Genomic DNA, 288,358 nt, shown 5'->3' on the forward strand with positions numbered 1-288,358 from the left:
GTAGAAAAGTCGAGTAAGGAAGAGCCTGCAAGGGCCACGTAAGTCAGAGTAGGGCTACCACTTTTGGTAGGTGGGCTTAGCTGGCTATAGGTGGCTTCACATTTGAAATTAAATTCCCGCTTCACACCCTGTTAAGGTCTTTTAGTATGCTCAGTGGGGCCCAAGGATCTCTTGAAAAAAAAGAAGACTAACATGGTGTTAAGGCTAAGTAGCCTGAGGAGCCATGGCCAACCCAAGAATTCAACACCGAGAGGGGCCAAGTAAAAAGGTCACAGCCCGATGGGGCTAAGTCTAAAATCTGAGAATTAAAGGTCATAGCCGGTGGGGCTAAGTTTAGAGATGAATGAATCACACATGTATGTTGGAATTAGGGTTACAGAGAAACGCACACAACTTGGAGAATATGAAGGAAGCTCAAGGCACACAATAGAGAGTGTGTTACTTAGTGTGCAATGGAAAGATAGATAGCCCTAGAGTGATGGGCGTATATACAATGCACGGGAAAAAAAACCTCCTAAAGAGGGAAAAAATACCCAGCGGTCCTAGTGTGTTCACACACATCACTACCACATGTATATGGTAACAAATCCCCCTTGGAGTGATGCGGTGAACGAGAGCTGGCACATGAGTAAAGGGAAGTGCCATGCCATGAGAACATGATTGGTCCACAAAGGGGAGTAAGACCAAAGCTTTGCGGAAATCTTCAAGCTTCTCACAAGACAATGCCTTTGTGAAAAGATCTGCAAGGTTGTCCTGTGTTGGCACATAATCCAAGATGATCTCTCTTGCTGAGAGCCTCTCCCTGACATAGTGGTAATGTACGTCAATGTGCTTTGTGCGAGCATGAAAAACTGGGTTCCTCGCAACTGCCAATGTGCTCTGACTGTTAGTGTAGATAGTGTTGGCAATGTCCTGTCCAACACCCAAATCATCCATAAGGCATCTGAGCCATACACACTCAATTGTAGCTCTGAAGACTGCCCTGTACTCATCCTCACAACTCGAAGTGGCCACAGTAGGTTGCTTCTTGCTCAACCATGATATACATGAACTGCCAAGCATGAAACAAAAACCACTTGTGGACACTCGCGTGTCAAAACAACCAGCCCAATCTGAGTCCGAAAAAGCATGTAAGTCTGGCGGCAATGATCCCCCCTTGGGATAAAACAAGCCAAGATGTAAAGTGCCACTAAGGTAGCGGAAAATTCTCTTGACAGCTTGCCAATGCTTAGACCCTGGGCTATGCATAAATATGTTGACCTGTGAGACTGCAAACTGAATATCCGGCCTCGTGTTGCATACATAAATGAGGCATCCAACAGCAGTTTGATAAAGAGGTCTGACATCAGCAAGATCGCCAGCATCATGTAGACTCAACTTCAAACCTGTTTCCATGGGAGTGGCAACAGGTTTGCAATCCTCAAGTCCAAACTTACATAGCAATGTCTCTATATTTTTTTTTCTGACACAAGGTAATACCAACATCACACTGCTTAAACTGTATACCCAAGTAATGATGCAACAGCCCCAAATCTTTCATCTTAAAAGTAGCATTCAAATCAGCCTTAAAGTCTCTCATTTGGTCCAGTGATCAGCAAATCATCGACATAAAGAACCACAATGAGAAGTACATTACCCTCATGCTTTACATACAATGTGCTTTTTGTTGGACTGTTACGAAAGCCTTGTTTGACCAAATGAGTGTCAACTTTCTAATACCAAGCACGAGGAGATTGCTTCAACCCATACAAAGCCTTCTTACATTTGCACACTTTGTCCTCTTGTCCTTTTATGACAAAACCACGAGGCTGCATTACAGAAACTTCCTCAAATATGTCACCATTCAAGAAAGCAGTAACAATGTCTGATTGATGTACATCCCAACCAAGATGAGCTGCCAATGCACATAGAAAATGCATAGTAGTCAAATGACAAGTGGGAGCAAAGGTCTCTTCATAATCTATGCCTTTATGCTGTGCATAACCCTTTGCAACAAGTGGAGCCTTATGGCGATCGATCTCACCATCCGGCTTGCGTTTCAACTTGTAAGCCCACTTCGTACCAATGGCCTTTTTGTCAGCAGGCAAATCACATAAAGTCCATGTGTCATTTTATGTAAGTGCATCATATTCTGATTGCAAGGCAGCCATCCAACTTTCTGAATTATGTGCTTCATCAAAAGACAGAGGCTCCTCAACATCATGTAAGCTAGACACAGCCAAAGCATAACAATCTGATGCATAAGATGCATGGCGAGAGCCTGAACGAGTATGACTAGACAAAGGTGCATCCAATTTATTGTCACGCAAAGTGTGCACCAGCCATTTTGACATACCTCTAGCCTGCTCATTTTCAATCCTTTCCTCATCAAGTACATCATGTACATCTACATCAGTAATATGCTGATTTGTAACATTTTCAGAAACCCCATAGGCTATACGTTTGCCTCATTGGAACTTACATTCGTATTTCCACCACTGAAAAGAGGCAACAAAGTGTCATAAATGTCCTGTGAGCTTATATTACTATCTCTAGTGCATGACAACAAGGGCTGAACAGAGTCTTCCACAAACACTACATCCCGTGAAACCAGAATTCATTGTTTTTGCGGATGATACAACCTGTAACCTTTGCTTTCAGCACTATAACCAACAAAAATACATTTGACAGCCTTATCATCCAATTTTCTGCGCTGTGTTTGTGGCACCAAAGCATATGCCAAACAGCCAAAAACACGCATGTGCTCAATAGAAGGCTTTCTATCATGCCATGCTTCATATGGAGTAATAGAATGCAAAGCTTTTGTAGGACACCTGTTTAGTACATAAGTGGCACACTGATGGCTTCAAGCCGAAAAGAATGCAGCAAAGCTTGACTTTTGACCATACATCGTTCCATTTTTGTAAGTGACCTGTTTTTCCTCTCAGCAACACCATTTTGTTGAGGTGTATAAGGCACTATACATTGGTGTTTTATCCCACGACTAGCCAAAAATTCATTGAATTCATGAGACATATACTCCCCCCCTTGACCACAATGGAGGGTGCCCATAGTACATTTCGAGACATTTTCAGCCATAGCCAGAAATTGTTTGAAGCACATAAAAACTTCGGGCTTCGCTTTAAGAGGAAATACCCATGAATTCCTGGAATAATCATCAATGAAAGTCACAAAGTAAAGGTAATCTCCCAAGGACGGAGTTTGCATGGACCCACAAACATCACTATGCACAAGCTGCAACCTATATGTGGCCCGAACTGAACCATCCTTTGGAAATTTAGAACACTGCATCTTACCCAAAATACAACCTTCATAAACATGTTTGATCAGGTGCTTCAAGAGGCGGCAAAGAAGCAACCATATCAGATTTCTGCAAACGTAGCAAACTGGCAAAATTCAAATGACCAAAACGTGCATGCCAAAGTTTTGCATCTGAAATAGCCCATGAATCTGCAAGTGCATTTGCAAAATTTTGTCCACACTTGTCATACAAAGTGAGCTTATACAACCTACGACACAAAAGCCCAGATGCAATGATTTCATCACCAAAATTGAGATCATGAACTGTACATCTGTCATCCACAAATTCGACTACAAGTCCAAGTCTAGCAAGTGCAGATACAGACAAAAGATTCTTCTTGATCCCAGGTACATAAAGTGCATCAACAAGTGTGAAAGAACTTCCATTAGCAGCAGTATGCACAATCTTTCCAACTCCCTGAATCGGATAAGAGGCATAGTCGGCACAAGTGACAGAATTCCCATGAGGGACAGACTCGAGAGAGGTGAACAATTCATGATGTGAGGTAATGTGCTTTGTAGAACCACTATCAAAATACCACACATGTGAATCTGCAGCAACTGACAAGTATGCATCATGTACAACAGGATTGTAAGTGCACTCTGCGCTAAAAACCCATTCTGCATCGACATCAGCATTACAGTCTCCTTTCACAAAAGACTCAACAATGACTGCATTTGTAGTGGAACCAGCATTTGCAGTGGAACCACCCTCTTTCTTCTTAGCCTCTTTGGCCTTCAACTTAGGACACTTCTTGATCAAGTGGTCATTAGCTTTACAATAATGGCAACGCATCTTCTTTTTGCCCTTATCATCAGAATTACCAGACGAAGTACTGCCAGCAGAAGCATTAGGGACAGAAGTTTTTCCACTTGCAGCAGAACCATAAGAAGTGGCCGTATTGCTGTTACCACCCTTTCTTTGAGGAGCAATAAAAGCCTGTTCAACTGCACGCTGTCTAGTCCTATTTTTTTATGGAAAGTGACTCTTGCAACAGCAATGTGCATAATGCATTAAATTTGACAACTTCAGGATTTCCTTGGGTCATAAGTCTCCAAGTACTAGCAAAAGTCTGATAAGAATCTGGTAAGGCATCAAGAACAGTCTGCACAAGGGAACCGTTTGAAATGACTTCACCTGCAAAAATAAGTTGCTCATTGATATCCTTGACGCTAGCAAGGAAAGTGTCCATATCATCTTCCTCATGCATAATCTTCGACTCCAGCTCCTTACACAACAAAGCAATTTTAGCCTCATTGCGACTTGCATAAAGACCAGCCAAAATATTCCAAGCCTGTTTTGCAGATTTTGTTGAACGGATGTGAGGAACAATGATGCGCTTCACAGAAAACGCAATCAATGCATGAGCCTATGCATCCTTTACATCCCAACGAGCTTGTTCTGTTGTAGACAAAACAACTCTAATAGCAGCAATCCTTGCAGCAAGACCTGCAACATCCTCAACATCGCCTGCATCCTAAGAACCAGGACGTACATCAATGCCTTGCACAATATTCCAGACGCCCTTTGACACAAGAACATGTTGCAACATGTAAGCCCACATAAGGTAATTGTCCCCATCCAACCTGTCCTTAGCAGTAAACATCTTGAATACATCTGTGTTGTTGCCAACCATGGTAAATGCTGCACCTGATGTGAAAACTGCTCGAAAAGAGGAGAAACGAAGCGGAAACAATACGTGCTATATAGCACAAACCGTAGAAGACTGTAAGACACTTGTTATGAAGAAAATGGTACTGATAGAAATTCTGCACAAAATGACAAAATAGCTTGTGCAGACCTGCTTGTAGTGGAAACGGAGACCGAAATGAGCCCGAATCAAAAATCTGAGCAAACTAATCTGTATGAGCTTTCCAAAAAAATTTATCGACCTCCGAACGCTTGCCAAAGCTCACTGAAATTGAAGAAAGTGAGCAGGCGTGTGTTGGAGCAGCTGGCGAATAAGCCCGAGAAGACGCAACCTGCTCTGATACCAATTGTTGGAATTAGGGTTGCAGAGAAAGGCACATAGCTTGGAGAAGATGAATGAAGCTCAAGGCACACAATAGAGAGTGTGTTACTTAGTGTGCAATGGAAAGATAGATAGCCCTAGAGTGATGGGAGTATATACAATGCACGGGGAAAAAAACCTCCTAATAAGGGAAAAAATGCCCCAGCGGTCCTAGTGTGTTCACACACATCACTACCACATGTATATGGTAACAATGTATGTCCAAAGAAGCAGACATTTAATTTAAAAATCTACATCCATAGGCAAAGTGAGCCTATTTTAGAGCAACTTGGAGAAATTTTACAATAGTTTTGATGTTACTGACGATGGGCGTCCATCATGCACATGCATTAGAGAGAGGAGAGTCCTGTTACCTGCCACCATCACCCAAAAAAGAAACAAGAAAAAGTTAGTTCATAAGGTTGAAAGCAGGAATCGTAAGAAACTCTTATGTGTTATTGATGTCACCCTAATAAATCATGCATGAGACAACACGTGGTTGAGAGGGTCCATGGTGTAGGATTGGATAGTTCTAGGAAGTACATCACTTGGTGAGATAGTATGAAATCCTCTTGCAATGATCTTTTTGGGAGTCTTGTCCTTATATAGGTTTCTCCAAGTTCTTGGTTCCCTCCAAATAAACTCGGTCGTGCAAAGAAAAAGGGAGGAGGAGTGGGGGGTCTTTTTTAATTTTATTTTAGGTAAGGGGAGTGGAGGTGGTCAGTTATAGATTCCTCTTTGAATGAGGTTACCACTCTTTCCTTTTTCACCCACGTTTTTTTGTAGAAGGTGTTTCCTTCCAAGGCCCTTTTTGTGGTTTGAGGTATGTTTTGAGAGGGGTGTGTGTTTTAAGGGGGTTTTCCACCAAGACTTGTTTGTATGAATGTTGACATCACACACACACACACACACATAGAAGAGCATTGGGTACAATCATCCCCCCATGCCTAGAGTGAGATGGCTTCCTCTAGGCATGCATTTATATTATTTCCAAAAAGGGACAGCTCATAAATGAGGCTATTTACATTCCACTTTGGGGATAAAGACTTTATTGAAATAACTAAATTCTTATTGACTTATTCCATGTCCTGCTATCTGATGTCAGTCACCTGCCCACGACTCGACTACCTTGACCTGCTACATCACGCACACATGACCATAATTGTTAGTATCTAACTACTGAGAATCCATTCCATAACATGCCCCGGGGTAACAAAAGCAACTGACCTGAGCTGTTTATAACAATAGCAAAGTAATATGTGGTGGGCTAGTTCCACATATAAATATCACGGAGAGTCCTGTCTCACTATGCATAGGAACTCTAACACACATGTAGATAACAACAATAATTTCCATATCACTTGCATAACGGAGAGACCTGCTTGTCAGAGGCGTAGGTACTCTAACATGTGTTTGAATCAAATCCATTAGAACCAAACCGATGTACCAATCAAGTCCAGTCATAAGTGTATTCCATTCCGACAGAGTGATTCTTATATTTAACAAGATATCTATGATACTGTGTACCGGTGCATGTAGTAGTGAAATCATGATCAACAAATGATTCTGGAAGTAATAATTCTTCATCATCTTCGAGTAAGGGTAGGTAGTCAAAAACAGGTGCAATAGGTGGGGTACCTTCAAATTTGTGCAACAAACTTACATGAAAAGAGTTTTGGACGCACCAGTGATGTGGAGGAATGTCAAGCCTGTATGCATTGGGTTTAATGATTTCGGTGATCTTGAAGGGACCATAAAAGCTAGGGGCTAACTTGACCTTGGGGTTCTTTTCAATGTTCTTCAAACGACGCTTTTCAATATGCAACCAAACATAATCATTTAAATTGAACTCAATGAACTTACGCTTTTTGTTGGCTTGTGATGTGTAGCGTGCTTGGGCTTTTTGGATAGCTTTAGTGACTTCTTGTAAAATGCGAACGTGATCTTGTGCAAGGGTGTTAGCCACCGCAGGAACATTACTAGTGAGGGTGGTCACAGGAATATGCAACTTCTTACCGTAGACAATCTCGAAGGGAGCTTTCTTAGTGGCAGAGTGGGGAGTGTTGTTGTAAGAAAATTGGAGGAGAGGAAGATGCGGGTCCCAATTTGCTGCATTATCTACTGTGTAGGCCCTAAGGAGGTCAAGTATAGTACTATTGGTAGCTTCAGTTTGGCCATTACTTTCAGGGTGGAAAGCAGATGTGAAGTCCATTTTGGATCCTAAATTAGTGCATAGTGCAGACCAAAAATGATTGCAAAATCGACCATCACGATCAGAAATTAGTACTTTAGGAAAACCATGGTGAGGAAAAATGAGATTTAAAAACATTTTGGCAGCTTCAGGTGCAGTGAGAGTCTTTTTACATGGAATAAAATATGCTTGTTTACTAAACCTATCTACAACAATCCATATCATATCATTGTGTGAAGAGGTGGGGTGGAAAACCGTGATAAAATCCATGGAAATCTCTTCCCAAGGGCCCTTTGGAATAGGCAGGGGCATAAGAAGTCCATGATTTTTACCATGGTGAGACAAATTGTGCAACATCGTGCTTCATGTTAGGCTAAAAGAGTCAGTGCAAGCAGATAGAGTGCTTTCAATACCACGGTGACCCATATACTTTAGTGCATGCATTTCGTGAATAGCAAGTTTTCTAAATTGTACAGTGACACAAAGCGTTTGATGATAAAAGACAAAACCATTTGCAAAAGAATAGTCACCGACAGGCAAGTAATTATTGGCAACCAAATCAGACCAGGCATGTGAAAAATCCATATATGTTTCATAAGCAGGAATCATAGCATCAAAAGATTGAATTTCAACAACAGAAAGATGATTAAGATGAGAGTGAGCAAACGTATAAGAGTGAAGTGGTGGGGGTGGCGCGTCATCGATTGGCCTATGACTAAGGGCATCAGCTACGACATTGGATTTGCGAGGTTGGTATTGTATCATTGGGTGAAAGTATTGAATAAAACCGGCCCATTTAATGTGTCTATTTGAGATAGTAGATTGAGAGAGAAGGTTCTTGATAGCCTGTTGGTCAGTTTTAATGAGAACGTCAGAGCCCATAAGATAATGTTTCCAGATATCTAATGCATGAACAACTGCGAGACGCTCCTTATCATAGATGTTGTAGTTGGATTCACTAGGTTTAACTTTCCTACTTTCATATGCAATGGGGTGGTCATTTTGCATTAACACAACATTTATTTCAGGTCCACTAGCATCAAATACTACAACAAAGAACGGTTGTGTAAAATCAGGCAATTGCAAAACAGGTGCATGGGTGAGAAAGTACTTGAGTGTGTCAAATGAGTTTCGTTGACTTTCACCCCAGGAGAAAGGGGTAAGCTTATGTGTGAGAAAGGTGAGAGAAAGGGCAATGTGAGAGTAATTCTTTACAAATTTACGATAAAGATCAGAGAGAAGAATTTTGGATGGTCTCTATCTTCTTGGGGTCGGGGTGAATACCGTCATCGAAAACTATATGACCTAAGTACTATATGGTTGTCTGAAAGAAGTGACTCTTAGTAGGGTTAGCATAGAGATCATGATCACGTAAAAGCGCAAAGACAGTTTGCAAATGTTGTTCATGTTCAGTGTGTGACTTACTGAAAATCAAAATATCATCGAAAAAGACAATTAACAAAATGTTGGTGCTCCAAAAATCATGCAAGAAAATGTTGCTAGTGCATTTGTGAGACTAAAGGGAAGTACAATAAATTCATAATACCTGAATTGTGTGTGAAATGCGGTTTTAAAAATATCATTTGGGTGCACACAAATTTGATGATATCCAGACTTAAGGTCTTTCTTGCTAAACATAGAGGCACACTTATCAAGGAGGTCATCAACGTGGGGAATAGGGTAGCGATTCTTCACAGTGACCTTATTGAGAGCCCTATAGTCGATGCACATCCTAAATGTTTTACCTTTTTTCTGGACAAGTAGGACAGTAGCACCAAATGGAGAAGAGCTAGGACAAATAAGGCCTTTTTCTAAGAGGTCAAAGACTTGGCATTGGATTTCATGTTGGTGCATGGTACTTTGACGATATGGTGCACGGTGCGATGGTTAACTGCCAGGGAGGATTTCTATAGTGTGGTCTATGTCGCCATGAGAAGGAGGTAAGTGAGGTGAGTAATCATGAGCAAAACAATCATCATAGGCATGCAAAAACTGTTGTTGTTGAGGAGAGAGGGGGATGCTGCTCTTCCTCAACCTGTGTGATATATACCATGTACGCTTTGTTTTCTTTCCTAACTGCACGTTGAACGTGAGTGTGGGAAAGGAGTGCGTGTGTCTCAAGCTTCGTGTTGCCGGTGAGAGTGATGTGTTGACCTTGAAAAGTGAAAGACATTGTGTGCGTCTGTAGTCAATGTTAAGGTTATATTCATGACGAAAAGGCATACCTAAAATTACGTCGGTTTATTGCAGCGGTGCAATGAAAAAATTATGCTTTTGGGTCTACGCGCCTAACGTGATTTCAACATCGTGAACCATGCAAATACCATTAAACCGGGTACCTTACTCTTTTTTTAATTTAGGTAATTGTAATTTGTGTGCAAGACGTTCAAAAATAAAATCATGTGTACCATCATCGTCCTGCAAAAGAGACACTGTTGTGTCGTGTATAGAAAGAGTCCTTCGCAACAAAGAGTGTATAGCAATAGGAGTACATGTGGCATCGGCAGTATTGAGAGCAGCAGGTGAGGGATCGGTAGTCCAATCATCATAGATTTCTGTATTCGTGTCAAGAGTATTTACTTGAGCCACTTGATTGAGATATTGGTGGTTGAGAGGGCAATTGGCCATGACATGGCCAATTCTGTAACAACGATGACACACTATTTGAGAACACTTGTTTGTGGGAGGTGTCGTGTTTGTCCAAATGTACAGCGTCGTGGACCAGAATTAAAGACAATACACGGAGGTTGTGTAAGATGTGGAGCAGTCAAAGCACGTGCAGGTGCAAAATGGCGAGTGCATGGTGTCTGATAATTAGTGGGGTTATACCTGCGATTATTTTTGAAGCGCGTAAAATTGTTGAAAGGAGGTGGTTGGTGTAGCGTTGGATTCACTTGCAGCATATGTGTGATCGAATTGATCTCCTTTTCAACATCATGTGCATAAGAAATAGCTTTGTAGAGAGTGGTTGGTTTCAAAGAATGGAGCTTGGGTTGAATACCGCGTTGAAGTCTGTCTTCATACTTGATTTAAAGTGTATCTTCAGGAACATCCTCCATCATGCGTAGGAGCAGCAGGCGTGGCCAAAATCTATGAGTGTACCAGCTCACTGTCTCGCCTTCTATCCAAGCAAAAGCGGACCAGGCCCATCGAGCCTGCAAGTGGAATTGCGGTGGGAGAAAGTTGTGCTTGACTTGGCTTTGAAATTCAAGCCAAGTGGCTAGGCGTTGTGCGCTGTTGCGGGTGATGTTCCACCAAAGCGAAGCCTTACCGGTCATGTGGTTCGTAAGCACACTTAATTTTTTCCTTCTCGAAGAATGATTCGTCAGCAAAATAATCATCAAATTGACTAAGCCAAGAAAGAACGATGTTACCAATTTTGCAGCCATCATAGTGGAAAACAATGAAAGCACGACGACTGATTTTTTGTTCTTTGCGGTCGGCTTGTTCGTCAAAGGTGTCCTTGAGAATTTTGGCAAGGCGCTCGTTGTTGATCTCGGCATCGCATTTTCCGCGTTTAGCAAGTTGATTTTGAGGCTCTTGAACATCCTCTTGGAGAAGCTCGATCGGTTGATCGGTAGAGAGTGGGTCAAGCAGCAGAGAATCATCGGCCGGCATCATGCAGTGCCAGGAAATTGCGTGATGGTATTCACAATACCGTGGTCGTAGGCGAGGCAAGATGAATCGACCGCTTGGATGAGGAGTTGCAAAGCAGCTTGCTTTTGCTGGAATTTGCAGCGATTAGTTGCGATGGGAGAGACGTCGTCTTCTATTCGCATCAAATAAGGGTGATGAAATTGGGAGAGACTGCCGAGGTTGAAGAGTGATGCATAGCCCAATGGATCGGTGTGGGAAAAGACCCTTGAGGGGGTTTGTTTGTTTGTTTTTTTTTTAAATTATTGTGGTTGTTCGACGCGCTGCAGGGTGTCTTTGTAGGGACGCTTAAGAGTAGTGTATGTTGGTGGTTGTTCAGAAGGCAGGCCGAGTGTAGAGTTGTAAGATCTGTGTGTGTGTGTGTGTGTGTGTGTGTGCAGGAGCCAAGAGGGCGAAAGGGGAAAATAATGCAGGTGTTGCTGGGTTACTGAAGATCCAGAGGGCCGAGGAAGATGATGACAGATCAAGAATTCTGTGGGAAGAATCGAAATGATGGGCACTCTAGTGCTGCGTCCAATTCAGCACAAGCTGGATTATGTGAAAACAACCGAAATATATATGGTTCTATTCATGGAGTCTGAGAGGGAGGCCGATGCGTGCTGCAGAATGTGACAGGGATTAGGAGACAAGGGGGTGAGGGGGAAAATAAAAATAAAAATGTAGGTTTTGCACTGCAGCAGGTTGGTTGGTGAGGGGAAAAGGCTAAGAGGGAGAGAGTCTCAGCGTGCAGAGCAGTAGGAGAGAGAGAGTTCGAGTGTAGTGATGGTTGTGGTGGGTAAGCAGGTGACGAGGGAGGGATGGTAGGCAGTAGACGACAGCAAGCAGAACGCTGTGTGTGAGTAGGGGGGAGAGAGCAGCCGCCAGTTGGTTGAGTGGTTGATATAAGGCAGCCCGGGCTGGAGTTGGTTAAAAGAGAGGTGGCGGGTGCACTGAACGAAGATCGAGAGGGAGAGAGAAGGTCTAAAAGACAATCGAGTGGGTGCCGCCATGCAAGAGGGATCCAGGCCCACAAGAACTTCATGACAAATTTCTATTTGGAAAAGAGACCTATTTTCCTCTAAGGATTTCTAGTTTGAAATGTAAATTTAGATAGGTATTTCTCTTTTCATTATGAGAAAAGAAGGACGTTTTAATTTCCATGTTGAAATATAGGAACATATTTTCCATGATGTAAATCTATCTAAGAATATTTACCATAAAGAAATCAAGACTTTTCCATGTAGGTTTTACTTTTTACATCATGGAAATTAGAATTTCTTTACATGGGAAATTTCTCACTCCCAACTTGAAAAGTTTTCCACTTGGGTATATTAGAACTTCCACATGGAAAACTTGTTTTCCAATTTGAAAATATTGGACGTGACACAATTAAAAATATAAATATATGTATTGGCTAGAGTTAGGGTTTTTTTTACAACCACCCATTTCTTGAAAAAATCGAAGGTTTAATTATTTTCTTCGCATTTTATTGTAATTTATGAATGGTAGCTCACATTTCACATGTAAAGAATAGGTAAAATTCATGGCAAATAGGCTATAGCAACCTCGGTAGAATGCCATCTCACCCTTCCAAGCTAGTAGAATGTTTCTTCCAAGCTATTGGTTGACCAACACTTCCAAGAGTCCGCATCTACCCCTCACCTCATGGATACATATCTCAAGGTCTTATATACCTAAGTTTGTTAATATTTCTATCATATTACATTCATGTATACCTCACCTCATGGATACATATCTCAAGGTCTTATATACCTAAGTTTGTTAATATTTCTATCATATTACATTCAAATATACATGTCTTGATATTCTGTACCTTGTCATTTAATATTACGTAATTTTTGTAATTATTTTTTATAAAAATTCTTAAAGCCAAATTGCATGACTACTTTGTAACAATGCTGAAAACAATTTTAACTTACTTCCCAAGGTCGTTTAGAGGATTTTAACCATGTAGATGAGCATAGATGAAGAGAACTTTTGAGGTTTCGATTCTAAAATGAATAGAATTACAAGGGCCTCTAAATAGAGGCTTTAGTGGAAGCAATCCATTCTATGTAACATCTCAAAAGATGCTCTTGCCGTGATTTGCTAGTGCAACTTTTAAAATGTACTTTGTGTGTGCTCTTTAGGTCTCTTATAGTTGGCCAAAGTTGACCATACATATCATCTACATCATCTAAGTTCAATGCATCCATTGCAATTGCCTCCATGCGGTCATTGCTCAATAGCTCCACCACAACCTAAAGCATACCAAAAAAAAAAATAGTAACTAGAATAAGGCATGCCAATTAACTATGGCTAAGCGACATGTTTAGATACGATATTACATTCATCTAACCTCTTCATCAAAGCTCTCATTGAACCTTGGTGGCTTTTTAATAATTCTACATGACCTGGTTACTTTAGGAATCTACACAAGAAAGAACCGTTAATCAAAAGGTGGCATTAACAATGTTGACATTTTCGATCATTTAAATTGTTCAAATTAACACTCACTATTGAATGATTTTGATCACACATAAAAGGGGAGATTTCATTAGAGATATCACCAAGTGCCTACACACAATGAAATTTTTTTATGGATCATTATTTACTCTAACAACATAAGAATTAACTCACAAACGCACCTTCCTGCCACTTGAAGTTGGTAACTTATTTTTCTTTTTGAGAGGCTCTTTGCTCGAGGCGTTCTATGAGAAAAAGCTCACAAAAAGTGTACATCATTATTGTAATTATATAGAATAAACTAAAAAATAGAGTTAACTCATTGTGCCAATAGTTACCATCATTGAAGATAGGCTTGCAAACTTTTTTGTTTTCTTCTTTGTATTAGTTGCATTTTCTTACAAATCACACAAAATTAAGTAGAGGAGAGAGAAAGAAGATGTAGTGGTGGGTGAGACAAATGTTGAGTTTATAACTTACTAGGCTATTTGATTCAATGTCATCGGTCACTTGTTGACATGAATCAGTGTTCAAGCGTTGCACAACGATATATTCATTTCTCTCATTAGACCCTAATAAGTCTCTCGAGTGAGAGAGAACCATGTTTTCCTAACAACATTATATAATCAATTACTACCATATGAACATGAACATTTGAATTCCAAGAGTTTGTTAATGTGAATTTCATTTACCTAACAATAAACCTAAGGGATTTCTTTTTTGGAAATGGGTGAAGGGGGTGGAGAGAGAGAGAGAGAGAGAGAGGGTCTAACTTTTTTATTAAGACACTTGTCTTATAAATTGCTCGAATCTTGGCACATAAAATCCTCGAAAGTTACTTGATAGTCACAAGCATATTGTATCTCATGAGAAATGGCTGGTACATTGACAATTGTTCTTTTGTCCAATGGTGACTCTACTTCATTCGAAAATGGTGCAACAATATCCTAAGAATTTGAATAAAAGCAATTAAATTCTATTAGATGACAAAATGATAAGCAATACTCACTATGTTCAAAGCTTTTGTAAGCTTAAGAGAAAGGGTATATTCTCAAAAAAATAAATAGATATGATAAAAGCTGAATAAAACTTTAGCAAACTCTAATGATGAAGAGATGATGATTGCCTTTTCCTATTCTACCAAGTTACAAGAATGACATAGACATGGACTTGCACTTTACAACCTCAAACATGTGAAACAAAGATAAAAGAAACATTTTTCTAAAAGAGAAGGTAAATGATATAACGTACTACACTACAAGAGGCTCTTCACATTAGCGACGCTCACATAGCGACGCTCAAAAAAAAAAATTCCCGGCGTCGCTATGAGCGTCGCTATGAGCGTCGCAAATTTACAAAGAAATTTGCAACGCTCATAGTGACGCCAGCTGGGGTAAAAAAAATAATCGAACGCGCCCAAAAACTCAGATCTCAGATCTGAGTTTTTCGGCGCCCTCAAGCAAAGAGCAGGTAACGCTCTCCCTCACTCTCTCTCTCTCTCTCTCTCTCTCTCTTTTTCTTTTACACACACACACACACACACACACACACGAGGAGAGGAAGGAGAGCCAGGTATGCTCCTTCCCTCTCCTCATTCTCATGTTCCCTTCCCCTCTTTCTCTCTCCCTCGCTCTCTCTCTCACACACACACATACACACACACACATAGTGTTTTTGAGAGAGAGAGAGAGAGAGAGAGAGAGAGAGAGAGAGCGAGAGAGAGTGCAAAAACGCACACACATACATAAACAAAGAATGCACACACACATTGAGAGAGAAAAAGAGAGAGAGAGCATGCATAAACAAAAAACGCACGCATTGAGAGAGGAAAAGAGAGAGAGAACATGCATAAACAAAAAACGCACACATTGAGAGAGGAAAAGAGAAAGAAAACATGCATACGATCCAAAAAAACACACACACATTGAGAGAGAAAGAAAGAGAAACTAAGGGAGCGTCGTAGGAAACTAATTAAAATTAAAAGACCTAAAGATCTAGCCGACGAGGAGTTGAACTGAAGACCTATTATTCAAGAGAGAAATGGCATAATCAATCTATCATACTTGGCATGGGTGATAGAAAGGTTATACCATTTATCTCTTTTTATTGGCACACACATCCACACACGCGCACACACACAGGAAGAAGAGAGTTATAACGTCGTAGGAAACTATCTTAAAAGACGTTAAAGATTAGGTTATATGTAGACTTACATTAAATTAGATTTAGGTTTATTTTTAACTAGAATTACGTTTATTTAAGCTAGATTTAGATTTACGTTATATTAGATTAGATGCGGGTCTCCATAGACTGCGATGCCTGCATGAAGCGGGTGAAGAAAGCCCTCAATGGAATATAGGGTATTGCTGCCTTCACTCATGGTGGGCTCCGTCGATCCAAAAGTACTGGTGAAATGTCTTCAGAAGATAGGGAAGAAGGTGGATCTTCAGGGCGGCAAGAGTCACTACATCCCCGACACAATGACCATCTAGACAACCTCTAGTCATTAGACTTACGTTAAATTAGATTTAGCTTTATTTTTAGTTAGATTTACGTTTATTTAGATTTACGCTTATTTACGTTAGATCGAGTCCACGCAAGAATTACTTACGGTTTAGGGTTTAGAGTTAGACGAACAGTGAAAAGATCTACTGTGAAAAGATGTTAAGATGAAGTCAAGTGCTACAGCTAGAGAAGAGGCAAAGGGATTTTGTCCACTACATGCAGTATCATGTAGACGTGGGTGTCTAGATTTCTTGTACCCGGTGGTTCTGATCTCCGTGCACCTCTAGACCGAGGTGTGCGGGGATTGGACATGACTAGAGAATGTGAGGTAGAGAGAGAGAGAGAGAGAGAGAGAGAGAGAGAGAGAGAGAGAGAGAGAGAGAGAGAGAGAGAGAGATAAGACGAAGAATGCCAATAGAATATTAAATTTGTTGTCTAGGTTATAAGTTTTTTATCCTCATTATGAGTAGCGACGAGGATGTGGGACCGTCCAACCGAAACACCTATCTCTCAACGAGGGTCTTATGTCCTTGTAATCAATGCAAGCATGCTGTGCGACGGACAAGACGTGTTTCTTTGCAGCACGTTCGCGAATTTGGCGAGTTCGATCCATCTATTATAGATCGAGTTGTTGCCAATTATAACTCGTCGGACTCTGACGCTGGCCAACAAGCAGCAATCTTGCAACCCAATAGACGTATTCGCAGGCGCTTTGGTCAAGCAGCATATGTGAGGCCACAAGATGTAGCCTCTGACAGCTCGGGGGATGATCATGCAGAGCACATTCCCAACGAGACAATGTTTGAGCCCGAGATTGATGAAATGATCGAGACGATCATGGATTCAGAAAGGCTTATCTATGATGATATGAAAAGTGAAGCCGATACATCATTGTATAATGGAGCACGTATGTCTAGATTGAAAGCACTCCTGGTTCTTCTCAACATGCAGGCAAAGTTTGGATGGAGTGACACTAGCGTCACAGCGCTTTTCAGGTGATCTATTACAATTAGTTTACTTTAATAGAACTCTAAATGTATAATGATCTGATAGATTTTTACACGACTGTATCATATTTTTATGTTGTGTAGATTGCTGAAAGAGCACATTCTACCAGCTGACAATGTGATGCCAGATTCCCGAGATGAAGCAAGAAAGATTTTGCGAAACTTGGGGATGGATTACAATTCTATCCACGCTTGTCCTAATGACTGCATTCTTTTCAGAGGGGAATACACAGACATGGAGAAGTGTCCGAAATGTGATTCCGAAAGATATCGAGTAGATCTCCACGGGACAAAAATTCCACAAAAGGTTTTGCGACATTTTCCTTTGCTTCCTCGCATCAAGCATTTCTTCGAATGTAAGTCCATGGCCGCCCTAGCATCATGGCATGAGGAGAATAAATCTTCGGATGGTGTGCTACGAATTCCTGCAGATTGCGCAGCCTAGAAACATATAGATGGAACATGGTCGGATTTTGCCAGGGAAGCTCGAAATTTGCGCTTAGGCCTGGCTATGGATGGCGTAAATCCATTTGGTCAAAGATCAACATCTTACAGTGTATGGCCCGTTGTCATCGTCAACTACAACATTCCCCCGTGGTTGACTACGAAGAAGGGGCACCTATGGCTAAGCTTGATTGTGCCAGGGCGATATAAAGTGGGGAATATGGATGTGTATCTTCGTCCACTATTGGAAGAGCTACAACAATTGTGGATTGGCATAGAGGTGGTGGATATGAGCCGACACACAGGACGACGGAATGCTTTGATCAGAGGTATTCTAATGTGGACCATGCATGACTATCCCGGGCTAACAGAATGCTCAGGTGATCTATTGATACTCCTCTCTCAGACACTGTAAATCTTGTTTTTCCCCATAGTTGATCTATTATCATGTGTATACATGCAGGGCTTCAAACAAGCGGATACAGAGCATGTGTCACATGTGGACCTAGACTGAATGCACGTAGGGCACCCTCACTGAAGAAGCAAATCTACGAAGGTCATCAAGCGTATCTTCCGGAGAATCATGTGTTACGCGACGGCTTTTTGGGAAGAGAGCCACCAAGGATGTCTGCACAAGCATGGTTAGAGCAGAAGGAGATGTGCGATGACGGATTGCCTCCAGGGATGAAGAGACTATCTCTATGGTACGAGTTACCATACTGGCCCCGACTCGTGATCAATCACTTGCTCGATCCAATGCACATATTCAAGAATGTGGGTAATCTACTATGGGACCATTTGACCGGCAAGAAAGATACTTTGGGAGCCAGAGTTGACCTTAGAAATGTGGATCGTATGGAGCAATATTGGCCGCAAACAGCGTCTGATGGATCGATAAAACTTCCTAAAGCACCATGGATTTTCACAGGAGCCCAAGAACGCAAAGTAAAAGAGGCCATTCGATCTTTGCGGACCCCCACTGGCGTAATGCACTCGCTCCGAACGTGTTTTACTAAAGAAGGAAAGCTTACCGGTTTGAAGTCACACGATTGGCATAAAATGTGTCAGGTACGTTCATAGTGGACTTTAATATCATTGCATAAAATGTGGACTTTAATATCATTGCTGCACATACTTTACAGTTTATTTTACCGGTTGCCATTGAGGGATGTTTGTCTCTCGACATCCGTAACACAATCTACAAACTTGCAAAGCTGGTGCAATGGATCTCACAAAAGGAGATCGACGTAGACTCCATACCATTCGCCAAACTAAATGCTGCGGAGCTTGTGTGCATGTTTGAGAAACATTTTCCTACTACAATGCTAACCATTCAGGTGCATCTTCTTATTCACATAGTTGATGAGGTGGAAATAGCTGGCACAGTTCATTCCAGATGGATGTTCTTCTTAGAGCGTTTCATGAAAACGCTTAAGGGATATGTGCGTCAAAAGGCACGTCCGGAGGGTAGCATGGCAGAAGGTTGGTTGGTATCAGAGTCCCTAGTGTACATTGGAGAGTGGCTAGACGGATTTGATAAATCCCGGGACACGCTATGGCGAACCATAGATGATGAGCGCATATCTGGGATTGTCATGTGCAATCTCGGTGTTGAGAAGAAGATGACGGAAGATCTAGAGGCTAAAATCAACCGATTTTGCATGCTTCACAATCCAGTGATGCAAAAGTGGATTTCACAATATGAGGATGCAAAGCAAGAGCGACAAAGGGCACGAATCGAGTGGAGACGGGGAAGACGACCACTGATGCACTATCCAGCGGTTCTGGGGAGCCTACCAACCTTCATGAGCTTAAGATGGTTGCACAACCAATTGAAAAGCGCACAACAATGCGGTGACGAAGTGACTGAAGAAGAGTGGGAGTACTCTCGGGGTTGCGCGACCAAGGTAAGTTTGCAATGTACGACTAGCAAGTGACTTTATTTATAAACGTTTGAACGGCCACTCATAATCTTTGTTCGTTGTAGTATAAGTCATACACAGCAGCATGGTGTAAAGGTCGACATTTTAGGGTGGAACGAATCGACAAAAAGCGTTTTACTCAAGATTGTGGAATCATGGCAAAATTTGAACAGTCTAGTCGACGACGTTCCTCTGATGCAGATCCCGTGGTGGCGGAACTCACTTACTTCGGCACGCTGCAAGAGATTTTGAGGATCGATTACAGAGGATTTTTTGTCGACTTGTTCGACGTGCAATGGTTCAAGATAATCATGGAGGGTCGAAACGCTACTGTGCGTAGAGGAGAGTCTGGTTTTCTTGAGGTGGATTCTACTAAGAAATGGACTGACCTAAGAGACACTTTCGTACTACCCGAGCATTGTGAACAAGTAAGTATATAAATAGTTAACATCCCCCTTTTACAAGTTATGTGCTTGAAAGCTCTCATGTAAGTTATGTGGCTCTGGCAGGTAGTATTTCATCCTACAAAGTCTACATCAAACTGGTGGTACGTCATAGAGGTAGCCCCTCGTAGTGCAAGGACGTATGAAGGCTACCATGTGCCAATCACAACGACATCAATGGAGGAGATCAGAGAAGATGCTCAATCAGAAGCCGCTGCGGTGGTGCCAGACGAGCATCAAGATGCTACTACTCTATATGGGGTGCATGCAGAGGAGCTACAAAATGAAACAGAGGATATGTGTTTAAACGGAGAGCTCTATATAGATATAGGAAGTTATGCTGAGTTATGCGAGGATGAGAGAGAGATCTCTTAAAGCCACAAATATTGTATTTGAACAATTTTGCTCCGTGCTGTAAAAGCTCTAGCTCTCTAAGTAGCTTCCATGGTGTGTAACGCTCTTTTCTACTCGCGCTCACATCTTTTGATTGAAAATTCTGAGTTTTCGACTTGCCTCTTCTACCACTCGATTCATTGCGTCATTGTATTTATATGCGTCATTACGTCATTGTATTTAATGGTCTTTGCGTCATTGTCTACTCTATTCATTCAATATTAAGTTTAAATATTCGTGTGTTTAATGCAGGTATGGATGATGAGGAGTTTCTTTCTTCTTTGTCACCGCAGCAGAGACAGTGGTACGTGGAGCGTCATCGCTCTGGCGCATCATCGCGCGTTCCTACACCATCCGCATCTCCCTCTCTTTCGGAGCATTCGGCGCGCTCCGAAGCTTCGGCGTCGACGAGACGAGCGTCACACTCGTCTAGACACCGGCGCTCTAGTGGTGGCGGTGGCGGTTGTTGTGGGGATTCCGCCACCGATGCCTCCACACCGCCTCGTGTTCGACGAGGCTCTTTACCCTCCCCTTCTTTGCCCGCCCCCACACCAGCCACAGCATCGCCATCTACGCCAGGTTTTGCACGGCTGACTATTCCTAGAAGCTACACACCTCTACCTACTCCGCCAGGAGCCACCCCACTCGACACTCCTCGCTTCGGGGCCCAGACGCCGGTGGAGACACCTGACGTCCGTACCCCCATCGACACGCCGCTAGAGACCCCTGCCGGGACACCCAGGTTCACGCGTCACCGGCCAGAGGGCTTGCCTTACTCCGTCGACATCAGCGGCGGCATCATCATGGATGATGACGGCAAGAAGGTGATCTCGCGCATGTGGTCTTTGCTCTCAGCTGTTTAGACACTATATACTAAACAAATGGAGTGAAGTACCAAGTGATTTAAAAAACAGAGTCATCAGCATACTTCATGATGAGTTTCCCGTTCCAACACGGGATCAGCGCTTCAATGAAGACCTGATGAAGATTCGAATGCGCGAATACTGCAAACACAAGCGTTCCGAAGTGCAAAAAGCAATCAAGAATGGGTGGAATAGGCCAGATTGGCTGGCCAAAGAAGATTGGAAGAATGCGAAGAAAGCAGCGCGCGAGAATCCCGACAAGTGGAAGCAACAAAAGGATGCAGCCAGAGCGCGAGTAGAGGCAGGGAGCTCGCACCACTTGGGGAGCGGTGGATGGGCATCATTTGAGGCCGATTTTGTAAGTCATTTCACATTGCTCTTTATGCATGTTCGATAGTTTAGGGTTTATGAGTTTTTTAGTTCTAACATAATGAAATCTTTGTATGTTTTGACAGTGGTCGATGACAGGACGTGATCCCACACCGTACGAGCGCGAGTACGCAGGCAGGAAGGGCTTAAACGCCCTGATGGACATTCTCAGTTCTCGCGGCGGCATGGTTAGTATTAGGGTTTACTCTTTTTTATTTTTTGTATTGTTTTATAAATGTCGTTATATGTTTATATTTACTGAAAACTGTCTTATTGTCTTTTTTTGCAGAATCCGACAGATACGCCGCTTGGACGCGATGAGACGTCTGATTAGACGACGTCAGTTTAGCCGTAGCTAGATAGCATTAGTTTAGGGTTTCTCATAGCTTATGTATCATGAGACGGATTTTATACGTCTTTTTGAACCATGTATATTATTACATTTGTCACCGCAATTCCTTTTGCCAATCAATTCTTTATGCCTATGATGTTGTACAATTGTCATTATTACATTTGCCAATCAATTCAGTTTTTCTATGATGTGTACAATTGTCAATTTTGCAAACAATGCGTCTTGTGGGTGACTATTTTGGGTCTATTATTTACCTTTGCACTTTTTTTAAAAAGTGAATCAAGTACAATATGGTTGATGGGTGGCAGGGCATTCAATGCCCTGCCACCAAAAAAATATTCTCTCAGGCGTCGCTATAAGCGTCGCTATTTATGGCTCTGTAGCGTCGCTATATGCGTCGCTATACTCTTCTGTGAGAGCGTCGCTATCTGCGTCGCTATAGGCGTCACTATGAGCGTCGCTATATAGCGACGCCTATAGCGACGCAGATAGCGACGCTCTCGTAGCGACGCTTTTAGCGACGGTTATAGCGACGTCGGGGGTTATAAAAACCCAGTGTATTTCCGTCGCTAAGAGCGTCACAAGAGCACACAACCTCTTGTAGTGCTAATCTTTCACAGTCAACCATCTTTAACTTACATATTATCTAACAAGACCTTGGACTCTCTGAATTCAATAATCATTTCTAGAGTGCACAAAGAAAAATAGAGTTCATACACACACATACTATCTCACATTTATGCACAAGGTACTAAAATAGGGTAAGAAGATGACATCTAATCGACTTACAGTATTAACATTTTCCAAAACTATTGGATGTTTCTTATCTTTGCAAGAAGAATACTTCATTGTGCAATTTTCAAGGGTCCCTTTAGTGAAGTGTTGTTCTCGTGAGTCGACGTTCGCAATATTGGTGATAGACAATTTCTTTTACCATTAACAATAGTCAAGTATGAGTCAAGGGTGAAGTCAAATATCACAATAATAAATTAAAACTTTAAGCTTCCTAGAATCACAAACTCTTTAAAACTTACTCGTTGAACTTGACTTCTTTGAAGATCTTGAGAGCCATCCACGCAACCTTTATTAACACAAGGGTGAATAACTTCCTAGCTTGTTGGTACTTCCCCTTGTAGCCAAGCCTCCTAAAAAAACATCCATATATAATTGCTTCAAAAGGATATGAGTATATTACAAGGTTTAAAAACTCTTTTTCTTTAGAATTACCTCATCGGTATCATCAAGGGTGATGACCCCTTGGAGGAGGCCCGTATAGAATGCACTTCGAGAAGTCTCTTCTTTGAGCAATGTAGTTGATGCATTGCTCATAGCGCAACCTAGGGTAGACTCCATGGGAGGTATATCATCCTTAACCAACTCGTTCTAGAATGAATGAATGAATGAGAGAGAGAGAGAGAGAGAGAGAGAGAGAGAGAGAGATTAGAACAAGTGAGAGATACATAAAAAACTTACAAGAGACATAATATAGATATTGGTAATACCGTTTGCGAATTGGTGTGATTATGACCAAGACTTCGATCAATGTTGTTGCCTTGAGCATAGCATCTATGTCTTTTTGCGTCCACCATTCCTTTGCCACACTTTCTAATGTAGTTCCTATGTTCCAAGACCTTCATGTACACATCTTCAATTCGCCATGGCAATTCTCCAAGTTTTCCAAAGTGGAGAAGTGGAATGTGCTCCATATTTTCTTTGATAAAATCGAGAATTTGATTCGATTTTTCACGACTATTGCGGAGATTGATAGAGGAAAAATCCTCTTTGTCTTGCCCACAAAAACCCATGTCAAACAACTCTCTAATTTTTACCATGCCCTTGTTAAACGATGCCCATGCTTCTTGATAATGTTTCACAAGAAAGGCTTTCCCAACGGTGGCATACATATCTTTTACCTTCCTAGGATAGAAAATCCTATCATACGTTATTGGGCGCGCATCATTTTTAGGGATCCCTTCATTACTTGTGATAAAGTCACTAAGTACATTGGGTAAAGTAGGTTTGACATGAGGTTCAATGTTGTTTTGATCTTCACTTTGTGAGCTTATGCTCATATTCTCGAAAGAATGAAAAAGCGGTGATGTTTGACTCTTCGGAACAAACATTGGGCCACCCTCTAGTACCCTATTGGACCAACCCACCAAAGCATGTCTATGGGCAACACTCTTTATGCCTATCTCACTCCAACCTTCACTAGTCATATACAAGCAAAGTTTTCCATTAATACCAGTGGAAAATATAGTCTCTGAATATTCACGTGTATCACAAAACCTTTGCACAAAATTAACCACTGATAGAGTGTCCCATGATATCACCTTGGAGTTAGTGTCAAAGCTCACACCTTCAAAGATACGAGCCAAATTGAAAAGTTTAAAGAAAGAAAACTAAATTAAGCTTACTTTTTTGCTTAAGGGAAGAGTATACTCTTGAATTCAAAATGCTTCGCATTGTACGTACCCGTCGGCAGCCATATATGTCCTCGAAATTGTCGTTGTGAGTTGAGCCATGTAGTTTATGGAACACGTGAAACAGCCCCTGTGAGCACCTGAGAGCAGCTGGCCTTTTATTCTTGTTGCACTTACGAACCGGTTGGGAGTCTCGAATGGAGATGAGTCGTAGGAGCTTTTTGTATTGTCGAAGGTGGAGATTACCTGACTGGCCGGAGAAAGTGTAATGAGGAGATGCAGGTCGAGGGGTTTTAGCGATGAAGTGTTCAAACCTTGAGGAGGACTCCCACTCAGGGCGGCCGTGATACAATTAGCAATTAGTGAAGCTTGGGCAGCAGTGATACAATTAGCAAGTAGGAGAAGCCTTGTGCATTCAACTCGCTCTGTACTGCGCCATAGCCAAATTGTGTTGGAGAAAGACAGTGTTGGGAATACAAGAAATTGTGCTAGAGAAAGACATTGTTGGGAATACAAGCTGTGGCGGGGTATGAACACGACGTTGTAGTTGCTAATAGCATTTGTGTGTGTGTGTGTGGTGTGTGTGTGTGTGTGTGTGTGTGTGTGTGTGTGTGTGTGTGTGTGTGTGTGTTTGGAGGGAAACTTGAAACGTGACTGCGTTGCCTACAAAAGCTTTTAGAATGGAATATTGGTTTTGCAAGAAATCATAACCGTCAGCAGATTTACGCCCACTAGCCACATGTTGTTTCTCCATAATGATTCACAGACTCGTCAAGAGAGAGAGAGAGAGAGAGAGAGAGAGAGAGAGAGAGAGAGAGAGAGAGAGAGAGAGAGAGAGAGAGAGAGAGAGAGAGAGAGAGCGCAGCAACGTGTGTGTGTGTGTGTGTGTGGCTGATGAGATTCGCTACAGCGTGAGTCTACAGTGTGAATGACTCACTCGTAGAGAGAGTGCGCTGTGCAGCAACGTGTATGTGTGTGTGTGTGTGTGTGTGTGTGTGTGTGTGTGTTGTGTGTGTGTTGTGTGTGTGTGTGTGTGTGTGTGTGTGGGGTTCGTTGGTGAGGTTCGCTACTCTGCGTTGCCCCCCCCCCCCCCCCCCCCCCCCCCCCCCCCCCCCCCCCCCCCCCCCCCCCAAAAATACCCCCCCTTGCATATTTCACCCCTTGCGATTAGAGAGCTACCTATCTAAAGGGTTGTCTAACAAGGGCATGACCAAGATGATCTGAGTTGTTTGTAGGAGATGTGAAGTGAGGTTGTATCTCCAGATGCAAACACCTATGCTTGCAGCTTCAAGGCATGGGGGGATTATTGAAGATGCTGAAATGGGGAAAAGCATTCAAGATGATATTGTTAGTCAGGGGCTATTAAAAAAGGACGTCGTCTTGGGAATGCCTTGGTCGACATGTACACAAAATATGGTGCTTAAAGGAGCTTCCTGTCTAGAATTTCTTCCCTTGGAGTGCATTCATGTGGCATATATCGAGGAGGGGTAGGGTGAGGAAGCTATGGCTAATTTCAACGAATGTGAAGCGATGACATCCCTACGGATGCAATTACCTACACTTGAGGATCTCCATGCTTTGATTGCCGAGATATGTCCAATAGTTGTAGGGTGAGGAAGTTGTGGGTTTTTTTCAGCAGATGTGAAGCGAGGGTGTCTCTCCATATGCAATCACCTACGCTTGCATCTTCAAGGCATGTGGGACTATGCAAGATGCTGATACGGGCAAAGAATTCATGATGATATTGTTAGTCGAGGGTTGTTGAAAAAAAATTTCATGCTTGGGAATTCCTTGGTCGACACGTACGCAATATTTTGGTGCACCTAAGAAGCTTCCTCTGCGGAATGTCACCTCTTGGAGTAGTGCATTCATTGCGGCATACGGTGAGGAGGGGTAGGGTGACGAACCTGTGGACTATTTTCAGCAGATGCGAAATGAGGGCATCTCTCCATGTGCAATCACCTACGTTTCAGGGGTTCCCTTTCGGGAACATCATCTCTTACAATGCATTTATTGCTGGATATGCCCAAGAGGGGCATGGACAGGAAGCTCTGGGCTATTTTCAGTGGGTGCAAAGTGAGGGTGTTTCTCTAGATGCAATCATCAATGCTTGCATCTCCCAAGGCATGTGAGCAAAAGGTCTATTGAAAAAGGACACCCAACTTCGGAATTCCTTTGTCGACATGTGCAAAATGTGGTCTGCTTAAGGAGCTTCATGTCCAGATTGTTCTATCTTGGAGTGCATTGATTACTACATATGCCTCCAGAGCTATTTTGAGTGGATGAGAAGGGAGGGTGTGCCTCCAGATGCAACCCTATCCAAAACATGTCTTTGAATGCATTGATTTTGGGGTATGCCCAAGAAGGGTAGGGCCAAGAAGATCTGGGTTGTTTGTAGCAAATGCAAAGCGAGGGAATCGTGCTTAGCAATGCCTTGGTTGACATGTATCCCAAATGTAGTGTACTTCATAGAGCACTAATAGTAGGATATGTCCAAGCTTTGTGCTATTGTTGGCAGATGCAATCACATTCTCTTGAATCTTAAAGGAAAACATGACAAGGTGAAGGGGGGTCTATGACGAGACGTCTGAAGCTCGGGCTCTACAATGGGAGAAGGAAAGGCAAGGGTTAGGGTCACGAAGCTCCGGGCTATTTTCAAGCAGATGTAGAGAGAGGGCACAATCATGTACACTTGCACCTTGGAGGCATGTGGCATTACACATGAATTCACGATGATAATGTTAGACTCAGGTTGTTCAAAGAAAAAGTCGTGCTTAGCACCGCCTTGGTCCACATGTATCAATAAGTGTGGTGCACCACATAAAGCACAAAAAGTGCACGAGGAGCCTCCTAACCGGGATATCGTCTCTTGGAATGCACTAATTGGGGGATATGTCCAACTGGGCAGGGCCAAGAAGCTTTCTGCTATTTTCGACAGATATGAAGCGAGGGTGTCTCTCTAGATGCAATCACATTCGCTTGCATCTTGAAGGAAAGCAAATGGCATGGAGAAAGGGTGTCACAAGCAGCTTGATCCAGTTGTGTTCCCTGCAAGTCGGTATAGGCGGATAGCACGTGCACAGAGAGAGAGAGAGAGAGAGAGAGAGAGAGAGAGAGAGAGAGAGAGAGAGAGAGAGAGAGAGAGAGAGGAGAGAGAGAGAGAGAGAGAGAGAGAGAGAGAGTCGAAGGCAGTCGGCCATGCTGCCGCCGGAGGCGGCGCCGTTTTACTAGTGTATATAGAAATAGATGGATAGTGTCCTTGTATGTTTATAGATACCCATGTAGTCCCCACATGTAAACGTCGCACATATAATTTGCATTGGTTGTTACAACAAAAGCACTTGTTTTTACTATTTTTGATATATGATGTAAATAGTGCTAGATAATAATCATGGTGCCGTGATTCTAGTTGCAGTGAGTTAGGATATACGCATAATTAACCTATAAGAACGATTATGGTACCCCTTGTATAAATGGATAGTATGTATCGCTGGATTTTCCATATATTTCATATGAAACTAAACGATTATCTACAACCTACGATATAAACAATGCAAGATAACAATTACAATGCGGCCTTCATGAGAGCCTTAACTAGGCTAGGTGATGATTGAGAGTTCAAAAAGGAGGCTCAAATAATGGAGTTATGAAAAATTATAACAATCCAAACTTCCACACTACCATCAACCTGTCTAAGATAATGTGTATGTATATGTGTGTGGAGATACCTCACTCAATATGTATGTATATATGTGTGGAGATACTAATGTGGGGAGTTGTAGTGAGTTGGGATATACACATTAACCTATAGTAACAACCATTATAATACCCCTTCTATAGATGGATATATATGGTCTATGCATGTATACAGCTCCATATGTACATAGAATATCAAGTTTTTGATAACTTATAAGCACTAGACTTGCTATGTAATAATTACAATATATGTGAGTTACGATATAGTCTACTTGGATAGTGGATAGTAAAGTCATTATTGCACTCAAAATTTTTTCTACTTATATCAACATAGCCTAGTGTAATGCTCGCACGTCTCGTGATTCCTACCCTAGCCAACCCAATCTGTCCAAGATCCAATATGATTTGGTATAAACGTGTAGGATAATTATTACACCCCTTGTATAAATTGATAGTGTGTCCCTACATGTATACATTTATAGATGGATAGTGTCCCTGCATGTAAATAATTTCACATATTATCTCCACACAGGTATCGTAATATTCACATTAATGGCCATTCCTGTAAAATGGACCTTTTGATACTATGTCCATGTCAAGATATAGAAAATTAATATATGAATGCCGAACATATTTTAGAAAAACTATATATTAAATGAAGATGTATATCAAGAGGTATCAACATAACAAAGATAAAATAATCTCTCATATTATCTCCACGTAGGTATACATAATATTCGCAATGGTGATTCATGTAAAATGGTTCTTTTGATACTATGATATAGATAATTAACATATGGATGCCCTACATATTTCTGAAAAACAATATATTAAATGAAGATGTATATCAAGGGGTATCAACAATATAACACCTTGATAGGATATAAATTAATTAGAGATATATTAACGAGTTAACGAGTGTTAATAATGTGTGATAATAATTATGATAAGATGTTTATAATCCTTGCAATTACCTACGTCAAATATAGTGCATGATAATAATGATAAAATTGCATGTACGGTATAGTTGGATAGTGAGATAGGATATAAACAATAACCTACAATGATAGTATGATACCTTGGTATAGATGAACAATGTCCATGTATATATATAACTCTACCTACACATAGAATATTAAGTTATATTAAATTATTTGGTGGATTTTGCATGTTTTAAATAAAACTAAACAAATATATAGATCAATAGGAATTTCCTATATAATTTCAATATCTGCAACCTATGATATAACTATGCAAGATAATAATTACGATGCGGCCCCTAGTCTACTTCATGAGGACCTAATTTAGGCTATGGTGATGATTGAGAGTTCAAATAGGAGGCTCAAATAGTGGAGCTATGGAAAATTATAACAATCCAAACTACCACATTATTGTCAATGTCTAAGATAATGTGTATGTATATGTGTGTGGAGATACAGAGCACTCAATATGTATGTATACATGTGTGGAGATATTAATGTGGGGAGATGTAGTGAGTTAGGATATACATATTAACCATAATAACAACCAATATGATACCCCTTCTATAAATGGATAGTGTCCATGCATGTAAGCAATTACTCCATATGTACATAGAAGATCATGTTTTTGATAGCTAATCACTAGACTTGCCCTATATATCTCACAAGATAATATACATTAGACAAATATAACTATGCAAGCTCTATTTTAGTTGCATGGTGTGAAGTATAAGAACATGTACAAGCTACAATACAACCAACACTCGACACTAGCAGCTCCACTGACTTAGCGTAACTCAACTATATTGTAATTATATATAAGCACATATAAGTTGCTTTGATAAACATATAGTTTGTCTTATTTTTATATTTATTAATATATAATGAATTATTATGGTACCCCTAGTATAAAATGGATAGTTATATGTACAACTCCATATGTACATATAACATCAAGTTTTAGATAACGAAGCACTAGAATTGCATTATATATTTCACAAAATACTAAAAATTAGACAAACTATATGTATATCAAGAGGTATTTGCTACATAATAATTACAATATATGTGAGTTACGATATAGTCTAGTTGGATAGTGGATAGTAAAGTGATTACTACACTCAAAATTTTGTCTACTTATATCAACATAGCCTAGCATAATGCTCGCACGTCTCCTAATTGCTACCCTAGCCCGCCCAGTCTGGCCAAGATCCAATATGCTTTCGTGTAGAAATTATTGATATTGTCCCTACATGTATACATTTATAGATGGATAGTGTCCCTGCATGTAAATAATTTCACATATTATCTCCACACAGGTATACATAATATTCACAATGGCCATTGGTGTAAAATGGACCTTTTGATACTATGTCTATGTCAAGATATAGACAATTAATATATAGATGTCGTACATATTTTAGAAAAACTATATATTAAATGAAGATGTATATCAAGAGGTATCAACATAACAAAGATAAAATAATCTCACATATTATCTGCGCGTAAGTATACATAATATTCACAATAGCGATTCATGTAAAATGGACCTTTTGATACTATGTCCATGTCAAGATATAGATAATTAATATATGGATGTCCTACATATTTGAAAAACTATATATTAAATGAAGATGTATATCAAGAGGTATCAGCATAACACATTGATAGGATATAAATTAATTAGAGATATACTAATTAGTTAACGAGTGATAATAACATGTAATAATAATTATGATAAGATGTTTATAATCCATGCAATTACCTACATCAAATATAGTGCATGATAATAATGATAAAATTGCATGTACGGTATGGTTGGATAGTGAGATAGGATATAAACAATATTAACCTACAATGATAGTATGATACCTTGGGTATAGATAAACAATGTCCATGCATATATACAACTTACAACTCGGTATATACACATAGAATAACAACTTATATTATATTATTTGCTAGATTTTTCATATATTTTATAAAAAACTAAACAAATATATAGATCAATTGGAATTTCATATATAATTTCAATATATGCGGCCTACGATATAAACAATGCAAGATAATAATTACAATGGAGTGGCCTCTAGTCTACTTCAAGAGAGCCTAGATTAGGCTATGGTGATGATTGAGAGTTCAAATAGGAGGCTCAAATAGTGGAGCTATGGAAAATTATAACAATCCAAACTACCACATTATTATCAATGTCTAAGATAATGTGTATGTAAAAGTGTGTGGAGATATTGAGCACTCAATATGTATTTATACACGTGTGAAGATATTAATGTGTGGAGCTGTAGTGAGTTAGGATATACATATTAACCTTAATAACAACCATTACAATACCCCTTCTATAGATGGATAGTGTCCATGCATGAATACTACTCCATATGTAAATAAAATATCATATTTTTGATAACTAATCACTAGACTTGCCCTATATATCTCACAAGATAATATACATTAGACAAATATAACTATGCAAGCTCTATTTTAGTTGCATGGTGTGATGTAGAACACGTACAAGCTACAATACAACCAACACTCGACACTGCTAGTCTAGTTGGATAGTATACGCACATATAAGTTGCATTGGTTGTTGCAACAAAGATACATGTTTTTACTATTTATGATATACACATTAACATATAAAAAATATTATTATGGTACCCCTAGTATAAATGGATAGTATGCATGCCTATAACTCCATATGTACATAGAACATCAAGTTTTAGATAATGAAGCACTAGAGTTGCATTATATATTTCACAAAATACTGAAAATTAGACAAATTATATGTATATCAAGAGGTATTTGCTACATAATAATTACAATATATGTGAATTACGATATAGTCTAGTTGGATAGTGGATACTAAAGTCATTACTACATAAATGAAGACTATATTAGATGAAGATGTATATCAAGAGGTATCAACATAACAAAGATAAAATAATCTCACATATTATCTCCACGTAAGTATACATAATATTCACAATAGCGATTCATGTAAAATGGACCTTTTGATAGTATGTCCATGTCAAGATATAGATAATGCGAGGTAATAATGTTACATGCATACCTAGGCCTCTAGTGTAGTTGGACACTCATACATGATATATTTACATTGGGAGAGATGATGAGCTACAATAATAAGTACGAGCACGATATAAATAATTCACACTAATAAATATGATGAGCTACAATAATAACTACGAGCTACGATTTAGATAATGCACACTAATAATTGCGATACATATAGTCTAGTTGGATAATGATTAAGCATATAAGCAACAATAATTAGCTAGAAGAGTTGTCAATATACCCCTTCTTTGGGTGGATAGTGTACATGTTTTTGATATCCCGACACTAGTACATCGGGTGTAAATAAGAGATATAAGAAGGTAGTGCATGACAATAAGGTGTGATAATAATTATGATACCACGTGTAACTATTACGCCGATGTAAATGATCTATATGTGAGGCGATAATAATGCTGGTATTGCATGTATTGTTTAGTTGGGAAGTAGTGAGAAAGGATATAAACACCTACCTACAATGATTTTGATACCACATGTATAGATCGACAATGACCATGATACCACATGTATAGATAGACAATGTCCATGATTGTACATATAAAGCTTTGTACGTACGTAGAGGATCACTTATAGATAAATAATTGATCGACTTGCCCTTCATATTTCAATACATGGGATCTATGAATAAATAATGTATGCCGCATACTAAAGATGCATGCCTAGGCCTCTTGACTAGTTGGACACTCAGATATGATATATTAACATCGAGAAAGGTGATGTGCTACAATAATATTTACAAGCTACAATATAAATATTGCACTCTAATAATTAGGATACAGATAGTCTAGCTGGATAATGAGTTAGCATATAACTTGTAAGCTAGAAGAGCTATGATGCCCCTTCTTTGGGTGGATAGTATTGTACATGTTTAGCATGTCCACTAGGTAGGGTGTAAATTAGAGATAAGAAGATAGTGCATAATAATAAGGTGTTGTCATCAATATTAATCTCTAACCTTTTGAAAGTATTATCCGACTTAATTTGGCGCCTTTAGTATGGGGAAAATAATTAAATATGAATTTATAATATAAATACACATGAGATCTATGAATAAATAATGTGGGATAATAATGATACATGCTTAGGTCTCTAGCCTAGTTGGACACTAAATAACAATTTAGCATATAAACAATAAGCTATAATAGTTGTGATACACAATCTTTGGGTGGATAGTGTACATGTTTTTGATATCCACTAGATAGGGTACGGCCGGTGTAAATTAGAGATATAAGAGGATATATAGTGCATGATAATAAGGTGTGATAATAATTATGACACCGCATGTAATCATTACGAAGATCCATTATATCTCAGCTAACATTGTTTGGCCCTAGATGGTAGTGTAATTACCGAAATACCCCTATGATACAACCACCTTCTCAAGATACGGCCCCTAAAATTATGAAGACTCGTAAGACACTTCTCAGAATACCCTTTATTAATATTTTTTACTTCTATCATTAAATGAACTTGATTGAATCGTCTATTACATTTCTAAATGGCTAAATTTCATAGCTATAATGTTTATTAGTACTGATGCTAGTCTAAATATTATATTGTCTATTGAGCCATTCTAGTAAAGCCTTATAACATGTACCTAGGCCTCTAGTCTAGTTAGACACTGAAATAAATATATTAACATTGAGAGAGTTAATAAGCTACAATCACAGTACGAGCTACGATTTAGATAATGCACACTAATAATTGTGATGCATATAGTTTAGTTGGATAATGATTGAGCATATAAGCAACAATAAGCTAGAAGAGTTGTCAATATACCCCCTCTTTGGGTGGATAGTGTACATGTTTTTTATATCTCGGCACTACATCGGGTGTAAACAAGAGATATAAGAAGTTAGTGCATGATGATAATAATTATGATACCACATGTAATTATTACACCAATGTAAATGATATATATCTATGCATGTATTGTCTAGTTGGGAAGTAGTGAGATAGGATATAAACACCTACAATGATTATGATACCACATGCATAGATAGACAATGTCCATGATTGTATATATAAATCTCCATAACAAATGTATTATCCTACGACATTAAAATCCTCTTCTTCTTCTACTCTCTCTCTCTCTCTCTCTCTCTCTCTCTCTCTCTCTCTCCATATATAACTCTCTGTGTAGATCTTTAAGGTCTCTTGGGATAGTACTTTCCTACGACTTTATAATCCTCTTCTTTTTCTCCTGTGTGTGTGTGTGTGTGTGTGTGTGTGTGTGTGTGTGTGTGTGTGTACCTCTCCGGCTCTTGGTCACACTGCAACTTCTATTTAGTTAGTTTCTTTGAATAAGATTCACCATATTCCATAGGTCAATATGGCATTTAGAAGAGGTTAACATAACATTTCATTTTAGTTCAATTCTCTCTCTCTCTCTCTCTCTCTCTCTCTCTCTCTCTCCGGACATGGTCTCACTCTTAATTGGCACATGGTTTTTTTGGTAAATTTTGAAGTGCGGGGTGCGGCTGCCGAGGTCTATTGTGTTCGGGAAAAATGTGTCTCAATTCAATTCCACCCCGAAATAGAGAAAAACAGTGTAAAAACCCAAAAATTAAAGTTTTTTTTTTAATTCCTCTTGGTAAATTTAAGAAAAGGAATTTTGTATGTGCGAAAAAATGATTTTTTCCCGAACACTGATTGACAGCCTCAAATAGGAATAATTTTGCAAAAATACTGGCTAGTATTGTAAAATTTCGGTTCAGATTCGTCTTGGAGGGATTTTGTATGTTTGTGAAAATGATTTTTCCCGAACAGTGCCTCCCAACAGCTGGCTATTGTGGGCCACCCCACCAATTAAGGCACAATATCGTCAAGAAGCAACTGTACGTATCTCAAGCGGCTTGCGCATGCAGGCGGCAGACTGCATTGCTGCAGTGCGCTTTTTTTCGTCTATCTCCACATGGTGCTAGCCGTCATGCTTCAATCAATATTGAGTGTGTGGCGGTGGGCAGCTGCCATGATCGGGCCCACTCGCCTGAGATAGTGTTGAGGTTATCCCGCCTAAATGGCCAGCACCTCTCTGGTGGGCTGCTGCCATGATCGGGCCCACTCGCCTGGGATAGTGCTGAGGTTGTCCCGCCTAAATGGCCAGCACCTCTCTCTCTCTCTCTCTCTCTCTCATCTGTCTCTGATCTGGTCCCAGCTCATGTGTAGGAGCTGCCAACGCCTGGCGCAGCTCTCCCTAGTCTCTTAGAGCATCCCATCTCATTTGAAGGAGCTGCCATCACCAGAATAGCAACCTGCAGGCCGCCATCAAGCCTGGTCCATCGCGAGCAAGTTGCCCAAATCAGTTGTGGAGGCTTCAATTCGACATCCTGAAGAAGACGTCGTGCAGTGGCGTAGCTTGTCGCAAAACTCCAACACTTGTTGCTCCCTCTCTCTCTCTCTCTCTCTCTCTGATCTGGTCCCAGCTCATGTGTAGGAGCTGCCAACTCCTGGCGTAGCTCTCCCTAGTCTCTCAGAGCATCCCATCTCATTTGAAGGAGCTGCCAACACCAGAATAGCAACCTACAGGCAGCCATCAAGCCTGGTCCATCGCGAGCAAGTTGCCCAAATCAGTTGTGGAGGCTTCAATTCGACATCCTGAAGAAGACGTCGTGCAGTGGCGTAGCTTGTCGCAAAACTTCAACTGTAGGCATCAAGTCACTGCGGAGTTCTCTTAAATTTACCAGGTGATTTCCATGTTTTCTCCTCTATTTATTTTCATTGTTTGAATGAATTAGATGTGGCACTCTATTAATCAGCTCTTTATTCCCACTATCCAAGGTTCGTCATGTACATTGTGCTCTCGATTCTGGCTTTTACTGTGCATGAAGAAATCTAATTTTTTGTAGCTTATATTAGTCTTAAATGCCATGCTTGCATGATTAGATGGGCTTGATTAGAGCAATTCCCCATTGACACTGTCGGCGGAATTGGAGCTCTTGACTGGTTGGGGAATCATGGAGACTTCTTTTCGTTTGAAAAATTGAAATCTTCTTTACGTTTTATTTTGTCAATGGGTCCTCTCAATTCCCTGCCTGCTGTATACACGTGTAGGGAGCTCCAAATCCTCTTTATTGACAATAGGTCCTTTCATTACCCTCCCTGCTGCCTTACAACTAGTACAATCAAAACTTAAAACACCTGTTTAGTATAGCTTGGCAAAACAAGTACGTAGAAAGCGTTGTTGGAGAGGCCAAGGAAGCGAAGATTGGGTAGGCTGAAGTGGGTTTATGCACTAAGGAGTGGGCCCGAAAGATCATTAGAAGTGAGGCGGAGGTGCTGCAGAGCCGTGAGATTGAAGAAGTACCTGGGGATTGATCCAGAGAGAGAGTTATCACCGAAATCAAGCACAGAGAGGCGGTGAAAATAGCAAAGAGCAGGTGGAAGGCAAGCAGACAAGCTGTTTTCAGAGAGGTCGGGAGACGTGAGCTTGTATGTGGGCAGGAAGGTAAGAATTAAGGTGGATTTTATGTTGGGGCCAGAGAGGACATTTCGGGAAAGATTCAACGACCTAAGGCTGCGAAAGGAAGATGAGAAAGTGATGAAACTCGAATCATTAAGGGAGTTGTTGTGAAGATCGAGGTGGTGGAGATGAGGGAGAGAAGTGAGGCAAGGAGGGATTGGGCCGGACAGGTAGCTATCTGAGAGAGACAGAGGGTGGAGAGGGCAGAGAGGTGGCAAAGGGAGATAGGAATAGGGCCAGCCATGGCACTGGCTCATCAGCTGCGAAGACTTGGAGGCAAGAGACGCGAGCTGTTTCGTTGCCGTTTACATTAATGTCGCACGTGACACCCTGCCAGGAACAGCATTGTGAACGGCCATCCATCCATGAGGAGAAGAGATTGGCTACAACTAGACCTCAACGTTGATGTATTGAGGCTACAACTAGACCTCGACGCTCATGTATTGAGTCTTAGTTAATTCAAAATAGAAGAATCATGCTTCCTATTCTACTGAGTGCCCACCTTTGAAAAAACAGCCAAAAATACGACCCGTTATGCCGATTTCTGCATAGATGGCCAATACATGTAAATTAATGTTGTATCCTATCTATGACTAAGCTCTACAATGTCTAGGGTATGGCTAGAGATGAATAACTGGCTAAGGAATAACTAGAGATGAGTAATGTGCGATTGTCGTATTTTTCAGAATGGATACAGAGCACACTCACGAGTATGCTCTCAATGAAGCTATTTGGAATACCATTATTAGGATGGTGGAAAGAGATTTTGTCGACGCTGTAAAGCACATGCAACACTTCAGCAAGATGCAAATGGGTCAAGATATGTGTATGACAATAGTAGATTTCAAGCTAGACATCCTCCTCAATGTCGACATGTAGAAGACATGTGGTCAGCAATCAAACGAGCCAAGCGATCTTCTACTAAAGAAGCTAAAGAAGATATACTACGCGATGCAGGTTTGTCTGGGCAATCCATTCTGTCGAGATTATATCACTTATATGCATTCGATCTGTCAAAAGACTTAGTATATGATGCTATGCATGTACTATCTCTGAACGTATTTCAAAAGTACATCAGAAAGTTGATTTCATCTTCTACCACACCAATGAAGCGTGACATCTACAATGCCGTTAAGGAGGTTACAGCTTCCATTCCAAAGATTATTTTGAACTCAGGGCGATGGCCAAGGAATCCATCGAAGCACTTTAAAATGTTCAAGGCAGAAGAGTGTCAAAAATTTGTACAGTGGTGTCTGCCTCACATTTTAAATGTAGTGCAGGGAATCACAGACGAACAACGTCAACTTGGGATGCTTCTTGTTGATATCACACATTTCTTTTTCAATTTCTCTAGAAGAGGAGGATGGTCATTGAGTGATATCAAAACATGTCGCTCTCTATTATTAACATGGAGAATCTTGTCAGAACAGTACGAGGGTCCCAATAGCTCCCCTTTGGAGCATGTGGCAGGTATATAAGACTCGTTCAAGAATATTTTCTCAAAGAGATTTTATTAAGTGCTTGATTATTATAGTATTAACTAAGTGATGCTTGCATTACTACTGTGTATAGGTAGCGGAGAGATGCTTGACGATATCTTACGCCATGGCTCTCATGATTGCTTTTGGTGCTACTCTTTTGAGAGGAGCATATCAGGTCACTTAAGCATTCCAACTAACAATAAAGCCAATGAGATATCCTATACAAATTTCCATAGTCGCATCTTGTTTACAAATACATGGAAGCAATTAGAGATCGAAAAGGACAGGCTATTGTGTGAAAATAGATATCTGCAAGATCTTCACTCTTGCTTACTTTCACCTCAAGGTTGGAACTCTGAGGAATTGTCAAACCTTGAGTGTCATAATTCGCATGCTTTGTGTGCCTTTCTTGCAACCTCAGAGAAGCAAGCTCGAGAGCTATGGAGTAGTGCAATTCGGCTTGGGCACCCTTGTGCTTGTAAAGCTTTGCTTAATAGAAATGGAATAGCTATTGGGCGAAAATTGAGAAAAATTCCTTTCTTATTAAGCGCCAATGAAAAAGAATCGATCAAGAGTCTATCAAGTGGAGACCCATGCTCCTTTGGATATGAGTATTCCAAGGTTTTGTAGATGAAGTGAAGTACAATGTAGGAGATTATTTGGTAGTAGCTAAAGATCACGACTCAAAATTTTATGGGAGGCTATCTAAAATATTTTCTGTGGAGCAAGGAGTGGTCATTGTGTTTGTCACAGTGGAGGCCATTGTGGAAAGCTTTGATGGTATTGATGATGTTTCTGGAATGTTCATCCTACACAAAAGTAAGAGGAATCAGTGTGTCTCATTGATACTACCAGTCCACTGTATTTGTTGGAAGTTTTTTTATATTCAAGGAGCAAGAGCTGATATGGAGGTCTTGCATGAAGTTAGTGGATCTGATCGACGTCATCGTCTAGTGCTGCCAAGGGGGCTAGGATGTGTTCCTCCTTGGCTAGAGGAGGGCGACATTGTAATTGCTAAGGGACTTGAAGCTACAACAATAGAAGCTGTGGTGCAAAGTGTTGATGTAACTAATAAGAAAGCATTGCTATATTGGAAAGATGATCATCATGAAGAAACTTTTTGGGTCTATTAGAAATTCATCTTCTCTATTCTGATACCTAGAGCCAACTAAGTAAGTCTTGTGAAATACTATGTAAGTGATTTATGATAAGTCTTTTACTAATGTATGACTTGTTTTGCAGGTATCCACAAGCATGGATGGGCGATGTGATGCATCGCATATGGATTGATGGGACTTATTTCAAGTTTTCAAATTATTTTATTGAGATTGAAAGAATTAAGGATTTCAACTACATGTAGTTGCATCCTTATGTTGTATAGGAATTCAAATTTCTCTTTTAAAGATTATTGATCAAAGCTTGTATTTGATGAGACAAGCTATTTAAAAATAATTGAAGTTGTTTCATATGGTGTTTTGTGATTGTCTTTTTGTGTATATACTACTAGTCATCTTTGAATTGTTGTGAAGCTCTCTTACAGTTGTCATGTTTTCGCTCTAAATTGTTTTTTTTGGCAATCGAGAATATGTATCAAGTGAGAAATGAAGAGGTAAATTGTACTAAAATAAGAGGTCAAACATGCAATATTTGTGTGTTATGAGAGAGTGATAATCCAAACATCTATTTCATGTACAATGTTACTATGTTACTTGCATGTGGTAAGCAATGATAACAACCTTCCAAAGTATACACTATAGTCACTCTTAAAAAGTGTAGTCACCCATAAAGAAAGCAATCCATAAATATAACTTGTATCAAGCACGTAGTATTAATTAGCAAATAAAATTACCCCATGATTATCTTTGAAAACCATATTCAACACCACCACGGAAGGCATACTGCTATGATACCAATTATATTTCTCTTTAAATGAGCTAATAATCTATAGCATTATAGAAACAATCTCAAGCTACTTCTAAGATCTATGTGATTGGCCTTGAAATCAAAGATTTATAATCAATAAGACATTTGTGTACGCATATCCGAACGTGAATGTGTGTGTTTGTGTAAGAGAGAGAGAGAGAGAGAGAGAGAGAGAGAGAGAGAGAGAGAGAGGATTTGTAGCTTATTTTCTTGTTCATAATGTAAGTCTGATTAATAAAACCAAAAAAATTAGTATCTAATTGTTTTTCATAAACTATTATGTCTAAAAGCTTAGCTTTGTGTTATTATTCTACACTATTTCTAAACTTGATCAAATTTAACAAATTTATTACTGACAGGGGTGTCATTATTTCTACATGGAAAAAAACTCTCAAAAATATCCATGTGGAAATAAAGATATATCCGATTCTCCATTTTATTATTTCCATGTGGAAAAAATCATCCCTCAAAGATTTCCATGTGAAAATGAAGATATTTATGATTAATGAAAGTGGGAAAAAAACCATGTTAGAAAAGTTAAATTTCCACTTTGGATATTTATTATCATAAGGAAAACAATTCCCCAAATGGAACAATTACATATTATTACATGGGAATAAAGAATTTCTCATAAGAAGTACATGTATTTCATAATGGGAAAGATATTTCCTTTATGAAAATAATTTTTCCACGTTGGAAACTCATTAGGGAAGTTGTCATGAAGTTCTTGTGAGGGAGAGTGGGTGGTCCTCCTAGAAAGAGAGAAGGCTAGGGAAAAAAATGACGCAAGCATGACGAAGGCGAGAACAAATAGAGGCCATTTTTTGACAAGGCACGGGATACATATTGTAACCAGTACAAGGTGCAGGGCAGTGTCGACGCAGCGCGAAAGAAATCCAGAGCACCAAAAAATGGATGGAAACTGATTGTAAAATGAGAGATACAAAGCAAATCCAAGCCAAATGAAAGAATGGACATCAATTGACTGCACACGCTAAAGTTGTCAGAGTCCATAAAAACGGGGCATATAGCGCAAGGAATAAGAGTTTGTATTTATACACTCAAAACTTTGCGGTGATGCACAATTTCACTAATAGGTAACAATACAATTCACATCAAATTGCGAATGACGAATTTCAATTGAAGTTTGCCTGCTGCTACATGAAGTTAAGTTGTAATTAGCAAAATTTAAATAAAAAAATCATACAATTAATGAAAATTTGAAGCAATTTCTTAGTCATAATCCTACTGCTTAGTTTGAGAGTTGTACTTATCTTCACATGAGTAGCCTTCATAGTGTTGAAATTGATCGGAGAGTAGTCCTAGGCTCTGATACTAGTGCTACATGCGGGAGCACAGAGAGCCCTGCAAAACATGGAAGATAACGTTCTACAAACAACAAACATGCAAGGATCCGCATACCTGGAATATTGTATATCACATAATCACAACTATGCAAAATCAGGAAGAGCTAGAGAGAGAGAGAGAGAGAGAGAGAGAGAGAGAGAGAGAGAGAGAGAGAGAAGAGCATTGGGTACAATCATCCTCCCATGCCTAGAATGAGATGGATTCCTCTGGGCATATATTTATATTATTTCCAAAAAAGGGCAGCTCATACATAAATGAGGCTATTTACATTCCACTTTGGGGATAAAGACTTTATTGAAATAACTAAGTTCTTATTGACTTATTCCATGTCTACTCGGAATCCATTCCATAACACAACGTACACTTATCTTTTGTATTTATCTTGTCTCCTATTTTATGTCTCAACAAGAGGACATATATTCACAATAAGTGTACGTTTCGACTACACAAATTTCCTATGCCTATATGTTTGCTTGGCACAACACGTGAATGCTACGAGACACGACACGACTTCCGTTTCTTATAATTTTTTTGGAGAGACCACAGTGCCAACTCTACACCATACTTTTGTATGGCACGTTTGGATGACATGCACTATATATTTAGCTTTTTTACTTTGTGCCTAACTTCAAAAAAAAAAAGTTTCATTGCTTTTATGCAGCTCGCTTCAAACATTGTCCTCCGGCTTGCACAATTGGACGACACCCGTACACGATTACAAGGATCGTTACTGGGTTTCATCTTTGTGACAGAAAGCAGGGATAGTGCATATTGTGTCACAAATTGTCACATGTTATAAGATTGCTAATACATGTATAAGAGACATGATCAAGCCATGATAGACGAAAAGACCATGACAAAGAGGACAAATATTGAAGGGATTGTAGCCATAAAGAAGGTGATCTAGGGACTCACAAAGAGCCTCATGATCTCAGGGATAGATACAATGGATGTACTAGAAGCAATGATGATGATAATTGCAGAGACCAGAGGGGTAGGGATCAAGATGATAGAAACCTAGCTCTTCAAAAGGGCATCAACCACATAAATTTGTGATGTTCAATGTTGACCGAGACATGGTTTCACATGTCATGGAGCATGGCTGCTTTGTGAAGCTTGCAGGACTTCTCACCTTCAAATTTAAAATTTAGAGGTAAGTCTCAAAATTTGTAGGTGTGATTAAACAAAACCTAGCAAACACTTTTTCAAGCATTGTGGGCAAACCTCAAACACACGCACAAACGATATCTACTCCATGATACCATGTAGAAAAGACAAGAAGGTGTTGTTGTGCAGTGTGCACACACATAGACATGCACGTGCAAGAGACGGTTACCATAGGGACATGCACACTAAGAAATGTAGCCGATCTCTTTGCATTCATCCAATTCAATATCTCTATAAATAAAGCTTCAGAGTAGATAAGAAGGTGTTACCGTGCAGCGTGTAGACACATAAACGTGTAGGTGCAAGAGACACTTACCATAGGGACTTCACACTAAGGAATACAGTCGATCGCTTTGCATTCATTCAATTCAATCTCTCTATAAATAGAGCTTTACAGCATATTCATAAAGCCGTGCTAATGTGTTATGCTGACTTGGCAAAGCCTAGGTTCATGCGGTTGAATGGGAGGTTCAGTGAAATCAACCAATATCTATTGGCCGATAACATTGTCGTCCCCATGCAAGCGTTTACGTAAACGACTTACATGAAATACCGGATGGACACGAGAGTGCGCAGGTAACTCAAGTTTGTAGGCCCTATCACCAACTCGCTTGAGTATCTTGAATGGCCCACAATAGCGTGGAGATAATTTGGGTGTAGGCCCAGTCTTCAGACTTTCTGAATGCTCTGGCACACGCAAAAATACCTCTTCCCCTTCTGTGAAGGTAACTTGCCGACGTTTCTCATCAGCATACTTCTTATACCGATCCTGTGCTTGTCGAGGAAGAAAACGCTTCTCCAAGGGGGGAGTAATGTCAGGCCAAGGGCCAAACCAATGGGGTCACGGACTCGGCCAAGGCCCGGCTGCCAGTGGGAACGGGTTCAAGCAGGCTTCCAATGTAAGAAACTAGGCAACTAGGCTCTACTGGATCCTCCTCCCAACCTCCCTTTATAGGTGGGATCCTAGCCCCTTGCCCTAGACGGATCCCCTGTCCACACTGCCTAGCCCTACCCTTGGCCGTAGTCCTTGCCTAGCCTAGTTCTTAGGGTACACGACCCGTGTCCTGACATTACTTCCCCCTTAAGGAAGAGTTTTCGTCCTCGAAAACACAAGTAGTAACATCTTCTCAAGAATACTGGTGTTCTCTTTATTGACGTCCCATAAGTGAGCCAGTTGTCTGTATGACCGATAATTGGTGCAGTGAGGAGGTTCAATGAAACCAAGATGAATATCTTGATTTTCAACATTGTTGTCTGTTTGCAACCACTTGGGTCTAAATGGTAACTCCATATATAACTCACTTGAGTGCTGTAAAGGAGTAACCACAACTAAGAGTCACTTGGGTTTAAATCGTAACTCCATTTATAACTCACTTGCGTACTGTAAAGGAGGAACCACAACTAAGAGTTGTCCAAAGGCATAACCAGTTTTCAGCTCTTCTGTAGGTACTAGAATAATGCAAGGAAACCTTGGCGTAACTTTCCATGCAGTTGTGAGCTAGATTTCCTACTTGCCTGAGTATCTTGAACAATCCGTTACATGTTCATCCCTAATGAAGTTTACTTGCCAACATGCTCTGTCAGCATACCTGGTAAGTCCTTGACGTATGAAAGTATTGACACAATCTCCAACCCCACCACAAGAGGTGTTCAAAGTCGAAAATCGTACTTAAGAAAATTCTAGAATAGGGAGAAACTCATCTATTTAGAAATGTGTTGTGTTAACGTATGCTCTTAGCAGATCCTTTAGCACAAAGATTACTCTTTGTAATCTTTGTAATCTGCCTATCCCCTTGGATAACTGACAGTACTGAGGTGTGTTTTCCTCACGGTTTACAGACAGTCGTCCCAGATGACTGGTAAACGAGAAATCACAGTAGTGTTTAATATTGGTGAAGAATCAACAATGTGCATAATAACCGTCGTGGTTAACTTGAAAAAATCCACAAACACCCAAACCGAGCCATGACCTCTATTGGTGATTAGTAGACTCAAAGGTAATCTCATAGAGATAGTGCACATAAAGTACAAAATGCTTCATAAGCAACAACTTGAGGAATATGCATGCCGTTCCAAATCAGCCTTTGCTAAACACTAGGGCCCATAACACCTAGTGTGCATGCATTTAGAAAAAACAAATCCGAACCTGTATTTCCATGGTAATTCTTGCCAATACTTATGGCAAATGTGATGCGCCTAGCACACATTAACAGGAATGTAAATAGTTCTGGAAAGAAAGTAAATACTTTCATTTGCAATCTTTTGCAAGCTTTGCTTAAACGTCTGAAACATAATAGAAGGTGAAACAGTGATCACTTCTAGATACAAACAATGAAACTTTTTCATTTTTTATATGTATAAACAACCATCTGTAATGTTGTTTAGCAATACTTGTACCTTAACAAGTCATTCTAAGTATCCGTCAATTTCTGGCCACGAAATTGCTCCTGATACGTCGTGTTAAAAATAGTCTAGAAAACAGATGTGACCAGCACTTAGGGACTTTGTCGTGACACATATTTGAAATGTGGGCGCCAGTGTCAGTCCCAGAGACTCATATTCGCCACATGTGCAATATGTCTCAACTAAGGATGTCTGAAAAAGAACATCCTACAAGTACAAGATGTACTTGTGTGTAGAGGTAGCTCTAAATACTTTACGACAGGAGTGAGAGGGACCCTCATTAGTCTTGCTCCACACTAGCTAAACCGAACTCCTTGAGTTCCTAGACCATGTTGTATCCCATGTGACAACATGTGCCAAATTGAACCCTACAAGTAGGTTCTTAACAGCATAAGGCAGAAAGATAGATTGGCTACTTGGCCCAAAATACTTTGTGCCGACATGCCCTTGGCATGACTCTGTAACATTCAAGCGTACTTATACGTCTTGAAAAACCAAGCAAAGCATACTAAAAATGGAATAACACCAAATCAATAGATGCATACCTAGAGATGCGAACGTAATGTTCACTTACCTGTATTCAAATGGGGAGGAGCACGTCCCCTACCTGAAAAAACAAACAGCATTGCACTCGAAAGCCTGGTTGTTGCCTTTGCAATCCAAGATCTTGGATTAGAATCTACGTAGTCAAACCCCTTGATAAGACTCTTTGTAGAAACTGCTCAACTAGCAGAAAACGGTAACCAACATAGTTAACCGTGTACAGATTGAGTGGAATCAACTTGAAAAGTGTGTTCGTCAGCTACCGCGTGGTAGATTGCGGAATTCTTTCCTTGAAAGTATAACTGGAAGAGATCAACTCTGATCCTCAATGCATATCAAACTGTGATCCTTAATGCCTATGGGGTGCTGTAGCAATCACCTGTCGAATCTTACCCCAAAACAGTATGTACAGACACTACGTAGTGCTATAGAGAGAGCAGGACACCCACACTTGGAAAAGTTTGTTATCGTTTTCCTCGATGACATTCTTGTATATAGTGCCTCTAAGGAAGAGCACTTAGCACATTTGAAACAAGTGTTTCATTTGCTACGCCAAAATCAGTTATATATCAAGGAATCCAAATGTGATTTCCTCAAGGAGGAAATTCACTACTTTGGGGCATGTTATTTCGGCTGCAGGGTTACACATGGATCAATCCAAGGTGGATTCCATTTGGAGGTGGCCCTCTCCCAAAAATGTGGAAGAGCTCCAGATTTTTTTAGGCTTTGCAGGTTTTTATCGTCGATTCGTTAAAAACTATGCCCATATTGTTGTTCCCATGACAGATCAACTGAAAGCCAAGGGCAAGACCTTTCAATGGGGATTAGAACAACAGCAAAGTTTTGACAAACTTAAGGACACATTAGTCACAGCTCCTATTTTGGCTATTGTGGATCCCTTAAAGCCATTCGTTTTGGAAACGAATGCTAGTAATCGTGCGATTGGAGCAGTCCTTCTGCACGAGGGAAGGCCAATTGCATTTGAAAGCAAGAAACTGGATTCAGCACAACAGAATTACTCTGCTTACGAACGATAGCTCTATGCAATAGTGTCTGCTTTAAAGACATGGCAACATTATTTGTATGGTGCACAGTTCGAGATTGTGTTTGACCATGAAAGCATCAAGTGGTTTACACAACAAAGTGATTTGAAGGGTCGCAAGGCCAGGTGGGCTGAGATTCTTCATGAGTATAATGCCAAGCTACGATATCGCAAAGGGCGGTACAATGTAGTGGCTGATGCTCTCAGCCGAATGCCAGAGATCAACTCTCTCCTTTTCACGGAATTGCGGAGTGAGTTTTTGGAATCTCTCAAAGGTAAGTGGGAGCATGATACTGCATACTCCAAGGTGTGGAGCTATGTTAGAAAGAGGGATCCTTCTCACTCCAATGTTGGTAGTGGTTTTATTTTTGAGTGATGAACTACAGAGATGGAAGAATTTCTCCATAGATGATGGGTACCTACTCCACAAGGAGAGAGTATGTGTACCAACGGATGCAGACATTCGGCGCCAAATTCTTTATGAATGTCACGATAGTCCAAGTGCAGGGCACCAGGGAATTAAGAAAACTTATGCACTCGTAAGACGACAGTTTTTCTGGCCAGGTTTGCATGGGTATGTTCAAAACTATGTTTTGCATTGCCAAAAATGTCAAGTTAATAAAGTAGAGCGCCTGAAAGCAGGAGGACTCTTTCACCTTTTAGAGATTCCCAATGGTAAATGGGAAAGTATCTCCATGGATTTTATTGTGGGTTTACCAACCACTATTCGAGGACATGACTCGGTATGGGTGGTCGTAGACCGGTTGACTAAACTTTGTCAGTTTATTCCAACCAAGTCAACCATTAAGACTCCCGAATTAGCTAAGTTATTTGTGGACAATCTTTATAGGTTGTATGGATTGCCAAGTAACATTGTCAGTGATCGTGATCCCAAGTTTAACAGTCATTTTTGGAGGGCTGTTTTTAAACGATTGGGTACACAACTTAATTTAAGTACGGCTGATCACCCTGAAATAGATGGTCAGACTGAACGAGTCAACCAAGTGCTAGAGGATATGCTACGAGCATACGTTAGCAAGAAGCAATCAGATTGGAAAGATTATCTTCCTATTCTTGAGTTTGCATATAATAGTGCTAAGCATGTTACAACTGGTTTTAGTCCATTCATGCTTATGTATGGTTTTCAACCTAGATCACCAGTGACGGTGGGGTTGGCAACTGAGAAGCTCCAACAAGTCAAGGAGTTTCTTCAAGATCATATGGAAATGCTAAGACTTGCTCGTCAAGATGTTCGACAAGCACAGGATCGGTATAAAGAAGTATGCTGATGAGAAACGTCGGCAAGTTACCTTCACAGAAGGGGAAGAGGTATTTTTGCGTGTGCCACAGCATTCAGAAAGTCTGAAGACTGGCCTACACCCAAATTATCTCCACGTTATTGTGGGCCATTCAAGATACTCAAGCGAGTTGGTGATAGGACCTACAAACTTGAGTTACATGCGCACTCTCATGTCCATCCGGTATTTCATGTAAGTCGTTTACGTAAACGCTTGCATGGGGACAACAATGTTATCGGCCAACAGATATTGGTTGATTTCACTGAACCTCCCATTCAACCACATGAACCTGAACGCATTTTAGATTTTCACGAACTACGTACTCGTCAGCATGTACGTAGTCAAGCTTTAGTCAAGTGGAAAGATCGATCTGAGGAAGGTGCCACTTGGGAAAACATTAGTGTTCTTAAGAATAAATTTCCCACTTTTGTTTTCGAGGACGAAAACGCTTCTCCAAGGGGAGAGTAATGTCAGGCCAAGGGCCAGACCAATGGGGTCACGGACTCGGCCAGGGGCTGGCTGCCAGTGGGAACGGGTTCAAGTAGGCTGGAATCCTATAAAATGGAGGTTGGGCGGATGGACCGAGCGTGGCAGTCCATTGGTAATGTCAGGACACAGGTCATGTACCCTAAGAACTAGGCTAGGCAAGGACTACGGCCAAGGGCAGGGCTAGGCATATCGATTCTTCTGACGTGTTAGCAGTGTTTAATCAATATCGTGTATCTATTGTATTTATCTTGTCTTCTATTTTGTGTCTGATAGAGAGAACATTTTTTCACAACATTGGACATTTCGAATGCGCAAGTAGGGCTCCAGCTCGACAACATTGCAAAATTTGTTATTTGAATCCAATTTCCTATGCCTACAGGTTTGCTTGGCGCAACACATAAATACTATAGGACAGGGCACAGTTTCTATTTCTTACAATTTTTGGAAAGACCACAGTGCCAACCCTCCACTGTACTTTTGTATGGCAGTTCTAAATGACGTCCACTGTATATTTAGCATTTTTACTTTGTGCCTAACTGCAAAACAAAATCTTTAACTATTCACATTGCTTTTATATAGCTTCATTCAAACATTGTCCTCCGGCTTGCACAATTGAACGACACTTGTACACAATTACCGGGTTGATAGTGCATTTCTAAATGACGTCCACTGTATGGCAGTTCTAAATGACGTCCACTGTATATTTAGCATTTTTACTTTGTGCCTAACTGCAAAACAAAATCTTTAACTATTCACATTGCTTTTCTATAGCTTCATTCAAACATTGTCCTCCGGCTTCATAATTGAACGACACTTGTACACAATTACCAGGTTGATAGTGCATTTCAATTTTTCGTCTGTTGATGCTTTCTATATTTCATGAGTGTCAATGCTTCCTTAAGTTTAGTGTAGCCACGTGCTTTCCTCGCTAGTGCATACTCAATCTCGATCACTGAATCTATATATCAAATAGACACACTTCTTTTTTCACAGTTCGGCAATTCAAGTTATGAATTACAATACTCGATGCACTCTACGCATGCTTACTTTATTCTTACGTGGTTGATGTGACTACGTATATCCTGGTTTGGCAAGGCATATTATATATTGCAACCCAACCTTCTCCTTTGCATAACCGTTGAGTAGCATAAAGCTAATTCTTTGTCCTAACGTTTTCCAACTCAAATATGTTTCGCATCAAGTTGTGTGAACGACAAATAAGACTCCTTGCTCCCTCCAATTGTGACAACTCTCTCTCTCTCTCTCTCGCTCTCTCTCTCTCTCTCTCTCTCAAGTTCTATGAGAAATAAGAGAAAATTGACTAAAGTTGATTTGGAAAATAAATACATAACATTTCATTTTTAAAAGTTTGCCAATGCCGTGAAACTTAACCTTTTTTTTTACAGCTAGCTACAGAGGTAATTAGTCATCATATACGTAATTATTTTTTTTTTAATTTTCAAAGCAACTAGCATTTCGTTTACTTCAGTGCTAGATGCTTGAGTCAATCTGTGTGTGTCTTGCTAGGTTCTCCAGCCTAGTGCGTGGGTCAACATACTTTTATGAGGATTGGGCTTACACGTCTATCTCTTCCTCCCTTTTCTGCTCGTGATCTGCTATCAAAGCCATGATATTAACCTTCATCATAGCATAAGGCTTGGCTCGAGAAGCGGCTGATTACAAAACGGAGATGCACTACACCTTCATCAAAACCTACAAATCTGTCAAAAAACAACTAACGCCAAGGTACACATGCAACACCTCGTCACCATATATCAAATGCTATAAGCAAAAAACGTCATCAATCCTTTGAGCAAAGTGTTGCCCATTAAGGATTTCAATGTTGCTTTAATTTTATGCTCACATCTTGAAGCTTTGGCCAAATTATTTTAAAGAGAGAGCGGGTTATCGCAAGAGCAGGTGAAGCGCTATGATCAGAAACTTGCAACAATAAGACGAACAAGCACTTGATAGCTTTACACTTTTTCTATATTGTGGGGACTGCGACTGAAGCTTGGCAAATATTGAAAACATTATATTGCTAAAGATTTTGATAAATATGCAATTGAGTTGATTGAATATGGAGCATGATGAAACACTACCACGTCTAAGTGAAAAGCTTAAGAGTCTCATTACATAACACTATTTTGCTGAAAAGTATAACAAACTTCCAAGAAAAGTGTAATAAATTCTCTAAAGGAAGAAAAAAGAGGACGTCCACATTTTGTTTTTCCAAAGGTATCTCCTATAGCCTATGCAGCAAAGGTTCTTTGATAGAAATATCTTATTCTATCTCTTCACACACTAGTCATAAAACCAATGATTGTTACAGTAAGAACCTTTGCTTCATTTGTGAAAAAAAAAAAAAAAAAACCAGTCACCCTATCAACAGATGCTAGCATGCCTAAAACAAGTACGATTCAAACATGTCCTTGTAGATTTAAGCATATCCAGGCAGTGTACACCATAAGAGGTGTAAGGCATGAAAGGATGTCCAAAAGAGACGGAGCGAAAATATCTATCATTTAAAAGCGTGCCATAAAACTATGGCAAAATGCAAATTTTTATCTTTTGACCTAGCTTAGGCTTGAAATGTAGGATCCAAAGAATGCCAAGTGTTTTGTCAGCTCATATTCCACATCACCCATCTCTCAAAACAAGTCTAGGAAGTTATTTGGTTAGCATGACATCAAAGTGTCTAATTATCAACCTAATGTAAAATGTCTTTCAATTAATTTTAACTGTAGTCCTTAAGTTATAAAAATTTGTAAACAATCACACTTTTAGCCAAACCACCTGCTTTTCTCATGTTCAAGTCTCAGAGAATATTCAGCCTACTAGTGTCACAATCAAACAAAACAAGGACAAGCCTTACATGATTAAGCTGCAAATTATGAAAAGGATGAAGCTACCGGTACAATGAGAATCATTAAAGGCCATAGATTACTATAGGCATTAAAGGAATAACACTCCATCCTTTCTCAAAAAGCCTTCACACATAGCTTGCTCTTCTTAACCCATCAGCCAATGCCAGCAGATATCTAGCATAAGGAAGCCGTCAACAGCTAAATGATTATTATCATAAAGAGAATCTCCCATTATCACTTAAACTTGGAAGCATTTGGTGAAAAAAATTCTTTCATTATCCTACTTACCAAGGAATAACCATGCCAACTCTTTATGGCTACCAATAGCAAAAGCTACCTACGATCGTAAGAGAGTTCTGGAGCAGAGCAAAGCATCATCCTTTGCACAGGCAAAAAAGATGACCATCCAATTCCACTTTTGGAATGCGTTAATTGTTTCTTTGCCTTGAAATAGTTTTCTCAAGGTATCACTAATCTTATCGAGAACACTTGGGAGGAAAAGGCTTTAGCTGCCTATGTGCATACAGGCGGGTGAGGTGGCGGCCATCATTACACTTTTGCACCCTACTGTAAATCTTATGTTTGCACTGTGCTGCTCACAGTCAGCTGATTGCCAATAGTTCTGGGGTCTGCTGATGTACGTTTAGCAACATGTTTTCCTTTCGTTGTGTGGCCCACCAGCGGCGGGCATTCCTCGTCTTCCACTACTGTAATCAGAAAGACGCAGCGTGTGCCTTTGTGCATTGATTGGTTTGGACCCCCAAATCATTATTGTGCTGGACTCTGGGTGTACAGATCCAGCAGCCAATTGAATTGATAGCCCTTACAGCTTGACATCAGAGAAGCTTACTCGCAGTTGTATAGATCCTGACTGCACCACTACCATTCTTTTTCCTGACAGCACTTGGACCACTTTGGCTTCTTTACCCAGCCGGGGCACAAACACTGTACTCCCAACTCTTCCTATAAACTCTTTACCTACATACACTTAGCAACATGCCTCATCAGACTCTTTCTTAAAATCTTAAGCCTGATCATTCAAACTCTCTCAAAGGTTTACCTTCAAGATTCAAAATCAAGCCCTTTACAGGAGATGTTTCTGCATGGGATGGCATGGTGGCCGGGCTCTTTTCAAGTATGCTCAATTTTCTCTGATGGATTGAACTTATAGATGCACGTGCCTTGTGTGCCTCCTCTTGTATCAAGTTGGATGCCTGCACAGCTGCATTTTGCTCCTCTTCCTGCACCACCTCTGCCGCTTCTTTGATATTTCCGTGCAAAACCTTAGCGTTCCTGTTACAATCATGTTTAAGATATTAGTTTCTTCATGTTGGCGTTCAATTACCAAATTCATATTCACCAACGCATAGATCACACGTTGAAGAATTATCATGCCAAATTTTCCAAATGAATATCACATTTTGAAGGAGAAGATTAGGAAACCCACTTTAAATACTTTTCTGCCTCAATTATGCCATTTTCAAAGTCTCGTTTAGACTTTTCTAAATCCATTATAACCTGGCAAACAATCGAAGCTTCTCAGTCAAAACTAGGGCTCATATACCTGTATTTAAAAGTTACAGTTTGAGGTAACTACAATAACAAGAAGAAGAAAGGGTTCATCTGTGTATATACTATTATTTTATTTTTTTGACCATGAACTGACGTAGGCCAAAGAAAAACAACGTTGACTGCACCAGAGAGACATTAAGCCTAGCTGGCCCAACACTATAGCAACCCTCTGAAACATCTGAAGTTCCAAAATCTGCCACAAACCAAAGGTGGTGAACATGAAGATGGTCAACTATATGAAACACTAGAAACTTTTTCATCTTTCTATTAATTGATCAATCCTTTCCCGAACATACGTGCAATGAATTTGTAGAGCAACTGCAAAGATGATGGAGGTGAAACCGTCATGGAGAAGCAGCTCATGAGGCAACATGTATACACAAATATCACTTGCAGCCACAAATCAAAACACACATAAAATGCAGCTGAGTTCGACTTAGCCAAGAGAAACTCAGAAGTCCATGGGCATGAATTATGAAATTATTCCATAACAACCAGCCCTACTAACAAATTGCTCAAATCTGTATGCAGTAAACATGCTGCATAAGATCTTTTTAGATCTTCGTAGAGGGAAAAGGCATGGCATTAAACTGTAAACTGGAGAAAACTAGCAAGATATGGAAATCTTAGGTTTGAATCTATTCCAATCATAGACATGCACACAGCAATGCCGAAGTGCAGAGCAGCTCAACAAGGCATTATCCTCTTGACAACAATTGAGTATTCACCTTCAGCCAGCTGCTTAAAAGATAAACTAATGCCACGCCACATCTTCAGCATCTCTGGACATTTAACCTGTCTACAGGAGAGAACGCAGGGAGAAAATCCCACATGATAGTGTCCAATTTGCCACTTCAAGACATTCCCAGCTTTTTTCTCACTTCCATAAGTTATATAAATCACCTAACTCGACATGAAAAAGAGGAGCATAAATGTCTGACCTGATTTATCTCAGCATTTGCTAAACCAAGATGTCTCTCTGCAGCTTGTAAGATAGACTTTGAAATACCCAGTCTTTCCGAAATATTCAAGGCACATGACCTTCCTGAACACATTATTTCAAGGATAAAAGTGAGCCTGTTGGCAGTCTTTCTTCACTTATGCCACTATTTACATCTTAGCTGCTGTAAATGTCATAAGTTACAGCAAGGTTTGTCAGATGTAAAATCTGTCGGTGGATACAGAATAGGAACATGGAAATGTTCCTGACCGTTTGATCCATGGATAAGAAAGTGTGTCATACAAAAAGAAGGTGATATAAACGAGGAGGTGTTGTGTGTGTGTGTGTGTGTGTGTGTGTGTGTGTGTGTGAGAGAGAGAGAGAGAGAGAGAGAGAGAGAGAGAGAGAGAGAGAGATGAAATAATATATTAACGTCTTCAAAAGGCCAAAATGACCTATGAGACCAAGCTGTTACAACATAGTGAATCTGATACCATGTCCGGAATCAAAAAGAACTGAAACAAAAATACAACTACAAATTGGGACTGTATGGATGTGCCAGCTAATACAAAAGGTTCCCAGTATATTGTGTAGTACAATGAGAGAAGGGGGGAGGGAGATAGATATGGTAGAGATCCATCCTCATCCGCACTCTGGCCATTGAGAAAGTATGGCTCGAATCCTTTGCTGTAGTCTTCGTCTATATTGTGTAGCTCCTCTCCTCAATCGCGGTCTTCTAGATCTCCCTAGCTCCAATGCTCGGTCTATGAGAATGCCAGTAGTGGTTGTATGAGGGCGGGCAGAGCTTGCAATGGTGGCTGCTCCTCTGGGTGTCCAATATCTAGTGTAAAGAAATCTGTAATCTGTCGCTAGGACTGTCTCTCTCCAGCTCTCCTCAGTAAAGTGTCTCTATGCTTGTGTAACTCAAGTAGATACAGTCCAAGACATCTTTGATCCTCATAACTCATGACCCTAGATAGAGGCCCAAAACCCTCTCTGAATAGACAATGGAAATGGCCGTATTTGATAGTACACTGTGCAATGGCATATGTAATGTAACTCTGTCTCTGGCTCTAGATGACATAAGCGGCATATCCTGCTATCTGCTGGTATCCCCCTGAATCTGCCAGTCTCAATCTCGAGCTGATGTAAGGATGTGCGAATCTGGCCAATGGCACAACGCAAACCATGAGAAAGATGCGTGTCCATATAGCTAGGTCGAATCACAAACCCATCCTTTGTGAGGTGGAGAAGATGCTCTCTATAGAAAGCCATCTTCGTGCCCAACTCTTGTACCGGCTCTATCCATGTCCTCCTCGTGTCTAGCTGGATCAGATCCTGACAAATGAGTCTAGTAATCTCCACCCGCGTCGGAGACATCAAGGGTGCCTGTAGAGAGTACTGAAAAGGAGGCAGCCTGTCCATGGTGAAGCCATGTGTCTAAAACCATGATGTCATTTGTGCATACCATCATGATGTATCCCCCTGTAGAGCTAACTGTCTGGAGGACTCTAGGGCCAACCCGGCATATCTATCTTTGGTGGTATCCCATAGGCTATGTACAGAGGAGATTGGTCTGGTAAGCGCCTCAATCTCCATAGGGGGGGCAGCTAACTCCGTTCGAATGATATCATGTGGTACGGAGGCCTTGGCTCTAATGAGACGAGAGATCATAGATACCAAGGGCCTCTCCATACGTCTCCAGCCTTCCTGACCTACAAAAGGTCCCCAAACTTGCATCCCATATAGCATAGTAGAGGCAACCAAAGTATCAAAGAGCCATAACTTTGTCCTAGGTTCCTGGAACTGAACCTGTGAACACATCCTCTCCAATCCTCCCAAAGCCGCATAAGCTCTAGTCAGTCTAGTCTCTGCTGCTCTTCTCAAAGAAAATCTCGGCCCAGTAAAGACTACCCCCAGGTAAGTGTATGCATCTGTATACTCCACAATCTCCAAACCATACGTGCTGATCTCCTGATCCACTGAGGTGTGGTGTTAAACACCATAACCTTGGTTTCACCAAGATTTACACACAATCCAGTATCCTCTGCAAAACTGTGTAGTGCATCCAAATGTCGCTGCATACCCTCTGGTGAGTCAGATATCAACACAATACCATTAGCATATAACAACAATGGGATCCACGTCCCTGCCAGCTGGGCCCCTCTGTCACCCTCTCTATCAATGTAATCAGACACCTCATCAACATACATACCAAATAGAGTAGGAGACAATGGGCAACCCTATTTCACCCCAATACTAGAGTGAACTAAATCAGATACCCCTTCCACAGTGCATACATGTCCCATCGTTGATCTGTACAAAGCCATAATCCCCCAAATCAGTTCTATGCGCACCCCCATCTCCTGCAGTTTGCGCATCAATCGAACCTCTCCTAAAAGAGTCACCATGCCTCTCCTGAGTCCCTACTCAAGAACATCTGATATAAGTCTCACTCCATCCGAGCCAGGTAAGCTCGCTTCTTCCGTCGCACAAGGAGCCGGGAAGCAATCTGAGACTCTCTGTAAGTGATGGCTCCTAAAAGAAGATCTCTCTGAAGCTCGGCTCTCATCTCTTTGCACTCTTCATCATACCAACTATTCTGCGGCATGCTCCCAAAATGTTGTCTCGTGTCTAGCTGAGGGTGTGGGTATGCCACTGATGCAACACTATGCAGTGTGTCAGTCAGTAGGGAGGTGCACTCCTCCACTGAGAGGCATGTACCAGCTATGCCAGTTGTGCCTTCCCATAGAGGGTCCCAGATCTCCTCTCTATAAAAGGAATCAGTCTCTGGTGTAAATGTATAACAGGTGTGTGACCTGCCTCCTGATGTCTGGGCTGTACTATACTGAAATGAAACGGACAGTATCAAGAGAGCATGATCCACTGCTACGTCCACTGGCTTGGCTCCCACTGTGAAATCCTGAATGCAAGGGACAAAGCTCCGTTGTGTCATAACATAGTCCACTGTATTGGCCCCATGTCTGTGTAGAAAGCATGTGAAACCGGCTGCTCCAGGGAGTCATTGTAAACCATTAAGTATGGCTAACCCATGTGTAGTCATCATCTCCATGAGGTATCTCCCATACTCCATCTGCTCTCTGTCATGTGAGCATGTGTCAAGCCCCAATTCACCTACATCCAGCTCTCTAAGCATCTCATATGAAGTGTCGTAGAAGACTGTCTGAGAGTTGCACGGTCGGCCATTGAAGTCCCCTAGGAGCACCATCCCTAGAAAACTCTCATATGTCATAGTCTAGTATAGAGAAAGGTGACTGCCCTTTGGATGCAGCATATAATGATGTACTCAGAGGAAAGTAACATATGGCAATGTATAGAAATCGACCTATGTCAACTCTTACTCTCACCCACATGTATCTAGCATGCTCATCTCTCCGTACAATATGTAGTAGTGGTTGTAGCTCCTCTCTAAATAGCACTGCTACTCCTCCTGAACCTCTACTCCCATGCCCAAATCTCGTAGTTGTCCTGTGGGCTATCTCCCATCTATATCCCACCACATGTGGCATCACCTGTCCAGGGGCCTGGTGAGTCTCTGAGAAGAATACAATGTCCTTGTCTCTGAAACTGTCCTCAAATGCACCAACATCCAACCTCATAGACCCATTACAATTCCAAGTAGCAATCTTCAATGTGGTCCCATAGGTCTCGCACCGTCCTGCAACGCGCCGCTCTACAATCACCACCCGACCATCTCTATAGAAGGCTATCTTTCCCTTCTCCCTTGCCGCTGTAATCTCTGGCATTACATCTCTCATATGTATGAGCTGTGAGAGAGTAAGGTCATCGCTGAGGAAAATACTTGTCTTCTTGAGAGTAGGTCTCGTCCTCAAGATTCCTTCTTCTCTTCCAAGGAGGGGAAGCGAAGTATGAGAGCTCTCTCCTTTGAAGACTCTCTCGAGCCATCACTTTTCTTGCCTACTCTCCATGCCTTTGTGTGCAAAGGCTTCTCCACCCCCATCATGGATGTGAGGCTTGTGACCTCTTTCTCCACATTGTTTATATCCGGTCACTCTCACATGTAGAGTCTGCATCCACCTTCTTTGTTCCACTTCGAGGGTCATGTTAATAAGCGTCGGTGTACAAGAAGCTTCCTTACCTCTTTTGCGGCCTCGTCCGCCTTCTTCTGTGTCTTTGTTATCATATCCGCCCATGAAGACATCTTCGCCCAATTCAGTTTCTCTTCCTCTTTGATCATCCTTACCACGAGGACGTGGCAACTGCTAACCTTAGTTGTTGATTTCTTTCCAATGATTTTTGTTTTATTTTTGAGACCCTCGTTTTGAAGTAGCAAATGGTCAGACATTGTATCGCCAATGTGAACGGTAGTTTCCCCCGCAGACGGAAAGTGGTCGGCACTGGAATTTGTATAGTGAGAGGATGTCTAGGCTCAGAGCAAGATCATGTAGGTCCCCTCGTCGCACTTAGCAAGTTAAAGGATACTAGGAAGTGAACTCAATAAAGGCATAAAGTCAAGGTGGGACTACCAACAGAAAGTATCCGACAGTTGGGCCACATTGCACTTTTGGATGCGGTCCCAATGAGGATAGATGGTCAGAAGACCAGTGGGAGCCCAACGGAAGCATCTCCTAAAATTTAGGGAGCTGCTATTTTGGGCCGTGAAATGTGTTCGCGTCATTACCTCCGGTATGACTAGGGGAACATTTTACAACTCTGCCGCGAAGTCAACTGAGCAACCAGTCGGAAGATTTCTAGGCGGCAACCCTGAAATAGGAAAATGCATGTAATTGTGCCAAGTGGCAGATTTTAGTGAACTTTCCCAATGCAAAGAAGAGGTAGCGCTGAATTTATAGCTGGGAGGCTCATTTTTTAGTTTCCTGTCGCAGGTTAAGAGCTATAGAGTGCTTCCTTTCCCTCTATACACAGTGTGGTGCTAGGAGTGATGACCTGTACACTACACACTGCTCTCTCTCTCCCCTACGTGCAGTTATGTGATGCCCCACAAGAGGGCTTTTCATTTGATTGATGTAAAGTTGTGTGGGTTCATGCGCGATTGCCGAGGCAAGAGCCTCTTGCACAGGTATTGGATTAGCTAGTGCCTAATCCCCTGCAGGTACAGGTGAATTTGGAGAGGTTTGACGTGAGAAATCTCGTCCGATTCAAAGGGCAAGTAGCCCTACAGTGCGGGAGCTCGAGTACTTGCTACGGATGCGACCGGCACGCGAAACGGAGCCCAAAACAGGAAATTACAGCCTGCTGTGTATTTTTGCAGGTTTAGGGTTTCGGCCCTAAACGGTCCCTAATACCCCCAAGAGCTTTGGAGACGCGAGGGGACCGCTGTAGAGGTGAACTGGCACATTTTTGGGGCAGAAAACAGAGAATTCAGCATGCTGCAAATTCTCGCCACGTTTTGCAAAGTGTCCATATGCGTTGGGAAAGTCATCTATTGCGTGGGGATACAGACTGTGAAGCGTCCTGGTACATTTATGCTGCCAGAATCGTCTAGAACACGTGTATTTCAGCCCGGATTATGCGGGACAGCTCATAGGGATCACAGGTTATATTCCTTCCGTTAAAGAATAAAGAAATACCGAAAGGGGCGCCAATTTTGGGGCCTACACGTTGTCGGCGTCTGCTCAGGGCATTCTAGCTTCCGAGCCATGTGTGTACTTAAGTGTTAATTCCCGTCACAGGTTTCCTTTGCTCGTTCTCTCTGTGTGTGTCTTAAGGTAAAGAATTTCGGGTGAAAGCCAACGCCTACCGCCCCACAGGAAGGTTTCAAGGTTCCGTTGCCGGGACATCGATTACTTTTTCCTCAAAGAGTGAGCCTCGGTTGTTTTGGGTAAAGACATAGAGTACAGGAACGCGGGATTACACTATGGCCGACAAAGGGAAAGGCATTATGGAAGAGGGTTCCTCTTCAAAGGACAAACAGGAAATTCCTATGGTCTTCGAGATTGGCGAGAGCTCACAACCACGACAGACTGTACCTCCTGTTAATGTGAATGTCCCTACAGTGGTATAGGGCTTTATAACTGGGCAACTTGAGGATGATGCATTCAAGACTCACTTAGAAACCGCGGTGAATGTCATTTCGCAACTGGTGCAGAATCCAAGGTTTATGGAGTTCTTGCAAGCGCCACCAGTACAACAGCAAAATAGGCAACCTACACCGTGTACGGAGCTTGTTAAGTCTCAAGCCCAAGTACTTAATGCGACTCAACAGGATAGGGAACACTCACATGTTGCGGAGTCAGGGGTGCCAAAACAGGTTCCTCCCGTGCTTGAACAGGTGGCTAGAACGCCTATTCCACAGGTTATGCTAGTTCAGCCCGCCACCTTTCAGAGCCCGCATGCTGTCTTGTCTTGAATGGACAGGGAACTGGATACCAGGCTATGCACCCAGTTTTTCCACCACCCACGGTACATCCTGGGTATTTCGGGGGTGGATCAGTGTTCCAAAGTATGGTTGGTTATGCGCATGGAAGTCAGTCGTACATGCCAAGAACAATGTTTGGGGGTATGCAAGGCATCATGCCAAACCCCGTGTATGGCAGTATCGACATGCAGCAAGGTTTTCAATGCAACAAAGGCCAGTTTGGGGTGCCATAGGGTCATTTTGGCATGGCTGGTTTTTCTGGACAGCAGCCAGATATCACACCTCTGACACAAAATGTGAATGGCCAAGATGTGCCGATCATGCCTACTACAGTGCCCAAGTTGCAGACCATTCCATATGACAATTTGGGGCCACTGGAAAAGCCAAAATCTTACAAAGAAGGTGGTGCAGCTGTAAAGTTCAATACTTTCAGTGGCTTTGAGGATAAAGCAAAGGCTCTCACTTTCCTCCGCAGTTTGATACAGCTTATGCAGGAGGGAATTTTACAAAGACCTTGAAAGTTAGGAAAGCTGCCACTTTTTTAAAGGACAATGCGCTTACAGGGTGGACCACATTGTTAATGCAAGGGCAGGCACCCGCCACTTGGGTTTACTTCAAGCAAATGTTTACATCTGCTTGGCTGTCAAATGAATTTGAAGCCGAGGTCATGACAGATTGGCACCAGCTTACTTCGGCTACATGCAAGAGCTTGATGGAGTACAATCGGAGGTTTTGTAAAGCGTTACTCTCAGTGACCTCCTACAGATTTGTGCCATTGACAGGGAGATAGAGAAGTATTGTTGTGGGCTGCCTAAAGGGCTTCGCGATTACTCTACTAAGAACAGAGTGGCTACCCTCACTCAGCTTATGGAAGTTGCGAACACTGGTCTTGCCTTGTTGAAAGGAGAGGACAGTGGGTTTCCGAGCAATGCAAAGGGAGGGCAGCAAAAGAAAAATTCAGTGAAGAAGCCCTTTACGAAAACGGCTCCTAAAGCGTCACAGGGGTCAGAAGAGGCCACCAAAGACAAGGATTCAGCCGGGACTTCTGGAGAGCAAGCAAGGGAACAGAAAAGGAAGCCTTTTGTGCACAAGTCACTCGAGGAAAAGAAGGTCCTAATGGCTGAAAATAATGCTTTATATGCGAGCAGCCTGGTCACTTTGCTACCAATTGTCCACAAAGGAAAAGGCCAGCTGACTCAGATGATAAAGAAGACCAAAAAGGCAAGAAGCCTAAACCCACGGCAGGTTTGGTGCCAAACATGGTGGGTGACAAGCCCAATACAGATGCCAGTGAGTTATGCAGGACATGGGGTGAAGTTAGGGATCAGACGGCACTCATCTTCTTTGATCCAGGTGCCAAAGCCAACTTTATCTCACGAGAGTTAGCTATGAAGCTGGGCATCAGAGTTGAAGAGACGGGTACACCGCAGAGGCAGGGTTGGCATGTCCTGGCCGCTCAGAGTGTGTTACTCCCATTATTGGAAAGCTACGTCTGCATATTCAGTCGTATGTGGACATAGAAGAGTTCTACATCATGCTGCTAGTAGGATATGATCCCTTGTTGAGAATCCCGTGCATGTTCCGAGTGCATGGAGTCTTGGATGCCTACAACAAAAAGATCATTGTACAGCATAGGGAAAACTCACATCTGGGATGTAAAGCTAAAAGGAGAGTCACTCCCTATTGTATCTACTTCTGCTATCACTTCTGTAATAAAGAATAATCTTACTATGTACTTGATTTTTGCACGTGATATCTCAGATAGTGATCAGTCAAATTTATTTGTGTTAGACAAAGAAAGGTTAGCATTTTCGCAAAAGTTTAGTGACTGTTTTTCTAATTCGTTATCGTCGCAATTGCCGCCAGAGAGACCTGAGAACCATCGGATAGATTTGGTGCCAGGGTGTAGCCTACCAAATAGACGTCCCTACAGGGTTAGTGCGGCACAGCAGAAAGAGATTATGGGCCAGGTTGAGGAGTTCTTAGAGAAGGGGCTGATTCAGCCTAGTTCTTTACCCTTTTGCTTCCCAGTGCTCCTAGTGCAGAAGACAGATGGCTCATGGTGCATGTGTATTGATTACCGTGCGTTGAATAAGAATACCATCAAGAATAGGGTTCCTATTCCTCGAATTGATGATATTCTCGATCGTTTAAAGGGTGCTGCAATTTTGAGTAGGATAGACCTTAAGAGTGGGTACCATCAGATTCGTATAAGGCCAGAGGATGTGCACAAGACTGCGTTTAGAACGAAAATTGGTCTTTATGAGTTTCTAGTGATACCGTTTGATCTAACAAATGCTCCTGCCACGTTCAACAGAATGATGGACCGGATTTTCCGCTCACATCAGCAGTTTGTTGGACGTTCTTCAACGGCATGATAGTGTATTCAAAGAATGAAGAGGAGCATAGGCATCAATTGACCATTGTGTTCGAAGAGCTACGCAGTCACAGGCTACTTGTGAATCCTAAGAAAAGTGAATTCTTCCTGGAAGAGATCCACTTTCTTGGCCACTAGTCTCAAAGGATGGTGTCAGAATGGAGCCCACAAAGGTCGAAGCTATTAAGACATGGACAGACTTGAAGATTGTGCACGATGTGAGAAGCTTCTTGGGATTATGTTCCTACTATAGAAGGTTTATCAAGAATTTCGCAGAGAAAGAATCGCCTCTTCACACTTTGCAAAAGAAAGAGGTCACTTTCAGATGGACCCAAAAAGAGATTTCAGCTTTTAGTCTCTTAAAGGAAAAGTTGACTTCAGATCCACTTATTGTTTTGCCAGATCTCAGGAAGTCATTTGTGGTCCAATGTGACGCGTGTGGAAGTACCATCGGAGCAGTGCTAATGCAAGATGGACGGGTAGTAGCTTACAAGAGCCAAATTTTGCAAGGGCCAGAGAGGACTATGCAAGTCTATGAGAAAGAGCTCTTGGCCGTGATTCATGCGCTTTCTAACTAGAAGCACACCTCTTAGGTGCTGATTTTGTTGTCGAAACAGATCATCAGACCTTGCGATACTTCTTGACACAGTCAAAGTTATCCAAAAAGCATATGCGATGGGCAAACATTCTTTTTATGTTCCACTTCCAGATTATGCATGTGGAAGGCAAGAAGAATGTTGTGGGTGATGTGTTATCAAGGAAGCCACAAATTTCAGCTATGTCAATTCCTTATCATCATGCGTTAGATGACATGAAGAAACAGTATGCTACTCATGAAGATTTTGCAAGGATCTTTGAACAGTTGCAAGAGGGGCAACATCACGAGCACTACATCCTCAAAGATGGTTTTATGATGATGCACTTTGTGTCACTAGGCCACTGCGACATAAGGTCATGGAAGAAAGTCATGTCCCACCGTATGCAGGGCATCGTGGTATTGATGCAACAGTTAAAGCGGTAGAGACATTCTTCTATTGGCCTACCTTAAGGAGAAATGTGGATGCCTTTGTGCGAGAATGCGTGATTTGCCAAAAGGTCAAATTTGACAGGCAAAAGGCTCTAGAGCTGTTACAACCACTACCGATTCCGGATAAGCCATGGGAAAGCATTACGATGGACTTTATCTTTGATCTTCCAAGAATGCCAACAGGGAATGATGGTATATGGACCATTATCTGCAAGTTCAGCAAGCAGGTCCATTTTATCCCTGTCAGGAAGAAGATAAAATCTGACCAGATGGCAAGCTCGTTCATGTATAATGTGTTTAAGTACCATGGTATGCCACAATCGATTATCAGTGATCGTGATCCTCGCATGACCAGTTTGTTCAAGAGAGGATTGTTTGAGAACATGGGCACTACGCTCAAGTTCTTGTCTTCGTTCCATCCACAAACTGATGGACACTCAGAAGAGGCTAATTCTACTGTCTTAGATCTGCTGAAATGCTGTGTGTCAGATAATAAAGGCAAGTGGGAACAGTATTTGCCTATGCTTGAGTATGCATATAATAATACAGTGCATACGTCGACTAGCAAAGCACCTTTTGAGATTGTTGAAGGTGGCAAAAAGGTTCCTCCCATTTTGCATACAAAGGACAAGATCTTGAGGCAGATAGCTATGCTGAAAACATGGATGAAATGTAAAAGAAATTAAGTTGCCTTGGAGAAGACTCAGGCAAAGCAGAAAAAGGCTGTTGATCGTCACCGTCGTGCATTGCTATTATCACATGGTGATTGGGTTCTGTTAAGGTTCGAAAAGGCAAGGTTATAGAAGATGAAGGGCAAGGAACGACTGTTTCCTAAGCTCAGTATACGTTACTATGGGCCTTTCAAATGCTTCACAAGATCAGCGATGTGGCTTACAGGCTGAAATTGCCTGATGCGTGAAATATTCATAATGTGTTTCACGTGAGTCTTCTAAGACCCTTTGTGGGTGATCTGCTAGAAGATATGCCAAATGAGGATCACCCAGAAGTTGAGGAACTAGATGACATCCTGGTACCTTAGCAACTTTTGGCACATAAGATAGAAAAGTTAAAGGACAAGTTGCAAGACGTTATTTGGTGAAGTTCAAGAACTATCCGCATATGGATGCAAAGTGGATGGAAGAGCGTGAACTGTAAGAGTCACCAAATATATTGCAGTTTTACCTTGAAGCCTTTGAGTTACAACCTACTTAGGCCCCAACCCAACGTGTGCAAAGGATAGGTAATGATAGAGCTAGCACATCAAATGTACATATGAATTCAGTGTAATAGATGGAAATGACAAAAGTATGAAAGTCTCATTAAGTCATTTGTATCTATGTGTTACGACCTTTCTGCTGGATACATGCGATGATAAAAGAGTATTTATAGCACAAGATCATCAATGGCGTGTATTTATGGTATGCAATCGAGGACGTTTGCGATTTCAAGAGGGGGGTATGTCACGAGGACGTGGTAACTGCTAACCTTAGTTGTTGGTTTCTTTCCAATGATTTTTTGTTTTATTTTTAAGATCCTCGATTTGAAGTAGCAAATGGTCGGACATTGTATGGCCAATGTGAACGGTAGTTTCACCCGCAGACGGGAAGTGGTCGGCACTGGAATTCGTATAGTGAGAGGATGTCTAGGCTCAGAGCAAGATCATGTAGGTCCCCCCCTTCGCACTTAGCAAGTTGGTGGATACTAGGAAGTGAACTCAATAAAGGCATAAAGTCAAGGTGGGACTACCAACAGAAAGTATCCGACAGTTGGGCCACATTGCACTTTTGGATGCGGTCCCAATGAGGTTAGATGGTCAGAAGACCAGTGGGAGCCCAACGGAAGCATCTCCTAAAATTTAGGGAACTGCTATTTTGGGCCGTGAAATGTGTTCGTGTCATTACCTCCAGTATGACTAGGGGAACATTTTACAACTCTGCCGCGAAGTCAACTGAGCATCCAGTCGGAAGGTTTCTAGGCGGCAACCCCGAAATAGGAAAATGCATGTAATCGTGCCAAGTGGCAGATTTTAGTGAACTTTCCCAATGCAAAGAAGAGGTAGGGCTGAATTTATAGCTGGGAGGCTCATTTTTTAGTTTCCTGTCGCAGGTTAAGAGCTATAGAGTGCTTCCTTTCCCTCTATACACAGTGTGGTGCTAGGAGTGATGACCTGTACACTACACACTGCTCTCTCTCTCCCCTACGTGCAGTTATGTGATGCCCCACAAGAGGGCTTTTCATTTGATTGATGTAAAGTTGTGTGGGTTCATGCGCGATTGCCGAGGCAAGAGCCTCTTGCACAGGTATTGGATTAGCTAGTGCCTAATCCCCTGCAGGTACAGGTGAATTTGGAGAGGTTTGACGTGAAAAATCTCGTCCGATTCAAAGGGCAAGTAGCCCTACAATGCGGGAGCTCGAGTACTTGCTACGGATGCGACCGGCACGCGAAACGGAGCCCAAAACAGGAAATTACAGCCTGCTGTGTATTTTTGCAGGTTTAGGGTTTCGGCCCTAAACGGTCCCTAATACCCCCAAGAGCTTCGGAGACGCGAGGGGACCGCTGTAGAGGTGAACTGGCACATTTTTGGGGCAGAAAACAGAGAATTCAGCATGCTGCAGATTCTCGCCAGGTTTTGCAAAGTGTCGATATGCGTCCGGAAAGTCATCTATTGCGTGGGGATACTCACTGCGAAGCGTGCTAGTACAGTTATGCTGCCGAAATCGGGCCAAAATAAGGTAGCTAGGTACGTAGTGTTCGGTACAAATTCGGTACGTAAGGTACGTAGTACAAAATGGATTGAGTTTTTAGGTACGTAAAAATTCGTTCTTTTTTTTCAAAAGGCCTAAAACTTAAAGTACTTCATACATTTACTTATGTATTCACCAAGACTTCAAATAAAGACTAGAGTCCACGACTCTAACCGAACAGTGAAAACACAAAGCTGATCAATGTCTACAGCCAAACAGTGTCAAATGTCTCATGTCATGGTCTCATAAACCTAGGAGCATTAAAAAAAAGTACATAATGATACTGAAGTATGAAGTCCTAACTCTAATAAGTTTTTCAAACCTCACAATGCACGATTTTTTTTCTTTGAAAAAAAAGCATCTGTACGGATCCCTATCCATACGTACGGATCTATACTGTACGGCTGTACAGTACAGACCTATCTGTACGTTGTTCAGATGCAACCTTGGGCCAAAACAAGTGTATTTCAGCCGGGACTATGCGGGACAACTAGTAGGAAATTACAGGTTATATTCCCTCTCCTAAAGAATAAAGAAATACCGAAAGGGGCGCCAATTTTGGGGCCTACAGGTTGTCGGCGTCTGCTCGGAGCATTCTAGCTTCCGAGCCGTGCGTGTACTTAAGTGTTAATTCCCGTCATAGGTTTCCTTTGCCCGTTCTCTCTGTGTGTGTCTAAAGTAAAGAATTTCGGGTGAAAGCCAACACCTACCGCCCCACGGGCCGGTTTCACCACTGCTAGCTCTGTCCCAACAAGCTCGTGTTTGAGGCTGAGACTTCTTCTTTGAGTGTCTGTGAGTCCACCTTAAGTGCTTGTATCTCTGCGTTTAGGTTCTCTTTCTCCTTCTTCCATTCTGCGCCTTCGTTGAAGACAATTTGAAGGAGGTTGGCCTTCTCCTTCCACCATCCTTCCATCTCTGTTTTCCATTCCTTCATTTCCCTTTCCATTTGCGTCATCCGCTTGTTCGTGAGCATGAAGGTGGCCTTTGCTCGCGGCTTGCACGTGGGTGAAACATTCATGGCTTCCGTGTCCTGTGAAGGTGGAGCAGTGGAGATGGTCTCCATGTTCTGTGAGGGTGAAGCAAGAGAGGGGCGGCTCTAGCAGCCTCCAGCCCAAGAGGGGGGTGGCGTGACCAGCCCCAAGCCCCAAGCCCCCAGCTCTCAAAAAGCTCCCACTTCAACTAAACCTCACCGAGGCATATAACAATGACCATAATGTTGTATGTACCACACTGTCTTGTATCAGTTGTCTTTCCGATAGACGGATGGCATACACACCATGTACATTTGATTTGTCTCATAGGCCGATTTCGGCCTGACATAGACGTTAAAAATCTCTCTCTCTCTCTCTCTCTCTCTCTCTCTCTCTCTCTCTCTCTCTCTCTCTCTCTCTCTCTCTCTCTCTCTCTCTCTCTCTCTCTCTCTCTCTCTCTCTCTCACAAATAACCACTTCAAAACAGTTCACAGTTCACAATTTAATTCGACACTGGCCCCACGGAGTTCCGTGCCTAGAAATATTGGCCCCAAAGACTGGCGCCCCTTTCTGTATTTCTTTTTAAATTAATCTGAGTTCAAAATACAAGGGTGCGGGCAAGCGCTCACACCCAGACTCTGCGTCCAGATGCTCTGAGTTGTGAGACGCATGCTCACATATTTAAAGTTACAAGGGATGCCAAAAGCAGAGCCCAAAAGCTAAAAATCAAAAGCCTTAAAGATTTCCTGCTTTTTCACAAGCTCTCTCTCTTGAGCCAAAATAAAGCAGAGAGGCGTTTCTTTCTCTCTCTCTCTCTCTCTCTCTCTCTCTCTCTCTCTCTCTCTCTCTCTCTCTCTCTCTCTCTCTCAGTAAAATAAAGCATAGAGACTCTCTTTCAACTTGCGTAGGATAAAACAGGCAGCAAAAAGCATCGCCCAAAAGCTGCCAGCATTTTCCGCAAATAGCGCCGCAAAACGCGGAGATCTGTACACCAATCCACGTGTCATCTGTACGGCCAGCATCTGCCACGTCAACATTTTCTACACCCTTTTTGGGTTACGGTTTACATCAAAATTAGGGTTGCTGATTTTAGGGTTAGGGTTTCCACAGAATTAGGATTTCATCATAATTAGCGGAAATAGCCAAAACCAACGGCTTTCGGGACAAAGTATTTGCCACCAATTTCTTCTGTCCCTACACATGGACAATCCGGAAGTAAATCGTGACAAGATGTTTGCCCACCGCATCTGCTTTTTCCAATAGCTGCTTCCGTGACAAGAAGTAGCGTAAACTTGCATCATCTGTGAAAACCGTAAAATCGGCTCCGAGTAGGTAATGTCGCCACTGAAATTAAAGCATGGATAGCCGCCAAAAGCTCTTTCTCACAAATCTGTGCTGTCAATTCTGGCCTTGAGAACAACCGGCTCTCATAGGCAATGACATTGGCCTTCTTGCATTAAGACCGCATCCAGACTACGACCACAAGTATCACAATATACTTCAAACGACTTCTGCAAGTCCGACAAAGTCAAAACTGGTCCCGTAGTCAATTTCTCTTTCAAAGTCTGAAAGGCAGTTACCTCTTTGGATCCCCACAAGAAAGGGACTCCTTTCTGTGTCAAGATATGCAAAGGGGAAGCAACCTCTGCAAACTTTCTAATGAACCACCTGTTGTACGAACACAATCCCAAGAAGCTTCCAACTTCATGGACATTCTTCAAATCGGGCGAGTCACGGATAGTCTCTATCTTGGCCGGATCCATTTGCACTCCTGCTGCTGTTTGAAAAAGTGTATCTTTGGTAGGAAAAATTCACTTTTCTTCGCATTAATCACTAACTTGTGATCTCGTAATGCCTAAAAGACTTGAAGCAGATGATCTCTATGTTCTGTCTCATTCTTGGAGAAAACAATGATATCGTCAACGAAAGTGTCAACAAATAGCCTCTACTCTCGAAAAATCCTGTCCATCATCCGGTGCGATTCGGATTTGATGATATCCACTCTTCAAATCAATCCTGCTAAAACACGAGGATCCCTGTAATCTATCGAGTATATCATCGATCCTAGGAATTGGAAATCTATTCTTGATGATGATTTTGTTGAGAGCTCTATAATCGATGCACATTCTCCAAGATCCGTCTTTCTTGAAAACCAACAACACTGGAGGGCAATACAGTGAAGTACTAGGCTGGACAAGACCCTTTTTCCAAGAGGTCTTTCACTCATTTCATAATCTCTTCATTCTGGGCTCGGCTCACACGATAAGGTGGCCGGTTCGGTTGTGTGCTTCCAGATATCAGAATAATAGTAGGACGAGCGGATGGTAACTCGCCTGACAGGGCCCTCTGAAAAGCAATCGGCATGAGTGTGGAGAAAATCTTGGCGTTCTTTTGTTCAGATCAAAACATATTCGACCTTTATCCATCGTTCAGTTCTCTCCCAAAAAAAATGAGTAAGAAGCTGAAGTTCGTCAAGTACAATCTCTGAGCCCTTCATTTGTAAAAGTCGCTTTCTCGGCCCGGTAGTCAACCACGGCGTTGTTGTTGTGGTACCAAGGGATTCGAGTAGAACGTCACAACCTTCCAAGGAAAATACATTAAACTCCTCGTGCCCTAAACACCCCTGTCATTGCAAACAAAGTTTGCCAATGCTCGATGTTATGGCAACATCCCGTCCGGATGTCACTAGAACTACCTCCGGCTATGCCCTAAGCCTATCGGGCGTAATTCCAAATCAAGTGAAAAGAAGTTGGCCTTGGCTCCTTCAAAAGAGCTTCCTGATCTTTCACTTTGGCCCAAAAGCGGTAAAGTTTGTACTTTCATTCATATGATTCGGTTCAGGCCCACGCAATGTGGTACCAGTTCTGCTTTTTTATCTGCCTTTTCTGCCACGTCTCTCGGCTGCTTTGGAACTTTCTGGCCTTTCTTCATCCTATTCATTCGGTGCCTTGTTAGGGCACTTCGCGGAGATATGCCCAGTTGCCCTGCATTCAAAGCACTTCCCCTATTTTATGTAGAGAGCCCTCTCTTGAGGAGTAGGCTTGGGTCGTGCATCTTTATCTTTCTGTTTTGGGTTGCTTTTTCTCTTTCTACTTTCATTTTTCGAAGTCCGTTCGACTCTTTGTGTCATGATCTCATCTGTGGGGTAGGTCAGACTGCCAGAGTGAATGGCAAAACCCCGTCTCGCATGACTCATCAACTCCTGAATGCAAGCTGACTTCTGTTCCAAGCAGTGATCTCGGATCTCTGTAGGTAGACCCAAGGTAAACAGCTCAATCTGTTCCTTGAACGAGGTCTTCTTAAATGAAGAGGCGGGTCGAAAAGATGCTCCAGAATCTCTCGCAATAAGCATCCATTGTATCCTTCTTGGTCATCCGAAGATGGTTCCAAGCAGTTCGTATATCACGTTCATACTCTCGAGTCAACCAAGAAGAAATAAAAAGCCTCTTGAATTTCAGCCATTTAACTGGCCCAGTCTTGCTAAATAGAAGCGTGGACCACCAAGTTCGAGCATTTCCCTTAAAGTAAGAGGCAGCTCTCCGAATCTTAGAGTGCTCTGAGTACGTCCTCCCGCGTAAGCGATGTCAAACTGCTGTACAAAAGACAAAGCCTTCGAAGCATCTCTATATCCCGAAAACGTGTCAAATTTCATTGACTGTCCACGTTCCTTAAACTCTCGGACTTTCTTGCTTTTGTCTTCCAGAAAGTCATACTGGGTGGCTTTGTAAAAATTCTTCATCTTTGCATAAAAGTTGTTGTCATCAGAGTCTGAATTGTTTGTAGACGAGTCCTCTCTAGAACTGTCACTCACGGGGCGAGATTGAGACTTCTTTGCCTTTTCATTGCCCTTTTCGAAGCGTTGCTTTTTACTTCGCTTTTTGCCTTTTCAGTCTTCTCTGCTCGAGTCAGATGACCTAGAAGAACTCTCAGAAGAAGAAGAAGAAGAAGAAGATCTCGGTACTCCTTCAAATCGAGCACGCTTCTTTTGTTTCTTTGGCTTCTCAAATGTCGACTGACGGCCCAAATAGCCTGGGAAGTCAATGCCTTTCTTCTGCTTTTTGCCATGCTTTTTAGCTTTGTTCTGCGTGTCAAAAAGCTCTGCAATTCGTAAATCAACCACCTCTTCTCATTCCTTCTCTGTACATTTCTTGTGAATAGAAGGTTTCTTGAGAGCGGGTTTAGGGGGTGGAGTTGTGGTTTTCTGCCACTGCGCATGCACCTCCTAGAAAGAAGTCTCGCTCATATATTTTGCAAATTTGGGGTCCTTCGCAAATTGAGCATCATCTTTGTTGCATCGCCGATCAATTGACGATGCTCCATCTCTCGACGCTCCGCCTGAGTAGGCCGAGGCGGGCCATACTCCTTGCCGGAATCTTCATTGTGATCCCTTCCCGCATCTCCGGATGCAGAGGGAGTCGATTGATCCTTGCCTGAAGCCATAGGTGCCGCGGAAAAAAAAAATATTGGGATCAGATTTCCCATAGAACAGAAATCAGCTGTGCTCTGATACCACTGTAACAGACTTGGACACTCCAAGTCAAGAATCTACTACAACAACACCAAATAACCACTTCAAAACAGTTCACAGTTCACAATTTAATTCGACACTGGCCTGGCGGAGTAGAGATAATGGCCCCAAAGATTGGCGCCCCTTTCGGTATTTCTTTTTATATTAATCTCAGTTGAAAGTAGAAGAGTGCGGGCAGACGCTCACACTCAGACTCTGCGTCCAAATGCTCTAAGTTGTGAGAGGCCTGCTCACATATTTAAAAGTTACAAGGGATGCCAAAAGCAGAGCCCAAAAGCTGAAAATCAAAAGCCTTAAAGATTTCCTGCTTTTCCACAAGCTCTCTCTCTTGAGCCAAAATAAAGCAGAGAGGCTTCTCTCTCTCTCTCTCTCTCTCTCTCTCTCTCTCTCTCTCTCTCTCTCTCTCTCTCTCTCTCTCTCTCTCTCTCTCTCTCTCTCTCTCTCTCTCTCTCTCTCTCTCTCTCTCTCTCTCTCTCTCTAAGTAAAATAAAGCATAGAGGCTCTCTTTCAACTTGCGTAGGATAAAACAGGCAGCAAAAAGCATCGCCCAAAAGCTGCCAGCTTTTTCCGCAAAACGCGGAGATCCATACAACAGTCCACATGTCATCCGTATGGCCAGCATCTGCCACGTCAGCATTTTCTGCAGCCTTTTTGGGTTAGGGTTTACATCAAAATTAGGGTTTCTGATTTTAGGGTTAGGGCTTCAACAGAATTAGGGTTTCTCGCAGATCGGGCAGCCACGTCATCACTTTGTGACATAAAGGGTGATAAACAATCACAAATGAGTGATGTGGCATGCTCCTGGACACACTCACAGAGTGGCAGTACACCTTGCACAAGCGCCGACAGGCTGACGCGGCAGGATGTACGGAATGCCGTACGGATTTCTCGAAAATGCGGCGCAAAACGTGGAGATGCTGACGTGGCACTACGTACGGAAATTTACTGCTTTTGCGTTGGTCGAATTAGCCGCTTTAGGGAATAACTGTTTTGGGAATAACTGCTTTTGGAAACTATTGCTTTTGATTTGGAAGCTTTTGGGGCTCTGCTTTTAGCATCCCTTGTAACCAACCCAAGGGGGCTCCCTCTGCAAAGCATCTGGACGCAAAGTTTGAGAGTGAGAACTCTCCCACTCTCTTGTACTTTGAACAAAGATTAATACAAAAAGAAATACAAGAAAGGGATGCCAGTCTTTGGGGCCAATATCGCTAGGCACGGAACTCCACAGGACCGTGTCGAATCAATTGTGAATTGTGAATTGTTTTGAAGTGAATATCTGCTGTGTCGCGGTAGAACCTTGACTTGGAGAGTCCAAGTTTGTTACAATGGTATTAGAGCACCGAAAGATTCTTCTTCGGAGGAGGATCCAATCCTTTTTGCAGCGCGCACAGCTTTTGAGAAAGAATCTTCGTGGCCCGATTCCGGACTTATTAGCTACTCCCACCCTTGATACATCGCGCATCAGACGTGCTCCCGTCTTCGTCGCTCTGTCTTACAGGGCATAAAGCCATTAAGAATCCCAGATTACACATGGGTTCTCATGAAGAATCTGACGGAAATGACACCTCTTAGTGGGAAGGCAAAGAAAAGTTGAAAATCCGGCGTGGGAACTAAAGAAAAACATGAAGATTTGGGCAAAAAAAAAATTTGGACAAGTTTGCCAGAAATGAGTACAAACGTCAATTGCAGATTGGCATATGTGTGAACAAATTGATTAAGTACTCTAGGGATCCGAGATTGGGAAACACCTGAAGAATTACACGACTGATAAGATTTACTCGAGATGGCGTGTACAAAAAAGCAGAACCTATACTCGCTGAAAGACATGGACAAGCAAAGCAAAAAGCAAAGCTTCGGAAAGGGCAAGAAAAGGACAAAGAAGCCTAGATTTCGCTCAGTTTCTCATAGCTCTACAGAGGAGTCATCCTCACACAGTTCGGTCTCCTACGATCACATGTTTTATGCAAGGAAGAAACATTTTTATAAAGCCAACCAATATGACTTCCTCGAAGATAAAAGCAAGAAAGTAAAAGAATTAAAAGAAGGTGGACAGTCGGTTTGAATCCTTTTCTGGGTTCCAAGATGTTCGAACATGGTGGTCCACTCTTCTGCTGAGAAAGGAAGCTCCGATTAAATGGTTGAACTTCAAAAGGCTTTTTATTTCTTCTTGACTGACTCGGGAGTACGAACAAGACATACGAACCGCTTGGAATCATCTTCGAATGACCAAGGGAGATTCTTTGGACGCTAATTGCAAGAGATTTTAAAGCTCTTTTCTACCAGCTTCTTCATTTAAGAAGGTCTTGTTTAAAGAACAGATTGAGCGGTTTTGCTGAGGACTTCCTACAAAGATCGGGGACTACTGCTTGAACAAAAGTCAAATTCTATTCAAGAATTGATGGGTCATGCGAAACGGGGTTTTGCCATACACTCGGGCAACCTGACTTACCCAACTGATGAGATCTTGACTCAGAGAACCCAACAGACTTCTAATAATGAAAATAGAAAGAGCAAGAGTTCCAAAGAAAAGAAAAGAAAGATACACATCCCCAACGGACTCTTAGAGAAAGGGCTATCTATCTCAAAGAGGGGAAGTGTTTTGGTTGCAGGCAATTTGGACACATCTCCGCAAAGTGCCCCAAAAAGGTACAGCAAGAACAGATTGAAGACAGGCCAGAGAGTTCTGAAGCAGCAGAGGAACGTAGCAGAAAAGGAAGATGAAAGCAGAACTGGTACCACATTGCGTGGGGCCCGAACCGAATGAGATGAACAAAAGTACAAAACTATGCCACACTTAGGACAAAGTGAAAGATCAAGAAGCCCTCATTTTCTTTGATGGAGGAGCCAAGACCAACTTCTTTTTACTTGAATTGGCGGCTCGATTTGGAATTACACTCGACAGGCTGTGGCCACAGGCGGAGGTAGTTCTAGCGGCGCCCGTACGGGATGTTGCCATTACACCGATCATTGGTAAAGTTCGTTTGCAATGTCAGAGGTGTTTAGGGCACGAGTACTTATACGTAATTCCCTTGGGAGATTGTGACGACCTCCTCGAAATCCCTTGGTACCACAAGAACACTGTCATGGTTGACTATCGGGCTGAGAAAGCGACTTTAATAAATGAAGGGCACAGAGATTGTACTTGATAAAACTCAGCTTCTTTACTCGATTTTTTGGAGAGAGCTGAATAACGATTGAAGGTCGAATATGTTTTGACCTCGAAAAGAACGCCAAAATTTTCTCCTCACATGCTGATTGTTTCTCTGGAGTCTGAGGGCCTGCCGGGCAAGTTGCCACGAGCTGGTCCTGAGGATCATACTATTGATTTGATACTTGGAAGCACACCACCGAACCGGCCACCTTACCGTGTGAGCCGAGCCCAAAATGAAGCGATTCTGAACCAAGTGAAAGACCTCCTGGAAAAAGGGTCTTATCCAGCCAAGTACTTCACCCTACTGCTCTCCGGTGTTGTTGGTTTTGAAGAAAGATCTTGGAGAATGTGCATTGATTATAGAACTCTCAATAAAATCACCATCAAGAACAGATTTCCGATTCTGAGGATCGATGATATTCCTGATAGACTACAGGGATCCTCTTGTTTCAATAGGATTGATTTGAAAAGTGGATATCATCAGATCCGAATCAAGCCGGGAGATGTCTACAAGACAGCTTTTCGGACAACCTTCGAGGAAGGCGCCATTTGAGAAGGTGCTACCAAGGTTCCACCCTTCCTAAGCACGCAAGATAAGATTTTTGAAGCCGACCAGTTCACGAGGGACTTGGACTTGGTCTGAGAGGCTTTAGAAGAAAGCTCAAGAAATACATAAGAAGGCACCAAATCGACATGGTCGCGATTTGAAATTAAAGGAGAACAATTGGGTGCTCTTATGTTTTGAGAAGGCACGCCTGAGAACGAAAAAGGGAAAGGAGCGGCTTTTTCCAAAGCTTAGCAAGAGATACTGTGGACCTTTCTAGATAAAAGAAAGGATAAATGATGTCTCCTTTAGACTAAAGCTGCCCAATACTTGGAGAATCCACAATGCTTTTCATGTGAGTCTCTTGAAGCCTTTTAAAGGCGATGTGCCCAATGATGGGGAGCCAGATGAGCAACCCGAAGTGGAGGAAAGCGAGGAGATACTCGTTCCAGAACAGATATTGGCAATTAAAGATAGAAAGATAAAAGGTAAAGTGATCGGGCGGTTATTGGTTGAATTCAAGAATTATCCCGCATTGGATGCGGAGTGGATGGAGGAGGAGGACCTAGCTTATACTCCTCAGATTGTGAAACTTTACCTTGAAGCATTCGGTTTAACATAGTCTACTCCGATAGAACCCCGATTTCAGCATGGGCGGAATTTGGTGCAACGGGCTTGCACAAGAGGGGAGTCACTCCGCTCCTTTGTCAACAGATTGCCTTGATTTTTTGATAATAGAGTCATTGATGTCCCTATTGGGTTTCAGGGATATTGTGGGCTGACAGTATTCTCCTGTAATGACTTTAAGATTTGGAATTTCCGATAATATGATATTGATTTGTACTTGACTTGTTTAACTGCAGGACTTGTTTAAGTGCAGGAACTGATAGACGAAATGACTGCAGCATACTGCAACATTTCGGTCTGATAAATCTCTATAGACATGATTGCAATAAGGATTAGTTAGTCGGGCATCTGTGAGGTCCTGACTAGATCTAAATGCGACTCCTAAATACGTTGCCAATTAATCATGGTCTATGGTCTGAGATTGGAATGGATTTTGAATGTGATTTGTCATATGATGTCCTCTGATATCAAGTAATGTCCAGTGATGTGACTGTCGATTGATACATGTGCTAGATGTGTTGTTCCTAGTGCGTCCGTACTAACAGTCGATGTCTGCTAAGACAGTTTATGGCCTCTGTCTGTTTTGCAGGCGTAATCGAGGGCGATTACAATGCTTTCAAGAGGGGGGTATGTCACAAATGGGTGACGTGGCATGCTCCTGGACACACTCACAGAGTGGCAGCAAACCCCGGACAAGCGCCGACAAGCTGACGTGGCAAGATCTACGGGCTGCCGTACGGATTTCCAAAAATCGCAGCGCAACACGCAGAGATGCTGACGTGGCATTGCGTATGCTTTAGCGTTGGCTCAATTAGCAGCTTTTGGGAATAACTACTTTTGTTAAATATTGCTTTTGATTTGGAAGCTCTTGGGGCTCTGCTTTTAGCATCCTTTACAATGAACCCAAGGGGGCTCCCTCGAGTCTGAGAGTGAGAACCCTCTTACTCTCTTGTACTTTGAACACAGATTAATACAAAAAGAAATACCAAAAGGGGCGCCAGTCTTTGGGGCCAATATCTCTAGGCACGCAACTCCACCGGGCCATGTCGAATCAATTGTAAATTGTGAACTGTTTTGAAGTGAATCTCTGCTATGTTGCGGTAGAATCTTAACTTGGAGTGTCCAAGTTTGTTACATGAATCCATCCTCTAGATGTAGAGAAAGTATAACTCGAATTCTTTGTTGAAGTCTCCATCAATGCTGTGAAGTTTCTCTTCTTAGTCGTGGGCGTCTCCATCTCCCTAACTCTAGTGCTCCGTCATTGAGAGTACCGCGGGTGTGAGTATGAGTTGAGCTTTGCAATGGTGGTTGCTCCTCTATCTGTCCAGTGTCTTATATGAAGAAATCCATTATATGTCTCTTGGATTCTCCCTCTACATCTCCCGAGTAAACTATCTCTATGTCTATGTAACTCAAGTAGGTACAGTCCAAGTCATCTCTGGTCCTAATAGCTCATGACTCTGGAGAAGGGTCCAAAGCCCTCTCTAAATAAACAATGGAAGCGACCCCGTATCTCGTAATACATTGAGCACTAATATATATAATGCATCTCTGTCTCTGGCTCTATATGGCATAGGCGGCATATCCTACTAGTTGTTGGTATCCCACTGAATCTGACAGTCTCAACCTCAAGCTGTGTAAAGATGTCCGTATTTGACCAATGGCACAGTGTAACTCATCAGATAGATGTGTATCCACATAGCTGGATCGAATCACAAACCCATCCCCTATGAGTTGGAGAAGGTGCCCTCTATAGAAAGCCAGCTTCGTGTCCAACTCCTGTCTCAAGTCTATCCATGGGCTCCTGGTTCAGAGCTTGGCTTATATGTCTAGTAATCTCCACCGTGTAAGAGATAGCAATGGTGCATCAAGGGAGTATTGCAAGGGAGGCAAGCTGTCCATGCTGAAGTCATGTATCTAGAACCATGATGACATTTGTGCATACTAGCATGATGTGTTCCCCTGTAAAGCTAGCTATCTGGAGGACTCAAGGATCAATCTGACATATCTATTTCTGGTAGTATTCCATAAGTTGTGCATAAAGGAAACTGATTTGGTAAGTGCCTCTATCTCCATACGGGGGGCTGCTAACTCCGCTCTAATGATCTCATGTGGCACGGAGGCCTTGGCTCTAATCAGCCGAGCCATCATAGATACCAAGGGCCTCTCCATACCTCTCAACCCATCAACCCATCCTGACCCACGAAGGGTCCCCAAACCAAAACCTCATGGAGCATAGTTGAAGCTACCAAGGTATCAAAGAGCCAGAGCTCTATTCGGGGTCCTGAAACTGAACCTACTAACACATCCTCTCCAATCCTCCCAAGGCCGCATACGCTCTGCTCAATCTAGTCTCTACTGCTCTCTTCAAAAAAACCTTGGCCCAATGAAGACTACCCCAAGATAAGTGTATGCATTTGTGTACTCCATAGTCTCCTAACCATAAGTGAATGTAGGTGTTGATCTTGTGATCCACTGCGGTGTGGTGTTAAACACCATAACCTAGGTTTTACCAAGGTTTACAAACAATCCACTATTCTCCGCAAAGCTATGTAATGCATCCAATTGTCGTTGTCGGTGAGTCAGAGATCAACACGATATTATCAACACATAACAACAATGGAATCCATGTCCTTGCTAGATGGGCACGTCTGTCACCCTCTCTGTCAATGTAATCAGAAACCTCATCTATATACATACCAAATAGAGTAGGAAAAAATGGACAACCTTTTTGTTAAAGTTATGGCATCTCAAGTGAACTTCCCAATGTGATCCCATTATTTATTTTGGCTTTTAGGTATTTACTTTACTTATTTGTCAAAGTCTAGATAGGGCAATTTACTTAGGTGGGTATATATGCAACCCTTTGCCCCCATTGTATTATCATCAGTTATTCATTGCCAAGGTTGGTTGATTCAAGAGACTCTCTCTCTCTCTCTCTCTCAGTATATGCTGTATCCAGAGGGCAGTCGTCTTTCTCAATTCTAGATGATGATATATGGGAGTTTTCTAGGGATGGTGATATCATCCTCCTAGGAGACTTCAATGCTCGAACGGGCAACTGTCAGACAGTCTTCTACGACACTTCAGATGAGATGCTTAGAGAGTTGGATGTGGGTGAGCTGGGGTTTGACAGATGCTCACATGACAGAGAGCAGACTGAGTATGGGAGATACCTCACGGAGATGACGACTACACATGGGCTAGCCATACTTAATGGCTTACAGCGGTTTCCTGGAGCAGCAAGCTTCACATGCTTTCCACACAGACATGGGGCCAGTATAGTGGACTATGTTATGACACAGCCGAGCTTTATTCCTTGTATTCAGGATTTCACAGTGGGAGCCAGACCAGTGGGCGTAGCAGTGGATCATGCTCTCTTGACACTGTCCGTATCTTTTCAGTTTAGTACAACCCAGAAATCAGGAGGCAGGTCACACACCCGTTATACATTTACACCAGAGACTGACTCGGTTTATACAGAGGCGATCTGGGATCGTCTATGCACAGTTGCTCCAGGCCTCTCAGTAGAGGAGTGCACTACTTTACTGACTGAGACACTACATGATGCAGCATCAGAGGCATACCCACACACTCAACCGGATCGGAGGCGACATTCTGGGAGCATGCCCCAGAATAGTTGGTATGATGAGGAGTGCAGAGAGATGAGAGCCCAGCTTCAGAGGGATCTTCATTTAGGAGTCATCACCTACAGACAGTCGCGGATTGCTTTCCGGCGCCTTGTGCGAAAGAAGAAACGAGCTTACCTGGCCCAGGTGGAGCGAGACTTGTATCAATTGTTCTTGAGTAGAGACTCAGGCGAGGCATGGCGACTCTTCCATGAGCACTCCCCTCCCCCAGTGATTACTTCTCCTGATGTGTGGCGCCAGTATGCGACATCGTTATATACGGTTCCTGGGCAGGATCCCCTTCCAGATCCTACAGAGCCATGTCCACCTACGAGCACCTTCTTTACCACTGAGATGGTATAGAGAGCCATTGACAGGATGAGGACCAGGAGGGCTTACGATCATGACGGTCTAGTAGCGGAGCACTTTATACATGCTAGGGATATGCTGATGGAGGTTCTTGCAGTGTTGTTCAATCGTGCCATGTGTGAGGGATTACCTGAGACTTGGAGGTTGTCTACTATTGTGCCTATATTCAAGGCAGGTGATCCTACAGAGCCTGGAAATTACCGCACTATTATGGTTGGACACACACTGGCACGATTGTATGCATCCATTATTGAGCAGCAGTTGAGTAACTGGGCAGAGGGTGAGGGTGTACGGGCAAAGGGACAGGCAGGTTTCAGGAGGGGTTTCTCCACTCTTGACCATATTCTGACACTCAGAGCTATCATTGAAGAGGGCAGGTCACATGGGAGACGGATTTATTGTAGCTTTGTGGATTTCCGCAAAGCATTTGACATGGTACCGAGAGCTCGACTGATGCGCAGACTGCAGGAGATGGGGGTGCCCACAGTGTTGATTTGGGGGATTATGGCTTTATACAGATCAGTGATGGGACATGTACGCACCCCAGAGGGGATATCTGACTTAGTTCACTCCACTATCGGGGTGAAACAGGGTTGCCCATTGTCTCCTACTCTATTTGGTATGTATGTTGATGAGGTGTCTGATTACATTGACAGAGAGGGTGATAGAGGTGCCCAGCTGGCAGGGACGTGGATCCCATTGTTGTTATATGCTCATGATATTGTCTTGATCTCTGACTCACCAGAGGGTATGCAGCGACAGTTGGATGCATTACACAGTTTTGCACAGGATAGTGGATTGTCTGTAAACCTTGGTAAAACCAAGGTCATGGTGTTTAACACCACACCGCAGTGGATCAGGAGATCGGCACCGACCTTCACGTATGGTCAAGAGATTGTGGAGTATACAGATGCATACACTTACCTTGGGATAGTCTTCACTAGGCCGAGGTTTTCTTTGGGGAGAGCAGCAGAGACTAGACTGACCAGAGCTTATGCGGCCTTGGGAGGCTTGGAGAGGATGTGTTCGCAGGTTCAGTTCCAGGAACCTCGGACAAAGTTATGGCTCTTTGATACTTTAGTAGCCTCAGCTATGATGTATGGGGTACAGGTATGGGGACCTTCTGTAGGCCAGGATGGTTGGAGACGTATGGAGAGGCCCTTGGTATCTATGATCTCCCGATTGATTAGAGCCAAGGCCTCCGTACCTCACGCGATCATTGGAGCAGAGCTAGCTGCCCCCCCCATGGAGATTGAGGCGCTTACCAGATCAGTGTCCTTTGTGCACAGCCTATGGGATACTACTAGAGACAGATATGCTAGACTGGCCCTTGAGTCTTCCAGACAGTTAGCTCTACAGGGGGACACTTCATGCTGGTATGCACAGATGACTTCATGGTTTCAGACGCATGGCTTCACCATGGACAGGTTGCCCCCTTTCCAGTATTCTCTTCAGGCACCCTCGCTGTCTCTTACACGGGTGGAGATCACTAGACTCATTCGTCAGGACCTGATCCAGCTCGACACCAAGAGGACATGGATAGAGCCGCCTCAGGAGTTGAGCACGAAGATGGCTTTCTATAGAGAGCATCTTCTCCACCTCACAGGAGATGGGTTTGTGATTCGACCCAGCTACATGGACACACATATGTCTCATGGTTTGCGTTGTGCCATTGGTCAGATACGCACATCCTCACATCAGCTCGAGATTGAGACTGGTAGATTCAGAGGGATACCAGCAGACAGCAGGATATGCCGATTATGCTAGAGAGAGCCAGAGACAGAGTTGCACTACATATGTCATTGCACAGTGTTCTATGAGATACGGGGGTGTTTCCACTGCTTATTCAGAGAGGGTTTTGGTCCTCTATCTAGGGTCATGAGTTATGAGGATCAGAGATGTCTTGGACTATATCTACTTGAGTTACACAGGTATAGAGACACTTTACTGGGGAGAGCTAGAGAGAGGCAGTCCCAGAGACACATTACAGATTTCTTTTCACTAGATATGGGACAGCCATAGGAGCAGCCACCACTGCAGAGCTCGTCCCACACTCATTCGACCACTACTGGCACTCTCATCGACCGAGCATTGGAGCTACAGAGATACAGACGACCGCGACTGAGAAGAGGAGCTACACAGCATCGACGGAGACTACAACAGAAGATTCGAGCCATACTCTCTCGACATCCAGAGTGCAGATGAGGATGGATCCTCACCATTTCTTCCATCTTTGTTTCACACACTGTTACATCCAGTTTACCGGGTACCTATTGTATCAGCTTCTACACCCACGTAGTTTTAGATTGTAGTAGTAGTAGTAGTATTTTGTTCCACTTCTAGTTCTTTTCTAGTTCTTTTGTACCCAGACATGGTATTAGATTCACTATTTTGTAACTGATTGGTCTCATAGGTCATTTTGGCCTTTTGAAGACGTTAATATAACATTTCATTTCTCTCTCTCTCTCTCTCTCTCTCTCTCTCTCTCTCTCTCTCTCTCTCTTCATTCTCTCATGTAAAACATTTAGAAGCAAGCCAAGGCCTCTTCTCTAGTTGATGAGCTTGAGAGCATTTGCAAAGAAAGAGGACCCTCAGGCATTGTACCTTGTGAAGCATCAATAAGAAAGCCAGTGCATCTGGAAGCGTTATTGAGCCACTTTGTGTCGACTCCCTGCTTCTCTCTCTCTTACACGGGTGGAGATCACTAGACTCATTCGTCAGGACCTGATCCAGCTCGACACCAGGAGGACATGGATAGAGCCGCCTCAGGAGTTGAGCACAAAGATGGCTTTCTATAGAGAGCATCTTCTCCACCTCACAGGAGATGGGTTTGTGATTCGACCCAGCTACATGGACACACATATGTCTCATGGTTTGCGTTGTGCCATTGGTCAGATACGCACATCCTCACATCAGCTCGAGATTGAGACCGGTAGATTCAGAGGGATACCAGCAGACAGCAGGATATGCCGATTATGCCAGAGAGAGCCAGAGACAGAGTTGCACTACATATGTCATTGCACAGTGTTCTATGAGATACGGGGGCGTTTCCACTGCTTATTCAGAGAGGGTTTTGGTCCTCTATCTAGGGTCATGAGTTATGAGGATCAGAGATGTCTTGGACTATATCTACTTGAGTTACACAGGTATAGAGACACTTTACTGGGGAGAGCTAGAGAGAGGCAGTCCCAGAGACACATTACAGATTTCTTTTCACTAGATATGGGACAGCCATAGGAGCAGCCACCACTGCAGAGCTCGTCCCACACTCATTCGACCACTACTGGCACTCTCATCGACCGAGCATTGGAGCTACAGAGATACAGACGACCGCGACTGAGGAGAGGAGCTACACAGCATCGACGGAGACTACAACAGAAGATTCGAGCCATACTCTCTCGACATCCAGAGTGCAGATGAGGATGGATCCTCACCATTTCTTCCATCTTTGTTTCACACACTGTTACATCCAGTTTACCGGGTACCTATTGTATCAGCTGCTACACCCACGTAGTTTTAGATTGTAGTAGTAGTAGTAGTATTTTGTTCCACTTCTAGTTCTTTTGTACCCAGACATGGTATTAGATTCACTATTTTGTAACTGATTGGTCTCATAGGTCATTTTGGCCTTTTGAAGACGTTAATATAACATTTCATTTCATTTCATTTCTCTCTCTCTCTCTCTCTCTCTCTCTCTCTCTCTCTCTCTCTCTCTCTCTCTCTCTCTCTCTCTCTCAATTCAAGTGTTTGCCCATATGCTCAACTCATGCTCAAGTATAGATGCATATAGCTTCGCCAATAATTGGCCAATCATGATAGTGCGATAGTTGTTAGGTCAAGGCGGCGTGCCTCACCATGCTTTTCCTGTGTCCGCCGGCTAGTGTCCGACCGCCCACATTTATCTCCTTATTCTTTATACATACAAAGAATAAGGAGCTCTCACTTATTCTCACATTGTTCTCATACAATGAGTTTTGGGAGCTACACCCCACATCCCTGTGTTTTGCTCACTCTCTCCCTCTCTCTCGCTCTCTCTCTATCCTTGCTTTACACATGCACGCCTACGATCCATTCCTTCACAATTTGGCGAGAGGTGGAGTGCTACAGAGAGGTGAGCTCGTTTTCGGTGGAAGCTTGAGATCGGTGATCAACCACTAGATCTGTGCTCATGGAAGCTTGAGGGACATTCCCAAGCGTGAGAGGAGGGTGTATTACAAGTGTGTGTGTTTTTTTGCAGCCATACTCGCAAGAAGAATGCAGGTTATAATTTCCGCGGGTAATATTTTGGGCTCCAAAACAGTGTTTTTTGCGTAACTTTTGCATACGGAATGCGATTTATGCAAGGTTAGGGTGTAACCTGGGTATTTGGCACGCACCGGACGCAATGGTGATGTTCATTTGGACTGATTTTGACCTCTGAAATTTCTGCAGTAGCAGCTGTTTATTGTCTGTCGAGGATTCCACACATGGTTTGCTCTCCGATGTGAGAGTGGTATTGGCAGCAAGTTTGCTCACAGGTGGGAGGATACAATGTATGCCTTATGTGGTTTGATGCTCAGGGAGACTCATGTGATTGCAATTTGAGCTCGGCCATGTATGCCTAGAGCATGTTTTTTGGCAGCCACAAGTAGAGCAGGTATTTGTGTACCGGATTTGCACGTGTTTGCAATAATGTATGCAAAGTGTGGAGATTGGTACATGCGTTTGGAGTGCGGTTTGCTGTCCTTTGGTTGCTCATGGTTTTGAGCGGGCAGTCACTTTGGTTACTGGTTTTGTAGCCGTTTTGCTGACGAAACTCTGGTGACATTTTTCCAACAGTTTTATGCGTATCGTGGTGCGATCGAGATTGCGATTTCTTGTAGCACTCAGGATTTGCGTGCATAGTTTTCCCTTTTGGGTGATGCATCGCGAGCGTGTTTCGCTCTCATTTTTGGTCTAGAGCTGTGAGTGCTCGGCCATTTGGAGCTTCCAATTTTGACTCCCATTTACAGGTTGAGTGTAGTACTCCCACAGGTGTTGCCATTTGCAGTTGAGGACATCTTCTACAGTGTTTTGGCTTGCATACCAGTTTCGACACAGTAGGTGTCTTGAGTTTTGCTTTGTGTATGCTTTTGTGGAATAGTGGCTGGAGTTTACTCGCCATAGTTTGTGATCGAACTTAGCTCTCACATTGATAAGTTTACAGGCAGGCCATCGTTCTCTCTTTGCAGGTGCCTATGTATGCCTCAATTGTAAGCTAATATGCGGCAAAGTTCACATGTTTCTTCAGTTATTTGAGAGCTGAATTTAGGGCTGTTTTCGGGCTGATTTGCAGCCATATTTTTCAGCCATACAAGAACTTGTGTTACTCTACAAGTAGAGTTCTTGTTACTCTTGATAGTGGTTGAGTTTTGACTCCCACTTTTACACAGGTTGTGTATGCTACAGTTTTCTGACACATTGTTCATTCATTGACACATTTTGGCAACAGTTTTTTACTCGCATATGTATGTCATTTCTGGCGCCGTTGAGTTATCGATACTCCAGCTAGAGCGGTTTGGCTCAGTGTATGACTTTGTGAGGTGATTCCGGACAAGTACATTCCCGGATTGGCCATTCGGCCATTTGTTGTTCTCTCCATTGCGATTTACTGTTAAGTTTTTTGCTCCAGTTCCAAAGGAGACTCTGCCGAAATTTTGCCAGATGCGTATGCCTATTGCACAGGCTAGTGAGCTTAACCGTTTGCTCACCTTCTTTGCTTGAGACAGTGGTTTGCTCTCAGGTGGGAAAGTCTTGTGATCTTGAGCATTGTTTACCGTAGTTTTGGCATGGATATGGAGACGCTTCATGTTAGAGGCGGTTCTCATTCACGATCGCAACTGACATGTTGGCATTGCGGCCACAATGGGCATATTAGGCACCGTTGCTTCAGGCGTATGGGGCAACGGTAGAGGTAGATGCATGGTGCTACCATGAGGACAGATGCTAGAGAGTATGCATGTGACAAGCATGCCACTTTTGAGTCTAGCTTGCCTTCAGACTACTTTGTGTCTTGGGATAGCACATTGTTTTCGCGTTTTCTACTAGACAAGCCTATAGTTTTACACGTGACGCCACGTCGTGATTTGTTTTGCTCTTTCTCTAGTGGGAGACTTGGTTGGGTGCAGTTTGCTGATGGTATAGTATATGACATAGAGGGTGTTGGAAATGTATGCATGTCTTTACCTAGCGGTGCATTGCTAACGCTACGAGATGTACGTTATGTACCAAGACTCAGCCAGAGTCTCATTTCAGTGCGTCCGTTGTTTGCAGAGTAGTGGACATTGTGTACTGCTTGGAGAGCGGTCATTTCAGATGCATTGGGGATCATTGGTGATAGCCAGAGGTGCTAGGAGTGGTCAGGTATACCCTTTGCATATTTCTGACGCACGAGGTGGTGCAGTCTCTGCATATTTGCAACCATGTTTGGAGCGAGAGACGAGACGTGTGTCTTTTGCGGATGTGCTGCATGGAGAGCAGGTTGTGCATTTGTCTTGTGGTGACGTTCACGCAGATAGTGGTATCTCTGGGGATGCACAGCTTGGTCAGTCATCATTTGAGGTGACATCATTTGAGCCAAAGACCGATACATTGTTCTATGATGCGTCTAATACGTTTGAGCGCGACAGCATCCTTCACACAACTGTGTGTGATTGCAGTGGTGCTAATTTTTTGGTTTTGCAGTCATTCTCAGCAGATATGCCTTTGCCAGAAGATGCTGACATGGTGATGCATAGTCAGGTGGTTCCTGATGAAGATGCATAAGGCACTAAGGTTGCTGACAAGGATAGGTTGGCACACATAGTGCATGTTTCGTCGGCTTTCGGGCCTCTCATGTCTGACATTTTGGTCTCGAGACCTGATCTTGCTTATGCGGTTGGTGCATTTACAGTGGGAGTTGTCAGGGGTGCAATGGCTGACACTTGCATTATGCATTGTGGAGCCATGCAGGTCGTCACTCGATCCCTGCATCAGGAGTGCCATCGTGGCTCTAGCCCTAGTGGTATGTATGTTGCATTTCCAATAGAGCGGTTACATATGCACTCACGTGTTTAGAGTAAGCCAGTGGCCATAGGTTGAGAGCCGTCTTCTCTCGCCTCTTGTATATACTAGTTGTAGGGTAGTCTTCTCGCCACTTATTGACACAAGGCCTTTAGTGGGAAAATGCTAGGTAAAGGTGGTGTGCTTTGCTTGTGTCCGCCGGCCAGTGTCTGGCCGCCCACATTTATCTCCTTATTCTTTATACATACAAAGAATAAGGAGCTCTCACTTATTCTCACACTACACTTCTCATACAGTGAGATTTGGGAGCTCCACCCCACATCCCTCTCTCTCTCTCTCTCTCTCTCTCTCTCTCTCTCTCTCTCTCTCTCTCTCTCTCTCTCTCTCTTCTCGCTCCTGCACTCGATCCAACAATAGTTAGTTCACAGGGTCCGATCTCTAGACTTTAGTAGTACAATCGTAAACTTACTCAAGGTCTCCTTCACACATGGCTCTATTGAAGTTGAAGGCCTACAAACCATCAATATCATCTCTCATGTATGAAACGGTTTGCCACTATACCATCATGATCCTAGGACCTGTGCCATCCCTATTCCTTGTGTCGAATCTGTCAACAGCTAGCCTCACTATCTTTGTTGTCAAGAGAGTAGAAGGTGGGCGTACAGGGCTCCAACACGTTTGACAATGGTAATCGCTCTGCTAGGTGTATAGAGAGTATGCATATTGTCTCCATGTCTTTGTAGAAATAATCCCTGAGAGGGTGAGCGCTCTAGAGAGAGAGAGAGAGAGAGAGAGAGAGAGAGAGAGAGAGAGAGAGAGAGAGAGAGAAATGAAATGAAATGTTATATTAACGTCTTCAAAAGGCCAAAATGACCTATGAGACCAATCTATTACAAAATGGTGAATCTAATACCATGTCTGGGTACAAAAGAACTAGAACAAAGATACTACTACTAGAATCCATCCTCATCGGCACTCTGGATGTCGACAGAGTATGGCTCGAATCCTCTGTTGTAATCTCCGTCGATGTTGTGTAGCCCCTCTCCTCAATCGTGGCCGTCTGGATCTCCGTAGCTCCAGTGCTCGGTCGATGAGAGTGCCGGTAGTGGTCGAATGAGTGTGAGCCGGACTCTGCAGTGATGGCTGCTCCTCTGGCTGTCCCATATCTAGTGAAAAGAAATCTGTAATCTGTCAGAGAGCAGCCTCAAACAGTGTGCATGTTGAAACTCCAGCTGCCCTAAATCCCTGTCACACTCGTCACATCCCCCTGCTCCCTGTCAGACTCCTCACATGCCTCCTCCTCCCCACTAGGCTTGCCCACATGCGCAGCTAACTGCATTTTGCCCTGCGCTTAGTCACTACACGTCATGTCAGACTCGTGCACATGCACAATACTTGCCGCCCACTCAGCTGCCATCATCAGCCCTCTCCCACCACAACCACATGATTGCATACCCGCTTAGCCCTCTCCCTTATCCTACTCAGCACCTATAGCGTGTAACAGTTGATACCTGCTAGTTCAATACCCAAACAAAACCATACACAGATAGAGGGAGTTAAGAGCGGTTCATCCTCCGTATCACTCATTGACACCTTGATGACATTTGCATGCAGCTGAACAGTACCAAAACACTCATTAGGTTTTAGAGGAACAGTCAACAGTTTTTCTCTAAACAGATTGCCCTCTTGTTCATTGCACATACGAGTAGACTCTTAACGCATGCACGTTCCAAGAAAAAGATACCATGCACCTCTATGCATATTTCTAGAGTCAACCACTCTATGCATAGTGTGGCTATCATGTGAAGAAGCAATCTCCTCACAATGGTTGTCTCCCTTCACTAGCCATTATCCTGAAATTCAGAAAATAAACAGCCCTGTACTTGGATTCCAACAGACCAAAGTGGACAAAAACATGCACATGTACTTTATGTCTTCCCCACAATTGACCAAGCCTCACTCTTTATGAAAAAAAGTGATGTATATTCCAGCAATGAAGCTATGAAACCGGCCAATAGGACCACCAAAGGGCGATCACACAAAAAACAACCAATTTTTGTTGTCTACACTTCCTTGTGTCTTTTTGACAAAAACTATCACCTGGCATTCCACATCACTCCCCCCAACAAATCTAGTGGCCCATAAACCACCATCACACCTCTCTCTATCTCGTCTCGCTTAGTACCACCAAACCCAAAAATGCAGCCAAGGTAGAACCAATTGTAGTGTACGGTACAGATACGTACATACAGTATGTAGTACTAAACAGTTTGGGGTTTAGGTGCATAAAAATACGCAGTATTGTGAAAAAAACATAAACCTAGGAATATATTGGGATATTTTCAGGAGACGTATACATATACTAGATAATCTATCTACCAACATTATTTAGACAACATGTCTTCTCTCCTTATCGCTTGCAGATTGAGAAACCTACCTACCAGGAGTATTGTGATCCATTACAAAGGACAACTACATTTTACAAACTAAAATGTACATTAAAAAGTTACCAATCTTCCTCGTGAAAACCAATAACCAAGTTAACAAACCTGAAAATACAGCACTGTGACACACCACTTCAAAATAGACAAAACAAGAATAAGAACAATAATGATGAGCAATATAAAGCCTTAAGATTAAGAGTACTGGTGTCTGTCACAATGTCAAATGAAAGACTCATCACTGTGCCTAGTACATAAATAAAATGACAAATGAAATTATATATGAAGACTTAAGTAAAATCTAACTACAATATACTAAACTAAGAACTCAATGTCTCTCATGCTCCTGGCCATCAATGAAAGAGAGAAAAACAATAGAAAAGACGTGGAGATGATGAATCTAACTGGAGATACACAAAACAAGCTAAAAGCAGACTTCTCAACTCAATACTTGAGGATTGTCTTTATAGAAGAGATGTGAAAGCCTTTGAAGTTTGAATGGTACTGAGGGAGGTACCAAACCAGATAATCTATGAATGGGTCCATATTAGAAAATGTAGTGTCGACTGTACGCTACTGTACTGATGTGACACCAAACAAAAAAAACAGCACCATCAGCCTACATGATCAACGAGCCCTCCTTTTTCCCAAACAAGGCCCAAAGATCTAGAGAATGATTTTATTTACCACACAACAACACAATTGCATTGAGAAACTGATCCATGACCTGTTCCACTGCTGAATTAGAGACGACCTGAGGCAAAAGGGCCCCTTTAGCATCCTCCACGGATTGCATATGGTTAAACTAATCTCCAATAATCTATGAATCAACACAACTAAAGAGGCAAAGATGTCACAATATGATGCCAGAAAAGATGCTACTTAGTGCATGGAGACAGGCATCCACGTCACTGGGAATATTCTTGAGCATTAGAAGATCAGGATCACCAAGAAATGCCCGTAATGCCTTTGCATTCCCTCATGTGAATCCATAATCTTCTGCAAACAGGAACAGTGGAAGATACTTCCTAGCCAACAAGGCTGCTTTATCACCCTTATATATTTCATGATACACAATCCACAATGTAGGTAACAAAGAGAAGCCTTGCTTTAGCTCAATAATAACAGTGTCAACTCTGAACCGCTCTCTGGACCTCTGCCTATCGCTGAGCTTGATCAAATCACAAAAATTCATATCATCTATGCATCTCCCCAACAGGTTTACAAGTTGTACCCTTGGCATGCAATTTAGTTCTACCCTCTTCAAAAATAAGAAAACTTGACCAAGTAAAAATTAGTTCACTTTACTCTTTACAGACAGGATGTATCAACAGTCCAGCAGTCTTTCAAGCTGCAACCAACAGTTTTCTTAGCACTGACGGACTGACACAGGACTTATCTTTCTCGGAATGTCTTCCACTACTCTAGAGTGACCTGGGACTGGTTGCTTGCAATCAAACAAGTCCAGGTACTAGAGATACTTCATGCAAAGTTAGCCTAAAGATCAGAATTAGACCCCCAGAGAGTCATAGATCATATAAATGCTATAATATCCCCTTAGCAGTTCCAGTTAGATATGGACATTTTGATTGTTGTTATGAAGGAGAAGCCATATAGATGTCAATGTTGCAACAAGTGTTTGCACTCTTGACAAACCAAGTTTTGTACTACAATCCACAGTTCAGCAGTAGGAGAGCCACAGAGTAGCTGATCACATCAATCATAGTTCCTTACCAACTACACATAGAAGACACATAATTCTCAGAAGGTTCATGAGTTTATATAGTACAAAAGACATAGGAAATAAAGGTTGCAAACAATCTTGTTTTACTCCTAAAAGATCAAGCCTGGACTCTGTAATGTGATATTGACCTTCCACACTACAGTGTAACAAAACAAAGATCTACCTGGAACACCCCAGAGGAGCCTGTATGTCGGTTTCAGAGATTCTTCATCAAACTCCACAGATGCATTCTCAAATCGATTATCACTGCAATAACATCATGTATCATATTATAAATAAACTCCGAAATTATGCGTTTTTGAGCTTTCCTTGGGAGGAAGCACCAGCTGAAGCCTGAAATGCACCTAGGGAAGCCTTGCCCAGGATCCTTATACCCCTTCTCTGACCCATTGCTTCTACCCCTTCCCCCAGATCAGGCCAGTCTTATGAAACATCACTTATCACAGGTTGAAGTACTTTTCTTCCACATCTTGGGGCCTACATACAAAATGGTTTTCTTCTGCTCTAAGTTCAGAAAGCTGGAAGGGTGAACTTTGGCATCAAAGGCAACAATGAAGAAGATGGGGTTTCAGACATCACAAATGCAAATATTTCACTTAATTACCAGTACCTTGCTACATGATCAGATGGTGCTTAGAAACAAAGAAAGTGTTCAATTAGCATCTGCAAAACGCCATAACAACCACGTGATACACCTCTCTTCGAGGATGAATGTACTGAAAGAGAGAAAATAAACAATCCAAACAAGAAGAATAATGGAGCTAAACTGTAGCAGGGAACCATCACAAAGTGGTGGCATGTAAATTATGCAAAAAGCAATGAAGAGTAGTAGGTGAGCTCCAGAGTAACCAATGGTGTGGGATGAAGATTGTGACCGACGGTCGATCACGTATGTGCTCTTGATGTAGGCCTTCTGAGGTAGCTCCAAATGGCTCTGATCTCAGCTTTGACAGGCTCTCCATCAATATTCAGCCATCATATGAACGATCTGACCAGCCCATATAATAGTGTAGAGGTAGCCAAAGCATTGATAATCACTTCGAGCTGCAACTATTGTAACCGGCACGCAACTGGTGAGGTGGTGAACCAACATCAAACACACAACTGAATGGAAAACTGCAAGCACTTAACTTGGAAACGAGACACGGTAGAGCGTAGTTATGTACCCAGATGCATTACCCTCTAAGTTAGGGGCCCCACACAGTATTGCTTTCTTTATTGATGCTCGCAAAGACAAATGCTCACTCTGCAATCTTTAAGCCATACGCTGATATGCCCAAAGTGACCCCAAGGGCACTCTTTTAAAGGCATGTAGGCCCAAAAGCAGAATATAACAAAATTTGGCGCCCCAATAGATGTAGCGCCCACATCATCAACGCTTTTAGTCATTAAGGCCGAAAAGCAGTTAGCGAGCCATACTGCAGAATGACATGCCACATCAGCATGCCTACAATTCATGCCACAAATTTCAGCATGTATTCCGCTGTAATTCTTGTGAGCTAGGACTCGGACTTGGGTCCTTTGATCCAATTCCTACACCTGCTTTGCTCATCCTCCCCTCATCCAATCCAATACGATAATTGCCCCCCCCCCCAACACACACACAAAAAGAGAAGAGTAATTGCCCTCGATTACAAGACAGTAAGCAGTAAACCAGCTCAATAGACACCGACTTCATGCAGACACGCATTTGAGTACTCAAACCATGCACTAGCACAAAGAACACTTGTCGCTACACAATCAACGATCACATTCACATATTTATCCCCGTCGAGATCTCAGACATAAATTGTGATCATCATGACTTGTTTAGTCATCAGATCCAGATCTCACTAATCTCTAACATCTCTAGATGCACAGAATCTCAATATATTCATTATTCGTATCAACTCCCCGGTGAATTGAGACAAAATGCTGCAAAGATTTCACCTCACATACTCAAAGAAACACACATTCACAAGAGTAGATCAATCAATCAAGAAGTTTTAAGGAATTTCAACCTTAGCATCACATACACATTCGCAAGAGTAAATCAATCAATCAACAGGTTTTAAGGAATTTCAACCATAGCATTCATTATCATTGCAAACAATCTATGTACATATTGTAGCAATCCCTAGGCAAAGCACTGTCAGCACATTAGTGCCCCCAAAATGTCGAAGACAAATTGGTTGACTCTATCTCAATCTATGGCAACTTGTGACATAGAAGTGGAGCAACTCCTCTCTCATGTAGCGCACATTGCACCAGATTCAACTCCCTCAATCGATCTGCACTTATGGAATAGTCTTAGCTAAACCAAGAGAGGTAAATCTCTAATATCAGAGTAGTATATGGCAAGTCTTCCTCCATCCTCTTCGCATCAAGAGCAAGGTAATTCTTGAACTTGACCAAGTACTCTTGGAGCGCGATCGATTCAACTCGCTGAATCGATCTACACTTTTGGAATAGTCACAGCTAAACCAAGAGAGATGAAGCTTTGGAGGCTGTTCGAGTCACCTAACGGAGTTATCTCGGTGACACTATATTGTAAGACTGTTCCGACCAGTTCGAGTCCAATACTGATACCTATAAATAGGACCCACTAATCCTATGTTGGCAGCTTACCTCTTAGATCTCGGAGACTTTTTGAACCTTTGCTCATAGAGCCTAGGAGAGCTTAGGAGTACGTAATAATGATCTTTGTATCATTTGTACTTTTGAGTTAACCATTCCAGAGTCTGGATCTGAGCCACTCGCAATCTTAACCATATCCAAAATCGGAATGTTATACCAGTTGTCTTGCAATCTGAAGTCTATTTGAAATCAGTTCATTTGTTATTCTGAAGGCTAATGTCAAGTCATCTGAAGTTCAAATCTATCATCTGGTTATCTCAAGTCATCTGCAGTTCAAATCTGTCATCTGGTCATCTGAAGTCTGAAGTTCTCATTTGGTTATCTAATCACCTAAACATGGCGAGTTACTCTAAGTCTAACTTTGGAATAGCTGTCAAGCGATCTAGCTCATTCCAATAACTAATGTACTATGTTGTAGGTATGGAGAAAAGAAAACATACAGATTGAGATGATATACTTGTATGGTTTCCCTTGGGATGGTTTCAACTTGAGTTGTCGAAGAACTCTCTTGTGTGGTCGGCATGGCAAAACGCTAATGTCGTGACTGGTTTATATATGGACCCGAATATGTGGGCTCTTGGCAGTCTTGCCTTTTGTATGAGTGCTTTTTGGTTTCAGATTGTTTTAAAAAGCGATGTTGGGTTTTAGTGAGAAGATGCTTGACTAACCCTCTAGTATATCTTGGAGAGACTTGATACTTGCTTCGTCTGTCCTGATCAAAGATTGGAAGGTATAACTTTTAAAAAATGATAATTGGTTATTTCCTGACGTAAAGTCACACATAATTTATGAAATGGCTATGCTATTGGGTGCTTCATCATCCATGCAATACCATGATTCCTATGGATAAATAAAGACTATGCTTCTCATGCTACTCACCTTGCCATGTATCCTCATTCACACACAAAAGTGCCAACTCACTACAAAATTAGAGGTACCCATATTGACCATTTGATTTTGTGACCTATGGCCCTCAGATTGTCACAAGATGGATGGTTTTTCTAAGTTGCAACCATTTTTAGCTTTTCTTTCATGATCAAAGTGGCCTTATGAAAACATTGGATAGTGGGCTATCTACTTCCAGTCAACAAAGGCATGATACTTCAATTCCACAAGGTTCACCCCTTGGTCATATCTCAAGTTGTGATCTCTCTTGGTGTGTCATGTTTCCTTAAGCCAAGTACCCAAACAAGAGCTGGCTATGCTCCATCTTTCACCCCTCACCCTCTCAAGCCTCAAAACATGCACAACAAAAAAAATTTGCAACAGTTGTTGATATTTACAAAGAGTCTATTGGCACATTCTTTAAATCACAGAAACGTGTGCTTGCAATGTTGTATTTTGACTCTATTAGTGTGCTTGCACACATCCGCCACCCACCCTAGACAGTAGCACTACCTTCAGGAGAGAGTGGGAGTCCTTAACCAAAACGCATATTGTAGGTATATCTGCTTCCTTGGCAGCGATTGAAGCTGCCGTACGCGGGGTCTCCAAAGACTATCTCTGAAACTGATCCGTAGGGCGGTAGACTTTAGCTTTCACGAGATCTTTACACTGTTAAACCGTACGACACAAAGGAACCTCACAAAAAAAGCTGTGACAATAATTCGACACTTCAATAAAACCATGGCTTGGCAGCTAGAGCGCTCCCAAGCATCCTCTTGGCCCTAGAGACTCGCGCCCCTTTCAAATTTCTTTATTCTTATAACATTTGAGAAGAACCTGTAAACTTCTACAAGTTGTCCCACTCTTATCCGGCTGAAAGTCCCCTACTCTAACCCGATTTTGGTAGCATAACCACAGTAGAAGTCTCCACGGACAAAATCCCAAGTAAACAATGACTTTCCATGCACTTCAGTGCACTTTACAAAAACTGGCGAGAAATTACAACACGCTGAAATCTCTGTTTTCGGCCTCCAATTTGCACCAGAACACCTGTTCGTCGGTGATTTCCTAGCTTCTTCGAAGCTCCTGGGACCTGTAGGCATCAAAACTGGCCAAAGTGAAACTGCAAAATTTTACAGCAACTGTGCTTTCCTGAGGCCCCCCTCGCATTATCTTGCAGTTTAGGTGCGAAACCTTAGCACCTACAGAAAAACAGCATGCTGTAATTTTCTGTTTCGCATCATTTTGAGCGCAAAAAACACATCTAAGCGTGCCTCAGAAGCTCCCGCACTCAATACGACAGTTCCCCTGTAAATCGGACGATTTTGCACGCGAGAAAACTCTCCATGTTTGCATTCCTTCGCAATGGAACTGTGTGTACCTAAAGAGGATTAGCAATTAGCTACTCCGGTTCCTGTATAGAATGCTCTTGCCTTGGCAAACGCGCATAAAACCCCTAGAAATGTACATGGACATCTGAGAAGCCCAGCCAGAGGGGCATTACCTTATGTGCAAAGGGGAGAGAGAGAGATGTGCAAGAGCAAATCATCATGCTGCATGAGACAAGGGAGAAGGCAAGCTTTTCATTAAAGCTGCACAGCCTGAAAATCCACCACAAAGCTGAAAATTTAGCTTTCTCGGTCTCATATTGGGCGCCCCCTCTTGGATGAAACCTTCTAGAGTGTGAGTTGACCTGCAGGTTGCTCTCCTACTGCCATGTGTCCAGTTTCCTCCTTTTGGATTATTTCCTAGTACCTGCAGGGTCACTTGCCTTTTGAAATAGACGAGATTCCTCGCGGGAAATTCTCTAAATTGCATAGTTACCAGGAACGGGAAACCGGAACGGGAAACCGGAACGGGAACACGGAACAAAATGCCATTCCCCGTTACGGGTACTCACGTTTGAAATACGGAATGGGGATTCGGAATGGGAACGGGGAGCGGAGACTTGAAAACGGCCATTCCCTGTTACTATGCTAAATTGTCATGTACAAGCACCCAAGGCTTTCCCGAGGCTCCCTTGGCATTACCTTGCAGTCTAGGTGTGAAACCCTAAACCTGCAAAAAACACAGCAGGCTGTAATTTTCTGTTTTGCATCATTTTGAGCGCAGCAAACACGTCCACGCCTGTGTCAGAAGCTCACGTACACAATGGGACAGTTCCCCTATAAATCGGACGAGTTTTCGCGTGAGAAAACTCTTCGTTTTCGCATTCCTTAGTGATGGACCTGTGTACTTGAAGGGGATTAGCAATTAGCTAATCCGGATCCTGTACATAAGGCTCTTGCCTTGGCAAACGCGCATAAAACTCTCGGAACTGTACATGGTCATTTGAGAAGCCCAAGTAGAGGGGCATTACCATATGTGCAAAGGGGAGAGAGAGATGCACGAGAGCAAATCATCACGCTGCATGAGACAAGGGAGAAGGAAAGCTTTCCATTAGAGCTGCAGAACCTGAAAATCCACCACAAAGCTGAAAAATCAGCTTTCCAAGCCTCATATTGGGCGCCCCCTCTTGGATGAGACCTTCTAGAGTGTTGAATTGACCTACAGGTTGCTCTCCTGCTACCATGTGTCCAATTTGCTCCTTTTGGATTAATTCCTAGTACCCACCAACTTATAAAGTCCTGCCAAGGGGCCTAAATGACTTTAATTAAGCCTAGCCACTTTTTTACTAGCCAGATTCCAGTGCCGATCAACCCAACCATCTCGTGGTTGCTTGCCCTTGACTCCTGTGGGTGAAACTATCGGCCAACGGCCGTTTCACATTTGCCATGCAATGTCCGGGACCTTGTGATTTTAACAAGAGGGTCCCAAAAATTAAATAAAAATCAAGGGAATAAAACCAGAAAATAAATATAGTGGTTGTCACCATCTCGTGACAATCCCAATCTCGAAACTAACCCTGGATAACATTGGGAGATACTCTGTCCTCAAGCCCGATAAACTGACCGAGATCGGCAAATCTTCTTTCTCAACAAGAACTTGGTTGCCATCTTCCCAGAGTAAATCAGATGGTGGGCTTAGCGGGGCGCGGGCGGGGGCTTCATCTGAGTCCCTCTGAGGCAGGGCAAGATCCTACATTTGTGCCCGCTATTGAGGGAGAAGAGGGGTGAGTCGAGAGCGAAAAGGGGTGAGGTCGACGCAATTGTCAAGTAGGCCAGCCAAACGAAGGCTAGCTACAAGAAACCCGATCGAGAGCGAGGCTAGGCGGGCCACAAAGAGTGGGGGGCAAGGGGCGGGTTTGTAGGGGGGATGGGGAGGGAGTGGAAGACAACGCGAGCGGAGGGTGTTGGGATGGGGGAGGAGGGTGGGGGGCGGTTTAGAGGGAGTGGGTGGGGGGAGGTGAGAGAAAAGAGGGTGAGCGCACCACGGCGGCGGCAGCAACGAGCTCCCTTCTGATCTATCTTTTATTAAACTTAAAGCTACATGGATCTTAATAAGATTACCATTAAGAACAAATTCCAAAATTCAACATCGACGATATACTTAAGAGATTTCTAGATTATACTTGTATGAATAGAATTGATCTTAAGAGTGGCTATCATTAGATTAGGATGGCTCCTGGAGATGTATACAACAAGGCCACACTCAAGACATTCTTTAAGTTGTCTGAGTTTTTGGTGATGCGGTTTGGACTTACTAACGCTTCTGCAACATTCAATTAGGATGATGGGTAGGATCTTTTCAGAGCATAGACAATATCTGGGCACATTCTTTGATGAGATCATTGTTTTCTCCTAGTCCGAAGTTGAGCACAGACAACAATCTGAGGCGAGTGTTTAACGTGCTAAGGGAACGTTGTTCAACAGAAAGAAGAGTGAACTCTTTTAGAGAGAGATACACTAGGACACATGGTTTTGTCCAAGGATGCTAGCATGGATCTAGCAAAGGTTGAGGCTATCGGCAATCGGTCTGAATGTGCATGATATGAGGAGCTGCTTGGGCTTATATTCTTACTATTTTCTGTTCATTTGACATTTTACAAAGATATCTTCGTTGTTGCACAACCTTACTCATATAGGGGTATTATTCACTAGGGGACCTTCATAGGTTATGACAATTTGGCGGCTCAAGAAGAAGGTGACTATCTGGGATTGGCGTTGATTCTTTTGGACTTGAAAAAAAACTTTTGAGGTTTAGTTTAACCTTCTGGGAGTAGATTGGGTGGTCTTGATTCAGGACATTTGTGAAGTAAGCTTACAAGGGCCGAATGTTCTCGAAGACTGTGAAGGAACCCTTAGCAATGATCGAAGCTTTGTATTAGTGGAAACACTATTTACTCTACATTAAAAAAAGCCATAGGAGCAACCAAGCTTTTTGGGGTGCTATGGGTCGCTTGCTTTTGTATCAGTTGCTTTTGGGGCTTAAGTGCCTATAAATAAGTGCCCTGGGAGTCACTTCTCTTATTCAATGTATGGTTACACATCTGTAAAGTGACTCCCTAGCAGTGTTACTCTGTGGAATTAGATAATATAAGCGAAGTACCAAAAGGGGCACAAGACTTTGGGGCCAATGCATCTGGAAGTAGAGCTCGGCCTAAGTACTTAATGTTCATATACAATTTTTTTCAAGTTCAACTGTGATTAAGCTTTTAAGTTTGTTGGTGTGCTTCCTATTGAGTCTGATGTAGCACCTCCAATGGTTTGCCATTTACAATGCTATCCAAAATTCAATCTATTCTTCTTCTATGGAGGATCCAATCCGAGTTTTTACACCACGCATCATGCATTCTAACAATGAATCCAACAATGAATTCTCTACATCTTCGAGGAATTCAAATGACGAATCCTCGGACAATTGTGACGACAGAAGTTCCACTTTTGATTTGACTTTTGCACAAAAGAGAAACCATTTGATTGAAAAGACTAATTCTATATACCCAGAGGAATCCAAGATAAGCCCAAATTCACCCTTAACGTAAAGTGCAAGGTATAGATATTAGACTCATGGTACCATCAGCTCCAGCATGCATAGTATTGACTAAATAATACAACATTTCGAGCCTAGCAAGAGCAAAAAGATATTCAAGGGTGGTGTACAAAGTGTCAAGTTTGATACTTTCTCAAGTCTCAAGAACACAAGAAAAGCACTATGGAAAGGCAACTTTACAAAAGCTTCCAAGAAAAGCAGCATCAGCTCAAAGGGAATGCATAGACATGGTGGCCAACGTTTTAACCTGCACAGAAAACCACGTTGTAAATGGGTGAGGTTCAAGCTTCATCTCTTTGGTTGACACCACAATACGAGACAAATGTTTAGACTACTTCCAACCATCTTCGGATGAAATTAAGAAGATACTTTTATGGCGTACAGTCAAAAATGTTGGGATACATTTCTCCCTATAGCTTCTGTGAGGAAGGTTTTATCTCAAGGAACACATGGAGAGGTTATTGTTATGGTTGATCGAAAGAACTTCAGAGAGCAAAAATCCTAAGCAACTTATGGGCCATGCTTTGGATGGTTAATCAATGTTGATGGGATCCTTGACATATGCTATGAACGATGGAGTATCCAAAGCTTCAAAGTGTCACAACCAACTGACGTGTCAAGCTACTGAAGACCTGAGCCAACTTGCAGATCCTCGCCAAGGGGCCTAAACCCTAGAAGCAGTAGAAGAAGCCTAAGTTCTCACCAAGTTACAACTTACAAGTCCTCGCCAAGTTGGGCAACTAATTAAATTGTTTTACCAACTTATGGGACCACTGTCCTTGATGGGGCGGCCCAAATGACAAAAGACTTTTAAAATAAAGTAGCACTTACACACACACACACTCATAGAAGACTTTTTGCGTGGCAGCTGATGACGTGGCATGAATGTGCCACGTGGCAAGTGAACGGATTTTCGCGTTTTAGGCTGATGGCTGCTGACTTGACGAACTGTACGGATTCCTTGAACTTGCACTACAAGCTTTTACCAGATGCTTTTGGGACAACATGCTTTTTAGTTGATGCTTTTCATGTATTGCTTTTGGATAGGGATTCCTTGAACTTGCACTGCCAGCTTTTACCAGATGCTTTTGGGACAACATGCTTTTTAGTTGATGCTTTTCATGTATTGCTTTTGGATAGGCCTAGGGCCTTTATATATGTGGCAAGGACTCACTCTCCGGCATGCTTCCGCGTGAAGGTGCAGAGATGTGTCGCTGCTGTTGTACTGAGTTGAAGCAATATAAAGAAATACAGCTGTGTTTGCTGCTGATTCACTGCCTCGCCCATGGCTTGCTGGTTACGTACCCGCTAAGAGGCCCTTTGCGCGCAATAACTACCTCGTCACGCTTGTCTGACACTTGCATTAACTGGAACAAGAACTTAAGCACAAATACAGAGCTTTGTTTACCGCCATCCTAATGGATTTAACATCAGAAACCATCTAAATGAGAAAGCAAAGTTCATACCATCCAAATAACTCGGGTACTAAATCTCTTGATTAAATATGACCTTCCAATCAAAAATGGCGAGACTAGAGCTAGACTTCAGAGGGAGGTGCTTTTGGGGGACATCACTCAGAGATTGACTTCCGACGCCTAGTGCGGCAGAAGAAGAGGGCATTTTTGGCTCGCTAGAACAGGATCTATACCAGCTATTTCTGCATCAGGATTCACATGAGGCATGGCGGCTCTTTCATGAGGACATCCCCCCCCCCCCCCCCCCCCCCCCCCACCCCCTCTGCCATTACCTCTACAACGGCCTGGGGCCAGTACACGTGATCTCTGTACACAGTTCCTAGACAACCGCTCCTTCCCGCCCCCCCAATCCATGCCCACACACATGTGCTTTTTTCACCGCTAAGATGGTGAAGAAGGCCATTGACAGGATGAGGACTGGGAGAGCATATGACCATGATGGCTTAGTGGCTGAGCATTTCATGCATGCCAGAGATCTACTAGCAGAGCTTATAGCAGTTATGTTTAACCGTGCTATGTGTGAGGGCTTGCCTGATACTTGGAGCCTATCTACTATTGTACCTATTTTCAAGTCACAAGACCCTATGGAGCCTGGGAAGGATCGCACTATCATGATTGGACACATTGGCACAGTTGTACTCATCCATTCTTGAGCAGCAACTGAGAAGATGGGCACAGAGGGAGGGGATACGCGTAGCCAGGCAGGCAAGGTTCAAGAGTGGTTTTTCTACTTTTGACCATATCTTGACACTCAGAGCCATCATTGAGGAGGGCAGATCACATGGGAACGGATCTATTGTAGCTTTGTGGACTTCTGCAAAGCATTTGACACAGTACCCCAGAGCTAGATTGATGCGCAGATTACAGGAGATGGGAGTACCCAGAGAGCTCATTTGGGGGGTCGTGGCATTATACAGGTCAGTAGTGGGGCATGTACGCACCTCGGAGGGTCTATCTACACCTGTTTACTCCACTATTGGGGTGTTTACTCCACTATTGGGGTGAAGCAGGGCTGCCCGCTCTCTCCTACTCTATTTGGTATGTATGTGGATGAGGTTTCTTACTACATCGAGAGGGATGGTGATAGAGGTGCACAGTTGGCAAGGACATGGATTCCACTATTGTTATATGCTGATGATATTGTGTTGATCTCTGACTCTCCAGAGGGGATGCAACGTCACTTGGCTGCTTTGCATAGGTTTGCCCATAAAAGTGGTATGTCCGTCAACCTTGGTAAAACCAAGGTCATGGTATTTAATACCACCCCACAGTGGATCAGGAGGTCAGCACCCGCATTCACATACAGCCAGGAGACAGTCGAGTATACAGATGCTTACACTTACCTTGGAGTGGTTTTTAGTGGACCAGCATTTTCATTGAGGAGAGCAGCAAAGACTAGATTGACCAAAGCCCATGCGGCATTGGGTAGATTGGAGAGGATGTGTTCACAGGTTCAGTTTCAGGAGCCTCGGACGAAGCTCTGGCTCTTTCACACTTTGGTGGCTTCTGCATTGCTCTATGGAGCTGAGATATGGGGACCTTCATTGGATCATCACGGGAGGACAGGTCGCACTGATGGATGGGGAGACATGGAGAAGCCTCTCGTCTCTATGATCTCGCGGCTCATTAGAGCCAAGGCTTCAATACCACGTGCCATTATCCGAGCAGAGCTAGTTGCCCTTCCCAGTAGTGGTTGAGGTACTCACCAGATGTGTCTCCTTCATACACCACATGTGGCAACTTAACAGAGACAGATATGCCCGCCTTGCACTTGAGTCCTCTCGACAGTTAGCCATGCAGGGAGATACAGCATGCCGGTATGGGGAGATGACATCATGGTTTTCACGCGTATGGGTTCAGCGTAGACAGATTGCCCCCCTTCCAGTACTCACTGGATGCAACCGCTCTAACTCTTACACAATCCGCGATCACCAGGCTCATCCGCCAGGACTTGACTCGGCTAGACACCAGGAGGACATGGATACAGCCAGTATAGGAGCTCGGCACGAAGATGGCTTTCTATGGAGAGCATCTTCTCCAGCTTACGGAGGACGGTTTTGTGACGAGGCCCAGATACATGGACACCCACTTGTCTCATGGGATACGATGTGCTATTGGCCAGATACGCACATCTTCACATCAGTAGCGGATCGAGACTGGAAGATACAGCGGGGTACCAGCAGAGGCCAAGACATGCCCCCTGTGTGACATGGAGCCTGAGACAGAGTTGCACTATACATGCCACTGCCCCATCTACTACGAGATACGAGGCTGCTTCAACTGCTTGTTTGGAGAGGTATTTGGACCACTCTCCAGAGTCATGCGGTACGAGGATCAGTGATGCCTGGGTTTGTTTTTCCTCGAGCCGCGCAAACACAGAGAGAGCCTGACGAGAGGACAGGCTAGACAGTCTCAGAGACACATCACAGACTTCTTTAGAGCAGACACTGGACACCCGGAGGAGCTACCACCACAGCAGAGCTCGTCGCCTTACACCAAAGGCACACTGGTTGATCGATCGACCGGGATGGGGAGATCCAGACACCCATGACTGCGGAGGACTACACAGCATTGACGGAGGCTGCATCAGAGGATCCGGATCACTCTGGCCCGACATGCACGACGCCCGGTCAGACTACTGACCATAGAGAAGATTGATGAGATCCGCCAGCGAGACCGATGCTGGATCTCTTGTGATTTAGCAATCCCAGCTAGCTACTTAGTTCACACCTAGCAGTTTAGGATTCCATAGCATAGTATTTTTATTTTGTCATTTTGTTACTTCTGTTACTCTGACTTTGAATCAGATCCACCACATTGTAATTTTCTGGTCTCATAGGTCACTTTGGCCTTTTGAAGACCTTAATATTTCATTTCATTCATCTCTCTCTCTCTCTCCCCCCCCCCCCCCCCCCAAAAAAAAGTTGCGTTCTTTGCAATAATACAGGCGCACTGTTTTCTGTATTAAGGGCTGCTACCAACGTTACTACAAATTGAAACAGAAAAAATAACTTCTCTTTACTCCAGCTTCTCGCAACAGGAGATGGCATGACTTCGTGGGCATATCAGATTCTTTGTTTTCAGAAAAAGGACCATAACAATAGTGACAAAAAGAATGGACAAAAAAGAAGGAGAGAAACTCAGTTATAATTTAATATTGTTTACATATTTTGTTGTACCTGTATTTTAGAGTCTTAAGTTCAGCATGATGAGTGCTAGCAATTGTCAGAAAGGCACCCCCTTCTTTGTCACTTGCAAACGATTCCAATATTGACATCCCAAGAGCTGCTCCCTCATTTGGGTTTGTACCTGTTCCAACCTGCAACATCATAACAAAGTTACTCCACTACTATCCAGCTAGAGCTTCAAGCCTATAATTTGAGCTTAGCCACATCATTGAGCTGTATATATGACTAAAATACAGCCAATCTCTCTTGATCAGAAACAGGTACTTTTGAACAAATTAGAAATAACAGCCAACTTCACGGCGACAGTTGGATATAGAGGCCAGGTGCCTGGCCACCCTAGGTCTGGCCGCCGCCACTAACAATACTGACCATTGTATTGTTTATTATCATCCAATGAATAAGGAGCTACAGATTCCGCAGCTGCAGTGCAGGTTGGGAGCTCCATCCCCCATCGTCTCTCTCTCTCTCTCTCTCTCTCTCTCTCTCTCTCTCTCTCTCTCTCTCTCTCTCTCTCTCTCTCTCTCTCTCTCTCTCTCTCTCTCTCTCCAGTTTAGTGTAGCACACAGGCCATGGGCAGCAGCCACTACTCGCTATTGTAACAGACTTGGACACTCCAAGTCAAGAATCTACCGCGACACCACCAAATAACAACTTAAAACAGTTCACAGTACACAATTTGTTTCGACACTAGCCCGGTGGAGTTCCGTGCCTAGAGATATTGGCCCCAAAGACTGGCGCCCCTTACGGTATTTCTTTTTATATTGATCTGAGTTCAAAGTACAAGAGTGCGGGCAGGCGCTCACACTCAGACTCTGCGTCCAGATGCTCTGAGTTGTGAGAGGCCTACTCACATATTTAAAGTTACAAGGGTTGCTAAAAGCAGAGCCCCAAAAGCTGAAATCAAAAGCTTTGAAAATAAAGCAAAAGTTCTTCCTCTCTCTTTCTTTTAATAAATAAAGCGGAGAGGCTTTCTCTTTCTCTCTCTTGCTAAAATAAAGCAAGAGAGTTCTCTCTCTTTCTCAACAATTTGTGTAGAAAAAGCAACGCCAAAAAGCTGCCCAACTTTCCGTAAATCACGCTGATGTCCATACAGTAGGCCACATGTCAGCCCGCCACGTCAGCAAATCAGGGTTAGGGTTAGGGTTAGGGTTTCAGCAGAATTAGGGTTTTTGACAGCCACGTCATCACTTTGTGACATACCCTCCTCTTGAAAGCATTGTAATCGCCCTCGATTACGCCTACAAAACAGACAGAGGCCATAAACCGTCTTAGCAGACACTGACTGTTAGTACCTACGTACTAGGAACGCACATCTAGCAAATGTACCAATCGACAGTCACATCACACGACATCACTAGACATCACAGGAGATCACATGACATTCAACATTCATTCGGATCTTAGACCATGATTTATCAGCAATGTAGCTAGCAATCGCCTCTTGATCCAATCAGGACCTCATCGATGCCCGATTGACTAACCCCTATTGCAACCATGTCTACTCGAGATCAATTAGACCGAAATGCTGCAGTCATTTCGTCTATCAGTTCCTGCACTTAAACAAGTCAAGAACAAGTCAGTTTCATATTTTCCGGAATTCCATTTCATAAAGTCATCCAGCAAAATACTGTCAGCTCTTAGTATCCCTAAAGCTCAAAGAGACATCAGTGACTCTAGTCTTCAAAAATCGAGGCATCTGTTGACAAAGGAGCGGAGTAACTCCCCTCTTGTGCATCCCACTGCACCGGATTTCCGGCCAAACTTAATTCTGGGTTCCATTTAGAATAGACTATGCTAAACCAAAAGCTTCAAGGGAAAGATTCACATTTCGAGGAATATCTGCTAGGTCTTCCTCCTCCATTCGCTTCGCATCCATTGCGAAATAGGTCTTGAATTTAACCAAGAACCGTCAGTTCGCTTTACCTTCTTTCTTTCTTTCTGTGCCAATTTCTGTTCTGGAATGAGTGTCTGCTCGTTTTCGTCCAATTCGGGTTGCACCTCTGGCTTCCCATCATCGGGCACATCGCCTTCAAAAGGCTTTAAGAGACTCACATTAAAAAGAAAACATTGTGAATCCTCCCAAGTATTCTGGCAGCTTCAATCCAAAGGAGATATCATAATTCTTTTCGGAAAACCTGGAAAGGTCCACACTATGTCATGCTAAGCTTACAAAGAAGCCGCTCCTTTCCCTTTTGTTTTCTTTGTCAGTCGTGCCTTCCCATAATGTAAGAGCACCCAATTCTTCTCCTTCAATTTCAAATCGCGACAATGGCGATCTCCTGCCTTTTTCTATCTTTCCTGAAATTTTTGTGAAGCCTTTTGGACCAAGTCCCTCGGGAACCGGTAGGTTTCAAAGAAAAATCTTATCTTTTGCGCTAAGGAAGGGTAGAACCTTCCTAGCAAATTCAAAAATCTCAATTGCATCTTCCCTATCAAAGAGTCAAACGTGTTTCCGTAGGCATATTCCACCAAAGGTAAAACACCTTACCCAAGTAGTCTTCTGATCCAACAAAGAAGACTTCAACAAATCCAGTACCACTGAATTAGCAATCTCTGATTGCCCATCAATCTGCAGATGGAACGATGACGAGAATTGCAACCGCGTGCCTATGTTCTCCCAAATAGCCATCCGAAACAAACTCGTGAACTTGGGGTGCCTGTCGAAGACAACCGTCTCAGGCATGCCATGTAATCTGAAGACCTTGGCAATAAACAGTCGTGCCCACGCTTCGTTCTCGGGAGATGAAATCCATTGCAATACTTTCCCAAGGGCGGGTGAGTATGGGTAAAAGGCTGTAACAATCCCTGTGCTTTATGCCTGTCAAAACTTGACCTTCTGGCATACCAAGCAACTGCACACAAACTCGTCCACATCCTTCTTGAGTCTCGGTCAAAAGAAGTATCTCTCTACCCCTTTCAAGGTGGTCGCAATGCCGCTGTGACCCGTAAAAGGCGGACAGTGGCATTCGCTTAGAACATTTTCCATCAACGGCTGTGTAACGCACAACATGGTTTTCTTTATTAAGTAGACATCCCGAATAGAATAGTCCGCTGTTATCTCCCCTTTCTGTATTCAACTGAATACATCTGCAAATCTGTTCTCTGGCGTACTGGCCGACCATATCCTCAAAGTTCCTATGATGTATCACGGAAATAGCCAGAACCAACGGCTTTCGGTACAAAGTATTTGCCACCAATGTCTTTTGTCTCTACACATGGACAATCTGGAAGTAAACTGTGACAAGATGTTTGCCCACCGCATCTGCTTTTCCGATAGCTGCTTCCATGACAAGAAGTAGCATAAACTCCCATCATCTGTGAAAAACCGTAAAATCGGCTCCAAGTAGGTAATGTTGCCACTGAATAAGAGCATGGATAGCCGCCAAAAGCTCTTTCTCACATATCTATATTGTCGATTTCGGCCTTGAAAACAATCGGCTCTCATAGGCAATGACATTGGCCTTCTTGCATTAAGACCGCACCCAGACTACGACCACAAGTATCACAATATACTTCAAATGACTTCTGCAAATCCGGCAAAGTCAAAAACTAGTCCTGTAGTCAAATTCTGTTTCGATTCCTAAAAGGCAGTCACTTCTATGGATCCGCACGAGAAAGGGACTCCTTTTGTGTCAAGATATGCAGAGGGGAAGCAACCTCTGCAAACTTTCGAATGAACCTCCTATAGTACGAACACAATCCCAAGAAGCTTCTAACTTCATGGACATTCTTCAAATCGGGCCAATCACGGATAGTCGCTATCTTGGCCGGATCCATTTGCACTCCTGCTGTTGACACAATGTGTCCCAAAAAGTGAAATGCAAATAGTCTATACTCTCGAAAAATCATATCCATCATCCGGTTAAATGTCCCACGAGCATTGGTTAAGCCAAAAGGCATCACCAAAAACTCAAATAACCCAAAAGTAGTCTGAAAGGCTGTCTTGTAGACATCTCCCGACACGATTCTGATCTGATGATATCCACTCTTCAAATCCATCCTGCTAAAACACGAGGATCCCTGTAATCTCTCGAGTATATCATCGATCCAAGGAATCGAAAATCTGTTCTTGATGGTGATTTTGTTGAGAGCTCTATAATCGATGCACATTCTCCAAGATCCATCTTTCTTTAAAACCAACAACACTGGAAAGCAATACGGTGAAGTACTAGGCTGGACAAGAGGCTTTTCCAAAAGGTCTTTCACTTGGTTCATAATCTCTTCATTCTGTGCTCGGCTCACACGGTAAGGTGGCCGGTTTGGTGGTGTGCTTCCTGGTATCATATCAATAGTATGATCCTCAGGACGAGCGGTGGTAACTCGCCTAGCAGGCCCTCTGAAAAAGCAATCGGCATGAGTGTGGAGAAAAATCTTTTGTTCAGGTCAAAACATATTCGACCTTCATCCATCATTTAGTTCTCTCCCAAAAATAAAAGTGAGTAAAGAAACTGAAGTTCATCAAGTACAATCTCTCAGCCCTTCATTTGTCAAAGTCACTTTCTCGGCCCAGTAGTCAACCACGGCGTTGTTGTTGTGATACCTAGCGATTTCGAGTAGAACGTAACAACCTTCCAAGGCAATTACGTAAAACTCCGCATGTCCTAAACACCCCTGTCATTGCAAACGTAGTTTGCCAATGCTTGGTGTAATGGCAACATCCATCCAGGTGCCACTCGAACTACCTTCGCCTGTGGACTCAACCTATCGGACGTAATTCCAAATCGAAAGAGCTTCCTGATCTTTCCGTTTTGCCCTAAAAACGAAAAAATTTATACTTTCATTCATTTGATTCGGTTAAGGCCCCACGCAATGTGGTACCAATTCTACTTTTTATCTACCTTTTCTTCCATGTTCCTCAGCGGCTCTCGAACTCTCAGGCCTTTCGTCGTCCTTGTTGTTCTGTTCTTTCTGTGCCTTTTTAGGGCACTTCGCGGAGATACGTCCAGTTTCCCCGCATCCAAAACACTTCCCCTCCCTGATGAAGCGAGCTCTCTCCTGAGGAGTAAGCTTGGGTCGTGCATCTTTCTTTTCTGGGTTTCTCTTCCTCTTTTTACTTTCATTCGTCGAAGTCTGTTCGGCTCTTTGTGTCATGATCTCATCGGTGGGGTAGGTCAAACTGCCAGAGTGAATGGCACAACCCCGTTTCGCATGACTCATCAACTCCTGAATAGAAGTTGACTTCTGTTCCAAGCAGTGATCTCAGATCTCTGTAGGTAGACCCAAGGTAACCCGCTCAATCTGTTCACTGAACGAAATCTTCTTGAATGAAGAGGCTTGTAGAAAAGAGCTCCAAAATCTCTCGCAATAAGCGTCCACTGTATCTTTCTTGGTCATCCAAAGATGGTTCCAAGCACTTCGTATGAGTCATGACGCCAAGAAGAAATAAAAAGCTTCTTGAATTTCAGCCATTTAACTGGCGCAGTCTTGTTTAAAAGAAGCGTGGACCACCAAGTTCGAGCATTCCCCTTAGAGTAAGAGGCAGCTCTTCGAATCTTAGAGTCCTCCCGCAAAAGCGATGTCAAACTGTTGTACAAAAGACAAAGCCTGCGGAAGCATCTCTATATCCCGAAAACGTGCCAAATTTAATTGACTGTCCACCTTTCTTAAACTCTCGGACTTTCTTGCTTTATCTTCCAAAAAGTCATATTGGTTGTTGGCTTTATAAAAATTCTTCTTCTTTGCATAAAAGTTGCTGTCGTCAGAGTCTGAACTGTTTGTAGAGGAGTCCTCTATAGAATTGTCTCTCACTAGGCGAGATTTAGACTTCTTTGCCTTTTTCTTGCCCTTTCCGAAGCGTTGTTTCTTGCTTCGCTTTTTGCCTTTGCGATCTTCTTCGCTCGAGTCAAATGAGCTAGAAGATCTGTCAGAAGAAGAAGAAGAAGAATTGGGTACTCCTGGAAATCGAACACACTTCTTCTATTTCTTTGCTATTTCAAATGTCGACTGACGACCCAAAAAGCCCCGGAAGTCAGTGCCTTTCTTTTGCTTTTTGCCGTGCTTTTTAGCTTTGTTCTGCGCGTCAAAAAGCTGAGCATTCGCGCATCAACCACCTCTTCTAATTCCTTTTCTGTATACTTCTTGTGAGCAGAAGGTTTCTCGAGAGCGGGTTTCGGAGGTGGTGTTGTGGTTTTCTGCCACTGCGCGTGCACTTCCTGGAAAGAAGTCTCGCTCGTATATTTTGCAAATTTTGGGTGCTTCGCCAAATTGAGCATCATCTTTGTTGCATCACCGATCAATTGAGGACGCTCCATCTCTCGACGCTCCGTCTGAGTAGGCCGAGGCGGGCCATACTCCTTGCCAAAATCTTCGTTGTGATCCCTTCTCGCATCTCTGGAAGCAGAGGGAGTCGACTGACTTTTGCCTGAAGCCATAGGTGCCGCGAAAAAAAATTTGGGATCGGATTTCCAATAGAAGAGAAATCGTCCATGCTCTCATACCACTGTAACAGACTGGACACTCCAAGTCAAGAATCTACCGCAACAGTACCAAATAACCACTTCAAAACAGTTCATAGTACACAATTTAATTCGACACTGGCCCGGCGGAGTTCCGTGCCTAGAGATATTGGCCCCATAGACTAGCTCCCCTTTCGGTATTTCTTTTTATATTAATCTGAGTTCAAAAGTACAAGAGTGCGGGCAGGCGCTCACACTCAGACTCTGCGTCCAAATGCTTTAAGTTGTGAGAGGCTTGCTCACATATTTAAAGTTACAAGGGTTGCTAAAGCAAAGCCCCAAAAGCTGAAATCAAAAGCTTTGAAAATAAAGCAAAAGTTCTTCCTCTCTCTTTCTTTTAATAAATAAAGCAGAGAGGCTTTCTCGTTCTCTTTCTCTTGCTAAAATAAAGCAAGAGGGTTCTGTCTCTCTTTCTCAGCAATTTGTGTAGAAAAAGCGACGCCAAAAAGCTACCCAGCTTTCCGTAAATCACACAAATGTCTGTACAGCAGGCCACGTGTCAGCCCGCCACGTAAGCAAATCAGGGTTAGGGTTAGGGTTTCAGTAGAATTAGGGTTTCTGGCAGCCACGTCATCACTTTGTGACAGCTACACCTTCACGCGGGAGACTGGCTTTGTATACATAGATGGGATCTACAGACGCCTGTACATAGAGGAGCCACGGCGACCTCTGGAGGAGCTTACTACTATACTGGCACAAACACTACATGATGCAGTAGTAGAGGCATACCCACATACCCAGCCTGAGCAGAGACGCCGTTCGGGGAGCATGCCCAGAATAGTTGGTAAGATGAGGAATGCCGGGACACTAGAGCTAGACTTCAGAGGGAGGTGCTTTTGGGTCACAGACAGTCACAGATTAACTTCCGACGCATAGCGCGACGGAAGAAGAGTGAATTTTTGGCTCACCCAGAGCACGATCTTTACCAGCTATTCTTGAGTCAGGACTCACGTGAGGCATGGCGGCTCTTTCATGAGCGCACACCCCCCCCCCCCCCTTGCCATCACTTCTATACAGGCCTGGTGCCAGCACGCATCATCTCTGTACACAGTTCCTGAGCACCCCCCCCTTCCCGACCCCCCGATCCATGCCCACACACGTGCTTTTTTCACCGCTGAGATGGTGAGGAAGGCCATCGACAGGATGAGGACTGGGAGAGCATATGACCATGATGGCTTAGTGGCTGAGCATTTCACGCATGCCAGAGATCTACTAGCAGAGCTTATAGCAGTTATGTTTAACTGTGCCATGTGTGAGGGCTTGCCTGATACTTGGAGCCTATCTACTATTGTACCTATCTTCAGGTCGGAAGACCCTATGGAGCCTAGGAATTATCGCACCATCATGATTGGACACACATTGGCACGGTCGTACGCATCTATTCTTGAGCAACAGCTGAGTAGATGGGCAGAGAGGAAGGGGATACGCGTAGCCGGGCACGCAGGGTTCAGGAGAGGTTATTCTACTCTTGACCATACCTTGACACTCTGAGCCATCATTGAGGAGGGCAGATCACATGGGAGACGGATCTATTGTAGCTTTGTGGATTTCCGCAAAGCACTTGACACAGTACCCAGAGCTAGATTGATGCGCAGATTACAGGAGATGGGAGTACCCACAGAGCTCATTTGGGGGTCATGGCATTATACAGGTCAATAGTGGGGCATTGTACGCACCTCAGAGGGTCTATCCATACCGGTTAACTCAACTATTGGGGTGAAGCAAGGTTGCCCGCTCTCTCCTACTCTATTTGGTATGTATATGGATGAGGTTTCTTATTACATTGAGAGAGATGGTGTAACAAACTTGGACACTCCAAGTCAAGAATCAACCGCGACAGCACCAAATAACCACTTCAAAACAATTCACAGATCACAATAGATTTGCACTGGCCCGACGGAGTTTCGTGCCTAGAGATATTGGCCCCAGAGACTGGCGCCCCTTTCGGTATTTCTTTTTATAATAATCAATCATCAAAGTACAAGAGAGCGGTTAGGGTTTCACTCTCAGACTCTGCGTCCAGATGCTCTGAGAAGTGAGGCCCTCACCACTAATTTAAAGGTTACAAGGGATGCCCAAAAGCAGAGCCCCAAAAGCTTTTAAAATCAAAAGCATCAGTTCTCTCTCTCTCCTAGAGAGTCTTTTCTCTTTTTTTTAATAATAAAAAAAAAAGCAAAAGCAAAATTCGCGTCGCTACTTCTTGTCACAGAAGCAGCTTTCGGAAAAGCAGATGCGGTGGATGAACATCTTGTCACAGTTCCACTTCCATATTGTCCATGTGCAGGGACAGAAGAATGTGGTGGCAGATGCTTTGTCTCGGAAACCGTTGGTTCTGGCTATTTCCGCGATACATCATAGGAGCTTCGAGGATATGGTCGATCAGTGTGCCACAGATACAAATTTTGTAGATATTTTCACACGGATACGGGATGGGGAGATAGTAGCTGGATACTCCCTTCGGGAAGGCTACTTGATGAAAAAGACTATGTTGTGCGTTACACAACCGTTGAGGGAAAAGGTTATGACTGATTGCCACTGTCCACCTTTTACGGGTCACCGCGGCATTGCTACCACCATGAAAGGGGTAGAGGGAGATTTCTTTTGGCGGAGACTGAAGAAGTATGTGGAAGAGTTTGTGCGCAGTTGCCTGGTATGCCAGAAGGTCAAGTTTGACAGGCATAAGGCACAGGGATTGTTACAGCCTTTACCCATACCCACCCGCCCCTCGGAAAATATTGAAATGGATTTCATTTTTTTTAATCTCCCGAGAATACAGAATGATCACGATGATTTTCCGATTACATGGCACGTCTGAGACGATTGTCTTCGACAGAGACCCCAGATTTATGAGTTTGTTTTGGAAGGCAATTTGGGAGAACATTGGCACGCGGTTGCAGTTCTCGTCATCGTTCCACTTGCAGACTGACAGGCAATTTGAGATTGCCAATTCAGTGATTTTAGATTTATTGAAGTCTTGTATCTCGCATCAGAAGACTCAATGGGAAAAGAACTTACCTTTGGTGGAATTTGCCTACAATAACACGATACACTCTTCGACGGGGAAGACGCCAATATACGAAGAAAAGTAAAGTCCGAAGGCGGTTCATGGTTAAGTTCAAGAACTTTCCTGCATTTGATGCGAAGTGGATGGAGAAGTAGGACCTAGCAGATACTCCTCGGATTGTGAAACTTTACCTCGATGTTTTGGTTTAGCATAGTCTACTCCAAACGGAACCCAGAATTCAGCTTGGCCGGAGATCTGGTGCAGTGGGATGCACAAGAGGGGAGTCACTCCGCTCCCTTGTCAACAGATGCCTCGATTTTGATACTAAAGTCACTGATGTCTCTTTGTGCTTCAGGGATACTGAGAGCTGACAGTATTCTGTTGGATGACTTTATGAAATGGAATTCCTAATTATGATACTGATTTGTTCTTGACTTCTTGTGAGTGCAGGAACTGATAGCCGAAATGACTGCAGCATTTTGGTCTGATTGATCTCGAATAGACATGGTTGCAATAGGGGTTAGTCAATCGGACATCGATGAGGTCCCGATTGGACCTAGATGTGATTGCTAGCTACATTGCCGATAAATCATGGTCTAAGATCCGAATGAATGTTGAATGTCATGTGATGTCCTGTGATGTCTGGTGATGTCCTGTGATGTCGTGTGATGTGACTGTCGATTTTGTACATGTGCTAGATGTGTGTTCCTAGTACGTAGGTACTAACAGTCAGTGTCTGCTAAGACGGTTTATGGCTTTTGTCGGTTTTGCAGGCGTAATCGCGGTCGATTACAATGCTTTCAAGAGGGGGGTATGTCACAAAGTGATGACGTGGCGGACAGCAGAAACCCTAATTTCTGCCAGAAACCCTAAAATTCCTGCAAACCCTAATTTTTGCCAGAAACCCTAAATTCCGAAAATCGCGGAGGCGGATTATTATTATAAAAAAAAAAAATTCGGAAAATGATGAGCGACGCGAATTTTGCTTTTGCTTTTTTTTTTATATAAAAAAAAGAGAAAAGACTCTCTAGGAGAGAGAGAGAACTGATGCTTTTGATTTTAAAAGCTTTTGGGGCTCTGCTTTTGGGCATCCCTTGTAACCTTTAAATTAGTGGTGAGGGCCTCACTTCTCAGAGCATCTGGACGCAGAGTCTAAGAGTGAAACCCTAACCGCTCTCTTGTACTTTGATGATTGATTAATATAAAAAGAAATACCGAAAGGGGCGCCAGTCTCTGGGGCCAATATCTCTAGGCACGGAACTCCGCCGGGCCAGTGCAAATCTATTGTGATCTGAGAATTGTTTTGAAGTGGTTATTTGGTGCTGTCGCGGTTGTTTCTTGACTTGCAGTGTCCAAGTTTGTTACAGATGGTGATAGAGGTGCACAACTGGCAGGGACATGGATTCCACTATTGTTATATGCTGATGTTATTGTGTTGATCTCCGACTCTCCGGAGGGGATGCAACATCACTTGGATGCTTTCCATAGGTTTGCCCATGAAAGTGGTATGTCCGTCAACCTTGGGAAAACCAAGGTCATGGTATTTAATACCACCCCACAGTGGATCAGGAGGTCAACACCCGCATTCACATACGGCCAGGAGACAGTGGAGTATACAGATGCTTACACTTACCTTGAAGTGGTTTTTAGTGGGCCAGCATTTTCATTGAGGACAGCAGCAGAGACTACATTGACGAGAGCCCATGCAACATTGGGTAGATTGGAAAGGATGTGTTCACAGGTTCAGTTTCAAGAGCCTCGGACGAAGCTCTTGCTCTTTGACACTTTGGTGGCTTCTGCATTGCTTTATGGATCTGAGATTTGGGGACCTTCATTGGCTCATCACGGGAGGAAAGGCCACACTGATGGATGGGGGGACATGGAGAAGCCTCTGGTCTCTACGATCTCGCGGCTCATTAGGGCTAAGGCTTCAGTACAACGTGCTATTGTCCGAGCAGAGCTAGCTGCCCCCCCACTAGTGGTTGAGGCTCTCACCAGATCTGTCTCCTTTATACACCGCATGTGGGAACTTCCCAGCGACAAATATGCATGCTGCTATGGGGAGATGACATCATGGTTTCGGGCACATGGGTTCAGCATAGACAGATTGCCCCCCTTCCAGTACTCACTGGATGCACCCTCTCTGACTCTTACACAGTCCGAGATCACCAGGCTCATCCGCCAGGACCTGACTCAGCTAGACACCAGGAGGACATGGATACAGCCAGCACAGGAGCTGGGCACGAAGATGTCTTTCTACAGAGAGCATCTTCTCCAGCTTACGAAGGACAGTTTTGTGACGAGGGCCAGATACATGGACACCCACTTGTCTCATGGAATACGATGTGCTATTGGCCAGATACGCACATCTTCACACCAGCTGCTGCAGATCGAAACTGGAAGATACAGCGGAGTACCAGCAGAGGCCAGGACATGCTCCCTGTGTGACATGAGCCTGAGACAGAGTTGCACTACACATACCACTGTCCCGTCTACTACGAGATACGAGGCTGCTTCAATTGCTTGTTCAGAGAGGGCTTTGGACCACTCTCCAAAGTCATGCAATACGAGGATCAGAGATGCCTTGGTTTGTTTTTGCTCGAGCTGCGCAGACACAGAGAGAGCTTGATGAGAGAATAGGCTAGCCAGTCTCAGCGACAGACGACACACTTCTTCAGAGCTGTCACTCGACACCGAGAGGAGCTACTACCACAGCAGAGCTCATCGCCTCACACCAGAGGCACACTGATCGACCGAGCCACCGAGTTGGGGAGATCCAGACGCCCACGAATGCGGAGGACTACACAGCATCGACGGAGGCTGCATCAGAGGATTTGAACCACTTTGGCCCGACATGCACGACGCCCCGTCACACTACTGAGCATGAAGGAGATTGATGAGATCCGCCAACGACCGATGCTGGATCTCTTGTGATCTAACTATCCCAGCTAGCTCCTTAGTTCACACCAAACACTTTAGGATTCCATAGTATTTTATTTTATCATTTTGTCATTTTGCCATATTGTTACTCTGACGTTGTATCAGATCCACTACATTGTAACTTTCTGGGCTCATAGGTCACTTTGGCCTTTTGAAGACATTAATATAACATTTTCTCTCTCTCTCTCTCTCTCTCTCTCTCTCTCTCTCTCTCTCTCTCTCTCTCTCTCTCTCTCTCTCTCTCTCTCTCTCTCTCTCTCTCTCTCTCTCAGTCTTTCTTCTAGCATACATACTTTCTATTAGATTCAGCGGTTTGTAACTTGTTGGTCTCATAGGTCATTTTGGCATTTTGGAGACTTGAGAGGATATGTTCGCAAGTACAGTTCCAAGAACCTCGGACAAAGCTTTGGCTCTTTGACTCTTTGGCCACTTTGGCCATGTTGTACGGAATGGAGATATGGGGCCCCTCAGTTGATCGTCATGGCAGAGCTCGCAGTACTGATGGATGGAGATGTATGGAGAGACCCTTGGTGTCTATGATTTCTCGGATGATTAGGGCAAAGGACTCAGTACCACATGACATTGTTGGGGCGGAGCTCACTGCTCCTCCATTCGTAGTGGAGGCACTCACTCGATCAATTTCATTTATGCATAGCACCTGAGTTGTCCCTACAGACAGATATGCTCGATTAGCACTAGAGTCTTCGCGACAACTAGCATTGCAGGGAGATAGATCATGTTGGTATGCAGAGATGGCATCTTGGTTTCAGTTACATGGCTTTAGTATGGATCCGCTACCCCCATTTCAGTACTCTCTGGATGCACCCTCCATATCTCCCTAACTAGGGCAGAGATAACCAAGCTCATCAAACAGGACTTGATTCAGTTGGATACGAGGAGGACATGTATAGAGCTTACACATGAGTTGGGTACGAAGATGGCTTTCTATAGAGAGCATCTTCTCCAGCTTACGGAGGATGGTTTTGTGATCATACCAAGATACATGGATACTCATTTATCCCACGGGATACGATGTGCTATTGGTTAGATACGCACATCCTCACGTCAGCTAGAGATCGAGACAGGCAGATTTAGAGGAGTACCCGCTGAGTCCAGGATTTCTCAGGTGTGCCAGATAGAGCCTCAGACAAAGCTACACTACATATGTCACTACCCAGTATACTATCAGATACGAGGCCGCTTTCACTGTCTATTCAAAAAGATTTTTGGACCACTTTCTAGAGTCATGAGATACCAGGATCAGAGATGCCTCGGATTATACTTACTGGAGATTCGCAAACACAGAGAGGATCTCTTGAAGAGGGGCACAATGAGAGAGATCGAGCAACAGCGGCACATTACAGATTTCTTTCAGTCACAAACAGAGGAGTTCAAGCATGCCTCGGATTATACTTATTGGAGATTCGCGAACACAGAGAGGATCTCTCTGGCAAGCTTCTTGGAGAAGGTGCAGAGACTGGAGTACTATCTTGTACTGTGTTGATGCAATATAAAGAAATACCGAAAGGGGCGCCAAGGTTTGGGGCCAATACTCTCTAGGGTGGAATTCCGCCACTCCATGTCGCGTGTTGTCTCTCTCTCTCAGTTCAGTTGTTATTGAAGTGCTAAAAGTCTGTTCAGTCTGTTCTTTTCTATCGGCACATGATGCCCGCCTTGTGACAGAGACCTCTACCGCCAGCTGCGTACAGAGCGGATTTTTGGAGAGACCCCTGATTGAGAGGCCAGATGCCAGATAAAGAAACTCACACGCCGAAAGCGGCCAGCTTTCGAGGAGGCACAGGAGCTAGAGGTATATCACCTATTCATGAGCATGGACAATGCCACAGCATGGCGCACCCTCCAGGAGGCACGATCGACTACCCCCATAGAGGATCCACAAGTATGGCACGACTACATAGGGAAACTCTTTGAGGTGCCGAACGAGCCTCTGATTCCACAGCCTCCCGGGCTCGACCCACGCGCTCCTCCTTCACAACGGAGATGGTCAAGAAGACCATCCACCGACTACAACGGGCCATTCATCAATCCATACAAGTTTAGAGAGTGAGCACCTCATTTATGCAGCCGCCACGATAGCCCCGTTGATTGCACATGCATTCAATCGGGATATATGGGAGGGCTTCCCAGAGGAGTGGACTAGACACACTATTGTGTCGATCCACAAGACTGCGATACTTTGGACCCAGGGAGTTATAGGACTATTATGATCAACCATACAATGGCCAAGCTATATGGGACACTTCTTGAGGATGAGCTTAGTTCTTACGGAGGGGCAGAGGGCCTACAGGCTCCTTGCCAGCCACGGTTCAGGCAAGCATTTTCTACTATTGACCACATCTTCGTTCTGAGCTGCCTCATTCATGGGACAAAGGTGCGGAAGAAGAGGCTTTATTGCTGCCTTGTGGATTTCCGCAAAGCGTTTGACACAGTCCCACGGGAGAGGCTCTTTAGACGACTCCAAAGTTTGCGGATACCTTCGACGATGATATGGGCCATCTACGCTCTCTATGAGAGACTAAGAGGGAGAGTTCATTGCCCAAGCAGTATGTCAGGATCTTTTGCTAGCACCATTGGTGTTAAGCAAGGATGCCCCTCTCCCCAACCCTCTTCGCACTCTACATAGACGAGATCTCCGACTACATCCTACGAGCAAGAGGGGTTGGAAATCTTTATAAAAGGAGTAACCTTTAAAAGAACCGACCAATACTTGTCAACATAAGTGGTGACTTTCTCATGTTCTCTCTGGGCGAGCCAATCCCATTCCTTCTAGATGTCCTTCTCGAAATCTCGTGGAAGGGATTGTTCATAGAATTCATCTTTGAACTGAGTCCACGTTTTAGCTTGAGAGCCTTCCAGAATCTTGGCTAACCACCAATTGCTTGCCGTCTCCTTGAGATGCATCCCAACATGATGCAACTTGGATTTTTTTGTGAAGTGCTCATTAGCGAAAGCAACTTCAAACTGCCTGATAAACGACGGTGCTTTAGAGATATCTCTCCGTCCAATATAGCTGTCAAACTTGACATCCTTGTCGCCATATTTGAAAATCCTCATGCGGCGATGAGACTTGCGACCATCCTTCTTGAAATTGGGCTTTTCTTTAGTTTTACGTAGGTTAGTAGTAGTAGTGTCTTCTTTCTTCTTGGGAGAAGATTTAGATACTATATGAGAAGTGGAAGTAATAAATCACGAGAGTAAGATGGAGAAGAGATAGAGATATCCTTGCTTTCATCCAATAGAGAGAGTTCCTTGTCCCGGCCTTTCTTCTTTGTAGGCCGTTTGTTCCGATCCGAAGATCCCTTGTGCGTATCGGCACCATCCTCAGCATGTTCCTCCTGCAGTTTTGTACCACATGCACTATTTTCCTCATGCCCACTGGCATCTGTTCCTTGCGTGTTCTTAAGTCCGTCCAAAGTCTTCTGGACAACTGGCAACATTAGAAGTTGTTGCAATTCCGCAAGCTGAGCTCGCACTTGGTGAAGTTCCTCTTCAGTGCTTCTCCCTTGGCCCGACATGGTTATTCCCGTTTCTCCCCGAAACGTCCTTCTTTGCAGAGAAAGAGAGAAATCCGAGCTTTGATACCACTGTCACAAATTGGAGCGCATACAAATAATCAACAAGCTGAAAATAAATAAACTTTCAACTAAAAGAGTCGAGGGAGAAGATCGACACAGTATTTGGGACCAAAAGATGGGTTGGTCCCCCTCCCCCCCACCCCCCCCCACCCCACCCCTTTAAAGAGAATCTTTATTAATGAGAATCTTTTTACAAGCACAAGAACCGGAGTGACCCCTCCGTTCTAGATCTTCCGACTCGATGGTCAATTTCCTTCCCGTGCGGGAATTTCCCGAGCGATGAGCTCTCAAATCTGTTTCCATCTCTTCCCAAAGCGTGGAGCTCTACATACCATTCCGGATTCCGTTCCCGGAATCTTTGAGCATAGGCCGAGGCCTCATTGCTCATTCTCCGTGATGGAGTACCTGCAAAAGCACAAACACAAAACAAGAATGCAAATCGCGAATTCACAATTGCTTCCTGTTGCTCCAAGTGCAGGAAATGAAACCTCGCGCACTGCCTTCGCTCGATCACTTGCAGGTTCCCTCCGATACTTCTCCTTGTTGCTAGCGCTGGAATTTCTGTGTAGCTGAGAGAGAGCGTGTTGCTTTTATAGGCTCCCTAGCCAGGGAAGGAATAGCCCGTCTTTCTGCAGAATAGCGAGGCCATATGGCACTGGGAATAGCCGGAGGGGAGAGAGAGAGAGGCCTTGCAGCAGATTTGGAAAGAGGAGAGAGAGTAAGCGCTGGCTGTTTTTGCAGCCGTAGGAGGATGCGCTGGTGTTTTTTTAAATAAATTCTTGCTTTAGTTTAAGAGAGCAGCTCACTTATTAAGTGGGCAGCCGGTCACTTACCTAAAAAGAATGTGAACCTGAACAAAACTCCATAAAACTCAGTGAGCTGAAAATTGATGCTATGCAATCACACTCCATGCGTCCCCGGGTGCAATTCTCAGGCATAGATGAAATGCAAAAACAGATTTCTTGCGGGAAAGCGTCTGCTTTTCCCGGAAAACACTTCAAATATTTCGCTTTTTAGAAAAAACTTCTCAGAACCCAGCCTTATTCTTGTGCTTGCGTCTTTACGCGTATTCGTTTTTCCAATTCGGGTTTCCTGCCAGATCAACGGAATATTCCCTTTTCGATGCTCCCATCACACATCATGTGATGCATCAAGAATATCCGTTTCCCGGTCTCTCCTACCAAACTAACCGTAAAACCCCTTCGCGAGAAAATAAGAAAAAATGAAAATAAGTAAATAGTCCATTTAGCAACAATTTGAACTTGATTGGTTTTGTTTGGGTATTGCCTGAACGTTTTTGATATTGATTGAACTTATTTGGATCTTGTTGGTTGTTTGATCTTGTTTAGACAATATGGAAAATTGGAATCTTTTAAGACCAGCTCTAAGGGGATTAAAAACTGGGATCTATAAGGACCGCCGTGATGGAGGGACCTATAAGGACAAACATCCATCTTGCTCTTCTTTCAAGAATCACTGGACAATGTCCAACATATGTAGCTAGATGCCTGCAGCGAAATGCTTGAAAGTTAACCCCAAATTGCAGATGACACTGCGCTGTTTACTCTCCAAATTCGATTGAAGATCCTCCCACAAAGTATGTGCTACGGGGAGAGAAAACACCCAAGATACATGAAACGATTTAACCTGCTAGTAAACTGAATGAGCATTCAAAAGTTGGATAAAAAAGAGAGGATAACTATCAGGCATACTTGCTATGCCGTCATACTGTTCTGTCTTGAAACTTACCTATGTTGCCAAAAAAACAGATTCTCTCTAGACTTGGCAAGGTATAATCATGTGATAGGGATATTCTTGCTTTACCAATACAGCTGACCAGCACTGCAGTCTTTGACAATATTATCTAGGGAAGAGTAGAGTTCAACTTATATTTCTGCGATCAAAGCCTACTTTTTCACCTTAAATTTTAAATAACCTACAGATAACTACCGAAAAATTCTCATGATTGAAATTCGGTAGCCTAGTTCCCAACGGGAAGTCCATCACTTCTTATGGTGAAGTCTAGAAATTAGGCTTGGCTTCTGCCTTTCGCCCACGTCCACATAGGCACTTAGCTAAGTTAGAGTCCTTACCACCTAAACCGCAGTCTGCTACAGTTTGCAATTTATGCAACAGATGAAATTATTCAAAATAATAGTATTAAGCTGACACAGAACCTAGCATTATCTTATTTGTTGTATGACTGTGAGCAACACTTCCTCACAAAACTGCTCCACTCACCGAAGAAGTACTCTCCCCCTCCATCTTACCTCGGGCACTATAAATATTTCCCTGCCTGTTTCCCTGCCATAACCTTACTCTTCTTTTGACAGAGCTTCCCAATGCTCAATAAATTCCTACAAATCCCCATATTGGATAGATTATAAAAAATTACCTCATCCAGTAGCACTAAAGAGTCCTTAGTGGATAGCTTTTTTATGTCCTGCATCAGAATGAAAGGTTTACATAGCGCCAAAGTTAACTTCTCTCCTAAGTGAAATGCTTCAAGCAACACCACAAGGGAGGTCTACGAGTGCATTCAACATCATTAAAGGTGTCGAAGTGACTCCGGTATTACGTTGATTCTCCGTAAATGGCCAGAAAATGTAGATAAAGACTGGAACAAAGATTGTTCATCTCCAATATCAGCAAAGACAGCATCAAACCAAGGCAGGAATGCTGGTTCCTTTGCAAGAACATACAAACCTGCAACCCGAACTGGCATGAGTTATATTATAAGAATGACACACCAGGGACAAGCCTGCAGGCTGCCGAGATATAAGTTCAGCCTCTCAAGACCTGATTTTGCCATTAAAGCAGTCAATCCCAATGTCTTCATTGCTGCAGTCTTGCCTCCCGTATTAGGGCCTGTTATCGTCACAACTCTTGTATTCCAAGCAACACTGATGTCAATGGATACTGGCGGCAAAAGTTCCATTGATGCTTCCTGCCACAAAAGTAGAGATATAGTGGATTTTAGATAAAAGACACTTTGTTCTGTTAAAAAAGGGTACTCACCTTTTGTCTTGTACGAATTCTTGCTCTCTGAAGATGTAAATGCTCTTTGTACTGATGTAAGAGCAAAGGATGATAAGCATGCCTAAGTTGTAAAGATAATCCTTGCCCAGGTTTTGGACTCTTGGTCTCAACTTGGGCACCTGTGAAAGCAGGCATTGAGCCTTCATACATTAAGCTGAACTTTGCACGTGCAACAACCTGAGGAAAAAAACAATGGTGTCTAATTTTGTTCCTTGCAAAGCCTTGAGCAACAAAATCAACCAAGACAATTCATGAAAGTTCACATTGCTTTAGGATAGAATGCTGAACATACTTTATAGAAAATTGTTCTCACCACATCAAGTTGAATTACAGCTTCTAATAAGGAAGTTAAGCTTTCCACAAGTGACAGCAACTGCACACCATCATCATCCACTAACAAAGAAAATAAAAAATTTTGCAACATTCAAACGCTAGTATTCAACTCCTGGATGTTATTTAGAGCTTCAACCTTCTTTGTTAAAACCCGTAAGGCTTCATATTCGGCTTTGGAAACAGCTGCCCTTGCTTCGCCAAGTTTATCATTCAATGAGACAAGGACCACTGGCTCAATGTAACTGGTAGACCCACCGCTGCAGCATACCAAGACAGAGTCATCAACCACATCACAATCCACGACATTCACAACAAGTTGTCGCACTGATTGCTTTTAAAATGGGAACTCTGCTCGATGATGTTAGTAAATTTTTCTCTGGCACAAACTAGACCAATAAACTAGACCAATAGATGCTGCTAAAGAGTCCTCAACCATCTAATTTACCAATGACCTATATAATATAGCGTTGACTGACAGAATTGGTTTATCACATCCCATGATACCAGAGATATTTTATGATGGTTCTGACAAAAATAGGCGAGCATAACCATGCAATTTTTAAATTTGTGTTCTTTTATAGACTATCAAACGCTTTCACCAATAATGTGACCCATCTAAAATTTGTGCATCCAAATCCATCAACGGATGCTTTTGAGAACAACCTCTAGGGAATGAAATAGCCTTTTGATAGATGAAAAAACAGGCAGTCCAGATGTACCTTTTCAAAAGTAGACCTGGAAAAGTTCTCTGGTACTCATTAGAGACTGCAATGCAATATCTTCCATCGACTTCCTGTAAGCCTAAAACGCTTTCACTGAAGAATATAAATTCAAACAAGAAAGGCAGATTGAGACATAAGGCTCAAAAACTTGAAATACCTGAGTGCTTGCACCAACTTCCTGTTCCCTTAGCATGCCTTTAACAAGTTCTTGGACCTAAAATGTCTTTCCATGTACAAATTAATGTCTTGAAAAAATGTCCATAAAGTATCAATTTGAAAACTACCTAGGATTCTTAACTATTACTTCGATTGCAAGTTAAATGGAAAGAAAAGTAAACCCTCAGCACAAACCAGACTGATCAAACTTTCAAAGTTAAATGACCAATTGTTGACCTTAGTTTCAAGCATGCGATATTGAACACGAGCTCGTTGCAGTTCTGGACTCTGTCAACAAACCCCAAGACACCGTCACCATTCCACAGTAGTACAGAAAGAACTTAAGCTCCACTGAGAAGCCAATCAGACCCAGAGAGGGAAAACCTAGATGCAATATGAACTAGCTTTGAAATTCAAGTCAAATTTAAACATCTCAAACATCAGACCATACATACAGCGCCATCCTTAACATTTCCATCCTCGTCCACAGTCTTTGAAATTGCTTTTGCAACTTCTTGTTGAACACCCATGGTGCAGATCTGTCAAAACATCAGAGGTATAACTAAAAACATCCATGCATCAAACATTGCATCAATTATTGATAAAATTTACCGTATCAAGAAACACCCTGAGGACATTTTCCGATCTTACATTTTGCTCCATGCTTGTTTTTAAATCATGTTGTATAGTTTCAGTAAATTGCAGTAACATAGCAATTGCTGCAGCCTCTTGACCATTTATAACAAAGCCCTTTTGTAGTCGGAGCAGACAAGAGTCCATCTATTGAAAGGAAATAAAACAATGCCCTTCTTTAGCAGATTACAAAACATCTCATGGACAATGTTTATAGACGATACATCGTGAACAGCTCATGGTCACAACAAGGGTCAAGAACATGTGGTGCGCTCTCATCACCTATGAGCTCAATTTTCTTGGCATTACACTTGGACGTACTAACTTGTGCAGCCCCACCGGATACACTACCCCCAGGCCATCCTCCTCAGAAGCGACCTCATTACCTTTTTGTCACTGCAAACAGCAGCCTGGCAGCCATTTACCATCTGTTAAGCTGCTCATTTGCTACCCTTGCCTCTCTATGAAATTACCCAGTCACACCCTCATTGGGACATCCTTCTTGATCAAGCCATCCAGCTTGACCACTCACGACGCTCGAGGATGCGAGGATATTCACGAGGTCTACATCTAAGGCTACGGACCATTGTCGAGCGACATCGAGCATGGACCCCAGAGAGCTGACTATGGAAGACATTGAGGCCATACTGCAGAGACCCATGAGAGTTCATGGGATGATCACAATTGTATACTTTCTCCATTGTACACCTCATTAGCCCTCATATGATTGTACCCCTTCACATATGTTTTGAGGTCTTGTAATATGTGATGATGATGGCCCTGTTGATAATGGCGATGATGTTCAGGATGTAGGGTAGGCTTACATACCTACCCACTCTAGGTACCCTCATTTATTTTTTATTTTTATGTTCCCAAGACATTGTACTAGAATTACACATGGATGTAACCTTTTGGTCCCATGCGTCATTTTGCCATTCTAAAGACATTAAATATAACATTTCATCTCTCTCTCTCTCTCTCTCTCTCTCTCTCTCTCTCTCTCTCTCTCTCTCTCTCTCCAGCTTACGGAAGATGGTTTTGTGACGAGACCCAGATACATGGATACCCACTTGTCTCATGGGATACGATGTGCTATTGGCCAGCTACGCACATCTTCTCACCAGCTGCGGATTGAGACTGGGAGATACAGCGGAGTACTAGCAGAGGCCAGGACATGCCCCTTGTGTGACATGGAACCTAAGACAGAGCTGCATTATACATGCCGCTGCCCTGTCTACTACGAGATACGAGGCCGCTTCCATTGCTTGTTCAGAGAGGGTTTTGGACCACTCTCAAGAGTCATGGGATACGAAGATCACAGATGCCTGGGTTTGTTCTTGCTCGAGCTGCGCAAACACAGAGATAGCTTGATGCATGGCGAGGCTAGCCAGTCTCAAAGACGGATCACAGACTTCTTCATAGCAGACACGGGCCAGGCGCAAGAGCCACCCCCACAGCAGAGCTTCCCCTCGTCTCACACCAGAGGCACACTGATCGACCGAACGATTGAACTGGGGAAATCCAGGCACCCACGACTGCGGAGGACTACACAGCATCGACAGAGGCTACGTCAGAAGATTCGGAGCATGCTGGCCAGGCATGCACGACACCCGGTCAGACTACTAACCATGGAGAAAATTGATGAGATTCGCCAACGACCGATGCTAGATCTCTTGTGATTCAGCTATCCCAACAAGCCGTCGATTTTTGCTTAGTTTTTGCTTAGTTCACATCGAGCAATCTAGGATCCCATAGTATACATCTTTGTTTTGTACTGTTGTTATGTTATTTTGTTACTCTGACTTTGTATCAGATCCACCACCTTGTAACTTTATGGTCTCATAGGTCACTATGGCCTTTTGAAGACGTTAATATAACATTTCATTTCATTTCATTTCTCTCTCTACATATATATACACACACACACACATACAGTCATGAGATACAAGGATCAGAGGTGTCTCGGATTGTTCCAGCTAGAGCTGCGCAGACTTAGGGAGAGCTTGCTGAGAACATAGGAAGAAAGACAGTCTCAGAGCCAAATCACAGATTTCTTAACACCAGCCAGAGGAGAGCCAATGGAGCAGTCATTACTGTGGATCTCTGAGCCTACTCATACTAGAGGTACACTACTTGACCAAGCCACTGAACTTGGCAGATCCAGACGCCCACGACCTCGGGGGGTCTCCCACTACCGACCAAGGCTGCAACAAAAGATACAGATCACTCTAGATCGACATGCAAGACGCTTAACCAGAGTACTAACCGTGGAGGAGGTCGATGAGATCCGACAGCGACCAATGAGAGATTTCATTTGAACTTACAAGCCGGTCCCCCCCTGTTTCCTTTTTCCTTAGTGTTTTAGCGTTAGTTCTTTGTAACTTAGTAATTTCCGTACTCAGACACGGTATCAGATTCACCAATTGTAACTTTCTTTTTGGTCTCATAGGTCATTTTGGCCTTTTGAAGACGTTAATATAACATTTCATCTATCTCTCTCTCTCTCTCTCTCTCTCTCTCTCTCTCTCTCTCTCTCTCTCTCTCTCTCTCTCTCTCGTACAGTTGTATGCATCCATTCTTGAGCAGCAGTTGAGTAATTGGGTAGAGGGTGAGGGTCTACGAGCAAAGGGCCAAGCCACTTTCAGGAGGGGTTTCTCCACTCTTGATTGTATTCTGACACTCAGAGCCATCATTGAGGAGGGCACGTCACATGGCAAACGGATTTATTGTAGCTTTGTGGATCTCCGCAAAGCATTTGACATGGTACCGAGAGCTTGATTGATGCGCAGATTGCAGGAGATGGGGGTGCACATAGTGTTGATTTGGGGGATTGTGACTCTATATAGGTCAGTGATGGGACAAATACGCACTCCGGAGGGGATATCTGATTTAGTTCACTCTACCATTGGGGTGAAATAGGGTTGCCCAATTTCTCCTACTCTATTTGGTATACCTTCATAAGTTCAGAATAGTCTGAACTCACGAATTATAAGAGGGAATAAAGCACTCATAAAACTATAAAAGCAAGGGACACAAGAAAACAAAACAAAAACAAAAACAAACAAACTAAATCACTTTGTTTAACTAGATAAAACAAAACATTATTAACTTAAAAATGTTTAAAAAGGCATGTGTAAAATAAGTTGACGCAACGTATTTGGCTTAAAACAAGTACTCAACTTTAAGCAAAAAAAGGATAAGACATCTTAAAAACTTAATCTTAGAAATCAAACTTCACACAACAACTTCTAACGAAACACATTCTTAAGTCCTCAGGTAAGCTAAATACGAAATCGAAAAATGAATACTACTACAAACCTACGAAGAGCAAAAAACCAAACTTGACAATATGTGATCTCAACTTCGCTGCTTGTCCAAACAGGAAGAATAAGATTATCACCTTTATCATGCATAGCTTGGACAACAGCTATGACATCCCTACTCACGTCGTCAGTGCCCAAAAGTAGGTGCAGGTTTATATAGAGGTCATTCATGCTTTGAACGTACTCTACAAAACCAACGAGCTGAGTTTCTCCTACTCTATTTGGTATGTATGTTGATGAGGTGTCTGATTACATTGACAGAGGGTGATCGAGGTGCCCAGCTGGCAGGGACGTGGATCCCATTGTTGTTATATGCTGATGATATTGTGTTGATCTCTAACTCACCAGAGGGCATGCAACGACAGTTGGATGCATTACACAAATTTGCAGAGGATAGTGGATTGTCTGTAAACCTTGGTAAAACCAAGGTTATGGTGTTTAACGCCACACCACAATGGATCAGGAGATCAGCACCGACTTTCACATATGGTCAAGAGATTGTAGAGTATACAGATGCATACACTTACCTTGGGGTTGTCTTCACTGGGCCGAGGTTTTCTTTGGGGAGAGCAGCATAGACAAGACTGACTAGAGCTTTTGCGGTCTTGGGAGGCTTGGAGAGGATGTGTTCGCAGGTTCAGTTTCAAGAACCTCGGACAAAGTTATGGCTCTTTGATACCTTAGTAGCCTCAGTGTTGTATGGGGTGTAGACATGGGGACCTTCTATAGGCCAAGATGGTTGGAGACGTATGGAGAGGCCCTTGGTATCTATGATCTCTCGACTGATCGGAGCCAAGGCCTCCGCACCCCACTCTATCATTCGAGCAGAGCTAGCTGCCCCTCCTGTGGAGATTGAGGCGCTTACCAGATCAGTCTCTTTTGTGCACAGCTTTTGGGATACTACTAGAGACAGATATACTAGACTGGCCCTTGAGTCTTCCAGACGGTTAGCTCTTCAGGGGGACACTTCATGCTGGTATGCACAGATGACACCATGGTCTCAGACACATGGTTTCACCAAAAACAGGCTACCCCCTTTTCAGTACTCTCTTCAGGCACCCTCGCTATCTCTTACTTACTAGACTCATTTGTCAAGACCTGATCCAACTGGATACCAGGAGGACATGGATAGAGCCGCCACAGGAGTTGGGCACGAAGATGGCTTTCTACACAGAGCATCTTCTCCACCTCACAGGAGATGGGTTTGTGATTCGACCCAGCTACATGGACACATATATGTCTCATGGTTTGCGGTGTGCTATTGGTCAGACACATCCTCACATCAGCTCGAGATTGAGACTGGTAGATTTCGAGGGATACCAGCAGACAGTAGGATATGCCGCTTATGCCAGTTAGAGCCAGAGACAGAGCTACATTACATATGTCATTGCACAGTGTACTATGAGATACAGAGCCGTTTCACTCCTTATTCAGAGAGGGTTTCGGTCCTTTCTCTAGGGTCATGAGTTATGAGGATCAAAGATGTCTTGGGCTATATCTACTTGAGTTACACAGATATAGAGACACTTTACTGGGGAGAGATAGAGAGAGACGGTCCCAAAGACAGATTACAGATTTCTTTTCACTAGATATGGGACAGCCTGAGGAACAGTCATCATTGCAGAGCTCGGCCCACACTCATTCGACCATTACTGGCACTCTCATCGACCGAGCACTGGAGCTACGGAGATCTAGATGGCCACGATTGAGGAGAGGGGCTACATAGCATCGACGGAGACTACAGCAGAGGATTCGAGCCATACTCTCTCGATATCCAGAGTGCAGATGAGGATGGATTCTAGTAGTAGTATCTAGTTCTTTTGTAACACATTGGTCTCATAGGTCATTTTGGCCTTTTGAAGACGTTCACATTTCATTTCTCTCTCTTGCTCTCTCATAACAGGTCTTGAGTTCAACTCTCCTCGTCGACTAGATCTTTAAGGTCTCTTGGAATAGTTTCCTACGATGTTAAAACTCTCTCCTTCTTCTTCTTCTTCTTCTTTTTCTTCTTCTTCTTCTTCTTCTTCTTCTTCTTCTTCTCATATGCCTGGTGCACAGAGATTAGGGTTCGCGTATATGCTTGCTACGCAGAAGTCTGTTGTGCAGAGATTAGGGTTCGCATATATGCCTGCTACGTAGAAGCCTGCTGCACAAAGATTAGAGTTTCGCGAAAACAGGTGCAGGATGCAGCAGGGCCCTCAACTCGTCTCTCTCTCTCTCTCTCTCTCTCTCTCTCTCTCTCTCTCTCTCTCTCTCTCTCTCTCTCTCTCTCTCTCTCTCTCTCAGGAGTGTGCAGGGAGAATCTGAACAGCTCGCAGGTAGAGAATTTGGGCAACACGCAAGGAGAAATCTGACCGGCATGCAAGGTTTTGCGCAACACGAGACAGCACGCAAGGAGATTCTACCTATGCGTTAGGGTTTCAGGCAGTAAGAGGTAGCGCGCATGGATTCTGCCTATGCGTAGGGTTTCAGCCAATAGAAGACAGCGCGTATGGAGATTCTCTCTCTTTCTGTTGATACTCCTACGCGCTGGTGAGCAACACAGAAGAAATCCTTTAACGTTGGAGAACTCAAGGAAGATAACGCTACTGCAAGCAAGGCCAAAGAGCATTTTTAATTAATTTTTAGTGCTAAGGCATATGAGAAGGTTTTCTTGAAGGCATCGCTGGCCTCTGTTGACTTCTACACGGGCTGTTATGATGGAGGTCATGAGCGCTTCACAAGTCTGCAAGTCCCGTATGCAAGCAACCTTCATGCGTACAAACAAGCATGGATAGAAGTCGCTAAGAAAGGGAAAGAGAAAGAAACCACATCAATCTTTTACTCCTACAATCATCAACATGACTTTGGAAGAAGAGCAGCAAAGGAAGACTAGAGCTTTGCATGTACGAGTAACCGGTCTAAAAGAACGCGATGATGTGGAAGAAGAAGTCAAAGAACTTCTCCGCATGATTGGTAGTGAGGCTACTCATACAAAGGCATGGAGGGTAGGGAAGAAGTCACAAGGAAATGGGGAGACTTCAAAGGAAAGAGCTCTAATCATGCGTTTCCCATCCATGGAGGTAAAGAAGGACTTCTTCAAGAAGCTCCTACACTAAAGAAAACGGGCATATTCCTTGGTGATGACCTCATACTCTCACAACTTGGTCATATGAGTTACGCCCGTGAGTTATGCCCGAGATAATAACAACTCGAGAAAAAGTGAAAGTGGCCTTCTACAGGGATGGACGAGTGGTCATTCTAGAGAAGCGCCCTGCATGACGGTGCGAGACCTGTGGGACCACACTCAGAGTGGCTACATGGAATTGTAATGGATCTTTGCGCCTTGATGTAGGGCCTTTGAGGATAGTTTCACAAGGAGGGACATCATTTTCTACACTGAGACGCATCAAACCCCGGGGCAGTCCATGCCACATGTAAGTGGATAATGATGGGAGACAACTTGCAGACAGGAGACTCAATCAGAGCACAGAGGACGAGGTTCAAGAGGAGTGGTAGTCTTATTCATGGAGGAGTTACAACCTCTGATACATATAGCCCGGAGGGATGAGCATGCTAGGTATATGTGGGTGAGACTGAAGGAAGAGACAGGCAGATACCTGTACATCGCTATTTGCTATTTCCCTCTTAGTACGTCAGTCTATGCATCGCCTTCAGGACAGTCCCCCTTCTCTATTTTGGATGATGATATATGGGAGTTTCCCAAGGATGGTGACATTATTATCTTGGGGGATTTCAATGCTAAGAATACCCATCACGAGACAGTATTCTATGATACCTCAGAGGAGTTGATGCGGGAGCTTGACATAACAGAAATGGGCATGTCTAGATTATCACAGGATGAGGAGCACACTAAGTATGGCAGATACTTGATTGATATGGCGACTGCACATGGATTGGCCATTTTGAATGGCCTACAAGATTCCCTGCAATAGGTGGTTTTACATGCTTTCCACATCGGCATGGCGTTAGTACAGTGCATTATGTTATGGACTCATTCCTTCCTTTCAAGATTTCTAGGACGGTTGGGGTAGCAATCGATCATGCTATCTTGTCTTTCACTCTAGCGTTCCAGTTAAGCACAGCTCCATTGGGAGAGGTCTCCACACATACTCCGTATACCGTCACGAGGGAGACGGATCTAGTGTACACTGATGAGATATACAGGCAACTATGCACTCAGGACCCAGGACTGTCACTAGATGAGCTCACCCAGATTCTGACAGAGACTCCATGATACAACATCAGAGGCATACCCCCACAGCCAGCCTACACACAAACGATCTGGGAGCATGCCTCAAAACAGTTGGTATGATGAGGAGTGTAGAGAGACGAGGATCGGATTACAGAGAGAGGTGCTCATGGGTACTACTACACATAGACGATCACGGATTATCTTTCGCCGCCTAGTGCGACGAAAGAAGAGGGCTTACCTATCTCAGTTAGAGTGTGATAATGTATCAGCTGTTTATGAGTCAGGACTCTAGTGAGGCATGGAGGCTTTTCCATGAACACTCTCCACTGCCAGTCATCACTTCCACAAAGACATGGGGAGAATATGCTACATCTCTCTGAACAGCATCGGGGCAGCCACCTTTGCCTGGCCCTCCAAAGGCATGCCCAGAGACATATACTTTCTTTACTGCTCAGAGGGTAAGGAAAGCCATTGACAGGATGAAGACAAGAAGAGCACAGGATCATGATGGTCTGGTAGCAGAGCACTTCATTCATGCCAGAGATATGCTTGCAGAGCCTCTTTCTATGATGTTTAATAGAGCCATGTATGAGGGTTTTCCTGAAACCTGGAGTATGTCCACGATTGTGCCTATTTCAAGTCGGGAGATCTTATGCTTCCCGGGAATAACCGCACCACCATGGTTGGTCACACTCTCTCGCTAGGCTATATGCATCAATTCTTGAGCATGGGTTGAGTAGATGGACAAAGAGAGAGGGCATACGGGCAACACGACAAGCAAGGTTCAGGAGAGGTTTCTCCACTCTTGATCATATTTTGGCGCTCAGAGCCATTATTGAGGAGGGTAGACACCATCGCAGGAGGATTTATTGTAGCTTTGTGGATTTCCGCAAAGCCGTTGATACAGTGCCACGAGCCAGACTCATACACAGATTGTAGGACATGAGGGTGCCCACAGAGCTGATTTGGGGGATTTTAGCTTTGTACAGGACAATGGTAGGGAAGGTACGCACTACTCAGGGCATGTCGACGTGGTTCACTCCACCATTAGGTGAAGCAAGGTTGTCCCGTATCTCTGACTCTCTTTGGGATATATGTAGATGAGTTTTCAGATTATGTACAGACAAAGGGTGATAGAGGTGCTCAGTTGGTAGGGACGTGGATCCTGTTGCTATTATATGATGATGATATTGTGTTGATCTCAGATTCTCCAGAGGGGAGGCAACGTCATTTGGATGCATTGCATGTATTTGCATAGGACAGTGGATTGTCTCTGAACCTTGGTAAGACCAATGTAAAGGTGTTTTAACACTACGGCACAGTGGGTAAGGAGGTCCGCCCCCACCTTTACATATGGTCGAGAAATTGTGGAGTATGCAGATGCATATACTTATCTTGGGGCGGTTTTCAATGGTCGAGTATTTGCCCTGAGGCGTGCAGCAAATACGAGATTGACCAGAGCTTATGCAGCATTGGGGAGACTTGAGAGGATGTGTTCGCAGGTCCAGTTCCAGGAACCTCGGACAAAGCTTTGGCTCTTTGACACTTTGATGACTTCAGCCATGTTGTACGGAGTGGAGATATGGGGCCCCTCAATTCATCATCATGGTAGAGCTGGCAATAGGGATGGATGGAGATGTATGGAGAGGCCCTTGGTGTCTATGATTTCTCGGATGATTAGGGCCAAGGCCTCAGTACCACATGACATTGTTAGGGCAGAGCTCGTTGCTCCTCCATTCGTAGTGGAGGCACTCACTCGATAAATTTCATTTATACATAGCACTTGACCTCTCACTAGAGACAGATATGCTCAATTAGCACTAGGCATTGCAAGGAGATAGATCATGTTGGTATGCAGAGATGGTATCTTGGTTTCAGTTACATGGCTTTAGTATGGATCGGCTACCCCCATTTCAATACTCTCAGGTGCACCTTCCATCTCCCTCACTAGGGCAGAGATAACCAAGCTCATCAGACAGGACTTGATTCAGTTGGATACAAGGAGGACATGAGTTGGGTACTCTCTCTCTCTCTCTCTCTCTCTCTCTCTCTCTCTCTCTCTCTCTCTCTCTCTCTCTCTCTCTCTCTCTCTCTCTCTCTCTCTCTCTATATATATATATATATATATATATATATATATATATTTGTTATTATTTTTTTTAATTTATTTATTTATTTATTTATATATATAGAATGAAAGTAGAGCTTTGATCCTTTTGCATAACATAAAAATCGAACATCCGTCCATATATAGAAAAACCCAGAAATATGTACAATGAGATCATGGGGATTTTTTCCATAACAAACCGCGGGATCCATCTAGGGATCAAGATACTTTAATCAGCTGATGAAATGAAACTATCTGGATAGTGATCAAGTCTACACAAATCTGCCCAAAGCTCTCTCTCTCTCTCTCTCTCTCTCTCTCTCTCTCTCTCTCTCTCTCTCTCTCTCTCTCTCTCTCTCATTTTTACCCAACCATCCCTCTTCCTCTTGCTAGCGCTCCCCGTCTTGCCGTGTAGACACCCTACATGTGGTGCTATTGCCTACAGGTTGTTCCCATGCTAGGAGGCCGTTCACGATATGAGCTTGAGTACGAGGATATCTATCACGATAGATCAGAGATTCAATGACTATCCGGTCACGAGAGGAGGTTTGCTTGCGGTTGCAAACAAGACCATCATTCGATTCACCCTTTTCCGCGACAACTTGGACATGGTATCAGAGCCACTGCGTGCTCTCGAATCAGATTGATGACTTATGCGAGTTTTTGGTGCTGAATTTCCGCGAACGAAAGAGGCTATTTGCTGTTTCTCTTGCGTTTTTCTCTCATTTGGGGCTGATTTCGGCTATAGTGCGGAGGTTTGAAGATTTTCTTCCTTCTACCTCGACCAAGCCTCGTCACATGCCCAAGTTCTTTAACACCATGGAGAGGAGTCATAGTTCTGACATGAATTTGGTACGTGATGATGAAGTACAAAATGAGAGTGCGACCGGTAGTGGTAGAGAACCACCTGTCAACGAGGAGTGGGGAGATTGGTCCCAATTCTACTCGGCCTAGGTGATCAACCAATTAGGATGCCTACCCTCCCTACCTTTCCCTGGGATCGGCAATTGAATGGCGAGCACTATGCCATTTGGAAAGAGACCATGTTGGCGGTCTTCGACTCTTACGAGGTTGGAGGCTTTGTTTCAAGCAACTTTCAAAAGCAAAAGGACCCTGCGGGAGCAAAGCTATGGAAGCATGTCAATGCTCAAATCCGGTCTTTCATTATCCTCAACAGTACACCATCAGTCATCAGTCAAATCCGATTGATGAAAGACGTGAAGTTGATTTGGGATCGGCTTTCTTTACTATACGATCGAGTTTCTCCAATAAAGCGGATAGCCCTCGAGGTGCAGTTGAGGACCCTGGATACGAAGAACTCTTCCATGCAGGAGCTTCAACAAGAGATACTTCATATGGGAAAGCTTATCATTTCAAAGGACATGGCATCCTACTTTTGGCCCAATTACCTCCTCGGTATACCAATTTGTATTCTTCGTTGATTACGAGTGGCCGGCTGAATACTCTCTTGGGACAAGATTGTTCCAATGGTGTTGGATCAAGAGGAGTGGTTAAATAAGAGGAAGAAATCAAGCTCCGAAGCCTTGAACGATTCTTCCAACAACAACAAGAAGCAGAAGGGAAGCAACAATACCAAGGAAAAGAAGAGTGATGCTGACACGGAAGTCTTGAAGGCGGAAACACATTGCGATAATTGTGGAAAAAAGGCCATTATTGGCGGAAGTGTCCAAAGCAGTTGAAGATGCTTCGACTTCTTCGGTGGCAATGGTGCAGTCACCCGCCTTTATTCATTTGGAGATTCTACCCTCAAAGGATTCTCCACCAGGGACATCGGAGGGTGCATCGACTCTTGCAGTATGAGATGATCGTGATTGGATTCTCGATAGTGGTGCGACACCTTCCAAGGATCTTTTATCCAACATGCCGCGACATTGTGGTGCCATGTTTATTGGCGACAAATCTGAAATTCCTATTCACAGCAAGGATCCATGGAGTAGATTCCCGACGACAGAGAAGGTATGCATACCTCCAAGGCGCTTTATGCTCTGAAGTTGGGATTTCATACTATGCCTATGCATGAGGCATGCAAGCTTGGCATGGAGGTGATTTTTACAGAGGATGCGGTGTAACAAACTGCTGACGTGTCAAAGCCTAAATAATGGAGCCAACTTACAGATGTGGCCGAGGGGCCTAAACTATCACAAAGTGATGACGTGGCTGCCCGAGAGCAAAAACCCTAACCCTAATTTTTGCGAGAAACCATAACTGCTGAAAACCTAATTCTAAAAACCCTAACCCTGAAACCTGCAAACCCTAATTCTAGAAACCCTGACCCTAAAACATGTAAACCCTAATTCTGCTAATAGAAACCCTAAAACTGTAGAAACCCTAACCCTAATCCTAAGGGCAGCAGAAAGATTTCCACGTTTTGCGCTGGCTGATGACGTGGCAAGTTGTACGGATTTCCGTGATTTACGTTGGCAGCTTTTTGGCTTTGCTTTAAGACCAAAAGCTTTTGAGTTTTAAAGGCTTTTTACTGTAACTACTTTTCAAGCCAAGGGCCTTCAAATATGAGGCTAGGGCTCATTCTCTGGCATGCTTCCTGAAGAAGGTGCAGAGTCTGGAGTACCGGCTTGTACTTTGATGATGCAATATAAAGAAATACCGAAAGGGGTGCCAAGGTTTGGGGCCAATACTCTCTGGGGTGGAATTCGCCACTCCGTGTCGCGTGTCGTCTCTCTCTTTCAGTTCAGTTGTTATTGAAGTGCTAAAAGCCTGTTCAGTCTGTTCTTTTCTATTGGCACGTGGTGCCCACCTTGTGACACGCGGTATCTCTTCGAGATCATGAATCCGGCAAGGAGGTCAAAGGGGGCTCGGTGGAGAACTGACTCTACAAGCTCCATGCTCTTTCTTCAACAACACGGATATCCACAGGTGATCTTTGGCATTTCACATTTGATCGTTTGAACAATGATGCTTTTTGGCTTGCTTTTCCTCAACACATGCTTAGTAAGCATGGCAAATGCATTACTTGCATTCGTAGGAAACAACATCAAGAATCTATTCAAAGGCTTGCTACAAGCCGCGCCATTGCCGTTTTGGAGTTTTTTTGTTTTGTTTTCGGAGTCGGGTAGGGCACGCCTGGCCGCTCTCCTCATACACCAAAAAAGTGCACAAGAACAACCAGGACTATGCACCCAGAATCCGAAGGCAGACGCTTTTGTCACTAGTTTCCTCTGGACTACGAGAGGCCAGAATTATCTACACTCTTAGAGCCATGACTTCCCTTGAGAGACCCATTTCATCAACTTGATTTGGGTGTGACAGCGACCAAGTACCTCTGTTCAGAGGCCCAGGTACTGCGGGACTTGCTTCGGTCTTCCCTTTGGAGTTGCCTCCTCTAGGTAACTTATCGCTCACCTCACTAAACTGCCTTTGTAACCCGACGGTTTTCCCCTAGGAAACGCCATACCCGCTTGAAAGGGCGTCGGCTCACACGTGGCGTCCGCTGAGGTTGGTGATGTCTCCCTTTTGCACCTCCGTTTTGGAGTTGGTTCACACCGACCTTTGTGGAGCTATGCAAACGACTCCTCTCAGCAAGGCTCTCTATTTCATGTTGCTGGTGGACGATTTCAGCCACTTTACTTAGGTATATTTTCTACACTGCACGTATGAGGCATTTGGCCTCTTCAAAAATTGGCGTTCTCTTGTGGAGAAGAAAAGCAATCAAGTGTTGAAGACTATTCAATCGGACAAAGGTGGGTACTTTACCTCCAAAACATTCATTCAATTTTGTGCAGACAATGGCATCAAACGAGAGCTTGCAATTACCGGATCCCCTTCAGAGAATGGAGTTGAGGAGCAGAAGAATGGAACGGTGGAAAAAATGGCACAGACCATGCTTGAGCATCGAGACTTGCCAAAGTCTTTATGGACGGAGGCAGTTGCGACGGCAGGAAGTTCATACCATAAACCGATCTCTAACCTCTTTGATTCCAGGCAAAACCCCATCCGAAGCTTATTTTGGGAAGAAGCCCATTTTTGGATCTTTGGGAGCAATGCATATGTCCATGCACCGAAGAAGCACAGCAGGAAGTTTGACCCCAAGTTCAGGAGAATGTTTTTTGTCGGTTACAATTCTCTTTCTGAGGGATATCGACTTTATGATCAAGAGAAGAAGGATGTTGTACTAAGCCTTGATGTTGTCTTCAACAAATTTTTACCTTCAAAGGGGTCTTCCGCTCCTAAGTCTTCCACGACGACCCCTGATTTGCTGATACTTGGAGACCCAGATTATGTGTTTCCTCTTGTTGAACCCTCTTCTCCAACCCCTATCCCTCAAGCTACATAGGAGGATGCACCCATTTTAGATGATGCAGATGACAGTGGTTCCTATCATGGTGCAGAATTAGAGCCAGATATACCACTAGCTCCTCCCCCGGGGAGCAAGTCAGACAAGTTACCAAAGTGGTTGTTGGAGACCTTGTGAGACGCAGCTACTTCAGATTTTCCACCAGATTGGCGCGAAGCCAATACTAAACGACAATCTCAGCGACTTCGATTTGCTGAGAGGGATGGGACTTTATTGATGTCAACAGTGATCAAGGACAGAGATCCTCTAAGAGTTGAGGAGGCGCTTTCACAATGGAAGTGGAAGTTAGCCATGCAGAAAGAACTTGATTCCATCAAGTAAAAAACACTTGCGAGTTGGTTCCGCGGCCTGCCAAGCGGAAGGTGATTCAAGTCACATGGCAAGTACAAATCTGATGGTTCTTTGGAGAAGCACAAGGCAAGGCTTGTTGCCAAGGGCTTCTCTCAGAGATAGGGTGTGGACTATGACCAGACCTTTGCACCGACTGGGAGGATGGCGACCATGGGGATGGTTTTTGCCCTTGCTACCTTTTTCAGGTGGCCAGTGTTACAGATGGATGTTGTCTCTGCTTTTCTCAATGGTGACTTAGAGGAGGAGGTGTATGTGGAAGCAACCTCTAGGGTTCGAGGATCCAGATTTCAGAGACATAGTTTGTAGATTGCTAAAGGCTCTCTATGGCTTGAAGCAAGCCCTTTGAGCGTGGTACCAGAAGATATGACTCTTTCTTTCTACAACACTCCTTTCAACGATCTTCTGCACACCCAGGTTTTTACATTTACCGTGAGGGAGGATTGGTGATACTTATTATTCTTTATGTGGATGATCTTATGATTACAGGTAGCCATGTTGAGCACATCCACAGTACTATGGAGACCTTGACTAAGGAGTTTGAAACGACACATCTCAGCTTGCTTCACTATTGCAAACATAGGGGGCATCTCTCAATTTCATAAGCGCTACATCTAGGAGTTATGACTGAGTGCAAACCTATCTCAATCACTATGGTTCCCAATCAGAAGTTGTCACAGTATGAACTCTTAGATGTAGCAGATGCTACAAAGTATTGAAAACTGGTCAATTCTCATATTTGGGTTCTCAACACCCGGTTTTATGTCAGTTTTCCCATGGGACTTCTCAGCTCTTTCACGTCGAGACCCGCAAGTCACATTTGGAGCAGGCTCTCCGGACTCTACGGTATTTAAAGGCGACCAAGTCATTAGGCATTCACAATGCAACTGGAGGTATAGAGTCCAAGAGCATTTTACGAGGATGGCCTGATTCAGATTGGGGTGGAGATCCAAATGGACAACGGTCGACTATAGGTTACACCTTTTCTTTTGGCTCAGGCGCAGTTTCATGGAGCCGTAAGAAACAACCTACAATTGCCTTATCTTCCACAGAGACACAGTACAGGGCTGTCTGCAGTGCTACAAGTGAGTCAAAGTGGTTATGGAGGCTACTTTTGGAGATGGGATTTCCCTAGCAGACGATCGTCATATACTCTCACAACCAGGTTTGTATAGCCATTGAGAGGAATCTGGTGTTCCGTGCCCGAACCAAGCATATAGAGATAGAGTACCATTTTGTTTGAGAATAGACCAAGGATGGCTCTATTCGACTAGAGTACAATCGACGTCGGATAATCGTGATGATATCTTCAACAAACCTCTTCCACAGGCGACATTATCCTCTCATGCCAGCTTCCTTGGACTTGTTTCCCATCCACAAACTGAGAGGGGGTGTTAGAGTTTAGATTCCTATCAGATGTGGCTCCAGTATCTCTTGCTATTTTGTGGCTATGCCTGGCTGTATTTGAGGTAGACATACCTTTCTCGGTGCTGCACTCCACAGTGTTGCTCACCCGATAGGCCGGTATGAGGCTGGAACCCCATTCCTAGGGTTTCCCAGGGACAGAGTCTCAAGTCTTCTGCAATTGTCCTACAAATATGTGTGTCAGGTCACTTTTAGTGAGTTTAGATATTAGTATTTTTAGCCAGTTTTAGGATTGTGGTGTTTTCGAGACAGGTAGGGCAATTCTACAAATTCCCTATATATGCACATCTCCCCCTTGTACTTTTGGCATGTTGTGAAGTGAAGAGTTCTAGCTATTTGGGGCACTCTCTCTTACTAGCGTTTTGTTGTGTATTGCCCATATTCACTATCTAGCGTTTTTGTTCATCACCATCTCTCTCTCTCTCTCTCTCTCTCTCTCTCTCTCTCTCTCTCTCTCTCTCTCTCTCTCTCTCTCTCTCTCGTTTTGACCCAGCGATCCCTCTTCCTCTTGCTAGCCCTCCCCTTTCTTTCCGTGTAGACACTCTACACGTGGTGCTATTGGCTGCAGGTTGTTCCCGTGTCCATACGATGGGTGGTTTGCGCTAGGAGCTTGAGTGCGAGGAGATTTATCACGATAGATCCGAGATCTATGGGCTGCCTAGCCTCGAGAAGAGGTCTGCTCCCACTTGCACACAAGATCTTCACCCTTTTCCGTTGCACCTTTGACATTTAGGCCCCTCAGCAAGGAAACTCAATCAAGTTAGCTTAAAAATCCGAGGATCATTCTGAGGGTCAATCCGAAGGGTCGTTCCAAGAATCAATCAATGTTTCTCATTCCACAGATGATTGCATATGTAAATGCAAGACATAAAAGAGGAGAAAAAATATGGGATCGGATGGAAACACAAAGATAACTACAATCTCCAAAACTCTGCAACACTTTATCACTTCCAACGAGGGATCGGATGGAAACACAAAGATAATTACAATCTGCAAAACTCTGCAGCACTTCATCACTTCAAAATAACTAGAATAATTGAGAGAGAGAGAGAGAGAGAGAGAGAGAGAGAGAGAGAGAGAGAGAGAATCCACATGACACAAAGTAGCAGAGTTCCACTCTCAGACGGCAATGGCCCCAAAGACCAATGCCCCTTTCCGTATTTCTTCATTTTTCCTTCCTAAGATACAACTTCCCGAGGGTCCAACTCTCCGAGACTCTATGTATAGGTGTTGCAAAAGAGTAGCCCTCAAGATCTTAAAAACAGAACAAGGGATGCTCAAAAGCAACACCCCAAAATCTTCGTCCAAAGCATTAAGTACCAAAAGGATTTGCTTTATTTATGATGCAGGCCCCTCGGCCAAGGTTCTCTAAGTTGGTTCAGTTAGGATTTTTAATCCTAACCCACTGTGTCTTTTAGGCCTCTCGGCCGCTCTTAAGTAACTTGATAGATTTTTGCTAGGGTTTAGGCCCCTTAGCAAGGATCTGCAAAGCTCAATCAAGTTAGCTCAAAAATCCGAGGGTCGTTCTGAGGGTCAATTGCGAGGGTCATTCTGAGGGTCAATCAGTGTTTCTCATGTCACAGATGATTACATATGCAAATATAGCACATAATAGAGGAGAGAAAATCTATGCGAGGCATAAAGGACATTCGCTCCGACAAAGAGATTGGCATGAACCACCTTTCGAAGGAGAGAGAGAGAGAGAGAGAGTTTGTAACTAGCCAAACAAACGCACTGATCATATGCATCCATGACCTTGACGTAGAAACAGTAACCCTAAAACCCGTCACAAACGATGTAGCTAAAACCACAAAGTCTAGTGTTGTGTATCTGTTTGATGTAAAGCATCCGCTATAAAAATCTCCTGTAGCTGGCAATAGCCTAGAAATCCATGAGTCTCTCTTGTCCAAAAAGAGTCATGTAAAACCAGTACATTGAATCTCATCATGGGAGCTCTCTCTTAACCGAGTAAAATGTGACATGTTCGTGACAACTGTAGGAAAAATATGTCGACACATAGTGGCCCACTCCCCAAAGAGACATATGAAGATCGCCATGGACCAACCACAAACAATTGCACAAGAAAGATATCACATAATGGGACATCTCCTAGTGATGCAAACCCTGTTGAATTGTCAAAATCCTTGGAAAATTGAGAACACTCACCCCTCTTGCTCCCCCTCTATAGCACATTGGAACCAAGCGTATAATATTGTACGTATTCAGTACGTAAGGTACACAGTCCTGTGTACATTGAGGTGTAAGGTACGTAGCAATACACACTATTGGACCTTGGTAAAAAAACTCTTTAAAAATAGAAAACAAATAGAAATTTCACAAGAGAAGCCTACATATATGTAAACTATCACTCTATATGGCTAAATGAAAAAGCCTATTGGTCCATGATACGAACATAGGACACAGTACCAGATTTCAGTGATAGCATGGCAGACTGTTTATATGTATGATGATCTCAATTTTCATTGTTCCATATAATAACCTTAGAAGCAACATAGCACTATAAGAGACAATGTACATCATATATGAGTGAAGATCCAAAGATTGACTAATGATTATCAGAATACTGCAAATACAAAACTCAGTATCAGAATCATCTCGGCATCGAAAGTTCATATCAATCATGCCCAAGGTCTGATGCCAACTACAAAAGCTTATAAACCAGCACGCTGCAAATGTCAAAGGTTAAAACTACTACATAGCATGAATAATATTGGAAAAAAAACCAACGGAGTCTGTACTCAAGACAGTCTCTCCCAAGACAACTAGTCTAGAACTCATCATCGGATGAAGATGAGCTCTCTGCAGAGGAGGGAATCTCTTCGTGTGTCAAAACATTGCCCTCATCGACGTACTCAGGCTCCACCATCGTAGACACCTATGGCTACTCTTCAATATCTTGAAGATCCTCCTCCCCAATAGAGTGAATGAGCATTGCGATGAACAACCTTGTTTGCACGGTCATGTGCTTTAACTCTGCAAATGCTCTCACGTTGTGCACTATCTTGATTTGGAACTCCCACTTGGATTGGAATGTTGTATGCCCGTGCTCGTGATCTCGTGACACGCCGATCCACACTCTCCAACTCTCTATGAAGGAGACAAAGAATCTCCTCCTACTCATCTCTCATCTACCACTCAATGTCCTCTGTGGTGGGATCAAGCACCATCTTCACATGTGTGGAATCTAACTACTCATAGACAAAACAACCAAACCTCTGTTACAAAGAGTTCAATCCTGGAGTAAAAACAAAGAGTTAACACTAAACAAGATCATAGATTACCTTGGTAGGCTCACACAAGCTTCGTGTTGGCTCTATAGTAAACCAACCTCTCTAATTGTGCAATGCTCAGTTGATAGCATATGTTGGTGTGGATCAATGTCTAAGCACTCCAGTTGCGCTCACAAGCACCCGCAGAGCAATCCTTCAACTGGGAAATTATAATCGTTGTGAAATTGCATATCAAACAAATTGCAGGCTACGAAATTGAAAGCTCTCAAAGTGGCAATGGTTTAGGGTTTAGTATTTACCTACGAAAGTAGACATAATGCAAGATCTGTGAGCTTTGTAAGACCCTAACTACCATAGCTCTGCCACCAAGTGGAAGGAAACTTGGTGGCCTCCTCTCACTCCAACCATTTGAAATGATGATGTACCCAAACTGTTTCCATCCTACCTTCACTCGAACCAAAGCCCTGTCAATCAAAGCCTTCTGCTCATCCAGTATCATCGTGCGCATTTTCTTGTAATCTAAGCTAGTCCACGTATTTGTGGGACCAACCTCGGCAATAGACTTCACCATCCTTTTCCACAGGTCAATCATCAATACATTGAAGGAGATGTTGCACTCAATAAGAGTGCGAGCAATCTCCATCTCCACCACCTTTTGTCGCTCCTTGATTAAAGATTGAGTATGCACATGCAAAGGCAAGGTGGTCTGCCGAGGCCATGTGACATCCTCCGTTTCATTAACATCCTCTAAAAATGCATACTTATCGTCCTGCATGACACGAGCCCTCTTGCTGCTAGTATGAGCCTATGCACTAGGCTCACTACTTCCTACCAATTGATCCTATGTGCCCGTGTCCCCAAGGTCTTCGAGAAGGGCATCATGCAGAGTGTCTTGCGTAGAGTGTTCTCCTCTACCTATGTTTTCTCCTGCCACTGCCAGGAATTTATTTGCAATCAGCTAATCTTTCACAATAGGAGGCACCTTCTTGCATGCTCCACAATTGGCAGTACAACTTATTCCCGTCAAGTGTCTGACGACACGAGTGGCAGTGCTCGTTTTCTCCATCCCACAGCATTTGCATTTCCATAGTCTTCACAATCTCGAGGACATTGGTGTGAATGTTCCAAAGGGAGTTGGCTTCGCAAGACATGGTGTTTACGTCGCAAGAAACTCGCTCTGTGACAGTCTTTGAACCTGCTCTGTAGAGTTTTTGTAAAACGCACAAATCTCTGAAAAGAATATAGAGTCACAATAAGGTTTGGTTTCAGTAATAAACCCTTCCCCTAGCCCTTGGTCGGACAACTACGCTCGCGATATAGAAATTTTAATTTAAAAAACAATGTGCATAAGGATTCATACGGTAATCTATATTCTACGAACATATCGTATATATTCAGTCTGTACGTACAGTCTGTACGTACATATAGTATATATCCGTATTGTATGTACATATCATATTAAACAAACATATCGTATATATTCAATTTGTACGGTACAATCTTGCTCAATAGTGCCTACTTGAAGGGGTACCTGCCACTGAATCTCCAAGAGATGCAAAGCCTACTACTCAACTAGTCTATCTTGGAGCAACTCAGACTGCTCTTGGACTGCCACTGGCTGCTAGTCCTCATGCTCTATCCCTCCAGCTTCTCTAGGACCTCTTGATCAGGTAACCTCTCCTAAGGAGTTCTGTCTAGGTTGCTCCGTCTCATCCAATTTCCGTCTCACTACCCATCCGTAAACAAGGCTAGGTTGTGCATGTACCTATCTAACTGCATGTATCTGGGTCTAGTTAACATTGTGCTATTGTTGAGCACTCCGCTACCGGAAACTCTTATCAAAGGTCGCAGCGGAAGATGCAATGAAGACAAGAACTGGCTCGTGATCCAGTGGGCACCTCGACTCCGCTCTAGAACATCTGCAATGCCAAATACATGAACAAGGCACACTTGTGGAGAAGAGAGATCACTGAGGTAGAAAGAGACCGGACATCTAAGAATGAGAGAGAGAGAGAGAGAGAGAGAGAGAGATTTGGGAAAGGCTCTCCATGTTGAGACCAATCTGCTCATACAAGTGACCAAGGGTGGTCCGGCATAGAGATGACATGCCAGCTGGATAGACCCGAGGTACACACAACTGCGACTGCTACTGACATTGCCAGCTCCTCCTGCACACCAGACCACTTGCACAATCTCGTCATAGGCACCCAACCCTGAAGTGTTCCCCCTCCTGACATCAACCCAGTTTTGGAGAAAAAGATCGGCATCCCTCAAGGCTAGCTACTGCACGACTGCCCTCTAGATGGCTGAATGTCTCAGCTATCCTAGGCCCGCATCGTCGTGGAGATGCTCTGCCTAAGCCTGAGATGGCACACAGAAGGATGTCCTAAGAAGGAAACGCAAGGCTGGTCTTCTACCCACACTTGCACATGCTGCCCTCTACATAGGCCAAAAACGCCAGTATGGGAGGCTGCCCAAAAACGATGGGCTGCTGCACAAAAACGCAGGTATGGGAGGCTGCCCAAAAATGATGGGCTGCCCACTGGCTGCTGGCCTCAGAGGGCTGCCCACTAGGGCATGCAAGGGAGGCCGCCCCCCTGCTAGGGCTGACCTCGATACCCAAAAGATGAACCCCACCTGCTCCCTATATAGTGCCAAGCCCACTCTACCTAACCCAGCCTCCATGCTCCACGACCCTAGAAAAAGGGAGAGAAATAAAAGAAGGGCACCAAATGCGTGGGGGGAAATAGGGGGAGTCCCGGGATAAAATATCCTAGGCCTCTAGGAACCAACTGGACATGGAACCAAGCCTAAAACCCAAGGCTAAACATGGCTAGACACAACCCAACATGAGAAACCTACCTCACAGGCCGGGCACAGCCACAAAACAGCCCTCATTCCCTACCATCTGTCCCTGGGAAAAATAGGAACCGGCTGGATGAACCAAGAGAGATCCCTGAACTCTAACACCCCCTCTCAGCTCCCGGAAAGAAAGTCGGACCTGGAAGCTGGAGTGAGCAATCTGCAACTGTAAAAAGAGGGTTTCGTGGACGAGGATATCTGCTACAGAACTCTGAGGTCAAAAGACGTGGAGGAAGACGTCGTTACCCCCGAAAGACGTCGAGAAAGTATAATGTTGTCCGCTGAAAGTAAATCCAGCTGAATGAAGAATCTCCTCAAGCCAACCGACTCACAAGTTGCACAACCAGCATTTGTAGAAGGTACTACGGCTGACCGCTCCAAGAGAATGCATCAAAACTGAGGGTCAAGGCATAAAATACTGGTATTCAAATCATTTTCCAACTCTGAAGTGCTCCACCCTCGAGGAAAGAATCGTAAACCTGCACCTCCGATCATATACCACATGCCAGAATCTCCAAGCTGCTACGGGAAGTCCAAGGAATGGGACAACCGAGGCTGCTAAGGAATTATATGTCTAACAATAAAGAACCAAAGAATTGAACCAACCACCATATAGAATGATGAACTGCAAACTGCATGGGAACTGAGAGTGAAACTGTAACTGATCTTCAACTGTCTCGAACACATTCTAAGGGAGTATCACCCCACTCTTGAAGTGAATCGGTAACAAACATCTAGCAGAAAGGAATATACATCAATACTAAGATTGCACCTAACACAGCAAGATCAAGAGAAGATCCTGCGCCCAAGCTCTGCAAGAGAACAACAAGGTGCTATAGAAAGCCACCAAATAGAATGTCAATCTTGTCCGTTGCACAAGGAACCACAAGAACTGCATGGAAATAGTCCCGGAAACTAACTCCCAAGCTGGCTCCACATCCCCCTCTCAAGAAAGAACACCCAAACCATGAAATATTGTCATAACTCTATAACAGTCTCTGCCTATGTAACTCGATCACTCAAGATAGGTGAATCCGAGAGAAAAGATATACCTGTGAAACCTGGAACCAAATCTGGGAGAACCAAAAATATTGTCTCCTCATTATGAAGAATGTCGGCTAGCTGTAACCGGTTCCTAGTCCAAAAAGGACCACAATCCACCTGTAGGAAATAACATGCAAGTCTAAGGATAAGGGAAGTAGGTGTGCCTTGTATGGTACAGTCTCCAAGGATCAATTTGGAAGACAAGGCATAGAAATAGGAAGAGCAATCGTCACACCACAAATCCGAAAGACGAGGCAACCACCGAAATGGCTAAGGAAAACATCCCCCAAGATACTAACTGCACCGTGGGCTAAAGCACACCATCCAAAGCCGCAAGAAATGGGCAAGGAAACCAAGAACTAGAAGACACCGTGCATGGTACTCCACTGTATGGAGCACAGGTAGTTGACTAAAGATAATAACTTGGAAGTCCCCCTCTTAAAGAGAAGTATCCTCAAAAGTACACTCTAAGGTAACAACTCACTCAACCCCACGTCAGAACACAGCAGACATTGTCACTCAAAGCTCCAGAGCTAAAGCTGAGAACTCCCCCCAAGATAGGAAGTCCCCTTCCTGCTCAATCTTGGGAAACGAGAATGAGTACCGCCAGAAAGAAACCTGAGACAACCTCGAGTGAAATTGCTTCCTCTGTAACTAAATAGCAAGACTTCAATCTCATGGAGCTCGATACTCAAAGAGAATCACACCATCGGTAAACTCGGACAGCGAAGAATAGGAAGACCTAAAAGGTCGTCACTTGAGAATCATGTTTGCCAAAGAAGCCGTCAGGTCCACAAAGAACCTAGCTACTCAAGCAAACTCCCTGAGATCAGACGAAATGTCCACCGCTCCTCTGCATCTACCAAGATCAACCCTCTAGGTACAATCCAATACAATATGGCAAACTGCATACATACTCGGAAGAGCACATATACTCCCAGTGTTGTAACTTGCTTCCTTAAAATCTTCACCAAAACTATCCTTTGTACTTGTGTTGAGAAGAATATGCCCACTACTAAACTGTACAATCAACATCCAAATACACAACATGACTGCAATACTCATAGGGAGAGAAAAGGAACCGGCTCGGGGAACAAGCCCGTGAGGAACGCAGGGGCTGATCTGTAACATGCAAGAAAACTGGGCAAAAAACTGCAAGGAAAGAAGAACCTGCTATAGTAGCCAGCCATGGCCAGATCTGCACCCGAAAGGGTTGCCCCCAAGGTTGAAGCTCTCCAAAGGGATATATGGAAGAAGTATCCAAATGTTGCTGACTGCGGGAGTAGGAACTAGATGTCGCGACTAACGATCAACACTACCTTCAAACCTGCCATACAAAGGATCTCGACAAATCTATTGTCGACCATCAGGAAAACTGCTCATAGAAGGTTGCAAACCTATCCCAAAACTGGTGCTGACAAGCTCACAAGAGATCATAAACTATCCCACAACTAATACTGACAAGCTCACAAGTGGGAAAAGAAGTGACCAAATCTGTAGGGCCACACTACCACCGAGGGAAGGAGAGAACATGAAGAAGGAAAGGTCCACATTCTAACTCATATTGTTGTCATTGTTGGTTGAGGGTCTAGCACCACATGATCCACCTCTAAACCTCATCCAAAGAAGTCGGATGATCAAACAAGAAGGGGTTATGGAGATAGAAGTATCCCCCTCTGCCTATTGAACCAACTCCGAAACATGCACTGAAACACCACCTTAACTACTGTTTATGGATAAACAAATGTGACTTGAAGCCGGAACTCGGACTTTCATCCTTAGATGGACAAGGGAAAATCAAAGAACATCCTTTGCTTCAAGAAGGAAAGAGATCCCCTATGTAATCCATAATCCACAATCTGGTACAAAAGTGCAACCGAATCATCAACCTGCTACCCATCGGATAGGTAGCTTCGTCGACAAATCCATGAAAGACGTGCATTTGCAAAAGGCACAGCAAATCTGCCAATCCATCTCCTCGAAGAAAACACCGCCATAGAAACCTGCTCCATAAGTATTGAAGAAGATCCTACTACTGTCCGAACACTTCTCTCCGAAGAAGAAGCTGGAAATAAATAGCTCCCCATCTGGATCCAACCACATGCTTGCTCCCCTTGTGGGAAGGGACCATAACATGGCCCCATCTGGGAAGAAACCAAAGCAATCCAACATTGCTACACATCATGAAGCCTCCATGGAGTTTCCTCGGTGAAGAGAGGTCAGGGTAATCAAGGGTAAAGACAGGGAAGTCGTGGACGAGGATCCAAGGCCTCCACATACCCAAATCTGCCCCAAACCTGGAGAAAACAAGAAAAAAAGAGCAAGCTTCTTCTCTCTCAATCATGTCCAAAACGATACCGGATCAGCCAAATCCTAGCATCCAAGGTGGTCGTGAGACAAGAACTGGCTTGTGATCCGGTGGGCACCTCGACTCCGATCTAGAACACCTGCAATGCCAAACACATGAACAAGGCACACCTGTGGAGAAGAGATCACTTAGGTAGAAAGAGAGGACATCTGAGAATGTGTGTGTGTGTGTGTGTGTGTGTGTGTGTGTGTGTGTGTGTGTGTGTGTGTGTGTGTGTGTGTGTGTGTGTGTGTGTGTGTGTGTGTGTGTGTGTGTGTGTGAGAGAGAGAGAGAGAGAGCTGGGAAAGGCTCTCCATGCTCATAAAAGTGGCCAAGGGTGGTATGGCATAGAACTCACATGCCAATTGGATAGACCCAAGGTACACAACTACAACTGCTACTGACACTGCCAACTGCTCCTGCACACCAAACCACTCGCACGGTCTCGTCATGGGCACCCAACCCTGAAGTGCTCCTCCTCCTCACATCAACCCAGATCTTGAGAGAGAGATCGGCATCCCTCAAGGCTAGCCATTGCACGGCTGCCCTCTAAATGGCTGAATGTCTCTGCTCTCCTAGGCCAATATTGTCGTGGAGATGCTCTGCCTAAGCCTGAGAGGATGTCCCGGGGAGGAAACGCAAGGCTGGTCTGCTGCCCGCGCATGCTGCCCTCTGCATAGGCCTGCATACCCAATAGGTGAACCCCACCTGCTCCCTGCCAAGCCCACTCTGCCCGACCCAGCCTCCATGCTCCACGACCCTGGGAAAGGGGGGGGGGGGGGGGGGGGGGGGAGAGAGAGAGAGAGAGAGAGAGAGAGAAGATGGGCACTAGATGCGTGGGGAAGAATAGGGGGGTTTGTAGCATGCCTAAGGAGATTGAGCCTCATTCATGGAGGCTTGATTATGCGGCACAGTATACAGTTGGCACTTTGAACTAACTGGCATGTGCCTTCTGAGCTATATGCTCCAGTGTGGATGGGCGCCTTTATGCAACTGGGGATTCTGATGCCAACCAGAGCTTGCATAGAGGAGCAGGAGTGCTACTTCTTCGCGGTGTAAACAGAGGGCTGACTATCCTGCGCTGAATGTGAGGCAGCTATGGTCCCAGAGTGCACATTTCAAAGGATTAGATGCTTGCCTCTCATGGAGGCCATTGGTTGTTTGACCTAGACCCAGTGGAGGCAGTCAGAGGAGACTGGTGACAAGGACGTTAATAGAACTTTCTTTCTTTCTCTCCCTTTCTCCTTCCGTCCCTCCATTATGCATAATGCTCCTCCTATCTCCCTCTTTTCCTCTAGCTCAAGATTCAAGGGCCTCAAGGCCCTAACTATGTAGAAGCATACCCTCTTTTCTCCTCTTCTTCATAAACTCATAGCTCTTAAGCTTCTCCTCAAGCTCTCTCATGAGGCATTGCTCTCAAGCTCTCCATTCCCTACCTCATAGCTCTCAAGCCTTCCCCAAGTCTACATCTCCCAAGCTCTACAACTGCACACTTGTTTTTTTTGAACATGCGTAACGTCGTCGTGCGACAAAATATTTTATAGTTCGATGAATACCGCACGTCTTTGTACGTGGACAAAACGTACGCGACCGTACGAGACCACCTAGAGACTACTCTAGCAGCATTAGAGCATTTGTGCCAACAATGGATCAAGAATAAATTCTTGACAAATTTCTGGACTCAGCTTTGGCCTGCACACTAGGCTCAACAGATTACTGTTTTTTAGCAGCTGGTTGCACACAGAGGAACTGCAGTGGGTACCTGTCTTGCACATGGTGACCCTTGGTTTGCCCTGGGTGTGGACACCCTCTAGAAATTCAGAAGCATTGCCAATTAGATTGCCCTCAGGGCCAGCAGATTTGGCTTAGGATACTTCTAGTGATGACACCCCTTTTGCAAGAGATGAATTTCACTTCGGGGGCAGTAGCATGGTCAGCAGTTCAAGGCTAGCACCTGGATATGAGACGGGGCATGACACCTTCAGAATTAAGCTTTTGGCAGGTCAGCCTCAGCATTGCCCGGTTCCTAATTTCTTGACGATAGCTTGGATACAGGAGAGAGTCTCCAGATGGGAGCTATCAGTAGCCTAGGCCAATAATTTATATGGTGGGCCAGCGGTTTTAGTTTTGGTGTGTTCAAGGGAAGGGCAGACCTGAGCCTCCAGCAGTGACAGTATGTGCTTTCTGGCCGGAGACCGTGCAACAAGGTCCCAAACTCTTTTGTCCTTTTGCGCCCCTTTCGAAAGTTGCAAAAGAGGACTACCAACTTTTGAGTAATCCTTGATATATAATAAATTCTAGAGAACCCTAGAAAGAACTTCATTGGCACATGTTCACAATGGGCCAAGCAAACCATGTCGACCTTGTTAGATCAACGTGAATACCATCATCAGTGAGAATGTGACCACAATGAATACTGTCGCTAGCTCTTGAATGCATTCATAAGGTAAGAAATGTATGAACTTACAAACGCTTACACAAACCATAAAATCAAAACTCAAAAAGCAAGAAGATAATGAAGCAAGACTAATTAAATAGTCAACTTAAATCTCTCATAGGCCACTCACAAGGACAAGGCAGCACAAATACTTAATTCCTACGTTTCAAACTCATACAACATAGACATCAGACAAAAGAGTAAATTATTGAGTCCTCTAGAATGAGAGTGTAGAACAAAGAAAAATGGAAGACGCTTGCAAAGACCTAATTTTCACATTTCAAAATCATAAAAACACAAATAAGACAAAAAAAATAAAATCCTTACATCCTAATAAAACCTATAGACTAAATGAGAAATTCCAAACAAACCTAGAAAGAAGCTATACACAACCAAGTTGAAAACAAATCTGCAAACACAACAACATATGACTGTAACTTCACTGTTTGTCCAAACACGTACAAGATCAAATACGAACAACATCATCACCTTCCACAAAATACGAGCTCTACGTTCAAAAAATTGTACTTGGAAAGCTTTAGTGTAAAGCTTCTCACTTTTCAATACCGTAAGAATAGTGTATAACTGTGCAATATGTTCAGGTAAACTATGGTTCTAAAGCAAGATGAGATGAAGGATTACATCAAGAAAATGTCTGAGACATATCAGAATATTAGTCAACCAAAAGGTAGGACTAAAAGCTCACAAGGGCCCCATTCCTTTCGAAAGCCGTTATGAAAGCTGGCCCCTTTCCACAACTGTAAAGAAAGCTCCCCCTTCCTTTGCTTGACGGCCCACATAGCTGCCTACAGGCCACTTGTTTACCGCCATTGGGGCTGGGGTGTAAAGTGACACAAGACACCCAATAAAGGATTTCCATGTGGGCTGCTTTATGGTTGCTACTGAGCTTCCCTAAGGCCGTCTAGAGCACCCAATGAAAGGATGCCGATCCACCTGCCTCTTAAAGGCCACTCACATGAGCTTGTGAGCAGCTGCTCTAAGGCTCGAAACTGGCCGTCTGTAAGCTGCCCCCTCCCTAGCATTAACCATCCATAAGGCTGCATTTACACCTCCCTACTGCGCTCACTACTGTACAGCCCAAGAAAGATCTGGTTAAACCGCCTGAGGAAAAGCGCAACCACCTGATAAGGGCTGCGTACCGTCCCTCGTATCCTCGGATGGGTGGGTTTATCTAAGAGGCCAGCCTGCTGGGTGAGCACTAAAAGGGCCTCAACTTAGCCACCTTGAATGCAGCCTTGGCTGTCTGGAAGGGTCTCAAATAGGGTGCTGTAAGGGTCATACCATAGCCACCCAAATAGGATGGATTAACCGCCCATACAGCTGTCTTCTTACCACCCCGATTGGGCTGGATCAAATGTCCAGGCCAACCGTCCCTAGAGTCTCTGCTAGCTGCCTCCAAAGGCCCTAGCTCAACCGCCATAGGCTCGAGCTCAGCTGCCATAGCAACGTCTGCTAAAGTGACATAGCAGAATTTCACAAAGGCTGGGTCCCCCAGCTGGCCATGGGTTGACTCCTATGTAGAGTGAGATGAAATTGAGAAATCAGCCATACAAGGCATTTAAAAGGGTCTGAATGTATGTACCCTCAGCAGCATGGCTTATAGGGAATGTTCGATTGAAATACCCATGAAGTTTCAACGATGTTGGTATCAAAGTTTCATACCACATACATAGCAAAACCTCATCTAATTTATCCCTGATATTCAAAGTTCTTGCCCCCTGTGTTAAGAGTCACTTCCAGTAAAAAGCAGGGAGTCCTTACCATAGAACCATCTATAATATCACCCAAAAAAAGTTTGACCTATGAGAGATTCTGAAGATTTAGCAAACATTTACATGTGGTCACTCAAGATTTGCAACTCACCAATTTTGATTGTATGCCTCCAAAATCTAAACTGCTTCCCAAGAGAGATAAAAGGTCTATTGCTGCTGCTGTCATTGAAAGAAGACACTCACTTTCACCCCGAGCAGATGGTAGTTCGAAATTCTGATTTCGCATTCATTAAAAAACAAACATTATACAAAAAGAAAGCATTTCAACTATCTCAACTAAAAGGAGTATGATGATAAAAAACTAGATAAGGGTATAAAGTACCTTTCCTTAATTGTACAAAAAAAAACATTCTATGCCAGCATAGGAGACCCTTCAACTACAAGCTACTGTAAAAGGTAATCAATGGCAGTTTAAAAACTTGCTAAGACTTTTATTTCAAATGAAGAGACAAGATGAGTAGAATGCTACAGCGTGCATTTAAATGATATCACTTAATCAAGTGACAATTGAATTTCACAAAACCCTAATCACCCCATTCTTACATGTTTGCCAATTGCAAGGTAACTAGAGTCTAGACTCTTCTACAATGAAAATGTTTGGATCTGGATTGTCATATTTTTAAGGCTTGTGCCAAGTTGCAGTTGAACTGCATCTCACAAACCCTCACAACATGCGTGATAAAGATGCACAAACACACATTATCACAAATATCTATATACGTGCACTATTAAGTTTGAGCCACTTCACTGTTAGAAGAAGAAGAAGAGAATTTAACGTCGTAGGAAACTATCCCAAGCGACCTTAAAGATCTATCCGACGAGGAGAGTTGAACTCAAGACCTGTTATTCAAGAGGGAAATGGCATATTCTCTAACTAAAGCCATAAGGTTTTTACCTATTTATAAAGGCTTTTTACTCTTGGCCTTAGCCGTATATAATCTGCATCTTATCCTCTGGCTTACTTTAGTCTGCCTACCCTTAGCTTCTCATTGGTTAGTTACACCTCTTAACTTTCATGGGAACAACACACCAATTTCCCCTCCTAATGACCCCTTGATGTAGGACATGAACGTCCATTAAGAGCCTCTCTATAAAGAGCCCTCATTTCCTCTGTTACACATTAAGATTCTCAGAAACGACAGCGCTTTGCTCAATATGGCAAATTTATTTTGCTCCTCCTCCAAGCCCTTCTAACCGCACAGATCCTCAATCCAAGGCAAGGAGACCTCTCACACATGAGCCAATCACGCTCAGGGTGATCATCCACCCCATGCAAAAGGGATTGCTCTTGCTCGCAGCAAGCCACTCGCCTACAACGCTCGTTCCTTTTATTTTAAGTGAAAATTTTAAAGGCATTGAAGGGGAGTGTTCCCATGTTAGGAGCTATGGCTTCGTCAAAAACACAATTATTTATAAAATATTTGAAAGAGGAACTCATGCAATAAGTGATCCTCATTTATGACTTTTGACAAGACAAGTTCACTCAAAGAAAAAAATAATGGGAAATTTTTCTTTTGAGTTGTATTTCTCATCGTCAAAAGGGGAATGAGCACATGTTTGAAGAGATTACTTCCGTTGTATAACTGTGTCGTTCAATCAAATACAGTCATACAAGGTAACACTCAGCATTTTTTCAAATCCATTGTAATCAAGTCCATCTTAATCATCACATGTACCTTCTTAAATATCAGGTCATCTTTTACCCTAAATAATTACCTTGCTTTGAGAGAATCAGGCAATAATGTGTTGTCCTAACTTTTACGCCTAAATGTAACCTTCGCTTTGGGCAAGGTTTGATATGCATCTGGATCTACGGTATTGTCTTGTTGGTCCATCATTTGTGATATGTGCCAATCAAGCTCCATGTCTTTTCAAATGTGCAAGGAACCAAATCCTTCAATGGAGAGAAGACTTGGGTATATGCAGCAGTGCACTTCCTCAAAACTAACTACATCTTCTGAAGTGAAGTTGTTTACTGTAAAGCCACCAATGTTGCACAAATCCTTTACTTTCTTTCCTTGCGTTAGTGATTACTTTTTAGCTTGAATGATGATTCCTTTTACTTTTCCTTGAAGAGAGAGAATGAGAGGGGTAGAGATGTGTAAAGAGAGAGAGAGAGAGAGAGAGAGAGAGAGAGAGAGAGAGAGAGGAGAATGACACCCAATGGGGTCCCAACCACCCTCTCAAGGGCTCCCCACACCATTGCCAATGTGGTCTTTGCTTTAGATTGCGTAGATAGAATGTACACGCATGTGGAGACTTTACTGACTCAATTTGGGAATGTCGCCACGGTAACTCTTCAAGATGAAGCACCTCTAGGGCTGATTTGATGCACCTTTTGTCACAAATTGATGACGTGGCATGCCAAATGAATTCGACCCAAATTTATAAGTTGTTCCAACATATAGGGTCTCGTCCGATGGGGCCCTAGGGACATTAGATAACTTATAAAAAAAAGCATTGGCGGGCTGGGCTCTACGGACCCATCGAAAATTGCGCTGGCTGGCTAAATGGACGCCCGAGAATCCCACTGCACTGGATGAAAATCAGCGCCATCTTTTGGGGAAGATAGCTTTTGAGTTTGAAAGCTTTTTATGTAGCTGCTTTTCCATGGCCCAGGGCCTTTAAATAAGACCCCTGGGCCACTCTCTAGCTTAGTTGTGTTGACGAGCCTTCAAGCAAAGAGGACCCGCAGGCAATTGTACTTTGCTCAAGCATTAATATAAAAGAAATACCGAAAGGGACATTACTCTTTGGGGCCAATCGGCACGGAACTATGCCAGGTCGTGTCAACTCAATTGAACTGAGATTTAAGTGTGAAGTATTTTAAAGTGATTCTCTCTCGTGTGTCATGTTAAATTCTCTACTTGGGGTGCCCAAGTCTATTACATTGTTATCATAGCTCAACCGATTTGTCACGTGACACATCCAACCCTATGTGTCCGTGGACAAGCTACAGCATGACGAGCGTTCAGTTTAGTCAAGTCAGTCTAGAATAGGAAGTGATCTGGCACTTTTGTGAGTCTGTTCACAGATCGTGCATGTCCAGACACTTAGATTAGATGCATATCCTCTAGTTGCACACAGCATGACCATCAGATTCCACTTAGATCCCATCAATAGCATTTTTACAGTGCATAGACCTATTTTCCCTATTTTTGACATTTTTCACTTATTATTTTTAACTGACTTTTGTTGGAAAGTAGGTAGGGCAATTTCGCTAAGTTTGTATAAAAGAAAACCTAGCGCTAGCACTTTCTGGTAGAAGAGGGAGCAGGAGCACACGCTCAACAGGCAACTTCTCAGCAGAACCCCCAAGAGGCCTAGAGTTTTTGCATCACAGCAGAAGGCTTGCGTTTTTGCATTGGCAACAACTTGGCGACAGCAAGAAGAAGAAGACTCCTAGCGTTAGCAGATTTGCACAGCGACAACAAATCAGCCCTGGCGTTAGTAGATTTCCACCGCAAGTCAGATTTTCAGCCCTAGCGTTTTTGCATCTGCCAGGCATTTCAGCGTTTTGCAGATCTACCGCGATAGAACCAACATAAGCACCAGCGTTTTCAGTTTTCAGCACTTAGACATCGCAGAACAAGTTCACAAACCTCGCAGATCTCACCTTCCCGCAGCAGATCCTCGCCGCACGATCAGATCCTGCGAAGTTTGCAGATTCAGCTCGGAAAACGCAGATTTCAGCATCTGCGTTTTCAGCGCGTCGTCGTCGTACCGTCGTCATCGACATCATCACCGACATAGAGTCAGAATTCAGTAGATAAAGATTTGCAGATTTCAGCCCTTGGCATTTTCAGATTTCAGCCCATCTCGTCGTCGTCGACATCGTCGGCAAGTCCAAGCATTGTAGAGATCTGTGCAATCAATAGTAGACCGCTCTGGCCATAGAGAGTGGGGCCTTCGGAGGAGGGTCTGACAACATTCTGGTGTCGTATTCTTCTCTCTCTATCTCTCAGTCTCATGCACTTCCATTCATAGTGTCCATTCACTTTGTTTGTGTCCATTGCACTCTCTCACTAAAGGAACGGAAGGCTGTCCCTTCCCGTAAGTAAAAGGAACCTTGAGCACAGTTCGGAGCACTTATCTTGAGCAAAGTTCAACATTCATTGTACCTTACACGTTTCTCTTCTACCAAGAAATCCGATCCCTTAGATCCCTTTTTCCGCCACACACATGGATTCTGGTGATGATTCTCGCAAGAATCAAGCGAACTCTCTTGATACTTTTGGAACGGGCGGCAGCACGGAAAATTCAAATGGAACAACAATTAAAGAATACGAATGGAGATGCAACGTCAGTAGTAGGTTGATGATTGTGCGAAGCAGATGCTCCAGTTTGCGAAGGATCCACAGTAAGCCAAATTTTTTCCCGGCACCCAACAGATGAAGTGCATACTCAATGGCAGAAAGCCATTGATTTCCCACTAAAGTCAGCCCTCAACAAACCTCATGTCCCAAGGATGTTTACTGAAGATGAACTTGTGATGTTGTCGCAAGACGAGTCAACCAACTTTTGGGGGCGAAGAAGCAACCAAAGAAACGCAACAAGGGAACTGACTACCCTGGTTATTTGGGCCGTCAATCTTCTTTTGCGAATGCAAGAAAATAGAAGAAGCATGTACGCTTCTAAGGATTGTCCAGTTCGTCCTCATCTTCTTCTAACAGTTCGGATAGTTCTTCCTCTATTGACTTTTGTGATGAGGATAGAAAGGGCAAGAAACGAAGAAAGAACCAGAATTTCGGAAAGAACAAGAAGGCGGCCAAGAAAAGTAGACCATACTGCAAATCTCGACATTTTTCTAACCGTTTGGACCAGGATTCATCCTCTTCTGAGAGTTCGGACTCTGATGACCATATGTTTTCTTCAAAGAGGAAGCACTTTTACAGAGCCAACCAATATGATTTTTTCTAGGATAAGGGCAAGAAGACTAAGGAATTCAAGGAGGGTGGACAGGCGGTAAAGTTTGAAACCTTTTCAAGGTTTAGAGATGCTCCTAAGGCTTTAGCCTTTATTCAACAATTTGGCATGGCTTTCTCTGGAGGGTGCTACTCGGAGCACTCCGAAATCAGGAGGGTAGCATCATATTTGAAAGGAAATGCACGAACATGGTGGTCCACTCTTCTCTTAAGGAAAGAAGCCCCAACAAAATGGCTAAAGTTCAAGCGACTCTTTATTTCCTCTTGGCTGACTCGGGAGTACAAACAAGATGTGATTACCGCTTGGAACCATCTTCGGATTTTGGGATGCTTTTCTACCTGCCTCTTCTTTTAAGAAGTTCACTTTTAAGCAGCAAATCGAGCAATTTTATTGTGAACTTCTCAAAGAGATCCCAGATTACTGTCTTCAACAGAAGTCCGAGTCCATACAACAACTGATGGGACATGCTAAGCAAAGATTTGCTATGCATTCGGGTAACCTGACTTACGCCACTCATCAAGTTTTGACACCAAGGACCAGACAAAATTTGACAAATGATAACAGAAGAAGAAGGAAGTTTCAGGAAAAGAAGCACGCACAACCCCAATTGACGGAGAAACAAAAATCAAAATACCTCAAGGAAGGGAAGTGCTTTGACTGTGGAGAACAAGGACACATATCTGCAAGATGCCCCAAAAAGGCACAGAGAGGACAACCAGAAGATAGGCCAGAGAGTTCCAGAACAGCCGAAGAACGTGGCAGAAAAGGAAAGATGAAAGCACGACTGGTACCAGATTGTGCGGGGGCCGACCTAGATCAGATGGATGAAAGCACAGAACTTTGCCACTCATGGGGCAAAGTACGAGATCAAGAAGTCCTCATCTTCTCTGACGGAGGAGCCAACGAAACCAACCCGTAGAGCGGTAGACTTTGGCTTTCACCCAAAACTTTACTTTAGACTGTAGGACACAGAGAAACTTTGCAACTAAAAACCTGTAAATTGACACTTCACACACACACGGCTTGGAAGCTAGAGCGCTACCAAGCAGACACCGACACCTGTTGGCCCCAAACTTCAAAGACTGGCGCCCCTTTCCGTGTTTCTTTATTGTATTCAAAGAGGGAATAAAACCTGCGATTTCCTAGGAGCTGTCCTACATAATCAGGGCTGAAAATGACATGTTCTGGCCCGATTTCGGCAACATAATTGTACTAGGACACTTCACAGACAAAATCCCCAGGCATTGGATGACTTTCCCGGCGCATACAGGCACTTTCCCAAAACTAGCGAGAATCTGCAGCACGTTGAATTCTCTGTTTTCTTCCCCAAAAATGCACCACATTGCATGTACAGCAATCCCCTCATTTCCCCGGACCACCTGGGGGTATTAGGGGTTGATTAGGGCCACAACCCTAAACCTGCAACAATACACAGCAGGCTGTATTTCCCTATTTTGGGCTTCGTTTCGCAAGCCAGTCACATCCGTAGCAAGTCCTCGAGCTCCCGCACCTATAGGCTACTTGCCCTTTGAATCGGACGAGATTTCTCACGTGAAATCTCTCTGTGAGGATTCTAGGTGCTAATCCTTAATTAAGTACTTAAACTCATGATTAAGACTTAAGAAACTTGAACTGTACTCGAGACAAGACTTAGAAGACTCTGTGTTTGATTGATTGAATGTGTGATACAAGGGCTTTTTATATAGGAGACGAAGAGACATAAATGAAAAGACATGTCTCTTGGTGAAGAGACATGACTTTGGACGTAAAGATACATCCTTTCGACAAAGAGTTGCAACCATTGGGCGAATAGTCGCACCCGTAGAGTGAAGGGGTGTGACCAATCGTCGAAGGAGTGTGACTTTTGGTGAAGAGGCACGTCTCTTGGGCGAAGGGGTGTGACCATCCAAGCGCAGGGGTCCTCCTTGGCATGGCACTTCGCGTATCTGCAACTAGGAGTAGATGTATTGTTGTTAATATAGTCACAATCGTGACACTCTCCAAATTCACCTGTACCTACAAGGGATTAGCAACTAGCTAATCCAATACCTATGCAAGAGACTCTTGCCTCGGCAATCATGCATGAACCCACACAACTGTACATACAGATGAAAAGCCCTCGAGAGGGGCATCACGTTTCTATATTCAGAAGGGGAGAAAGGTGCGCGAGAGCAGAATCATCGCGCTACATAGTGCAAGGGAGAAGGCAAGCTTTCCATTAAAGCTTCAACACCTGCACCAACTACTCACACACTCAATGTAAGTCACAATGAGAGAGAGGGGCAGCCCCAAGCTGATTTTTGTGCCAATTCTTGGCTGAGGTGGCTTGGTTTGACCTTATGAGGCTTGTGGTGCCGCCAAGTGTCCACTATGCCTCTTTGAGTTAATTTTCCAAGTACCCACTGACGTATAAGTGTAGTGAGGGGGCCTAAATAACTTTGAACTGAGCCTAGACACCCTTTTACTGCTCGGATTCTAGTGTCGGTCGGCTCGACCAACTCCAACAAGTGACAAGGCCTTCCCATCTGCAGGTGAAACTCTCAGCCGTCGGCCATTTCACACTGGCCATGCAATGTCCAGCCATTTGCAACTTCCAAAAAGAGGGTCCCAAAAATTAAATAAAAATCACCGATAAGAAACCAACAACTAAGGTTAGCAGTTGCCACGTCCTCGTGACAGTAATCAGCAGTTGCCACCTCCTCATGACATACCCCCCTCTTGAAATCGCAAACGTCCTCTATTGCATGCCATTAATGATCTTGTGTTGTTAGCACGCTTTTATCATCGCATGTACCCGCAAGAAAGGTCATTACACATAGATACAAATGACTTAATGAGACCATACTTTTTTCATTTCCATCTATGATAGAAGTGAGCATAATACATTTAACACTTGAAGAGCAATGCACACTTCTATTGCATTGAATCCATATGTACATTTGATGTTCTAGCTCCATCATTACCCCTCCTTTGAACACGTTGAGTTAGGGCATACATAGGCTGTAACCCAAAGGCCTCAAGGTAAAGCTGCAATACATTTGGTGACTCTTAGCAATCCAGACTCTTTCATCCACTTTGCATCCATAGGTGGATAGCTCTTGAACTTCACCAAATACCGTCTTGCAACTTGTCCCTTAACTTTTCTTTCTTTATGTGCCAAAATCTGCTCAAGTACGAGGATCTCATCAAGTTCATCAACTTTTGGCTGATCCTCTTGTGGCATATCTTCTGGCACATCACCCACAAAGGGTCTTAGAAGACTCACGTGACATGCATAATGAATCTTCAAGTGTCAGGAAATTTCGGTCTATAAGCAACATCGCTGATCTTATCAAGCACTTGAAAAGGCCCATAGTAACCCATACTGAGCTTAGGAAACAACCGTTCTTTGCCCTTCATCTTCTTTAACCTTGCCTTATCAAACCTCAATAGAACCCAATCACCAGGTGTTAGTTCACGACGGTGACAATCAACAGCCCTTTTCTGCTTTGCTTGAGTCTTCTCTCAAGCAACTTTGATTTTCTTATACATTTCATCCATGTTCTCAACATATCGATCTGCCTTAAAGATCTTGTCCTTTGTATGCAAAATGGGAGGAACCTTTTTGCCACCTTCAACAATCTCAAAAGGTGCCTTGCCTATGGACGAATGCATCGTATTGTTGTACGCATACTCAAGGATAGGCAAATACTGTTCCCACTTGCCCTTATTATCTAGCACATAACATTTTAGTAGATCCAAGCAGTAGAATTAGCCTCTTCTGACTGTCCATCAGTTTGTGGATGAAACGAAGACGAGAACTTGAGCTTAGTGCCCATGTTCTCAAACAATCCTCTCCAAAACAAACTCGTCGTGCGAGGATCACGATCACTGACAATCGACTCTGGCATACCATGGTTAACACATTGTACATGAACAACCGTGCCATTTGATCAGATCTTATCTTCTTCATGGGAGGAATAAAATGGGCCTACCTACTGAGCCTGCAAATAATGGTCCATATACCGGCGTTCTTGGAAGATCAAAGAGAAAATCTTAGCAATGCTTATCCGGAATCGGCAGTGGCTGTAATAACCCTGGTGTCTTTTGCCTATCAAACTTGACCTTCTGGCAAATCACGCATGCTCGCACAAAGGCATCCACATCTCTCCTCAAGTAGGCCAATAAAAGAACGTCTCTACTGCTTTCACTGTAGCATCAATTCCACGATGCCCTGTATATGGTGGGACATGACTTTCTACCATGACCTTATGTCGCAATGGCCTAGTGACACAAAGTCTGCCATGCATCATCATAATACCTTCTCTGAGGAGGTAGTGCTCATGACGTTGCCCATCTTGCAACTGTTCAAAGATCCTTCATGCAAAATCTTCATGAGTAGCATATTGTTCATTCATGTCATCAAACTCATGATGATAAGGAATTTACACAGCTGAAATTTGTAGCTTTCTTGATAATGCATCAGCCACAACATTATTCTTGCCTTCCACATGCATAATTTGGAAGTGGAACATAGAAAGAATGTTTTTCCATCACATATGCTTTTCCGATAGCTTTGCCTGTGTCAAGAAGTACGCAAGGTATAATGATCTATCTAGACAACAAAATCGGCACCTAACAGGTAGTGCTTCCAACTAGAGAGCGCATGAATGACGGCCAGTAGCTCTTTCTCATAGATTTGCATGGTCTTTTCTGGCCCTCGCCAGATTCTGCTCTTGTAAGCTACTACCCGACCATCGTGCATTAGCACTGCTCCGATGTTGTTGCCACACGCGTCACATTGAACCACAAATGACTTCCTAAGATATGGTAAAACAATGCGGGATTTGAAGTCAACTTTTCCTTTAAGAGACTAAAAGTTGGAATCTCTCTTTGGGTCCATCTGAAAGTGACCTCTTTCTTTTGCAAAGCGTGAAGAGGTGAAGCTATCTCTGCAAACTTCCTGATAAACCTTCTATAGTATGAGTACAATCCCAAGAAGCTTCAGACATCGTGCACAGTCTTTAAGTTTGGCCATGTCTTAATAGCTTCAACCTTTGCGGGATCCATTCGGACACCATCCTTTGACACTATGTGGCCAAGAAAGTGGATCTCTTCCAAGAAGAATTAACTTTTCTTAGGATTGACAAGTAACCTATGATTGTGCAGCTCTTCGAACACAATGGTAAAGTGACGCCTATGCTCCTCTTCATTCTTGGAATAGACTATCATGTCATCAAAGAATGTGCCAACAATCTTTTGATGCGAGCGGAAAATCCGGTCCATCATCCTATTGCACATAACAGGAGCATTTGTAAGACCAAATGGCATGGCTAAAAACTCATAGAGACCAAATGTCGTCCTAAACGCAGTCTTGTACACATCCTCTGGCCTTTTACGAATCTATCCGCTCTTAAGGTCTATCCTACTGAAAATTGCAACACCCTCTAAACGATCAGGAATATCATCAATTCTTGGAATAGAAAACCTATTCTTTATGGTATTCTTATTCAACGCACGGTAATCAATACACATGCGCCAAGAGTCATCCTTCTTCTGCACTAGGAGCACTGGGAAGCAAAAAGGTGAAGACTAGCTGTAACAGACTTGGACACTCCAAGTCAAGAATCAACCGCGACAGCACCAAATAACCACTTCAAAACAATTCACAGATCACAATAGATTTGCACTGGCCCGGCGGAGTTCCGTGCCTAGAGATATTGGCCCCAAAGACTGGCGCTCCTTTCGGCATTTCTTTTTGTATTAATCAATCATCAAAGTCCAAGAGAGCGGTTAGGGTTTCACTCTCAGACTCTGCGTCCAGATGCTCTGAGAAGTGAGGCCCTCACCACTAATTTAAAGGTTACAAGGGATGCCCAAAAGCAGAGCCCCAAAAGCTTTTAAAATCAAAAGCATCAGTTCTCTCTCTCTCTTAGAAAGTCTTTTCTCTTTTTTTTTTTTTTTTTTTAAAAGCAAAAGCAAAATTCGCGTCGCTCATCATTTTCCAAAAAATAAAAAATAAATAAATAAATAAATAAATAAAATTTTAATAATCCGCCTCCGCGATTTCCGGAATTTAGGGTTTTTGGCAAAAATTAGGGTTTGCAGGAATTTTAGGGTTTCTGCTGTCCGCCACGTCATCACTTTGTGACATACCCCCCTCTTGAAAGCATTGTAATCGACCGCGATTACGCCTGCAAAACCGACAAAAGCCATAAACCGTCTTAGCAGACACTCACTGTTAGTACCTACGTACTAGGAACGCACATCTAGCACATGTACAAAATCGACAGTCACATCACACGACATCACAGGACATCACCAGACATCACAGGACATCACATGACATTCAACATTCATTCGGATCTTAGACCATGATTTATCGGCAATGTAGCTAGCAATCACATCTAGGTCCAATCGGGACCTCATCGATGTCCGATTGACTAACCCCTATTGCAACCATGTCTATTCGAGATCAAGTAGACCAAAATGCTGCAGTCATTTCGTCTATCAGTTCCTGCACTCACAAGAAGTCAAGAACAAATCAGTATCATAATCAGGAATTCCATTTCATAAAGTCATCCAGCAGAATACTGTCAGCTCTCAGTATCCCTGAAGCTCAAAGAGACATCAATGACTTTAGTATCAAAATCGAGGCATCTGTTGACAAAGGAGTGGAGTGACTCCCCTCTTGTGCATCCCACTGCACCAGATCTTCGGCCAAGCTGAGTTTTTGGGTTCCGTTTGGAGTAGACTATGCTAAACCAAAACATCGAGGTAAAGTTTCACAATCCGAGGAGTATCTGTTAGGTCCTCCTCCTCCATCCACTTCGCATCAAATGCAGGAAAGTTCTTGAACTAAACCAAGAACCGCCTTCGGACTTTACCTTTCTTCGTATCGTTATGTGCAAAAATCTGTTCAGGAACAAGGATCTCCTCGTTTTCTTCCACTTTGGGTTGCTCATCAGGCTCCCCATCATCAGGCACATCACCCTTAACAGGGTTCAAGAGACTCACATGCAATGCATTGTGAATCCTCCAAGTATCTGGCAGTTTCAATCGGAAGGAGACATCATTTATCTTGTCAGTAATCTGGAAAGGTCCGTAGTATCACATACTAAGCTTTGGAAAAAGCCTCTCCTTTCCCTGTTTCTTTCTTAGGCGTGCCTTCTCAAAAGTAAGAGCACCCAATCATCCTCCTTCAGTTTCCAGTCGCGACGATGGCGATCCGCTGCCTTTTTCTGTCGTTCTTGAGACTCCTGCAAAGTCTCGCGAACCTTGGCAAAAGCCGTATCCAAATCTCGCAAATATTCATCCGCTTCAAATTTCTAATCTTTCGTGCTCAGGAAGGATGGAACCTTCGCAGCAGTTTCAACAATCTCACATGGCGTCTTCCCCGTCGAAGAGTGTATCGTGTTATTGTAGGCAAATTCCACCAAAGGTAAGTTCTTTTCCCATTGAGTCTTCTGATGCGAGATACAAGACTTCAATAAATCTAAAATCACTGAATTGGCAATCTCAGATTGCCCGTCAGTCTGCAAGTGGAACGATGACGAGAACTGCAACCGCGTGCCAATGTTCTCCCAAATTGCCTTCCCAAACAAACTCATAAATCTGGGGTCTCTGTCGGAGACAATCGTCTCAGGCGTGCCATGTAATCAGAAAATCATCGTGATCATTCTGTATTCTCGGGAGATCAAAAAAAAATGAAATCCATTTCAATATTTTCCCAGGGGCGGGTGGGTATGGGTAAAGGCTGTAACAATCCCTGTGCCTTATGCCTGTCAAACTTGACCTTCTGGCATACCAAGCAACTGCGCACAAACTCTTCCACATCCTTCTTCAGTCTCTGCCAAAAGAAATCTCTCTCTACCCCTTTCATGGTGGTAGCAATGCCGCGGTGACCCGTAAAAGGTGGACAGTGGCAATCAATCATAACCTTTTCCCTCAACGGTTGTGTAACGCACAACATAGTCTTTTTCATCAAGTAGCCTTCCCGAAGGGAGTATCCAGCTATTGTCTCCCCATCCCGTATCCGTGTGAAAATATCTGCAAAATCTGTATCTGTGGCACACTGATCGACCATATCCTCGAAGCTTCTATGATGTATCGCGGAAATAGCCAGAACCAACGGTTTCCGAGACAAAGCATCTGCCACCACATTCTTCTGTCCTTGCACATGGACAATCTAGAAGTGGAACTGTGACAAGATGTTCGCCCATCGCATCTGTTTTTCCGAAAGCTGCTTCTGTGACAAGAAGTAGCGCAAACTCTGATGGTCTGTAAAGACAGTAAAATCCGCTCCGAGTAGGTAATGCCGCCACTGAGTAAGAGCGTGGATAACCGCCAAAAGCTCTTTCCCATAGATCTGTGCTGTCATTTGCGGCCTAGAGAACAAACGGCTCTCGTAAGCTATGACATGGCCTTCTTGCATCAAGACCGCACCCAGACTACGACCACAAGCATCACAAAATACTTCAAATGACTTCTGCAAGTCCGGCAAAGTCAAATCTGGTCCTGTAGTGAATTTCTCTTTCAATGTCTAAAAGGCAGTCACCTCTGTGGGTCCCCACGAAAAAGGTACTCCTTTCTGTGTCAAGATATGCAAAGGGGAAGCAACCTCTGCAAACTTTCGTATGAACCGCCTGTAGTACGAACACAGTCCCAAGAAGCTTCTAACTTCATGGACATTCCTCAAATCGGGCCAATCACGGATAGTCTCTATCTTGGCCAGGTCCATTCGCACTCCTGCTGCTGACACAATGTGTCCCAAAAAGTGTATCTCTAGTAGGAAAAATTCACTTTTCTTTGCATTAATCACTAACATGTGATCTCGTAATGCCTGAAAGACTTGAAGCAGATGATCTCTGTGTTCTGCCTCATTCTTGGAGAAAACAATGATGTCGTCAAAGAAAGTGCCAACAAATAGCCCGTACTCTCGAAAAATCCTGTCCATCATCCGGTTAAATGTCGTAGGAGCATTGGTTAAGCCAAAAGGCATCACCAAAAACTCAAATAACCCAAAAGTCGTCCGAAAAGCTGTCTTGTAGACATCTCCTGGCGCTATCCTGATCTGATGATATCCACTCTTCAAGTCAATCCTGCTAAAGCACGAGGATCCCTGTAACCTGTCGAGTATATCATCGATCCTAGGAATCGGAAATCTGTTCTTGATGGTGATTTCGTTGAGAGTGCTATAATCCATGCACATTCTCCAAGATCCGTCTTTCTTCAAAACCAACAACACTAGAGAGCAATACGGTGAAGTACTAGGCTGGACAAGACCCTTTTCCAAGAGGTCTTTCACTGAGTTCATAATCTTTTCATTCTGTACTCGGCTCACACGATAAGGTGGCCGATTCGGTGGCGTGCTTCCAGATATCAGATCAATGGTATGATCTTCAGGCCCTCTCAAAAGCAATCGGCATGAGCGTGGAGAAAAAAAAATCTTGGCGTTCTTTTCTTCAGGTCAAAACATATTCAACCTTTATCCATCGTTCAGTTCTCCCAAAAGAATGAGTAAGAAAACTGAAGTTCATCAAGTACAATCTCTAAGCCCTTCATTTATCAAAGTCGCTTTCTCGGCCCGGTAGTCAACCACGGCGTAGTTCTTGTGGTACCAAGGGATCCCGAGTAGAACGTCACTCACGTGCCCTGAACACCCCTATCATTGCAAACGAAGTTTGCCAATGCTCGGTGTAATGGCAACATCCCATCCGGGTGCCAGTCGAACTACCTCCGCCTGTGGCGTCAGTCTGTCGGGCGTAGTTCCAAATTGAGCCGCCAATTCCAAGTGAAAAGAAGTTGGCCTTGGCTCCTTCAAAAGAGCTTCCTGATCCTTCACTTTGCCCCGAAAGAGGCAAAGTTTGTACTTTCATTCATTAGATTCGGTGCAGGTCCCACGCCATGTGGTGCCAGTTCTACTTTTCTATCTGCCTTTTCTGCCACATTCCTCGGCTGCTCTTGAACTCTCAGACCTGTCGTCGTCTTTATCATTCTGTTCTTTCTGTGCCTTATCAGGGCACTTCGCGGAAATATGTCCATGTTCCCCGCATCCAAAGCACTTCCCCTCTCTGATGAAGCGAGCTCTCTCCTCAGGAGTAAGCTTGGGTCGTGCATCCTTTTTTTTTTCTCTGGGTTGCTCTTTTTCATTCTACTTTCATTCCCAGAAGTCTGTTCGGCTCGTTGTGTCATGGCCTCATCTGTGGGGTAGGTCAGACTGCCAGAGTGAATGGCAAAGCCCCGCTTCGCATGACTCGTCAACTCCTGAATAGAAGCTGACTTCTGTTCCAAGCAGTGATCTCGGATCTCTGTAGGTAGACCCAAGGTAAACTGCTCAATCTGTTCTCTGAATGAGATCTTCTTGAATGAAGAGGCGGGTAGAAAAGAGCTCCAGAATCTTTCACAATAAGAATTCACTGTATCGCTCTTGGTCATCCGGAGATGGTTCCAAGCAGCTCGTATATCTCGCTCAAACTCTTGAGTCAACCAAGAAGAAATAAAAAGCCTCTTGAATTTCAGCCATGTAACTGGCACAGTCTTGCTTAATAGAAGCGTGGACTACCAAGTACGAGCATTCCCCTTAAAGTAAGAGGCATCTCTCCGAATCTTGGAGTGCTCTGAATAGCGTCCTCCCGCGAAAGCGATGTCAAACTGCTGAATAAAAGACAAAGCCTTCGAAGCATCTGAGTCTCCTGAAAAGTATCAAACTTGATCGAGTGGCCACCTTCTTTAAACTCTCGGACTTTCTTGCTTTTATCTTCGAGAAAGTCATACTGGTTGGCCTTGTAAAAAAAATTCTTCTTGTTCACATAAAACTTTCCGTCATCGGAATCTGAGCTGTCTATAGACGAGTCCTCAGTAGAACTGTCAGTCTCTGGGCGAGATGTAGCCTTCTTTGCCTTTTTTCTTGCCCTTTCCGAAGCTTTGTGTCTTGCTTCGCTTTTTGCTTTTTCTGTCTTCTTCGCTCTAATCCGAGGAGCTAGAAGAACTGTCAGAAGAAGAAGAAGAAGAACTGGGTACTCCTTCAAATCGAACACGCTTCTTCCGTTTCTTTGCCTTGTCAAATGTCAACCGACGACCCAAATATCCCGGGAAGTCAGTGCCTTTCTTCTACTTTTTGCTGTGCTTTTTGTCTTTCTTTTGCACGTCGAAAAGCTGAGCAATCCGTGCATCAACCACGTTCTCCAGTTCCTTCTCCGTATATTTTCTTGGAGGCAGAAGGTTTCTTGAGAGCGGGTTTCGGGAGTGGTGTTGTGGTTCTCTGCCACTTCATCTGTACCTCTTCCAAAGAGGTCTGGTTCATATATTTTGCCATCTTCGGGTCCTTGGCAAAATTGAGCATCATCTTTGTTGCATCGCCGATCAACTGGCGACGCTCTATCTCTCGCCGCTCTGCCTAAGTAGGCCAAGGCGGGCCATACTCTTTGTCTGAATCTTCGTTGTGATCCCAGCCCGCATCTCCAGATGCAGAGGGAGTCGACTGATCATTGCCTGAAGCCATAGGTGCCGCGGAAAAAAAATTTCGGGGATCGGATTTCCCGTAGAAGAGAAATCGGCCAAAAGCTCTGATACCACTGTAACAGACTTGGACACTCCAAGTCAAGAATCAACCGCGACAGCACCAAATAACCACTTCAAAACAATTCACAGATCACAATAGATTTGCACTGGCCCGGCGGAGTTCCGTGCCTAGAGATAGTGGCCCCAAAGACTGGCGCCCCTTTCGGTATTTCTTTTTGTATTAATCAATCATCAAAGTACAAGAGAGCGGTTAGGGTTTCACTCTCAGAATCTGCGTCCAGATGCTCTGAGAAGTGAGGCCCTCACCACTAATTTAAAGGTTACAAGGGATGCCCAAAAGCAGAGCCCCAAAAGCTTTTAAAATCAAAAGCATCAGTTCTCTCTCTCTCTTAGAGAGTCTTTTCTCTTTTTTTTTATTAAAAAAAAAGCAAAAGCAAAATTCGCATCGCTCATCATTTTCCAAAATAATAATAATAATAATAATAATAATCCGCCTCCGCGATTTCCGGAATTTAGGGTTTTTGGCAAAAATTAGGGTTTGCAGGAATTTTAGGGTTTCTGGCAGAAATTAGGGTTTCTGCTGTCCGCCACGTCATCACTTTGTGACAACTAGGTTGAATCATCCCCTTCTCTAAAAGCTCCTCAACGTGGTCCATAATCTCTTTCTGTTGAGCCGCACTAACCTTGTAGGGAGGTCTGTTTGGTGGGCTACACCGTGGCACCAAATCTATTGTATGTTCCTCAAGCCTCTTCGGCGGCAATTGTGACGGTAATGAATCACAAAAACAGTCATCAAACTCTCGCAAAAATGGCGACCTTTCTTTATCTAACACAGATAAATTTGACTGACAATTATCTGAAACATCACATGAAAAAATCAAGTACGCAGAAAGATGATTCTTAATTACAGAAGTGATAGCCGAAGCAGATACAATAGGGATAGACTCCCCTTTGAGCTTTACATCCAAAACATGAGTTTTGCCCCTATGCTGAAGGGTGATCTTTTTGTCGAAAACATCCAGCACGCCATGTGTTCAGAACATCCACGGAATTCCCAACAGCGCATCGGACCCTTCCAATGGCATGATATAGAACTCTTTTGTGTCCACACATGACTGGATATGCAGACGCAGCTTTCCAATGATGGGAGTAACACACTCTGTGTGGCCAGGACATGCCAACCCTGCCTCTACCATGTACCCCATCTCTTCATCTCTAATGCCCAGCTTCATAGCTAACTCTGGTAGTGATGTCTGGTCTCTGACTTTACCCCATGCTCTGCATAACTCGCTGGCATCCGTGCTTGGCCTGTCACCCATCATGTTTGGCACTAAACCTGTCGTGGGCTTGGGCTTCTTCCCTTTCTTGTCCTCTTTATCATCTGAGTCAGCTGGTCTTTTCCTTTGTGACCAATTTGTAGCAAAGTGACCAGACTGCTCGCATATAAAGCATTTATTCTCAGCCATCAAGACCTTTTCCTCGAGCGACTTACGCACAAAAGGCTCCTTTTTCTGTTTCTTTGCCTATGCTCTAGAAGTCTCGGCTGAGTCCTTGTGCTTGTTGACCTTTTTTTACCCATGTGACGCTTCGGGAGCCATTTTCACAAAGGGCTTCTTTGCTGAATTTTTATTTTCCTGCCACCTTTCACGTTGCTCAGAAACCCATTGTCCTCTCCCTTCCACAAGGCAAGACCAGTGTTGGTAACTTCTGTAAGCTGAGTGAGGGTAGCCACTTTGTTCTTTGTGCAATAATCTCGAAGCCCTCTAGGCAGCCCATAACAATACTTCTCAATCTACTCTGTCAGTGGCACAAACCTGTATGAGGTTACTGAGAGCAACGCTTTACAAAACCTCCGACAGTACTCCTGTAGGCTCTTGCAAGTCGCCGTAGTGAATTGGTGCCAATCCATCATGACGTCGGCTTCAAATTCATTTGATTGCCACGCAGATGCAAACATTTTCTTGAAGTATAACCATGTGGCGAGTGCTTGCCCTTGCATCAACAGTGTCATCCACCATGTAAGCGCATTGTCTTTCAAGAAAGTGGCAGCTTTCCTGACCTTAGAGGCCTCTGTAAAATTCCCTCCTGCATAAGTTGTATCAAACTGCTGGAGGAAAGTAAGAGCCTTTGCCTTATCCTCAAAGCCGCTTAAAGTGCTAAACTTTACAGCTGCACCACCTTCTTTGTAAGCTTTTGGCTTTTCCAACGCCTCCAAATTGTCATAAGGAATTGTCTGCAACATGGGCAATGTAGTAGGGATCATCGGCATTCCTTGGTCATTGACATTTTGCGTCCTAAGTGCCATATCTGACTGCTGTCCATAAAAACCAGCCATGCTAAAATTGCCTCGTGGCACCCCTATATGGAAATATATGAGGGTGCCCAAACAAAGGTGGGCGGCCGGTCCCAAACTTGGGCGGCCGAACCAGGTACAACCTAGAATATGGGTCGCCAGCCCAGAGACATACTAGCCGTACATGTATGCCCTAGACCTGTGAAGCAGCAGAGTGGTGTAAAACTAACACTCGTGACAGTCAAGACCAACTTTATTTCATCTGAATTGGCGGCTCTACTTGGAATTATGCCCGACAGAATGGGGCCATAGGCGGAGGCAGTTCTAGCGGCACCCGAACAAGATGTTGCCATTACACCTGTCATTGGCAAACTCCGTTTGCATGTTAGGGGTATTTAGAGCACGAGAACTTTTACATCATGCATTTAGAAGTGTGTGACGTCCTCCTAGGAATCCCTTGGTTCCACAAGAACAACGCCATGGTTGATTATCGGGCCAGGAAAAGCTACTTTGAAGAATGAGAAGGACAAGAAAATTGTACTTGATGTAAAATTGAAGGGCAAGTCCGTCCCACTTATATCGGCTTCAGTCATTTCCAAATTGATAAAATCCAGTCTTTTCGTTTACTCGATCTTCTTGAAAGAACTGAATGATGAACAACGATCAAATATGTTTGAATTGGAAAAGGAACGACAAGAATTTTTGCACACATGGGCTGATTGTTTCTCAAAAGGCGTTACCTCCACCTTGTCCTAAGGACTATACGATTGATTTGATTCCCGGAAGTACACCACCGAACCGGCCACCTTATCGAGTTAGCCGAGCCCAAACTAAAGAAAAAATGAACCAAGTAAAAGAACTTCTAGAAAAGAGTCATCCAACCTAGCACTTCACCTTTCTACTCTCCGGTATTGCTCTTATTGCAGCCATTGCCTCTTTCATACAGGCCATGGGAAAGCATTGCAATGGATATTTCTACAGGTTTACCAAAGATCCAAAAAGGAAATGATGCTATATGAACCATTGTGGATAGGTTTAGCAAGATGGCACACTTCATTCCAATAAAGAAGACAGTCAAATGGCAACTGTTTATCTCTCTCAAGTATTCAAGCACCATGGGCTTCCAAAGTCTATAGTGAGAGACGGGGATCCTACGACAAGTCTATTTTGGAGAGCCCTCTCTAAGAATATCGGCACTAAGCTAAATTTCTCTTCTTCTTATCATCCTCAAACTGATGGACAAAGTGAAAATGTCAATCTTCAAATCTTAGATTTGTTGAAGTGCTTTTGTGTTGAGCAGAAGACAACTTAGGAAAAATACCTACCTCTTCTTGAGTTTGCACATTCTTCTACAGGAAAAGCACCTTCTGAAATGATCTATGGGCAACCACATTTATTGCCTATTATGCAAACCAAAGAACAAACATTTGCAGTAGATAGACTTGTTAAAGTTATGGATCAAATGCTCATTCAAGTGCATCAAGCCATAGCGAAGTCTCCAAGCTAGGCAAAAGAAAGTTGCCGACAAACGAAGAAGAGAAGCAGACTATAAAAAAGGACAATGGGTACTTCTCAAATCTGAGAAGAAACGCCTAAAGAAGGACGGTAGAGTCAAACACATAATACCCTTCAAAATTAAACAAATGATCAATGATGTAGCAGTTCAACTTGAATTGCCTCCTCATTGGAAAATTCACAACCCCTTTCATGTGCGTTTATTGAAGCCCTAACATGGAGAAGAACGATCCTCTCTTATCATGGAAGATCCACCTGAACTTCATGAAGAATCTATTAAAGTCCTGCAACCAAAACAGATTGTCTTTCACAAAGAAAAGAAAGGACCCAAAGGCAAGAATATCAGGAAATTCTTCGTAAAGTTTAAAAATTATTTAGTCCTTCATGCCAAATGGATGGATGCACATGATTCAAAAGTACTAAACCCCTATCTAGAAGCCTTACGGTTGAGGATAACTGAAATTTATAAGGTATGTCATGAGCTTTTGTATACAGTCAAAAAAATTTATGAAGATTACATATGTTGTCTTTCCGATTGAAAGATTACATAATTGGACATGTGTTCTTGTGTTTATGGAACCATGTTGATCAGAAATACTTCTATCCCTAAGTGGGAAAGTATGAATGGCCTTGACATGGTTGAAAAGTATGAAAGACTATATCCTGTTACCTTTTTGGGAAGAGAGACACAGATAGATAAAGTGTATGGAACTGATGGAATCTACCTGAGGTGCATACACACAGTAAAACATGCATGATGACTTCCATTGAGTGTTGTTTTGAAAATGCATGAGCATTATGTATTCTACTTGAAAAAAGCTATCATTTGATACCCATATTGATATTTCATGATAGTTAACAATTTTCTAAAGACGAAAGGTTCTAGAAGCTTCTAGAAGATTCAAAAAATTTAAGAAGATTCTAGGAGGCCTGAAATTTCAAAGAAGGCTTTAGATTTCAAAGAAGGCCCTAGATTTCAAAGGAGGCCACTTCACCTATATATACAAACCCCTCCCCCCCTCACTTGAACACCATTCCACTAGCTTAATTTTCAGTGCAACATCACCCCAAGAAGTCTCTACACCATTGCCCTCTACATGCTACTTCTCTTTCCCTTAAGCTCTACATGTTACTTCTCTCTCCCATAAGCTCTACATAAGCTTATGTGAAGAAGGAAGGCACTGGAGGAGGCGTTTCCAAAGTGATTGCATGAAGCAGAACGCACGGTGACTCCATGCTGAATTTTCTGCCTATACACTTATGATTTTCTGGAGGAATAAGCTCTACATAAGCTTATGTGAAGAAGGAAGGCACTAGAGGAGGCGTTTCCGAAGTGATTGCATGGGGAATTCGTACCCACCCGAAACTTTCGGGGACAAGAAGAACGCACAGTGAGTCCATGCTGAATTTTCTGCCTATACAGTTATAATTTTCTAGAGGAATAAATAATTCCGGTGAAGGGGCCCGGCCGTTCTGGTAAGCCGTGTGTCACTCTCAATCTTCTCTAATTATCTAATCTATTCTCTCAATCTTTCAAGTTATCCATATCTCCACATATCTATTATGCTAAGTATTTACACACACACACAAACACACACAAGGGCAAAGTGTTAATAACATAATTGGCAGGAATAAGCTTGTGGTGTATCAAGTGCGAATTTCAAGTTTGATGCACTAGGAGGATAAGGCATCCAGAGCAAAGACAACACAGGATGGAACGGACGTATTATCAAGATCTAGGTCAAAGGCTTACAGAGCCAATAGGAGAGGGCAAACAAGAGGACAAGAAGGCAGCAAAGGCAAAGTTCAAACAAAGGTGCCTCCATTCAGATACGTTTAGAGACGCATGGATCGAGCACATGATCCACCTCGGCAGGCTTCATCTTATTCAGCAAAGATACCACCTACCTCCTCAACCTGTCAAGGTTCCTAGGGATTCTATTGTGTCTTCATGCGGTTCAAACAGAGATGATGTTCTGACAGAGACAATATAAGTTTCAAAATAGCTAAAATGACAAAATAATTAAGATCACATTGGGCATTCACTTGAGATGTATAATTTAAACATCGCCCATATCACGTGCACATTTAACCCTATGTGTACGTGGACAAGCTACTTCATGTCTAGGGTTCACTTCAGTTCAGTTCAGCTTAGGAAGTGTTCTGGCACCTTTGTGAGTCTATTCGCAGACCGTGCATGTCCAAACACTTTAGTAGTTGCATTTCCTCTGGTTGCACACAGCATGCTCATTAGCATTACCATCAGAATCCATCAAGAGCATTTTACAGTGCACAAAACCTATTTTCCCTGTTTTAGCATTTTTCACTTCTTGTTAATAAGTGACTTTGTTGGGAAACTGGGTAGGGCAATTTGGCTAAGCAGATACATAAGTAAACTAGTGCTAGCACTTTCTGGCAGAAGAGGCAACAGGGACCAAGTGTTCGATAGTGCACCTTCTCAGCAAGAGCCCTGTCATAAACGGGAGCGCATAGCAATATAAAATATACTCGGATAAATAGAATTTATCACTTAATTACTGAAGCCAGAGGATATAGAGAGAAATAGAGAGAGAGAGAGAGAGAGAGAGAGAGAGAGAGAGAGAGAGAAGATCGACACAGTACTGGGACCAGAAGATGGGCTTGTCCCCCCCCCCCCGTAATAGTATCTTTATTACTGAGGAGAAGTGTATACAAACACTTGAACCGAACGTATTACCACGGTCATTCTAAAATAAGACTTGATGGTTCTTGGAAGCCTCGACTTCCTATTCTTAGGGCAAAAACCCTATTCCAAGGAACTTCCGTTCCTTATTCCAAATCCTTGAGAACCAAGGTTCTCGCCTCTGGATCTCACCTTCCAGACTCAGGGCATGGCATCCCTGCAACTCTCTTTTCCAACTCTGTTTCCGAGTCCTCTTCCCGCAGAACAACTCTGCTTTCCCGAACACGGAGTCCTTACTTGGGAATCCCCACTTCCGGATCACAACTCGAGAGACTACCTCTCTCCGATCTGTGGATCTACTTCCCAAACTTGGGTACGAAACCCTTGGGCTGATCTGGCTCTAATTCCTCAAAGCGCTTTCTCCCGCAGAGGCTTATGCCTTTCTCTGCTCCTACTCCCTTATGAAGAGGAAGTACACCTGCAATCAAATACTTTGAGATCATAACATGAAAATCGTTACCTTCACAATCTCGACGCTCCAAAAGCAGCTCGGTTCTCAAAAAGCGATTCCCCCGAAGAGATCTCTACATAGAAAATCCTCTCTACCAATCCTACACACAAAAGAGGTGTGTTCTCAGGTTCCTTCTCGTAAATCAGCCCCGTCTAGGCCATTTATGGGCTGAAAACAGAGAAAAAACAGCAGCTTGTCGCGATGGAAACACGCTCCGTAGGCACTTCTTCACAAGGGAACTCGCGCACTGGGTCCTGGCGACATCGGGTACACTTGGGGCAGCCATGGGCATCACCGGCAACGTCTTCTTTGCAGCTGAAATCTGCAGCAGCATCTCCTCCTTGCGAAAATTGGTCTACCCTTTGGGAGAGGGCGTGTGATGCTTTTATAGCTCCCTAGCATAGCAAAGATAGCAAAGCATTGGTTGCTCGCGTAGAGATCACGGCCTCCCCCCCCCCCCCCCCCCCCTTGCGCTATACTGCCAGAAAAAGAGACAGAAAAATCACTGGCTGGTTTTTATTGCTTTATTTATCCATAGACTGCCCACTTATTAAGTGGGCGGCCGGTCACCTTTAAAAATGGTCTAAATCTGCCCAAAAACTCAATAAAACCTTACAAGTTAAAAACAATGCTTTCACGGCACTTCCGAGGCGTCCCTGGATGCAATCACATGCACTGTTGCAACGCGGACATAGACTTCCTCGCCGAAAAGCATCTGCTTTCCCGAAAAGCAACCCGCTTTCTAAGAAAGCATCCGTTTTTCCTCAAAGTTTCCTGTGAACCCATCTTTATTCAAGTGCTTGCTTTTCCTTGTGCACAATTCTATCACAGTTCAGAATTTCCTCCTGACTATGGATTTTCCCTTTCCGATGCACCCGTCACCCACCATGTGACGCATCAGGAATACCCATCACCTAGTCCTTTCCTACTGAACTTACGGTACAATCTCCTTCGCAATGCTCTATGTCACCCATCCTATGACGCATCAGAGATGTCCGTTCCCGGATGGTCAGATACTTCTTCCCAATGCTCCTTGTCACCAATCCGATGTGACGCATCAGAAGTACCCGTTCCTGGTGGCCTTACAGATATTCTCGTTCACAATGCTCCCGTCATTACTCCGAACGACGCACTGGGAATACTCTGTACTCGGATGTCTCCAGTGAGAAAAACCCTCTCACTTAAAATTCCAATAATTCATTTAGAATTATTTTTCATGGTGTCCCAAGCGAGAAAACCCTTTTGCTTATAAATCCAACAATTATTTTTCTGTCAGATAAAGCCAATTTAGCAACATCCCTCTCACTTATAAACACTTGTCCTCAACTGTAGACATCCAATTGAATTGCCACGGAGAAACCGAAAAGATTCCAAATCTTGCTCAATAATGAATTGAGCTAGTCCTTTCTCAAAAGAGAACTTAAAAATTAAATTAAACAAAAATTCAATAATTCAATACTTACCGGTTCATGTCCTTCCTCTAGTACCTCGAGGATATCCTTCACCAATCATTAAAGTTACGAGCCATGTAAGAACTCATCATTCGCGTCTTTCCAACAGATTGGAAGTTTCCTCATCCAAGAATCTGTTAAGTCGCTTTCACCTTCTCAATCTCGAGAAGAATAATCCTCCTAGAAATCAATCTAGGTATCTGTCCTTGCGCATATCCTGCGCTCTTAGTCGAGAGGGTATTAACCTGTTGTGTCCTTCCACATTGCGAATGCTCAAACCATAGAGTATTAGCGTCTCTCCCTTGCAAAATCATTAAAAAAAATGATTCACCTTGCGAGCATCAATGATGACTTGCAAAATCTTAGGCAGATGAAATTCTAGCCATACCATTCTGTGAACATAAGTCCAAACTCGGCCCACTTAAGGGCGAACCCACTTTAGATCTCAATGATGTTCTCCCATATGTGGTTAAGGTAATTCTTACCATTTTAAAACGATTGGCGAATTATACTCTTACGAACATAATTATTCGAATTTATTCCAGCATCGTGTAAATGCTACTTGACCTGCTCATGGAGAAACATATACTGCAACCAAAAGTTGCTATTATAATGGTAAAAGCACATAGCATACTCAATGATTAACAACCATCAGAAAACCTCTTCTCCGTAGATAAACTCAAATTCCTTCTGCCGAACACATCTCAAATAGAGATTCTCGTGTCTGAATATCCTTGCGCGCAAAAAGGCGCTCAAGAGAGTATAACAAACTCTCTTCCAGTTCCTTGGTAAAGGTCTGCATCTTCGTGTGTTATCCATATACCCAAAGGTGTACATAAGTCTTAAGTTGTGTTAGAGTTTCCGTGAACCTGGGAAATTACCTTCCCTTCGTAAGATCCTTAGAGCGAAGACGCTCACTTGACGATCCCTTGACTCGATCTTAGAGCAAAACCCGATTCATCAAATAAACTAGGAATTCAATCCTTGGAGTCCTCGAGCACAAGCCGTAGTCGTCACTTGTTCCTTCCCTCGTAAAGAGAGTGTTCATTCACTTGTGCAAAAAGCACTACCATGTCTTCCTTGACCGGGTGGGGGTGTTGGTTCATAAGGTACTCAAGCTTAGTGAAAGCTTTTCTTGGTTGAAATCTCGGAATAGTTTCCTCCTTTCTGCCGTCCTACCCGCAATAGCAGGTAATTTGTTGGTGGACTACCGGATACAAGATCAATAGTTGACCTTGCGGATGGTTGAGCAAACCAATTCATCACATAAAGCAATGTTTCAACTCAATTCTACTCTCATAAACACTTGAGAGTGATTCTCCTGGTTAGACACGTGCATAAGAGCAATACACAATTTATGAGTTCCTCAAAGATTTAACTTTGATCAAAGACCTACCCTCTTACTTAAAGTTCGAGGGTCTTCGTTTCACAAACTCAGGAGTTGGATTGAATTCCCTTACTCCAAACTTTCTTCGCATAGCCACATATCCGTCGAGGAGGGATAACCAAAATTTGATGTTTCTGTGTTCAATGGTTCCCGTCCCATTGTGGGCATTAGATTCTATGTACATTGAGGTGTACACTTTCAGCTTGTATTGTTGACTCCACCATCCACTACAAAGTATCTTGCAGATGAGTCTACAAAATTCGGGCAAAAGTTCTTCGTTGAATTTCTACATCTTTCCTTCCTCAGAGAAGGTCAAGAGTGGAGCTATCTTGGCAAGAGTAAACCACTATTTGCTTTGACTCACTCGTGTTCCTATTGGGCAAACTGATCCCAATCTTCTTCGATGCCTTCCTCAAAGCGTAGAGGAAAAAAATTTGTCGGAAAATTCAGCCTTGTATTGAATTCAAGTCTTGTTGTAAGTTCCTTGCAGAGCTTTGGTATACCACCAAGTACTTGCAATCCTCCTTGAGATGTTTGGTCACGTATACCTAGATGAATCCAGGATAAGCGTTCACCCTTGAAGGAAAGTGCACCGTATAGATCCATGGTAGTCACCCACAAGACAATATAACCATCAGCTCCATCATGCATAGTATTGACTAAATACCACGACATTCCCACTAATGTCGTCAGTGCCCAATAGTGGGTGGAGAACTAGGTACTAACATATGCTCCCCAAGCCAACACACACCACACGCACACACACATGAGCATACATCAACACAAATTCAGCGTACTGAGTTTCTGTCATGACTCTGAAGATCAAGGGCAAACTCAACCATTTAATGAAGCCTAGCACTAAAAGAAGCATGAAATCGAAAAATTTAGCACAAAAATGAGGTAGTTGATAGGACATACGCACCACAAAAGATAGAAAGAATTAGCACAGTATCAATTGGTCATAACTCGGACGAAAACTTCACAATGTGAAGTCTGCATGTCCGATATACGACTAAAAAATATACCTAGATGAATCCATGCCTCACCTTCGACACTTCTCAAAAATTGCCGTTTACAAAGGCAACTTCAAACTGTCGAATGAAAGCGGTAGCTTTCAGAACATCTTCCCTTCCGTCAAAAGTATCAAACTTGATTGGAGTGTTCCTAGGTCTAGAGACCACCTTCATATCCTTCCCGAAATGATGGGATTTCTTGGCTATGGTTCTAAATTAATGTTCATGGATGTCTTCTGGGTTCTGAAGGATCTTGAGCATTCCGCTCCTTGGATTCTCTAGGTTCTTGAGCATCATGCTCTTGTCGCCTTCTCAGAGATCCCAAGTCTTGTGTCGACTTCTTGCAGAGAATTTTCCAAATCTGCGAGCTTTTCCTTGCAGGACTTAGGGTTCCGCCTGCTTACTTCTCTCTTGGCTTGTCATGGCTTCTTCCCGTATCTTCCCAGAGTCGTCCTCCTTTACAGAGAAAGAGAGGAGACCATGCTCTGATACCACTGTCACAAACGGGAGCGTATAGCAATATAAAATATACTCGGATAAATAGAATTTATCACTTAATTACTGAAGCCAGAGGATATAGAGAGAAATAGATAGAGAGAGAGAGAGAGAGAGTGAGAAGATCAACACAATATTGGAACCAGAAGATGGGTTGGTCCCCCCCACGTAATAGTATCTTTATTACTGAGGAGAAGTCTATACAAGCTCTCTCCGATTCGTGGATCTACTTCCCAAACTTGGGTACGAAACCCTTGGGCTGATCTGGCTCTAATTCCTCAGAGCGCTTTCTCTCGCAGAGGCTCATGCCTTTCTCTGCTCCTACTCCCTCACGAAGAGGAAGTACACCTGCAATCAAATACTAAGAGATCATAACATGAAAATCGTTACCTTCACAATCTCGGCGCTCCAAACGCAGCTCAGTTCTCGAAAAGCAATTCCCCGGAAGAGATCTCTACATAGAAAATCCTCGCTTCCAATCCTACACACAAAAGAGGTGTGTTCTCGGATTCCTTCTCGTAAATCAGCCCCGTCTACGACATTTATGGGCTGAAAACAGAGAAAACACAGCAGCTTGTCGCGATGGAAACACGCTCCGTAGGCACTTCTTCGCAAAGGAGCTCGCACACTAGGTCCTGGCGACATCGGGTACACTTGGGGCAGCCATGGGCATCACCGGCAACGTCTTCTTTGCGGCTGAAATCTGCAGCAGCATCTTCTCCTTGCGAAAACTGGTCTTCCCTCTCAGAGAGGGCGTGTGATGCTTTTATAGCTCCCTGGCACACAAAGATAGCAGAGCATTGGCTGCTCGCATAGAGATCACGGTCGTTTTTCTTTTTTTCTTTTTTTTCTTTTTTTTTTCCGCTGTTCTACCAGAAAAAGAGACAGAAAAATCGTTGGCTTGTTTTTACTGCTTTATTTAGTCAGGCTGCCCACTTATTAAGTGGGCGGCCGGTCACCTTTAAAAATGATCTGAATCTGCCCAAAAACTCAATAAAACCTTACAAGTTAAAAACAATGCTTTCACGGCACTTCCCAGGCGTCCTTGGATTCAATCTCAGTCTCACATGCATTGTTGCAATGCAGACATAGACTTCCTCGCAAAAAAGAATCTGCTTTCCCGAAAAGCAATCCACTTTCTCAGAAAGCATCCGTTTTTCCTCAAAGTTTCCTCTGAACCCATCTTCATTCAAGTGCTTGCTTTTCCTTGTGCACAATTCTAACACAATTCAGAATTTCCTCCTGACTATGGATATTTCGATGCACCCGTCACCCACCATGTGACGCATCAGGAATACCCATCACCTAGTTCTTTCTTATCGAACTTACGGTACAATCCTTCGCAATGCTCTATGTCACCCATCCTATGATGCATCAGAGATGTCCGTTCCCAGATGGTCAGATACTTCTTCCTGATGCTCCTTGTCACCCATCCGATGTGTCGCATCAGAAGTACCCGTTCCTAGTGGCCTTACAGATATTCTCGTTCACAGTGATCTCGTCATTACTCCGAACAACGCACTAGGAATACTCTGTACACGGATGTCTCCAGTGAGAAAAACCCTCTCACTTAAAATTCCAATAATTCATTTAGAATTATTTGTCCCAAGCGAGAAAACCCTCACTTATAAATCCAACACATATTTTTCTGTCAGATAAAGCCAATTTAGCAACATCCCTCTCACTTATAAACAGTTGTCCTCAACTGTAGACATCCAGCTAAACTACCAGGGAGAAACCAGAAAGATTCCAAATCTTTCTCAATGGTGAGTTGAGCTAGTCCTTTCTCAAAAGAGAACTTAAAAATTAAATTAAACAAAATTTCAATAATTTAATACTTACCTTACCGGGTCATGTCCTTCCTCTAGTACCTCGAGGATATCCTTCACCAATCATTAAAGTTACGAGCCATGTAAGAACTCATCATTCGCATCTTTCCAACAGATCGGAAGTTTCCTCATCCGCGAAAACTGGTCTTCCCTCTAAGGACGTGTGATGCTTTTATAGCTCCCTGCCACGGCAAAGATAGCACAACATTGGCAGCTCGCGTAGAGATCGCAGCCGTTTTTCAGTTTTAGTTTATTTTATTTATTTATTTTATTTTATTTTTTTGCGTTGTTCTGTCAGAAAAAGAGACAGAAAAATCGTTGGCTGGTTTTTACTGCTTTATTTATTCATAGGCTGCCCACTTATTAAGTGGCGGCCGGTCACTTTTAAAAATGGTCTGAATCTGCCCAAAAACTCAATAAAACCTTATGAGTTAAAAACAATGCTTTCACGGCACTTCCCAAGCGTCCCTGGATGCACTGTTGCAATGCAGACATAGACTTCCTCGTGGAAAAGCATCTGCTTTCCGAAAACACGCTTTCCCAAAAAGCATCCGTTTTTTCTCAAAGTTTCCTCTAAACCCATCTTCATTCAAGTGCTTATTTTTCCTTGTGCACAATTCTAACATAGTTCGGAATTTCCTCCTGACTATGGATATTCCCTTTCCGATGCACCCGTCACCCACCTTGTGACGCATCAGGAATACCCATCACCTAGTCCTTTCCTACCGAACTTTCGGTACAATCACCTTCGCGATGCTCTATGTCACCCATCCTATGACGCATCAGAGATGTCCGTTCCCGGATGGTCAGATACTTCTTCCTGATGCTCCTTGTCACCCTCCCTTGTGATGCATCACAAGTACCCGTTCCTGGTGGCCTTACAGATATTCTAAAACCAGCCCGTAGGGCGGTAGACGTTGGCTTTTACCCGAAATTCTTTACTTTAGACACACACACAGAGCACTTTGCAAAGGTAACCTGTAACGAGGATTAACACCTAAGTACACACACGGCTCGGAAGCTAAAATGCTCCGAGCAGACACCGACAACCTGTAGGCCCCAAAATTGGTGCCCCTTTCGGTATTTCTTTATTCTTTAACAGAGGGAATAAAACCTGTGATCTCCTACAAGCTGCCCTGCACAATCTAGGCTAAGAAACACCTGTTCTGGCCCGATTTCAGCAGCATAACTGTACTAGGACGCTTCACAGTCAGTATCCCCACGCAATAGGTGACTTTCCCGACACATACGGACACTTTGCAAAACCTGGCGAGAATCTGCAGCATGCTGAATTCTCTGTTTTCTGCCCTGTAAATGCGCCAGTTCACCTGTACAACGGTGCCCTCGCGTCCCCGAACCACCTGGGGGTATTAGGGTCCGTTTAGGGCCGAAACCCTAAACCTGAAAAAATACACAGCAGGCTGTAATTCCCTGTTTTGGGCTCCGTTTCGCGTGCCGGTCGCATTTGTAGCAAAACCTCGAGCTCCCGCACCTGTAGGGCGACTTGCCCTTTGAATCGGACGAGATTTCTAGCGTGAAACCTCTCTGAATTCACCTGTACCTGCGGGGGATTAGCCGCTAGCTAATCTAGTACCTGTGCAAGAGGCTCTTGCCTCAGCAATCACGCATGAACCCACATAACTGTACATTGGTCAAATGAAAAGCCCACTACTAGTGGGGCATAACATACTGCTCGTAGGGGAAAGAGAGAGCATTGCGTAGCGTGCAGGGCATCACTCCTGGCACCGCACTGTACATAAGAGGGAAAGGAAGCACTCCATAGCTCTTAACCTGTGACAGAATGCAAAAGAGGCCTCCTCCCAGCTTAAAAATCAGCACCCATTTTTCCCTTGTGAGGCAAGTGCACAGAAATGTGCCACTTCGCGCATTTACAAGCATTTTCCCGTTTCGGGTTCGCCGCTTAAAAATATCCTAACCGGTTGCCCAGTTGACTTCATGGCAGAGTTGTAAAATGTTCCCCTAGTCATACCGGAGGTAATGACGCAAACACGTTTCTCGGCCCAAAATAGCTGTTCCCTAAATTTTAGGAGATGCTTCCGTTGGGCTGCCACTGGTCTTTTGACCATCTATCCTCATTGGGACCGCATCCAAAAATGCAATGTGGCCCAACTATCGGATACTTTCAGTTGGTAGTCACACCTTGACTTTAGGCCTTTATTGAGTTCACTTCCTAGTATCCACCAACTTGCTAAGTGCGACGGAGGGACCTACATGATCTTGCTCTGAGCCTAGACATCCTCTTACCATACGAATTCCAGTGTCAACCACTACCCATCTGCGGGTGAAACTACCGTTCACATTGGCCATGCAATGTCCGACCGTTTGCTACTTCAAGAAGAGGGTCTCAAAAATAAAACAAAAGCTCTTGGAAAGAAACCAACAACTAAAGCTAGCAATTGCCATGTCCTCGTGACATAGTTAACAGTTGCCACGTCCCCGTGACATACCCCCCTCTTGAAATCGCAAACGTCCTCAATTGCATACCATAAATACACGCCACTGATGATCTTGTGCTATCAACACTCTTTTATCATCGCATGTATCCGCAAGAAAGGTCATAACATATAGATGCAAATGACTTAATGAGGCCTTCGTACTTTTGTCATTTCCATCTATTACACTGAATTCATATGTACATTTGATGTATTAGCTCTATCATTAGCCCTCCTTTGCACACGTTGGGTTGGGGCATAAGTAGGCTGTAACCCAAAGGCTTCAAGGTAAAGCTGCAATACATTTGGTGACTCTGACAATTCATGCTCTTCCATCCACTTTGCATCCATAGGCGGATAGTTCTTGAACTTCACCAGATAGCGTCTTGCCACTTGTCCTTTAACTTTTCTGTCCTTATGTGCCAGAACTTGCTCAGGTACCAGGATCTCATCAAGTTCCTCAACTTCTGGCTGATCCTCATCTGGCATATCTTCTGGCACATCACCCACGAAAAGTCGTAGAAGACTCACGTCAAACGCATTATGAATATTTCACGCATCAAGCAATTTCAGCCTGTAAGCCACATCGCTGATCTTGTCAAGCACTTGAAAAGGCCCATAATAATGCATGCTGAGCTTAGGAAATAGCCGTTCCTTGCCCTTCATCTTCTTTAACCTTGCCTTTTCGAACCTTGACAGAACCCAATCACCAGGTGATAACAGCAATTCACGACGGTGACAATCAGCAGCCCTTTTCTGCTTTGCCTGAGTCTTCTCCAAGGCAACTTTAATCTTCTTATACATCTCATCCATGTTCTCAACATATCGATCTGCCTCAAAGATCTTGTCCTTTGTATGCAAAATGGGAGGAACCTTTTTGCCGCCTTCAACAATCTCAAAAGGTGCTTTGCCAGTAGACGAATGCACCGTATTATTGTACGCATACTCAAGCATAGGCAAATACTGTTCCCACTTCCCCTTATTATCTCACACAGCATTTCAGCAGATCTAAGACAGTAGAATTAGCCTCTTCTGACTGTCCATCAGTTTGTGGATGAAACGAAGACGAGAACTTGAGCGTAGTGCCCATGTTCTCAAACAATCCTCTCCAGAACAAATTGGTCATGCAAGGATCACGATCACTGATAATCGATTGTGGCATACCATGATACTTAAACACATTGTACATGAACAAGCGTGCCATCTGATCAGATTTTATCTTCTTCCTAACAGGGATAAAATGGGCCTGCTTGTTGAACCTACAGATAGTGGTCCATATACCATCACTCCCTGTTGGCGTCCTTGGAAGATCAAAGATAAAGTCCATAGCAATGCTTTCCCATGGCCTATCCGGAATCGGCAGTGGTTGTAACAACCCTGGTGCCTTTTGCCTGTCAAACTTGACCTTTTGGCAAAATATGCATGCTCGCACAAAGGCATCCACATCTCTCCTCAAGGTAGGCAAATAGAAGAATGTCTCTACCGCTTTAACTGTTGCATCAATGCCACGATGCCCTGCATACGGTGGGACATGACTCTCTTCCATGACCCTATGTCGCACTGGCCTAGTGACAAAGTCTGCCATGCATCATCATCAAACCATCTCTGAGGAGGTAGTGCTCGTGATGTTGCCCCTCTTGTAACTGTTCAAAGATCCTTGCAAAATCTTCATCAGCAGTATACTGTTCCTTCATGTCATCCCGGCAATGGAACCTTGAAACCGGCCCGTGGGGCGGTAAGCGTTGGCTTTCACCCGAAATTCTTTACTTTAGACACACACACAGAGCACTTTGCAAAGGTAACCTGTAACGAGGATTAAAACCTAAGTACACACACGGCTCGGAAGCTAAAATGCTCCGAGCAAACACCGACAACCTGTAGGCCCCAAAATTGGCGCTCCTTTCGGTATTTCTTTATTCTTTAACAGAGGAAATAAAACCTGTGAACTCCTACAAGCTGCCCCGCACAATCTAGGCTAAGAAACACCTGTTCTGGCCTGATTTCGGCAACATAACTGTACTAGGACGCTTCACAGTCAGTATCCCCACGCAATAGATGACTTTCCCGACGCATATGGACACTTTGCAAAACCTGGCGAGAATCTGCAGAAAGATGAATTCTCTGTTTTCTGCCCCGAAAATGCGCTAGTTCACCTGTACAACGGTCCCCTCGCGTCCCCGAACCTCCTGGGGTATTAGGGTCCGTTTAGGGCCGAAACCCTAAACCTGCAAAAATACACAGCAGGCTGTAATTCCCTGTTTTGGGCTCCGTTTCGCCTGCCGGTCGCATCTGTAGCAAGACCTCGAGCTCCCGCACCTATAGGGCGACTTGCCCTTTGAATCGGACGAGATTTCTGGCGTGAAACCTTTCCGAATTCACCTGTACCTGCGGGGGATTAGCCGCTAGCTAATCCAGTACTTGTGCAAGAGGCTCTTGCCTCGGCAATCGCGCATGAACCCACATAACTGTACATTGGTCAAATGAAAAGCCCACTAGTGGGGCATAACATACTGCTCGTAAGGGAAAGAGAGAGCATTGCGTAGCGTGCAGGGCATCACTCATGGCACCGCACTGTACATACGAGGGAAAGGAAGCACTCCATAGCTCTTAACCTGTGACAGAATGCAAAAGAGGCCACCTCCCAGCTTAAAAATCTGCGCCCATTTTTCCTTTGTGAGGCAAGTGCACAGAAATGTGCCACTTTGCGCGTTTACAAGCATTTTCCCATTTCGGGTTCGTCGCTTAAAAATATCCTGACCGGTTGCCCAGTTGACTTCGCGGCAGAGTTGTAAAATGTTCCCCTAGTCATACCGGAGGTAATGACGCAAACACATTTCTCGGCCCAAAATAGCAGTTCCCTAAATTTTAGGAGATGCTTCCGTTGGGCTCCCACTGGTCTTCTGACCATCTATCCTCATTGGGACCGCATCCAAAAATGCAATGTGGCCCAACTATCGGATACTTTCAGTTGGTAGTCACACCTTGACTTTAGGCCTTTATTGAGTTCACTTCCTAGTATCCACCAACTTGCTAAGTGCGACGGAGGGACCTATATGATCTTGCTCTGAGCCTAGACATCCTCTTACCATACGAATTCCAGTGCCAACCACTACCCATCTACGGGTGAAACTACCGTTCACATTGGCCATGCAATGTCCGACCGTTTGCTACTTCAAGAAGAGGGTCTCAAAAATAAAACAAAACCCCTTGCAAAGAAACCAACAACTAAAGTTAGCAATTGCCACGTCCTCGTGACATAGTTAACAGTTGCCACGTTCCCGTGACATATTCCCATTCACAGTGCTCCTGTCATTACTCCGAACGACGCACTAGGAATACTCTGTACTCGGATGTCTCCAGTGAGAAAAACCCTCTCACTTAAAATTCCAATAATTCATTTAGAATTATTTTTCTTGGTGTCCCAAGCGAGAAAACCCTCTCACTTATAAATCCAACAATTATTTTTCTGTCAGATAAAGCCAATTTAGCAACAACCCCCCCGACAGGTAACCTAGCGTTTTCAACCATCAAAGACCAGCGAGCGTTTTCAGCATTTGCAGATCAGCCCAACGTTTTGCAGTTGCAGATGATGCATGGCGACAGCAGATCACAGCAGACTCCCTAGAGTTTTTGCATCAAACAGCAGATCAACCCAACGTTTTTGCAATTGCAGACTACCTCTAGCGTTTGCTGATTCCCAGCGACAAAACCCATGATTGCATCAACGTTTCAGTTTTCAAGATTTAGATTTAGTACCGCAGCCCCCAAACCTCGCAGATCTCACCTTCCCGCAGCAGATCCTTGCCACACGGTTAGATCAACCAACGTTTGCAGATTCAGCCCGCTATTCACAGATTTCAACATCTGCGTTTTCAGCGCATCGTCGTCGCATCGTCATCACCGCCGGCGTTACCGACATAGAGTCAGAATTTAGTAAATATAAGATTTGCAGATTTCAGCCCTTAACGTTTTCAGATATCAGCCCGTCTCGTAGTCGTCGTCTTCGACATTGTCGGCAAGTCCATTCCATTTAGACCATTGTACAAGATTTGTGCAATCAATAGCATAGACCGATCTCGCCATAGGGAGTGGGGCCTTCGGAGGAGGGTTTGACAACATTCTGTTGTCATATTCTTCTCTCTATCTCTCAATCTCAACACCTTCATTCACAGTGTTTATCACTTTGTTTGTGATCATTGCACTCTCTCACTAAAGGACGGAAGGCTCTCCCTTCCGTAAGTAAAAGGAACCCTTGAGCACAGTTCCGAGCACTCATCTTGAGCAAGTTAAACATTCACATCCAATGCCCCTTACATTGGTATCAAAGCTTTGGAAGTGTTCTGTATCACTCAAGGAAAGAACCACAAGATTATTTTTTTGCTTGTTGCGGTCGCACGTAACCCAAGTCCACTTGGGCGTGTCGATTCCTTATCGTGTTTTTGAAGAGTGACAGGAAACCCAAGCAAGAAGGGCTTGTCCACCTTCCCCTTGTTTCTCTTTTCACTTATTGAGTGTCACGTGACACATCCAACCCTATGCGTCCATGGACAAGCTACAGCACGACAAGGGTTCAGTTAGTCCAGTCAGTCTAGATTTAGAAGTGTTCTGGCACTTTTGTGAGTCTGTTAGCAGACAGTGCATGCCCAGACACTTAGTGTAGATGCATATCCTCTCGTTGCACACAGCATGATCATAAGCGTTCCCATCAGAATCCTTCAAGGGAATTTTCCAGTGCATTTAGCCTATTTTCCCTATTTTTGACATTTTTCACTTATTATTTTTAAGTGACTTTTGTTGGAAAGTAGGTAGGGCAAATTGAGTAAGTTTGTATATAAGCAAACCTAGACTAGCACTAATTGGAGAAGAGGCAACAGGAGCCAAGCTCAACAGGCAGCTTCTCAGCAAGAACCTTGGTGGTTTCCCCTCCAAGCAAAGCTCCCATCACCTACCGTTTTTCCTCCAACAAGCATCCCTAGCGTTTTTTATCTTCATCGCCATCACTTCCAACCATTGGCGTTTTCAGCAAGAGCTTCATCGCCAACAGATCCCATCACCTAGCGTTTTCCAGATTTAAAGCCCTAGCATTTTGGAGCCCAGATCGCCCTCCCTTGTGCATGGCGTTTTCAGCATTAGCATCAGCAGATAAGAACCATCAGTTTTCAGCCCAAGTACCCGCAGGTTTTCAGCCATAAAGATCAACAACGGCAGCGTTTTCAGCCACAGCAGAATTCAGCCATTAGCGTTTTTGGACAGCAATAGGACAGCAGATTTCAGCCATAGCGTCGGTCTCGCCATCCCCGTCATCGACATCGACCTAGCCTAGACTTGCATCAGTCACATGCATTCAGTTTGTACCAGTTTGTGCAATCAATAGTAGACCACTCTCGCCGACGAGAGTGGGGCCTTCAAAGGAAGGTTTTACAACGTCTCTGGTATCGTCTCTCTCTCTCTCTCTCTCTCTCTCTCTCTCTCTCTCTCTCTCTCTCTCTCTCTCAATCTTAACACTTGCACGCACAGTGTCCATTCACTTTGTTTGTGATCATAGCATTCTCTCATTAAGAACGGAAGGCTCTCCCGTCCATAAGAACAAAAGGAACCTTGAGCACAGTTCGGAGCACTCATCTTGAGCAAAGCGCAAACATTCATTCCGCTGCACCTAACATTGGTATCAGAGCTTTGGCAGTGTTCTGTATCACTCAAGGAAAGAACCACAAGAATCACAATAATTTTTTTTTGCTTGTTGCGGTCGCACGAACCCAAGTTCGCTTGGGCGTGTCGATTCCTGATCGTATTTTTGAAGAGTGACAGGAATCCCAAGAAAGAAGGGCTTGTCCAGCCTCCCCTTGCGTCTCTTTTCACTCATTGAGAGCGGACCGTGCACTTAGCGGCCACCCAATCGACATGAGGTGGGAAAAAGCAACCTTGGTGTGAGCGCAAGGCCGCCAAGGGGTGCGCCCGCGGAAAGGAGTAGAGCTCGGGTGAAGAGAAGATCCTTCTCAAACACGGTTTGCAAGCAGAAAAAAACCTCAAGAACCTCAAGAACCTCAAGACCCTCAAGAACCCAAGTTTCTCGAGAACTTAAGAACCAAAGATCATAGTGCATGGTCATCACCCGAAGCGGAATGGATACTTCACATGCAGGTGATGAGCATGAGAGAGGCGACGAAGAGTTCTCCCCACCAAGAGATTTTTCCGACCCTCCCCCTTCTCCATCTACGCCACGAGTTGTACCAACTTCCATGGAGGTGATGGTCAAGCCGATGTTGGACATGATGGCCCAACAACAAGAAGCCAATCGCAAAGCGACTCGCCTTGCGCTAGCACAACAAGAAGCGAATCGAATTGCGTTGGCACAACAAGAAGCAAATCGCCTTGCTTTAGAACGCGAGCGCGATGAACGAAACGAAAGAAAAGCACAAAGAAAGGTGGAATGGGAAGCTCAAAGAGCGGCCTTGGAGGCCGAGCGTGAGGCTCAGAGAGACCTCCGCACTCAAGAATTGGTTCGACAAGTACTTGCCTCGAAGTCCGAACAAGCCAAAGATCGTGGGAGTTCCTCAAGTGGCGCAAGCCACAATGCAGACTCCAACAATCCAGTCACACAGAAAAGTTGACTTTCAGTAAGTAAGTATGATGGTAAGATGGATGCTACGGTTATTCATTCTTGGTTGCATCAATTTAATGCTTATTTTGCGACAACTAAGAAGATATGAAATAGCAAAGTTTTGACAGCAGCCATGTACCTTGCCGGTGATGCCATCAATTAGTACCACGCATGGCAAGAGGCACAGTTAGCCGCGCACCTAGAGGAAGACGACGAATTCACGCCCCTTTCCTTCAATTGGGCTGATTTCCAAGACAAGCTCAAGACGCGGTTTATGCCACCTTAGTACCTCGCACGATTGAAGGACGATTGACGCGCTCTCAAGCAAAATGGTATGCCGGTTATGTCTTTCTCTAATTGTTTTTTGCAGCTAGGTACCCAATTACGCAAGTCGGATGATGAACGCAAAGAGGCATTCCTTTATGGATTGGACGAGTATATCAAGTACGATGTCGAGGTGCTCGATCCAATCGATCTCAACAAGGCGGTAGCGATTGCTCTCGCACAGGAGATGAAGCACAACAAGGGAAAGCCTAAGGAGAACAAGACTTCCACAAGTACCTCTCAGACTTCTCAGAACCCTCAGAACGGCAAGAATGGTAAGAACGGTAAGAACGGTAACTCTTCTAACCAATCTTCCAACAGTCTCTCAGAAAAGAATTCTTCTAATGAACCTAAGGGTAAGGCTAACACAATTGTTAAACCTAAGCTTACTCCATATGAAAAGGTAGCACAAGGAATTGTAGGAGAATACATCACGTCAGAAGAGCAAAGCACTTATTCTAAGGAAGGTCGTTGTTTTCATTGTCACATTAAGGGTCACATAAAAAGAACATGTCCTAAGCTTGAATCGAATGAATCTAAAGAATCAACAGAACCAACTTCCTCTGTCAATGCAATTACTGATAACACGAGTGTGCCACAAGTTTCTCTTGACCCTCCCATTGATGATTCTCTCATTAAATGTTATGGTCATATGTCGGGGCAGCTTTTTGTCATATTGTTTGACACAGGTAGTATGCATGATGTGATCAGTCCCTCTCTAGTTGAGAGAGCCAGCCTAGAAGTTAGTCAGAAATCTCCTCTCGAGGTCTCTGGCTTTGTTCCCGATATGGACTCTCTCATCACGCAAGAGTGTCTTAGTGTGTTGTTACAATTCAACAAGCTGCTTTCAGTAGAAGATTTTTTGTCTCTCCTCTCAAGATGTGATATGATTTTGGGCATTCGATGGTTTCGAGATCTAAACCCTCTCATTGATTGGGAGGCTAACACTTTCACTCTCAATGCCAAAAGTGACTCTCCCATTGTCATTCGTGGAGAGAACATTGTTCATTCTCCCTCTCTCATTGCTAATATGCACGACAAGATTGAAAGGATTCAGGACAAGGAGACTCTCTCGGTCTCTTCTTCTCCAAAGCATGACACACATGATTTGCATGATGATGATTTGAATGACAATGATAAGCATGATGAATTGGATGATAATGATGAGCATGATGGTTTGCATGATCAAGATGTGATTTCTCACAAGCATGATAAATTGCATGAAAAGGATGTGATTGTTCACAAGAAGGATGATGTGTTAGTTGATGCTTTTTCTAGCGAAGCTAACCTCGTTGCAGATTCGATCAATCACGAAGAATCGATCTTGGCTCTTGAGCCTAGGTCCAAAGAACCCCCTCAGGAAGAACCGATCTTGGCTCTCGAGCCTAGGTCCACAGAACCCTCCCAGGAAGTATTATGTGTTTGCATGATTGATACGCACGCATTGTTCGAGTCATAGTTTTTTCATACGGCAACCATGCGTCTCATTCGGGCAGGTATGGAAGCCCGATATAAGCCCGATTCAGACCTCCCGAAGATTCCTTACGTGGAATACCATACGGCACTAAAAAATTAGTGTGTGTGTATATATATATATATATATATATCATAACAAATAGCAATTAAAATTAAAACACTAGACTCTAGAGAGCAGCCCAAAGCCACATAATGCATTAAAACATCATAGAAAATGTAGAATCTAGCTAAATCAAGGAGTCGGGAGCCGAGAAACAGATCAAGATCTCTGATCAATAGATACATCAATGAATCATGATCATACTAGATGGCAAAATATGGAGCCTCCAAAACCAACAAGACTGTATACTGAGTACTCCAAAATTCAAATGACAACACATAAATAGAGCCTAGAGGGTGGAGTCCAGCCGCTCGATGCTAAATAGTGAATCCAAAACATAAGTAGAGATGAGAGGAGTCAGGACCGAGGCTAGAGCAAAATGCAATGAGCTCTAACTCTCATCAAAGGCCACCTCCTCATCATCATCCTCATCATCACCCTCATCGTCCTCATCCTCATCCTCATCCTCATCCTCATCCTCATCCTCATCCTCAGCAACGGAGCATGAAGTCCCAATATCATTGGGCATGCTAATCGGAAGAGACTCCATAACATCATCAATGCTCTGTGCAATAGCCTCCTGAATCTCCTGCAACTCAAGCAAGCGCTCCTCATCCTTCTCTTTGTTAAGCATCTCCAATGTCACCTCCATTCTCTCATAGCCGCGCTCTTTGATCTTGCATAAGATATACCTAGATGAATCCAGGATAAGCCCAGATTCACCCTTGAAGGAAAGTGCAAGGTATAGACCCATGGTAGTCCTAGATGAATCCAGGATAAGCCCAGATTCACCCTTGAAGGAAAGTGCATGATCTTGCATAAGAGCCTCAAGTTGGTGTGTATGTAGACAAGCTTCTCGGTATGAGCAGGAAGTAACCTATTTCTTCTCTTGATGTGAATGAGAAAGAAGGTGCTCCAATTTCTCTCACATGGAGAGGCACATGTCCCTTGAGAAAGCACCTTAAGTGCAAGAGTCTTCAATGTGGGCATGCAAGCCCCAAAAGTCTCCCACCATTTTACACCCTCTTGCATTCTCTTTGGATCCTTTGCAGGATGAGCAAATGACTTTCTTTCAGTGAGGGAAGTGTCCAACTCATCAATGAGAGTACCCTGCATGGTCAAATCACCCTTGGTATACCTGTCCAAAAATGTCATCCACCTGTCATGAACCTCACTATCATTGAATTGCCCTCTTCCTCGCCATATAGGATGCAACAAGTATCCCACATCATGCAATGATATGTGCATCATATTCCATCTATCAACGCATAGGTCCTTTATCTCTTGCATCCTTGCCGCATCAATACCTTGCATGTTTTGAATTTGCTCAACCATGCGATCCGTAAGCTCATACACAAGCCCCATGGTGGCTCCTTCCCTATCAGTCAAACGAAGTATCTTCAAGATGGGAGCACAATCTTTAAAATCAACTTGGCCTCTTGCCAAAAGGATGCATTAAACACAATGTCCGAGACCACTATGGCCTTTGCAGTCCTGGATGCCTTCATTTTCACAAATTTTGCATCAATCATAAACCTACGCACACCTTGCATACATATCTCATCCACAAGACTAGCCAACATGATGAAGTAGTAGGCAAATCGAGTGGCCGATGGCTTCAACAATTTCTTCTTGCTAAGCATTCGAAACAATGCCAAGACAGTGGACTTCCTTGTGACAAATGTGACAAACTTTGTTGCATCTTCAAGAATTTTTGCAATCCAAGGGAGCTTCCCAATATCCTCAAACAAGAGGTCCAAGCAATGGCATGCACATCTCGTGAAAAAAATGTGTTTCCATTTCTCTTCCACTATTTGCCCGGTCCCAACACAATTAGTTGCATTGTCCATGCATACCTGCACAACATTGGAGGGTCCTACCCCAATAATCACATCCTTAAGCTGCTTGAAAATAAATTATAATGTCTTTGTCTCCTAGATGTGTCCACAGATTTCAAAAACATAGAACCATCTATAGAGCATGCAAAAAAGTTGATGATAGACCTGCGTCTAGTGTCAGATCATCCATCACATACAATTGTGCATCCATGATCTCATGACCAATGCTCTGTGGTGCGCAAAGCATTGTATGTGGGAGGCACATAAGATGGACCAACTTGTCCAATTGCCTTGACCATTTCCAAAAAGAAAGGACTCCACACTTTCCATTCAGGAATGTCCTCTGCATAAAAAAACCTGCGCAAGGCTTGATCTGCTTGCTTGCGTGCTTGCAACCTAAATGCACTTGCCAAGGGCCCTTGTGCAACCTTCCTCTTCTTGCTCGAGGACCCCACATTTGATTTGGAAGCCGAAGTCCCAGTGGCACTTACATGAGCACTCCCTGATGCATGTGTACTCATTGAGCCTAAGGCACCTCCTTGAGATAGAGAGGCATTACCTCCCAAATCATCCACCAAGGCATCTACAAATGCATTTGGGTCCTTCCCATCATTCTGTACATCTACATGCAGTCTTGTGACCACCTCTTTGACGTCCTCTGGCACACTGTCACATGGGCCTACACCATAGCTTGAGAGGGACAATAAATGTGCACGAATACAGGAGGGACCGCCGTCCCAAGTATGCCCACAATACTTGCATTTACATGTAAATTGCCCTTTCTTTTGAGGCTTCAATTGTTCTACATACTGCCATTCGGGACGCTTCACTCGGCCCATCTAGATTCTGCAAACTTGCAAGGTACACACTACAAACCTTGACAAAGTGGAGGCCTCACGAGTAACAGAGAGAGTAGGTGAAGAATCACCCACCTGCGGGAGAGTGTGTGGGCACTGGGTAGGGCTCCCAGCTCGCGGTCTCGAGTCCTCTCGACTCTCAAGCTTCGATCGGGACTCTGTGTGCAAAAACGGCAGCGCTGCAAGTTTTAATAAACTCGCGCAGAGGCGTTTTGGGCCACATTTGAGAATTTGGGGGAATTTTGCCAGCTCGTCAAAATAAGCCATGCTCACATCCGGAAACGGATACCATGCGGCAACCATACGCTGACGCGCCCGGAAGCCCGATTGCCCAATCGGACGCGTCAAAAAAAAACTATGGTTCGAGTGTTTCATTCGTGATCGTTTCTTGTATTTAGTCACCGTCTTTATGTGATCCTTTTTCCTAGGCATGACATATTGTACGTTGAGCACGTTTCACTCATGAATGAGCACAAATGTATGCGGATTGTTCATGAACAACCGAAAAGTATGCATTCAAGGAAGTCACATTGCATGTCTCTTCCTTGGCATGACACATTAGTAGAACGGGCACATGAAAGTATGAGCACCAAGCATGGGCATTTCCGTTGTGAATTGCCATAGTTGATTGATTTAGATCAGCGAGACAAGAGACGATCTCATTGTTTGCGTGTGTGTGGTAAACGGTTTAGCACTCCGTCTATTTGTTCATCTACATTGCATGCACAGTCTTTTAGGAAGACAATATTTTTTCCACTCACTTTACATGGAATAGGTATGTTCATGGTTTTGTGTTGGAAATGGTTTCAAGAATTTTCAGCCATGGAGATTCTTGAAGACGAAAGAAGCATGACTCTCGACGAAGTTGAAGCATTGAAGGAGCCACAGAAGACTGTCGCTTTCGGCACGGCCCATAGAAGCAAGAGTTGCAGACCTTTCTGAAGTTCAAGTACCTTACAACCCACACATCAGAGTGGACCGGCGAAGAGTCCCTTCCAGGATTCCGGATGCTATTGGCGATCTCCCTCGACGCCATACAATTCGGTACCAGTACCTCACTTTGAAAAAGAGGGGATGTCACGTGACACATCCAACCCTATGTGTCCGTGGACAAGCTACAGCACGACAAGGGTCCAGTCAGTCTAGATTTAGAAGTGTTCTGGCACTTTTTTGTGAGTCTGTTAGTAGACCGTGCATGCCCAGATACTTAGTGTAGATGCATATCCTCTGGTTGCACACAGCATGATCATAAGCATTCCCATCAGAATCCTTCAAGGAAATTTTCCACTGCATTTAGCCTATTTTCTCTATTTCTGACATTTTTCACTTATTATTTTTAAGTGACTTTTGTTGGAAAGTAGGTAGGGCAAATTGAGTAAGTTTGTATATCAGCAAACCTAGACTAGCACTAATTGGAGAAGAGGCAACAGGAGCCAAGCTCAACAGGCAGCTTCTCAGCACGAACCTTGGTGGTTTCCCCTCCAAGCAAAGCTCCCATCACCTACCGTTTTTCCTCCAACAAGCATCCCTAGCGTTTTTGATCTTCATCGCCATCACTTCCAACCATTGGCGTTTTCAGCAAGAGCTTCATCGCCAGCAGATCCCATCACCTAGCGTTTTCCAGATTTGAAGCCCTAGCGTTTTGGAGTCCAGATCGCCCTCCCTTGTGCATGGCGTTTTCAGCATTAGCATCAGCAGATTTTCAGCAGATAAGAACCATCAGTTTTCAGCCCAAGTACCCGCAGGTTTTCAGCCATAAAGACCAGCAACGGCAGCATTTTCCATAGCGTTTTCAGCCACAGTAGAATTCAGCCATTAGCGTTTTTGGACAGCAATAGAAGGACAGCAGATTTCAGCCATAGCCTCGGTCTCGCCATCCCCGTCATCGACATCAACCTAGCCTAGACTTGCATCAGTCACATGCATTCAGTTTGTACCAGTTTGTGCAATCAATAGTAGACCACTCTCGCCGACGAGAGTGGGGCCTTCAAAGGAAGGTTTTACAACATCTCTGGTGTCATATCTCTCTTCTCTCTCTCTCTCTCTCTCTCTCTCAGTCTCATACACTTGCACGCACAATGTCCATTCACTTTGTTTCTGATCATAGCATTCTCTCATTAAGAACGAAAGGCTCTCCCTTCCATAAGAACAAAAGAAACCTTGAGCACAATTCGGAGCACTCATCTTGAGCAAAGCGCAAACATTCATTCCGCTGCATCTAACATTGAGAGCGGACCATGCACTCAGCGGCCGGCCAATCGACGTAGGTGGAAAAAAGCAACCTTGGTGTGAGCGCAAGGCCGCCAAGGGGTGCGCCCGCGGGAAAGAGAAGAGCTCGGGTAAGAGAAGATCCTTCTCTAACACAAATTGCAAGCTAAAGAAGAACCTCAAGAACTCAAGACCCGCAAGAACCTAAGAACCCAAGAACCACAAAAACCCATGTCAAGTGACACATCCAACCCTATGTGTCCGTGGACAAGCTACAGCACGACAAGGGTTCCGTCAGTCCAGTCAGTCTAGATTAGCAAGTGTTCTGGCACTTTTTGTGAGTCTGTTCGCAGACCGTGCATGCCCAGGCACTTAGTGTAGATGCATATCCTCTGGTTGCACACAGCATGATCATAAGGATTCCCATCAGAATCCATAAGAATCCTTCAGGGGAATTTTCCAGTGCATTTAACCTATTTTCCCTATTTTTGACATTTTTCACTTATTATTTAAGTGACTTTTGTCGGAAAGTAGGTAGGGCAAATTCAGTAAGTTTGTATATAAGCAAACCTAGGCTAGCACTAATTGGCAGAAGAGGCAAGAAGAGCAGCTTGCTCAACAGGCAACTTCTCAGCAAGATCCTCCCCTTGTTTCCCTCCAAGCAAGACACCCCTTCACCTAGCGTTTTTCATCAGCAAGTCACCCTCGCCATCAGATCCCAGTACTTGGCGTTTTCAGCCATAGTTTCATCGCCAAGACCTCTCAGCCATTGGCGTTTTTCATCCAAGCATCCTCGCCAAGACCTCCCATCCTCTAGCGTTTTCTTCAACAAGACTTCATCGCCATAGGACCACCCCTTTGCTGGCGTTTTTCAGCATACCATGATCGCCCACATCCCTGGCGTTTTCAGCAGAGCATAGCAGCAGAATTTCAGCCGATTGACAACCTAAAACCAGTGATTTTCAGCCAACAGAAACCAGCCCAAATCAGCGTTCTTTATTCCATCAGTTTTCAGCATTAGTGTCGATCTCGTCATCCCCGTCATCGATCTCGACATAGCCTAGACTTGCATCAGTTTTCAGTCATCCATTGTACGAGTTTGTGCAATCAATAGTAGACCACTCTCGCCAACGAGAGTGGGGCCTTCAGAGGAGGGTTTTACAATGTCTCTGGTGTCGTATTCTCTTCTCTCTCTATCTCTCAATCTCATACACTTTCACGCACAGTGTCCATTCACTTTGTTCGTATCCCTTGCACTCTCTCATTAAGAACGGAAGGCTCCGCCTTCCATAAGAATAAAAAGGAACCTTGAGCACAATTCGGAGCACTCGTCTTGAGCAAAGTTCAAGATGCATTCCGCTGCACCTTACATTGGTATCAAAGCTTTGGCAATGTTCTGTATCACTCAAAGAACCACAAGAACCACAGAAAAAATTTTTGCGTGTTGTGGTCGCACGAACCCAAGTTCGCTTGGGCGTGTCGATTCCTAATCGTGTTTTTGAAGAGTGACAGGAATCCCTGGAAAGAAGGGCTTGTCCAGCCTCCCCTTGTGCCTCTTTTCACTCATTGAGAGCGGACCGTGCACTTAGCGGCCGTCCAATCGACGTGAGGTGGGAAAAAGCAACCCTGGTGTGAGCGCAAGGCCACCAAGGGGTGCGCCCGCGGAAAAGAGCACAACTCGGGTGAAGAGAAGATCCTTCTCTAACACAGATTGCAAGCAAAAGAAGACCCTCAAGAACCTCACGAACCTCAAGAACTCAAGACCCTCAAGAACCCAAGACCCGCAAGAACCCAAGTTCCTCGTGAACTTAAGAACCAAAGATCACAGTGCATGGTCATCACCCGAAGCGGAATGGATACTTCGCATGGAGGTGGTGAGCATGGGAGTGGCGAAGAAGAGTTTTCCCCACCAGGAGGTTTTCCCGACCCTCCCCCTTCCCCATCTACGCCACGAATTGTACCAAATCCTATGGAGGCGATGGTCATGTCCATGATGGAGATGATGACACAACAACAAGAAACGACTCGCGTTGCGATGGCACAACTAGAAAGAAAAGCAGAACGACAGGACGCCTTGGAGCGTGAGCGTGATCAAGAACGACAGGCCGAGCGTGCGGTACAGAGTGAACAACGCATGCAAGAGTTGGTACGACATGTTCTCGCTTCGAAGTCCGAACCAGCCAAAGATGTTGGTAGTTATCAAGTGGCACAAGCCGGGATGCGAACTCCAACAACCCAGTCACAGAGAAGTTGACTTTCAGTAAGTATGATGGTAAGATGGATGCTACGGTTATTCGTTCTTGGTTGCATCAATTTAATGCTTATTTTGCGACAACTAAGAAGACAAGAAATAGCAAAGTTTTGACGGTAGCCATGTACCTTGCCGGTGATGCCATCAATTGGTACCACGCATGGCAAGAGGCCTAGTTAGCTGTGCACCTAGAGGAAGCTGACGAATTCACGCCCCTTTCCTTCAATTGGGCTGATTTCCAAGACAAGCTCAGCACGATTGAAGGACGATTGGCGCGGTCTCAAGCAAAATGGTATGCAAGTTATGTCTTTCTCTAATCGTGTTTTGCAGCTAGGTACCCAATTACGCAAGTCGGATGATGAGCGCAAAGAGGCATTCCTTTTGAGGTTAGACAAATATATCAAGTTTGATGTAGAAGTCTTCGATCCAATCGATCTCAACAAGGCGGTAGCGATTGCTCTCGCACAGGAAATGAAGCACAACAAAGGAAAGCCTAAGGAGAACAAGACTTCCACAAGTACCTTGTAACAAATTGCTGACGTGTCAAAGCCTAAAGAATGGAGCCAACTTACAGATGACGTGGCTGCCCGAGAGCAGAAACCCTAACCCTAATTTTTGCCAAAAACCCTAACTGTTGAAACACTAATTCTGAAAATCCTAACCCTAAAACTTGCAAACCCTAATTTTGAAAACCCTAACCCTAAAACGTGCAAACCCTAATTCTAGAAACCCTAAGAAGAACAAGTAACAGAAGAAGAAGTCCTACCAACTTATAGGGACCCCGTTCGATGGGGCCCCAAGTGACATAAAGGCATTAAAAATAAAGCAGAACACGCTCAAAAGACTTTGCACATCAAAATATGATGATGTGGCACCTGTACGGACGTTCCGAAATTCGCGACGGATTTTTAAGGAAATCCCGAAATTTTAGGAAAGTGATTTTTTAGGGTAAGCTTTTCATATTTGATGCTTTTAGGCTTTGGGCCTTTAAATATGAGCCTTGGGGGCCCTCTCTATAACTTTTTAGCGCGCAGATTGCAAAGCAGGTGCTCCCCGGCTGTTGTACTTTGTGAATCAACAGTAATATAAAGAAATACCGAAAGGGGTGCAAAGGTTTGGGGCCAATACTCTCTGGGGTGTAATACCGCCACTCTATGTCGCGTGTCGTCTCTCTCTCTCAGTTCACTTGTTATTGAAGTGCTAAAAGTCTGTTCAGTCTGTTCTTTTCTATTGGCACGTGGTACTCGCCTTGTGACATACCTCCTAGACTTCTCAGAACCCTCAGAATGGTAAGAACGGTAAGAATGGTAAGAACGGTAACTCTTCTAACCAATCTTCCAATAGTCTCTCAGAAAAGAATTCTTCCAATGAACCTAAGGGTAAGGCTAACACAATTGCTAAACCTAAGCTCACTCCAGATGAAAAGGTAGCACAAGGAATTTTAGGAGGATACATCACGTCGGAAGAGCAAAGCACTTATTCTAAGGAAGGTCATTGTTTTCATTGTCACATTAAGGGTCACATAAAAAGAACATGTCCTAAGCTTGACTCTAATGAATCTAAAGAATCCACAGAACCTACTTCCTCTGTCAATGCAATCAATGATAACACGCATGTGCCCCAAGTTTCTCATGATCCTCCCATTGATGAGTCTCTCATTAAATGTTATGGTCATATGACGGGGCAGCGTTTTGTCATATTGTTTGACCCAGGCAGTATGCATGATGTGATCAGTCCCTCTTGTTGAGAGAGCCCGCCTAGAGGTTAGTGAGAAATCTCCTCTCGAGGTCTCTGGCTTCGCTTCTCTCATCACGAAAGAGTGCCTTGATGTGTTGTTTACAGTTCAACAAGCTGCTTTCCGTAGAAAGTTTTTTGTCTCTCCTCTCTCAGGATGTGATATGATTTTGGGCATTCGATGGTTTCGAGAGCATAACCCTCTCATTGATTGGGCGAAAAATACGTTCACTTTCAATGCCAAAAGTGACTCTCCCATTGTCATTCGTGGAGAGCAAGTTGTTCATTCTCCCTCTCTCATTGCAAATGTGCAAGCAAAGATTGAACGGATTCAAGAGAAGGAGACTCTCTCAGTCTCTTCTTCTCCAAAGCATGACACACAATTAGCATGATGATACGCATGATGATTTGAATGCTAATGATGAGCATGATGATTTGGATGACACTGACAAGCATGATTTGCATGATCAAGATGTGATTTCTCACAAGCATGATGAGTTGCATGAAGAAGATGTGATTGTTTACGAAGAAGGATGAGTTAGTGGATACTTTTTCTAGCGAAGCTAACCTCATTGCAGATTCGATCAATCACGAAGAACCGATCTTGGCTCTCGAGCCTAGGTCCAAAGAACTCTTACAGGAAGTACTATGTGTTCGAATGATTCGTCAGCACGCATTGTTCGAGTGTTTCATTCGTGATCGTTTCCTGTATTTTTGTCAGCGTCTTTATGTGATCCCTTTTCCTAGGCATGACATATTGTACGTTGAGCACGTTTCACTCATGAATGAGCACGTATGTATGCGGATCTCTCATGAAAAGCTGAAAAGTATGCATTCAAGGAAAACACATTTCATGTCTCTTCCTTGGCACGACACAGTTGTAGAAAGAGCACATGAAAGTATGAGCACCAAGCATGGGCATTTCCGTTGTGAATTGCCACAGTTGATTGATTTCGATCAGCAAGACAAGATTCAATCTCATTGTTTGCGTGTGTGTGGTGAACGGTTTGGCACTCCGTCTATTGATTTATCTACATTGCATGCACAATCTTTTAGGAAAACAAGATTTTTTCCACTCACTTTACATGGAATAGGTATGTTCATGGTTTTGTGTTAAAAATAGTTTCAGGAATTTTCAACCATGGAGATTCTTGAAGAAGAAAGAAGCATGACTCTAGACGAAGTTGAAGCATTGAAGGAGCCACAGAAGACTTTGTGTCGCTTTCGGCGCGGCCCAAAGAAGCAAGCGTTGCAGACCTTTATGAAGTTCAAGTACCGCACAACCCACACATCAGAGTGGGCCAGCGAAGAGTCCCTTCCAGGATTCCGGATGCTATTGGCGATCTCTCTCAACACCATACAGTTCGGTACCAGTACCTCACTTTGAAAAGGAGGGGATGTCACGTGACACATCCAACCCTATGTGTCCGTGGACAAGCTACAGCACGACAAGGGTTCAGTCAGTCCAGTCAGTCTAGATTAGCAAGTGTTCTGGCACTTTTTGTGAGTCTGTTCGCAGACCGTGCATGCCCAGGCACTTAGTGTAGATGCATATCCTCTGGGTGCACACAGCATGATCATAAGCATTCCCATCAGAATCCTTCAGGGGTATTTTCCAGTGCATTTAACCTATTTTCCCTATTTTTGACATTTTTCACTTATTAATTTAAGTGACTTTTGTTGGAAAGTAGGTAGGGCAAATTAAGTAAGTTTGTATATAAGCAAACCTAGGCTAGCACTAATTGGCAGAAGAGGAAGCAGGAGCACCTTGCTCAACAGGCAACTTCTCAGCAAGATCCTCCCCTTGGTGGCGTGTTCCCTCCAAGCAAGACACCCCTTCACCTAGCGTTTTTCATCAGCAAGTCACCCTCGCCATCAGATCCCAGTACTTGGCGTTTTCAGCCATAGCTTCATCGCCAAGACCTCTCAGCAATTGGCGTTTTTCATCCAAGCATCCTCACCATAGTTACCCGAAACGCGGAACGGGAACGGCGACGGGATCCCCGCGGAACGGGGGAATGGCTAGGGGTCCGGAACGGGAACGGCGCGGAACGGGAGGTTAAAAAACACCCAAATAGTGCATGTTTTAGCTCCTTGTGTTTAAATACAAGGAGTATTAAATGCTTTGACTCTAATACTCACAAAAAACTCGTTTTGAAGACCATTCAACCTTGCTATGACTAGATGAAGATGAGAGAGAGAGAGAGCTTGAGAGAGTGAGAGGGAGAGACTCGAGAGAGTGAGAGGGAGAGGGAGAGATTTGAGAGAGTGGGAGGGAGAGGAAGAGAGCTTGAAGGCTTGAAGCCTTGAGCCTTGAGAGAGTGAGTCTTGAGAGGGAGAGATCTTGAGAGTGTGAGAGGGAGAGAGCTTGACCCTTGAGGATTAGCTTGTGGAGAGAAAGGGGGAGGGGGGTGCATTTTATGAGTCCTTGAGGCCTTGCACACTTCAAAAAGAAGCCCAAACATTTACTTCAATTTTTTCAATTTTTGTCAAATTTGTTTGTAGCCGTTCCAGGGGCATTCCGAAACATTCCGGGGGCGTTCAAGAACGTTCCGGAACGGCCATTCCGGTTTGCACTGGCCACCTGGAACGTCAGACGTTCCGGGACGTTTCGGAACATTCGGGAAGGGAACTGCCCCCCAGAACGCCGGAACGCCGGAACGGGGGCTAGGGGGCGTTCCCCGGTAACTCTGATCCTCGCCAAGACCTCCCCATCCTCTAGCGTTTTCTTCAGCAAGACTTCATCGCCATAGGACCACCCCTTTGCTGGCGTTTTTCAGCATACCATGATCGCCCACATCCCTGGCGTTTTCACGAGAGCATAGCAGCAGAATTTCAGCGGTTTGACAACCTAAAACCAGTGATTTTCAGCCAACAGAAACCAGCCCAAATCAGCATTTTTGATTCCATCAGTTTTCAGCATTAGTGTCGATCTCGTCATCCCCGTCGTCGATCTCAACATAGCCTAGACTTACATCAGTTTTCAGTCATCCATTGTACGAGTTTGTGCAATGTAGACCACTCTCGCCAACGAGAGTGGGACCTTCGGAGGAGGGTTTTACAACGTCTCTGGTGTCGTATTCTCTTCTCTCTCTATCTCTCAGTCTCATACACTTTCACGCACAGTGTCCATTCACTTTGTTCATATCCCTTGCACTCTCTTATTAAGAACGGAAGGCTCTCCCTTCCATAAGAATAAAAAGGACCCTTGAGCACAGTTCGGAGCACTCATCTTGAGCAAAGTTCAACATTCATTCCGTTGCACCTTACAACCCAAGTTCCTCGTGAACTTTAGAACCCAAGACTTCAGTGTATGGTCATCACCCGAAGCGGAATGGATACTTCGCATGTAGGTGATGAGCATGGAAGTGGCGAAGAAGAATTTTCCCCACCAGGAGGTTTTTCCGACCCTCCCCCCTCCCCATCTACCCCAAGGATTGCACCAAATCCTATGGAGGCTTTGGTCAAGATGATGGTGGATATGATGTTACAACAAGGAGCGCAACGAGCTGCCTTGGAGCGCGAGCGCAAAGAAAGAAAGGAAATCTTTGATTGCGAGCGTGAGCGCGTAGAAAGAAAAGCAGAAAGAAAGGCCGACTTGGAGCTTGAGCGCGAGCAAGCGCGCTTGGTGGCCAAAGAGAAAAGGGCAGCCTTGGAGCGTGAACGCAAGCAAGCGCGCTTGGCGGCCGAAGAGAAAAGGGCAGCCTTGGAGCGTGAGCACGAGCAAGCGCACTTGGCGGCCGAAGAGAAAAGCGTAGCCTTGGAGTGTGAGCGTGAGCAAGCGCGATTGGCGGCCGAAGAAAGAAAGGCAGCTATTGAGCTTGAACGCGAGCAAGCACACGAAGCCCAACGAGTAGCAGCTGAAGACAGACGAGCAACCTTACAGTTAGAGCGTGAGGCGCAGAGAGACCAATGCATGCAAGAGTTGGTCCTACAGGTACTCACATCGAAACCCGAGCCACCAAAGACGTTGGTGGTTCATCGAGTGGCGCAAGCCGAGATTCGGACTCCAACAACCCTGTCACCGAGAAGTTGACATTCAGCAAGTATGACGGTAAGATGGATGCTAGTATTATTTATTCTTGGTTGCATCAATTCAATGCTTATTTTGCGATAACTAAGAAAACAGGGAATAGCAAGGTTTTAACAATAGCCATGTACCTTGCCGGTGATGCCATTAATTGGTACCACGCATGGCAAGAGGCACAGTTGACTACGCACGTAGAGGAAGCCGACGAATTCACGCCCCTTTCCTTCAATTGGGTCGACATCCAAGACAAGCTCAAGGCACGGTTTATGCCTCCTCAGTACCTAGCGCAGTTGAAAGAAGATCGACCGCAGTTGACAATCTCAAGCAAAATGGTATGCCAGTCATGTCTTGTTCTAACCGTGTTTTGCAGCTCGGCACCCAATTACGCAAATCGGATAATGAGCGCAAGGAGGCTTTCCTTTTTGGGTTGGACGAATATATCAAGTTTGACGTAAAAGTCTTCGACCCCGTGGATCTCAACAAGGCGGTAGCAATTGCTCTGTCCCAAGAGATGAAGCACAACAAGGGAAAGCCTAAGGAGAACAAGACTTCGCAATGTACCTCTCAGACTTCTCAGAACCCTCAGAATAGTAAGAACGGTAAGAATGGTAACTCTTCTAACCAATCTTCCTCTAGTCTCTCAGAAAAGAACTCACAAAATGAATCTAAGGGTAAAGCTAACACAATTGATAAACCTAAGGAATTTTAGGAGCAACATCACGGCAGAAGAACAAAGCATTTATTCTAAGGAAGGTCGATGTTATCATTGTCACATCAAGGGTCACATAAAAAGAACAAGTCTTAGCTAAGATTGAATCTAGCGCACCTAAAGAACCCACAAAACCCACATCCTCTATAAATGCCATAAATGAGAACACGAGTGTGACCCAAGTTTCTCATGATCCTCCCATTGATGAGTCTCTCATTAAGTGTTATGGTCATGTATAGGGTCAACGTTTTGTAATATTGTTTGATCCAGGCAGTATGCATGATGTGATAAGTGACTCTCTTGTCGAAAGAGCCGACTTAGAGGTTAGCAAGACATCTCCTTTCGAGGTGTCGGGCTTCGCTCCCGGTATGGACTCTCTCATTACATGAGAGTGCCTTGATGTGTTATTCACGGTCCAACAAGTGTCCTTCCGCAAAAAATTTGTAGTATCTCCTCTTTCAGTATGTGATATGCTTTTAGGCATTCGATGGTTTCGTGAGCATAACCCTCTCATTGATTGGGCAGCTAATACTTTCACTTTCAATGCCAAGAGTGACTCTCCCATTGTCATTCGTGGGGAGCAAGTTGTTCATTCTTCATCTCTCATTTCTAACGTGCAAGCGAAGATTGAAAAGAATTAGGAGAAGGAGACTCTCTCAGTCTTGTCTTCTCCAAAGCACGACACACATGATTTGCATGATAAAGATGTGATTATTCACAAACATGATTTGCATGATAAAGATGTAATTGTTCACAAGGATGATGGTTTAGTTGATACTTTGTCTAGTGAAGTATTATGTGTGCGCATGATTAATCAGCACGCATTGTTCGAGTGTTCCATTCGTGATGGTTTTCTATATTTTAATTACCGTCTTTATGTGATCCCTTTTCATAGGCATGACATATTGTACGATGAACACGATTCACTCATGAATGAGCAAAATATATGCGGATTACTCATGACAAGATGAAATGTTTGCATCCAAGGAATTCACATTCTATGTCTCTTCCTTGGCATGACACAGTATCCAAAAGAGCACAAGAAGGATTGAGCATCAAGCATCGGCATTTCCATTATGATTTGCTACAGTTGATAGATTTAATCAGAAAGACAAGTTTCAATTCCATTGTTTGCGTGTGTTTGATGAACAGTTTGGCACTCCGTCTATATGTTCATCTACATTGCATGCACAGTCTTTGAAGAAGACTAGAATTTTTCCAGTCACTTTACATGGAATGGGTATGTTCATGTTTTTGTGTTGAAAGTGGTTTCAGGAATTTTCATCCTCGAAAATTCTTGAAGAAGGTAGACGCATGACTATAGACGAAGTTGAAGCATTGAAGGACCACACATGACTGTGCTGCTTTCGACGCGGCCCAAAGAAGCAAGCATTGCAGACCTTTATGAAGTTCAAGTATCACATGACCCACGCATCAGAGTGGGCCGGCGAAGAGTCCTTTCCAGGATTCCGGACGCTGTTGGCGATCTCTCTCGACGTCCTTTAGTTCGGTACCAGTACCTCACTTTAAAAAGGAGGGAATGTCAGACGTGGCCATCTCCCTTGGATTCACCGTGCGACGCTTGGTACGATTGTTCTTGGCTTCTTTGATATCCTCAAGAGTCTTCTCAAGGTTTAGGACCTTTTGCTTCTCCTCTTCCGTGGCAGTTTGCGGACAAAATTGAACTTGATGTCCTTTTTCGTGAAGGAAGTGGACGCGCACCTTCCTCACGGAACCAATGCGCTCGTAGCCACAACGGCGGCACTTCCATGGCTTGCTTCCACCTCCAACACCGGTCTGAGAGCAATCACCTCATTCCACCATGTCCATGTGAAGTTGGCGGAGGAAGGGGGTTGAGAAGCCACGGCGGGGCCGGAGGAAGAAGAGGGAGGGCTTAGAGAAGCTTCGGATCCATCTTGAGATGCCATAGATGATAGATATTAGAGAAAGCTCGGAGAGAAGGAGAAAAGGCTACTAGGTAGTACGTAGGCTTCAAAGTTTAAGCCTTAAGGGCCAAGCCTCAAGCCTTCAAGTTCGGAGGAGAGATGAGAGAGAGAGAGAGAGAGAGAGAGAGGAGAGATCGCCCATGTTGCATGGATGATGGCCCGCCACCCATGGGACTCGGGAGCACTTAGAAGTTAGAAGGGTAGGCTTGCCAAGGCCTTCCCTTGTGTGCCCTTAAATAGCAAACTATTGCCCCCAAAACTGGTCGTTGAGAGGCGTTTGAAAAACTTTGAATTTTGAATTTCAAAAGTTGCCGCTCGTCCGTCTTGCCCTCTGCCCGCGTCCCATGCTGCGCCGTCACCAGGGACTCACGTCCAAGGACGCGTCCCACCCCCGTCCCTTGTGAGGGACGTCCCTGCGTCTCAAATAGGCGTCCCGTCCCCCGTTCCCGCATCCCCAGTCATGTCCCGCCTGTTTAGGGCCACGTCCCGCCGTCCGCTGTTTCTATGGAGCCAGGGTCGTGAATCCTTGTCTTTCTTTTCTTGGAAACTCTCTCTTTCTACTTTCATTATTAGAAGTCTGTTGGGTTCTCTGAGTCAAGATCTCATCAGTGGGGTAAGTCAGATTGTCTGAATGTATGGCAAAACCCCATTTCGCATGACCCATCGATTCTTGAATAGAATTTGACTTTTGTTCTAAGCAGTAATCTCGAATCTCTGTAGGAAGTCCGCAGCAAAATCGCTCAATTTGTTCTTTTAAACGAGACGACCTTAAATGAAGAAGCTGGTACAAAAGAGCTCCAAAATCTCTCACACTATACATCCAAAGAATCTCCCTTGGTCATTCGAAGATGATTCCAAGCAGTTCGTATATCTCGTTCGTACTCCCAAGTCAGCCAAGAAGAAATAAAAAGCCTTGTGAATTTCAACCATCTAACCAGAGCTTCCTTTCTCAGTAGAAAGGTGGACCACCATGTTCGAGCATTTCCCTTGAAGAAAGAGATAGCCCTCCGAATCTTGGAGTGCTCTGAGTAATGCCCTCAAGAGAGAGCTATGTCAAATTGCTGTATGAAGGCCAAAGCCCTCGGAGCATCTCGAAATCCACAAAAAGAGTCAAACTTAATTGATTGTCCACTTTCTTTGAATTCTCTTACTTTCTTGCTTTTATCTTCGAGGAAGTCATATTGGTTGGCTTTATAAAAATGATTCTTCTTTGCGTAAAACATGTGATCATCGGAGTCCGAACTATCTGAGCATAAGTCCTCTGTAGAATTGTCAAAAACTGGGCGAAATTTAGGCTTCTTTGCCTTTTTCTTGCCCTTTCCAAAGCTTTGCTTTTTGCTTCGCTTTTTCCCTTTTCTGTCTTCTTCGCTCGAGTCAGAAGAGCTAGAAGAACTGTCAGAAGAAGAAGAAGAAGAAGAACTGGGTAGCCCTTCAAATCGTACACGCTTCTTCTGCTTTCTTGCCAATGCAAAAGTAGATTGACGACCCAAATAACCCGGGAAGTCAGTTCCTTTCTTCTGCTTTTTTATGCTTTTTGGCTTTATTGTTTGCGTCCAAAAGCCGGTTGATCTATGTCTGAACCACCTCTTCTAATTCTTGCTCTGTAAACATCCTCGGAGCAGGAGGTTTTTTGAGTGCCGGTTTGATGGGTGGCTCTGTGGCCTTTTGCCACTCGTGCATTTCTTCGAAGGATTGCTGAGTCAAAAATTTAAAAATTTTGGATCCTTCGCAATATTAATCATCATCTTTGTTACGTCGTAAACCAATTGTCGACGTTCCATCTCTTCAATCTCACCCGGAGTAGGCCGAGGTGGGCCGTACTCTTCATGAGAATCTTCTTCGTGATCTCCTCCTGCATTCCCAGACGCAGAAGAAGTCAACTGATCTCTGTTGTTATCCATAAGTGTCGCAAGAACAGGATCGGATTTCCCAGTAGAAGAGAAATCAGCCGCACTCTGATACCACTGTAACAAACTTGGACACTCCAAGTCAAGATTCTACCGCGACACAGCAGAGATTCACTTCAAAACATTTCACAATTTCACACTTGAGTTGACACGGCCCGGCGTAGTTCCGTGCCTAGAGATATTGGCCCCATAGACTGGCGCCTCTTTTGGTATTTCTTTTTGTATTAATCTGTGTTCAAAGTATGAGAGCGGGTAGGTGCTCACTCTCAGACTCTGCGTCCGAATGCTCTCAGAAGTGAGGCCCTGCCCACTTATTTATTGATACAAGGGATGCCCAAAAGCAGAGCCCCAAAAGCAATAGTTTAAAAGCTTCTCCAATTAAAGCAATTATCCCAAAAGCTGCTAATTCAGCCAGCTGATTTTTCGTACGCACTGCCACGTCAGCACCTCCGCAATTCGCGCCGCAAAATCCGAAATTTCTGCGCAGATGCCACATCAGCAATAGTCAGCGTAAAAAGCAGGGGTTTCCGTACTGTCTGCCACGTGTGAGTCCGGGCAGAGTGTGTGCGTCCAAGGTCTGCTACCACGTCACCAGTTTGTGACATGGAGTGACACTTAGTCTTCTATAAATGTACAAGAGATGACACCTATTCCTTCTAGGATGTGCGACGGGTTACAAGCAAATTCTTATAAGAAAGAGAGAAAGAGCCCTTTGGTGTTGCACCTTTATCTATCAAACTGATGCATACACCTCCTAGAGCTAAAGCGGGTTCATTTGCAGCATGTTGCCATAGTCATGGCCCCTCCCTCCCATGGAGGTTCTAGAGTATATTAATTTACAATAAAAGGTAACAATTTTCTTATGTAGGACTGTGGTCATGGGGAGACCATACTAGTGTAGATCCCTAAGTTTGGCTTTCCTTGTTATGGAGGACGCTCACAGTGCAGACTAGCATGCCATTTGCAAGATGAATCATCAATGTGTTGGATATGTCCCTTGCCATCTTGTTGTCCATCTCAGTGCCACATCAGCTAACTACCACCTCACGCTGCCACCTCAACACAACAACAATGGACTTCCATATCACCACCACATCAACAGCTTCCGCATCACAGCCACATCAGCGCAATCTAAATGAGCTGCCCACACCAGCACCATGGTGACACCGGTATTTGGGTTAATGACAATATTGATTCTAATTTTGACATCAATCTTGCTAAATCATAAGGGGCAAAGCTTCATTTGTCAAACTTAAGATGGAGGCCACGTATAGACATTTGTTTGAGTCTTCAAAGATGACCTATTAAACACCTACAAAACATCGTCAAGTATTAAGAACAGACAGTGCTTAGTAATCGACATATATTAGAATGCCCATTCATTCGTAAAAGGCAGCACTCAATGCGAGTTGAGTTCGCAATGTACTTTGTGTGTGTCAAGTGAAACCATCCATTCAAATGTACTCTAAAGTCCCTAAAAAATATACTTCCTCAAGTGCATAGCTCTTACATGTTGCTTGCATGTCCATATACACTTCTCTTTCACACCTAAAGCCCATTCATCTTCCCATTCTTCTTAAAAGGAAGAACACTCTATCAGTCAAATAGATACAATTCTTCCATTCTTTTAATCCATATTTACCTTGGCTAATTTAGACTCCATTAGTCAATTGTATACTCATAAAACTATAAAGCATCTAATAGAAGATCCACTTAAGAGAACATAGAGCTTAAGAGAGGGAGTCAAAACCTAGTTACAAAGGACTCGTCCTCAGGAGTTAGCACTCATGGATCAATAGGTGTTAAACAACGTTGACAAGTAAGGGATCGCCGTAGAGAGTAAAATTGCTGCCAAGACTAAATTTCTAAGACACTGCAGGAATAACCCTGCGCACTTGAGTAGTGTTTAACAAGAGAATGACTCATCTCTTTCTCAATTTCTCAGACGATTTGTCTATTGCTTGATTATCTCGTCACTTTCTAGACTGTTGATTGAGAATCACATCATCTTCCCCACAAACTATTTGACACATAAGTTCCGTATACTGCATGAGTCTTGCGTTTGGAAGCAATGCTTATACATTGCCCTAACATCTTTACGTTGGCTTAGTTCTAGATTGCCCTAACACCTTTACGTTGGACCTAAGCCAAGATAATACATACGCAAAGTGAAGGCTAGGTTGTTGGACAGGAAAAAGGGTACGCAAGGCATAGTTACGGCAAGGTATAAAACCAGAGCATAAACAAGAATGATGGATACGAAAATCTAGGGGAGATGAGTGAGGTCGGTCTTACTTGAATGAGTTCTTTGGCAGAAGCAGTGCCTGCAAAGGAAGAAACCACGAGTAGCAGGCGAGGCCATTCAAGAAGCTCAAGGGTGAGCTCGGCTGCATCTTTCACCTTCGCTGAGGTATTGTTGGACGGCAACGCTTCTTCATTGAGCTGGACCCCCAGTTCTGATATTGCGGATACAGCATGAAAGAGACAACCTAGGTTGGGAAATGGAGCTGAACGAAATTGTGCAGAAGAGGAAAGGCAATCATTTCGCTTGAGCCTTCCAAGCTGTGGCGTACGCGATGAGGAACTTGCCACGGGATGTGCCGCACATGGCATTCGTGCCGCCTGCATTATGGTTCGAGGATAACGCTGCTGCGCTTCACTGCTGCACGGCCGATGGATGGCAAACATAGAGGATTTTGCCCCTCCAAGTTAGGACTCCTCGGAGTTGCGATTCGAGTTCACATGCAGGCTGAATTTTCGGAACTTGAAATTAAACAAGTGAAAGGGTCACGGTGGCTTTCTAAAAAAATAAAGAAAGTGTTAAAGTCTTCAAGGTTGAGTTTAACAGGAATCGTGTTCGGAAAAGGATTGCCTCAGTTTAGCCTTGAGCCGGTTGAAAATTGAGACTAACTGGTTGCAACCCATGATAAAGGGAAGAAAAGTGATGAAATATATGAAAAAATAGTTCAAAAATCTTGCAAATTTATGTTAGTATTTCCGGTTCGCTTCTTTGTGATGAGAAGAAAATTCGGCCAACGATCGCTTAATAAAAAATACTTTCTCGAATATTGATTAGAATTAATTTATAAAATGCAAGAAAAGCTAAGCCATGCAAGGCTCTGAAATAAAGTGTGAAACGAAAAGAACTCATCAATGTGTGTGTGTGTGTGTACAGAGTATCTATAGAATTTACGCTTCACTTTAACATTCTAAAACAATAGAATGCAAGAAAAGTCAAGACATGTCAAGGTGTGAAATGAAGGGTGAAATAAAAAGATCCATGTACTATTTTAAAGCTGAAATAACATTTAAGGTATCTCTCAATCATCACTGAAAACAATGAAAGTATGCCTAATCCAACACTCGTCTAAGGCTTCTTTTAGAAAACCAAAAAATAGGTCAATTGGAATAGAACAAGTGAAAGGGTCACGATGGCTTTCAAAAACAATAAGAAAGTGATAAAATTGTTAGGTTGAATTAAACTGGTATCAATGTTTGGGAAAGGATTGCCTCATCTTAGTCTTGAGCCGATTGAAAATCGAGACTAGCTAGCTGCAAACCATGGTAAACGGAAGAAAAAATGATGAAATGTGAGAAAGTCATTCAAAAATTCTGCAAATCTCAAAATTTCTGCTATTATTTTTTATTTTCTTCTTTGTTATGAGAAAACTTGACCAACAGCCGCTAAACAAACGAGACTTTCTCGAACGTTAACACTGACTGGAATTAAGCTATAGAATACAAGAAATGTAAAGCCATGTGAAGTTGTGAAATGAAAGGGAAATAAAAAAAACTAATAATATATGTGTGTATAGAATTTATTAGAATTATGCAAAGTGAAGCTTCACTTTAACATTCTAAAAAATAGAATGCAAAAAAAAACATATGTGTATGTGTGTAAAATTTACTAAAATTATGCAAGGTGAAGCTTCACTTTATCATTCTAAAACAACTAGTATGTGACCCGCGCGTTGCTGCGACCAAGGAAACAATGCCTCTATTCTCATAGGGCTATCTTCTCTTCCAAGTGGAACACTATCAATACTTCCTACACGTATAGTATATCACATTTATAAAAGTGATGCATGACATGACCTCTTAATAGATGTCGCTAACATTCTTTGATACCAAGATTGGAAGGTTCTCATAGAAATTATTTTTCATGAGGTGCTAGCCCTTGTTCAACAAACTTAAGAATGCTCTAATTCTATTGGGGTGTGTGTGTGTGTGTGTGTGTGTGTGTGTGGAGAGAGAGAGAGAGAGATTCCTCCTTTTGGTCTACCTTGATCTAGCAATGCTACCAAGCTTGATTATAGAGATTAGATAAGTTAGCATGGCGTGAAGAAATGAAAGCTAAGAGAAGTTAATGTAACAATAGAACTTTTTTTAATAAATGGAGTGGGTTCTAGAATTGGTTTCAATGATAGGAAAGCAATTGGATTCAATGTCTCTGCTCCACTCTCTTACTTGCTTCTATCCTTGTATGTATGTATGGATGTATGTATACATATATATCTATATATACATATAGTACACACATCCACACACACACATGTGTGTGTGTGTGTATATATATATATATATATATATATGCTTGAAGCGAAGATTTGTCACATAGGTCTTGAGGCATCTTGATATGTTCCAATTATGTCTATATGTACACATAGTGTGTGTGTGTGTGTGTGTGTGTGCGCGAGCGCGCACACACACACATATGCTTAAGGGAAAAATTTGTCACATAGGTCTTGAGGCATCTTGCTATTGTTCCAATACAGTAGCTATGGCATTCAAAGTTTCTATGCTCCCCTTGTCCCCCCCCCCCCGAAACCCTCGAGTTGAAGTGACGATGCCAGGTGGACATTTAAAAGGGAGAAGCCAATTCCTTTTTCTCATTTTTTTGAGAAGAAAAGTATAGATAGCTATGATTGGTCTCTCTCTCTCTCTCTCTCTCTCTCTCTCTCTCTCTCTCTACCATCGGATAGATCTTTGAGATCTCATTGGATATTCCTACAACATTTAAATTCTCCTTTTATCAAGGGGTGTGTGTACGTGTGTGTGTATGTCTGTGTGTGTGTGTGAGAGAGAGAGAGAGAGAGACACACACACACACAGAGTGAGAGAGAGAGAAGATGAAACAAAAATAGCTTTATTCTTACCCATGTTGTCAAAAATATCTTTTGGGATTGTTCCGATGGCATTAAAAATTTTCTTCTTGTCTCTCTCTCTCTCTCTCTCCTCCTCCTCCCCATAGATATTCACTTTTGATTGAAGACTTGTCTTGTTACTTTTAAAGTCACTTTAGATTGTTCCTACGCACGAACATTTTGTTATGTCTTCCTCTCTCCTCCTGCGTCATATGTTGGACTTTGCATTTCAACACATTAAATACGGCACTAAAAAATTGTCCTCTCTCCTCCCCCCCCCCCCCCTCTCTCCCTCTCTCTCTCTCTCTCTCTCTCTCTCTCTCTCTTTGATTTTAGATTGGCACCCTTGCTTGCCAAAATTTAAGTCATTTATATATTTTTAAGCATGGCTCACATGTTAACTCGTAAAAATTAAAAGACAAAATATCCAAGAATTGGTAAAAGGTCCATCAACTGGGAAATCTCTCTACCCATTTGGAGTGTTCTCTCTCGTTGATTTTAGATTGGCACCCTTGTCTGCCAAAATTTAAGGAATTTATAGATTTTTAAGCATGGCCCATATGTTAACTCTTAAAAATAAAAAGAACAAAATATCCAAGAATTGGTAAAAGGTCCATCAACTGGGAAATGTCTCTACCAATTTGGAGTGTTAATGTGAGGGTTGGTCTTTTTTGGGCATTTAATCCATTTTCTACGGGTGAAAAACTTTAGCTATCCTTTTAAAAATACACTAATGCCAAAAAATAATATCTTGAAAATTTGAAAAGTGCGTGAGCTCAACGATAAAATCTTTTTTTCTCTCTCTCCCCCTCATAAATGTACATGTGTATACACACAGGCAATGTGATGGTCTCTCTCTCTCTCTCTCTCTCTCTCTCTCTCTCTCTCTCTCTCACATTCATGGTCAATAATGTGGATAACAACCCTTGCATTTGCATGTCATGCATGTCCTCAAAGCGAGACAACCCCAAGTAGACGTTAGGCGAGCTTTTTTCTTTTTCTCAAGCTCTTTAAAGAAATACATACTTTCAAAATTTTGTAAAACATATCAATATTGGTCTTGAAAAAGGCCCCTTGAAAAGATAAAGCCAAATATTATCTTCAAAAATTACATTTTCATTAAAATAAATCACTAAAATGTGTTATATCTTCAAAAAATAAATTTGCATTAAGTAATAAAACCTCCACTAAAGTTATTTTCTTTTTGTTATGTGCAATCAAACTTCAATATTTATTTTATGTAGAATAGAAAGTCTTTTGACTTTAGAGTTGAAAAAGCTTGTCAGTTCTTACATTTTGCAAAGGATGTCATTTCTTACAATATTACCGTTTACTTTTGCACTTTAGATTAGATGTTTTGTAAGGTGTTTTTGGAAATAACCAGGGAGTGACACGACACGTGGACGTCCTCTCCTTCCTTGAAAAATTTAAGCTGCATTATAAAGAGTATAAATAGTATGCAAGAAAAGTAAAGATATGTCACGATTTGAAATGAAAGGTAAGTCTCGATCATGGCATTGAAAACAATGAAAGTCTCCCTAACCCAACACAACACTAAGGTTTCTTTTAGAAAACCAACAAAGCACTTTTTCTCTAAAAAGTGTGCACCACGCCAAAATTGCTCTCGTCTCGACCTCCTCATCCATGAACCAGTGTGCAACTAGTTGCTGAAATTTTTTCCACAACCTTCCATGGAAACCAAATTAGTTCGCAATTGGTTGGCAACCAGTTGCAAACTAGGGCTCCATGTGAACTAACTCTATGGTGCACACATGGCTCTGGTAAGAGCTAGTTCACATGTTGGCAACCCACAACCAAGCGGGCTTAGTTCCCATGGAAAGAGGTACGCAATAGCGAGGTGGTGGGCACAACCCCAGTCTGCAGTAAACGCCAAGCTTAATTGATGAGTAGGAAAGGAGAAAATACTCCAAGCGGCAATAAATGGAACGTTGAACACTTGTTGTGCAAAGCTGCTCCACCTCCCAAGGTAGGATTGGGCTCGCAACAAATGGCCACCATGTGCGCAACAAATTTTGTAGAACTCCCCATGGAAATAGAAAATGTTGGCAACTAGTTGCGAACATATATGCAACCAGAGACCCACGTGAACTGGCTTTGAGTTGTGCGTTTGTTCAAAAAGTGCTCCCTATCGCAAGATGGCCCCTTGCGACCATGTAACCTTTTCAATTGGATGAGTGAACGTTTGTGTAGGAATGGAAGCCCCCTCCCCTCACTCACGTTGAAGTGAACGTCTCGACGTCCGCGTGACGGCTCTGCAAAAGCTTACCATGGCATGATGTGGCGCCAGCTCTCTCCTTTGCTAGCCAGCTTGTAGCGACCTATAACAATCTCATCAACAAGACATAAGTGCGAAGGCCCCTTGATGGACGGCCGTCATGTTCGCAAACTCTCATTCGATCATGAGCATTCAACGTGCCATCGGATGTTGAACGAACGTCTCCATATGCCACTACATCGAACTCCCAACTTGAGGAGATCTCAATATTGCCTACATGCGCCTCGATTTACAAACACATGGGCTGGTGGAAGAAGCAACCTCCCTCACATGGGCAATCTTCATTGGCTGCATCAAAAGCTCAACCTTTGTCGGGTCCACCATTTTTGTGGCAACCCCCTTCCCCCCTTCAAAGAAGAGATTTCCCACGGCAAAACTGAGTGTATTACGAACATGGACGATGAGCAAGCTTCAAATGCATTCCACTATCCAAATAACCACATATTCAGCCAGGTGGATTATAACTTTTTGCAATCTACTCCATCGTCAGGTTGTGTGAACGTAATACGAAAAAGGTTTTGTTTGGCAAAGCTTTGATAGTCGTGCCATCCGAACCCAGCCTACGTATCTACATGGCCAGGGCAGGGTCCTTGCGGTGTGGCAACAATTCCCCCTCCAACAAGCCTCCTCTCTCTCAACACACAGTCTCACTCTCTAGTTTGACTCCCAAGAGTTTGGGCTTTAGGTGCTCCTCTCTCTCTAGGTCACGCCTCTTAGTTGTTTTTGCTAACATCTCAGCTCAATTACAAAGTACATCTCTCTCTATATATATATGTATATGTGTGTGTGTGTGTGTGTGTGTGTGTGTGTGTGTGTGTGTTTACTTTATTTTTCCAACTGTACATAACTATATAGTGAATTGCACCAATGAACATAAACAGTAGACTTCAAAGCATGACACAATCATACTTATACAATAAGAAAACACGATCATAAGTTACTGAATTAATTTATCAAGTATGAAGTACAAGTGGCCACTTAGGAGGATTAGGTACGTCCCCTAGTAGGTGAAGGAGAGATCGGTACTTGCCACCATCCAAACATCAAAGCTTATCAGAATAGGCTACAATGAATGGGTAGACAGGTACCAAGTGACCCCTGCCACTTAATATTGCTGTCACACCCCTAGAACGACCCCTAATACTATCATGAATTATGATTTTTTACCAATGGTAGGTTCGAAAAGAGCTTTAGCTTTTCTAGGTAAGAATTTCCTAGTCCTATAGGGTTCCACTGTAGGTGATTTAAGCTTCACTATGGCCTTTAGCATCTTATTATTAATTGCCTTCATGTTCTCTGTGTTATTATTCACCCTAATCCATGCAATTAGCCTTATTTTGCTTGATTCCTGTTCCAGACAAGCATTCATTTCATGAGCATTGGCAATCATTGTACTATGAAATAAAAAATAAAAAAAAATGACAGAGTTTTTTTTGTTTTTTCAAGCAATTTTCAAAAAAACTATAACTATAACAAGCCTTCAACCATTCCATTTACCTTCCCAAATGTGTTTCGTTTCCCCGTAATGAATAATATGTAATCCATAATTGCTCAAAAAAACCAGTCATTATGCTATTACTTCTCGACCAGCAACCAGCTATCTTCTAAAAGCTTGCCCATATATACCTTTACAGAACTATCTTATCAAGACCTGTGTATGATCGGTTAAGCATGACCTAGTTTTTAATATATTCGTCGTTTCATCCACAACAACAAAAAGAATCAGATTATGCCTTCAAGTTTAGCAAAAAAAATCTCCTACCAAAGTGTTACACTTATGTTAAAAAAGACTTCCACACTTTTATGTGACTTCATACAATGCCCATCATTAGAAACTATCAGTGTCCAGCAATTATTTATCCACATGCATTTCCATTTGTGTGCTTAGGTAGGTAGTGCAAATCTGAGAAGCGGCCGAGCATCCTAAGTATCAATACATTTAATTATGAAAATTGATCAAGCATGTGTATTCCCATCAATAATCCTGTAGCTGGTTTCCGAAATCCCTTTCTTCCAGATTTTATGTTGTTTTTTTGGACCAGCTAATCTTATCTGATTATACCCAATAAGCAAGCACTATTGTATGACCAGCTACTCTTATCTGATTATATCCAATAAGCAAGCACTATTGCATATATATCTTTTAAAAACACACTCGGAGTTCTTTAGGCATTCATCATCAATTGAGCAAGTAAAGACCAGTACGGATTATGAGAAAATAACTCAGTTTTTAGGCATTAGCCATCAGATGAGCCAGTACAGACAAGTACCTTGCTTAGTATCCGTTCATTTTATTGTTTAATCATGAACAACCTTACCACCTTCTTTATACCTTATTGGGGTTTAGGGTAAGAGGCAAAATTCTGCTAAAAGACACTTTGAATCTAAAGTCTGTTTATCAGATGAGACCGTACATCTCAATATATAACTTATGATGCGGACAATTATGTCCTTAATACTTTACTGCTACTTCCCCAAGTAAATGTGTTAATACTTTAAAAAATCACATATCTATCAGGTCAACAATCCCAAGTTCGTCGGATCATTTTATGTCTGTAGCCAAAAATCCTATCTTTACTCACTAACCCTGTGTTATTTACAGATTTGCAGACGGCTTCATGAGAACTCAAGCTATGCCTATCTTCTATGCAGATCAGTATGATACATATGCATCAATAAGTATTCAAATACGTGTGCATATCCGTGTGGTTAAAATATGCAGACTCTTTTATGCGTAAACAATCATCACATACTGTCCCAATATGTGAAGACCTAGTTTAAGCTTGCAAACAACAAGGGTCTAACCACCCACTCTCCCCTTACTAACTCAGGCAACATGTTTTTAAACCAAGCCAAATTCTATGTCGTAACCAATTATCATACCGAGCAAGTATCTTTCAGAAAACGGCTTATTACAGACTTTAAGATAGTAATTCTGCAAGATCCTTGAAAGCCAACCGCAGGTTTTTTTACCCACCTAAATATTCAAGCCCATTGTCTAGCGTATAGCACAATATAAAGAAGTTGTTTAATACAGTAAAAAGCTAGAGAGAACGAAAATAATGTGAGTTGAACGGGTTGGTCTATTGAACGTAGCCAATAAAACCCCATACCAAACAATCCCAACCATAATTGCATAGGTAAAAGATGGGTTCCTGCAAACCAAGGTATATTAACATCTACCATATAAAACTAGATAGTGCATCGTAAAAAGCCAGAGCCCAACTCAATCGCATCACCATCCAAGTGAGAGCAGTTCCTATGCTTGAAATAAAAAATGAGAAGTTTTTGGTAAGCCACCGACTTGAGAAGTATCCCTATGTTCCACCAATTCAATAGCTATACAAAGCAGAGAAAGCCCTCAAAAAAACTCCCTTTCACATACACACACAATGCGCAAAGGACTGAAGGGGATCGGGGAGCACCACAGATGGAGAGTGAGAGAGAGAGAAGGAGACACACACACGATGTGGGTGGGGAGACTCAAAGAGTGAGCAGCCCCCTATACACTTATGCTATGTATAAGGTATTGAAGGGGATCGGGGAGCACCATAGACGGAGAGTGAGAGAGAGAGAAGGAGACACACACACGATGTGGGTGGGGAGACTCAAAGAGTGAGCATCCCCCTATACACTTATGCTATGTATAAGGTATACAAGTCAGTGGGTGCCCAGACTCTGGGCGGCCGGGCAAGGCACAGACGCCTATACCCCAACAAGGACAAGGATAAGTGAGGGGCATAGAGCATCCCTCACCTTGTTTAGATAGTGGAGCACCTTTGATGGATGCACTCAATAGCGCTAGCAAGGAGAATCCCTTCCACATTCGTTCATCAACACGTCAGAATCACGAGGTATTATGATACATGTGGTAGCTGCCATGGTAACCTCAGTGGGAGAGAGAAGGAGCCCTACACTCAGTCGGTGCACATGTATATCATAGAGAGAGCTTCTCGAGAGCGAGACAATGAGTGGGACATGAAGAGTGCACACATGTCATTAAGTAATAATGTGTCACATAAATGAGCCAGGCTCCCCATTTGGGGGAAAAAATTTACTCGTAGATTTTACCAGGGGAGGCCAAGGGCCCACTGAAGGGCCCCATCATATGGGGATTTAGAGTTTAAGCTCAGTGAAAGGCTTTATCCCACCAAGATTAAGTGGATGCCCTTTAAGGGGAGAATTTAAGTTCTAGTCAGAAGGGGTCTTGGATTGCTATGCATACAGAGTAATTGCTCATTCCAATGTTTTTTTTGGGTGGATAAAATCCCGGATTCTGTCAGGTAATGAAATTTAGTTTGTAAGCTGATATTGGTCCAGTGTAGAGCTACAACTGTATGAGTACTTAAATGTGTGTGTGTGTGTGGTTTTTAGACTTATACTTATACACAAAAGAACATAACAATCCAAAAGATAGCTGGCTTTAGACAAAGGACAATGATTAGCACAAAACAACTCAAATCTTTGATTCATTTTTGTACATCATAGTGAGAATAATGATACGTTCTAGAGTTTTGTATATAAGATACTCAAGAACAACTTATTTTGAAGTGAAAGAGGCCAGGTTTGACAGTGATGGACAATAGCTAAGCCACAAAGATCCTAAGTAAAGATAGAGTCCTCATATGCATCCATATAAACAAGACAATAAATTCGTTATCTTTAAATATGTATTGTAGGTGTCAACAAATCTATAAGTTGTGTCCACGTCCTACTTAAAACCTTTTTAACTTATACCTACCATCCATGTAGTGTTAAATTTTAGCAAGTATTCATTCTCAGAATAGTAAGCCACATATAAAAGTGACATGTGTGTGTGTGTGTGTGCGTGCACGTCCGCCCGCCCGCCTTAACCCAGGCACCATACACAATGAGTCGGCAGTAGGCCCATTGAGCATGGGCCTATTGCCTCATCAAGTTGATGAGAATAGAATGGTCAAGTGTGAAGCCAAAGAGCTGTATCATATCAAAAAACCCACAAGTCTCATCAGAGCTATAAATGATAATGTTAACAAAGAGGATTATACTCCAATTGGAGTTTTAAGGCTTTTTCGCTAGTAGAGAATAGTATGGATGCCGTTCATAGTCAGTCGTAGAAGTTTTTCATGCTTTAACCAGCTTATATGGATAGTCCTCAAATGAACCGTCCATCCAAGAGTAGTTCGTTTATAAATGGTCCTGAAATCACAAGAATTAAAATAATTAAACAAGGGTAAGTAATTTTGGATTAATCTGAAACCTAAATCCAGTAGAATGAAAGACTACAATAAATGTGAGCAGGAATCCGATCTATAGACAAGGAAAGACCACCTAACACTTGTCAACCTAACAGGGAATTATAGAGAGTGGATCCTTCACAGCCTATAGACAAAAATCTCCAAAGCCAGCGTCCTGGTTTCCCGGCCTTTTGGGAGAATCTTGTGTTTAGGACGTGTGTGTTGCTGTTTTTATACTTATACTCTTAGACAAAAGAACATAATAGTTTAAAAAACAATTGTTTTTAAACAAAGGACAATGATTAACACAAAAACAACTCAATCTTTGATTCATTTTTGTACATCATAGTGAGAATGAAATATTATTCTAGTGTTTTGTATATTAGATAGTCAAGAACAACTTATTCTGAAGTGAAAGAGGCCGGGTTTGATAGTGATGGACATGAGCCAAGCAAAAAATATCCTAAGTAAAGATAGAGTCCTCACCTGCATCCATATTAACAAGACAACATATTCATTAGCTTTGAATATGTATTATAGGTGTCAACAAACCTATCAATTGTTATCCATGTCCTACTTAAAACCTTTTTAACTTATACCTACCATCCATGTAGTGTTAAATATCAGCAAGTACCCATTCTCAGAACAGCAAGCCACACAGATGAAAGTGACATATGTGTGTGTGTGTGTGTGTACACACACATACACACACACACACACATATATATAGATATGTATATACATGGGATATACGTACACACACAATATATATACATACATGTGTGTGTGTGTGTGCGTGTATATGTATGGCTATATATATATATATATATATATATATATATATATATATATATATATATATATATATATATATATAGAGAGAGAGAGAGAGAGAGAGAGAGAGAGAGAGAGAGAGAGAGAGAGAGAGAGTTGGTTTGACCAAAGGTTGATGTGTGAGGTTGATCCTTTCTTTCCTATCCATCCATGCTTAGTACTACACATCAACTAGAGAAGCACCAAGGGCCTTTCTATTTGAGTAGCAAAAGATAAGTTGAGGTGGTAAATGGTGTGCACAAACAATTGCAAAAGTGTAGAGAAGTCAAATAAGAAGAAGGAGGAGGAGAAGAGAAGAGAAGAAGAAAAGTGCTTTTTGCATTGTGGAAACAATTTCACAAGACCTCATAGATCTACTTGATGGCTTGAGTGCCTTTCAAGAAAAGAAAAGATCCTTCTCCTATTACTATCACTGAGCCTCATCCATCCCACTCTAGGCTCTCTCCATCCCTCCAATCTCTTCATATGCTACCACAACCATGGAGTGTGGGAGAGCATCAACAAGCGAACGATTGTGAATCAATTGTTGCTTAGTTAGTTGTTACAATTGTTGTGCAAAGGCCCCATTACTTCTTTTTTGACCCTTTCTTATCAGGTGTTTGTTATTAATGTTGAATGTTTGTGCGTATTCAAGCATCAAGTAGAGTATTAATTCAAGTAATGAGATATAAGGCTCAAACCTCCTCTATTGATGAGGATAAACTTGGGTCACCACCTAGACGTAACCTTGCAAGGCTAAAATGAGTATGGGTCGTGCTTTTTGGGAGAATAGTGAAAGCTTAAATTGTGTAGGCACAAGCACCACAAAGCTTGAGCACAAGGATTCTAGACCCCTCTAGCCAAACGATAATGCATCTATTGAGCCAATAGTTACAAAGCATAGAATTGTGTTGTAAACACTAATAAAAATTCTAAAGTTGAACAACCTTAGCAGTCCATCATTTTGTTTAGGTAATGCAAGTAGGAATATGAATGCATAAAGGATTATGGTGCTACAAAGCTCTCTCTCTCTCTCTCTCTCTCTCTCTCTCTCTTTCTCTCTCTCTCACTCACACACACACACACACACACACACACACACACTCTTATTGGGTTGCCATTATAAATGTCTTTGTTGTTCTATTAATTAGAGGGAGACACCGTGTGTGCTTGTATGTGAAATAAAGCAAGATCTTGTAGAGTGCATGTGTGTGAAATAAAGCAAGATTTTGTAGAGTAGATTTGATTCTTATGTCTAACCAATCAAAGTGAGGGTCGCGCGGGCGCGCGCGCACACACACACACACACACACACAGAATAATAGACTTTAGGACACTTTTAGTCACTAAAACTTATTACCTTTTCTCTATTTAAAAAAATTCCTTCTCTATACCCACACAACCTTTATAGTCAATATCTGAAAATGTGATAAATAATAGGCTGAGAGAATGTCAATCATGAAATTAACAACAGATGAAACAAGGTGAAGAATCACTCTGGCCTGCTAAGGAAATGTAATGCAAAAGTAGATGAGAGTTGTAAAAGAACATTTACATTATAGAAGGAAGAAAATATTTATGTAGCCTTCCTTTTCAATCAAAGAGGACTTTGTCCACCATCAAAAACCTCTACATCAACGGTTCAAAAGATGCACATTTTCTCAACCTTCCCCTATGGCTTTCTACAGGCTAAAAAAAGCTTTATTATTACATTGACTTCTCTAAGCTTTCATCACTTCACACCATGCTAAGTTATCTAATCTATATAATCAAGTTTGGTAGCATTGCTAGACCAAGATAGACCAAAAGCAAGACTCTCTCTCTCTCTCTCTCTCTCTCTCTCTCTCCCCCCCCCCCCTCTCTCTCTCTCTCTCTCTCTCTACCCCAATAGAAGTAGAGTACTCCTAAGTTTGTTGAACAACAGCTAGCACCTCATGAAAAACAATGTCTATCAAAAGCTTCTAAGTTTGGTATCAAAGAATGCTTTGCATTATCTTACATATATTTATGTTTGTTGCATCTTACATATGTTTATGTTTGTTAGAATATATCAAGAGGTTGTGTCATGCATCATTTAAAAAAATGCAATAATAGGAAGAGAGTATTGATAGTGTTCGAGATGGAAAATAAGATAGCCCTACAAGAATAGAGGCAATGTTTCTTTGGCCGCAGCAACACATGGGTCACATACTAGTACATATTGAAAAGCCAAAAACTTTCAAATGTTCCCAAAAAAATCCTCCCCATATTGTGCATTTGTTTAGTTAGTGAATGGATCATTCATTAAATGAATTACATGACAATTTATTTTATTCTTGTAAAATGCATAAAGTACCTTTAGTATTTTGTTTTATTATTATTTTATATGAGATAAGCATTGACAGAGACATATTATATAGTAGAAAGACAAAAAGTTTGAAATGTTCACAAACATGTCTCTCAATGTTAAACATGAAAGTAAAATTCAATGAGATTATCATCATGATTTTTCACTTTCAATCAAAAAGTTTAAGCAAGGTGAAAACTAACCATGGTCTAGTAAGGCTATTGATGGGTATTCCGTAACAAGAGGCTTCTTTGTGACAGAGAAAAATAGAAAGCGACAGTAGTATTTTAACATGTGGTATCACAATAAAATATTATATTATTTGGAAAGAAGTGTAACAATGAACTAATTAAATTACAATATATTCCAAAGCATAAATAAAGCATATCCAGTTAACCATAAATCAAGCATCAGTGTACAAACTGTCACAAAAGTGTAGATTTATGACCAATAGCTTGTATTAAAGCTTGAACTTCTGACACCAAGTTAATGCTTAGCCATGGCAGCTTGAAACAACGAAACCTTACTAGCACAACATTGTGATACTTATAGTAGCAATTACTTCATCATAACTTAGAAAGCAACAATGAGAAATAGAATCCTAAGCTCTAGCATATATTTAAACTTGGTTAGAAAAGAACACTCGAGGCTTGCCAAAGTTGTGTGATTAATCCATGTGTGGCACGAAAAATAAATTGTAGAGCTGTCACGGCACCTATCATTCTTGATCCTTCTTGGTTTTGCAACAACATTGTAGGAGAGCTATTAGGAGCTATCTGGCGGAAAGTTTGAGAAAACAGAGGTTGAAGTCAAAGTCCTCATCCAAAAAATGGGATGTCCGAAAGATTTCTGGAAGAGATATTGAGGTACATACAAAGCTTGGAGTTGTGTTTTGTCATTAGTGCTGAGAGACTTGTTGGCTCCTCGTCCCTCTTCGCATGCACAAAAGAGGATCACATTTTGGGTTTGATGTGACCCTCTTTGGTTGCACAAAAGAGGGTCCTTACATCCTGACCACTTTGCAAGGTTTTTAGATAGAAAATAATGGCAACACAAAACATAGGCTTCTTGTCAATAACAAAGATTATGCACAAGATTCATTCTCTAGACGACCACTCCAACATGTGTTTTGCAGATGCCAATTGGTGGTTTTTTGAGAGACTTAATCATGGCTATTGTTTATGCATGCATGCATGCAACCACTTGTAAAGCGTTGGCAATGTCCTCTACTGAAGCATTTGTGCACGTGCATGTGTGTGTGTGTGTGAATCTGCATGCTTGTGCTGTAAAGAATTGAGGTACAAGACCATTACTTGCAAATCAACAACTTTTTGTGAGGATGCTACTGCATCAAGAATCTGAAGGAGGAGGAGTGCATCTTCCCTAAAAGCATTTGTGCTCAAATCTCGCAGCTTTCTGTACTCAAGATTGGCCACCTTACGATGCTTCTTCCATGTCTCTCCATCTAAGCTAAGGATGCCATCCGCAAGTAAATCATAGATTGCACGACACACTCTCTGTCCCTGCCATCACTAGCTTTCAACAACAAAAAATAAATTTCGAGTAAAATCTGAAGCAGTATTTGACTGGAACATAGGATACCAAAAGAAAGAGGCTCGGATGCATGCACAAGGGAAAAGGAGGAGAGAGAAGAAAGCAGAGAGGAGTACCTTGGGATAGTTGGGGAATACAGACATAGAAAAAGAAAGAGGAAGAAGAAAGGAGAGAGGAGTACCTTGAGATAGTTGTAGAAGTTACCCTTGAGGATGTGCTCCACATTGCGAGGATCCACAGTGAAGAATAAGATTGTGGAAGAGATGAGGGAGAGCTTGACGGTACGATGGTGATCGCTGAAGAAGGAGAGGAGTCAGCCATGCAAACGGTGGAAGTTGAGCAAAGTTTCCAGTTGCGCCCCTACAAGAGGCCATGTCTTGGGATGGGGGCTATGATGTTGCCCAAATCTATGCAGGCCGACCCATATCACAACCAGGCTCGCTACCATCGCCGCTGCCACCACCAAACTCATTCTCTCTCTCTCTCTCTCTATATATATAAATACTATTATATTTTCAATGTTTTTTCGAAGCTCCCTCTTAGCTACCTAACTCGTGGCACCCAGCATTTGAAGGAGGAGGTACCAATTTATTGAAATTGATTGGTTGAGTGGGATCTTTGCGGATTCCATGTAGGAGAAGATGTGGTGAGACTCTTTTTTGAGGTCTACGCTTCCTATGCATGTCCCTCTTGAATAACAAGTCTTGAACTCTCCTCGTGCGATAGTTCTTTAAGGTCTCTTGGGATAGTTTCCTATGACGTTAAAAATACTCTTCTTCTTCTTCTCTCTATATATCTCTATCAGTGAGGCAATAGGTGGAAGGTAGCACCTAGGGCTATGGTGGTTGTTGGCACCCACAACAAGAGCGTGCTAGCTTTGCAGCGGACGGCATGGCGCATCTACTCTCATGATCTTTATCTCTTTCTCTCTCACAATCTCAAGGTCTCTCTCTCTCTCACATACTTAGATGTCAGCAAAGGCACACGTCCCACAATCGCTTATGCCACTCTACGAACTTGAGGAAGGTTGAGCAAAGAGCTATTGTTGTCGCTTTGCAAAATAGGGGAAGGCGGGGACGAACGGCACAAAGAGGACCCCCAAACCAGAGGGTATCCTTTTCAATGACCCCCATCAAGAGTGAAAGAAATGGACCCCCAAAGCCATTTGTGCCTCACAACCACACGTTGAAGGAAACAAACATAAGCCTTTAAAGTGAGAGAGAGTGAAAGGGATATAGTTCTCAAAAGATGTGCAATATAAGATTTGACTGATAAATAAGATGTTCGATTGATTAGGATATTAAATTTTTTAATGATATGGAACCCATGCTCTTAAATGAAAGAACTATTTTACAAACTAAAATAACAAAAAAAAGGTGAAAGAGGACGAAAAAGATTGTGTGTGACCAAATTTTTAATGGTCCTCTCTAAAGAAAGAAGTACACAATTGTCAACACCTTTCACAAAAATCTACAAAAATATAATAAAAAACAAGCAAATTGTACACGTGTCCTCCATCCGATCTACTTGCATTTACGGTCCAAAATTTGCACCAAAAACCTACCCATCCCACTATGGCCTTTTGCAGGCCAAAAATGGTTCTAGGAGACAAGTCCATATTTGGATAGACATTTAGATATGACTATGAATAAGTGCCTTGTTTTTGCTATTGTATGTGGTGAGAGTCTTAATCCAAAATTCAAATCTTCTTATGATGCACTCTAAATTCCCTAAAGAAATGGTTTATAATACTTGAGAGCCCCATAAAAAGCATCATATTAAAACCGTCAAACAGAAAGGAGGATTTTTTTGGTTGTATATGTTGTTTGAATACAAGAGGAGAGACTACACATAGGCCTAGCAATATGTAATGTATGCTCATTGAAACACACAACAAGGTATCCACACTCAAACCCGTAAGCTTAAAATGAAAAGGTGCCCAAAGTTGAGATACAAAGCTTCTTTTATGGAAACCAGTTGGTCAACAAGTATTATCTCCCCTTTTTCCGAAATGACTTTGTATTTTGTTTTACTCATCCTCCTTATCATGCATTCCTTCTTAGATTGTATACCCATATTCCATGTATAAAGACATTGAGGTGCGTGAGGTAGGTTCATAAATTCTATTTTAACATAACAATGGTTAATTTTCATGTGATCGCCGTACTATATTCCTAATGGCTTCAAAAAATTAAAAGGTGCTCCTAATTCAAAGATTCCACTCAAAAACAAGAAAAACGATGCGTTAATCCATAGCATGTAACGACAAGCAATGACGAAGCACATAGATTTGCAACAATGTTACTTAAGAAAGATGAATACAACATTGAGAGAGAGAGTGTGTGTGTGTGTGTGTGTGAGAGAGAGAGAGAGAGAGAGAGAGAGACGCTAAAGAGAACTTAGAAGAAAATGCTAAAGGAAAAATGAAAAAGTAGAGAAACACCTATTTCTATGAACACATAAGGTCTTTTGACTTTCCATTTTCATTTGTCTTTTGGCTTTCCACCTTCATTTGTCTTTTCATTTCCTAAACTCACCCTTCATATGTTTTGAAAGAATTTTTATATTTCTAAGATTGGGGAGACCTAATAGCTCACATGAAAATGTGAATTCCCAAATTCACAATGAAAAAACTTGACTTGTTGGGGTACTCACTAACATGCCCAATTACACAAGTCCATAATGCTTACCTACTCACCTTATTTATCTACATTCATAGACTCAAGGGTAATATTAACCCGTCAGGTATCGTAAATAGACTGGTGGTTCTACGAGCTTATATTGCACATGGAGAGATAGAATGAGAGAGAGAGAGAGAGAGAGAGAGAGAGAGAGAAAACATAATTTGCGCCTTATTGTTGTGAGTTTTAAGTTATATATCAAGTGAAATTTGTTTTCATAGATTTTTAAAAAACCTATCATTACAAGTTATTTATATATACACTCTAAGCTAGAGTTTTATATTTCAACAATTTGGGTTTTAGCTTTGGCATATAGTTGTCACTCAACCCAAGATGTCTGTAAGCCCTAAGCACGTACTTAATATTCTATGTTTTCTTGACACATGTTCCTGTTACTAGACTAAGCATGTCTCCAATAAAAATGGGTGCATGTTTTGCATGATATGCTCTCTGTTTGTAAAAGCCTAAACACATAGTCGTATTTTTGGCTAGGTGTAAGATCTAAAGTGTGATTGATGTGTATTGGTAGATGAGTAAGTCTGGATTATGAGGACTTGTTTACCTTAAGTAGCCTCTATTTTTTCAAAAGAAAAAAAAACAAAGTCTATGTAGCTCTTAATTTGTAGTTAGGAAATTCCTTTTAAGCCATGCAAACACTACTTTCAATAAAATAGTTTACTTTAAACCCAAAGTAAAATGCACCTCTCCTTTTGGGGTAATTGAGAATCAAATACATGCATGAAGGAGCACGGGGGTGAATTGGATCCAATTTGTGTATTGTCTTCTCGTCTTCATCTTTGTGTGTGCTCTCTATGTTCAGGCGTGATATGTCTACACATCATCACTCATAGTAGTAGTATCAAAGCGCAAGTGCAACAAAACCAGAAGGCTCAACCACAATAGACCACTGGTTCAACCATAGTAAACCACTGGCAAGCCGCTAGTTGGAACCTCCATATCCAACTCGAGAGCCTACTACTGCAACACACTTACAAGCTTGCCTAGGCCTTTACAACTAAGGTGGTCTAAGTAAGCTTAGGCTTACAACTAAGGCGACAACTACGACATAGACTTTGGTATACCTCTAGTACTTAAATCCACCTATGCCTCTAGTACTTAAATCCACCAATGGATACCTTTGGCACCATGTTGCATAGGAATCCTCATTATAGTCTTGAACAAAAGGGGCTTGTAACTCACCACATCAAGATAAGGAGCCAAGGATTTTACCATGACTAGTCACCTTCGTTGTTTAGTATTGTTAATAAAGCTTGTTTTCCATCAAGAACACTGTGCCAACATCTTAAATAGTGCACCATGGATGCTTCAAACAAGAACTCTTCGAGTGCTTTCAACCCAAATCCCTTGGAAGAAATACCACAATAACCACTTTTTTCGGATCCTCTCATTGAATAGCTTGTGGTAAGCGATTGGAAATTGAACAAGATCGATGCAAAAAATTTGGAGATTACTCTCGCAAATAACCTCCTTTCAACCATGGTGATAAAGATGTAAGGACTGCAAAGATTCTATGCACAATTTTGGAGTATCAATGAATTGTCAAAATAATCAAAAGATCAATTGTCGCGCTTTTACATTCGAGAAGTATGATATTAAGCAAAAGGGTGAGAACATTTTTGCTTGGCTTACTGAGTTTGATGATTTGATTCGCTAGAAAAATATTTTTCAAGCGTGAAAAAATTAAATGTGCAACTAATCATGTGACTGCAAAAATGTCATGTTTAAAGAAAAGTATAAAGACGAACTTCAAGAGGGCATCTAGATCGAGTTGAATTTGATTACACCTTTGTCTTTATGTGAGGAAATTTATTTTTCTCATGAGGCTAAAAGAAGATTTAATCTTCTCTTGCAAAACAACAACAAGCCTCTATAACTCCAACTTTATTTGCCCGACCCACTCATTCCAACAACAACCATGGGCGCCTTTAATTTTCACAAATAGGCATAGAAGCATGCACTTCAAACCACCATGTGAACTCACTTTTACCTCCAATAATGTATCTTATGCGAATAAGATTTCTACCCCTCTTATTGTGAATTCAAACACTCAACCCAGATATATATTATAGTGCATCATTAAATCCACGAGTTACTCATCCTATTTGTGTTTAGTGTAAATGTCTTTGTTTTGTTTTAGGAGTCGAGGATGGGTACCCTTTGTCGTCTCCCCCAAACAAAACTGAAAAAGATATATATAAAATAAATACAAAAGGGAAAGAGAGGACAAAGACTCCATTGCACCCATTCTTTAGTGAGTTTCATGGATACATCGCTCCAAATTTTCATGTCAAACCTCTTGTAATGAAGGTAGATCCCAACTTATTGGCATATATAGTCAAAGTTGAATTTCAAGGCAGAACATATACTATAACATAAGAAATAATAAACCTAAAAGTGAAAATAGGGGGAAAAAAAGAAGCACATAATCTCCAGTTGTCTTTAATCTCTCACATACAATCTCATCATCCATAACATAATCATAGGAAAAGATACTGGATGTATGTTAACGAAGTAGAAGAGTCTGCCTCTTCATAAATTAATGCATCACATCGATAAATTAATGCATCACATCGCTCGTAACTTTCACAATATCAACATTGTTTTGCTTCAAACTACTCTCCACATCTATCCCTTGTAGAATCAAGGATCATGGATTGACCTTATTCCTTGTAGTAAATCTTATAGGCAAAATCCCATTCAACAAAAAGAAATCCACAAACAAGTGATTGAACTACTTCAAAAGGGCTTAATACAACCTTCTAGTTCACCCTTTGGAGCCTCATCTTGTTAGTAGATTTATACGATGTGCATAGACTAACTATACAAGCTTTAATAAGAATACATAAATTTGACATTAGTAAGACCTCTTGTGGGAGCTCCCATAAGATTCTTATGCTCGGATGGCCCTAAAGTCCTCACAACACTTGACAAATGGTTGCCAAAGTGTGTCCATGTGAAAATTTAAAACTTTAAAAAAACAAATTCATGAACTGTGGAAAAACTCTAAAATAATTGAATCTCGCTTGAAACAAAATTTATGGTAAAAACTTTGAAAAATAAGTCTTATTACATTCTCCCCTTATCAAAATTAACTCTATTCTCAGAGTTGGCTACACGATACATATCCCACTTAACCAAAACTTCAACAAGAGTTCTACCCCTAAGTTGCTTAACTCTACGATCTAGAATAATTTCTATCTTCAGTGATCCATGATTACAAAGATTATAGTTCTCCTGCAAAACTTGCCAAGGATTAGCTACATATTTCTTTAACAAACTTACATGGAAACTTGGATGGATGTTCACATGCATGGGCAATTTAGGTTTTTAAGCAAGTGATATAACTCTCTTTAAAACCTTAAAAGGACTAGCAAACCTTGGAGACAATCGCTTATCCTTACCAAGAATCAGATTAGTATGTTTAGAAACGACCTTAAAAAAAACAAATCTCCTAAATCAAAGGACAGTGGTCTCTTATGATAACTATAATACTTTTTTTTTTGTGCTTCCTTAATGTGATGTTTAATATTGGAAAGCTCTAGGTCAATCCTCTCAGCATTTGCTTAGAGATTTCTACCTTGTTCTCAAGATCTAAAAAATTTAAGGGAGTCGAACAATTACAGCCGTACATAGCCTCAAAAGGTGCCATTTGAATAGACACATGCCAAGAACTATTATAAGGAAACGCAATCAAAGGCAAGTAGTCTAACCAATCAGTCTCATACATCCTAAGCACATCTTTTAATACATGTTAACCCGTTCAATTTCCCCATCTGTTTGAGGATGAAAAGCAATGCTCTTGTGTAGCTATGTTTCTACGGCCTGAAAAGCAACCTTCCAAAAGTTAGAGGCAAATTTAGAGTCGCGATCAAACACTATGCTTTTGGGCATACCATGCAATCGAATTTTTTTCTTAACAAACAGTTTAGCAACATGCAAGGTAGTATCAATCTTTTTCATTGGAAAGAAATGTGCCATTTCTGTTAACATATCGACCACAATAAAAACAGTGTCAAAATTTTCTCTAGTTGTATGTGAAGCAGTGATGAAATCCATTGATATGGATTCCCAACTTTTACTGGTTATATCTAGAGGCTCTAACTCACTAGATAACCATTTCTGTTCAACTTTCACCTATTGATATTCTAAACATTCACGCACATACACAAAGATATCAGCTCACATGCTTGGCCAAAAAAATGAGGTCTTCACTTTAGCATATGTCTTATTAAACCTAGGGTGTCCCACAAATGGAGTGTTGTGACTTTTTCACAACATTTGGTGTTTCAAAGCAGAGTTTGTAGACACACAGAAGAGATCATGATAATATAAGTTACCCTTTTAAAAATGAAATTTCCCATCAAACATTTCTTCCACATGAGAATTCAGAAAAGATATAATGCTAGAGTAGAAAGGATCATTATTCACTTCATTTCAAACTTGATCAATCAAATCACTATGCACCACATAAATGAGATTATATAGAGGCCTTTGACTCAAGGCATCGACGACTTTGTTCTCTTTTCAGTCAAATATTTAAGATCAAAATCATACTCACACAATAGTTGAATCCATTGCTTGTGCCTATTATTGAGTGAGGTTGAGTGAAAATATAGTTTAAACTCTGATGATTAGTTCTCAATTCAAATTTCACACCAAGCAACAAATAATGCAGATGTTTCAAAGCATGAAGAATAGCTCCTAATTCCAAGTCATATGCAAGATAATTCACTTCATGCCTCCTCAAATTCCTAGATTCATATGATACAACTCTTCCCTCCTAACATAAAACACATCCCATTTGTTCCTTGCTTGCATCACATGTTACCACAGAAGGTTTTTCCCAATTCTGGAATTTTCAACATACATTTTTCAATCACCTTTTCTTTCAGTGTTTCAAATGCATCTTGACACACTTCAGACCATACAAAACCCTTGTTTTTCTTTGTTAGTTCAGTTAGAGGACTCGCAATCTTATAAAAATTCTAAATAAGTTGTCGCTCTTGCTATGCTAACCCCATGAAACTCATCACATCTCTCACATTCTTTCGTGTCGGCCATTCTATGATTGGCTTGACCTTATCATGATCAATATGAATGTCCTCTTTAGAGATTACCCTTCCCAAATATACATTTTTTTCCTTAACAAAGAAGCACTCGCTCAGTTTGGCATACAATTCATGTTCACGTAGTACTTCAATAGTTTTCCTTAAATGCAGTTCATGATTCTTTTCATTCCTAGAATAGAGAAAAATATTATCCAAAAACACGAAAATAAATCCATCAAGATAAGGATGAAATATATTGTTCATTAAACACATGAATGTCGTAGGTGCATTTGTGAAACCAAAAGCCAAGACTGTAAACTTGAAGTACCCATATCGTGTACAAAAGCAGTCTTAAAAATATCTCCTTCCTTAATTCTGATATGGTGGTATCCAAATTGGAGATCAAGCTTTGAAGATAATCGGGAGGGGATATTAATATTTAATGGTTTGTTTATTCAAACCCTTGTAATTGATACACAACATATATGTCCCATCCTTCTTCCTTTGGAAAAGAATAAGGCTACCCCAACTAGATACACTAGGTTTGATCTTTCTTCAACAAGTCATCAAGTTGGAGTTTTAGTTCTTTAAGTTCATCTATGTTGAATCTATAAGGAGCTCAAGAGTATGTTTTGGATCCTGGATATAGATCTATCCCATGGTCCATTGATCTAGGAGAAAGCATACTTGACAGGTCATCAGGAAAAACATCCTTGAACTCATCAAGAAGCTTTTCCACATACACAAAAAAATTTCCCTTTTCTTTTTTAGGTTCATCTTTTATTTCATTTGCAAAAATTATAAAGGTCTCGCACCCTTGTCTCAGTCTCCTTATCAGTTTCATGACCGAAATCAGAATAAACTTAGAATCCCTTTCTACCCGATGAATATTGTGACTACCCCGATCAAAAGATTTAAAAGAGATTTTCCTTTCTTTGCAATCAATCATGACGTGATTTTCAGTCATCCAATCCATGCCAATAATTGCATCATGCCTTTATGAAAATTGCATAAAAATTGCCTTTATGATTTTGATCATTCAAAGAAAAAGATAGATTTTCAATTAGCCCTTTCATGAGACTTTTAGTACCGCTAGGCTAATTCCACTGATCTTTTAATTTCTCAAGTTAATTTCAAGTTTAGTTTCTCTACCAATTTAGAGGAAAAGAAGCAATGTGTACTAATCGATTAAGAAATTCAATTTTAGATTTCTTATTTTACCCACAAATTTGATCACAAAGGTTTTCGAATGATGCACCAAAGATGTAAAGCACCGCAAAGGAGGGTCACATGACGACTTACCTTTATCATTTGCATTTCCAATAGCTCCACTTTACCCATATTGGCACGTACTAGTAACCTTATTGATCACTTTGTATAGGCATTCAAATGTCAATTTCCTTGCTTTCCACATCAAAAGCATAATGCAAGTCTTCAAGCTCTTTCGAGAAACTTTGGTTCTTGCTACCAACACACCAGATGTTACTTCTTGTGGTTCCTATTTTCATACCCATTTCCCCCATGAGGGAGCAATACTCAACGCTATTGTCCATTGTTACCTTGCCCATTAGGGAAAGATTGATTTGATGGGTTTCGAGAATTTGCTGCAGTGTTCTTCTGACGATGCCTCGTCGAAATCATCCTCCTACTTTGGTTAAATTTATCCGACTTCTCATAATTTTTTGCCTTAGTCACCACATTCAAGAAAGCAACACACCTTGCACCCGTCACTTCAAACTTCAACACATCTCACAGGTCCTCAATAAACTAAATCTTTAATGCGTCGCCTATCACCTCGGGAGCATATTTATGTAAACACAAAAATTTCTCTTTGTACTCATCCATGGTGAAAGGTGGTTTGTCGGCTTCTTGCTGCTTGAAACCACTAAATTTCATCTTTTTCTCCACATTGTAGTGAGGAGAACAATATCTTTTTCCAGCTTGTGGACGAAATTCCTTCCATGCAATCTCACTTTTATCAGTACGAGTCTGCATGTACGATTTTTACCATAGCTTTGCAATGCTACAAAGTTGTAGAATAGCAATCTTCACCTTTGCTTCTTCAAAAAACTTCCGTAAGGCAAAGAAGTCTTCGAGTTCTTCAATACATGCTTCCAAATCTTTGCGCATCTTTCCTATGCCATCAATTTCATGAGTTTAGCCTTCTTGAAAACTTGTTTGATTGTTGTTTCTTTGGCATCTTCATCATCATAATCGTTATCATTTTTCTTTCTTTTCTTTCTCTTTGACACTTCACCTTGTGGAGGCGGTGTGGCCGTGTTCGCCGCTTGGCAACTCCACCCAAATTTTATCTCCACCTTCTCCTCTGCTTCCACTTTCACCATTTGCATCGGCTGTAACATTTAATGGCCTAGTAACTTGTGTGTAGCAGAACATAGCGTGAACATAGTGAGCATTTCACTTGAATAGATTCCTAATGAGATTAACAAGAGTGCTTGGGTGGAGAGAGCAACAAAAAGCATAACACCTAGTTAGATAGCATGAACAATACTTCAAAAGAGAAAGAAATTAAGCAATTGACAACAGTTGAGGACCGTATTTTCATGGAGCCGGTCCCCCTCCAAAAGGCTTTGTATTATAGTTTCTCCCATCAAGAGAGACATACAATTTCTTGTGTTCCTTCAATACTAGCTAGTGCAATGAAGATGGATACTTCATGCACTACGCAAAACACTTATCAAACACAACATCAATTCCCTCACGGTCTCAGACCCAAGACCTCACACACCTTCGAAGATGGTGAGAGCTAGCGGGGTATGAGAGTAGATTGAGAGGAAGAAGAAGTATTCTTACGAGAAAGATGTACATCTCCTCACATAATCACTAATATTAGCATAGCTTAGCTTAGTTATTAGCATGGTAGAGGAGATGAGCATGCATTGAAGCTTGGCTCTTGGTTGGATTTGCATCACAAAGCTATAAGAGTTGTTGGTGTAGGCCTTCCTTCTCACAAGCTTGGAGTAGGTGATAAGCTTTCCATTAAAGCTTGAGAAGGAGAGAGAGTCTTCTTTACTTCACACATGAGATTGTGTGAGTGTGTGTGTGATAATGCCTTCCAAAAATCAGCCCCCTCTCTCTCTTGGTCGACCCCTCTTGCTATTTGCTCTTGCTAGCATCCTATTGGACCTCCCCAGGCTTAGCCAATGGTAATTAAGCAGCATAAGTGATAGCCTTATGACATGTGTCCTCCTTTCCCCTTTTGTGAGAGCTTTAGGTAATCATTTAATTCAACTAAACTCTCATTGGACCCCTTTGCCTCCTGACCAATAGGAATCAGGCAAGCCATTGGGCTGCTGAATGCTCATTGGTCCCCCTGGGAGACTGTCCAATAGTCTTCTAGAGAGATTAATTCTTATTGGTTCTTTTATTAAGTGTTTTTAAATTAATTAAACTAAGTTTACTCTAGCCTAATTCTCATTGGTCCACCTCCAAGGCCATCGAATAGGAATTGGATACACCTCGTGTCATCTGGGCTAGGGAGCTGACATGTGTCCCTCATTCCCTTTGTGTAAAGGGAGCTTGTGTGTGTGTGTGTGAGCTTCTTTCTCATCCCCTACTTGCAAGGCTCGCCCCCTCCTATGTAGGGATTGACAAAGAATTTTTGTGACACACACTAAGCATCCAATTTCCCTAGTGTTTGGCCTTTGGACACAACCTTTGAATTTTGGAACCTTAGCATTTTGGAAGTCTTAATGGGATGAACCTTAGGGTCTTTTAAGCCCATTGTTGCACATTGCTCTTTTGCAAGTGCCCCCCCCTTTGGATCCCTACTGTGGCCCGGTCTGCTAGCTTAACCAATATTCTAGCTTTTTCTCCCCTGGCACTTCCCCATATTAAATGATTAGTTTAACATGAGAAAATCATTTAGGAGAATTAGATATTGATTGTTATGACATCGGCTATTTTCTTTCCTTTATCAACTTTCTCACGCATGTTATGATCTTCAGTGAGCCACCTAATAAGTTCAACTTCTTCCTTCAATCTTTGCTTGTATGCTTTCATCTTTGCTACAGTATCGAAACTGCTCTGACACCACTTGTGACACGACATGGGAGAGAGAAATAGATTGATAAATGGGAATTACAGAGTACACAGACTAGATAAACAAAATAAAGTATTTATATTGATGTAAGATAATGATTACAGAAAGAGCATAGCTCATGTCATAACCTCCTGATCAACCCCTAGCTATCTCACTCGCAATCACAATACCGATCTTGTGCACAATCTCAATCCCAATCACAATCGCACTCTCAATCACAATCACACTCGCAATCTCAATCACAATCACAATCACAATCATAATCGCGCAGCCTCCCCTCATTTTAGAGACTCTCTTCCCGAACAAATAGCCACTTTTCAATTATTTTTATTGTCAAACTCCTGTCTTTTGCAAAGCAAGCATAAATAGACACCAAAAGAGACGCCGTGGACACGAGCACAAAAAGGGCACTAAAATGATCTCACATGCACGAATCAACAAAAAATAGATTTTTTTTTTGAAGTCCTAAAATTTTGGACATTTTCACTAGCCCATAGCTCCCAAACGGCTCCGAATTTGTCCGGGATTGTCTCTTATCAAGTTGTTGATCTCATCAAGCTCTTGGAGAGTGGTGTGATGCAAGAAATCCATATCCTGCTTAGATTGTCTGAAAATTGACCTATAAGTTGGCAATTTCTACAAAAACGATGTAAAAACAACATTTTTAAACCTTTTCCTTTATCTATGGGATGAAACAAGCACCGAATTGAATGAATCTAAAAAAAAATTAACTAGGCAATATTTTTGTTTGTGTTTAGGGCTACGTTTCCTACATACAAAACTCTTTCAAATTTTGACATCCTGAAAAATGATTCCCTAAATGTCTCGCGAATCAAAATTTGAAACTTTGCAAAAACAATCAGAATAGATTCCTAAACGGTGGAAAAACTCTAAAATGACAAAATTTCACTTGAAACAAAACTTATGGTATTTTTTTTTGAAAAATAAGTCCTACTACATGTAACCATTAACCTCTCACCATCTCTCCCAAAAGCCAAGTACACACAATTAGACAAGGACACCACACACACACACACACACACACACACACACACACACACACACACACACACACACACACACACACACACACACACACACACACAGAGAGAGAGAGAGAGAGAGAGAGAATAGACTTGATAGTGAAAGCATGTAACAGAAGGAGATGTAGGCATAATTTTTGCACACACAACTTAGCATAAGAGTTGAGAGAGTAGAATCTTACACAAAGATGGCCTAAAATTGTAGCTCCCAAACTCCACGGCACCTCTTCTAGAGTTGAGTATTTAATTTTATTATGAAATCTAATTTAGGTGCCAAGTATTTGAGGGCCCTCTTTAAACTTTAGTCCATGACTGGTGGCTATCACTTATTGCATGCCCCTTTATAAGGCAAGTTCTCACTAGATATTTACAATGAAACCATGCTAGCTTATTGACAAAAATAATTAAAATATTATGCAAATATATATGGCCAAGAGATATTATTTGGCGCCTTCTCCTTAGTTCCCAAAATTCCAATTTGCACATCATCAATCTCACTATTAGTAAAAATAAAAGACAGCACCGTGATTAACCAATACATGCCAACTATCCCAATTGTAATGCTAACCACATAGAAGAGGAGGATGCCAAACTCGTAACATCCCAAACTCGTAACATCCCTCCCACCAAGAATAGCAACTGTCCTCAATTGTTCAATAGAGAATCAACTAGATCGTAAGTGATGAAAAGTGTGGAGAAGATCTAAAAAGTTTTGAAAAAATAATTTAGGCATCCACTTAGCGTCTTCTCTAGCGTGGACTTTAAAAGTCAAAATGTAATGGTTGTAAACCATGTCAGTGCATTTTGTGGTGGTCTCATGATCAACTATTTGGTCATGAATAAGTTGTTCTTCTTTATCTACAAAAGAAGATGGATCCTCATAAATGTGATTTACAGGTAGGGATCTTCAAAAGGGTTGTAAGAGACTAATGTGAATGCATTGTGAATGTGCCAATGTGAAGGTAAGTCTAAAACAAGAAACATCATTTATTACATCAAAAATCTTGAAACCATAAAAACGAGGAACAAGCTTTACAAAAATATTTGTGTCAACACTTTTAATTTTTTGCTTTTTAATTTGAATCATAACATAACCACCTTTCTTAATCTAGAATCTCTATTAGGTATGATTATTTTTTGTAAACCATGATGAGAGAAGACAACTTTAGAATGAGAAGTGCAGCTTGTTGTGCTGTTAGAGTTTTTTTGCATGGATTGAAGTATCCTTGCTTAAAAAAACTGTCAATAATAGTCCACATCATGTCATGCTTGTGAACAGTGATTGAAAATCCGGTAACAAGATTCATTGAAATGTATTTCCAACGCTTTTTAGGAATGGAGAGAGGGTGTAAAAGGCCCAATTTCTTACATGTCACTGTTTTAATCTTTTGGCAAATCAAACAAGTTGAAACATTTTGTTTAATATCACTTTTCATAGCAAGCCAATAACATCACGACATAAATTCTAAAAAGTAGCAACAAATCCTCCATGTCCAGCATAAGATGGGTGTAACTCTTTAATGAGAAAAAGACAAAATGGCTTTGTGACACACAATTTTTGTTTGAAATAAAGATTTTTTTTTTTGTATGGTGTATTCTAAAAATGTGTCCACAAAATTGTCAAAGCATATTTTGAAATCATCATCCAGTGTATAAGTATCAAGCATAGAATCAAATGAAGTACCCGTAATGGTTGAAAGATTATTAAGAGAGGGTCTTCAACTGAGAGCATCAGCTACAACATTTTCTTTACTAGATTGGTATTGAATGTTTGGCTGAAAGCTTTGATTAAAGCAACCCACTTAATATGCATATCATCTATTAAAGGTTAAGATAATAAATACTTGATACTTTGTTGATCATTTTTTATTATCAAATCAGCACCCATTAAATAACTCTTTCAAATTTTCAAAGCATGCACTACATCAGTCAATTCTTTGTCATATATAGTGAACTTAGATTCCGAGGGTTTAAATTTATGACTTTCAAATGCAGATGAATGGTTATCTTACATAAGAACTACTCCAATATCTTTTCCACTAGTATCACTGACTACAACAAAGAATGGTCTATCAAAAGCATGCAATTGTAACACAGGTACATTAGTTAAAGCATTCTTGAGTGCAGTGAATGAATGAGCTTTCATGTAAATCAATCCATCAATTCAAATCCGATGCAACAATCCATAGCGTGCTCATTCTTCCTATGTTGGACATATCTTGAAAACAATGCAGGCCATAAAAGCACAATCCAAGATGCAAACAAAGGTGGTTGCAGGTGGAGACAAGCCCTTCCTTTGCATCTGTTGAAAAGAGATATAAGTATTCTCTAATTAATACATTTCATTGGATTGCATCTCGGACAACTATTTCACATAAATGATTGCATTTGAAGGACGATTCTCCGGTTGCCTCCAATAAAAATAGCCCTTACTTCACAAAGCAACCTAGAGCTTTTTGACCATTCTCATTCTAAACATATCCTCTATGTAATTGACACATCTCAAGAGACAACCTCTTGATCATTTGCGTATTAGACATATTCCAATGAATGCATTGCAAGTGATTGCACATCATATAGAGAGCTGACAGTAAAATTAAATTCTTGCATGATGTAAGATGCCTTCAGGAAGCTTTCTCATTGATCCCTTGGTGGACATATCTTGCAACCAAAGCATCCCAATAGACAACAAGTGCATATCAAGCTAAGATGAAACCCCCCTTTGAAAGTTTAGGTGATTGCACCATTAGATAATCCATCTCCTTTGTGTTTGATGGAAACAACCCATAGCTTCCTCATGCTTCCCTTACATATCCTACGACCATAGTTCCAGACGCAACTAGAGATGATTACATATGGAGAGAAGCCCTACCTTTCCATCGATGAACCAGCCATATCTTTGCTAGCCTTCTCTACTTGAACATATTCACATGCCCCCTCATGATGAAGGGCAGCACTGCATAGCCCATTGCAAGCCCCCTCATAATGTAGGGCATCACATCATAGCCCAACCCATGTCCCCCTCATGATGTAGGGCAACACTACAATATAGCCCATCCTAGCCCCCTCACCTCATCGTCCCCCCTTAGTGAACCTTATCACCATCCTCTTGCCCACTTCCTCCCCTTATCACCATCACCTTCCACAGGCTGCACTGTTGGAGCATGGGCGTATTCCGCTCCGGACCAACGAGAGAGAGAGAGAGAGAGAGAGAGAGAGAGAGAGAGAGAGAGAGAGAGAGAGAGAGAGAGAGAGAGAGAGAGAGAGAGAGAATGGTATGCTAGTATACAATGATATCACTAATTCTCTTCTTTTATGAGAAGTACATCATAAGAATTGGGCTATCTTGCGTCATGGAAAAGCTCACTATGTGCGAAAAGAAATCAAACAAATAAAAGATCATTCTTGACAACGTGAGTTTGGCAAAGATGGTAAGAGAGAGATACATCTCCCGATAGATCATAGCCTTGCAGTAAAAAGGACATTCAATGACATTTTTGTGAGAAGTAAGGTTACACAAAGAAAGATTGTTATGCACGAAAACATAAGAAAGAAAAACAACAAAAGCAGTGATAATGATGCAAAAGAGTAAAAGTTTTGCGAAGATTCAAGAGATCAGTTTGGTCACTAATTATGATGAATGTGCAGCACATTAATGTATTGATAGAGTCTACAGATGTGTTTTATGATACACAAGAGAATCTGAGTTTATCAACAGTCAAGTTGCTAGTTAATAGTTGCTGAAGTGTCACATATGTGGATTCTAGATTTAGGTGCATCTCTCCATGTGAATCCACTACACAAAGAGTGGTTTACTTTTTATGAAGAGGCTATTGATTGCATCACATTGCGTGACAGTTATGCATATGACATAGTTGACATTAGTGACACTACTATGGTTTTGTTGAATGAAATCTAGTTTGTCATTAACAATGTTCATCACGTGCCATGTTTATCTTGCAATTTGATTTCACTTGAAAGACTTCATGACTTTATAAAGAAACTTTCTATTAGCAATCCTGGCATATATCAAAACTTGTTTCTTTCTAGGGGTTCTAAAGTTTTCTCTTTGTATTCTCTTTATGTATCTAACAAAAATTGTGTTCTTTCAGTAACTAAGTTACCAAACTTGAACTTGTAAACTTCACGAAGTTATTAAAAGAGTAAAGATGAAAAATGAGATGATATACACTACGAAGCTTAACTCTGCAGAGAAGAAGTTAAAACACCAAAACCTAAGTAGCTCACCAAATTTGATGACGTTCTTTCCGAGGAACTTTTAGAGTTACCACCTAAGCGAGAATTTGTTCATGCAATAGAACTTATTTCAGGAGCTCAATCAGTTGCTTGTAGACCTTACAAGATGTTTGTACCATAATTTATAGAACTCAAGGAACATCTTGCTCAATTTCTTGACCAACATTTCATTTGGCCTAGTGTTTCTCCAAGAAGTACTTCTATTCTTTTCATTCAAAAGAAGGATGAAACTCTACACTTTTGTATCGAGGTTACCATGTATTAAATTAGGTAATAGTCAAGAATAAGTATGTAATATCTAAGATTGATGAGTTACTTGATTGATTGCTTGGAGCATCTATCTTCATTGAGATTGACCTTAAGTCTGGCTATTATTACCAAATCCAAATTGAAGAGGAAGATATACAAAGATATAATTCAATACTTAATTTAAGCATTATGAGTTTACAATTATGCCATTTAGACTTACGAATGCTCTAAAAACCTTCAACAAACTTATGGCGAATGTATTTTAGAGAACACATTTATGATTTTGTTCTCATCTTCTTTGATAATATTTTGATCGAGCCAAGGACTCAAGAAGAGCACAAGCATCATGTGCATAAAGTACTTAAACTTCCACAACAAAATCAATTCTAGGCTAAAATGAAAAAAACGCACGTTTTTCGTTGCTCACAAAGTGAAATATTTGGGATTCATTGTTTTTAAGGATGGTGTTTCTATTGATTCAAGTAAGATTGTTGTCAGTGTAGCTTGGCATAGTCTGAAAAATATAAAATAAGTACGTGAATTTATTGGCTTGATAAGACGACATTGTACTTTCATTGAAGGTTATGCTAAGATAACATCACCATTGACCAACACTCTCAAGAAAACTAAGTGTTTACTTGGAATGGTTGTGTGCGTGGCCATGCTAGCTTTGAGAAACTCAATGAAGCTCTCAATGAAGCTTTGGTAAATATCCCTATTTTATGACTTTCGCATTTCATGAAGACATTCACTGTCCTCATAGATGCAAGTGTACAAGCGATGGGCAGTGCTTTGTCTCAAGAAGAAAGACCATTAGATAATGAGATTACTTTGAGAACATAGAGGGTGAACTGAATTGATGGTAGCAACATAAAAATAGTACTTAATTAACTTGGCATGAACAATACTTTTGCAAGAGAGAGTATTAGATAACATGACAATAGTTGAGGACGAGATTTACTTGGAGCCGGTCCCCCCCTCCAAAAGGAATTTGTATTATAGATTCTCCCATGAAGAGAGACTTGGTACAATACAATCTTTGTGTTCCTTGTGACCTAGGTGATGCAATGAAGATGGAAAGCTTCATGCATCACGTGTAACATTTAATGCACTAGTAACTTGTGTGTAACAAAAATTGATAACATAGTGAGCATTTCATTAAGAACAAGTTCCTAATGAGCATAGAGAGAGCTTAATTGAGTGTTTCCCAACATAGATGGCATTTGGAATCCCTCAAGTTAGTCAAAATTGCATTGGGCCTCAAATCTACTTGGCTTTGAGGTTGCGTTGTCTTCATGGGCCCTCACTTGACACTATCTCATAGCCTCTAGTCTCTAAACTACCACTGCCCCAAGACTTTTGCCTCATCAACATTTTCTCGGTTGAATGTCCAACCGTGGCTCGAATCAACATGAACAGGGGGTGGTAGGCATATGATAGATGGTGGCTCAAGTTTTTGTGGTTTATGTCCTTTTTAAGACTAGGGTTTATATCATCTTGATCCCTCCTGTTGTGGCCTCTGCCTACATTCATCATCGTTTGCCACTACCAATGTATCCGTTGTATCTCTCATTGTGATCACTATGATCTCTATGAGTCCTTAAATCACCATGACTATGACTAAGATCCCTTCTACATTTAGCCTCTTTGTCATGATGTCTTTGTCTTTCATATGTTTCTCATGTAAATCATGTCTACTGCATCTCCATCATCATGTCAGTTATGTCTACTATGATCTCCATCATCGTCTTTTCTTCTATTTCTATCATTGTGCCGATTGTCTTGTCCACTTTTGCTATCATTTCTAGCATCACCACTATATTTGTGTTGTTTCTCGCCTCATGCGCAAGCTCTTTTGTAGGTCTTTGATTCTCCCTCTCTCATTTGGAACAAAAAGTGTCAGAGAATCTAATACTAACTTTACATTCAAAAAAATTTTAAAATATGAAAGGAGAGAGTTTTCCTTAAGAGAAACTAAAAGAGGAGACTATAGGTTGTGCCGAACTGATTTCTTTACACAATTACACATTAAAACACTAATATCATGCACATAATTCAAAGAGTACCACAATTAACATTGACAACTTGATGATATTTGCTTGGAGCCGCTTTCCCCTCCAAAAGGTCTTTGTATTATAATTCTCTCTCGAAGATTGCTTTGATTACAACACAACTTGTGCTCTTGCAAAGCTTTTTTTGAACCAAGAAGATACTACTATTCTTCAAGATTCCATGGTATAACCCTCCTTCTCAGGCCCTAAACACCCTAATGGAGAGAAAGAACTTTGGGTAAGAGATAGATGAGGGTTAAATAAATATTTTTCAAGGAAGAGAATTTGTATTTTGTATATGCTTACTCAAGGGCAAGCTCTTAGCATAGCTTAGCATAATAGAATATTAGAGATAGAGAAGAAGAAGCTTTCGGTTGCTTGGATTTTTATCTATAGCCAAGTGCTTGAGCATGATGGTCATCTCTTGAGCTCCCGACACACACACACACACACACACACACACACACACACACACACACACACAGAGAGAGAGAGAGAGAGAGAGAGAGAGAGAGAGAGAGAGAGAGAGAGAGAGAGAGAGAGAGAGAGAGCTTGCTTTGCAAACTTGGGCACTTGAGAGTGTGTGTATGAGGAGCAAGAGAGAAAAAATCCAACAAGCCCTTGCTTATATGCTTGACATGCAAATTTGCACAACTAGTCTTCAAATGGAATGCATACCACTTGATCGATGAAAAGTGAACACTCATAATGCAACTAATGCATACTCATACACTTGTCCAAGTTTGCTATGGATGAAAAAACTCACCCCCCCTTCTTTAGGACTTGTCTTGGTACACACCACACACACTCACATGCACTTACAAATTTCTCATAAAGCAAGTAGGTGCTACTTTGGACATGTGGTCTAGCCAAGCTTAGAAAGAAGGACTCGAGTATCAAATAGCTCTTCTATCCTGGGAACATGAAATCTATACTTTTGGTTCACACTCATTCAAAAAGTACCATCTTTGTTTTGTACTAGTAGACCTAGTGAACATAACAGAAATGAACTAGGTTTGACCATCCCTTTTTCCACAAGCTCGACTTGCCTCATAATCTCCTCTTGTTGAGCCTGTGAGGCTCGATAAGGAGGCTTATTAGGAGGTGAACTACCAAGTAGAAGTTTTATGGAATGGTCATCTTGTCCTCTTTTGGGAGGTAGCTCCCTACAAATTTCATCCGTAAACACATCTTGAAACTCATATAGGAAACTAGAGCATTCTAACTCCCCTTAATTTTTATTTTTGACTTCTTTGGGAACACATCCATCTTTCTAAGACTCCTTGCTGACAACAACCATGTAACAAGCAATAATACTTTTCATCACTTTGTCTAAAATTTGAGTATGTACAAGTGGTATAGTGTTGCTCACATTATTTACATCAAGTGCAACATCCTTGTCTCTATAGGAAAAAATGACTTTTCTCTCAGAAATTTCATAGTGGTAGCCATGCAATCAACCCATGGTGCCCCTAGGATAACATCTTCATGCTTGAGTGGTGAGATTAAGAAGTCTTCTTTGTCAACATAGCTCTGTACATGGAGCCGTAACTTCCCAATCAACGGAGTGATTGAGGTCTCTTGCCATTTGGAAGCTCCATCTACTTGTACAACATCTCCCATCTCAAAATCATAAATCCCTAGCTTCGTAGCTAGGTCAACATAAATGAAGTTGTGGGTAGAACCACGATCAAGTAGTATGAAAGCACATGCTCTCTTACTTTTCACCATGCATAAGAGAGTGGTGCTCCTTTGCAATGGAAAACCTCTTTGAGAGCTTCCACCATAGTGGCTCTAGGAGGGTCATTACGTTCACTTCTCTTGGGACATACCTGATAAATGTGACCTTGCTTCCCACACTTGAAACACCTGTTATCTTTACAATAACACTCAACCTCTTTAGGAAAAAGTTTGTTTTTACCTTTGTAGCATTTTTTCTTCGCCTTTTCTTTATTGCTGTTGTTAGTCTTGGGAGAATTTTACGTCGCATTGTTCTTCCCCTTATGCTCAGCTTGTTTCTTAGCTTTCATTGGCTTTGAGCCCTTCTTACTCCCTTGTTGGAAATGAATCCTCGAGTTGACCTTAGTATGATGTATGACAACCAAGATAGTTTTAGGTCTTTGTGAGTTGACATACTCACTCATCTCCTCAAATAGGCCATCACAAAATTGTTGTTTTTGTTTTGCAAAGTCTACCTTCTTGTAGATATTGGATTTGAGATGTAAGACCCAAAAATTATCCACATACTTTGGAATAGACTTGTATGGGGCCATCTTAAAGCTTTACCATTTTGTGAGGACTTTGTCTTTGGCATCACTTGTAAGAAATTTCTTTATAATAGCAATCCTCAGAGCTTTCCATGTTTTTGGAGCTTCACTTGAGCACGTAGGATTGCCCACCATTGATGGGATGACTTTTGAAAATGCATGGAAACATTTCAGTTTTCGAGAAATCTTCATCTCCAAAAGCCGCGTTAGATTGTTTGATAAAAGCCAACACTTTATCAGTTGCTCAAGGTTAAGTTGTAGGCAAGTCTCAAAAGGCTCCATTATTAAGACCATAGTTCTTGATTGTGTCCCCCCGTACCCTGTAAATAGGCATGCCAATCGAGATAATAAATCCCAATCCCACTTATCCTATTGCAATGAAAAACTCCAAGTTTTCATAGATTACTCAAGGATCTCTCTTCTTAAGCAAGAAAAGGATAACCTCGGGCTCTAATACCAATGTCAGAGAATCTAATACTAACTTTACATTCAAAAAAATTTTAAAATATGAAAGGAGAGAGTTTTCTTAAGAGAAACTAAAAGAGGAGACTATTAGTTGTACCAGGCTAATTTCTTTACACAATTACACATTAAAACACTAAAATCATACACATAATTCAAAGAAAATACTACAATTAAGATTAGAAACTTGATGACACTATAAGAGATTGCCTAAATTCCAACATGAATGGCACGCGTCAGTATATGTGTAGGTAAATCTGGAGAGAGACCAAATTTAAAAACAAATCAAATTTGAAAATTTTGATGCCGATTTTGGCGTGCATGCCCGTGCCCATTTTGATGCATATTTCAGTGCCAATTTCGACGAGCATTTCGATGCATATATGTCGACAAATTTTGCAAAAACAGAACCTGTGGGTTTTTCCTGTGCATTTTGCTCATCTTTCTTGTCTCCTCCTCACTTGATGGGGATCTGCTGCCGTAGGGCATGCCGGACTTGAGATTTCCACTCACACACTCTCCCCATCAACAAGGTAAGCTTCTTTTCAAGATTCATAGTAGGTTTGTTCACTTTTGTGCGTGTGTGTGTGTGTGTTTTTTTGCAGGTTTGGTGACATTTCTTCAAGTGTTTCTCAAATAGGCCACATGTGAGTGCTCTATCATTCTCTTTTCTTGTGTGCGCGTGCACACACACACACACACACACACACACACACACACACACACACACACACACACACACACACACACACACACACACATATAAACATGCACGCAAATAAATAAAATGCACATTAAACAATCTAAACACACTGTGCATGGTGCACACACACATTTTCCAAACAAAGAAAAAATTGGGAAAAAATATAACTTATCATCATGAACAAAGAAAGATAATGGCATTTGATCATATAAAAAAGTGTTATTTTAATTTACGTCATTTTATAATTAGTTTTGTTATTTTCATATAATTAATTTATAGCCACCTAAGTATTCAATCGCTTAGCCGAGCGGCTTAATCCTACCTGCTTCATTATTTAGCCCCTTAGCCGCTTAGGGATATTCATTTAGGTATAATCGTGTCATAATAACTAATATCTAATTCTCCTAAATGATTTTCTCATGTTAAACTGATCATTTAATATGGGGAAGTACCAGGGGAGAAAAAGCTAGAATATTGGTTAAGCTGACAGGCTGGCCATAGTAGGGATCCAAAGGAGCAAAAATAGGGATCCAAAGGGGGGTCCATCTGTAAAAGGGCAATGTGCCTCAATGGGCTTCAAAGACCCTAAGGTTAAGACCATTAAGACTTCCAAAATGCTAAGGTTCCAAAATTCAATAAAAAGTCCAATAGCTTCCATTGACTTGGAGTCCTTCTTATTTTCTTTCTAGAAGTGAATCCTCAAGATGACCATAGTGTGATATATGACCACCGAATCCTCAAGATGACCATAGTGTGATATAGGACCACCGAGATATTTCTAAGCCTTTGTGAGTTGACTTACTCACTTATCTCTTCAAAAAAGCCACCACAATTGTTTCTTTTTTTAGCAAAAACTATCTTCTTGTAGACAATGAATTTGAGATGTAACTCCCAAAGCTTATCCATATACTTTTGAAAATACTTGTAAGTTGTCATCTTCAAGATTTCTCATTCCACGAGGAATTTATCTTTGGCATTGCTTGCAAGGAATTGCTTCATAATGGCAAGATGAGTACTATTGAACCATGGATGATGAATCCGTTATGAGAACTGTCATGATGAAGCAGTAGAAGCTACTAGGGGGTTATGACATCTTTGTATTTTTCCCTAAGCGTTGGCTTAAGGGGGTAATTGTTAGGGTAAGCCCACACTAATGGCACCACATGGAAAAGATCTCTAGTCTACTAGGATGGATGAAATGATGACTTGGTCTAATAGGAAAAGGATGCAACCTCTCTAGCCAATGGATGTAAAACTACCAAGCCTATATTAGAGACTATTTTCTAATTAATCTTTGCATTTTGATCTATCATCATTGTGTCTATTCTCTCTCTCTCTCTCTCTCTCTATGCTTTTTCTCTTGGTATAAACCTAACCCTAGTCTCCACCTCTCTAATGCTAACCCTAACACCATGGTTAGGCTAAGGCTTCATCCCCCAAACCCTAGGGCTAAACCATTGGTGAATAAGGAATGCATTTTCCATCACTATTGTATCTTTAAAACGGAAGGGATCAAACAATGATACTCTTAGCAATTCAATTGAGGTGTTCTAAGTGAAAGTTGTATGATAGAAAATTATCACGTACAGTTTGGAGGATAACATAGCATCGACTGATGCCTATTTAAGTTTGGTTTCTTGGGTCATTACACCTTTTTATTATGGTATGGTATTGTTGGATGCAAATGTAGGTATATTTCATTCATTTGATATATCTTCTTTAGGGGTTTATAACATTATTATAGTGGGTTGGTCTAGTAGGACAGCCATTCAATCACCTATAGTATGCCCTAAATTATTTGTAGCGTAAAACAATTTGCTATATGCATACAGGGTGTAAGGCTCTTTAACAAAACTAGTAATCAGCTTGCTGCTGAAAGATAGGGGGTTCTTGTGTAAAAGGCTAAATCTTCTTTTAGATAAGAATATGTTTAAAGAAGGAAGAAAAGGATAACATGCCATAAAGGCATGCATGCATGGTTAAGAGTTGATCTCTTCTTCCCAAAGAGGACCTAAGAACACCATGTGAAACCTTTCCTTGTGGATCAAGATAAGGTGATGTCTTAGCAAATCGAAGTCTCCTACTAATAACCTATATAGTTCTCCTTGCATTTCTTATCTTAAAGTGAACGATTGTATGCTGTCTTGCTAGCTAGGTTAAATTGAAGCAATCATTGCATGGAAACACATTACCTATCCTCTAGGAGACAAGAGACTAAACATCATCCCAATTTACTGCATTCTAGGACATATCATCTTGAATGAGAGCCTTGATGATACTGGAAAAACCCAGCCAAATGGCAAGTAGTCAAAGGACTCAAAGTATCCATTATACTTTAAAGGGGTCATGAAGAAAAGATGCTCGTTTGAATAAAAGAAAGTATCTCTTTTTCACTGTTTTTTTTAAATAGAAGAAAAGGAGTCTTGATGTTTGCCTAGCTTCGGCGTATTCTACTCAATGCAATGTGTGAACTCGAATCTCACAAATCCAGTCCTTGAAATCTAGCTCAATATGGAATAGAATCCATCATTGTTTGGTGGATTTTTGATTTTAATCAAAAGAAGGGACGTATCATAAGATTCAAAGAGAGAACATATAGCCTAACTACCAGACAATCGATCACAGGACCTGTACCCTATAACATCCAATTTGAACACCACAAAGACAATTGCCATAGGTGTACTCTAAGAGGGTTAGGATCGAACCTAAAAAGGTAGAAAAGGTATAAAGCGAGGGTGCTGAGTTGGAATTTTCCACTCTAAATGACAAAAAACAAAAGACAACCAACAGAGCCTCTGCAATATATCAAGCCTCTCTCTATTAAATCAAAGGAGTAAAAAGAAAGATAGTAACAGACTATCACAAATGAAGGAGTCCTCCTTTGGTCTTTTGCCCCACAAGCGTGCAAACACTTTTTTAATAACTGGCTCATAACAATGAAACCAACTATTTTTGGAAGTAATGGCCACATCGTGGGAAGTCATGGAAGCTTCTCCCCCTTTCTTGCTTAAGATTGAGTGCTCTTTTTCGCCCTCAAAAAAAGAGAAAGCAAGATAACAACTTGTTTTGTCTTTAAGTTTTGGAATCCCTCCTTTCTCATAGCTACAAGCTAGCTCACTGACCTTGTAACAACTGATTTAAAAGATGAGAGCATGATTGTTAATGCTAACACGCCGATTCTCATCTCAGTTGAATCCCTCTCGAACCTTTTGGTCTTTGGCCATATACACTGGCGTATCGAACGCTATAAGAAAAAAAACTAATCTATAGAACAACCACAAAAAGTTTGCTAGCATCTTTTCTATACAATATCCGTTAGAGGTACAATGGTTATGAGGTTCATAAGATGGTGTTAAGACTAGTAAATGATGGTAGACATGAAGTGAAATATAATGAGGCAAGTGAAAAATCATTTCTAACATTCAAAAATTAAATAATGAAAACCATTATGTAAGTGATGTTTAAAAAAATTCAAAGATGATCTTGATTATTCCTATGAAGATGATGCGATGAATGCTTGTAACAAGAGAAATGTAGTTTTCATTACTCGTTTGTTGCTAAGAAAAGGAAACATAAGAACTTTTTTACATTGTTCCATGGCCCGATGAAATTGGTGAGGGTTTTTGTTAGTAGCATAAGCTAGACAATTGCTAGCTAGGATTGATACGGCCATAATCATCCGACCTCTCCATGCTATCTGAGTGGATGCTTCCACTGAGCGGGGACTAGACCAATGTAATCTCGTCTTGATGTTGGCGGTCCAGCTTACAGTTATTATCCTAGGCTAATGACTTAACAAGAGATCATGAAAAACAAATTGCCATGAATATGCTCTGCCTAAACTGTAGCATAAGCTAGACAATTGTTTGCTTGGTGGCTGCAGTCATTCTAAACATTGCTAGCTAGGCTGCTGTAGTCTTCTAACCTTTTCTTGCTATCGGAGTGGATGCTTCCATTAGGCAGGGACTAGACCAATGTAATCTCTCCTTAATGTTGAAAATCCGGCTTATGGAAAAGAGACCAAGGCCTTCTTCGACCAAGAGTCACGCCTTCATCAAAATATTGCACTATAGATTAACCCCTCCGTATTCAAATGTGAGGTCCCCAAACCCGGCGACACCAAAAAGTGGGATGAGATCCTTGATAGGTCTAGGCCTAATAAAATCTGAGTCCCTAAACAAGAAGAATCCAGGGAATTCACCCTTACCATTAATGGTTTAGGTTTATAGCCCTAGAATGAGACCTTGTCCTGTCTCGCAGTGGAAACGGGACAACTTGTTGAAAAAACTATTCCGGCCCTATAACTTCCATCATTCGGATTAAGGTTTCCTTAGCCAACACTTTTTCCCCCTAACATATGTGAGGGCACAGCCGTCGGTGGACTCCTCTTCCAAGTGGAGAAGTTTCTAGACGCTTTCTGTGTGCAGGAATGGATAGTTACCTGACTAATCAGGTCCACCCGTCCATGATTGACAACCTTAGTCAATCCCCACTTACCACCCCGCACTCACACATGTTGCTTTGTTATTTAATTACCACCACATTCTTGTCACAATTAAAATAATGATTTCTTTTAATTTTCATAAACTAAATTTCATTAAAACAACCCTTGAAAACAGTATTGAAAACATTCTTTTAGCAAACAGATATCTTTAGACTTAAGACAAGGTACTGTCATTTTGGAGTAACTCTAACCAGTACTGGCTTGTCTCAAGACCACCTATACAGGGGTGAAAAAACGGCACCCATTCCTTATTTATAAAAACCGGAGTGGAAAAAACCATCACCCATAGTCTGGGCGCCCATACGCAAATCGGTTGCCCATACAATCGGGCGGTTCCTCTAGGATAAACTCAATATCCTAAGTAATATCCACAAGCACAGACAAGCACGGGGTAAAGACTCCACGCGTACTAAGGAAATCGACTTATCCATGGCGGAGTCGCCATCATTACTCATTACCTGGAGTAAAATATTCCAAGGAATCAGAGGTATCTTGAGACAAGCTGTCTTAAGGATGATCAAACATTTCTTTCCTAGGTCAATCAGTCGTAGCCCAATCATTTCCTTCCTATTTACAAGCATTGCTCGTTGGTTTCTTGGAAGTCACCTTCCGTTTATGGAAAGTAAATCCTTCCTAGTTCTTACGTATGCAATGTTAATTTATAAACGAACTTTAAGCTATTTAAAGACTTAAGTGAACATTTGGAAATCTACCTGTGACTCGTCAGCCATTTGTTGCTGCGCTGGTGCCTGCAGACTTTTCTCCATAGGCCTATGACTAGGTGTGCGCTCCTTGCCGCACTGTCGAAGCAAGGGACTTGCCAATACACCGTATGCGAGCCACAAATGGCTCCAGGCACACAACAAGCCTAAACTAGCAAGCTCAAGAGAGCAAAGGGTGTGTCACTCACCGCTCTACGCTCGCCTTCGTGGTGGATTCCTCGCCGCGATGAAGAAGAAGCTGCAGTCGTGCTGCGCTCAACCGCTTCGCCGCCATCGTGCCTTCGTAATGCTCGATCGCACACACACTCTCCCTCTCTCTCTCTCTCTCACACACACACACACACACACGAGGAGGTGAAGAAGAAGAAGATGGAGATGGAGATGGAGCAAGAGCACTCTTCTATTGCACAAATGAGAGAATGAGTAAAAATTAGGTTTAGTTGGCTTTTATATGAGCTCACCCCATTCACACTTGGGCGCCCATGCTTAGCCAACTAATCCCTTGAATGTCCCAATTAGAGTGCGCCTCTCATCGGCGATCACTCTTACCCTTTTCCTATTGGTCCGACAAGCCCGGTACCTGACTCTACCAAATACATAATACACGTCCGTCGTAGGTGATGGGGTGTCCGTGAGCCGTGAGGGTTAACATGCCCCCCTTCCTGATGTAGATTCCGTCCTCGGAAGCTATTGAGTTGAAGCTCGTTCGTCGAGGTGGAAGAGCATTTGAGATGAATGTCCTTAGCCTTCTTCAGTCACTTCAAAATCAAACAACATTGGCACAGTAATTACATTCTCATAAGTGATTAAAAAGCATATGCAGTTTTAGGTAGACACATTGATTGGTAAAAGAATTTCAAACAATTTGGTAGCAATGAACATTAAATTTCAATGTAATCAAATGCATAAACAGATGTAAAGGTAAAAAATTTAACAAGTCTGGGGTCGCTAATTTGACGGTCGAAAGGCACTAGAGATCGAATATTAATACCATGGGTAAGCTTCTTAATTATCTGTGGTCAATTAAGTTGTTTAATCGCGAGAGCCAAGTATTCATGTTCGAAGGTTGACTAGAGGCTATATCTAGAAGACCTTGTAGTTAAGCTACCATAAAAGGAATTTCTCATGAAATCATTGCCTGACTGATTACTTTTTCTTTGACCTCCCAAAGTCTTTTCACATTGATTCAATTATGATGTGTGTGCTTATTTTGTATGCCTTGGGTTTTTTGCTTTTCAAGGAAAAGCGCCCACACTGGGAACCTCTAGGGCTCTAGTACCATAGGCGATACATGTGAGTGAAGTACCAATTTAAGCAGGGATTTCTCTTCCAGCGTAAGATTTTACATTGTGGCACTTTGATTTTTTGTTTGTTCATTTTCAGCATTTTAATTTTGTAACTTTGGGGGGTCATATAACACTGTTACCCTCCCCAGGCTCATCACATTAGTAAACTCCCTTTATAATACTTAAGCTAAAGGTCAATAGGGTTAAGCCCACTAGAAAGCCCTAGTACATTTCATACAATGCTGCCTAAATCGGATTAAGAACCTAAGTAACCATTGCTTATTAGGAAGGCATTCCCCATGGTATTAAGAGAAGATTTCTAATACCTAGCTTGGTCAAACTAGCTTAGTCGGACTGCTTGATTTTTAAACCTAGACAAGTGATTATGACAAAAAATTACATTGAATTAAATGTTTGATACTAAGCCAATGCGCTGAATATTATGCTACCAATCACAATTAAAGCAGACAAACATGGATGCAAAAAGATAAGGGCAATGCTAATGGACATAAAACACCTGTTTGTGTTGATGGTCGCGCTTGATTTGAAGTGTGAACGAGAGAAAGGTTCCATGAAGGTCTAAATCCTATCAATAGCAACACGCTCCTATACACACTAGGAAACAAAAGGAATACCTCCAGGAGGCACATTAGTGGGAAAAGAGAACTTTGCTAATCACTCAACTCTAAAACAGAAACACTCCTATCGTACTAATCTTACCTACCCTCCATCACTCAAGTGATGAGGATCAAAGGTGTTTCATGACATAGGTTTCTGTTTCACTGTACCAGATGTGACATGTGTAGGTCCGAGTCAATGTTTTGACTTTTAATGTGCATACTCGTTTGCTAATTGCTCTTGCTCTTTTTTTTTTTGTGAGTATAAAGCTTTATATGTACATTCCCTAAGATCGGTGATTGAGAGGTCAGGGAAAAAGGTTGAGAGGGAAGCAAGTGAATGATGGATGTCCACAAACACTCCCCCCTTCCTTGGGTAGATCATACCATTTGAAATGAGCTTGTCACCCTTTGAAACCAATTGTTCCAGTTGGTAATAGGTGAGGATTTTTGCCAGTAGTTTTCTATTACCCTAGGTGCCTCGTCAAGTTGCAAGGGTGGTAAGGTACTCTCCCAGGATCGAACTTGAAGTGGTTCATCAGGTGATTCTTGAACACTGGGAGGTGTGGATTCTTTTGTAGCTTCATGGAGGTCCACTACTATAGATGGAGGCTGTGTAGAAGCTTTTACCTCTATGGATGTATTACATGAGGAGCTAGAAGCTTCATGGGACTCCCCCCTTCCTGAGCTAGGTGGAACAAATCGTTCTTTCTTTGGCACCCAAACTAGCTCGGGAGCGGGTGTGTAGCATTCTGTGATTTTTTTCTTTCCACGATCATTGATTCGTTCTTGGGCTTCCAATAGTCGTTTAGGGATCCATCGCAACATTTTATTACTTTTCTTGGAGCGAGTGGTACGTTTCTTACAAGGCTTCTGTTTTTTAGCACTAGCTATGGTCACTAAAGAAGCTTTAGGGACCCACTTGTATGTTTTCTTCGTTACATTAGGATGAGTCTTGTCGGAAGCGATATGCATTGCTTGTAGCATATTTAAGGGTACAGGCATTTCATCCCCCTCAGGTGTTACCCAGGTCGTCCCCCTATTTCCCCAAGTGTCTATGGTTGCTGCTAGGTTGACCCAATCCACATTGTCTGACTCAGTCATCCCAGGTAGGATATCCATATAAGGAGAATCTTGGCCAATGTCTGTATCCTTCTTACAAGTGTAACAATATTGTAGTGGGGCCGAGTGAACTGTGGTGTCAGAGCGATGATCAATAATGGTTTTACTCCCTAAGGGGTGTACCTTACCAGTCACCAAATCCACTCTAAGGACAGAGTCTTGGAATTGCAAATAGACATGATTTTTAGACCAATCGTGAACCATTTGTGCTTCCCTCATGAATGGTCGTCCTAAAATCATTTCATATGACATAAGGTGTTTAGAGAAATCCATTACAATGAACGTATGTCGTACCTTGTGTCCTAGAACTTTGATCTTAAGATCCTTGAGCATCCCCATAGGTTTGGCTATGGTACCATTTGCTATCTTTACCACAATGTTAGTAACACTGAGGCGGGGTTTTCCCATGGATTCCCAACAATCTTTTGTAACGATGCTAACTCCCGCACCACCATCAAGAATTCCCTTTATACTTAATCCCTTGGTAGTGATGGGTAGGGTCGCATTAGACTCGTCACCTTCAAAATACTGCCCTAATTCGTTAATGGGTACCTTGATCACAGACTCGTGTCCATCTAAGTCAAGTGATTGCACATGATTTTCCTCATCAATCATAATCGAGTCAGGCCTATTGGGTTGCGCAAACTGCGGTAATCCCGTTCGTAGCTCTCCGTTAAGGAATGCTCGAAGTGCAAGGAATAACTCAGGATCTCCATACAGCTTTGCTATGATCGTGGTTCGGACCTCAGAAGACATGAAGTCCACTAGTTTGGCAACATTCATTGGCATTTTGCGGGGTGTAGGTCCTTGACTAGGAACTGGTGAGGATGGAATCTCATATTCCTCAATGGGATCAGGTATTCCTTCGTTAAACATCCTTTCCAACAAGAAGGGTGTATGCTCACTTTTTGATGTCCCGTCCTCACTCCCTTCTTGGATGATACTAGATATGGCTAATGGTCTATGGTTCATGTGGGGTGGATGAACTTGCGTGGGAAACACTGTGTCATGAATTTTGACATGCATGGGTTCTGGTTCTAGTTTCCTTTGAGTCTCCTCCACTAAACCTCTTAGATGTTTCACCTGCTCAATCTCGTCTACTGGGTTTGGGTACATCCCAATCTTCTTCTTTCGATTCTTCCCTTTTTGCCCTTGCGGTTTATCTTGGGGGTCTTGGATTGGATTTGGAAACACTTGTGGTGTTTTCAGAGGCTCTTTATGGTTTTCTCTTATTCGGTTTTCATTTGGTTCCATGTTACGGTTTTCTTTGTCGGTCTTTTTCTTTGTGGTATTGGTTCTAGTCTCCATTGTCTCGATTGAATCTGAATCATCCTCGAGGTCATTCATATACACGGGGTCATCTCCTGTTCCTATGTTTGTTTTGGAACTTGGCTTTGAATTTTCCGTATTCTGCGACCTCTTCCTTCGTGTCTTCTTTTTCTTTGCTTGGATAACTGATGCGGTATCTCTCTCTTCGAGGATATGACCTGGCTCTTGAAGCATGGACCGTGTAATTGCATAAGCGGGTGCGACGGGTGGTATTGGCGATGTCACACTAGCAATTTCGACCAAATTTAGGGGTGTGATTTTAGGCGCATTTGGGTTATAGGGGCATTGGGCAATCAAGTGATCTATGCCACAACGATTACATGTGAGTATTGGCATTGCAGACGTGCTCCCTTGATTCATTTGCATCTGTGCAGCATTCTTTTGCAGCCTAATAGGGCACTCCGCTGCCCGATGTGGTCCACCACACTCGTAGCAGTGAAGAGGTGGCCTCCTAGCCTGGGTGTTGATATTTTGACCTCTGGATGCGAGAGCAGCAGCTTGATAAACCGGCTTGACTTGCCCCCAACAATCTTCCATGTAGCATATAGGACACTTTTCCAATGTATCAAGTTCGTAGGCAATACTAGTGTCTATTTCCTCCTCACAGCCATTTGCATAAGCATTTGATGGCTCACAACCCACTTGGTTCATAGGGGCGACTCTTGGATGCGAGGGCTGCGGTCCTAGCACAGGAGGTGGTAGCGGTGTAGCTTGTACAACATTTTGAGATCTAGGGACCATGTGTTGTGGTAGTTTCTCAACAGGTGGAGCAGGCATCAATACAGGAGCTCGAGGCGCATCCGTCCAGGCTACAGGTGGTCTATTTGCCATCATACGTTTGATCATTAAACAATCCTTAGCTTGGTGACCATACCTACCACATGCGTTGCAAGTTCCATTAAATTTTACTCTAAACGTAGGGCACTCACTAGTGCTATGTGGACCTAAGCAAATGGAACACCATTGTTGCTCCCTTCTTGGATACATGTGACTATTTTGAGGGGGTCGATTATCCTTAAGAGACTCTTGGATTGCCTTGGTGAGGTCTGTCAAGAATGTCTCAAATACCTTTGGCTCATTGGCAATGGGCTTTGCAGTCATGGGTTCATACTCAATGGCTTGTGAGCTAGTGGATCTCGTGTCAGTAGACACCCTCATGCCTGCTATCATCAAGTTGTCCTCTAATTGGATTGCATTGGCAGTGACATCTTCCCAGGTTGTGATACCTCTAATCACTAGTCCATTATAGATTCCTTCATTCCTCAACCCTCGAATGAATCGATCAAGCAGTTGGTTATTGTTGAAGCGCTCATTTACAGGGCAGCGAGAGTTTAAGTGCTTTAGACGACTAATGAAGTCCCTTACTGACTCTCCATCCTTACGTTCGACCTTCTGTAGCTGAGATGCTACACCCCAAAGCACACCTTCTCGTATGTACTCCTTTAGAAACAACCTTCGAAGGGTAGGGTAGATTGTTTTCTCGTCCACCCTTAGGGTTCTATACCAATCTCCAGCCTTCCCACTTAATGTCAAGCTTAAGGCATTGCACTTATGTAGTTCGTTGCGTTCCCCTAAGAAATCACATACTTGTTCAAACACTTCAATGTGTTTTCTAGCATCTTCGTCCCCATTGAATTTTTGCGTGAGTTTGGCAATTTGTACTGCCTTACTTCTAGGCTCTCTATCAGATGCATGACGCATATTTTCCGCGATAGATCGACCTATGGTTTGAGCAAACGCTGCCAAGTCACCTATGTGAGGAGGCAGGGCCGGTGGAGGTACTCTTGGAATCATATGTGGGAGAGGGACGGGTACCGGTCTTGACATATGTGTGGATGATGCAGGATATGGAACATAACCGGGCATAGGTCCACTCGGATAAGGGCTAGGGAGCGGCACTCGAGGAGCATGAACAAATGGTACAATTGGAGGTGTGGGAGCCATGTGTGCATAAGGGGCTAGAGGCACATACGGTCGAGGCCCCATATTAGGTACTACGACACTAGGTAGTGGCACTGCGCTAACCGTAGATGTCATCGGTACATTCTCTATCAGGCTTATCCCTGGAGTGAGCATTGTGTTTTCCTTAATAGAGGGTTGAGCCAAGTTAGGGAAGCTAAAGTTGTCGCTCGGAGGCTCAGATTGCATAGAGACCCCAGTTGAAATGACGTAAGATGGGTCCACGGGGCTCATTAGAGGAGTCTCCATTTGTGATAGAGTAGGCTGTTGAGCCTTGCTCGTATCCAGAAATCTCATGGGGCCAGTTGAGAGTATATTTACCCCTCAGTTTTGCCTTTCTGATTGAATAATGCCATGGATAACATTACATATCATTTTCTGTTGATCTTCGATGCTCGTGGCACTAGAGGTGGATTGTACAATCTCTATCCATCCTACATGGTAGGCGTGGCAAGAGTGTAGATCCGTCAACACCTCAGTGTGGAGGTCGTATGTCCAATGATCGTTAATGAACAATCCTTCTAGAGTCGACGTGTTAACGGTTTCTTGTGAGGTAGAAGCAATGTTGCTCCCCGTGGTTTTACTTGTCACCAACAATACTCTAGAGGGAACTTCTGAAGGAGGTAGCTCAACAGGGCCTTCTTGGTAAGAAGTTGGCAGGATATCCACATGGACACTCTTTGGGGGTGTGGGGTCCACGTGCGATGTGAAAGGAGAGTCCACTTCCCCACCCCCTTCGTGTGCTTCATTTGCATTAGGTTCCGAGCAAGTAGCTCTACCTAATGTTTCCATGAAACGGCTAAACATACTAGTACTAGGCTGTGGAGCTTCGGGAGGTGCATGGCCTTCTCTCTCAGTGTTTTGGGTAGGGTATGCTTCCATGATTTCTGAGTCGGAGGAGGAATCACTAGCGGCTATTTTAGGGTCTTGGGTGGTGCTACCTTGTGTCCCCACTGAGGGTCTAGAGCCTATCGTGGATGGGTAATGGGTGTCCGTATGAACAGAGGCACTACCAATGTGATCGTGCTCTAACACTCGTCTAGAGCGTAGGTTCATATGACTTGATCCCCTAGAAGTGTCAGTGAGTGCCCGTGAAGGCTGCTCACCTAGTATTTTTGGGTGTTTTGTAACCCAAGTCTTTCCTTAATTTGACTTTTTGGTCCTTTTTTTCTTACTCGGCTATAGAATAGAGCATATGATAGCTCAAAACGTGCGTCTCGGTCAGAGGGTCGTGCCGTGCTTTACAGCCCTCCGTTTGGTCACTCTATGCCCTCGGAATCCCTAAAACTGTCAATTTCCAGTAGGGAACTAGGCCCAAACTAGAAAGTCTAAGGGTGCAAGTGGGAAGAGAAAGGAGGAGAGTGGAGGACTTGCCCCACATGCTTTCATTCTCTCTTGAGGGAGTAGGGTATATATATAAGAGTGAGTCTAGTATATATCATAAGACTGGGGCTTGGGCTTGGGCTTGGGCTTGGGCTTGGGCTTGGGCAAATGATCCCGATCTAACTTTTATACAAACCAACCCGTCCGTTTTAAAACTCACGTTTTTTATTTTCGAAAATTTAACCTCCCCTTCGCTCACGTTTTTTTTTTCGGATTTTTTTTCATTTTTTTTTCTTTTTTTTTTTAATGCAGAAAATGCAGAAATTGAAAATGCAAAAAATGAAAATGCAAAAAATTTAACACAGAAAATGCAGAAATTGAAAATGCAGAAAATTTAACACAGAAAATGCAAAAATGGAGAAATTGAAACTTGACAGAACCAGAAAATGCAGAAAATGCAAAAACGCAAGAAATGCTAACTGTGCAGTGAAAACCAAAAAACGTAGAAAACACAGAAAACGCACAAAACAGAAATCTCCATACAACTACACACACTCATTCCCTGCCTTTCCTATGATAGAAATTGCACCACAAGAAAGCGTAAAGTGCTTAACCGAGCTTAGTGTAGGGCATTTCGCCGGCAACGGCGCCAAAAATGTGCGCTCCTTGCCCCACTGTCGAAGCAAGGGACTTGCCAATACACCGTATGCGAGCCACAAATGGCTCCAAGCACACAACAAGCCTAAACTAGCAAGCTCAAGAGAGCAAAGGGTGTGTCACTCACCGCTCTACGCTCGCCTTCGTGGTGGATTCCTCGCCGCGATGAAGAAGAAGCTGCAGTCGTGCCGCGCTCAACCGCTTCGCCACCGTCGTGCCTTCGTAATGCTCGATCGCACACACACTCTCCCTCTCTCTCTCTTTCTCACACACACACACAGACACACACGAGGAGGTGAAGAAGAAGAAGATGGAGATGGAGATGGAGCAAGAGCACTCTTCTATTGCACAAATGAGAGAATGAGTAAAAATTAGGTTTAGTTGGCTTTTATATGAGCTCACCCCATTCACACTTGGGCGCCCATTGCTTAGTCAACTAATCCCTTGAATGTCCCAGTTAGAGTGCGCCTCTCATCGGCGATCACTCTTATCCTTTTCCTATTGGTCCGACAAGCCCGGTACCTGACTCTACCAAATACATAATACACGTCCGTCGTAGGTGATGGGGTGTCCGTGAGCCATGAGGGTTAACACTAGGCCCAACCTCATGGTCATGATTTGCTCTATTTTTTTTGTTGATTGTATCCTCTTCATCAGAAAGAGGATTTCCTTTGGTTCTTTTTAGAGCCATATTGACAGCCTTTATAAAAGAACCTAATAGATTAGAGAATTAAATGAATAATCTCTTTTATTCCTTTTATCCAAAATTAAGAATTTTTGGAGTAAATAGGTATCTTGTTAAATATTTGGATGAGCTATATCTCATGTAGCTTCCTGGTACTATTAGTATTCTCCCATAATTATCGTATAATTATTGGAGCTATTTTACTAAATTTCTTCTTTAATTTATGTTCCAAAATACCCTATTTTGGCCTTAGTAAATTATGAGTTACCTATTTGCTAATGGGATATTTACCCTAGATGGAATTTGATATGTTATATCTCCAATAATTTTTTGGCTACCTCATAAAATTGATTTATAAATTTCCCTTCTAGATTTATGGTCTAATTTAGACAATATTGGGTGACGGTAATTTGTTATACTAACTATTTGGACTAAGGTAAGTTTCCCAACCTTCAAAAGTTGTTTATGATCTTTGGTAATTATCGGGTAATTATATAAATTCATTTACTAATTGCCTTTCTCCAATTTATACACAAAATTTGTTAATATTAGTTAAGATAACTAGCTAAACTAGCTATATGTGGTTAAGATAATTATCACGGGTTTCTTAAGGTGTGCTTTACCTTTGATAATTATCTCAAAGCTTTGTAGTTTAATTTTCTATTTTCTCCTTTTAATTTTCTCTTAAAAATAGTGTTTTTCTATTGAGATAATTAGGTAAACTAATTATCTATGGTAAATATAATTATCATGGGTTTTTAAAGATGTATTTTATCTCTGATAATTATCTCAAAGCTTTTTGGATTAATTTGCTATTTTTTTCTTTTTAATTTTCCCTTAAGAACAATGTTTTTCTACTGAGATAAGTAGGTGAACTAATTATCTATGCTTAAGATAATTATCATGGATTTTGTAAGATGTGTTTTACCTCTAAAAATTATCTCATATCTTTTTAGATTAATTTACTATTTTTTCCCTTTTATTTTCTCTTAAAAATAGTGTTTTTCTAGTGACATAATTAGGTAAACTAATTAGCTATGGTTAAGATAATTATCATGGATTTTTGAAATATTTTTTACCTGTGATAATTATTTAAAGCTTTTTGGATTAATTTGCTATTTTCTCCCTTTTATTTTCTCTTAAAAATAGTGTTTTTATTGAGATAATTAGATAAACTAATTATCTTTTGTTAAAATAATTATCACAAGTTTTCTAAGATATATTTAACCTTTGATAATTATCTCAAAGCTTTTTAAACCAATTTGCTATTTTTGTCCTTTTAGTTTCCCTTAAAAACAATGTTTTTCTTCTAAGATAATTAGTTCAACTAATTATTTGTAGTTAAGATAATTATCACGGGTTTCTTAAGATGTATTTACGTTTGATAATTATCTCAAATCTTTTTGGATTAATTTGTCATTTTCGTCTTTTATTTTACCTTTAAAACAATGATATTTTGCTGAGATAATTAGTTGAAATAATTATCTGTAGTTAACATAACTATCACGGGTTTGTTAAGATGTATTTTACCTCTGATAATTATCTCAAATCTTTTTGGACTAATTTTCTATTTTCCCCTTTTATTTTCTCTTAAAAACAATGTTTTTTTTGAGATAATTAGTTAAACTAATTATCTATAGTTAAGATATTTATCATGGATTTCTTAAGATATATTTTACCTTTGATAATTATCTCAAAGCTTTTTAGATTAATTTGATCATTTTCTTCCTTACTTTTCTTTTTAATAAAATGTAATTTTGCTTAAATAATTACAAAAAATATTCAAAAAATTAAAAGATAACCTTTTTGGCATCTTAACAGCCTAACACAGCTTTGACAATTATCTTATCTTAACCTAAGTTTAGTTAGTATAATTATCATTAATTTATGATTCTAGTGAGTAATTTTAGCCCTAATATAATATAATAATTAACTAGATTAGTATCCCTAAGCTTAATCTCAATAATCAACAGAGAATTAAGAATTGAGAGACAATTTTAGAGTATAAGTAAGTTTAATCTTCTTAATTAATTGAATTAAATAAGAAAATATAAATAGATTAGCATAATTTTGCTAATTAAAAAGGTTTAGTGCTAATTACCGTTGATTAACCAACTAGAGCTTTGCTTCTCTAATGATTTTTGAGTAGAGATCCCTCTAGATGAGAGAGAATTTTCCAGGACTCCGAGTCTAATTTTCTTGTGAAGAAGGGGGGTCTATTTATAGTTTTCAGGGCCCCTGGGCTGTGTTTGGCAGGTCCTGGCACCTCAAGCAAGCCCCCAACGTCCCTCTAGTAGCACCTGTTGCTAAAATCGGCTTGGGCAGGTTCACCACAGCGCTATATAGCCCACCAGATTTTCAAAATCGATTTCTGCTATTTTTCTTGACTTTTAATGATTAAACTTGGAAATATCTGCAATTTCTAGAGCTTTAGGATAAAAAGTCTTTAGCAGTAATAATTATTGAATCCTTTTAATTTTACTTAACTAATTAAATTCATAGTGTAACCTTTCAGAGCCCATAACTTTTCCAGATTTTATCGGAATTCTATTCTGAAAATTTCTAACCATAGTGAAGTCCTGGCTACGGTTCAAAAAATACCAATATTTGCCATAGTTGTGATGGAATTAGGGTTGCAGAGAAACGCACACAGCTTGGAGAAGACGAAGGAAGCTCAAGGCACACAATAGAGAGTGTGTTACTTAGTGTACAATGGAAAGATAGATAGCCCTAAAGTGATGGGCGTATATACAATGCTAGGGGGAAAAAACCTCCTAAAGAGGGAAAAAATGCCCCAGCGGTCCTAGTGTGTTCACACACATCACTACCACATGTATATGGTAACAAATCCCCCCTGGAGTGATGCGGTGAACGAGATCTGGCACATGAGTAAAGGGAAGTGCCATGCCTTGAGGACATGATCAATCCACAAAGGCGAGTAAGCCCAAAGCTTTGCGGAAGCTTCAAGCTTCTCAGGAGACAATGCCTTTGTGAAAAGATCTGCAAGGTTGTCCTGTGTTGGCACATAAGCCAAGCTGATCTCTCCTGCTGAGAGCCTCTCCCTGACATAGTGGTAATGCACCTCAATGTGCTTTGTGCGAGCATGAAAAACTGGGTTGCTCACAACTGCCAATGCGCTCTGACTGTCAGTGTAGATAGTGTTGGCAGTGTCCTGTCCAACACCCAAATCAGCCATAAGGTGTCTGAGCCATACACACTCAACCGTAGCTGTGAAGACTGCCCTGTACTCAGCCTCACAACTCAAAGTGGCCACAGTAGGTTGCTTCTTGCTCAACCATGATATACATGAATTGCCAAGCATGAAACAAAAACCACTTGTGGACACTTGCGTGTCAAAACAACCAGCCCAATCTGAGTCCCAAAAAGCATGTAAGTCTGGCGGCAATGATCCCCCCTTGGCATAAAACAAGCCAAGATGTAAAGTGCCACTAAGGTAGTGGAAAATCCTCTTGACAGCCTGCCAATGCTTAGACCCTGGGCTATCTATAAATTTGCTGACCTGTGAGACTGCAAACTGAATATCTGGCCTCATGTTGCATACATAAATGAGGCAGCCAACAGCAGTTTGGTAAAGAGTGACATCAGCAGGATCGCCAGCATCATGTAGACTCAACTTCAAACCTATTTCCATGGGACTGGCAATAGGTTTGTAATCCTCAAGTCCAAACTTACATAGCAATGTCTCTATGTAACTTTTTTGACACAAGGCAATACCACCATCACACTGCTTAAACTGTATACCCAAGTAATGATACAACAACCCCAAATCTTTCATCTTGAAAGTAGCATTCAAATCAGCCTTAAATTCAACAATATGTCTCTCATTTGGTCTAGTGATCAACAAATCATCGACATAAAGAACCACAATGAGAAGTACATCACCCTCACGCTTGACATACAATGTGATTTTGGTTGGACTGTTACGAAAGCCTTGTTTAACCAAATGAGTGTTAGCTTTCTCATACCAAGCACCAAGAGATTGCTTCAACCCATACAAAGCCTTCTTACATCTGCACACTTTGTCCTCTTGTCCTTTTATGACAAAACCGCGAGGCCGCGTTACATAAACTTCCTCAAATATGTCACCATTCAAGAAAGCAGTAACAATGTCTGATTGATGTACATCCCAACCAAAATGAGCTGCCAATGCACATAGAAAACACACAGTAGTCATACGCCAAGTGGGAGCAAAAGTCTTTTCATAATCTATGCCTTTTTGTTGTGCATAACCCTTTGCAACAAGTCGAGCCTTATGGCGATCGATCTCACCATCCGACTTGAGTTTCAACTTGTAAACCCACTTTGTACCAATGGCCTTTTTGACAGGAGGCAAATCACATAAAGTCCATGTGTCATTTTCTATAAGTGCATCATATTCTGATTGCATGGCAGCCATCCAATTTTCTGAATTCTGTGCTTCATCAAAAGACAGAGGTTCCTCAACATCATGTAAGCTAGACATAGCCAAAGCATAATAGTCTGATGCATAAGATGCATGGCAAGATCCTGAACGAGTACGACTAGACAAAGGTGCATCCGATTTACTGTCACGCAAAGTGTGCACCAGCCATTTTGGCATACCTCTAGCTTGCTCATTTTCAGCCCTTTCCTCATCAAGTACATCATGTACATCTGCATCAGTAATAGGCTGATCTGTAACATTTTCAGAAACCCCCATAGGCTATACATTTTTCTCATTGGAAATTACATTCGTATTTCCACCACTGAAAAGAGGCAACAAAGTGTCATAAATGTCCTGTGAGCTTACATTACTGTCTCTAGTACATGATAGCAAGGGCTGAATAGAATCTTCCACAAACACTACATCCCGTGAAACCAGAATATGCTTTATTTGCGGATGATACAACCTGTAACCTTTCCTTTCAGCACTATAACCAACAAAAATACATTTGATAGCCTTATCATCCAATTTTTTGCGCTATGTTTGTGACACCAAAGCATATGCCAAACAACCACAAACACGCATGTGCTCAATAGAAGGCTTTCTATCATGCCATGCTTCATATGGAGTAATAGAATGTAAAGCTTTCGTAGGACACCTGTTAAGTACATAAGTGGCACACATGATGGCCTCAAGACAAAAATAATGCGGCAAAGCTTGACTTTTGACCATACATTGTGCCATTTCTGTCAGTGACCTGTTTTTTCTCTCAGCAACACCATTTTGCTGAGGTGTATAAGGCACTGTACATTGGTGTTTTATGCCACGACTAGACAGAAATGCATTAAATTCATGAGACATATACTCCCCCCCTCGATCGGAATGGAGGGTGCCCATAGTACATTTCGAGACATTTTTAGCCATAGCCAGAAATTGTTTGAAGCACATAAAAACTTTGGACTTCGCACCCTCGATCGGAATGGAGGGTGCCCATAGTACATTTCGAGACATTTTTAGCCATAGCCAGAAATTGTTTGAAGCACATAAAAACTTCGGACTTCGCTCATGCATGCCTGGAGTAATCATCAATGAAAGTCACGAAGTAAAGGTAATTGCCCAAGGACGGAGTTTGCATGGTCCCACAAACATCACTATGCACAAGTGGCAACCTGCATGTGGCCCGAACTGAACCATCGTTTGGAAACTTAGAACGTTGCATCTTACCCAAAATACAGCCTTCACAAACATGTTTGACAGGTGCTTCAAGAGGCGGCAAAGAAGCAACCATATCAGATTTTTGCAAACGCAGCAAACTGACAAAATTCAGATGACCAAAACGTGCATGCCAAAGTTTTGCATCTGAAATAGCCCTTGAATCTGCAACAACATTTGCAAAATTTTTTCCACACTTGTCATACAAAGTGAGCTTATACAACCCACGACACAAAAGGCCAAATGCAACAATTTCATCACCAAAACTGAGATCATGAACTGTACATCTGTCATCCACAAATTTGACTACGAGTCCAAGTCTAGCGAGTGCGGATACAGACAAGAGATTCTTCTTGATCACAAGTACATAAAATGCATCAACAAGTGTGAAGGAACTGCCATTTGCAGCAGTAAGCACAATCTTTGCAACTCCTTGAACCGGATAAGAGGCATTGTTGGTACAAGTGACTGAATTCCCATGAGGGACAAACTCGAGAGAGATGAACAATTCACGATGTGAGGTAATGTGCTTTGTAGCACCAGTTTCAAAATACCACACATGTGAATCTGCAGCAACTGACAAGCATGCATAATGGACAACACGATTGTAAGTGCACTCTACGCTAAAAGCCCATTCTGCATCAACATCAACATCATAGTCTCCTTTCATAGAAGACTCAACAATGGCTGCATTTGTAGTGGAACCAGCATTTGCAGTGGAACCACCCTCTTTCTTCTTAGCCTCTTTGGCCTTCAACTTAGGACACGACTTGATCAAGTGATCATTAGCTTTACAATAATGTCAATGCATCTTCTTTTTGCCCTTATCACCAGAATTGCCAGACGAAGTGCTGCCAGCAGAAGCATTAGGAACAGAAGTTTTGCCACTCGCAGCAGAACCATAAGAAGTGGCTCCATGGCTGTTACCACCCTTTCTTTGAGAAGTAATAAAAGCCTATTCAACTGCACGCTGTCTAGTTCTGTTTTTTTTGGAAAGTGACTCTTGCAACAGCAATGTGTATAATGCATCAAACTTGACAACTTCTGGATTTCCTTGGGTCATAAGTCTCCAAGTGCTAGCAAAAGTCTGGTAAGAATCTGGTAAGGCATCAAGAACAGTCTGCACAAGGGAACTATCTGAAATGACTTCACCTGCAGAAATAAGTTGCTCATTGATATCCTTGACACTCGCAAGGAAAGTGTCCATATCATCCTCCTCATGCATAATCTTCGACTCCAACTCTTTATGCAGCAAAGCAATTTTAGTCCAATTGCGACTTGCATAAAGACCAGCCAAAATATCCCAAGCCTGTTTTGCAAATTTTGCTGAACGAATGTGAGGAACAATGGTGCAGCAAACATCTTGAACACATCTGTGTTGTTGTTGTCAGCCATTGTAAATGTTGCACCTGATGTGAAAACTGCTCGAAAATAGGAGAAACGGAGCGTGAACAACACATGCTATATAGCACAAACCGTAGAAGACTGTAAGGCACCTGTTATGCAGAAAACAACACTGACTAAAATTTTGCACAAAATGACAAAATTGCATGTGCAGTTCTGCGTGTAGTGGAAACGGAGGTCGAGATGAGCCGAAAATATTTGTCGACCTGCGAACGTTCGCCAAACCTCACTGAAATCGGAGAAAGTGAGCAGGCGTGTGCTGGAGCAGCTAGCGACTAAGCCCGGGAGGACGCAACTGCTCTGATACCAATTGTTGGAATTAGGGTTGCAGAGAAACGCACACAACTTGGAGAAGATGAAGGAAGCTCAAGGCACACAATAGAGAGTGTGTTACTTAGTGTGCAATGGAAGGATAGATAGCCCTAGAGTGATGGGCGTATATACAAGGCTTGGGGGAAAAAACATCCTAAAGAGGGAAAAAATGCCCTGGCGGTCCTAGTGTGTTCACACACATCACTACCACAAAAGTTGGATCATTCTACAATGTTTTCTTAACAACCAAGTTAATTTGATCAAGCTTTGTACAATTTCTAAGGTTTCAGAAACTGGAAACCTTACAATCACCCCAACTTAAGGAATTGAGATGGCCTCACCTCAACCGAAATTGGAAAAATCTTTGAGAAGTGATACTTTGTCCTCCCATGTGGCGTCTTCAGTGGGGTAGTCCTTCCATTTTACTAAATGTTCTCTGATTACTTTGTTTAGCAAACTTCTTTCCCTAGTATCGAGAATACAATCTGGTTGGAGTTCAAGAATTCCTTGCTTCTAAATGACAATCTGTTCGTCGTCTAGAGTGTGATTGGGGTTTGGAATATAGAGTTTTAGAAGACTGATATGGAATACATTATGGACCTTGAGGTATTCAGGTAGCTTTAATTTGTAAGCTTGATCATTGATTACTTTTATCACTTCATAAGGTCCACAATATCTAGGGCTTAGTTTTTTTGAATTTTCCCAAGGATAGATTGCTTCTCTTTGGCCCTACCCTAAGGAATACTTTATCCCCTTGTTTGAAAAACCAATTAGACCGTTTTTGATTAGCAGAATGTTTTTGGATGTCCTTAGCTGCTTGAATGTCCTGTCATATGGCTTTGGTTTGGGCATCCATCTCCTCCAACATTTGTTTTGAAGCTTCTACTCTTGTAGGAGGGTCAGAAAAGTTTAGGGTGATATACATTCATGCCCATAAAGCGCATTAAACGGTGACATCCCAATGCTTTTATGGAATGAGGAATTATAGGCAAATTCCACCAGAGGAAGAAATTGTATCCATTTTCGGGGTTCTCTACTACAGTAAGCTCTAAGTATGTCTTCAATAACTTGATTTACTCTTTCCGTCTAACCGGCTGTCTTAGGGTGATAGGCTGTACTGAAACATAGCTGGGTACCTAAGGATTCAAATAAAGCTTTCCAAAATTTTGAAGTAAATTTTGCATCCTTGTCACTGACTATTCTCTTAGGAAGCCCGTGTAATCTAAAGATCTCTTTGATAAATAAACGGCTTATGTCTCATGCAGTGTAAGTTGTTTTCATAGGCATCAAATGAAACACTTTAGTCAGCATGTCCACTACCACCATAATGGAGTCGTAACCCCTTGAATGGTAGAAAGGCATGTTACAAAGTCCATACTAATGAGTTCCCACTTCATTTGAGGATTGTCAAGAGGTTGAAGTTTCCTTGGCATCATTACCCTTTCAGACTTAATCCTTTGACAGGAAAGGCATTGTTTGATGTAGCGAAGTATATCTCCTTTCATTCCTGGCCAAAAATAGCTTTTCCTTATGGCATTAAGGGAAGATGTCCGGCGACTGGAGCGTTGTGTCCTTCATAAAGGATTAACTCCTTTAACGTTGGATTCTTAGGAATGTAAAGCCGATACTTATAATAAAGAAGCCCATCTTCAAGTGAATAATCCTTGATTCTGTCCTTCTCTTTCTCTTTTAGGTCCTTTTGATTGAAAACCTGTAGGAGTTTTTGATAATCTTCATCTTCCAGGGAGGCTTCCTTAACCTTGTTTAGGATTGGATTGTCGACTATGGAAATGGCCCCTAGAAAAACCTTGCGGCTAATGGTATCATCAACCACATTCTCCTTTCTTGGTTTATATTTTATTTCAAAATCATATTCTTGTAAGAGTTCTATCCATCTACGCTGCCTCATGTTGAGTGTTGCTTGTGAAAAAATCCACTTTAGACTTTGATATCAATGATTAGCTGAAATTTTCCTCCTAGAAGATAGTGCCTCCAGAGCTTAAGAGCATGGATGACGGCTAGGAGTTCCAGATCATGAGTTGGATAATTTAGTTTGTGGATTCTTAATTTTTGAGAAGTAAGGGCGACTGGTCTGCCTTCTTGGTTTAAAACTCCTCCTATACCAAGGCCGCTGGCATCCGTTACTACTTCAAAATCTTGGGTGAAGTCAGGGAGTTTAAGTACAGGGGTTGATGTGAGATTTTGTTTTAGTTTGAGAAAACAGTCCTTCTGTTCTTTTTCCCATGTAAGTTTGGCTATCTGTTTAAGTAGCTGTGTGAAGGGTGCGACGATGGCTGCATAATCTTTGACGAAGATTCTATACCATCCTGTAATGCCCAAAAATCCTCGAATCTCACTGACGTCTTGGGTTGTGGCCAATCTATTATGTCCTTAATCTTTGCGAGGTCTACAGAGATTCCTTCAGGGTTTATTATAAATCCAAAATAGCTAACGTCGGGTGTAAAGAATACACATTTGCATACAACTGATATTGGTATAGAAGATGAAGTACTTTACGTACATGGCCTTCATGCTCTTTTTCATCTTTGGAATATACCAAGATATCGTCGAAAAATACCAACACAAAATCATCCAGATATTCTCTGAATATATCTTGCATGAGAGGGTTAAAAGTAGCCGGAGCATTCGTAAAACCAAAAGGATTTGATATCCGCAGTTTTATAAATATATGCTTCCTTAATCCGGATTTGATGGTAACCTGATCTGAGATCAATTTTTGTGAATACCTTGGCTCCATGTAACCTATCAAGTAATTCGTCGATGCGAGGAATATGATACTTATTCTTTACTGCTACCTGGTTAAGTCCCCTATAATCGATGCAGACGTAAAGATCCTTCTTCTTTTGGAATAGAACAGGCGCTCGCCAGGCTGAAATGCTTGGTCTTATGAATCCTTGTTCAATAAGTTGACGAAGCTGTTCTTTTAATTCAATAGCTTCAGGGAGGGACATTTTGTAGGGTCTTTTTGAAATTGGTTCACTACCTGGAAAGGTTTCTATTTCGTGGTCTATGTCCCTTGGGGGAGGTAAATTTTAGAGATCTTCTGGAAATATATCCGAAAATTCCTTAAGCCATTCTGGAGTTGTGTTGTCCTTTGAATCATCCATCTTATTGAGTTTTACTACAAAGATCTGTTGCCCCTTGCATATAACCCTTTCAAAAGTCGACTAGCATTAATTAAATGAGCCTTAGGCTTCCCATTTGATCCTTGTACTAATGTTTCTTCACCTAAGTGATTTTTGAAGGATAGGTTCTCTTGAGCACAGTGAATATGGGCTTGATTTTTGATTAACCAATCCATTCCTAGAATACCGTCATAGATTCCTATGATAGAGTCCAAAAGTAGGTAGAGTAAGGGTTCCTCCCAGTTCAAATTCAACTTCCCCGGCTGTAAATTGAGATATAACCTCTTTCTTGTTTGCTAGTTCTACCACTAATTCTTGGTGGGATATTGGTTTAATTTGAGTTTCCTTAAGCATTTAGGGGAGAGAAAAGAGTGTGTGCTGCCACAATCTATAAGTAGTTCAAAATTTTCACCTTCTTTGTTTGCAGTGGTTTGGATGACAACATAATGTTGCCGAGCTCCAGGGTTATCAATGGTGGAAAAAAGAGTAGCTCTTTCATCTTCTTCATCCATCAAAGTTGGCTCTCCTACTGCAGCATAAGCTATGGCTCCTCTACCTCTTCCTCTGCCTCGTCCTCTATTTCTTCCACCTCTTTGATTCTTTCCTTGGACTATCTGAGTCTGAGGAGTAGTTCCAACAACAACTTGGGGATTTTTCTCCTTGGGGCATCGGCTCCTGTAGTGCCCCATTCGATTGCATCCATAACATCTGATATTTGGAAAAGTCTTTTCTATAGTAGCTGCAGCTGTCACTGCCCTTTGTTGATTTCCTTGATTGAAATTTCCCCTTGTCCTTCCTCTAAAGTTATTGTAGTTATAATAGTTCCTTGCAGGGGGGTTTCCTTCAGCCGCAAGCGGTTTAGCTCTGAGAAGGGCATCTTGAATAGATGTGGGTCTCATAACTTCTAAACGGGTACTTAAAGGTTTGTTTAGCCCTGGCAGAAACGAGCAATCTTTGTTCCATTGTCATTGGTGGTGCATAACGCCGTAAAGACACATATTTGGTGTAGTATTCTTCTAAAGTAAGCCCTAAGTGTCTGAGGGTGAAAAATTCATTCATTCTAATAGCTTGATGAGCCGAAGGAAGATATCTTTCTTTCACTGCCTGTTTTATTCTTTCCCAGGATGGACTAATGGAAGGATTATCTCTACAATGCTGTTTCCACCACAATTTAGCATCTCCAGTGAGTCGAAACATTCCTAGCATTGCTTGATTTTCTGAAGCAGTTCCTGCTGCCAAGAAATAGTCATTCATGGTGTCGAGCCAGGCTTCGGCATCACGTTCTAAGTTGGTTCTCTCTCCCTTGAAGGTTGGGAGTTGAACCTGTTTTAGTAGTAGTTTCTTCTCCTGGGTGGGAGTGTAAAGGCTTTTTGCATTACCCTGAGTTTTTAATTAATGAAGATCTTTTAGTGATAACAAGTAATTTTGTGTTGTCATGCAACTTTTCTAGTCTATGTATATGCTTTCAGAACTTTGAATGAAAACAAAAATCCAACGATTACTATAATCATTCCATTTGAATTACACAAAGCATGTCATTCTCATAAAACCATGGTATATACAAGAGTTAATACAATCACTGACTCATACTGTGTACAAGATGGGATCATACTATATACAAGATGGATTTATACTATATACAAGAGGTAACTCTCTATACCAAAATCTTCTTAACCACTGGTGGATCTTACAGGGGATCAAAAAATATAACATCTTTTGGTCCTCTACATTTAGGGCCTACCCTCATGGGTTTGATCCTACCTGGGTATATAACTTTAGGTACCTGATCAAATACCCACTGATTTTGAGACACCTCTACCCCATCTATAGTAATAGTCTGATCCTGATCTTCAGTCCCACTGAAAAAGAAAACTTCGATGGTTTGAAGTGTTTCTGCCCATTTGAGTCTCTTCAAATTTAGTGCCAAACCTTCTACCTGTCCCGCATCAATCAAGAAAATTCTGCCAAACTGTGACTAGCTGATTTCCCATGTAGGAGGAGGGGAAAACATTTCATCTAATAATTGCATGATGCTCTTGTGAGATAGAAATTTACTGGAGTTGCAAGCAGCCTCGAACATGATTTTGAAGATCATAAACTTTCGGTAAGCTTGGCGGACATTTTCCTGTATTGATAGAGAAATTCTCATCTCAAAATATACTATAATTAAAAATGAAAAATAACTTATTGTGCCTATTTTGTCAACTTTACATCCTAGGGTCAGGACCTTGTTAAACCATGCTTTGATACCACTTGTGAGGTCCCCAAACCCGCCGACACCAAAAGGCGGGATGAGATCCTTGATAGGTCTCTAGGCCTAATAAAAACTGATTCCCTAAACAAGAAGAATCCAGGGAATACACCCTTACCACTAATAATGGTGTAGGTTTATAGCCCTAGAATGAGACCTAGTCCTGTCTCGCAGTGGAAACGGGACAACTTGTTGAAAAAACTATTCTGGCCCTATAACTTCCATCATTCGGATTAAGGTTTCCTTAGCCAACGCTTTTTTCCCCCTAACATATGTGAGGGCAGAGCCGCTGGTGGACTCCTCTTCCAAGTGGAGAAGTTTCTAGACGCTTTCAGTGTGCGGGATTGGATAGTTACATGACTAATCAAGTCTACCCATCCATGATTGACAGCCTTAGTCAATCCCCACTTACCACCCCGCACTCACACATGTTGCTTTGTTATTTAATCACTACCACATTCTTGTCACAATTAAAATAATGATTTTTTTAAACTTTCATAAACTGAATTTCATTAAAACAACCCTTGAAAACAGTATTGAAAACATTCTTCTAGCAAACAGACATCTTTAGCCTTAAGACAAGGTACTGTCATTCTGGAGTAACTCTGACGAGTACTGGCTTGTCTCAAGACCACCTATACAGGGGTGAAAAAATGGCACCCATTCCTTATTTATAAAAAAAGGGGTGGAAAAATCCATCACCATAGTCCGGGCGTCCATACGCCAACCGGTTGCCCATACAACCGGGCAGTTCCTCTAGTATAAACTCGATATCCTAAGTAATATCCACAAGCACAGACAAGCACGAAGTAAAGACTCCATGCGCACTGAGAAAACCGATTCATCCATGGCGGAGTCGCCATCATTACTCATTACCTGGAGTAATATATTCCAAGAAATTAGAGGTGTCTTGAGACAAGCTGTCTTTCCTAGGTCAATCAGTCGTAGCCCAATCATTTCTTTCCTATTTACAATCATTGCTCGTTGGTTTCTTGGAAGTCACCTTCTGTTTATGGCCAGTTAATCCTTCCTAGTTCTTATGTATGCAATGTTAATTTATAAATGAACTTTAAGCTATTTAAAGACTTAAGCTATCTACCTGTGTGACTGGTCAGCCATTTGTTGCTGCGCTGGCGCCTGTAGACTTTCCTCTGTAGGCCTATGACTAGGCCCAGTCTCATGGTCATGATTTGCTCTATTTATTTTGTTGATTGTATCCTCTTCATCGAAAAGAGGATTTCCTCTGGTTCTTTTTGGAGCCATACTGGTAGCTTTTATAAAAGGACTTAATGTGATTAGAAATTAATGAATAATCTCTTTTATTCCTTTTATCCAAAAATAAGGATTTTCGAAGTAAATAGGTATCCTTGTTAGATATTTGGATGAGATATCTCTACTGTAGCTTCCTGGTACTATTAGTCTTCTCCCATAATTATCATATAATTATTGGAGCTATTTTACTAAATTTCTCCTTTAATTTATGTTCCAAAATATCCTATTGTGGCCTTAGTAAATTATGAGTTACCTATCTGCTAGTGGGATATGTAACCTAGATGGAATTTGATATGTTATATCTCCAATTTTTTTTTGGCTAACTCATAAAATTGATTTATAAATTTCCCTTCTAGATTTATGGTCTAATAATTTAGACAATATTGGGTGACGGTAATTTGTTATACTAATTATTTGGACTAAGGTAATTTTCCCAACCTGCAAAATTTATTTCTGATCTCTAGTAATTATCGGGTAATTATATAAATTCATTTACTAATTTCCTTTCCCCAATTTATACACAAAATTGTTAATATTAGTAAGATAATTAGCTAAACTAACTATTTGTGGTTAAGATAATTATCATCGATTCTTTAAGATGTGTTTTACCTTTGATAATTATCTCAAATCTTTTTAGTTTATTTTGCTATTTTCCCCGTTTAATTTACCCTTTAAAATAGTGTTTTTCTATTGAGATAATTAGGTAAACTAATTATTTTTGATTAAGATAATTATCATGCGTTTTTAAAGATGTATTTTACCTTTGATAATTATCTCAAAGCTTTTTAGATTAATTTGCTATTTTTCCTCTTTTAATTTTTCCTTAAAACAGTGTTTTCTACTTAAATAATTACAAAAACTATTCAAAAAATTAAAAGATAATTTTCTTGACATCTTGACAGTCTAACACAGTGTTGATAATTATCTTATCTTAATTTAAGTTTAATTAGTTAAATTATCATTAATTTATGTTTAAAATGAGTAATTTCAGTCCTAATATAATATAGTAATTAACTAGATTAGTATTTCTAAGCTTAATCTCAATAATCAGCAGAGAATTAAGAATTAGGAGAAAATTTTAGAGTATAAATCAGTTTAATCTTCTTAATTAATTGAATTAATTAAGAAAATGTAAATAGATTAGCATAATTCTGCTAATTAAAAAGGTTTAGTGCTAATTACCGTTGATTAACCAACTAGAGCTTTGCTTCTCTAGTGATTTTTTAGTAGAGATCCGTCTAGATGAGAGAGAATTTACCAGGACTCTGAGTCTAATTTTCTTGTGAAGAAGGGGGGTCTATTTATAGGTTTTCAGGGCCCCTGGGTTGTTTTTGGCAGGTCCTGGCACCTCAAGCAAGCCGCCAACTTCCCTCTAGCACCTCTTGTTGCTAAAATTGGCTTGGGCAGATTCACCACAGCCCCACACAGCCCCCCAGATTTCCAAAAATCGATTTCTACTTTTTTTCCTGGCTTTTAATGATTAAACTTGGAAATATCTACAATTTCTAGAGCTTTAGGATAAAAAGTATTTAGCAGTAATAATTATTGAAACCTTTCAATTTTACTTAACTAATTACATTCATAGTGTAAACTTTCAGAGCCCATAACTTTTCCAGATTTTATCGGAATTCTGTTTTAAAAATTTCTAACCATAGTAAAGCTCTGGTTACGGTTCAAAAAATACCAATATTTGCATAGTTGGATCATTCTACAGTGTTTTCTTAACAACCAAGTCAATTTGATCAGGTTTTGTACAATTTCTAAGGTTTCAGAAACTGGAAATCTTACATCGAAGAGAGAACTACTAAAGGTCCAATTTCTTTCATATATAGAAATTAAAAATAAAAAAACCTTTGGCAAAGACACTCTGATAGACCAACTATGACACTGAGAGATGAAAGTGGGGAGCAAATGGGATTAGATACCCCTATCCTAGCCATAAACTCTAGAGATTGATTGTTGCGCGTATTAATCTCTAAGTGCTAGAGGTAACTTAGTGTTAAGTATACCACCTGTGGGAGTATCATTCCCCTTAGATCTTTAGGTGCTAGGTTAACATAACCTCTTGTTGCCCCTGTGTTGGTGGCAACAAACCCCAAACACCAAGGCCAAGATTGTGGGGTGAAGTAAATGGCCAACGTGTCAGGCTCATAACCTAAAGATTGCATGTTCAAATCCTTCCCTCGCACTACATGTTGTCAGCAATTTTAAAGCAAAGAAAAACAAGTAAAGAAAAGAAAAGCAAGAAAAAGTAGAAAAATGAAAGTTTGCAATCTTTAAAAGAAAGCAAAATTGAAGCAAAGCAATCTTTGTCAGCCGATGGCTTTACTTCGTTCGGCATTAGCTTTTTTGCTAATACCTACATTTTATAAAAGAATTTATGAAAATGTGTAAAAATTGATTAACAAAGAAAAGCATAAATTGCACCATGCTCTTGTTTGGTTAAAATTTTGTTGCAGGGCTTTCCATAAACAAAAGTTGTTTCTTTGTTTCTTTTGTGTGGGGAATGCTTTTGGAATTATAGAGGCTTAGAAATCTTGTAGATTTTTTCATTGAGCACATTTCAACTTTCTTTATTCAAAAAATGAAGTAGGATAATAGCCCTCACTACTTTGTTGATATGAGATTATGCTTAAAGGATAGAGCATTCCTATGTACCAAGAAAGAAAACTAACCGATTCAAGTCCGGTCGCTTAAAGGATAGAGCATTCATATGTACCAGGAAAGAAAACTAACCAGTTCAAGTTCGATCACTTTCCTCGATTGAAAAGATCACAGTAGTATCTATTATTTAGTTGAGCACTACTTTGTTGATTTGCGATTATGCTTAACCCCCTTAGGCCCCAATCCCGAGATGTAAGATGATTCGCCTTGTCAATAGCCATTTTGCTTATAATTATTGGCAAGAGTTGGTAACTAACCAAGAGATCATCAACAACTAATATTGATCTTTTTAAACCAAAAAATCGAGTTTGATCTTAGCTCAAAATGAACACTGGCGATATGCTAAACACATGCAAGTTGAATGTTGTTTTCTATTTATAAAATATTTAAAGGCAAAGTGACAAACAAGTGCATAACGCGTGGGAATTTTCCTTGATATGTGAAAATAATTTTTTGCTATATGTACTGAGTGTTGTCAAGAGACATAGTTGACAGCCCAGACTCACTGAAGATGCAAAGAGAGAAGAAGAGAAAGGAACGCTATAGCGTATAGAAAAATCTAGTCATTTTTTTGAATTAATTGTAATAATTTAACCACCAAAGCAATGATGTGGCTGCAGACAATCTAAAAAATTGATAGCTAGGATGCTATAGTCATCTGATCTTTCCTTGCTATCCAAGTGGATGCTTCCATTGGGCGAGGACCCAACCAATGTGATCTGCCTTGGCGTTGGTAGTCTGGATTATGAAGAAGAGACCAATGACTTCTTCAATTAGGAGACATATCTTCATGAAAATATTGCATCGGCACTTATACCCTAACGTTGACCTTAAATTAGAGATGAGAAAAATGTATAGTCTAATCTCAATTGAGAGATAGAGTGGCTTGGAAAGGCCGTGCAACTTGAGAAAGCATAAGTCAATGGCTATTGCAACCGCCAAACTCAAGATCAATGTTGTGCTTACTGGCACTTTCCTTTCGGGAGCCTAAAGTCCCTCTCTTCTGTCGGATAAAGTAAGTGCTTGCAACACCCACTTTTTTTGGGGGATAGGTTGTTAGGCACTAACTCTTTCTCAACATTCTATTCTTTTCTTTTCAAAAAGAGAAAACTATTTAAAAAGAAATGGTTGGCTGAAATGAGATTCCACAAAATGCAAAATTGCTTGCTTACGTTAGGGTAAATGTCACTCCACTGGAGAGCAAGGGCCCTAAAAAAGAGCGCCTCTTTGGTTATCCCTTTGCAATCATGTGCCCTATCTCCTTTATAAGCAAGTTTCTGGGGAGACTTGATTGCCAAGGTTGCTATCATTTCAGCTTAGCGAGAGGCTCCTACCCCACTATGCGTTCTTTTGGGGAGGGTGTGAAGCTAACAAAACAATGCAAGAGGTGGTAGCATAGAACCTGCTAGAAGTGGCAAGACTACTGAACTATGCAATGCTTCGTAAAAACCATAAATTTGTTGTATCATGATGGGCTAGCAGAAGCTTTGTTGGTGAAGAATGAACTAGAATGTGATTTGGGACACAATGGGCCTCTGCATGTCCTGATCGACAAATAATCACCGGAGTATAGCACATGATTACTTTTCCTTGTAATAAAGTCAACATGTTAACAAGGTAAACCCAATCGGCTCCCCTCAGCACGTTTGATTGTAAAATTAGATACCAGTGGACAGAAGACGATATGATTCCCATTTGTCATTTGAGCCGTATGTAAGGAAACTTGCATGTCTGGTTCAAAGAGGGGAGAAAGTTCTTTCTGTCTGGTTCTACCTATCTCAATAACCAAGATTGAATTTAGATGGTTTTTTGCAAAATATATTAAAGTAGAGCATATAATGTTTATGGCTTGAGGTAGAGCACTCAATGGGATGGGGTACCCCAAAGCTTGATCGACCCCAAGGAAACTTTGAATACAGGCTATGGGTTTGTACAGACAGACTTCAGGTGCTCAGATTCAAAGGCTGAAGGGAGATAACCCATATCGTACGCTGAGATCCTTAAGCAATCACTTGAGGAAAAGGAAGTGATCAAGCGATGACAACCAAAGGGTGGGCTTGAAAGCAGCAATCTTTCAAAGAAAGCGTAATAGCTCACCGGTCTACCTTCATGGCATTGAAAATGTCTCACGCCTCAAGTGACTCATTGAAGTGACAAGACCTTGGAAGAAGCTTTTTCAAGTGTAGGTAGTGGAATGTTCTGTCAATCAAGGAAAGTTGTTGGTGACAATAACTTTGGTGACAACCCTAGGAGGTACTAGAAGTGAGAATGCATTTAGTCAATCTATGTAGAGTGAATTGGTCCCTAAGAAACCCCAAAAGCGAATCACCCGATGGGTTTGTGCGACGAAGTTGCTTTAACTGTTGAACCAATTGTGTTTATTAAACTCATGAATTGGATGATTGGTTAGGGGGATACAAATTCACTTTGGCTTTATGCAGGGTTTCAAGTCCTGAAAAAAACTTCGTGGAATTGGGATGACAATTCAACATTTAAAATGCAAAACCAACCATACCCCAAAGTGACACGGGTGGACAAGTAGAATATACTAAGGCTCTTGAGAGACCCATGTTGAAGATAACAAAATGGCCCCATAACTTTGGAAGAAGGGGTGCTCTCCTATTGAAGGATTGGAAAAGCAGCCCGTATCGGGGGTAGAAATTGTTTATAAAAACATAGGACTCTGCTAATTGGTAACACAATGTATAGATTCCACAATGCCGAAAGGTAAAAAGAAAAAGTGTTATACGCTTTGAATGAAAGCCCTGATAAATGGTAGCAATAACTCTAACTAGCCTAAGGTAGCAAAATTCCCCAACAAAGGGGTGTGATTGGGCAATATGCTAGGATATCTGCATGAATTTTAGTATCCAATACTCATTAAAATAAAAAACTTTGGTTATCGACAGTACGAAGCACTTTTAACCAACCTACGACCTATCCATGACTGAATATGAAAAAAGTAGCTGGTGGCGCAGACCATCAGTAGGATAGCAAGTTAGAAAAACATATTCTTTCAAGACCATGACTGACCATTTTTGTAGCCTCACACCGTGTGCCTGCAAACATAGTTTCAAGTTAGAAAAACATATTCTTTCAAGCCCATGACTGAGCATTTTTGTAGCCTCGCACCGTGTGCCTGCAAACATAGTTTCAAGATTTAAACTCGATTCCCAACAATCACACACCAAACATCCTTTGAGATGATGATATAGTTTGAACTTGTAGGCAACTATAAGGCCATAAAGCCAGGATGGCACATGTAATGGAATTAGCCTTTTAACTTGAGTTGGAGTGGAAAGTAAATAACATATTGAGCATTTCCTTGAGTATTCTTTAGTGTGTAGATGTATAGTGAGAAAGAAAGTGCTTGGATAGAGAGAGAGAGAGAGCAACACTTAACACATTACTTCATTAACATGGCATGATCAATACTTGTAAAAGAGAGTGAGAGTTTAGAGAAATTGACACCAATAGAGGACCGGATTAGTTGGAGCCGGTCCCCCCTCCAATAGGCATTTGTATTATAGATTCTTCCATGATGGAAGGCTTGTTTACAATACAACTGTTTGTGTTTCTTGAGACCTTCTTGATGAGATGAAGATGGTAAGCTTCACTCACCAAGCATTAGCATAACTACAAAAATAAACATGATTAGCATGAACTTGGAAAATGCCCAGCCTCAATCCCAGGAGAGCTAGCAGGGAGTGAGGAAGAAGAGAGAAGTAGAAGTAGCTCTACTAGAAATAAATAACCCCTTGCACATAATCACTCATAGCTCTTGTAGCATAACTTAGCATAGAGTTAATGGAGATTAGAGAGATTGATAAGCAATCATTAGCATTCTCTTGTGTGGATTTGCATCCATAGCCAAGAGCTTGTGGTAGTAGGCACTCAACTTCTCAGGCTTGGAGAAGGAGATGGAATCCTTGCTTCACAAGAGTGTGTGAAGGGAAGAATGAAGGAGAGAGAGCTCATGGGAGGCTCAAATGAGAGAGAGAGAGAGAGCTAGCTAGGTCGACCCCCTTTCCTAGGGTTCCTTTGAAGCTGTTTGGGCCATGTAGCCCTCTAGCCAATGAGAGTTGGGCTCCCTTTGGGGCAAGGTGTGTAGCCTCTTGACAAGTGTCCTTCTTTCCCTTTGTGAGGCTAATCTAGCACCCCCCTTGCTTAAGCACAGCCCCTGCTTAAGCACAACCCCTACTTGCTTGAGTAGTGTGTCTCTACACTTGACAAGTGGCCCCTTTCCTTTCATAAGGGTATGGGTCCTTGGTAAGGTGCTTACTTACTATCTACCTCCCCCGTTTGTAGGGCTCGCCCCCTCTTTAGTAGCAAGTACTTTGAACTTGGTAAGCAGGCAGCCCCCCTGCTTAAGCACATCCCTAGCTTAAGCAAGCTGCCCCCTTGCCTGCTTGGACTTTACTGACTAAAGAGTAAAATTTTAAAGACTATGTCTTAAGGCTTTTAACACTTACCTTTGGAGGCTTTAATGAAGACAACCCTAAGGTCTTTTTCTCCATTGGTTAACCTTTCTCTTTGATAGACCTTTTCTCATTTGAGCCCCCTTTACCATTGGCCCCGTGCTTAAATAGATCTATAAGCACATCTATATCTTAACCCTTGTTCCCA

At 42.4% G+C, this 288,358-nt stretch overlaps 3 protein-coding genes and 2 pseudogenes across 10 annotated transcripts; 2 read left to right on the forward strand and 3 right to left on the reverse strand.

Moving 5' to 3' along the window:
- Window positions 1–11,120: 11,120 nt before the first annotated feature.
- On the reverse strand, window positions 11,121–23,972 carry LOC147461915 (uncharacterized; annotated as a pseudogene).
- Window positions 23,973–26,167: 2,195 nt separating this feature from the next.
- Window positions 26,168–27,357, forward strand: LOC147461916 (putative pentatricopeptide repeat-containing protein At3g25970; annotated as a pseudogene).
- A 7,731-nt stretch (window positions 27,358–35,088) lies between these two features.
- Window positions 35,089–39,281, forward strand: LOC147461917 (uncharacterized). The gene is made up of 3 exons (XM_086502080.1): window positions 35,089–35,790; window positions 37,253–38,036; window positions 38,139–39,281. Exons 2-3 carry the CDS (start codon window positions 37,451–37,453, stop codon window positions 38,675–38,677), a joined length of 1,125 nt encoding a protein of 374 aa, XP_086358206.1. The 5' UTR covers window positions 35,089–35,790; window positions 37,253–37,450; the 3' UTR covers window positions 38,678–39,281.
- Window positions 39,282–51,320: 12,039 nt separating this feature from the next.
- Window positions 51,321–215,438, reverse strand: LOC147461918 (DNA mismatch repair protein MutS, type 2). 8 transcript variants are annotated; one of them, XM_086509387.1, is made up of 19 exons: window positions 214,946–215,433; window positions 154,724–154,846; window positions 125,147–125,314; window positions 124,990–125,073; window positions 124,772–124,822; window positions 124,536–124,592; window positions 124,376–124,449; window positions 123,793–123,913; window positions 123,616–123,696; window positions 123,303–123,500; window positions 123,084–123,231; window positions 122,863–122,990; window positions 122,680–122,727; window positions 104,281–104,420; window positions 91,357–91,439; window positions 53,661–53,764; window positions 52,595–52,665; window positions 52,208–52,440; window positions 51,321–52,125 (listed from the first exon to the last, which is right to left on the reverse strand). In XM_086509387.1, exons 1-19 carry the CDS (start codon window positions 215,336–215,338, stop codon window positions 51,971–51,973), a joined length of 2,460 nt encoding a protein of 819 aa, XP_086365513.1. In that variant the 5' UTR covers window positions 215,339–215,433; the 3' UTR covers window positions 51,321–51,970. The 8 variants fall into 8 exon arrangements, 6 of the variants coding, with proteins under 6 accessions (XP_086365513.1, XP_086365514.1, XP_086365515.1 ...); XM_086509388.1 differs by having other exon boundaries at window positions 123,637–123,696; window positions 214,946–215,432; XR_015187658.1 differs by lacking the exon at window positions 51,321–52,125 and adding an exon at window positions 52,783–52,912 and having other exon boundaries at window positions 52,373–52,440; window positions 214,946–215,437.
- LOC147461919 (uncharacterized) lies at window positions 195,562–197,080 on the reverse strand (the record flags this gene model as incomplete). Its single annotated transcript, XM_086509656.1, has 4 exons — window positions 195,562–195,636; window positions 195,724–195,846; window positions 196,131–196,606; window positions 196,744–197,080. Coding segments are annotated over 4 exons (1,011 nt in total), but the record flags the coding sequence as incomplete, so codon positions are not given.
- Window positions 215,439–288,358: the final 72,920 nt, after the last annotated feature.

Source organism: Adiantum capillus-veneris, chromosome 3, assembly GCF_014529385.1.
Source record: "Adiantum capillus-veneris isolate H3 chromosome 3, ASM1452938v2, whole genome shotgun sequence".
NCBI classification, from domain to species: domain Eukaryota; kingdom Viridiplantae; phylum Streptophyta; class Polypodiopsida; order Polypodiales; family Pteridaceae; genus Adiantum; species Adiantum capillus-veneris.

Excerpts from the sequence above, each read along its gene's own strand:
- LOC147461917 (XM_086502080.1), top strand. The coding sequence starts at position 37,451 with ATGTGGTCAGCAATCAAACGAGCCAAGCGATCTTCTACTAAAGAAGCT. Across the intron at positions 38,037-38,138 it reads CCCTTTGGAGCATGTGGCAG|GTAGCGGAGAGATGCTTGAC; the intron begins GTATATAAGACT and ends TACTGTGTATAG.
- LOC147461918 (XM_086509387.1), bottom strand. The coding sequence starts at position 215,338 with ATGTTTGCCATCCATCGGCCGTGCAGCAGTGAAGCGCAGCAGCGTTAT. Across the intron at positions 124,450-124,535 it reads AAGTTGGTGCAAGCACTCAG|GAAGTCGATGGAAGATATTG; the intron begins GTATTTCAAGTT and ends TTAGGCTTACAG. Across the intron at positions 91,440-104,280 it reads CTTAAGACTCTAAAATACAG|TGATAATCGATTTGAGAATG; the intron begins GTACAACAAAAT and ends ATGTTATTGCAG.